This window comes from Macaca fascicularis, chromosome 3, assembly GCF_037993035.2.
Source record: "Macaca fascicularis isolate 582-1 chromosome 3, T2T-MFA8v1.1".
NCBI classification, from domain to species: Eukaryota; Metazoa; Chordata; class Mammalia; order Primates; family Cercopithecidae; genus Macaca; species Macaca fascicularis.
The window spans coordinates 183,173,711-183,414,777 of NC_088377.1; the positions used below are offsets into that span (position 1 = coordinate 183,173,711).

At 40.9% G+C, this 241,067-nt stretch overlaps 4 protein-coding genes and 1 non-coding gene across 39 annotated transcripts; 4 read left to right on the forward strand and 1 right to left on the reverse strand.

Annotated features, from left to right (window-relative positions):
- The first annotated feature begins 612 nt into the window (after positions 1-612).
- Positions 613-141,382, forward strand: AGK (acylglycerol kinase). Of its 20 annotated transcripts, none has more exons than XR_012432938.1 (18): positions 613-771; positions 8,997-9,143; positions 39,540-39,816; positions 76,733-76,772; positions 80,074-80,153; positions 84,694-84,769; positions 93,072-93,164; positions 96,408-96,440; positions 97,723-97,817; positions 109,267-109,336; positions 109,898-110,009; positions 121,055-121,134; positions 124,128-124,185; positions 128,449-128,599; positions 129,015-129,112; positions 136,392-136,462; positions 138,670-138,754; positions 139,933-141,382. XR_012432938.1 is itself a non-coding variant. In XM_074036154.1 (18 exons), exons 10-18 carry the CDS (start codon positions 109,320-109,322, stop codon positions 140,068-140,070), a joined length of 810 nt encoding a protein of 269 aa, XP_073892255.1. In that variant the 5' UTR covers positions 39,775-39,816; positions 44,278-44,392; positions 61,389-61,499; positions 76,733-76,772; positions 80,074-80,153; positions 84,694-84,769; positions 93,072-93,164; positions 96,408-96,440; positions 97,723-97,817; positions 109,267-109,319; the 3' UTR covers positions 140,071-141,382. The 20 variants fall into 20 exon arrangements, 15 of the variants coding, with proteins under 15 accessions (XP_045244167.2, XP_073892255.1, XP_073892254.1 ...); XM_074036154.1 differs by lacking the exons at positions 613-771; positions 8,997-9,143 and adding exons at positions 44,278-44,392; positions 61,389-61,499 and having other exon boundaries at positions 39,775-39,816; XM_045388232.3 differs by lacking the exon at positions 109,898-110,009.
- Positions 140,059-185,246, reverse strand: DENND11 (DENN domain containing 11). Of its 5 annotated transcripts, XM_045388235.3 has the most exons (10): positions 184,958-185,246; positions 170,143-170,242; positions 169,050-169,208; positions 160,923-161,076; positions 153,184-153,322; positions 152,091-152,222; positions 151,808-151,958; positions 151,147-151,215; positions 143,653-143,723; positions 140,059-142,444 (listed from the first exon to the last, which is right to left on the reverse strand). In XM_045388235.3, exons 1-10 carry the CDS (start codon positions 185,223-185,225, stop codon positions 142,368-142,370), a joined length of 1,320 nt encoding a protein of 439 aa, XP_045244170.2. In that variant the 5' UTR covers positions 185,226-185,246; the 3' UTR covers positions 140,059-142,367. The 5 variants fall into 5 exon arrangements, with proteins under 5 accessions (XP_045244170.2, XP_045244169.2, XP_065398757.1 ...); XM_045388234.3 differs by lacking the exons at positions 140,059-142,444; positions 143,653-143,723 and adding an exon at positions 147,906-149,842; XM_065542685.2 differs by lacking the exons at positions 140,059-142,444; positions 143,653-143,723; positions 184,958-185,246 and adding exons at positions 147,906-149,842; positions 184,610-184,693.
- A 13,056-nt stretch (positions 185,247-198,302) lies between these two features.
- WEE2 (WEE2 oocyte meiosis inhibiting kinase) lies at positions 198,303-221,178 on the forward strand. The gene is made up of 12 exons (XM_005550973.5): positions 198,303-198,788; positions 203,806-204,002; positions 205,829-205,877; positions 208,699-208,871; positions 210,571-210,692; positions 212,785-212,931; positions 213,604-213,711; positions 213,852-213,937; positions 214,690-214,860; positions 217,547-217,689; positions 219,752-219,894; positions 220,201-221,178. Exons 1-12 carry the CDS (start codon positions 198,447-198,449, stop codon positions 220,224-220,226), a joined length of 1,707 nt encoding a protein of 568 aa, XP_005551030.3. The 5' UTR covers positions 198,303-198,446; the 3' UTR covers positions 220,227-221,178.
- LOC123572707 (U1 spliceosomal RNA) lies at positions 218,225-218,387 on the forward strand. The gene has a single exon (XR_006697247.2). It is a non-coding gene; the product is annotated as a U1 spliceosomal RNA (small nuclear RNA).
- Positions 221,179-228,290: 7,112 nt separating the features above from the next.
- On the forward strand, positions 228,291-240,046 carry SSBP1 (single stranded DNA binding protein 1). Of its 12 annotated transcripts, none has more exons than XM_074036168.1 (8): positions 228,291-228,904; positions 229,026-229,092; positions 232,053-232,113; positions 233,449-233,589; positions 233,785-233,872; positions 235,351-235,439; positions 239,641-239,731; positions 239,896-240,046. In XM_074036168.1, exons 2-7 carry the CDS (start codon positions 229,069-229,071, stop codon positions 239,712-239,714), a joined length of 477 nt encoding a protein of 158 aa, XP_073892269.1. In that variant the 5' UTR covers positions 228,291-228,904; positions 229,026-229,068; the 3' UTR covers positions 239,715-239,731; positions 239,896-240,046. The 12 variants fall into 12 exon arrangements, with proteins under 12 accessions (XP_073892269.1, XP_005551036.1, XP_005551033.1 ...); XM_005550979.5 differs by having other exon boundaries at positions 228,291-228,507; XM_005550976.5 differs by having other exon boundaries at positions 228,291-228,489.
- The last annotated feature ends 1,021 nt before the right edge of the window (positions 240,047-241,067 follow it).

The following is a 241,067-nucleotide window of genomic DNA, read 5'->3' on the forward strand; positions in this document are numbered from 1 at the left end:
CTGGGCACATAGGGAGACTATATTCCTCAGCTTCACTTGCAGTTAGGTGAAGCAATGTGATTGAGTTCTACCCAAGTGAATGTGGGCAGAAGTGATATATACCAGTTGTAGATATAGCTAAAAAATGTCTCAAATGCTGGAAGCAAAGGATTTTGCAATGGAGGAGAAACACAATAGAAGAATCCTGGATCCATGAGTCACCACATGGAAGAGAGCCACCAGGAGAGATGCCTGATTCACTCTGGATTATCATGTGGACAAGAAATAAAATGTTATTATGTTAAGACACTGAGCTTTAGAGATTGTTTATAAGTTAGCATCAGTATATTTTTACAGGGGAAAAATAACTTGTTTCCACTGTTCCAAATACCCATTTCCCATACCAAGGTAGATAAAAAACCTTGTTGTCAGAGGCTTGCTTGGTGAGCTTGAAATAGAACAAAGCCCTGAGAGTTAGTTTATTTAACTGCAATTCAACTTAAGCAAGAATGTTTGCTTTAGCGTAGAATACTGGAAAAAAGTTGATGATGCAAGTAAGGTGAGAGCGGCATTTAAATGGTCATTTTTGAAACGTGGGGTACCATCTAACTACCTGTTCATCTTTTGATTTAGGAGAAAAGAGGAGCATGAGAACCCAGAGGAAATTGTACCTATTCAGAAGTGTGGAGTGAGGATAGGAGTGCCCAGATTCAAAGGCATCATGAAGTGTCATGACAAGATAGAAAAGACTTTGAGCTGGCCAAGAAGGAATTGGACAAAATTATGAGTGAGGTAGGTGTTAGTTAAGTTCCAGGCACACATATGGTTTGCCATCTCGTCAACATCTCCATGTGAATGCCTAATCAGTGTTAACAGAAAAACTTTTGACAAATTAAATTTAACAGAGTTTATTTGAGCAAAGAATGATTCATGAGTTGGGCAGCACTCAGAACTAGAAGAGGTTTGGAGACTGCCCTGCAAAGTGGGTAGTGAGTACTTATAGACAGAAAATGGAAGTGAAGTACAGAAATAGCTTGATTGGTTACAGCTAGGTGTTTGCATTATTTGGACATGGTCTGATCAGTTGGCTGCCCATGATTAAAGCTTAGCTGCTTGTATTGGCTAAGATTGGGCTATCTGTTACAAAATATATACTCCTAAATTAGGTTTTCAGTTTGTTTACTTACTGAGTTAGCTTGCAGTTTGCTACATAGTGAGTCAAAGTAGAGAAACAGCCTCAGGCAAATGGCCTCCTGCTTATTTAATTTAATACAGGCCTTCCAAATCTAGCAAGTCCAAAACTTCCTCCCAAAGCCCCTCCCATCTCAATAAACATTTATTCTATTTTTCCAATTTCTTGGGCCAGAAAACATAAAGCTTGTCTTAACTCATCTCTTTTTCTCATGCTCCACGTTAAGTCCATTAGCAAATTCTGTATGCCTTACCTTCAAAATATGTCCAGAAATCAGCTACCTCTACCATCAGGCTGTGCCACTTTGTTCCAAGTGACAAACTTATCTTCCCTATGGTGGTGCAAAGGTCTCCTAATTGCCCTCCCTGCTTCCAGCCTTGCTTCCCTACTATCTATTTGCAGTCACAACATTTTTATTTTAAAATGGAAATCAGATTACATTAATCAAACTCTCCAAATGATTGCCATCTTACCAAAAATGAAATCCCAAGTTCTTATTGTGGTCTCCATGATCTGTGCTCCTGCTTCATGAGAAGAGGAACTTAGTCTGTTTTGTTCTGTTTTGTTTACTGCTGTGTTCCCAGCAAGAATGTTGTCTGGCACACATTAGGTATTTACTAAGTATTTATTGAATGATGGATGTAGAGATAGAGACTAGGAGGGAAAAAAAAAAAGGAAAGAATATTTGAGACCATAGTCACAAGCATACATGGCATGGATTTAATGACCTTTGGTGGTGATAGCTCAAATGCTACAACATGAGAATGTCACCACTGTATAAGGAAGATCTTGGAACACACTCAGTTTCCTATTTTTTATGAAAAATATGAGGCTTTCTCCAATGGAAATGAGGAAGACAGTTAATTCCACAAGCATCTTGGATTCTTGACTTTTTATCTAAAGTTTTTTTTTATTTTTATTTTTTGGAGACAGGGTCTTACTCTGTGGCCCAGGCTGAAGTGCAGTCGCGTGATCTCAGCTCACTGCAACCTCTGCCTCCTGGTTTCAAGCAATTCTCATGTCTCAGCCTCCTGAGTAGCTTGGACTACAGGCACACACCACCACACCTGGCTAATTTTTTGTATTTTTAGTAGAGACGGGGTTTCACCGTATTGGCCAGGCTGGTCTCAAACTCCTGACCTCGGGTGATCCACCAGCCTTGGCCTCCCAAAGTGCTGGGATTATAGGCATGAGTCACCATGCCTGGCCTTATAGAAAGTATTTTAAATCCTCATTTATAACATCATTCATAAATTCTTTTAATTTAGAAAGTTCTACTAAAAAGTGGAAGACATGTACCACTATGTAGCTTAATGTGCATATGTCAAGGGCATTGTATATTCAGATACTGTATTTCCTTTGATAGATGCAAACTTGCAGGTGGATTTTAATGAATAAGCATAACCAAAAATATGGAACATCGCTGTAAATCTGTTCTATTGGATTTGAGGAGTCCCCCTGAGCTCATTTCCTCATTGTCTCTTGTTTTCCTTGACACACCATCCCTGTGGGTAGTGATTCAGGTCTCACCTCTGCTTTATGTCATCCTTCAGGTTCTAGCTTAAATGTCTCTTCTCAGAGAAACCATCCTTGACCACCATCTAAAGTAGGCAGCCTCTACCTGGTAATTCTCCTTCATAGAGTCCTTTTGTTTTCCTTTGTGGCACTTATCAGTGATCTGTAATCACATATTGATCTCTTGCCATTTATTCATTGTTGCCTATCTTCCCAGAGTGTGAGCCCCTTGAGGTCAAGACCATGTCTATTTTTGCCATAATGGGATGCCTAGTGCTTGACTTAAGTGGATACTCCATAGAAGACACTGCATAGGTATTCAGTGGATACAAGAGTGAAACAGTGAATGAAGGAAGGTGGGCCTGGGCCAAGGAGCTGGGTGGCCAAGGTCAAGTTTAGACCATCAGCCCTACTCAGGACAAACGTCCTGACTCCTGCTTGGAGGCTTCCTCCCAGTCCTGCTCTGTGCTTCCCACAGCTGTTGATCATCTTACTGACAGGCAGACTCAGCCAAGAAAGTAGAAAGAGGAAAAGAAAAATGAGGCACAGGAGGGTAGAATGGAAAATCTCAGCTCTTTTAGCAGCCGCTCTTCCTTATTTCTTGCTAGAGTATTGGCATCTGTAAAAGCCTTGGCTGTCCTCCCCAACCTCCCCACTCAATCACAAACCGCAGCACCTAGAAAAAAATAAAGGCAAAAATCAATGTGCTAAATCTCAGTTGGGCTCAGTAGCAACTCCCTGCAGCTTCCCTCTTCATGCCATGGAACTGAGCTCTCCAGCCCTCTCTCTGAACTTGACTCCAGGGTTGGGGAACTTACATGCTAAAATATGCCCTCTCCCATTCGGCAACCCATTCCCAACCTGGTGAAGACCAAGGAGGAAGCTTCTGAGATTCTCCCCCTTGCCTTCCATTCGCAGCTCAGATTATCTGTCCAATGACTTCATCTATCCTCTCCTGCTGTCCACTCTTTGCTCCCTTTCTTCTCAGCCCTCACTCAGTCTCTGCCCTACTTACCCAGCCAGTGTGGCCTCTAAAGTTTTCCATTCAAAATTTCCCTCTTTACCTTCTCTTTTAGATGTGTAGAAAGTGAAAGGGAAAAGGAGATTGTTATCTGGGTACAGAGGGTTGAGTTGGGAAGAGAATCGTATTTTGATTATTAAAATATTAAAATGATACAGTTTCATTTCCACGTCACCACCACCGCCCACCCCTCCCTGCCCCCACCTTTTTTTTTTTTTTTTTTGAGACAGAGTCTCACTGCATTGCCCAGGCTGGAGTACAGTGGCATGATCTTGGCTCACCGCAACCTCCGCCTCCCTGGTTCAAACAATTCTCATGCCTCAGCCTCCCAAGTAGTTGGGATTACAGGTGTGCGCCACCACACCCAGCTGATTTTTTGTATTTTTAGTAGAGGGGGTTTTGTAATCTTGCCCAGGTTGGTCTTGAACTCCTGGCCTCAAGCAGTCCACCTGCCTTGGCCTCCCAAAGTGCTGCAATTACAGATGTGAGCCACCCCACCTGGCCCATTTTTCCCTTAACTCATATTCTTTTCAGCTCTTCCCCTCCAAGTCTGAGCCAAGGAGTCTACTGCCCCAGGGAAGGAGAAGGTGAGAGCCATGGAGAACTAAGAGGCAACCAAGCACCTTTTGGTGTCAAATCTCACTTACTTGACCACTTAATCAGGAGCTTTCTCTTGAAAGCTAGGCTTTGTGGGAAAAGAGCAGGAATTTCTAAATTTTAGAACTCTTCCTTTAATGCATTGAAAGCCCTGCCTGGCTGGCTAGATGGATAAATTTTAGGAAAGGACGACGGTCCATGTCAGAGAGAAGACCCATCTCATTGGGTGCTAGAAAGAAGCATATGAGGGATACAAAGAGACAGAGCAGGGACAAGAGATCACATAGGTTCACATTCCTAGGGACAGACACTCAGGTAAGTGTGTGTGTGCACGTGCACGCTCATGTGTGAGGGCACATGCATGCCCGCAGGTGAAGAGCAGGGGAGAGAAGTAGGGAACCTGCAAATGTTAAAGTGAAAGGTGGGCTTGTGTCACACATACCTGGGCATGCCTTAGAGGAAGCTCCCAGCTCCCAACTCCCAACTAAAGTCCCACTTCTTCAGGGTGACAAGAAGCAGTCATAAAGGCATCCGCTGAGGAAGTGGCTGGATGAGGGAGCCTGGGGCAGCACTCCCAGCTCTCCACTGCTGGCTCAGGAGAGCAGAGGACTCAGATGATCTTACCAGGCCCAGAGAGGATGCTGAGAGGGCTGGGGACCCACAGAGGTTTGTGGTCAGGAAAAAGGGACTGTTAAGGGTGCAGACTTTGAGACCAGGGCCAATGGCTGGGCCCTGCCACACTTCTCAGTCCTTTTTGCAGATAATCCTTTATTCCTTTATATCCTTTATTCTTCTTGGTATCTAAACTCTGGACTTCCTAACTTCCTCTCTTAGTGATATAATCCAATGTCACAGCTTTAAACGCGTGCATGTCTCTAGTCCTAGCTCTTCCTTGAACACCAGATTGTTAAAGGCAGTTCCTTCCTCACCATTTCCACTTACAAAATAAAAGTATCGGCTGGGCATGGTGGCTCATGCCTGTAATCCCAGCAGTTTGGGAAGCCAAGGTGGGTGGATCACCTGAGGTCAGGAGTTCGAGACCAGCCTGACCAACATGGTGAAACTCCCTCTCTACTAAAAATGCAAAAATTAGCCAGATGTAGTGGTGTGCACCTGTAGTCTCAGCTACTCAGGAGGCTGAGGCAGGAGAATTGCTTGAACCTGGGAAGCAGAGGTTGCAGTGAGCCAAGATCATGCCACTGCACTCCAGCCTGGGCAACAGAATGAGACTCCGTCTCAAAAAAATAAAATAAATAAATAAGTAAATAAAAGTATCCAAAACTGAGCTGGGTGTGGTGGCCCACGCCTGTAATCCCAGCACTTTGGAAGGCTGAGGCTGATGAATCCCCTGAGGTCAGGAGTTCGAGACCAGCTTGGCTAACGTGGTGAAAACCCATCTCTATTAAAAGTAAAAAAAGTAGCCGGGCTTGTTGGCACATGCCTGTAGTCCCAGCTACTTGGGAGGCTGAGGCAAGAGAATTGCTTGAACCTGGGAGGCGGAGGTTGTAGTGAGCCGAGATCGCACCACTGCATTCCAACCTGGGCAACAGAGTGAGGCTCCGTCTTGAAAATATATATATATATATCTCCAAAACTGAACTCCTTGACCTCTTCTGTCCCTAGAAAACTGCCCCCTCTCAGTCTTCCCTTTTTCCATATGGAAACACCAGTCTTCTAGTTGCTCAACGAAATCCCGCAAAACATGTGTGGTCCCTTTTTCTCCCCTGCCATTAGTAAACCTTGCCTACCCTGGCCTGTGCCCTTGTCATCTACCCCAGGATTTTGCAGTTGCCTCCTAACTCACCTTTCTTCTCCTACCCTTGCTCTCTACAGTCTATTCTCCACACAGCAGCTATAGTGAGACCTCTAAAATCTACCTGGTGCAGAATCTTCCACTGTCTTCTCATCTCATTTAGAGTAAAAGCAAAACTCCTTCCCATGGTCCTCCAGGCCCACCACAGTCTGTCTGCCCACTGCCTCTCCTGTTCACCTGCTCCAGTCTAGCCAGCTGGACCTCCTTGCTCTTCCTCTGACATCACACATGCTCTTGCCTGAGGCCTTTTGCACTTGATAGTCTCTATGCCTGGAAGGCCCTTCCCCATATTCAGACCTTCAGTGTCTTCGGGAGTTAGCTTCAGATGGCTTTGTATTAATGGGGACTTCCCTGCCCACACTACCTGGATAATGATGGTCTCACCCTGCACGCCCTATTTCCCTCAGCCTGCCTCTCCACCCCCTGTATTGCTCATCTCCCTGACACATTGCAAGTTATTTGTCTATTTATTATCCACTGCACATCCAGAAGAATTTAAGATCCATGAAGCCAGAGGGTGAGGACTTTGTTTTGTTCACTGCTATATATTCAGCACCCAGAACACACCTGGTACATAGCAGGGGTTCAATCCATATTGTGAGTGAGATGATTGAACAAAGGTTCCGGGTCCCCCATCTCTGCCACCACCAACTCCTGAAGACTCTCTACCTTCCCATGCACTATCCTGAAAAGGAACCAGCTGTGGAGGAAATCTGAACAACTTAACTTGAAACCAGAAAGAGCCTGAGTGATCTAGAAGCAAGACTACCTGTGGCCAAATAAGCTATGAAACCATACGCTGAGCAAGTATTACTTTTCTTTCTCTTAGTAGTTACCCAGTGGGTTGGAGGCTGCTGATGAAGAGCAGATCAGTTATGAGAAATTAAAAAGCTACATTTTCTTGGCACATCTGAGTGAACGGTGGCAACAAACATATTTCTGTACATGTGAATCTGTGTGGCTCCTTGCATGAGTCCAAGGAGCACATGTGATCACCTGCCTTTGTGTGCAATATGACAGAGGATGCATGAGACCAAATCTCTGCCTTCAAAATGCCAGCTAGCTGGGGTGCTATGATACATATTGTAGAGTTGGAGACATCCTCACGACAGCAAGTGGCCAGATTCAATTATACAACCACAAAACCACAAAATCTTTTGACAAGTTGTCCTGGTATGAAAATGTTAGGAAGAATGCATGCTCCTCCAAACTGGGTTGTAGGAGGGGCAGTGGAGTGGACATGGCAGTGTCAGGTCTCTATTACCTGACTGAGTGGGCCAGGCTTAGAGCTGGGTGTCAGAACAGTCATGTCTAGACAGCCCCCTAACAAACAAAAGGAGATGTAACTTCTCAGAACTCACTTGTTTCCATCCTTTGGAAACCATTTCTCAGAACAACTGCTCCAAGAAAGACTTGAGAAACCATCCTGTGGATTGAAAAGGATCAAGAAACCACTGGTTGCTATACTCAAAGGGAAAGAAGGGTCCATCTGAAGTCTTGCTGGCAAGGAATCCATGTCCTGATTTGCATACACGGAGTGTGTAGGGATCTCAGCCAACGAGAGCTTTATTTCTGCTACCTAGCGTTTGTGAGAGGAATGTCTAGATGTGACTATTCTGACACATTGCCACTGTTACCTGTCTTCTTCTACAGTGAGGGCACTGCTCTTCAACCAACAAATGTGGATTGCACACCAAGCCCGTCCCTATTCTCCGTGGCAGGACACTGCCTTCATTCAGGGAGTCACTGTTTTAAATCTGAGCTACCCTTAATGCTTTCACATGGATGTGTGAACTGCACAGGCCAAACCTCTCCCACAAATCCCTGCTGACGGCAGCAGTACTATGTGATTCCTGTAGTATTGATCTGTGACTGACTCACAGACTATCCCAAACCTAGCCATTTAAAACAGAAAGTATCAATTACCTCACAGTTCCTATGGGTTAAGAATCTGAGTTGGTTTAGCTGGTGCTTCTGGCTCAAGGTCTCTGGCCAGGGCTGCAGTCTTATCTGAAAGCTCAAAGGGAGAAGAGCTGATTCACAACCCACTCATGTGGCTGTTTGCAGGCCTCCAAAGATCTGCTTCCAAACTTATTCATGTGGTCTACCTCCATGACACGACAGCTGGAATCTTCAGAAAGAGTAATCAGAAAGAGAGCAAGAGGCTGGTCTTGGTGGCTCATGCCTGTAATCCCAGCACTTTGGGAGGCCAAGGCAGGCAGATCACTTGAGGCCAGGAATTCGAGACCAGCCTGACCAACATGGCCAAAGCCCATCTCTACTAAAAATACAAAAAAAAAAAAAAATCAGCAGGATATGGTGGTATAGCCCTGTAGTCCCAGTTACTTGGGAGGCTGAGGCACAAGAATCACTTGAACCCAGGAGGTGGGGGTTGCAGTGAGCTGAGATCACGCCACTGCACTCCATTCATGCTGGGTGACAGAGTAAGACTCCATCTTAAAAAAAAAAAAAAAGAGAGAGAGAGAGAGCAACAGAAAGTAATCAAGATGTAAGCCAGAGGCATTTTATAACCTAATATCTTGGAAGTGACATACCATCACTGAAGCCAGTCAAAAAGTCCAGTCCACAATCAAGGGAAGGGATTACATAAGGGTGTGAATACTAGGAGGTGGGGTTCACTGGGGCCATTGTAGAGGCTGCCTACCACAATTCCTTAATCCCAAATTTCCTTCCTGCTACCACATGGATGCTGCTTCCTGAGCCACAGCTGATTGGACCAAGAGCAGGCTTCTGACTCAGGCACATCCATCCCGGAAGCTGGCCAGGTGTGTCTTGGTATGAGAGCTAAGTCCAATAGAGGTGAAGATAATAAAGTCCAACCAATTACCTTCTCTCTCTATGTTCAATTTGATCTGAAGGTACAGCAAGTGGGAACAGTGTCACTGAACCCTATCAACAGCAGAGCATGAGAATGTGAATTCCTGTTGCTGGGGAGGCAATGAAATGATATGGGCCTTGAGATGTCTATGAATCCTGACCCACCATGGGTGCCAGTCTTCAAGAGGGTAAGCTGTGCTACCTTTTCACCCTTTGAAACCTGCTTGTTCTGCCCTTCACACATTCCCACAAGTTATTACTGCCTGGCTGAGAGATTTCCTGTTTTACTTATTTTCCCATAAAGAAACCATCTCTTAGCACTCATGCCTTAAGGAGGACTATGCCCTGCCATCAGGGGAGTCTAAGACCATGTGGTGACATCAGGTGGTATACCACAAACATGGTCAGGTCAATAAATGCATGGGTGCTCACAGCAATAAAAGATCTATTAATCAACAGGTATTTTTAAAAATAGCCACCATTTATTAAAGGTACTTATCTCAGTGCTTTGCCTGAGTTATTTTATTTAATGCTCACAATAACCCTATGACCTCTGTCTTATTATCTCTGTTTTACCAATAAAAACAGAGCCTTGGCCAAGTTCAAATAGCTAAGGAGCAGAGTCAAGATATGGGTCTAAGTTTTTCTCATTCTAGAGCCCATTACATTAAGCCACCTTTCCAGAAACTTCCATTTCCAGATGTGTCTCCATCCTCAGGTGTGACCTTAGATATGTGTGCGATAAATAATTTCGCATTGCCTAAAGAGAGGCCTGGACTTTGTGCTCAGCTCTTAAGAGGCAATCTCTAAGCCCTTGGAATGTCCTGCCTGATAAAAGTTTTCCTGAGGGCTTTGGGCCACACCAGAAAGTCTAACATTGTGATGTATGGTGGGGTCTTTGAGTCATGTGGTATCAGCTTAACTTCTAGAGCGGCTGGGGACTTAGGCCAACCACATGGGCAGTGACCGTGTCTATGTGATGAAGCCCAACACAGACTCTGGACACCAAGGCGTGGGAAACTTCCCTGGTTGGCAGTATTCCGTGTGTATTGTCACACATCATTACTGAGAAAGTAATACTGGGTATGTCTCCTTGGGAGAACACAACTGGAAGCTCTGTGTGTTTGGAACTTTCCTGGATTCTACCCCATGCATTTCTTCCCTTAGCTGTTTTTATTCTGTTTTCTTTCACTGTAATAAACCATAACTCTGAGTAGAACAGCTTTCAGCAAAGCTATGAGTCCTTCTAGTAAATATCAAACCTGAAAGTGGTTTGGAGAACCGCTGAACTTGCAGTTAATGTCAGAGTCAGGGCAATTTTGTGATCTGTTCCCTCACTTTGTAATGTGTCTCTTAGGCTCTCAGCCTGGGTTTCCTCATCCATGACACTGGACAAGGTGATAACAATTGCTTTACTTATGTGGAGCCAGAGACAGTGTGGATAACAAGCTCTGGGAGTGGTGTGGTGCGCATCCGGAGAAACCATATGTGGCAGCCCCGGTTATCTTGGAAGTGGTTGTTAAGGAATAAATCTTTTTTTTTTTTTTTTCTGAGATGGAGTCTGGCTCTGTTGCCCAGGCTGGAGTGCAGTGGCGAGATCTCTGCTCACTGCAAGCCCCACCCCCCGGGTTCACGCTATTCTCCTACCTCATCAGCCTCCTGAGTAGCTGGGACTACAGGCGCCCACCACCACACCCAGCTAATTTTTTTTTTTTTTTTGTATTTTTTTTGTATTTTTAGTAGAGACAGGGTTTCACCATGTTAGCCAGGATGGTCTCAATCTCCTGACCTTGTGATCCGCCCGCCTCGGCCTCCCAAAGTGTTGGGATTACAGGCGTGAGCCACTGGGACTGAATCTTTTTGACATGTATTGAGCATCCGCTCTGGAGAGCCACAGATAAGACATGACCCTTGTCCTCAAGGGCTTATCTTGTAGGGATGAGACCAATAGGAAAGAAACATTTGATGAGAAACAGTGCCACAACCATGTTTTTAAAAAAAATCTTATTGGAGCATTACAAAGATACAAAAAGTACACACATTTGCTTGTATGGCTCGATGAATGCTCATGAAGTGAACACGTGTGTCATGTAACCACCCAGGTCAAAAAGCAGAACATGCCCCAGAAGCGTCCCAAAGCCCTCACTCTCTTCCTAATCACTTTTCTTCTTCCTCCCCACATGAGGCCACTACCTTGACTTCCAGCAGCAGGCTTGCGTGTTTTTAAACTTTATGTAAGCGGAGTACTACCATATGTATTCTTTTTGTGTCTGGCTTCTTGCTTAACGTTATGTTTGTGAGATCCATTCAAGCTGGAGCTTGAAGCTGTGACTCATTTATTTCACTGCTGTAAAGAATTATGTTTTATGAACATACCACAATATACAATATATAAAAATCTACTCTACCCCTGATGTACATTTGGGCTTTTTCTACCTTTTGGCCAACAAAGATTATACTGTGCTAAGCAACCTTAGAGGTAGGTGTCTTTGGAAGCACATATGTGTGCATTTCTGTTGGCTATCATGGCAGGTGAAGTAATGATCCCTCAAAGATGCCTGTGTCCTCATCCCGAGAACCTGTGAATATGCTACATTTCATGGCAGAGGGAATGAAGGTAGAAGATGGAAGTAAATTTGTTAATAGCCAGCCTTAAAGTAGGAAGATTATTCTGGATTATCTAGGCAGACCCAGGGTAGCACAAGCATCCTTAAATGTGGAAGAGGGAGACAGAAGAGGACGTCACAGTGGCGTAATGTGAGAACTCTCCTTTGCTAGCTTTGGGACCATCAGACAAGCACTGTGCCTGGGCCTCTAGGAGCTGAAATGGTTAAGGAAATGGATTCTTTCATAGGGTTTCCAGAAGGAACACACCTTTGCTGACACCTTGATTTTAAGTCAGGAGATCCATTTCCCACTTCTGAGCTGCAGAACTGTAGGATAATAAACTGGTATTCTTTTAAGCCACTAAGTTTGTGGTCATCTGTTATGGCAGTGATCGAAAATTAATACAACTGTATTCTTATAAGTAGAATAACTGAATATGTACATGTTCATCTCTTATGGAGATTGTCACGCAGTTTTCGATTGTGGTTGTATCAATTATACTCCCACCAGGAATGTAGGAGTGTTCCCATTGCTCCACACCCTCATCAATGCTTGGTGTCATCAGTCTTTTTAATTGTAGCCATTCTGTTATGATATCTCATTTCTATTTCAATATGTGTTCCTCTAATTATGAAGACAGTGGGGTAACTTTTCATATGATTATTGAACATTTGGGTTTCCTTTATCGTGAAGTGCTGATCAAATCTCTCACCATGTGTGATATTGGGATAGAAGAAGATATATTTGGCCTTCATCCCCAGTTGCTGCCACAGAGTTCCTGAAACTTTTATAATTTCCTTTGGTAAAATGTTTAATTAACTGATCTTCTTTGATATCTTTTATTCTCGTAAGGAGCATCTTTTCTTCTAATATTTGGTCTTTAACCCCGGTTCCTGACACAGAGATCCTAAATTCCTTGAAATGTTCTAGGTGACAGTAGTGTCTTTTGTCAAATGAGATGACTGTTGGTGGGCCCCTGGATGGGGGCTGCTCACCAGAAATGTATGATACTGCTGTGGTTAGATGCTTGGAACTTTCAGCCCTACCCCCTATCCTCCAGGAGGGGAAGAGGGCCTGGAGATGGACTTAATAATTGGTTATGCCTATGTGATGAAACCTCCATAAAAATCCCTGACATATGGGGTTCAGAGAGCTTCTGGGTTGGTGAATACATCCACATGCTGGGAGGGCGGTGTACCCAAACCGTAATGGGACAGCAGCCCCTGCACGCAGGACCCTTCTCCACCTCACCCTGTACACCTCTTCATCTTGCTGCTCCTCTGTCTCCTTTATTATATGGTAAACCAGCAAACATCAGTGTTTCCCTGAGTTCTGTGAGCAGTTTTAGCAAATTGTCAAACCTGAGGGGAGTTGTGAGAACCTCTGATGTGTAGCCAAGTCAGACAGAAGTATGGGTAACCTGGGGACCCACCTGTGATTGGCGTCTGAGTGGAGGGCAGTCTCGTGGCCTGATCCCTCAATGTGGGGGATCTGCACCAACTCCAGGTAGGCAGTATCAGAATTGCTTGGTATGGGAAACCCACACATTTGGTGTCAGAAGTATTGACTACAGATGGAAAAACAGCTTTTTCTTAGTACCATGCTATACCTGTTTGCTGTTGTGATAAAAGAGGAATAGACTTTAGAAGATATCTCTCTATTTATTCATAAAGCCATTCTGTATTCTCAAGTAACAAAATTAGGATTTTCTTTAATATTTTATGAGATTTTTTTCTTTTCTTACTTGTCTTTAAAATAGTATTGCAAACAGGAGCAGATTCTTCATCTGGCTATCACAGCATGGCTATTTTAGTGGGCTACAACATAAACCCACACACATACACACACACATACACTCACACAGAGTTGCAAACATATATGGGACAGTGGAAAGAAATATGAAACAGCTCTTAAAGCCACTAATAAATATTTTAAAACAGTAGTCTTAAACACTAACAGACCATTAGGGTATTATTTATAGATTAATAATCTCTGCATGAGACTATTTCATTCAGAGGCTCTGTGATGAGTGTATTTGGGCTGGCCTGGGTATTGAATGATGAGATTGATATATTTATTATTTTCTTTCCAGCTGATATAACTTCTAAAATAAATCATTCATATAGTTGGTGACTCATACAATCCATTTCAGTATGCTCTGCTACATGTTAGGAGATTTTTATTTAATTTAAGCATTTTCATTATTGTAGATTTTTATTGTTCACTGTTTACTTTTAAGTCTTGGGCACTTGCTATAATAAGGTTACTTGTCAGAGACTGCAGATAAAGAACAGCAATTCAACAATTAAAAGGCAACCAAGAATGCAATCTGTCGAGTAGCAAAAAAAAAAAAAAAAAAAAAAAAATCAGATCTGAAACTGCATGAAGATGGGCTGAAGGCCAAAACTATTATGCAAAATATGATTATTTCCAGTGGTAAACCAATATGTTTTGGGCTCCTGTGTTACATAGGGGATTTTGTAAGAGAATCAGAGCATCAGCATTTGGTAGGACACAATTCTTAGACTATCTCTTCACAGAATTCCCTTTTTAATACTTTCAGGATTTATTATACCAGGCCCTAATCCTTTCCTCTTCCTCTTTTCCTCTTTGTTTCTTCCCTTTACCAGTCCTCTGTTTTTTTTTTTTTTTTTTTCTTTTTTTCTTGAGATTGAGTCTTGCTCTATCGCCCAGGCTGGAGTGTAGTGATACAATCTTGGCTCACTGCAACCTCCACCTCCCAGATTCAAGCGATTCTCCTGCCTCACCCTCCTGAGTAGCTGGGACTACAGGTGTGCACCACCATACCTGGCTATTTTTTTTTTTTTTTTTTGTATTTTTAGTAGGGACGGGGTTTCACCATGTTGGCCAAGCTGGTCTCAAATTCCTGACCTCATGATCCACTTGCCTCGGCCTCCCAAAGTGCTGGGATTACAGGTGTGAGCCACCACGCCTGGCCTACAATTCCTCTATGTGTCTTTCCATGCTCAGAAAAAGTAAGTCTTGAAGGCAAGGACCTAGTCTTCTTTGCATATCTTTCTAAGTATGTTTGGAAATTGTCTGTTCAGCTCTGCTTCCCTCAGCCTAGTTCAAGCCACAGTTTCTCACATTGCCTCCTGTGGACTCCTGGTCATTCTACAGCTGTCCTGACTCTCGCCCCATCCCTCTTCAACCCCATCTTAGAAAGCCTCCACCCAGCAGCCAGACTGATCTTACGCAAATTTGATGGAATCATTCCTGTACTTAAAATGGCTTCTCATTACTCCAAACTCTTCCACATCTCCTGAAGGTCTTACCTGGTCAGCCTCCAGCCTGCCTCACCTGCCTCTTCTAGAATATTTCTCCTTCTTGCTTTGAGTTCTACCTTTCAGATCCTAGAACATACTGTGCTCCTTTCCACCTCAGGGCCTTTGCACATACTACTCCCCCGAGTCACGAAGGCCTTCTATGTGATACCAGTCCGTTGGGTCTCAACTTAAGCATCACTTCCCCAGACCAGCCCTCCAATAATCCCAGCCTCGGTCGAGTTGTGTTAAAGTTTGTTCTCAGAGCAAATAACCCTTATTTGTCCTTTCCAGTACTTACCACAGTGAAATTTTAGCTGTATAATTCATTCATTCCTTCAACTTTCTTGAGCACTTAATATGTGCCCAACACCAAATATATACTGATGAACAAGACAGACCTGTCCCCAAAGAGCTTATAGTCTGGGCAGGATGGAGCATGGGGGGATGGGGGGGAGCGGCTGATACTAATACATAGATATATATTGCAAATTATAGTAAGTACTTAAAGGAAAGAACAGAGTGCCATGAGAGACAAATGCAGGAGCCCCTACTATAGACTAAGGAGTTAGGAAAGCTCTCTCCATGGAGATGAGTTTTAAGTTAAGACCCAAGGCAGAGAAGGAGCCAGCCATGGAAATGCCTTCACGTGAGCTGTTCCCTCTCCTGGGACAGGGAATTGGGTGGGAGAGAGTTTGGCATGTTTGGAAAGAAGGAAAGAAGCCAGGATGATTGGAATGCAGTAAGTGACAGGGAGAGTAACCCATGGCAAAGTTGGAGAGTAGGCAGGGGTTAGATTGATTACACAGGGGCTTGTGGCTATGGGAAGGATTTAGGAGACTATTGTAAGGACATTGGGAAGATTTTTTAAAGATTTTAAGCAGGGTAGCTATGAGGCAACTCTCTGAAGTGGAGAATAGACCGTTGGAGGCAAATGTGAAGGCGGGGATTGCAATTGGGCTATTTCCAAAAACTTCCAGGAGGAGGGAAGTGTAATCCCTTGGACTAGCATGGTGGTGATGGAAATAGGGGATAAACTGGTTAGGGAGGCAAATCTAGAACTTAGCTTTGAACATACTGGTTTGAGATGTGTGTGAGACACTCAACTAGATGTGTTCAGCAGCCAGTTATAGAAGCTGGAGTGAAAGATGGGGTGTTGGCTAGAGATCCAATAGAATCTCATCTAACCTCAGGATTAATTTGTAAAGTCAGCATGTGAGGCCAAAGCATTAACAATTAAAAATCATCCTTCAAAAACCCTTAGAGCTGTGGACCCAAGTCTTTGGAAGCTCAAAAGCCAGGAGTTAACTTGTTTTTCTCTCCGATGTGTGGCCACAACTCCTCTCATCTCCCCTCCTCTCCAACAGTATCTTCTCCAATAAAGTCTGGTTTGTAGAAATGGAAATATGGAAAAAGTAGGGTCACTGTTCATCTAATGAAGCTTTACTGTCTTACTTGGGAGTCATCAACAAACAGATGGTTTTTAAATTACGGAGATGGGTAAGTTCACTTAGGGCAAGAGATGAGGGCTCTGCTAGTTTTCCAGGGCCATCATAACAAAGTAGCAAACCCCAGGGACTTAAAACAACAGAAGTTCATTTTCTCACCATTCTGGAGGCCGGAAGTCAGGAATCAAGGTGTCTGCAAGGCCAGGCTCCCTCTGAAACCTGCACAGGAGAATCCTTGGGCCCATCAAGCGTCTGGTGTTTGCTGGCAGTGCTTGGCATCCCTCGGCTGATTGATGCGTCATCCCATTTCCACCTCTGTGGTCACCAGGCATCCTCCCCTTGTGCGTCTGTGTCTCCACATGGTATTATTCTCTTGCCCATGTGTCTTTCTCCCTGCCTCTTAAAAAGACACCAGTCAGATCAGATTAAGAGCTCACCTTGCTCCCCATATGACCTCATCTTAAATAATTGTAGCTGCAGAGACCCTATTTCCAAATAAACAAGGCACTGGGGGGTTAGGACTTCAATGTGTCTTTGTGGGGAACACACCTCAATGCGTAACAAGGGTGCAGGGCTCTATCTCAGCAATAGCAATGGTAGAAGTCTGGTGGGCTGGGCAAGGTGAAAGAAATAGCAGCTCATCTGAGCTGTCGTTTTCATCTGCGCTGTGCTCCCCATTAGAATGTCTGCCTTCCCCCTCAGAATGTAGTAGACTCCATGGAAACAGAGGCTGCATCTCTCCTGTTCCCCACTGTTCCTCAAAACTGCGGGTAACAAATGTGAAAATAAGTTACCTTTGATAGGCTAGGTGCAGTGGCTCACACCTGTAATCATAGCACTTTGGGAAGCTGAGGCAGGTGGATCACTTGAGGTCAGGAGTTTGAGACCAGCCTGGCCAACATGGTGAAACCCGGTCTCTACTAAAAATACAAAAATTAGCCAGGTGCCTGTAATCCCAGCTACTCAGGATCCTGAGGCAGGAGAATCACTTGAACCTGCGAGGCAGAGATTGCAGTGAGCTGAGATCATGCCACTGAACTCCAGCCTGGGCAACAGAACAAGACTCCATCTAATAATTAATTAATTAATTAATTAATTAAAAGTTACCTTTGCCATGACTTTCTAAACCACAGTCTATTTCTCATAGGAAAAGCTCCGCTTTCCCCAGACATTTCACCACTAATCTCTTCACCTTCTAGATTGATCTTCCCCTTTCAGACCACATCTCTACTTACTTAAGTTTCATCTACCTTCCTGAGGCTGGCGAGAACATACTGCAGTAGAGACAGCCATCACATAAGAATCACAGTCAGAGGATGCTTCCATTGCATCTACTTTGCCCTGGTCATTATATGGACATTCCCAATCTACTTCAGTCCTTTCCAAAACGTGTCTTTCCAGATTACACATTCCCTGCTGTAGTTTTTGTGAACTGCTCCCCAACCTCAAGGTGCAAACATGATCGCAATCTTTTTTTATTTTTCTATTCAATTGCACAAGGGGCCAAATGGCTAATTTGCTGAAAGCAGGTGCCTGTCTTGGGAACTTTCATTCCCCTCGGCCACCATGTTGAGGAATTCTGGAGGTTTATGCAGCCTCCAGAGGAGTCAGGATGGTCTCCATAACCCCCCAAAAGAGAAAATTAGGGGCTCCAGTCTTCTACTGCTATTGATTCTCAGTATCACGAGGTGTCACTGTTGAAAACTTGTTCTGTGCAGTCTCAGAGCTAACAATGATTTGCCCTGGGGTGATGCCTTCTAGAAGGCCCACATCCCATCGCAAGCCACTGTGGTTCTCTTAAGAGAACAATCCCACATTCTCAGTATGAGGCTATAGAAAAGTGTCCCCAGCCTCTTCTAGCTGGTCTCTGTGCTTTCATTCTTGCTGTAATAGAGTATTCTAAAAGTGTAGAGGAAGCTAAAATACCAAAAGATGCTGGAGGAAAGAATGGGTGGTAGTGTTGGGAGAAGAAAGTACATTGAAGCTGCTGTTTTCTGCATGAGATCCTTGCATTAAATCATGTCAGCCTTAGTGTGAAGTCTTGAGTTATGCTTTATGTTGTATACCTCTATCAAACTGAGCTCACCTAAAACCCTAGGAGAGACACAGAATAGTCACTGGAGAATGGAGGGGACTGACAACATTTCCCCTGCTTGCAAGTGTTTAGAATGTCGAGAAAAGAGCTCTGGACCTGGAACCAGAAGACCTGGGTTCAAGTCGTTGCCTTGCTGCTTATTAGCTGTGAGGCCTCCAGAAGTCGCTTGATTTCTTTGACCTCAATGATGAATCTGTGAACTTAGGGCAGTTCTAGTCTTTTCCATCTTGTGGTGTTCATGTGAGAATCAAATGGAGTAATGTGAAAACTGTAAAGCACCATGTAAAATGAGGCCTTTCCTCTCAGGCTTTTCTTTTATTTCTTTTCTTTTTTTTTTGAGAAAGAGTCTCGCACTGTCACCTGGGCTGGAGTGCAGTGGTGCCATCTCAGCTCACTGTAACCTCCACCTCTGGGTTCAAGTGATTCTCCTGCCTCAGCCTTCCAAGTAGCTGGGATTACAGGCACCCACCACCACACCCAGGTAATTTTTTGTACTTTTAGTAGAGACAGGTTTCACCATGTTGATCAGGCTGATCTCCAACTCCTGACTTCAGGTGATCCACCCGCCTCGGCCTCCCAAAGTGTTGGGATTACAGGCGTGAGCCACCACGCCCGGCCCCTCTCAGGCATTTCTAAAAATTAATAGACTTTTCTGGTTTACAGAAAAATTAAGCAGAAAGTAGAGTCCCCATATACTCTCTACCCTCATCCTCTGTTTCCCCTGTTATTAACTCCTTGCAACTATTTGTTACAATTGAAGAGCCAATATTGCTGTATCATTATTAACTAATGACCATAGTCTATATTAGGGTTTATTCTTTGTGTTGTCCATTCTGTGGGTTTTGGCAAATGTGTGACACGTATCCACCATTATGATATTACACAGAATAGTTTCACTACCCCACAAATCTCCTGTGTTCCGCCTATTTATCTCCTCCTCCCTCCCCCTGAACCTCTGGCAACCTCTGATCGTTTCACTGTCTCCATAGCCTTGTCTTTCCCAGAACATCATATAGTTGGAATCACACAGTATGTAGCCTTTTCAGATTGGCTTCCTTTACTTGGCAATATGCATTTAAGTTTCCTCCATGTCTTGTCTTTTTTTTTTTTTTTGAGATGGAGTCTCACTCTGTCACCCAGGCTGCAACCTCTGCTTCCTGGGTTCAAGCGATTCTCCTGCCTCAGCCTACTGAGTAGCTGGGATTACAGGTGCACACCACCATACCTGGCTAATTTTTGTATTTTTAGTAGAAATGGAGGTTTCACCATGTTGGCCGGGCTGGTCTCGAACTCCTGGCCTCAAGTGATCTGCACGTCTCAGCCTCCCAAAGTGCTGGGATTACAGGCATGAGCCACCACACCCAGTCACTTCCATGTCTTTTAATTGATAGCTTAATAGCTCACTTTTTTTCATTGCTGAGTAATATTCCAGTTTATAAGTGTATTCCCAACAGACTTTTTACTTTAAAAAAAAAATGACCAAAGACTACATTGCCTTAGAGTTCAATTAAAATAAGTATCAAGAGCTATGTGAAAGAGAAAAAATGGTGAAGAATGGAAGATGGATATGGGAGGATGGACGGAGGCTATAGGCCCTCATGCAGATGTTGTGTTTTGGAGAAGGGAGGAATTCTGGGTTTTGTGGTTGTAAATATAAGAACCACAATATATCCACTCTATCCCCTCCTTGAAATACAGCTTATCTGCCAGCAGCCTGATCCCCTAAGTGCAGAGCCTGAGCAGTCACCCTAATGCACGGTACCTGGGTTCGGTACTAATGGCAGATCAAGAAAGAAATGCTAGAGTTATGTGTCTCTCAAACCACAGTACTCTTAGCTGTATGCCTGATCCATAAGAGCATGCAATAGGCCGGGAGTGGTGGCTCACGCCTGTAATCCTCACACTTTGGGAGGCCGAGGCGGGTGGATCACCTGAGGTCAGGAGTTCGAGACCAGCCTGGCCAATATGGTGAAACCCTGTCTCTACTAAAAATCCAAAATTAGCTGGGCATGGTGGCGCGTGCCTGTAATCCCAGCTACTCGGGAGGCTGAGGTAGTGAGCCTGGGAGGTGGAGGTTGCAGTGAACCTGGGAGGTGGAGGTTGCACCGAGATCACGCCATTGCACTCCAGCCTGGGTGACAAGAGCGAAACTCTGTCTCAAAAAAAAAAAAAAGCGTGCAGTAGATGTTTGAATGAATGGTTGAAGAAACACAGGATAGGCCGCCAGACTTGGGGACTGACGGAAGGTGGAGGCAGGAGACAGAAAGAAAGGGTCATTAATGATCTTTTCATAAGGCCTTGGAGACACTATTGCCAGGCCCCAGACCTCCTTTACAAACTGCTGAGCACTGCAGAGGGACTGTTTGCATCAGACTCAAGCCAAGACATCCCCAATATCCCTGACAATAAAGCAAACAGTAGGCTGGCACTGGCTAATAGAGGAACCCAGGGGGAAAAACGCTTGTGGTGTTTATAGACAATTCTCCTTCTACAGCCGTATCTTCAGCGCCACCTAGTGGTGTACTCTTCAGGCTGGCCGCACTACCAAAGCTACCGACTAAGACTCAAATGCCTTGGTTTAAAGCTGCAAGGATTAAAGCTTTCCTCTTCAGTTCTAAGATAAGAGACTATGTGGGCATAATGAACAAATTGAGAGCTTTAGGATTCACGTCAGAGAATTTTAAGTCACAAAACTTAATCTCAGCAGTTACATACACAATTAGTAGTAGGATTTTGTATTTGCCCATACCGTTTTGCAATTTTGGACTTTGAATAGTTTTGGACATTGAATAGTTTTGGACAATGAGGCCAAGATCAAAAGTTAAAGCTGTGCAAAGGAAATGCAGAACTGAGAAGGGAAAAAGAGAATCTGATCCAGCCTCTGCCCCCAGGCGGGGGAAGTGTTATTTCCATTTCACATTTAAAGCAACTAAAGCCCTACAAGATGTCCGAGGTCAAATGTCCAATGTATGAGGCAAGGACTTCAATTGTGCCTTTTCTTTTGCTATGCTGCTTCAGAGTGCCCCTTTTCTTTCAATATTTGCTTTGTTTCGCTACAATTGTACTGATATTCTCCTACCAATGGGTCAATAAGTTTTATTTCTATTCTAAAGTCACAAACTACAGTGTTCCCCTAAAGGCTTGGATCATTCTGTTTCTCATGCAGGCACTAGACTTCCCTAGAATGTTCATAATGTGAATGGCAGTTCATGTGTTATATATACATTAAATATCTTATGTTTAATGTTAACTCATATTCCTTTTACTTGTTAACTGACCTTAAATTAGGTCAGTTTCTATAGGTAATATTGTAAATATTAATTAGATTGCAGTTAATTCACTGATAATTCATGGTAATTGTGTTATACAATTCACGATGAATTTTTAAAATCTGCCTTTTCTTTAAGAGATTGTGGTTTGGAATTAAAAGGAGAACTTACATTTATTCAGCATCAGATATTGACTGGGTGATTTTACGTATACTAATTTAATCTTTATGATTAACCCTATGAAGTAAGTCAAATAATTATCTTTATATTGATGAAGAAAGAAAGAAATTGTAAATAACCACCCCTAGATAGACTCTAAACAGAAGAGCTGGAAATTGAAAGTGGACTTTCTGTCTTGAAGTCAAGTAGTATTTCTACCAGACCTCTTGAATCCATTAGACTCAAAGTTCAGAAGTCTAAGTTTTATTTCCAACTTAAATACCACATACAATGCTGTATACTATAACATCCTTTTGAAAATTCACTATGCTCATTTGTAGATCCACAGTCTTATTGAATTCTAATATAAACATACATGTTTAGCAACACTCATGGAATTATTGTTCTTTTTTGGGTTTTTTTTTTTTTTTTTTTTTGAGTGTGTATATGTATCTATTAACTCTCCTCTGAAATAGTGCTCTATAAAGCACACAGTGAGGAATGCTGGTCTGGAAGATAATATGCTGGAAAGCCTGATTGGAGTGATCTGGACTAGAGAGATAGCTGTGAACTGAACGAGGATTCAGTCTTCCAAAACAGTCCTTGGGCACACTTGCCAAAAACAGCTCAGAGCATAATTGTGTTTTAAAATACTTGTTTGTAACCTTCCTTGTTGAAGAAAGAATTAATGTAGGAGAATAGGATTTCAATGGCATAATGGTTATCACCAGGGCTGTCAATGAGAATGTAAAACCTATCTATGGCCTCCTCTCACTTCCTCCTCTCACTTCCCTTCTTTGACATCTCTCTCCTCTTCTTGGATTGCTTCCCGCTCTGGCGGCTTATCTTAACCTGCCCCTCCCAGGGCTTACTGGGTTTCAACGTTACCTCTCACGCCTCTTCCGAGTTCCTCAGTGCTTGTCAGTTTGATGTTAGGAAAACAATCTGACCGAATTAATATTCATTATATTATCAGTCCTTTGTGCTTCAGGAGTATTTGTGATGGGAATAATTAAGCCTCCTCTAACTGGAAAATTTGAAATAGCTTCAGGGAGGTTTGGGAGAAAGAGTGTCAATGACTGTCTGAGTTTGTAACCCCAAGCTTGTCTGTTCCATTTTCCTGTGTCACATAGCCGCTGCCAGTGGATTCAGTGCTATTTATACTGGGACTCTCATCCCAGTCCTAAATCTAGCATAGGAGCAGACAGATAGATGCAGAAAAAATACAGCAACCATTCATGATAAAAACTCCCAGAAAACTAGAAATGCAAGGAACTTCCTTAACCTGATGAAGAGCACCTATGAAAAATTTACAGCTAAGATAACTCTTAACGGTGAGATTCGGAATGCTTTTCTCCCCAAATCAGGAACTAGACAAGAATATCTACTCTCACCAATTATATTTAATAGTCCCCTTAAATACTAATTGATAATATAAAGAAATAAAAGAGATGAAAAATATCGAGATTGAAAAGCAAAAAGTAAAACTGCCCTTATTTGCAGATGACACGATTGCATCCATGGAAAATCCTAACAACTACAAAACGTACTATACCAAAGACATGTATTTAGTAAAGTCGCAGTATCCAAAATGGATGAAAAAAAAAGGTCTATCTAGGTCGGGCACGGTGGCTCGTGCCTATAATCCCAGCACTTTGAGAGGCCTAGGTGGGTGGATCACCTGAGGTCAGGAGTTCGAGACAAGCCTCACCAACATGGAGAACTCCTGTCTCTACTAAAAATACAAAATTAGCCGGGTATGTTGACGCATGCCTGTAATCCCAGCTACTCGGGAGGCTGAGGCAGGAGAATCATTTGAACCTGGGAGGTGGAGGTTGTGAGCCGAGATCGGGCCATTGCACTCCAGCCTGAGCAACAAGAGCGAAAGTCCGTCTCAAGAAAAAAACGGTAATCTAGGCCGGTCGCGGTGGCTCACGCCTGTAATCCCAGCACTCTGGGAGGCCAAGGTGGGTGGATCACCTGAGGTCAGGAGTTTGAGACCAGCCTGGCCAACATGGTGAAACCCCCTCGCTACTAAATTTACAAAAACTTAGTCAGGTGTAGTGGTGGGCGCCTGTAACCTCAGCTACTCGGGAAGCTGAGGCAGGAGAATCACTTGAACCCAGGAGGTGTAGGTTGCAGTGAGCCAAGATCGCGCCATTGTACTCCAGCCTGGGCGACAAAAGTGAAACTCATCTCAAAAAAAAAAAAAAAAAAAAAAAAGTTTGTCTATATTCTAGTAATCAACAATTGGAAATGGAAATTTAAACCATACCATATATAACAATACTAAACAGTGGAAAACACTGGGATATATTTAACAAAATACGGTGCAAGACATGTACACTTAAACTTAAAAAACATTACTGAGATAAATGAAATAATACCCAAATAAATGGAGATAAATACCATATTTATGAATTGAAAGACGCAATATTGTAAAATGATTAAGTCTTCTTTAATTGGTCTATAAATTCAACATAATCTGGATCACAAGCACAGTCAAAAAACAAATTGACAAGATGATTCTAAACTCTGTGTAGAAATTCAAAGGACTTAGAATAGCCAAAATATTTTGCGAAAAGAGAACAAAATTGGAGGACTTAAGCTAGCCAATTTCAAAACTTACTAAAGAGCCTTATTAATCACAATAGCATGGTTTTGGCATAAAGATGTACATATAGACCAATAGAACAGAGTAAGGAATCCAGAAACAGTCCATACATATACGGTTCAATGACTTGCCAAGGTAAATCAGTGGAAGAAAGGATGGCATTTTAAGAAATAATGGTGGACCAGGCACTGTGGCTCACGCCTGTAATCCCAGCCCTTTGAGAGGCCTAGGCGGTAGATCTCCTGGGGTTGGGAGTTGACCAGCCTGGCCAACATAGTGAAACCCCATCTCTACTAAAAATACAAAATTAGCTGGGCATGGTGGCACGTGCCTGTAATCCCAGTTACTCGGGAGGCTGAGGCAGGAGAATTGTTTGAATCCTGGAGGCAGAGATTGTGGTGAGCCAAGATCGCGTCATTGCACTCTAGCCTGGGCAACAAGAGAGAAACTCCATCTCAAAAAAAAAAAAAAAAAAAAGAAATAGTATTGGAACAACTGAAGAGAGGCATATGGGAAAAAGAACCTCAACCCCTACCTCACACAGTTCACAAATATTAACTTAAAATAGGTAATAGACCTAACCAAAAAATAAACATAAAAATTATAAAACTGCTGCAAGAAAACATCAGAGAAGTTGGAATGATCCTGCATTAAGCAAAAAACTCTTAAATGGGCCCTATAAATATGAACTATAAAAGAAAAAAACAATAAATTGTACTTCACCAAAATGTAAAGCTTTTGCTTTTCAAAAAGCACTATTATAAAAATAAAGCACAACATAGACTGGAATAAAATATTTGCAAAATATATCTGAAAAGGATTTGTATCTAAAATACATAAAGAACTTTAAAAATTCAATAAGAAGAAAGATCACATAATTTTTAAAATGGGCAAAACATTTCAACAGATGCTTCATCAGTGTCTTCTACAGACGATTAGATATATTAGGATGTCTTCAGTTTTAAAACTAACATACCAAGTGCTGGCGAGGATGTGGAGCCATTGGAACTCTCTAGGAATGTAAAGGAGTGCAACCAGTTTGGAAACTAGTTTGACAGTTTCTTAAGAAGTTAAACACACCATAAAACCCAGCCATCACTTTCCTATGTATTTACCCAAAAGAAATAAAAACATAAACATATATCACACAAAGACTTGTATACAAATGTTGAATGCACCTTTGTTCATAATGGCAAAAAGCCAGAAACACCTAAATGTCTGTCAACAGGTGAATGAATGAAAAAAACTGCAGTAAACCCATGCAATGGGCTACTATTCATCAATAAGAGCAAACTACTAATGCACACAATGGATAAATCGTTTTTTGTTTTTTGTTTTTTTTTTTAACTGTTGAGAGAAAAGCCAGAAACAAAAGGCTGCATAGTGTACAATTCCAATTATGTAAAACTCTAAAAGATACAAATTAACAAACAGTGGTAGAAAGTAGATTAGTGATTGACTGGTGCTGGGGTGGACTGAGGGAATGTGGGAATTGACTGGAAAAGGGTAAGAGAACACTTGGCTGGCAATGGAAATGTTCTATATCTTCACTGTGGCCAGTATAAGAACATGTGCCTTTATCAAAAGTCATCAATCTGCACACTAAAAATGGGTGCATTTCATTGTATGTAAATGTTACGCCAATAAGATTTATTTTAAAAATTGTAGTGGAAATGCAAGGAGAAGAAAGGGGGTAATTTAGGTATAATTCTATGTGAGAGTGGGCAGATTTTGAGTAGGTTTATATGCTAAGAGGAAAAGACAGTGGAGATGGAGGGAGAAAATACCAGAGGGAGGAAAGGACTGATGAGGCAGATTTCTCAGGGACAGGAAGGTGGGGTTGCCATCCCGAGCACTGGTGGATGGATGAGCCGTGGATGGGAGGAGTGAACACAAGCTCCCTGAGTCTGCAGTGGAGGAAAGTGGTTGTACTATTAAGTTTGAACAAAGACAAATGTAATTTTGTTTGTGGGAGGGCAGAAAGTAGAGGAAGTTCATGGTTCATTCAATCATTCAACCTTTATTTATTTTATGCCAAACACTGTATTAATAAAGATATGGATATTCTATAAGAAAGAATAATACTGTCTCTGCTCTCATAGAATTTAGAATACAGTAGATGGGGGGCATTAAACAATTAAAGAACTAAATATATAATTACAGATTATTATGAATGCCATACAGGATAAGGAATCTATTAAAGAGTACAACAGAAGGAACCTAATTTAGACAGATGGCTGAGGGAAGCTCTCTTTGGTGAAGCCACCTGTCAGCTGAGAGGAGGAAGATGAGAAGGAGTTAGGTGATAAGTGAATGGAATGACTTCAGTGAAGACCTTAATATTGGACAGATTTGGGTGCATTTTGATACAGAACAATAATTATATGTGAATTTTAAGAGATTAATTTAGGGCCAGGTGTGGTGGCTTACGCCTGTAATCCCAGCACTTTGGGAGGCCGAGGTGGGCAGATCACTTGAAGTCAGAAGTTCAAGACCAGCCTGGTCAACATGGTGAAACCCCATCTCTACTAAATATACAAAAATTATCTGGGCACGGTGGCAGTCCCCTGTAATCCCAGCTACTCAGGAGGCTGAGGCAGGAGAATTGCTTGAACCCGGGAGGCAGAGGTTGCAGTGAGCCGAGATCGTGCCATTGCGCTCTAGCCTGGACAACAAGAGTGAAACTTTGTCTCAAAAAAAAAAAAAAAGAGATTAATTAAAAAATGAAACCATAGAAAACTCCAAAGAAATATAAGTAAATTTCAATCACTAGATAGATGACTCTCCAAGAATATGCCTGAGATTTAACAATAGAAAATTCAAAATGTTTTTTTCTTTATTTTTATTTCAAAACATATTGTAAACCAAGTGCTTAATACTTGCAACAAATAAGTAAAAGGATTACCATCCTTACTACATAAAGAGCATGTACCAAACTGACAAGAAAATATTAAAACATCAACAGAATCCAGTTAGTAGATCATCCTTCTAAATTGATTGATCCTTTGGTCATTTAGGTAAGTTTATAGAATTTTAAAAATAAAAATAAACATAAAAAGCAAGTTTGGAAAATAGAATAAAAATACAAGTAAAAGACATGTAAATTTCTGTGGAAGAGGAAATAAAAATGGCTGGATAGATGAAAAAATAGCTTTACTCATAATCAAAGAAATTTAAACTGAAACAATGAAATACTGTTTTCCCAGCTATTAAATAGGTAGACATTGGGGAAAACAATACTTATTGATGGCAAGGGTGCTATGAGAGGCGCTATCCTATGAAGATAATGAGAATATAAATTGGTTATAAGCTTTTCATTAAAAAATTTGGAAAAATATATCTGGAACCTCAAATATATTTCCTCTGATTCATTAATTCTAGTTTTAAAAACTAACCCTAAGGTTAAAATAAATGACATCAGTTATTTAAAATTTTTAAGTTAAAATCTTAATGGCTAATCATTCAACAGTAAAGGAATAGGCTGGGCACAATGAACTTGCTCCTGTAATCCCAGCACTTTGGGAGGCTGAGGCGGGCAGATCACTTGAGGTCAGGGGTTCGAGACCAGCCTGGCCAAAATGGTGAAACGCTGTCTCTACTAAAAAAAAGACAAAAATTAGCCAGACGTGGTGGCATGCCCCTGTAATCCTAGCTACTGGGGAGGCTGAGGCAGGAGAATTGCTTGAACCTGGGAGGTGGAGGTTGCAGCAAGCTGAGATCGTACCAGGGCCACTGTACTCCAGCCTGGGCAGCAGAGCAAGACTCCAATCCCAAAACAAAAACAAAACAGTGAAGGAATAAACAGTGATATATTCAATATTGAAAATATCATGATGTATGGTCACTGGAACAATGTGGCCCTAAGGACAAGGAACTTTTACTACCATACCAACCCAAAAGACATCACATTGGCTAGTCCACTGCATCAACGCGTCAGAATAAGGGAAGGGTGCTGTGCACTGCACCTTCTACCAAAAGAAGGCACATGTTTTCGAGGCAACAAGTATAAGATTTGTGTGTGCTCCAGTACCCACTTGAGAGGTGAATGAAAAGCTACCAGGTTTCAGTGAGCTCAGAGCATGAAAAGGCTCCTCTGCTGATCTGGTACGATCTGATTTTGACCTTTAGATCTAATCATGCTTCCAGTGTCTACGGACAGATCAGCATACAGTAAGACCCATGAAGGATTCAGAGACTTGGCTTTGGTCATGCTTTGCCAGAGCCCCTGTCTGGGGACTTACTGGAGGCCTTATAAATGATTGTAGTTTCTTGAACAATATTGCTTCTAACCAAGGACCCCATGTTAAATAACAGGTTATAGCAAATGAGAATCACTGGTCTTATGTGATACCCAACACCCAGAAGCAGCTGGCCTTATAGAATGGTGGAATGACCTATTATACTTCACTGATGGCCTCAGTTAAATAAAAGCTTTCAATATAAAGTGCTACCTGTAAGATTAAGAATATTCTTTGTACCAGCTCAATATATGATGCAGTTCTTTCATTAGCCAGAGTACATGAGTCAGGGAACTAAGTAGTAGAATTGAAGATGGATTATCTCACAAATACTCAGTGACCTCTGTCCACAATTTTTGTTCCATGTCCCCATTGTATAGAAAATTTAATACCCAATAAAGGAATTCTAGCACTAAGGGATTAATAGTCCTGCTGAATTTGAAGCTTAGACTAGCAGCTGGTCAATACAGGCACACAACAGGGTTTTTAGTCAGTGTGTCCAACACAAGTATTCATTCGTGACTAATGACCCCACTTACCTCTTGTCTGGTTGTCACTGTGGTGACCAGCTTTGCATGTGCTCTGGCTGACTTTAGAGAGGCACTGTCAGATGGAACCCAAGCCTCTTGCCTCCTTCTCCCTGGGCTCCCTTGCTGGCACAGCTGCGAAGCCCTGCTCAGCACCCACACCTGTGCTTCCTGGACGTGTAGGTTCTTAACACACTGTGGGGCAAACCTTTGACCAGTGGGAGGCAAGAGCTGGTGGATAAATCCTTCCACCTACCTCTCCTCTATGGGATGGTTCCTGAGACTCAGTTTATATGGATTTTTTGGAGGACTGCCCCTTTGAATGAAGCAATTGGTCACATTTAACAGTGGTCAGCTCAGTACCACATCCTCATTTGGGCTGACATGCATTTGCACTCCCCTTGCTTCTCATCCTCCTCCTTGGAATTGCATGTCTTCATAAAGTAACAACACATGAGCCCTAGCCCACAAACTCTACTTACTGAGGAACCCGGGCTGAGACAGCTAGCAATGTGCAAGGGGCATGGGTGAGCATGCAGACATATGCACACACACATACACACCCCGTATCATACAAATACTATTGAAATGTAAAGGAAGGTTTGTTGAGAAAAACTTATAGTAGCGGCAGCAAAGAGAGGAGGAGGAAAAGAGTGCATATGACATGATCCCTTAAATTCTTGTTATTTCATATTGAGATGTTCTTGGATTGGACACAGCTGGTCATACTGTGGAACGTCCTCCAGGAATGGAATCCTGTCCCTTCTGCTTTTCGTATTTCTAGGTAAGTTGGGAGACAGACAGAAACACCTGGTCTACTATGTGATGCTGGGAGCATCCACACCGAGGAAATGACTAGGATCTGGAACTTAGCTAGGGGAGCCTGCACACCAAGCCAGAGATGTTGCATTCTTTGTTGACCTGGCTCAGCCCTACCAACTCAGCTTACAGTTAAGCCGGCTAAAGCTGGAAGGGAAGCAAGTCACCAGAGGCCCTAAGCAAAAGATTTTTTCTCATCAGGGACAAGTCACCACAGTTTTCAAGGGGAAATAAAGTTGCTGCTGTACAATGAGGGCAGGAAGATGAATGCATGAAACCCAGAAGAACACCCTGGGCACCTCTTTATGTTGCCATATCCGGTGCGAGTGTTAGTGACAGACGACTACACTTCCAACCGGGCAGGCCCAGAACTCAATCCTCCAGGAATGCAGATCAGATCCCCCTTGCCCTCTGCAAAAACAAACCAATACAAAAAGCCTAGCTCGAGACCAGGTGCAGTGGCTCACACCTGTAATCCCAGCACTTTGGGAGGCCAAGGCAGGGGAATCACTTGAGAGAGGCTGAGGAAGCAGATCACTTGAGGCCAGGAGTTCGAGACTGGTGTGGCCAACATGGTGAAACCCCGTCTCTATTAAACAAACATAACAAACGAACAAAAAAAACAAAAAGCCTAGCCAGCTGAGGGCTGGCCTGAGGTGAGGAGGTATGAAATGAATAACAGAGGGGCAAGTCAGAATCACAGCCACAGCCCAGCAGCAAGTGGCAGAACCAAGAACTGCAACCTCCACTTGTGTCGAAACCTTTTGTAAGGTCACATCCATTTATATGTTTTCATTTGATTTCCTTTGCTTCCCTGTAAGATTTGCCTTTAATGTTCTGCACTTTCAGTCTGATGTATCTGCTGGGTTTGTTTGTTTTGAGACAGAGTCTTGCTGTGTCACCCAGGCTGGAGTGCAGAGGCCTGATCTCAGCTCACTGCAACCTCTGCCTCCCTGGTTCAAGGGATTCTCCTGCCTCAGCCTCCCGAGTATCTGGGATCACAGGCACCTGCCACCATGCCCAGCTAATTTTTGTATTTTTTTTTTAGTAGTAATGGGGTTTCGCCATGTTTGGCCAGGCTGGTCTTGAACTCCTGACCTTGAGTGATCTGTCCATCTCAGCTTTCCAAAGTGCTGGGATTACAGTCATGAGCCACTGCACCGGGCCTGCTGTTATATTTTGAAAACTGCCTCTTCCCATCTCTCTACTCTCTCATTCTGGAGCTCCTATTAGACATCTATTGGATTTCATTCTGTCTTCCAGCACCTTAACTCTTATTTATATTTTGCCTCTCTTTTTCGTCTTCTTGCTGTATTTGGTTAATATCCTCACATCTGTCTTCTAGTTCAACAATTTTCTCATCAGCTGTGTTTAACCTCCTGTTTAACTTATCACTGAATTTTTAATTTTAGTAACTATGCATTTTAAAACTTTCTGGGTATTATACTGAGTTCTTTTAAAATTTTGCTATTTTGTTTTTCTTTGTGCCTTGTATTCTTCTTAAGATTTAAATTTTTATGTTTAGTAATGATTTTGATCATTTTGAACTACTTTATTTCAAACTATAATTCAATTATTTTAAGTTTGTGGGGCTCTAATTCTCCTTTGGGTTTTTTTTTCCCTCACTTACTCAAGGTAAATTATTTTTTTCATGTATTTTGTGATTTTAAAAAATTGTGACATCTTTAGAAAGGTTTTTCAAAAAACAGGAAAATCCTTTTTGGCCTGGTATGGGAGCGTTCCCCCAGAGGCCTTTGTGTTTGCTTCTGTCAGACACTCAAAGCTATTATCAGTCTGGGACAAATTTTTATATTAACTTTCCCAGTTTTGAGACTTCTGTACCACTGAGATAATGTGTATTCAAATTAGAAAACCCACCCTAGGCACAGATTTGGTGTTATCACTTATTTGGGGACTCTTTTTCCACCTAGAGCTCGGGCTGGGACACACTGCTTCCTTGTCATCTTCCACATTGGTGAGTAGATTTAAAAAAATTTTTTTCCCTAGTGATGTAGTCAGAGGTTTTGCTTCCAGCTCCCTGACTTTGGAGGACCCAAGTTCTCATGTCTTGTGCTGAGACATAGCTCCTAGATTGTTGAGCTGGAACCCTCAAGCCAGGCAATCACATCATCGGCTCATGTATTTCCATTTTAGCTTTCAGGTCCCGCTTATTTTCTGGCCCCATGGATGAAGCTTCCTTTACAGCAAGTTCAGTTATGCACTATGAATCCTCTTGTTATGTTTTAACCAGAATTTCTAGGTATTGGAAATAGGGAGACTTTGCAGGTCTACTACCTTGCCAGAACCAAAATTCCCCAAAAAAGTCTTATAATGATGGTGAGTACCTGTTGTTCTCCAGTGCCCCATTCTTAGAGCAATTCATAGTTAAAAAAATAAGAAAATTCAGAGTTGTTATTATATGGTAATGTATTAGGATGACAATACCATAATTACTGTTTTGTTTGAAATTTGGTTTCCTAAAAAAAAAAACAACAAAAAACTGCTGGACTCTATGCTCCTGGAAATGAAAAAATGAATTACCAAAGTAAAAAACTTAAAATTCATTCCAGGTAGAAGTTCCCTCTTCTTGTTCCAGGGTATTTAGAATTTGGTTTACTCCTGAAAACTAAAATTTGCAAACAATGTTGGAGACCTGGCTTGATACAATCAATGTGGGCCCTATGTTTGTTCCTACTCACTGTCATATTAAACAGGCAGCTGGAAAGTGCCGACCAGGGCCTAGCTGGAGTCAGGAGGAATAAGTGGCAAAGGATGACAAGAAAACACATTAACAAGAGAAGTCACATTCGGGAAAAGGCAGGGCCCATATAGGTCATGGGTGACAATGGGCAACATAGAGGGTTCTCATAAAATCTCATGCAATAATGTGAAAAAGTATTCTCTGTCCTAGGAACCTGTTGGTTTCTTGAAAGGCCTCATTTACATGTTTCCAATCTGGTAGCAGTAGATTCAGTGGATATTAAAGGTCATAATAAGGAAAGGATTTTAAGCACAAATACCACAAGAACACCATTTCATATTTTTTTCCTTAGGGGAAACAAAGTAGTCTAAAGAAATATCTGTATGCAAAAAATGAGCAAATAAACCAAGATAAGTGTTAAAAGAATTTGTACACAATTGTCCGTGATAAAAGTACTGACCCTAGGGAGCACCTATTCCCACAAGCAGGTTTCATTGGCGATGCTACATACTAAGGTTACTAATGGTGATAAGAACACTATATCTTTTTTTTTTAAAACTTTTAACTCTATTTTAGTGTTAAGGAATCTACAGAAAAAGAGCATAGCACAGGTCCAAGGTCCAGGGAAATGACCGGAGGATGATTTTAGGAAAAACCAAAGGGTAAGCATCCTGTTGATGTCAACTTGCTTTCTTCTGTCATTGATTTTCACCCTTAAAACCTTGCCATAGGCCAGTGCGGTGGCTCACACCTGTAATCCCAGCACTTTGGGAGGCCAAGGCAGGTGGATCACGAGATCAGGAGTTCGAGACCAGCCTGGCCAATATGGTGAAACCAGTTTCTACTGAAATACAAAAATTAGCTGGACTTGGTGGCCCACACCTGTAGTCCCAGCTGCTCAGGAGGCTGAGGCAGGAGGATCACTTGAACCCGGGAGGTAGAGGTTGTAGTGAGCAGAGATCATGCCACTGCATTCCAGCTTGAGCGACAGAGCAAGATTCTGTTAAAAACAACAACAACAACAACAAAAATCACACAAAAAAACCTTGCCATCATATATATATATTTTTTTATCACTGTCCTCATTGTGTTTCCTATCCACCAATATAGCCTACGGCTTGCAGTTTATCAAGTTGGTGCTTATAGCTCCAGGGAACAGAAAACCCTGACTCTAGCCTAAACAATAAGATAATTTATTATTTCACATAATAGGATGTCCCAGAGTTTGGGCAAACTCCAGACACAGTACAACCATTTGGTTCCGTGATGTCATTGAGGACCTGGGCTCTTTATCATTTCCCTGGGACATTGTCTGTGAGTTGGCTTTGCCCCAGGGCTGGCTCCCTTCATGGATGAAGAATGACTATAGCAGTTTCAGGCATTACGTACACATAGATGACCCAATAGGAGAAAAGTGTGACCATCTCTTTCTCTTTTTTTAAAAACAGCTTTATTGAGATATAATTCACATACCATACAATTTTCCCACTTAAACTTTATGTTTCACTGATTTTTAGTAGATTCATAGGGTTGTCCTACAACTACCACCATCAATTTTAGAACATTTTCATCTCTCTAAAAATAAATCCCATACCCATTAGCAATCATTTCCCACTTCTCCCCAAGCTCCCCCCAACTGTAGTCCTAGACAACCTCTAATCCATGTTCCATTTTCATGCATCTGCCACTTCTGGTGGTTTCATGTAAGTGGAGTCATATCCTATGTGGTCTTTTGTGACTGGCCTATTTTGCCTAGCCTATTTTTTTTTTTTTTTTTTTTTTTTTGAGATGGAGTCTCACTCTGTCACCCAGGCTGGAGTGCAGTGGCGTGACCTTGACTTGCTGTAGCTTCCGCCTCCCGGGTTCCAGTGATTCTTTTGCCTCAGCCTCCAGGTGGCTGGGATTACAGGCATGCACCACCGTGCCCAGCTAATTTTTGTATTTTCAGTAGAAATGGGGTTTCACCATGTTGGCCAGGCTGGCCTCGAACTCCTGGCCTCAGATGATCCTCCCACCTCGGCCTCCCAAAGTGCTGGGGTAACAGGCGTGAGCCACTGAACCTGGCCTGCCTAGGCTAATGTTTTTAACATTGATTGCCATTTCTTTCTTGAATTCTCCCTTTTAAGAGGAAACCTTTCCTAGAGATCTCTCAGCAGACTTCCTTTTAAGACTGTTCTAAATCGAGTGACATGATCTATTCCTAATCTAATCATTGGAGATGGAAGAGGAATGACTGTGATTACCTAAAGTGAGTGTAAACTAACCCTTGGCAAAGGGGATGGGGTTATCTAGTCACCTGCTTTGTAGTTACAGGCAAACAGGGGCTGGGAAGGTGAAGAGTGGATGTCTGAACAAAATTTAGTTCCTGTTAGGAAAGAAGAAAGGGGCAATGGATGTTAGGTAAGGAGACAAAATGTACACTACACTTTAACGATACAACATAACAGTTATGAAAAAGGATAAGAATGGCAAAGGGGGCTCCACTTACCTTTGGTTTATTTATTCCACCAGTCTTCCTTCCTTCCTTTTTGTTTTACACCTGTAAGCTTCAGACTCTAGAGTGGTGGGTTCACCAACCACTCCAAATCCTACCCCTGCAATGGATTTTATTATACCACCAGGTTGAGTGAAGCTGACCAACTTCAGGGGCTTCAGGGAGGAGGCAAAGGCAGGGAGGGGGTAACTGAGAGGTGAGAGCCACACAGTACCCACTTTCTAGGTAATCAATCACCAGCAATTCAGCATGCCATCATTGCTGTTCTAGCCATATGTAGTTGATGTATGCAAATGAGAGGGAGGTTGCAAATAGAATTTTTTGATACATATATTAAAAAATTATATATCTCTATCTTGTCAATGAGCAAAAAATTGAAATGTGGGACTACCTTAAACCTCGATTCTTTCTCTCTTGTCTTATGTTCTTGAACACTCTTCCACAGTAGGGGGCAATCTGACTGGAGAGTGAAATACTCTTTCCTGTTGAATGACCATGGCACTCCTGTCTTAGTTTCTTCTCACCCTATTTCTAGGCCAAGGTCATTTCCCTCTAACATCCTTAATAACAGATTCTGAGCCAAGACCAGGCACAGTGGCTCATGCCTGTAATCCCAGCACTTTGGGAGGTTAAGACAGGTGGATCACCTGAGGTCAGGAGCTGGACACCAGCCTGGCCAACATGGTGAAACCCCATATCTACTAAAAATACAAAAATTAGCTAGGCGTGGTGGTGGGCTCCTGTAATCCCAGCTGCTTGGGAGGCTGAGACAGGAAAATTGCTTGAACCCAGGAGGTGGAGGTTGCAGTGAGCTGAGATCACGCCATTGCATTCTGGCCTGGGTGACAGGAGCAAAACTGCATCTTTCAAAAAACAGACAAACAAAACAAAACAGGTTCTGAGCCAAGAGAATGTTACCTCAGGATTGGTTCTGGACTAATGAGAAGCTACTGGGATGGTCAGCCACCATATTTGGAAAATGCTAGAGATCTTGAGATGTAAGTAAGACTCTTCTATTCTTGGGATCTACTGGGTGTCAGTCAGTACATTTACCCTCAAGGGAACATAAATTCATTTTGTAAGCAACTGGGGCCCATACTTTCAATGTGTCACTTATTTCAATATGCAATAAGTATAGTAGTATATGTGGCAATGTGTTAGATGTGAAAAGAGACACAAGTCCCTATCCTTGACAGTGAAAAATGGTCTTCTCTGAAGATCCCAGGTAAGGCTGAAGACCAAGGCAAATTCCAAATAGCTGCTTGGGATGACTTTTCTGCTCCTTGGGAACCTCACTCAGCTGTCAGCGATAGTGAACAGAGCACATGGAAAAGGAAGTACATAAGCCAAACCCTTCTCTCTGGCTGTGTGCATTTGGATATTTGGATCTGTCTTTGGTCCTCTCTGTGGCATGAATGTGCCATTGAGCCTTAGGGACTGTGCCTGAGGCACTGTTCCAGGCATCTAAGAGCCAGAGTGTCAGACCTGAGTCTTCTCTGGCATTGTAGATCCTTAAAATGGATCAGCAGAGGAAGCTCTCCAGGACTCTCTTTGACTGTGAGAGGGAACTTGTGTTAGTCCTTGACTAAGAGGTTTTTTTTTTTTTGAGAGGTAGTTTTGATCTTGCCCAGGCTGGAGTGCTTTGGCGTGATATCGGCTCACTGCAACCTCTGCCTCCCAGGTTCAAGCGATTCTCCTGTCTTAGCCTCCCACGTAGCTGGGATTACAGACACCTGCCACCACGCTTGGCTAATTTTTGTAATTTTAGTAGAGTCATGGTTTCACCATGTTGGCCAGGCTGGTCTTGAACTCCGACCTCAGGCAATCCACCCGCCTCGGCCTCCCCAAGTGCTGGGATTACAGGCTTGAGCCACCGCACCCAGCCTAACAGAAGCTCTTGGGGCTGCCTAAGTCAGACTGTCAGGTTTCTGTTGGGCTGCAGGAACCCATTAAGGGCTGGCTAGAGCTTGAGCCTGATTATGCTGGAATCTGAATGCATCCTCATAAAATGGGATTTGGAAGAGAGCAGAATTGGTATAGGTCTCCAACACTCCGACCTACACATCTGCCTGCAGGTGTGTATTCAGATTCCCTCCATCTCCTATATTTCCATCCTTCTTATAAAAATACAGGATGCATAGCAGAAATAAGTGATGCAGACTAAAAATATTACCATCATTCAAGAAAGGGGCAGGTCAACAAGGATGTGGCTATCAGGAAAGGCTGCGTGAAGGGGAGCTATGCAGGAAGGATGTGATTAGGATGGGCAGAGAGGAGGAATGGGGACACTGAAGGTTTGTGTGGGACTTCATAAATGGTGGACAGAAATAATTTAAATACTGATTCACTAAAAGTATTGAAATATCAACCTGTCACCCAGGTCGAATTCTCCAGGAAGCATATTCTAAGACAGTGTGTACTAATTCGTTTCTTGTGGCTGCTGTAATAAGTTACTACATACTTAGCAGCATAAAACGACAAACTTTTATTATCTTATAATTCTGGAGGTCAGAAGTCTAAAATGGTCCTCAGGGTTGCATTCCTTCTGGCTCTAGGGGAAAATCCACAGGCAAACATACAAGCATGAGCACATTCCATGTGGTCATACTCACATTCACACGTGATGCAGATGTCCCAGCCATGATGGATCTGGTCTTTAGGGGCCCTGAAGAACGGAAATGAGTACAGAACTCCCTATTCATATAATCCAAAACAAAATCAGCCCCAAAACAACACCAGCAAAAAGCATACATATGTGTGAAGTTAAAAAAAAATTCTTTCTAGATTGTTCTGATTGGACAATTACGGAAAGTTCATCAAAGCTGACCTTTTCTTATTTGGGGAACCACTTTCATGCTGAAGCCCTAAAGCATATGCTGAGTCTGAACCTTGGAACATCAGCATCAAGTCTCAGATTTTTCTAGCTTGCAGGTGAGCAGCTCAGCAGCTTATCTCCACACATAAACGCTTTAGATAGTTGGAAAAGAAGAACTGAAAATAATGGTCTTCCATACTCTATGACAACATTTTAAAGCTAGAAGGGTTTTTAAAAATGGTAATGTTCTCAGTCCCCTAGTTTACAGGTAGAGACTCAGGAGAGAGGGCTAGAAAGTTCTTGCTACTAAATAGTGTGACCCAGTGAGGACTGGTGCACCCTGGCATAAGGAATAGGTTTACTGCACCATAACTTCATTGAATGTTTCCCCCCACCGCCTTTTTTTTGTTTTGTTTTTTGTTCTGAAGCATTCAACTAGGGGGACATAGGTAAGTCTACACGTAGGAAATGCGCAGACTCAAGCGCCATGGGGCAGGAACCATGAAGGGCATTGTACTTGAGCATATCCCCAGTGCCTGTTGCAGGGCCTAGCACACTTTCAAATGTTGGTTGACAGGCCGGGTGCTGTGGCTCAAGCGTATAATCCTAGCACTTTGGGAGGCCGAGGTCGGTGGATCACTTGAGGTCAGGAGTTCGAGACCAGCCTGGCCAACATGGCGAAACCCCCGTCTCTACTAAAAATGCAAAAAAATTTAGCTGGGCTTGTTGGCACACACCTGTAATCCCAATTACTCGGGAGGCTGAGGCATGAGAATTGCTTGAACCCCGGAAGCAGAGGTTGCAGTGAGCTGAGATTGTGCCACTGCACTAGAGCCTGAGAGAGTGAGACCCTGTCTTAAAAAAAAGTTGGCTGACTGAATGCTGGAAGGAAGAAGGACCTGGCTTGGTCCCCACCCACACCAATCTGGGGGGCAAGTACAGAGTGTAAACTGTCTGGAGGTTGGCATTGGCCTAGCTTCTCCGTTACTCTCTTGTTCTTTAGAATCCAATCAAGCACCTGTGGCCAGAGAGATGTGTAAAATGGAAACCAGTCCCACCAGTCCCTGACTGCACCCCCTCAATGCCTTCTCGCCCTGTTTAATGTCATGTCCAAACTCCTGGCCGCGGTGGCCTGTCTCCACCTCTCCAGCTTCCTCGCTTGGCTTGGCCCTTCTCCTTAGCTCTCTCTGCCTCACCCGCACCGGCCTGCAACTCGCCAGACTGCCCCAGGTTTCTGAGCTTCTGCACAGGCCCTTCCCTCTCCAGGCTCTCTCCCCTGGATCTTTGCTTCAGCTGCTCCTTCTTGACATTCAGGTCTCAGACCAATGGCCCCGTACTCAGAAGGCCTAGCACAGGCCGCCTAATTTCACGCAGTTCTCCCCCAACCCGCGCTGCCTTCCGTCACCCGTTTTATTTTCTTCATGGCACGGAGCACCATCTCCAACGGCCTTGTTCATTTAGTTAATTTATTTTCCGACTTAGTTCCAGGCGCTAAAGCAGTGTTACCTTGGCAGACTTCCCATCAAATATAATAATATTTGCAAAGGATGGATGGATGAAAGGAAGAATGAGCCAATCAACGAGGGAACGCGGGGAAAGGCAGCCTCAGGGCGGCAGGCCCTGCCACCCACACCGTCCCTGGGCATCCAAGCCGGTTCCCGCCCCCGGCCCGCGCGCGCTCGCAGACCCGCGGCGGAACCCGAGGGCAGCGGCAGCGGTTTCCCTTGAACGAGCCGGGGAATCTGGAGGGAGCACACAGGAAAGGCAGAGCCGCGAGCTGGACCAGCCGTGGTGAGTGCAGCGGCGTCCGGGCGGGGAGCGGAGTGCGGGGCGCTGGGAACGGGCGCGCGAGCGGGGTGGTAGTCGGGATGGGGGCCCGGGGCGCTGGGCGGAGCCTCTGGAGTCTCGCTGGGCCGAGAGCCTCGGGTACCCGAGCATCAGGCGTCGTGGGTGCAGGCGGCTGCGCGGCTTGAGGGTAGGGGGTGCGGGCCTGGCCGGCGCGGCGGGGGAGGGCCTCGCGCGGATCTCGTGGTCACTGCGGGAGTCAGCTGCCCTGGGTTCGAGTCCCAGAGCTGTTGCTAACTTGTGAACCCTCCCTCACTCCACCCCTTGGACTTCAGTATAGTCCTTTGCAAAATGGGGCCAATAGTATCCCATCCATTGATGGGATGGTTGGTTCATTCATTCTGGCGCTTTACTAGGTTCTGGTGCTGCAGATGGATAGACAGAACTTGCCCACGAGGGGTTCACTGTCTAGTGAGAAAAACATTTCCACCTGGATGCTCCACAGGCATGTCAAATTCAGTGTCTCTTAAACCGCACTACTCTTCTCCACAAACCTACCACTCAAATCTAAATGATTGGAATCACTATTCAATCAGTCACCCAAGCACAAAAACCTGGCTTGGTTCCTCCTCTCTCACTTCCTACAGTCAATGAACCACCAAGTGCTGCCAATTTCTACTTTCTAAAGCTTTCCAAATCCATCCTTTATCTTGGTTTGTTCTTTTAGGTGCCTAGAGATTATGGCAATAACTTCCTAATGGTTCTCTTTAGCTTTAATTTTAGCTTCTTCCAGTTCATTTTTCATTCTGCTACAAAGTGGTCTTTTAACAGTTCAAATATGATTATATCACCCACCTGCTTAAAGCTCATTAAAGGTTTTTCATTGTCTTCAAAATAATAGCCAAAGTCCTTAGTGTGGGTTCAAGGTGGTCTTTTCTAAACCGCCCGTGGTCCTCAATCCTTTATCTCTAAACCACTGTTTCTCAAAGTCTGGTATAGTGGTGACCTCCATTACAACCAACATGGGAGTACTTGTTAAAAGTGAAGATGACAGCTTAATTCCAAAACAAATGAGACTCTTTGGGGAGGGGGCAGTTTCCAGGATTCTGTGTTTTTAACAAGTCCTGCACTAAAGGTTGAGAACCCCTGTTCTAGACACTCCAATTTTTACTCTGCTGTTGATGGGGTACAGGACACACTGCCCCAAAATATGACTCGTTGGCATTAGAGGAAACAACTGAAGCAGGAAAGTCACTTTGTGGCTTTCCACTCTTCTCCCCTGAAGCAGGCCATGAAATAAGTCTTTGACCTTCTTCTGTATGAGACCCTCCTGTGAGAGGTGCTCATCCTATGAGTATAGGATCGAGGAAAGGAATGCCCTTATCTTTGAAGACACAGGTACACAGAGAAGAATCTGAACAAACAGGCCTTGCTAAGTTCTCCCTAGCGTATTACCGTGAGATCATACCCCCTTTTTCCAGTCATACTTCTCCACGGCCGTCCACTCTGCATCAAACCTAGCATAAAAATACATGAATTTACCTGTTTCTGGGTATTCATTTTCTTAGGAAGGTTCCTGTGTCGCCTAAAACTTACCTTAAATAAATATGTATGTTTTTCTCTTGTTAATCTCTCTCTTGTTATAGGGGTCTCAGCCATGAACCTAGTTCTCCCCTCACTACCTACGTATTTTTCTCTCAACACACTTTACTGTCATTTATGCCTTTGTACACTCTCAGTTTGGGCTACTGTAAAAAAAAAAAAAAAAAAAAAAAAACAAAAACTGGGTGGCTTAAACAACAGAAATTTAATTCTTACAGTTCTGGAGGCTGGAAGTCCAAAGTCAGGGCCAGTATGGTTGAGTGCTTGGTGATAGCCCGCTTCCTTGGTTTGTAGATATCTCTTCTTGCTGAGTCTAGTCTTATAAGGACACTAATCCCTTTCATGGGAGCCACTCTCATGACCCAATTATCTCCCGAAGGCTCTATCTCCTAATACCATCTCACTGGGGATAGGGCTTCTATATCAGCATTTTTGGGGAACACAGCATTCAGACAATAGCATCCACAAAGCTCCTTCGTTACTTTAGTGACTCCTCCTCATTCTTCAGGGCTCAGGGAAGACTTCATTGACTGTGCGTCACCCCCTCAGCCCTAGACCAGGTTAGGTTCATTCTTGGCAGACTCTCACAAAGCCTTGTGCTGACTCATTTATCTCACTGTACTGCAATCATAATTGTATAATTGTGTTAGCATTGTGGGTTTGACAGTTGTGATTACTTGAGAACGAATGAGACCGGTTCTTCTCTGCCCTCACACTCAGCACAGAGCCTACCACATAGGTGTTTATTAAAGGGCTCTTGAATGAAGGAGTGATTTAGGGTCAGATGGAGAGGAGTTCAATAATTAGTTGGGGGTTTGGAATCATGTGTCAGCCTGACGGTGTATGGGATTCACAGGAAGATGGTCTCCCTGGCACTGGCTTCACTGCTGCTTTCGATAAGGATGTTTCTTCCCTTGAGAGGAATTTTGTTTTTTCGTTTTTTTTTTTGAGACGAAGTCTCGCTCTGTCGCCCAGGCTGGAGTGCAGTGGCCGGATCTCAGCTCACTGCAAGCTCCGCCTCCTGGGTTCACGCCATTCTCCTGCCTCAGCCTCCCGAGTAGCTGGGACTACAGGCGCCCGCCACCTCGCCCGGCTAGTTTTTTGTATTTTTTTTTAGTAGAGACGGGGTTTCACCGTGTTAGCCAGGATGGTCTCGATCTCCTGACCTCGTGATCCGCCCGTCTCGGCCTCCCAAAGTGCTGGGATTACAGGCTTGAGCCACCGCGCCCGGCCGCCTTGAGAGGAATTTTAACCAATGGAATTTAAAGGGAGTCATAAAAGAACTGGACTTTTAAGTGGAAACAGTTTCTTTTTCTTGGTCTATATACCTCACTAACAGATAGTCATAAAAAATTTCTTCTTAAATTTTTGTTTATCTAGAAACTAATTAAGTTCATTTTCAAAAACTTAGAAAGTACATTGCAATTTTAAAAATGAAATAAACATCACCCACCATTCCACAACCTAGAGGGATCTACTTTAAAAGTTTGTTTTTGAGCCAGGTGCAGTGGCTTACGTCTGTAATCCCAGCAATTTAGATGGCCAAGGTGGGATGATTGCTTGAGGCCAGGAGTTTGAGACCAGCCTGGGCAACATAGTGAGACCTTTTCTCTAACAAAAAATTAGCCAAGTGTAGTGGTACGTGCCTGTGGTTCCAGCTACTCAGGAGGCTGAGGCAGGAGATTTTTTTGGGCCCAGAAGTTATAGTGAGCTACGATTGTGCCACTGGACTCAATCCTGGATGACAGAGTGAGACCCTGTCTAAAAAAAAAAAAAAATTTGTTTTTGTTTAATTCTATTTTTTTTTTTTTAATTTATACTCATGTTTGAACATAATTGGGATAATGCCAATTATATATGGCTTTTTATCCTGCTAATTTTACTTAACATTATGTTTTGGGTTTTTTCCACATCAGTACAAATTTGGGGTAAAAAAATATTTAATTGCTATTTAACTTATTCATTGAACAAATATTTCTTAAACAGCTATTGTATGCCGGATCTTGCTTTAGGCCTGGGATACAGCAGTGACCAGAACAATGTCCTTACTCTCATAGAGTTTACATTCCAGTAGGATTAGGCTAATAAACGAGCAAGTGAATATAAGCATCATCAAATAATAAGTGTCATGAAGAATAAAGATATTCTGTTATGTCACTCTGTTTTTTAGTAAAGTCTTCCTACTTTGCCTTCTTTAAAGGAATGTATGAGTGTCTATCATTTTATTATGTCATCAGTGAATACGATCATTTAAAAAATTATTTTGGTCAATAATGATCTCTGTAATCTGCATGTCTTTGATTATTCAGGAAGTTGAACATTTTTAGATAGCCATGTGCATTGCCTCTTCATTGAGTTTTCTATACATGTTTTCTGTTTCTTTTCCTGTTGAGGACCTGGTATTTTCTTCTATTTTGAATTCGCCCTTCGTATTATTATTGTGTTTTTGGGACACTTATGATGGATAGACAAATGTATACTCTTAAACAGTGGTACAGTGAGGCTGTAAGGAGTCAGAAAAACCAGAGGAAGCCTGGAATTCCCTTCCTCTCTTTCTGCCCCATCCCTCTTCCCTCTATTACCATGAGGAAAAAGTGATCAGAGAGGGAAGAAGTATAGGTTAGGTGGAAATACGTGAAGGAAGAAAGAAAGGTGGATGTGTGGGTGGGTGAGAAGATGCAGATGATGGGAATAGAAGGGAGAAGATGAGCTGAGGCCAGAGGAGAAATGGTAAGGAGGAAGAGGAATGAGTGGGAAAAAGAGTGGGAGAGGATAAAAGAATGGAAGATAGAGTAGTAATAGGGACATTACATGAAGATCATGGATAAATTTTTTTTTTTTCTTTTTCTGCCTCTACTAACCTAGCAAATCTCTAGAAGATGACGGTGTTCTTTAAAACGCTTCGAAACCATTGGAAGAAAACTACAGCTGGGCTCTGCCTGCTGACCTGGGGAGGCCATTGGCTCTATGGAAAACACTGGTAATTATCTGACAGCCCCACTCCACCTTTGCACCCACAGCGAAACAGCCCCAAAGAGCTTCGGGTTAAAATCTTGTTCAGCTGTGCTTATCTCTATAAAACATGTGGTGTAAAAGAAAAATCAATGCGATTCAAAGCAAAAACAAAGACTTCTTGTACCCAGAGCTGGAACTACATGTGTACTCATATCCAGTGGATAGAGAATAAAGTAGATCAGAAAGGAAGCTATTTTTATTCATTACATTTATAGTTGAAGAAATTAAGACATCCTAGAGAAAGATAAGTCCTTTCCCAAGTTAGTAGTGTAAACACCAAAAATCTGAGACGGGGCTTAGTCAATTTAGTAAGTTTATTTCACCAAGGTTAAGGATGTGCTGTGACACAGCCTCACGAGGTCCTGATGACATGTGCCCAAGGTGGTCTGAGCACAGCTTGGTTTTATACATTTTAGGGAGACATGACACATCAATATATGTAAGATGAACATTGGTTTTGGTCTGGAAAGGTGGGACAACTTGAAACAAAAGCGAGACAGCTGAAAGTAGGGAGGAAGCTTCCAGGTCATAGGTAGATAAGAGACAAATGGTTGCATTCTTTTGAGTTTCTGATTGGTCTCTCCCAAGTAGGCAATCAGATATGTATGTATCTCAGTAAGCAGAGGGATGACTTTGAATAGAATGGGAGGCGGCAGGGCGCGGTGGCTCACGCCTGTAATCCCTGCACTTTGGGAGGCCGAGGCAGGTGGATCCTTTGAGGTCAGGAGTTAGAGACCAGCCTGGCCAACATGGTGAAACGCCATCTCTACCAAAAATACAAAAATTAGCCAGACAGTAGTGGTGCACACCTGTAGTCCCAGCTGCTCGGGAGGCTGAGGCAAGAGAATCGCTTGAGCCTGGGAGGCTGAGATTGTGATGAGCTGAAATCAGGCCACTGCACTCTAGCCTGGGTGGGAGAGTGAGACCCTGTCTCAAAAAAAAAGAATGGGAGGCACTTTTGCCCCAAGCAGTTCCCAGCTTGACTTTTTTTCTTTAGCTTAGTGATTTTGGGGCCCCAAGATTGATTTTCCTTTCACAGTAGTAAGCAAGGACTGGAACTCATGTCTCCCTGGCATTTTATTCCTTCTGTCTCTTACTATAGTCTCTTGATCTGTCATCAAGAGACACTTACTGAATTTGTTCCTCTATCCCCTGTGACTATCCTCATCTATCCCATTAGCTTACATTGACTTAAATGAGAAGTAGACTTTCAAACCTTTTGTTTAAATAAAGAATTCAGAGGAGTCATGGATTTTATTAGTCTTCATGCATGGAGGGAGAAGAAAGTGCCAAAGCTCCTCTTCTAGTTTAACACGGTAATAAGATTTAAATAAACAGATAAGCAGATAAGTTTTTGTATAAAAATTATGCAAATTATGACAGCAGCCAATCAAATTGCAGTCTTTTGGAGATTAAGGACTACATTTTAAGTATGTAGCAACACTAAAATCCAGATGTCTTAAATGACTGCTTTGTTGAACAGAAAACAGAACAATTACTCTTTGAACTAAAAGTCTTTAACATTGGAAAAGAGATTCATATTGATATTTTGTGAACACTCTCAATTCATCACTGTGAGAATAACCTTATGATACAACATGATGTCTGCTTTTTTTGCAGCTGTGGAAAAATTGGAATATATTCCCCTTCTTTTCTTTCTAAGTATTGTCAAGGCCAGATGCTCAAATTCCATTAGCCAGCATCTAAGGAAAAGAGCAAACGTAAGAAGTTTAAAATTTGTAGTTAAGAAAAGGGTGGAGCAGATATTTTAACAAATAGAGCATGGAATGTTTGGCTTCTCCTTTTTCTAACTACACTTAAGTCCTCAAGGCCCCTTTGCAGGCGCATCCAATCTAGGTCATGGCTAGGTCAGTCGGGGGAAATTCCCACCCACTGAGGATTCCTGCTGTTTCTAGGTGAAGATTCGAGGAACTGTGTACTCTGTTCAGGATGTCTTTAGAGGAACCATGATAAGTTCTTGCCCATGTAACCTTGAGACTTTAAAAAAGGACCATTAAGTCTTCAGGACTAACGGAGGCCTTATTCTAAATTGGATCTGAAACAGCTTGAGCCAGAAGTGTGGTGGCAGCCTGGAGGCCTCATTTTGCTCTTTCTCCACCCTTGACATTCAATGTTACTGCTGCAAATGCAAACTCCTGTTGTCCTATTGCTCTTCTTTTTCTCAGACTGTTCTCTTGCATGATTTGGTACTATTTAGCCTTTTTTAAAAAATTGTGGTGGAAAAACACGGGACATAAACATTTTCACCTTAACCATTTGTAAATCTACAGTTTGATGGTGTTAAGTATATTCACATTGTTGTTCAACAGATCTCTAGAACTTTTTCATCTTGCAAAACTGAAACTCTGTACCCATTGAACAACTGCCCATTCCTGCCCCACCCCATCTGCCTTTGACAACCACTATTCTACTTTCTGTTTCTAGGAATTTGACCACTTTATACTTTGTGTCAGTGAGTCATATAGTATTTATCTTTTTGTGGTTGGCTTGTTTCACCTTAAATGTCCATAATGTTTATCTTTACCTTTTCTTTTTTTTTTTGAAATGGAATCCTGCTCTGTCACCCAGGCTGGAGTGCAGTGGTGTGATCTTGGCTCACTGCAACCTCTGCCTCCCAGGTTCAAGTGATTCTCCTGCTTCAGCCCCCCAAGCAGCTGCGACTACAGGCGCGTGCACCATGCCTGGCTAATTTTTCCATTTTTAGTAGAGACAGGGTTTTACACTGTTGGCCAGGCTGGTCTCGAACTCCTGACCTCAGGTGATCTGCCCGCCTTGGCCTACCAAAGTGCTGGGATTACAGGTGTGAGCCACCGTGCCCGGCCTGTATTATCTCTAAATGTAAAGATACATTCTTTACGTTTAAAGAGGTATGGCCTTTATATCTGTCAATGGACATTTTGGTTACTTTTACCTCTTGACTATTGTGAAACATGCTACAATTAACTCGAGTGTACAGATACCCCTTGGAGATCCTGTTTTTAATTGTTTTGGATATATGCCCAGAAGTGGGATTGCTAGATCATATGGTAGTCTATTTTTAATTTTTTGAAGAGCCTTCATACTGTTTTTCCATTGTAGCTCATCATTTTACAATCCCACCAACAGTGTACAAGGTTTTCAGTTTCTCCACACCCTCACCAACACTCATTATTTTCTGTTTGTTTGATATGGGCTATCCTTATGGGTGTGAGATGATATGTCATTGTGGTTTTGGTTTGCATTTCTCTAATGATTAAGGAAGTTGAGCATCTTTTCATATGCATGTTGGCCATTTAAAAATCTTTGGAGAAATGTCTGTTCAAGTCCTTTTTCCATTTTTAATTGAGTTTTTTGTTGTTGTTGTTGTTGGCTTGTAAGAGTTCTTTATGAATTCCAGATACTAACCCCTTGTGAGATTATAGAATTTGGAATATATTGTTTCCTATTCTGTAGCTGGCCTTTTTACACGATTGATCTTGTCCTTTGATATATGTTGTTTTTAGTTTGGTTAAGGCCCATTTGTCTACTTTTGCTTTTGTTTGCCTCTGCTTTTGGTGTTATATTCAAGAAACCATTGCTAAATCCGGTGTCAGGAAGCCTTTCCCTGTGTGTTCTTCTAGGAGTTTTATATTGGGTCTTACATTTAGGTCTTTAACAGATTTTGAGTTAATTTTTTTATATGATACAAGATAGGGGTTCAGCTTCATTATTTTCCATATGGATATCTAGTTTTCTCAATACCATTTGTTGAAGAGACTGTCCTTTCCCCATTGTGTGGTCTTGGCATCCCTGTTGAAGATCATTTGACTATATAGATGAGGATTTATTTCTGGGCTCTCTGTTGTTCATTAGTCTATATATCTGTATTTATGCCAATACCACACTGGTTTGATTACTGTTGCTTTGTAATATATTTTTAAATTCCGTAAGTATGAGGCTTCCATCCTTGTTCTTTTTCAAGATTGTTTTGGATATTTGGGGGTTGCTTGAGATTCCATATGAATTTTGGGATAGTTTTTCTATTTTTGCAAAAAATGTCATTGGGATTGCATTGAATCTGTACATTGCTTTGTAGAATAGACATTTTAACAATATTAAGTCTTCTAATTTATGAACATGGGATGTCTTTTCATTTAATTGTCCTCTTTAATTTCTTTCAGCAGTGTTTTGTAGTTTTTAGCATGTAAGTCTTTTACCTACTTGCTTATGTTTATTCCTAAGTATTTTATTCTTTTGACACAGTTGTTAATGGGATTGTATTCTTAATTTCCTTTTCAGATTGTTCATTCTTAGGATATAGAAATATAACTGATTTTTGTGTGGTGTGTATCCTGCGACTTTGCTGAATTTATTAGTTCTAACAGCTTTTTTTTTTTTTTGGTGTAGAATCTTTAGGGTTTCTACATATAAGATTATGTCATCTGTGAATAGGGATAATTTTACCTCTTCCTTTCCAATTTGGATACCTTTATTTCTTGTTCTTGCCTCATTGCTCTGGCTAGAACTTCCTGTGCTATGTTGAGTAGAAGTGCTGAGTAACATCTTTGTCTTATTCCTGATCTTAGAAGAAAAACTTCCAGTGTTTCAAAATTGGGTATGATGTTAGCTGTGGGCTCATGATATACGGCCTTTATTATGCTGTGATACTTTACCTTTTGTTGCCCTCCCCCCATGTTTTTGCCTATATATCCCCAACCTTTTCACAGAACAGTGCTTACATTCTTTATACCAAACTTGTTTTTACCATGAGAAAGTCTTACCCTGTCGTCTTCTTGAGTGGAAGCTGCCTTGTCCTTTCTTTCTTCTTCTTCTTCTTTTTTTTTCCCCCCAAATCAGGTCATTTTATTATTGTGGTTTTTACACATTTTATTTTAATAGTTTTTGGGCAATAGGTGGTGGTTTTTGGTTACGTAGATAAGTTCTTTAGTGGTGGTTTCTGAGATATTGGTGTACCTGTTACTGGAGCAGTGTACACTGTACCCAGTGTGTAGTCTTTTATTCCTCACCCAACTCCCACCTTTCCCCTGAGTCCCCAGAGTCCCTTATATCATTCTCATGCCTTTGTGTCCTCATAGCTTAGCTCTCACTTATAAATGAGAATATATGGTATTCCATATATTCCATTCCTGAGTTACTTCACTTAGAGTAATGGTCTCCAACTCCATCCAGTTTGCTGCAAATGCTATTATTTCATTTTATGTTATGGCTGAGTAGTATTCCATGGTGTATATATACCACCTTTTCTTTAGCCACTCGTTGGTTGATGGGCATTTAGGTTGGTTCCATATTTCTGCAGTTGCAAATTTTGCTGCTATAAACATGCATATGCAAGTGTCTTTTTCATATAATGACTTCTTTTCCTTTGGGTAGATATCCAGTAGTGGGATTGCTGGATTTAATGGTAGTTCTGCTTTTAGTTATTTAAGGAATCTCCATACTGTTTTCCATAGTGGTTGTACTAATTTACATTCCCACTAGCAGCGTAAGTGTTCCCCTTTCACCACATCCATGCCAACATCTGTTATTTTTTAATTTTTTAATTACGGCCATTCTTGCAGGAGTATGGTGGTATCTCATATTTTTAAAATTTGCATTTCCCTGATAATTAGTGATATTGAGCATTTTTTCATATACTTGTTGGCCATCTGTATATCTTTTGAGAATTGTCTATTCATGTCCTTAGGCCACTTTTTGATGGAATTATTTGCTTTTTTCTTGCTGATTTGTTTGAGTTCCTCTGCAGTGGAGTGCCAGTGGGGAACAAGGACGTCTTCTCCAAGGCCCTGTGTGATCAGAGGCTGCCTGCCTGTTGGGGTTTAGGTGCAAACTTTCCCTACTGCGTCCAGTGCTGCAATTTTGTCTGTGCTGTGAGAAACTACCCACAAGCAGAAGGATCTGGAACTCAAGGCCTGCTCTTCAGATTCTTTTGTACCATGAAGTGATTGATTCCTTGATGTCATGCTCTCCTGCTCCTCCTAGGGATGGGGCTTCCTGGGAACCAAAGTGCAATGATTGTTACTGGTCTTCTGGATCTAGCCACCCAGCAGGGATAGCGGACTCTGGGCCGGTGCTGGGGAATGTCTGCAAAGAGTCCTATGATGTAATCCATCTTCAGGTCTGTCAGCCATGGGTACCAGCACCTGCTGTGGTGGAAGTGGCAGGTGAATGATGTAGACTCTGTGAGGATCCTTGGCTGTAGATAGGTTTAGTGTGCTGGCTTTCTTGAATGCTGGTTATGCAAGTAGTGAAGTTGTCACATGGATAGACTCAGGACGTTTGGTTAGCCAGGATGTTGCAGGCAGTGGTGTTAGCTGTTGTTTTCTCCTTCCTGGTAGCAGTGTTACTCTGTCATGAGTTGTGGTAATGGCCTGAGTTGGTTGACCTTCAGCCAGGAGGTGGCACTTGCAAGAGAACACCAACTGCAGTAGTAATAGTGGGATTTGAACTTGCCCTAAGTTGGGGCAAGTATTCTGGTTTCTCAGGTGATGGGTGGAGCCATAAAACTCCCAAGAGTTTCTATATTTTGTGTTCAGCTACCAGGGCTCATAGAGAAATACCTTCAGGTGGGGGCAGGGTTAGGTGGGTCTGAGCTAAGACTGTCCTTGGGGAGGGCTTGCTGTGGCCACTGTGGGGTATGTGGAGGTGGTTCTCAGGCCAGTGGGGTTATGTTCCAGAGGGTATTATGGCTGCTTCTGTTGTGCCGTGTAGTTCACCAGGGAAGTTGGGGCTAGCTGGTAGTGAAAGACCTAGTCCAGCTCCCACGCATTTAGTGAGGCTGTTCTCACTTCCAGAGTGCTCTGCTAACAGTGCCAAGTTTAGATCCAGGCAGCCTGTGCGCAGAACTCAGACCTGCCCCAGGTCATAAGCTTCCCCGCTGAGAAAGCAGGCAAGGCTTTCAGGCCACACTCTCCACACTTGTCTGCCCACAACGTTGGTGGCTCCTGCAAGATATAGTCAGGGATGGCATCTGTGGGCTTGAGCTGGAGACTGGGTGTGCCTACAAGGTTCTTCCTGCTGCTGCTTCTACTTTTTTATTTCACACAGTTCCCTACATTCGTTCCAGCTCTGTGTGAGGTTAAATCCTTCGCCCATGATCTGGATTTTCAAATTCCCCGGTGGGGATGTGTGTTCAGAGGCAGGTTTTCCCACCTCACACTTTGGGGAATCACAGTTTTTCGTCTGTCTTGCAGCATTTGCAACAGTGTGTCACTTCTTTCAAAGGATCTGTGAATTCTTTCAGTTTTCCTGGTACATTCCTGTGGTGGTTCTTGGAACAAAAGATCACAGTGTGATTCTCCACACACTGTTCTGTCTGTCCAGGTGGGAGATGCAATGCACATTAGCCCTGCCTTTTATCCGTCATCTTGCTCCCATCTCTGTCCTTTCAAATGGGTTCGGGGTGTAAGGATGTTGGGATTCTCCTGGCCCTTCAGTAGCTGTTCCAAACCATTTATCTTCCATCTTATACATCTTCCATCCTTCAAGCCTTATATCTGGCTATCTAATAAAACCATAAATATTCCAGCCTTCTAGGATTTCGGTTACATTCAGCTTAGGCTTTGGTGCCTGGCTTATCAATGTCACTTTCTTTCTAAGTCCTGTTATCTTCCCGGACACCCTGAGTGTCCATATGGATGACCTACCTAACAACCTACCCCCACTTTCCTTGACTTCTCCTGTATCTGCAGCTTTGACCCACTACTCTACCTTCTTCCAACTTCACCCCCTTCTCATTGGTTGAATGCTAAACTTTATCACTTGCCCCTGTTCCACTTCGGTATCCCATTCTGTCATTACGGCCTGCTATTATTCCAGTTTTTTTCATTCCATTACTTCTGCTCTTCAGTGTTATTAGGATTTCTTGTCCCTTGGCGCCTCTGTTTTCTTCCCAATCTATCATTCTTCCTTGCTTTTCATCTTTTTTATATCGTAGATTCCTTGATCCAACACATCATACGTTCCTCAACTCCATTTTTCACGTCATTCCTGGGCTTTTTAATCTCTCATTTCCTCTCATTTTCACAACTAAAGGTTTGTTTTTGTTTTTGTTGTGTTTAGAGATGGGATCTCGCTCTGTCACCCAGGCTGGAGCGCAGTGGTGCGATCATAACTCACTGCAGCCTCAAAATCCTGGGCTCAAGTGATCTTCCCACTTCAGCTTCCTGAGAAGCTGAGACTATAGGTGCATGACAGCACACTCTGCTGATAAAACTTTTTGAATAGGTTCTCTCTGCTTTCCTATCTCCCACTCATGCCACATCCTCTCCAATTTTCATTATAATTATCTTCACCAGTTTTATTTTGCATTCCTCTTGACCACTGTGTTAGTCTGTTCTCATGCTGCTAATAAAGATACCTGAGACTGGGTAATTGATAAAGGGAAGAGGTTTAATTGACTCACAGTTCCACATGCTGGGGAGGCCTCAGGAAACTTACAGTCATGACAAAACGGGAAGCAAACACATCCTCCTTCACATGATGACAGCAAGGAGAAGTGCTGAGCAAAAGGGGGAAAGCCCCTTTATAAAATCATCCGATCTTGTGAGAACTCACTTTCATGAGCACAGGGTGGAGGTAACCACCCCCATGATTCAATTACCTCCTGTTGGGCCCCTCCCATGACACATGGGGATTACGGAAACTGTAGTTCAGGATGAGATTTGGTGGGGACACAGCCAAACCATATCATCCACTCAGCTTTAGACCCTGTTGACTCTCCTTGAAATGCTTCACTTTTTTGTCTTTTGACTCCACAAATCCTGTTTTTCCTTCTCTGTCTCTGCCTGTTTCTTCTTCTTCTCCTTTGTTACTTCTTTTTTTTCTTTCTTTTTTTTTTTTTTTTTTTGAGACGGAGTTTCGCTCTTGTTGCCCAGGCTGGAGTGCAATGGCATGATCTCAGCTCTCCGCAACCTCTGCCTCAGCCTCCTGAGTAGCTGGGATTACAGGCATGCGCCACCACGCCTGGCTAATTTTGTATTTAGTAGAGACAGGGTTTCTCCATGTTGGTCAGGCTGGTCTTGAACTCCCGACCTCAGGTGATCCTCCCGCCTCTGCCTCCCAAAGTGCTGGGATTACAGGCGTGAGCCACCGTGCCCGGCCTCCTTTGTTACTCTTCTCTTCCCTTCTACTCAGGCATTAGAGGAGTAGCTCTCTAGAACTCTGCCCTAGGCCTTCTCACTTTATATCCTCTTCCTGCATGATCTCATCACTCATGATGTCTTCAGTTACCAGCAATATGAAGCCATCTCCCAGATTTTTGTCTCTATAAAGACCTCTTTTGAATTCCAGACCTGTATATACATTCAGCTACTTATTTGTCTATTTGGATGCTTCACGGGTGCCTCAAACTTAACAGATGAAAAATAAAGTAAAAAGCTTTCCTGCCAAACCTGTTCCTTCCCAGTAACTGGTACCACTCACCATCCAATTTCCCAAACTAGGCCAGGCATGGTGGCTCACGCCTGTAATCCCAGCATTTTGGGAGTCCAAGGCAGGTGGATCAACTAAGGTCAGGAGTTTGAGACCAGCCTGGCCAACATGGCGAAACCCTATCTCTACTAAAAATATAAAAATTAGCTGGGTGTGGTGGTGCATGCCTGTAATCCCAGCTACTCGGGAGGCTGAGGCGGAGAATTGTGTGAACCCAGGAGGCAGAGGCTGCAGTGAGCCGAGATCACACCATTGCACTCCACACTCTACCTGGGTGACAGAGAGAGACTCTGTGTCCAAAAAAAAAAAAAAAAAAATTCCCAAACTAGGAATTTATGCATCATCCTTTATCCTCCTTCATTCCCCGCATCCAGGTCATACATTATAAAGGATTTTGCTCCCTCTACATCTCTTAATGTATTGAGTTTCTTTTTCCTGTCCTCACTGTCATGGCTTTTGTCCATACTACTATCATCTCTTGCCTGGGTCCTTAATAATGGCCTCCTCACTGTTCTGGCACCTACTTTGCCGGTTTCTAATCTATTTTGGACACTGTTGCTAGAGTAATCCTTTGTAAGTACAGATTGCTATTGCTTTGAGACTCGAAGCACAATATTCTTACCAGCTCTACATGTGCTTGGCCCCTGTATACATCTCTGGACTTGCAACATTTTATACTTTAACACATGGACCTTTCCTATCTTCCAAAGTGACATGTTCTTTCTGTTTCAGGATTTCTTTGAATGTCTGCACATGCTGTTCTCCGTGGAACACTCTGACTTTCTCTTCTTCCTTAGGCAACTATCATTCCTCCAAGTCTCAAATGTTATTTCTTTAAGCAAGCCTTCCTTGTCCCCTCTAGTCAGGATTAGACAATCCTCTTACATTTTCTCCATAGTTCTATGAACTCCTCATATATTGTTCATTGCTATTAGTGATTTTCTGTTGTTCATTTCTTCTGTTATATCATAAGACTCTACAGGCAGGGGTGCTGTTTGTCTTGCTCAGTGTTGTCCTGTAGGCCCAGTACATAGAAGACACTTGACACACATTTTACTTATGGAAGATGGAACAAATGAGAATGAAAGGATGAGTGTGCAGAGGGCAAATATCAACCTTATTGACGGACCACTCGGAATTCACAAACTAGGCTGTTGAGTCCTTCGGAAGGAAATTATACCCTAAATTCATAGGTTACTCTTTCAGTTTCTACAAATTTTATTTTGAAATACTCACGAATTTCCTTACCCACTCTATCTTCTCTATACTTATTCTTAAGCAACCTAACTCCTAGTTCAAAGAGAATATGAAAAACATGGGCAGTTACCCCAGAGTGCATATTGACATCCTTTCTCTCTGTCTCAGTGGCTGAGGCAGCCATCCTCCTGGTCAGCCCCTCTGACTCTTCCCGTTCTTTCACCTCCCATTGGTTGTCCATTTCCTCACTTACATCTTTAGTCTCAGACTTTCGCTTTCTCTCTCCTCTGTTTGTCAGAATCTTTCCTAGCTCATACATCTTCACTCAAGTCTGCATTCCCATGTGTTTGGTGACCTGCTCTCATCTTCCGTTGACACCATCCTCAGAAGTGTATCTCACACTTGCAGTCCTACCTCCATTTGAGAATAAGCTTAGTAAAATGGCTTGTATCCCATCATTTGATTGAACCTGCTCTTGATGAGGTCATTAATGGCCTCTTAGTTGTTAAATTAAAGGGATACTTTTCATGCCACATTTGATTTTCTTGGCCCATATCCTTTTAGGTACCTTTAGATATCGTCCTGCTTTGAACGTTGGTGTCCCTCATGTTCCATTCTCATGCTACACACTCTGTAAGGGATCACCACCACATGGTTGTTTTCAGGTATGATATATGGATTTTGGAGTCATCATATTTTTCTAGCCCAGATACTGCTTTTCTTGACATTTTGTATGAATAGAAAACAAATATTTTTTGGTAACAGATTTGTGAAAAATTGCATATTTTAATTTCTTTTTATCTGACCCCTTTTGATAACTGCTCTTAGTTTGTCTTTTGATATCAGATATTTGGAGGTTCTATTCCATTTTTACCGTATTTATAATTTTTTTCTCCATTGAGAATTCCACCCCCTTCTTTTTCTCCCTTCCCACAAGTTTCAAAGAAAAAGAAGTCTGTGATATTTTTCCCCTCTGCATAATTTCCCCACAGCAGGTTGCAGCAGTTGACAAGAGCAGCAGGGACTACTCTCAACTCGAGAAGAGCAATTGCAGAGGAGAAAATGACCCTGTTTGCTGAAAGTAAAGACAGTTTAAGGATTGCTGATTCCTCTTCAACTGCTTTTACCAAGCTTTCCAGCTTCCCTGGGGAAGATTATGTTCCAGGTTGTTCGGTTCATCATGTCAGCAGTTTACCTGCAATAGTCTCTCACTCATTTCTGGTCCTTTTAGTAGCAAAGAGTCTGCTAATAAAAAGTAGCATAGGAAAGGAGGCAGTGGAGTAAAAAAGTTGTCTCTGGAGTCAGACTGAACTGACGCTTCCTAGCAATGTGACCCTGTGTCTTAGGTTCTTCATCTGTACAATGGGGATAATAACAATATCTCATTGGATCACTGAAGGATTGATTAACTGATATAACTGGAAAGCTGTTAGCATCCTATCTGCTAGATTTAAGGGTTCAATAAATGCTAGTAATTGTGAGTACACTTGATATAATACATACTCAGCACTGTGGAAGTTAAAACCAGGTGCCGCTGGTGACTGGGTTGTGAGGGACTTCAGAGACCGCCAGTGGGAAGGGAGATGTGGATCTGCCAGGCGGTCTAAGGTCTGAGCCTTTTATTTATTTCGCCTTTCACATGTAACAAGACAGCTTGGAAAAGTATAGTTTTAAGACTGAGCCAACATAACTACAAAAGAGGCCTGCCATACGTGGTTAAAAGCAGCAAGCCATGTCAGAAGCCTTTTCCATCTGATTTGGGCTCAGATTGTTCCTGTATCACTGCGGACCTTGTCCTCGCTCTTCCCAGCTCTGGTCTGTCTCCCCATCATTTTGGCTTTGGCACAACTCCCCAACTAACTCCCGTGGCTGAGCAGTTAACGATAGCTTAGCTCCTGCTTAGTTCTGGCACATGGTTCTCAGTTTACTCCTTTGGCTTAGTGCTTCTGACACCAGTTCTGCTACCCACCTTGGCCTATGACCCAGGGGCATCCCATTTCTTTCTTTTTTTTTTTTTTTTTGAGACAGAGTCTCACTCTGTCTTCCAGGCTAGAGTGCAATGGTGTGATCTTGGCGTGATCTTGGCTCACTGCAGCCTCCACCTCCCAGGTTCAAGCAATTCTTCTGCTTCAGCCTCCCTAGTAGCTGGGACTACATGTGCGTGCCACCATGTCCGGCTAAATTTTTTTTGTATTTTTAGTAGAGATGGGGTTTCACCATGTTGGCCAGGCTGGTCTTGAACTCCTAACCTCAAGTGATCCACCCTCCTCAGCCTCCCAAAGTGCTGGGATTACAGGCGTGAGGCACCATGCCTGGCACTTCCTATTTATTTCTATGGAGCATCTAGCTTCTCAGCTTAGGATCCTAGTACCTTCCTGGAGATTTTAAAATCCCACAGACACCATAAATTCCTTGACATTAAGCTTGCAAAGCAAGTGTGTTACTGTAGCAATGGTCCTGGTCCTTGTGTTTAAGGGTTTTAATTAATATTGGAGCTTTCTTTCTCCAAACATAGGAAAATTAATTTTGATTACTGTATATTGGCTTTTCTTAGCATTGGTACAAGCCACCTTTCAAGTTCTATGGTCAAAAACAGTTTCTTAGAAGTAGTAAAAATAAATGATTATGAGTTTGCCTGAGGGGTGTGTTCAGTGTCATTCTATTTTATTGAGAATGTACTACTAATAATGGTGGCTCACACCTGTAATCCCAGCACTTTGGGAGGCTGAGGCAGGCAGATCACGAGGTCAGGAGATCAAGACCATCCTGGCCAACATGGTGAAACCCTGTCTCTACTGAGAATATGGAAATTAGCTGGGTGTAGTGGTGTGCACCTGTAGTCCCAGCTACTCAGGAGGTTGAGGCAGGAGAATTGCTTGAACCCGGGAGGTGGAGGCTGCAGTAAGCCGAGATCATGCCACTGCACTCCAGCCTGGGCAACAGAGCAGGACTCCGTCTCAAAAATAAAATAAAATAATAATAATAATGATAATAATAGCTAATACTTAATCAGTAATTGCCATGTGCCCAGCACAATTCTGAGCACTTTACATTTATTAACTCATTTCACCTTCCTTATAACTCTGTGAGATGGTTATTAATCTCAGACTCATGTGAGATTAATAGCCCTATATAGATGAAGAAAGTTAGGGGCAGCAAGATGAAGTAATTTGCTCAAGGTAACACAGCTGGTATCAGAGCCATCATACAAAGCCAGATAGTCCTGATCCTAACCTCTCAAAATAGCCACTGTGTCTTAGGACTGTGAGAGAGATGAAGAACTGTAAACTGAGATTACCTTCTATCATACAATCCATTTGGTATAAGAGAAATTGTTATACCATAGTGCTTCAGAGTGAGAGCTTCTGAGCCAGTGGGGTCTGGGTTTAAGTCTTGCCTTTGCCACTTTCTGGATGTGTGACATTGGGCAAGTTATTTAGCCTGTTAAACTTCACTTTTATTTTCCTGTGCAATATGTCACAATATTATTGTGACACTAATCACTGCTCCTGGCACATATTAAAAATAGTACCTATTTTAGGCCAGGAGTGGTGGCTCACGCCTGTAATCCCAACACTTTGGGAGGCTGAGGCAGGCGGATCACGAGGTCAGGAGTTCGAGACCAGTCTGGCCAACATAATGAAGCCGTGTCCTTACAAAAAATATAGCAAATTAGCTGGGCATGGTGGTGGGCACCTGTAATTCCAGCTACTTGGGAGGCTGAGGCAGCAGAATCGCTTGAACCCAGGAGGTGGAGGTTGCATTGAGCCAAGATCGCACCATTGCACTCCAGCCTAGATGACCGAGTGAGACCCTATCTCAAAAAAAATAAAAATAAAAAATAAAAAAAGTACCTATTTTTATTAGAGATATATAAGGCACAACTATGTGCTATGTTCTGTTTGAGGGGTGCAAAGTAAATGTTAAGGGTGCCTAAAGAAAAAAAAAGATTTAAAAAACTTTTTATTATGAAAATCTTAAGCATATAAAAATTAGAGAATAGTATAATGAATCTCTAAGTAACATTACTCAGCTATAGCAGATATCAACATTTCACTAATTTTGTTTCATCTATGTCCTCTACTTTTTTTTTTTTTTTTTACTGGACTAGTTTAAACCCAGATATTATATCATTTTACCCATAAATACTGCAATACCTTACTCCAGTAGGTAAGGACTTTAAAAAAAATCACAGTGTTGTTATGATTATCATGAACTTGAAAAAACAAAAATAATTCTTTTATATTATCTAATATTCAATCTGTTTCTATTTTTCTTATTGTCTCCACATTGTCTGTTTTACAGTGCTTTTTGTTCAAATGAATATCAAAATGAGTTTCTGTCTCTTAAGTCTCTTGAACTACAATTCCCCTTCTTTTGATAATATTTACATGTTTTAGAAACTAGGTCTACATTTGCCCTGTAGAATATTTCATACCCTCAACCGGGCAGATAGCTTCTGCGTAGCTGTGCAGAGCCATATGGGAGCCTGAGGCAAGAAGAAAAACCAGTGATATTGGCCCTGACTTTATTTAAAATTGTGTTACTATATTCATTATAATTTTTGTGCATTCATTTTGATTTTGGAAAATACATATTAAAATATTTATCTCCATTACTGTATTTTTTGGCACGCCCTTAAATTTTGTCCTTGAGGCAAGTGCCTCATCACTGTGTTCTAGCCCCAGCCATGAGTTGCTTAATTTGTTCCTCTATCCTTCCTGTGTCTTGTCAGCTGGTGATTAGATCCACATTCTGGAGCTTTGCTATTCACAGTGTGGTCCCGCAGCATAAGCATCTCCTGGGAGCTTCTTAGAAATACAGACTCTTAGGCCCCATCCTGACCCACTGAGTCAGAATCTGCTTTTTAACCAGATCCCTAGATGATGTGTTTGCTCATTAAAGTTTGAGAAGCACTGAGGGGAGCCATAATTAGATTCCAGTGCAGTTTATTTGGCAAGGATGCTTATAGGCCTGTGGTGAATTGCTTACTTGTATAACTTTAAGAGGCATGTATTGTCTAGGTGTCCTGTTTTTGGTGATACTAAGATTGATCAGTAGATTCCGATGTGATCAGCTTGACCCATCCATGAAAGTTAAGAAGGATCACTTCTTAGAGTTCACCAGAGTAAAATGGTTAAGAAAGGGGCCTCTAGAGCCCAATATAGCAAAGCGACCCTGGATAGTTACTTAACTGCTCTATGCTTCAATTCTCTATCTGTAAACTGGAGATAATAGTTGTACCCATTTCACTGGTCATGCAGATTTTTTTTAGAACAATGCCTGACAAAAAGAAAGCTTTCAAACAGAAATAACACTTCTTTTCTTCTTCTTTAGTCGTTTCCCTCCTCTCAGAGAAAGCATCTTTACAAAGATACCATTTGAGTTGAGCCCTGCAGAATGAGTTGGACAGTGTTCTAGGTGATATTGATTACTTAATTATAAGCAGAAAATGGGAATTCACTCCATATTTTTGGAGAGTGGCAAAGAATTAGACTTGACTGTAAAGTCGCATGTTTTCAGGAGGATGGGGGAAAATCCAGTTGATGGAAGGCTTTGGATATAGGAAGTCTGTACTATTTGGGGAACAGTGAACATTTTTAAGGGGAAGAGAATGTCATGAACAAGGTAGCAGTCAAGAAGTTTAATGCAGCACACCTGTGCAGGATACATTTGAAGGAAAAAAGTCTGAACGTTTACACAAAAAGTAATAAAGGCCTAAACCAGAACGATGGCATTAGGGATGGAAGAACTTATGGGTGGATATGAGATTGTGATAGTGTGAATAATACATGAGCATGGGTGCCAAAGACAGGGGGTGTCTCTGGTTTGGGTTTTGCTGCTTACTAGCTATGTAGCCTTTATCAAGTTACTTTACCACCTGAACCTCTGAACCTCAGTTTCCTTATAAGCGTAATGGGAATAATTACACCTGTTTGGCAGGTTAGTTGCAAGGAGTAAATAGGTATGTCAAGTGCCTGGTACTGTGCTCAGCTTACAGTTAGCCCTAAAAAGATGCTAGTTGTTATTATTACTAGGTAGTTGACTGGGCATGTGATTGAAGGAGAGGAAGGCAGTAGAAATGATTTTTTTTGGCTTCAAGACTAGGATAATTGGTGATATAGAAATAAGAAAGTTGCCAGAGAATTGGTGTAAGGAGGAGATACTATATTCTGTTTTAGATACATTGAGTTTGAGACCCTGGCGGGCTATCCAGGGGGGAAATGTGTTGGATGCCAGGGGTAAATTATGCATGAGCCCCCGTTGACTAGACTCATAGATTTGCTTTTGGTGCAGATTATGGTTTCAATAATGGTTTGTGCTCCATTTTTCAGTGTCTCTGGTGTTTCTGACAAAGCAGATGTCTTACCTTGACATCAGTTCAGATTAGACTCTGACTTTGCAGTCAGTGGTCTGAGGCCTGGCTGCTTCATCCACAGCTGAAGGTAGGAAGGTTTTGTTCCCCCTCATGGCTTTTCATCATTTCAGATTCTGCTGACATTTTAAGAAAGCAGTTTGTTTTGCTTTTTAGCCATTTCAGAGTTTATCTTTTTCTCTCTGTGCACAGGCTGATACTGAAATTGGGGTATTAATAGGTGCTATTTAAAGAAGCTCATTTATGGGCAATTAAATAACATGCCTGTCAGCCCAGATTTGATAGGAAATAGGGGAACCTTTTTAAATTTTTATTTTAAGTACAATGAAGTTTAATTATATTTCTTTCAACTCTTTTGTTAGATTATCCAGAAAACAGATTTCTTCTTTAAAAAAAAAATCTATATATTTATTTTGCTTCCTCCCCTCTGTCTTGGGAGTGGTGGGCTGAGATGGGCAGCCAGTATATGTAATTTATATTCTGTTTTGTTGATTTCACATACTTTTAAGGGAGTTTTATATCAGTGGTTTTCGATGTTCCAAGCGTTACAGAGAGAATAATCCAGCTGATGCTAAAACTAGCCCCTCTGTAGGTAGTAACTGACATCTCAAACATTTCATATCCCAGAACAGCAAAAAGACTGACAGTAGTAGCTGCTAACTTTATGTGTTTATAGGCCGGACATTGTCCAGATCTGTCATGTATCCCGGAACCCAAAGTAAATATCATTTCATGCACGCTATTTATAGAGAACAACTTGTGAGGCAGAGGGACATAGGGACACAGGGACTCTCTCATCCTATTCTTTCTTCTGAAGTAGCTGTCAAGATCTCTGTGCAATCTGTTTTCTCTCCCTTTTTTTTTTAATGTAAATAGATTTGAGTACCTTGTATGAAATTGAGTCTCAATATATATATTTGTTTATAATTGTATATGCAAATATATAATGGCCAATGGCACAGAAAGAACTAGTAATTTGGTTGCCTAGTAAAGATAATGTTATGCAGTATATGGAAGATCAGTATATGGCATAAAGTATTTAAATTGGAGTGTTGGATGGAAGCAAATAAATGAAAAAAGAGCAGAAAAATGGAAGAAGTGACTGGATCGTAAAAGAATGTCAGTGCTTATGAGAATTAGGGGTAGAAATCCTTGAAAAAATGGCCGGTGGTAGAAGCTCAGAGAAGGATGCCCATTAGTGGTAGCCAGAGCTTTGCCTAATGGTGGTACAGTCTGGACTTCAGCATAAACATAGCCAGTCAGAGGCAGAACTTTTTCCCCAGTGCCCACGGAACTCAGCTGACTAACATGGGCTCCTGTGAATATTAGGAACAGAAATTGATATCTTATGGAGACCCGAGGCTAGGATAAGAGAGTGAAAATAGAAAAATTTCATGTTCTAACAGGAGAAAAAGTGAGCTATGAAGACAGGCTTCCTCCACTTCCATTTCTCTTGGTCAATAGAATGAGGGGATAAACTGCAGAACCATCCTCTGGTTAATGAAAAATTCTACACAACAGACCAAAATGATTAGCTTAGTTATGTGAGATAAGCCTCCAGGTGATGCCATTTTTCATTAAGTCATTTCCCATCCCGAACTGGAGAGGGAACAAACTGTGTGGAGAAAATCCGAGAAATTAGAAGGTACTTGAAGTATTCACAAGTAGTAGCTTGTTCCACCTGAGTGCATAGAAGTGTAGAGTACAGTGGTTGGGATTTGATAAGAAGGGAAGATGTGGTTTTGGGATTTCTATACTGTTATTTCAGGGAGTGAGAAAGAATAGGTACCAAACTGGAACTTCACTGCAGCCTTTAGCTGTTATTTTAGGTAAAGTTATTAGGTTCTTGAGGTTATTTTAGGTGAGGCCTTCCCATGCAGGGCAGAGGTGGAGTCTTTGGCTACTAAGTGTTCTTGAATTAATGAATTCAAGTAGGGTTAGGTTTAGCTGGGCTTTTTCCTAAACCCACTAGAATGAAAGAATAATAGTAGTAATCACTATAGTGATAAATCATAAATTGAGGTGACCGTAAATGTGGCATTTGCCAGTACATATGGCGAAACAGTGGACAGAGGTTTCTTGATTGCATTTTTGTCATTTGAGAATGTCTGTAGAGAACAGAAGAAAAGCAGAGTATTGGGGAAAATGCCATGTTGAGAAGGAGGAGACTTCAGTTCTAGGACTAAGCCTTTTAGTAACTTCTGTCTCAGTGGGCAAATCACCAGGCCAGATGCTTTTACAGACTAGGTCAATTAGTTATTTTCTGGGAGCTCTAAGGAAATGACAGTATCCTGCTGAAGTGAACAAACCAGAATCACTTGGCACTTAGAGACCTGAGCTTATAGAATTACATGTGCTCTGTGTGTGTGCCCAAATGAGAATCATTGCTGTATTGAACTTTGTTACTAATGGGATATTGTCATATATTTGTTTCAGGGGTTTCAGGGTGTGCGGAGAGGTTGACAAGCATTGGACTAGATAATTTCTAAGGACTCTTCCAATCTGAAAAATTTAGATTTCCAGGAAATGGAAATTGGGCTTAGATGCCTTTTACAAAGGCTTTTTTTTTTTTTTTTTGGCCTGGCTGTTTGTAGGGCTTTCAAACTTTCACAAAAAATAAAAATAACAATAGTCAAAACAGGGATTTTAGACCTGAAAATTGCTGTAAATATTTGGAAGCCATGGTTAAACAGTGGGCAAATTCATATCTCTGGGGTGAATCACAATCTCATGTAATGAGGTAAAACATGTTTTGGCAAAAGGCTGCTGGGAGGATTGACTTTACTGAGACACAAGATGCTGCAGCCCTGTGTTGGTTCATTCCTCATTCCTTGGAATAGGTATTTTGTCAATTTAAATGCTGAATTGAACAATGAACTTGCTAACTATGAACTTGACTTCTCCCTTCTTTCCTTAATGCCTCCCCACTTCTTGGAACAAAAATGCTGTTGGCTTGCTTTGTATTTATATTAAATATTTATCCTTGCTTTGTTAAATATACCACTAACTAAAGAAATTCATTCAGAGGAGCCATTTGTAAACCAAAAATATTATAAATAAATTTTCGGTGCCACCAAATAGCATTGGAATATAAATTTAATTTTCTCAGCAAGGCAATTTTTACTTCTATAAAAGGGTGTGATTCGCGGATGGAGCAATGGTGAGAGCACACCTGAACAATGGAGAAGGGGTTCTTATTCCTGACACAGGTAGCCCCTACTGCTGTGTTGTTCTCCTGTTGTCTAGGGTTGGACTGCACCGTCTAAGCTAATTTCGATCTGCTATTTTAAAGAGACCAGGGGTACCAGCCCGAGTGGTGGGTGAGTAGTTTGGCGGGAAGGGCAGTTACAGAACAGGTGACTCAGGATGAGTTTATAGGCTTTAAAAGGCCATGCTGTAACAGGCAAGTGGTAACAGGCTTTAATCCTTTTAACGCGAGCTGTGAGATGGGATATTGGCATTGAGCAGGGTAAGGGTGATTAGGTTTTAATGGGATGGTAAGGGGTGCATGATCAGTTGCCAAGGAGGGAGTGGAGGTGTCCTATACTTGTAGATTAAGGTGGGGAGATACAAGAGTAGGATGTGAAGGAGGCTTTGAACTGGGAAAAAGGGTGGCAATGAGGTGTGGCTGTAGTCTAGGAATAGTCCGGGAGGCAGATAATTTAGTTAAAATGCCTACACCTAATAAGGGAACTGGGCAGGTGAGGATAACTAAAAAGAGTGCATAAAAGAATGATGTCCAAGTTGGCACCAGAGTTGGGGAGTTTTAAGGGGTTTTGAAGCTTGGCCATCAATACTCACAACAGTTATGGGGGCAAGGGAAACACGCCCTTGAAAAGAGAGTAATGTGAAGTGGTTAGCCTCTGTATTGATTAAGAAGGAGACAGACTTACCCTCCACTATAAGAGTTATCCGAAGCACCTGTGATAGTCTAGGAGGCTTCCGAGGTGATTCTGTTATGCCCAGACCGTTTATTCCCCAAAGAAGACCACCAGAGTCTAGAGTCAAAGCTAAGCAGCAAGGATCTTTATTACAGGTTCGAACCTGGAACTCTCCCTCGCTCGTGAAACGAGACGGGCAGGAGAGCTCCCCCACTGAGCTCCGAACAATGTTATATAGTCTAAGGAAAGTAGGCATAGAATCATTATACAAATTAGAGGTATGATTGGCTGGAGTTTGAACAAAGCGATTTGGCAAACTATGATTGGTTCCCGCCATTTCTGATATTTCAGTACAACCCTTGAGGCAGAAGAGCAGTTTTACACAAAGGCAGTTAATTATATTGCGTCAGGTTGCACAACCAGTTTATGGCTATCTTGCTTAAACACACCTTGTGACCTGGCTATCTTACTTAAACATTCCTTGTGACCTGGCCTCAGAAAGAAAAACATGTACTTACAGAACTTACGAAACCTCTGGTACGTGCAGAGATTAGAAAGCAGAACAAAGAGTTTAGCAACATGGGTGGGGGGGGAAGGGAGGGTACGCATTTTTGTATCTTTGTGTCCTTTCAATTGGGCAGTGTCAGTCTTCAGCCACTAAGTTGAGAAGATCTGGGAAGGAGTCATTCAGAGCCTTGGGCCAGTTGGACAGTCCAATTTCCAGTGGTGTCCCGCACAGATGGGACATGCCTTAGGAGGAATCCCAGGCTGCGGGCATTCATTGGCCCAGTGGCCAGATTTCCGGCACTTGAAGCAAGTTCCTGGGGGAGGTGGTCCTGGAGGAACGCCTGGTTGCTGCAGTTTAGGCATTTGGAAGTTCTTGTATGCTGGAGATGTGGCTGGGGTTTCTCTCACAGTGGAGGCAAGGAATTGCAATTCAGAAATACGTTGCTACTTGGCTGCCTCTACTCTATTATTGTACACCTTGAAGGTGAGGTTAATTAAGTCCTGTTGTGGGGTTTGAGGGCTGGAATTTAATTTTTGGAGTTTTATTTAATGTCGGGAGCGGATTGGGTAATAAAATGTGTATTGAGAATAAGACGGCCTTCTGACCTTTCATGGTCTAGGGCTGTAAAGCGTCTAAGGGTTGTTGCCAAATGGGCCATTAACTGGGCTGGGTTTTTTATATTGGTTGAAAAAGAGTCTAAATACTAACTGATTTGGGAGAGGTTGGATAAATAAAAAGGAGCATTAACTTTGACTATGCCTTTAGCTCCAGCCACCTTTTTAAGAGGAAATTGCTGGGCAGGTGGGGGAGGGCTAGTCGTGGAACAAAACTGTAAGCCAGACCAGGTGTGAGGAGGGGAGGTGATAGAAAGATTACAGGGCCGGGGAGCGGATGCTGAGGAAGAATTGGGACCTGGCTCGGCCTGGTGAGGAGCAGCCTGGGGAGGAGGGGAGAGGTCAGATGGGTCCATAAGAAAAGAAGATTGGAAAGACTCAGCAACACTTGGGGTTGGGACTGAGGGGACAGGTGGGAGGGAAGGAAGGAAGATTTGGGACGAGTTGCATTGGGAACAGAGACTAGGGAGGGACCGATGTGTAAAAGAATGCCTGGACATCAGGCACCTCAGATCGTTTGCCTGTTTTACGACAAGAATTATCTAGATCTTGTGGGATGGAGAAATCAAAAGTGCCGTTTTCTGGCTATTTGGAACGATCGTCGAGTTTGTATTGGGGTCAGGTGGCATTGCAGAAGAAAAGGCGTTTAGGTTTTAGGTCAGGTGTGAGTTGAAGACGTTTTAAGTTCTTGAGAACACTAAGGGAGAAGAAGGAGGAATGGAGGGTGGAAGGCTGCCCATAGTGAAGGAGGCAAGTCCAGAGAAAAGAGGGTGGAGACACGGAGAGACGGGGTGGGGAGTGCTTGCCCCCCAGCAAAGCGGTGCTTGCTGCTAAGGGTGAAGGATGAAGGTAGGCGTCCCCGCGTGATCAGACACCTCTGAAACATGGGTGAATAATCAAGCAGGCGTCCCCATATGATTAAAAACCAAGGGAAGACTGTCTTCCCGAGTCCGTGATCAGTGACGGAGTTTTGGGTTCACGGGTAAAACATGTCTCCTGTCTCTGCCAGAAAAGGAAAGGAAATGAAATTAAGAGAAGGGAGAGATTGAAAGATGGCGCCAAGATTGAAAGGAGAAAGAGGTTGAGGGACAGTGAGAGAAGTTGGAGAAGAGAATAAAAAGAGGCCGCTTACCTGATTTAAAATTGGTGAGATGTTCCTTGGGTTGGTGGTCTGAGGACCCGAGGTCGTAAGTGGATCTTTCTCATGGAGCAAAGAGCAGGAGGACGGGATCTCCCAAGGGAGGTCCCCCGATCTGAGTCACGGCATCAAATTTCACACGTGTCCGTGTGAAGAGACCACCAAACAGGCTTTGTGTGAGCAATAAAGCTTTTTAATCACCTGGGTGCAGGTGGGCTGAGTCTGAAAAGAGAGTCAGCCAAGGCAGATAGGGGTGGGTAGTGGAAAATTACAGTCAAAGGGGGTTGTTCTCTGGTGGGCAGGGGAGGGGGGTCGCAAGGTGCTCAGTGGGGGAGCTTTTGAGCCAGGATGAGCCAGGAGAAGGAATTTCACAAGGTAATGTCATCAGTTAAGGCAGGGACCAGCTATTTTCACTTCTTTTGTGGTGGAACGTCATCATTTAAGGCAGGGACCGGCCATTTTCACTTCTTTTGTGATTCTTCACTTGCTTTGGACCATCTGGATGTATATATACGTGCAGGTCACAGGGGATACAATGGCTTAGCTTGGGCTCAGAGGCCTGACACTCAGTCTCCCTAAAATGTTTCCCTAAATGTATGGCTACTAATTTATGTCTCCCTAAAATGTATAAAGGCAAGCTGTACCCCGACCATTTGGGGCATAAGTCCTCAGGACCTCTTGAAGCTGTGTCATGGCTGTGTCCTTAACCTTGGCAAAATAAACAAATTGACTGAAACCTGTCTCAGATATTTTGGGTTCACACATTTGACCTAAAAATTCCTGAACGCAAGTTGGTATACTTTTTACTAGTATAGGAGGCAGTGCTGTACATTTGTCCTTTGCATTTGATAGTAGAATTTTTAGCTGTTTTTCTTTTGCTAAATTTCGCCATCAGCAATGCAGATGTTGAAATTTTAATGTGATTGCCTCTGTGGCCCTTATTTTCACTGACATCTTCTAAGCACTCTAAGGGGCATTGAAATGAAGACAGTCACCACTTAATACATGGTTATCAATAGGATTTCTTCCTTTATGCTTTCGTTACATTAGGAAACTTCTTTGTTGCATTGGGCTTGGGAGAGATGTTTCTTTGGTAGCAGGTAGTACATGATAGTGCGGTTTAGAGAACAAGAAGAGATAACCTTCTTTGGTTAAATGGGGAAGACCAGACCGGTAGGCCCTAAAATCCTTTTAAAAATCATTAACATTTTCATTGTTCCCTTGGTTTTCTGACCTGTTACACTGAGTACCTTCTATCCAAATGGAGATTCTGTCGGCCCAAAAGATCAAGCATTCTTCCTTAGCAAGATGCATTTCCTCCTGCTTGATCAGCTGTCTTTCTGTCAGAAAGGCAGGGCTGGTCACTATTTTCCCATATATGACAAAGGTTCAGTGCAGCCATTATCTGTTTGGGTAGGGAGTCCGGGATATGGGGAGGGCCATGCCATGTATAGTTTAGAAAAGCTGTCTCCTTCTGCACGCACTTTTAAGATTCATTTTTGTCTTTGCTTCCATTTCTTTCATTCCTATTGCTCCATGGGCAACCATGGGCACAGCCACTGGCAATATCATGATTAATTATTCTAGGAAGCCTGGATAACTTGAAGTGATTGTTATAAACATCTAAACTTGAAATCTATTTTGTTTAAAGCAAAGACTGTGTTTGCATGCACCAAGGAAAAAGCTGGTGGTAGAAATTGCTGTACAATTTGCCTCTAGACTGTAGTGGGAAATATTCTTTTTGGGAAATAGGGTGGATCGATGTGGTTTTTCTCTCCATGTAAAGTTGCTATTGGAATAACAACTTACCGTATTTTGCAGTCCTAAAGTAATAAATAAAATATTTATGGCTTGGAATAAGTTGAGAGCATCCCATTATCTATAGTAGCAGGCATGTTCTTATTCTTTTCAAGCCTCAGGCAGAGTGACATCAGCAGATTTTTTTTTCATTTTCTAATCCGGAGCCTTCTAATTTCTTTTTGTCAAAGAACCTGCATTTTAATACTGAGCAGATCTGCAGGGACCCTTTTTGATATGACTACGTTTTGTAGCACCTCTTTTAAATTGTATTTAACTTCAGTTCTCAGAAGACAGCGTGGTGTAGTGGAAAAAACATGGGCTTAGAATTTATGTAGTGTCTTGGTTGGCTTGGAAATGAGGTCTTCAGTTCACATTCAGATTCTTGACTCATTAGTAATCTGGAATTTTCTGATGACCACACTCAGAGTTCTTCTAGCTACAGAACCAGTTCTTGTGGTGCTTCTTGGTGTGTCAAAAGGAACTCTCCGCTTAGCCTCTTTAGAGAGTACTCCTTCCATTACACTCTGCACACCCACACACCCTGGGAGCTTCTTGATCTGGTAACGTTTTTGTGCACTTGGAATTTTTTCGTTTTTCATGCTGTACTACACCATAATGACTCTTACCCTTGCCCTTTGGTGATCATCACACTGGAGAACCATCCCCACTCATCTGTGCTTTCAGAATGCCAAATCCTCATACGAAGAATAACCTTCAGTTTCTCCTGCAGGACAAAGCATGCCTGTCTGAGCACAGTGAGTCAATCTCTCCTGTTCAAACATTTGCCACTTATTTATTAAACAAGTATTTACCAAGTACCCTGTGTCTACGAGAGTGTGCCGTGGGCTGTGGATGAGAAAATGGTGAATTATCCATGATTTCAAGAAGTTTATAATCTAGGAAGGAAGATAAGTAAAGCAGTTTTTGTGTGGTGGGTTGTATTGTGCTTGGCTTTTTTTTAAAAAGGAAGGGATAAAATGATCAAATCCTTGAAGATGTAGTTTGTTGTGTCTCTTAACATGCAGTTTGCCAAGAGCAGAAGCAGCATCAAGGGGGAATGGTGGAAGATAAGGAAAACTTTTTCCTCAGTTATCTACCTGATTTTTCCTTTGACTTTCAAATGAAGTACAGGGTGATTTTGGGATTCATTTGGTGTTCTCTGTCAACTGTCCATGATCAGGGTATCTCTTCCTCCTACTTTTCACCCTACTCGTAAAGATCATCATGTCCAGTCTCATTCCTTCTATTAGCAGGTAGCTAAGATTGCTATACAGAACTTAAGACTTGCATTTCCAGCTGTCACCTAGACACCTCCACCTGGGTTCTCACCCCATCTCGGATAGACAGACCCAGAACTAAGCTAAGTTTTCTCCCTCTCACCTGCACTTTTCTACTTCATTCCATCTCTGTGAATGGTACTGTCTTCTACCAATTGCTTAATGCAAGATGTGGACGCTATCTTTGACCCCTCATCTTTTCTTTAATTCCCGCCAGCCATCCCTCAAGTTTACCTCCTGAATATCTGCTGAATCTGTCCTCTTTTCTGTGTCCCCGCTGCCACAATCCTAGTTCCAGTCATCATCACTGACTATCACTGAGGGAGCCTCTGAGGTTTCACTAGATTCAGTCTTACCTCTGACCAATGCCTTCTTCACACACTGCAGCCAGAAGTAATCCCTTCAAAATGTAAACCTGGTCACATCCATTCTCTTAAAACCCATTAATGACTCCTTATGGCCCTTAGGAGAAATCCAGATTACTTAAATAGCTGAAAATGTCCATGGTGACCTGGCCTTTACCTGGCTTCTCCCATGGCGTGTGGCCTCCAGCTGTCCCGAACTACTTTCTCTTTCCTAAATTGGCCACGTTCTAGCACTTGCAGGCTTTGACATGCTATTTCTCTTGCCTAGATTCTACTCCCTATTTTTGCCTGGCTACTTTTTATTTTTTCCCTAGATCTCGGCTTCAATGTCATATCCTGTAAAAAGCCTCTAATTCTGTCAAAACTAGGTTAGATGCCCGCATTATTTGCCCCTTTTATGGATTACCTAAAAGTGAAATTGCATCATAATTGCCTGGTGAATTGTCATTGTTCCCTACTAAACTATAAACTTCACTAGGACAGGGAATGTTGGGCTTATTCACAAGCAGTCCAAGACACCCAGCACAGTGCCTGGCATATTATTTATCAAGAAACACGTTTTACTATGCCACCAATATTTACCAAGAGCTGTTCTTCTTTGCCACTTGATCCTAAGCTTCTTCAGGGCAGGACCAAATCTATTTGTGTGCCATAGGCAGCACTTCGTGTTAAATGAGCTTGTTTCAACAACTACCTTCAGAAGCATTATTGCACCTGACCTTTTAAAAAAATTATGTGAATATAAATTGAAAAATTTATATTAGATGAGACTATGCAATTTAAAAAATGTGCTATAAAACATACAACTAAATGAGTAATTGCCCATTGAGTATTGTCTGAAGTTTAGAAGAGAAAGCATCTGCTTAGGGACAGCCTGGCATGGGTCTGAATTCCGACTCTGCTGTTAGCAGAAAGGGGTCCTGATCCAGACCCTAAGAGAGGGTTCTTAGATCTTGCACAAGAAAGAATTCATGGCGACTCCATAGAGTAAAGTGAAAGCAAGTTTATTAAGATAGTAGGCCAGGCACAGTGACTCACACCTGTAATCCCAGCACTTTGGGAGGCCAAGGCAGGTGGATCACGAGGTCACGAGTTCAGCTCAAGACTGGCCTGGCCAACATGGTGAAACCAATATAAAAATTAGCTGGGTGTAGTGGTGTGCACCTGTAATCCCAGCTACTCGGGAGGCTGATGCAGGAGAATCACCTGAACCTGAGAGACGGAGGTTTCAGTGAGTGGAGACAGCATCACTGCACTCCAGCCTGGGGGACAGAGCGATACTTTGCCTCGAGGAAAAAAAAAAAAAAAAGAAAGTAGAAGAATAAAAGGATGACTACTCCGTAGGCAGAGCAGCAGCATGGACCACTCAGGTGCTTATACTTGTTACTTCTTGCTTATATGCTATACAGGGGGTGGATTATTCATGAGTTTTTTCAGAAAAGGATGGGCAATTCCCAGAACTGAGGGTTCCTCCCCTTTTTAGACCATATAGCGTAACTTCCAGATGTTGCCATGGCATTTGTAAACTGTCATGGTGCTGGTAGGAGTGTCTTTTAGCATGCTAATGTATTCTAATGAACATATAATGAGCAGTGAGGACACCAGAGGTCACTCTCATCACCATCTTGGTTTTGGTGGATTTTGGTCCCTGTCTTTACTGCAGGCTATTTTATCAACAAGGTCTTTATGAGCTGTATTGTATGCCACCCTCCTATCTCATCCTGTGACTAGAATGCCCAAACTTCTAGAAATGCAGCCCAGTAGGTCTCAGCCTCTTTTTACACAGCCCCTACTCAAGATGGAGTCACTCTGGTTCAAACACCTCTGACACTACCACTTAGTAACTCTGTGGTTTTGGGCACGTCACTTTCCTTCTCTGAGTCTTGGCTTCCTGATCTGTAAAATGAGAATATTTTCTGTTACCTAATAATGCCTACCTTGCAAGGTTGTTACAAAGATTAAAGGTTTATGAAAACAACTGCCATAGTACTTGGTACAAGGTAGTTGCTCTATGTTATGTTTTGTCTTTTATTCTGACAATGCTGACATTACTGAAACATTTTTGGAATTTCTTTGTTGAGATAGTTTTCAGAGCTTGCTATAGATCATCAGACTATCTCAATGGGAGAAATCTTTTTTCTTTGAGGATGTGTTTGATTTTTAGGAATAGTCAGGTTCAGATAGCAAGATCAAGATGGTTAACACCGTTTTTGATATTAAACAAAGTTAAGTATGAATTGTTTTTTGAGACAGTTTCACTCTTGTTGCCCAGGCTGGAGTTCAATGGCATGATCTCGGCTCATTGCAACCTCTGCTTCCTGGCTTCAAGCGATTCTCCTGCCTTAGCCTCCCAAGTAGCTGGAATTATAGGCATGTGCCACCACGCCTGGATAATTTTGTATTTTTAGTAGAGACAAGGTATCACCATGTTGGTCAAGCTGGTCTCGAACTCCCTACCTCAGGTGATCCACCCACCTCGGCATCCCACAGTGCTGGGATTACAGGCGTGAGCCACCGTGCCTGGCTCAAAGTTTTAAGTGTGATTATAATGAGATTTTCTTTTGTAATATCAAAATTGGTACATATTCTGGCTCTCTCACAGGTGGCATTGACAGGATATTCCATTTGGCACATTAAATTCAGGGAATTAACAATCACAAAATCTTTTGATTTTGAATAGCATTCTGATTAATCAGAATTAATAAACTCAGAAGAGCTGAAATCTTTAATAATATATTTAATCACAAGCTAGTGATCAGAATTTTATTTCTAGCAACAAAGAACTTAGGGGAAAAAATGATCTAAGGTGCTACCCCATATTCTTGTGCATATTCGGGGCTATTGTCTTTTCAGGTAGGTCCACGGAAATCAGTGTGGCCGAGCTGTGGCAAGGGTGGTGTTCTTTCCTAATGACCCAGAGGAGCCTGTTGCCTTTCGGAGACCTGTCCTTCATGGTAGAGGAGGAGCCTGGAAATGGGCAGGATATAGAGATGGGATTGCAGCCTTTACAGAAGCATAGAGGGCTTGTGCAGAAAAATCCACAGGCTGAGTTTGTAGGAGAGATTGGAGGTACAAGGTAATTAGTCTACTAAAGGAAAGCATTGAAAGCGGGGGCCGGGGGGACCACAGTCCGGAGAGGCTGGACGCTGCCTTCCTAGGGCCCTGTGCAAGTTGAACTAGGGGTCAGCACAGTCCAGGGGGAGGGTCAGTGACAATGCCCAGGTTACTATGAGGAACCTCTTATTATTTTGTTATCCAGAGGTTACTGTGGGTTCAGTGTTTTACCTCTTCATTGTATATAAGGTCGTAAATGCAAATTATCCAGTAAGCTGTAAGGAGTTAGTGACATGTTAATTATTTTCAAGAATTTTGCTAGTTTGTACCCTGAATTTACCTCATCTTGTAGTGTATTTTTGTTGTCGTTACTGATGTTAGAATGATTCAGTGAGAGCATTTGATGGGGAGGGACACAAGAAGAAAGGGAAACATGAATATGTGTTCTTTCCTGTGGGGAGTCATTAAAAAAACAATATTTGTGAATACTGGGTGCGGAGGGAGAGAAGGTTGCACAATGCCCTTTGCCACCTGGGCTTAGGGGAGCAGAGTCACTTAAGCCAATGGGGACTGGGCTGACTTGTGCTGGATTTCACAAGGGGTGAGGTTCCTCAAAATCTTTGTTATTGAACAACATCAGCTTTTGGGGTACTGATGTCATTTATCATTTCAGTAAAACATGGTTCTTAGGTTTTTGTTTGTTTGTTTTTTGAGACAGAATCTCTCTCTATAGCCCAGGCTGGAGTGCCATGGTGCGATCTCCACTCACTGCAGCCTCAGCCTCCCAGGTTCAAGCGATTCTCCTGCCTCAGCTTCCCGAGTAGCTGGGATTACAGGCCTGCACCAGCACGCCTGTCTAATTTTTGTATTTTTAGTAGAGATGGGATCTCACCATGTTGGCCAGGCTGGTCACGAACTCCTGACCTCAAGTGATGCGCCCACCTTGGCCTCCCAAAGTGCCAAGATTACAGGCCTGAGCCACTGCGCCCTGTTGGTTCTTAGGTTTGAGATTTCAGATTCACAGCATCCATACTTCCTTGTGGATGGTGTTCCCTTAGTGAAGCCGCCTGCTTTATGAAGTTCAGGGGTGGTTCTGCAGCCTGGTTATGGAATCACGGAGCAGAAGCCTTTGACAGCAACTATGGCAAAAAGTAAAGCTTGCTTATTCCTTTTCATTCACTGTAAATGTCAAAATCCCATTTGAATTACTGTAAAAATGCAAAATTTAAAGTTTTCAATGTTATTTTAAAAAGTCTAGAAAGAGGATATAAGCAAAATAATTTTTTTTTCAAGTTTTTCTATAAATTGGTTATTGTTCATCTTCTCTGGGTATTTGATTTCTTAACTGTTGTTAACCAGTTTGAAGTTACTATCTTAGCAGTGCCAGCAATGTGCATTAGCATTAGCACAAGCTCTTAGATGAAGATTCTGGAGCCACCACCCATAGGTGACTGGAGCCATTTAAAATGCTTTTATGGTAGAAACATATTTTAGAGACCTTAATGTTAAATAGGTGATCATATTCTGACAGAATGCTTTCATTTTTGGAAGCCAAAATTTTGCCTCATGACAAAATTCTCCATTTATGATCTCTTTTAGTGTCTGATGGTGACATAAAAAATAAGTGATTTAGATAAAACAGTAGCAGAAGAAAGTAAACATCAAATTTACTTGTGCAAATGACCTAATTTCCACTGGGTACGAAAAATGGAGGATATGTATATTAGTTTTCTATTGTTACCTTAACAAATTGCCACAAACTTAGTGGTTCAACACACCACAAATTTCTTGTCTTGCATTCTGTGAATTAGAAGCCCAAAGCAGCTCTCACTGGGCTAAGACAAAGTGTGGCAAGGTCTGTGTTCCTTGTGGAGGCCCTAGGGGAGAATCCTTTTGCTTTTCCAGCTTCTAGAGGCCACCACATTCCTTGACTGTCTTCACAGCCTTCTTGCATCACAGCTGGCAAGGTTGCATTTTTCTGACCATTCTTCCATGATCGCATCTGCCTCTGATCAGAACCGGGAAACTTTCTGGTTTGAGACCTTTGTGGTTAGATTGGGCCCATCTGGATGATCTAGGACAATCTCCCATGTCAGGGTCCTAAGTTTAATCAGGTCTGTAAAATCCCTCTTGCCATGTAAAGTAACATACCCTCAAGTTGTGAGGATTCGGATGTGGAAATTTTGGGGGGGTGCGGCATGATTCTGGTTACCATAATATGGAAATATTTAACACAAACTTTTACTCAGAGGATGTATTTTTCAAATGTGCTGATAACTTGTTATCAGGTTATTTCGTTTGTTTTTTCAGACAGAGTCTCACTCTGTCGCCCAGGCTGGAGTGCAATGGCATGATCTCAGCTCACTGCAACCTCCGCCTCCCAGGTTCAAGCGATTCTCCTGCCTCAGCCTCCCAAGTAGCTGGGATTATAGGTGCCCACCACCATGCCTGGCTAATTTTTGTAGTTTTAGTAGAGAGGAGGTTTCACCATGTTGGCCAGGGCTGGTCTTGAACTCTTGACCTCAGGTGAACTGCCCACCCACTTTCACTAGGGTGTTTTTAGAGAAGAGGTGCATATATTAAAAAATAAAAAAGCTCACAAATTTTGTTTGGATCATAATCTATTGTTAAAGCTAATGATTATTCTCTTTTGCTTACTTTGATAGTGATAACCTACTAAGGAGAGCAGCCTGTCAAGAAGCTCAGGTAATACTATTTAATGTGATAAAATTAAACCCCTCCTTATCTTCATTGTGCAGAAAACTGAAGCTCTTTCAGGGGACTTGCACAGTGTCTTGCATCTGTGCAGTTTGGCTATTTTTTAGCACTATCAGGATGAATCACGCTGGGAGCCAACTCTGAGTAGAACTCCAGGAAGTTAACCATCTGGTGAAGAGCAGTTCTGACGCCCACCCCTGTAGACTGTTTGTTTCTGGATTGGTCCTGGGAACACAAAGCTGGACTGGTAGAAGCTCTGGGAATTTGTTTGTGTCTGCAGTTGTCTTTGTAGATCTGGCTAACCCCTGAATCATCCCTGATCCGAATAACCTCCAAGAATATCAGTTCAGAACAAGTGTTACCTCTAAAAGTCAAATCTTCTTAAAATTGTTGATTCATATTTTTAAAGTCCATCTTCAAGCTCAACTGGTCCATATCATGTACACTCTGACGTTCCATGAGATTTTACTTAAATATTCATTTATATGGCTAATTAATTATAGCTGGATTATAAATCCTTTGAAATTTAAGGCCACTTTTTTGCTCCCCACTGCAAAAATGTACATTATACTTTGCAGATGAAATTCTGTGACTGAGTTGCCTTTTTGTTTTGTATCATTTGAGCTTATGATGTCAGAAATACCAAAATAGAAACATGAAAATCAAAAGTGGCAAGTGTATGAAGCATTTAGTAATAGAAGTAGGTGGCAGACCTCATGTGTGTTTCTGAAATGTTTTAATGGATGACAGTGACAATAGATACTATAAATTAATTCCTCTCTTTGATTGTTACAATAGATATTATAAATTAATTCCTCTCCTTAGCAGTTGTTACAGTAGATACTATAATTCCCCTTTTTAGCGATTGTTATCTGGCTGTTCTAAATCTGTGTTTTAAGAATTTGATTACTTCTTTGTTTAAATTTATTATCTTTCATATGGCTGTAAGTTGTTTTAGAAATCAATTCAAATAAACTTTAATATTAAATTAAAGGTGATCCCCGTCCCAAGCCAATCATTAGCAACTGGAAAATCCTCCTGGAGTACAGTGGTGTGATGTTGGCTCACTGTAGCCTCTGCCTCCTGGGTTCAAGCGATTCTCCTGCCTCAGCCTCTCAAGTAGCTGGGACTACAGGTGCACACCACCACGCCCAGCTAATTTTTGTATTTTTACTAGAGATGGGGTTTCACCGTGTTGGCCAGGATGGTCTCGATCTCAACCTCGTGATCCACCTGCCTTGGTCTCCCAAAGTGCTGGGATTACAGGCGTGAGCCACTGTGCCTGACCCCTTTCTTTCACTCTTTAAGGAAGAGTAGACCTGTGTGACTGTAGGACCCTCCCTTTCTTGTTGAAGGTAAATGCCTCCACCTCTGTTCTAAATCCTCTCTCCTCATACGTTTTCAGGGATGATGTTCCTTTAGTTATTTTCTCTTTCTCGTGTCCTTCTCTTTTCTTTTCTTTCCTTTCTCTTTCCTTTCCCTTTCCTTTCCTTTCCCTTTCCTTTCCCTTCCCTTTCCCTTCCCTTTCCCTTTCCTTTCCCTTTCCCTTTCCCTTTCCCTTTCCCTTTCCTTTCCTTTCCTTTTTCCTTTCCTTTCCTTGGAGTCTCATTCTTTTGCCCAGGCTGGAGTGCAATGGCACAATCTCAGCTCACTGCAACCTCCGCCTCCCGGGTTCAAGCAATTCTCCTACCTCAGCCTCCTAAGTAGCTGGGATTACAGGCACATCCCACCATGTCTGGCGAATTTTTGTATTTTTAGTAGAGATGGGGTTTCACCATGTTGGTCAGGCTGGTCTTGAACTCCTGACCTTGGGATCCATCTGCCTTGGCCTCCCAAAGTGCTACAGTTACAGGTGTGAGCCACCACGCTGGCCTTATTTCTTTCTACTATTCTAATTCTCCACTTGCCCTGCATGTTTAGTTCCTTCCATCTCACAAATGGAAGTGGATTTGTCCTTATAGCCTCTGCTGGCCGATTTTCCTATCTGTGTACTTCCTTTTACAGTCTAAATTCTTGAAAATATGATATTTAAAAACAAATTTCACATAAACTTAAAGTAGTCTCACATAAACTCCTTAGCTCACTGTGAATGTCTAAATAAGAATGAAAACAGAATAGAAATTATAATGTTCCAGAAACTTCTTACAAAGAAATAGTCTTTTTCTCTACTTCAGAAAAAAAGTATTTTTGTTTTTGTTTTGTTTTGAAAGCAAGAAATAGACAACAATAAGAAAGGCTCCAAAATGAACTGTCAGGGAGATGGCAGATTTAGAGTAAGTTATTCAATAAAAAATATTTGCATAACTTTTTTTCCTCCTCCCATGTTTACTTTGTACTTCCATACTAGAATTCTGCTTTCTTGGTTCAGGCCTACTCCCACCATTCAAGACCCCAATTTTTGCTCATTTTGTTACTTTCCTATTCTTATTCTTTTTGTTGACCATCATTTCCAAGTCAGACATAATAACAAGAGTTCCCATTCATTTCTCATTTGGACTCCTCACATCTAGTCCTCTGCCTTTTAATTCTACCTCATCCTTGATCCTCTCTTTAGAGCTTAGAAAGGCTTTGGAATTAGAAGATGTATATTCCAGGCTTGTAATTTATCAACTCTGTAACTTTCAGGAACTTAGTCTTCCTGATTCTGGACTTTCTAATCTGGAAAACTGAGATTATTTTATACCTCCTTGGTTTCTGAGAACTAAGAATAATGTATGTAAAAATGCCAAATAGAAGGTGCTTAGTATATATTAGTTACGTTTCTTTTCTCCTGCCAGCTGCTGCTATTTAGTTATCATACAGGGTTGCAAAGAAGAGAAGGCAAATAGACTATTAGGTTTATTTTGTATGTGTATAAAGATATGAAGATTAACTGGTAACACAAAGATTCTTCATGAACAAGTTTTAGTGATGAGCTGGAGAGAATATTGTACTCTGCAAACTAAAGACATAGATTAAACTTCTCTCCTGACGGACTATGGCCTTACTAATTATATGTTTATAATAAACCTAGCCATGTCTTATAGAGAAAATAAATGTTATTTGCCTCTAGTAAATAAAGCAGGAATTTTTATTCCAATACAAAATAGAGCTTATTGTCATTAAATAATGTTACTTTTTGTTGTTGTTAATGGCATTTTCATTAATATGAGATCATGAAAGAACATTTTCCCCCAAGGTTAGATACCATATGTGCTGCAAGTAAATTTTTTTTTGGAATGGAAGAATGCATGTGACATTTACCAAATAAATAGACTTTTACTGAAAACTTTGCTCTTTTCTTTTTTAGGAGTTTGGCAATCAACTCATTCCTCCCAATGCACAAGTGAAGAAGGCCACTGTTTTTCTCAATCCGGCAGCTTGCAAAGGGTAGTGCCGTTTGTGACTTGTTATATACTTGGTTTTTTAAGGGGGAAAGAAATCACAGACTGTCAGGCAGCTAGTGAGATTCTGTGAAATTGGAAGAACTAGGTTTAATACTCTTCTAGCAATAAGATTCATTTGTAATGTAGAAATAACAGTTAAATGAGAAATAACTATAAAACTAATGGATGCTTAGCAAACTTGTCTAATTGAAGTTTAATAATCATTCCAGGATTAACACCTACAAAGATGTCTTGTTTGCTTGGAAATAGTCCCCTCGGGAGCAACTGCTGTACTGCTAGGGCGTAAATCCTTAGGCCATCTCTGTCCACAGGATGTTCAGAGATGGCCAAGAATACTGTGAGCTTCGGAGATCAGCAATGTTCTTTCCAAAAGGGATGATCCTTGAGCTAGGTCTGAGAGGAAGCAGGCAGGAGAAGACTACTCACTCTTCTCAGCTGAGGAAATGGCTTATAGGGCAGGGGCCCGGAGACAGGGGTGACCTAGTTATGGCTTTGCTATGACACAGGACAGCCTGTAACTGGTCTGGCTGGCCTGGAAAGGTCATGTGGGAATTGTGGGAATTAAGGTGTGAAGAATAATTGAGACTTGGGTATGTAATGATTTGATCATGGCAGTTCATTGATTATACAAATGAACCACACAAAAAGGTGGGGAGGCTGTATGTGGGGGTGGGGAGTGGGTGTGTGGAGATTCAAAGTCTGTTAAGGAAAAATAAATGGGCAAAACTTTTTTTTAAACAATATTAGATGCAACTCTTATTCAATTGGAAAGGTGAATACAAAGACCTAAATGGCTTTAGAATAAATAATTAACTTTTTTTTTGAAAAAAAAATAGTCAGAATTAAAGGGTTGAGTGTTAAAACGTGATATCTCTTATGTCCCTAATGTCCAAGATAGTTCTTTTTGGCTTTTTGGGAATCAAAATCAGTAGGCTCGGTGCAGTGGTTTACGCCTGTAATCGCAGCACTTTGAGAGCCTGAGGTGGGCAGATCACTTGAGCCCAGGAGTTTGAGACCAGCCTGGGTAACATGGTGAAACTCTGTCTCTACAAAAATACAAAACTTAGCTGGAAAATATACAAAAATTAGACAAGTGGCAGCATTTACCTGTAGTTGCAGCTACTTGGGAGGCTGAGGTGGGAGGATCACCTAAGCCCGGGAGGTCAAGGCTGCAGTGAACCATGATCGTGCAACTGCAGTCCAGCCTGGGTGATAGAGTGAGACCCTGTCTCAAAAAAAAAAAAAAAAAAAGAGAGAAAAAATTAGTAAATATGTATTAAATTGGATTCTATAAGATCTAAGTCAAATGACGTTAAGGTAATAAGAACAACAATAAGAAAGATAGTTTGGGCTGAATTGTAAGTGGTAGGCATAATGTTGTCTGGAGTAAAACACTGGGTCTCTGAAGTCAGTTTTTCTAGTCATTTCTTGAGAGGCAGTGAGTGTGACTTCACAGACAGGAGGACACATCCTGCTTTATTTCTTTGTAATTCAGCTGTTTAATTCAGATTGTCTAAACAGACTAATTATTCTGCCTAACTGAATCATATCTGCTGGGCTTTGTTAGAGCCGCTTCCCTCCCCAATAAACACACCAGTCATACTGCCTATTAATCATTTTTAATATCAATACTAAATCATCCCAACAAATGAGCAAGTGCTAATATAACACAGTCAAAATATCCAGGATAAGTAGATTGTCAGTGGTGGTCCGTGGCTGAAGATAACGGAGAACTCAGCCTGGGTCTGGGAGTTTGAGGAACCTGGTCTGTTGACTGTTTTGCTGCTTACTAGCTCTGTGATACTGTGGGAGTTAATTCACTTCTTAAATCCCCAGCTTACTCATCTGTAAAACCAGAAAGGCAATAGTACATACTTTAAAAATTATTATGTGGAATAGGGACCTTTGGTATTAAATGAGATGATGCTTATTAGGCACTATTTCCATTTCATAATAAGCACACAATGTAAGAAATATAAACTGCTGAAATTGTTACTCTCGACCATGGGTTTGGTTCAGAACAGCCTTCGCTTCGCTCTCCCATCCTTCCCAGAAGCTCTTATACCTCTCCTTCGGCCTACTTCAGTTCTATTCCTTTAGAGAGCTAATAAATTAACAACTTGCTAATTTCTGATGAAACTTATGGCAATTTGTTTAAGCAATAACCAGTTATTTTGAGTTCCTGCTTCTAAGAAGTATCCATATTTTTAAAATTAATAAGCAAATTTTGCAGAGCAATTTTAGGTTCTTTTACATGTAAATGTATTTGCATTTTTAAAGATAGATTCATGTTTAAAACTATAACATCTTTATCTAAAGGTAAGCTAAAATACTGCCACTGAAGGAAAGTTTTCTAAAGGCGTTGTCTCCTTTAACAAGGTGAATCCCTGTGTGCTTCTAGGAAAGTCTGAAACTCTCCAGCATCCTTTTTTTTTTTTTTTTAAAGCTTTCACTATTAAATTGCACTATTTTTGTCATCATGGCTCTGTCCTGACACGTTATTTATAATTTATCATGTAGCTGTTTCATTATGTAGTACTGGTTTAAAACTACATAAGAGCTTTAAGAATAAGATAACTGTGTATTTAGCATTAATAAATAATACATAAAAGAGTAATTATTTTGTGTGTGCCTGAGTCTGGAAATTGCTATAAGTACCTAAGGTTTTTATTTAGCCTCGGTGCTATCTCGCCCTTAATTATGTGATAAATAATATATTTCTTACTAGTAACACTTGTTTTTCAATCTTTTATATTAGAACATTAGAAGGAAAAAAGTCTTCACCTTCATTTTAGAGGTTTTCTGAACGTATAACATCATATAAAGATGTGAATAAAGACCCAAATGTTCTAACCTGATTTCTTAAACTAACTCAAGAGGAGGTTACAGATTTGTTGTGATTGATATGGCAGATTGAGACTTCTTCAGAATTTTGCTTTTAGGAAGTAGATCTGATCCACTTCCAACTGATCCTTTCCTATCAATCTAGTAATGAAAGCAACCCTGGAAGGAAAATCATTTGTAGTATCACTAGCTCAGTGCTTTAATGTTGGGTTAAGCCCCCAGAAATGGTGAGCTGGAAAGGAGAAATTATTTACCCTTTTATGTTCATTCGAATAATCATTCAGAACAGTGGAAAGGTAGAATATATTTAATTTGCTTATTATAAACTCAGGCCTTTGGTTTGAGATATTCTTTTGGATGGTTCTTGTGAAAATTTGTGCAAGCCTCTCAATTTCTATTTTAATTCATAATAAGAAGTGCTTTGTGTTCTATATGCCATTTGGTGGTTCTTTTTAGTTTAAAGAATATTGAGTTTGGCTTGTGCATAACTATACATGTCCCTCATTAGCTGCCTTTGTAGCTAAATATAAAATGTCTCTTCTCTAAAATATCCTTAACTTCTTGTATAAAGTATCCTTAAGGTCAAAGGATACATCCTTAGTTTAAAAATAATATCTTTTTTAGAAAGACATCTAAGTAAATGTGGATATAAAACTTAGGTGTTTGACATTGACTGAAAGTACTGGATTTTTTTTCCCTTATGTAATAGTTGAAATATTTGAGTAAAAGACAGGTCAACTAATTGGTATGTTTTAACTTTAGTTTGACTTTGAGACTATGCCATTGGTGGGAGAGATTGTTTTGCAGAAGTTGCAAAAGATCCCTACAGACTGTGTTTTTGAATTCTGACCTGAATTGGACAAGAGTTCACTGTCAGAATGATATGCATAATACTTTTGAAATATGCAAACTCTTTGGAGGCTGTTTTTTCTCTTATTATAAGACATCCATGTTGTTTCCTTTTCCTTAGAATTTACATCTCTACGTTTGGGGCAGGTTTATTCATTCATTTGTGCATTAATTCATCAGATACTTAGTAAGTACTTTCTAAGTGTGCCATACATAATCCTAGAGGTCAGGGGATTCAAGGATTAATAAGATTTGGTATTTATTTTTGGAAAGCTTCCAGTCTAGTCCTGACAACAGTCTTGGAAGTCTGTAATCACCATACAGTGTGAAGGTCACTAATAGAGATGTGTATAAGGTACTCGGGGAGCACAGAGAGGGCATGACTGTGCCTGGGAGTTTCAGACAAGCTTCTGGTGAATTAGTAGTTTTGTCTGCTTTGTCATGTTGTGTTCCTAGCTCCTCCACCTGTGTCTATCACAGTAGGTACTCAATGAATACTTGAGTGAATCAAGCATTGTTGCCTGAATGGAACCATATCTAGTGTTCGTTCTTCCCCTAGAGGAACTACTGTGTGAACCATAGGCCTCCCAAATGGATAAGAGCTTATTGCATTAGATAAACGGCAAATTCTCAGAGGCCCCAGGTGAAAGGTTTTATTTTTCCATGCATATTAACTCATTACTTGTTGTTAAACTTTCTGTACTTGAACAAATAGAGGAAACCCATATTTCATAGTCTTTCTTATTCTGCCCTGAAGAAGATTGTAAGGCTTTTTGTTCTTCTCTTGATAACCTGTGTTAAAATGTTTGTATTTTTTCCTTTGTTTACAGAAAAGCCAGGACTCTATTTGAAAAAAATGCTGCCCCGATTTTACATTTATCCGGCATGGATGTGACTATTGTTAAGGTAAGAATGGCTCCTGAATATTTATTTCACCCAAACAACTGCGTCTTATAACAACCTCTTCTCTTGGCTTCTTAGCAAAAATTGCTTGTCACAAGATCTAAGAAATTAATGTTGTATCCTGTTCTGACAATTAATAAACGTAGTTTTGTTTTTTTCCAAATAGTATCAGCTTTTCATTTTCACAATAGGATTGGATGGAGGCTTGGAGAACTTGATACCTTTCATCTAAGAGATAGGATGTGGAATTACATCTCTTGGAAGATGAAAGTTGTTATAGCTGTAAGAATTCTTTTCCTGAAAATACACAACCTTCAAGTTTGAGTAATTAATTTCTTAGTAGTTCCACAAACAGGTAAACCATTTTCTCTCTGATAAGGAATTATCTCTGGTGAAGAATTTTAAATGGTAAAGCTTTAGAATTTGTGAGATTTCGTTAAGAAAAGGAGGCAAGCATAAATTACAGGCAATTGTACTGTTTTGAAGATGCAGGACTCTACTTGTTGAATTTTAAATGAGATATATGTGGGTAAGTATACACATGTGTATATAGTGAAAACCTCTCTTACTGTGGTTATAAGTTGGTGGTCGACTAATTTCTAATATTGTACACTTCCAGGAAATCATAGAAGTTAAAAAGGATCATTTAGTCTCGTTTACCATGCAATGTTGAACCCTGTTTTCCAACTTTTCTGGCATGATTTTCCAGTTGTTTGTCTCTGGGGATAGGAGAAAGGGGAAGAAAACTAACATATATTTGAATACCTGTAATGTGGCAGGTAGGAGAAACCTTAGTATGGTTATGTGAGACTGATGTTTGTTTCTTCAATGATTGGTGAAACTCACTGGTAAAACCATCTGGATCTGGAGCTTTCCTTGAGGGGAGATTTTCTCATGTATGTGTGTGTATGTATGTAGAGACAGGATCTCACTTTGTTGCCAAGGCTGGTCTCGAACTCCTGGACTCAAGCGATCCCCCCACCTTGGCCTCCCAAAGTATTGGGATTATAGGTGTAAGCTACCATGCCCAGCCTTTTTTTATCTTTTTTGAATTTTCTTTGTACATTAAATTTCTTTAACAGTTCTAGAAGCACTCAGATTTTATTCTTAATTTTTGTAAGGTAAATTCTTCAAGGAATTTGTTTCATCTAAATTTTCAAATTAATTGACATCAGCTTGTTCATAATGTCTTCTATTTAACTTAAATTTCTATAGCATGTGTAATGTCTCATTTTCATTCTCAATATTGTTTATTTGTACCCTCTCTTTTTCCCCTCAGTAATCTTGTGAGAGGTTTGTCAATTAGCCCTTGCCATGAACTGTTTTTTGGCTTATTGATCCTCTTATTTATATGTTTCATTCATTTCTGATCTTTTTTAATTGTTTCCTTCATTCTACTTTAAAAAAAATTTTTCTGCTGTGCTTTTTCTGACGTTTTAACTTCGTGGCTTATTTCATTTTTACCTTTCTTTCTTAGTGTATGTATTTAAGCTACAGAGCCACTCTACTGCTTCAGCTGCATCCTATACTTTTTGGTGCATAATATTTTTATTATTTATTTTTAAATATTTTTGAATTTTCCTTGTGACTTTTCTTGATCTATGTGATTTTGAATTTCCAAATCTAAAGTTTTTCTAATTGTCTTTGTTAGTGATTTCAGACTTAATTGTATTTTGGCCAAAAAAATGAAGTCTATAAAATTCTAGTATTTTAAAGTTTGTTGAGATTTGTTTTATGGTCCAACATGTGCTCTGTTTTCATAAACGTTGTATCTATGTCTAAAAATTGTATATATCAGTTATTGGGCACTATGTTCTTTATATGTTCATTAAGTCAAGTCTGTTAACTGGGTAGGTTCAAATCTTCTATGTCCTTACTGATTTTTTTCTTCTGTTTTAACTATATAAATTATCAAGAGGGGGTGTTAGAAATCTCCCACTATAATTGTTGGTTTGTCTATTTCACTACATAGATTTGTCCATTTTTGCATTTTGTATTTTGAGACTATGTTATTAGATGCACTAAAGTTTCAGATTATTTCATTTTTCTTACATTTTGACCCAGTCATAGAATGACTATTTTTAGCACAAATACTGCCTTTTATGATAGTCTATCTTATCTAGTATTACTGGCAATTTATATTTGCTTATTTTTAGTTTTTGCCTGGTATAATTTTTATATCCCTTTATTTTCATCTTTTTTCTCTCCTGAGATTTTAGATGTATTGTTGATAAAAGCATGAAAGCAGGATATTGTAAAGGCCATTTTCTCATCTTTTGACTCGACTGTTTAATTCATTCCAACATTCTATACCAGTTATCTATTGCTACAGAACAAATGGCCTCGCTGTTTTTCTGCTTATGATTCCATTGGTCAGCAGTCTCGCCTGGGCTTCTAGTGGCATGGCTGAGAAAGGGTGGTCTTCGATGACTTTACTCACATGTCTCCAAGTTGATGCTGGCTGTCCTCTGGCTCATGTAGTCTCCACTAGGTATCTTCACATGGTAGCTCGGTGCCTGAAGTCAGTTACAGATATCCTCTAATTTTATCCCTTAGTACTTTTATATGTATTTTTAAACAAATAAGAATACTTTTATATTTATCTACAGTGCCATTTTCATACTTAGCAAAAGTAATGATTCTCTTTTATCATCTTACAATATCTAATCCCATCTTATACTATCAAATGTCCTGTGACTCATATATTTGTAATTTTTTCCAGTTTAAGATACTTATCAATCGTATGCAAGTACTAATATGTACATTACATATATAGAAAATAGACATTTAAAAGGATGAGATTAAAAAATAAATAGAAATACTAATGTTTACTTTTTATGCCTCAGTAGAAACTACTGCTCTTTACAGGGTTTGTTTTCTTTCTTTTGATTTAGCTTTTATTTTGAAATAATCTCAAACTTATAAAAGCACAGAAATAATACAAATTTCCGTATCACTTCACCCAAACTCCTTAAATACTGTATTAACATTTTACCATGTGTACACATGCTCTGTCTTTACATGTATGTGTGTATGTATGAATGTGTGTGTATATATACATATATAAATATATATACACATATTAATGTGTGTGTGTATATATACATATGTATATACACACATATTATTTTCTGGCTTGTTTGAGAGTAAGTTGCAGAAATAATGTTCCTTTATCTCTAAATATCTATATCCTAAAAACAAGGGCACTCTGTTACATAACTGCAAGAACAGTTATCAAAATCAAGAAATTAGCATTGATGTACTATTATCTTGTAGAATTTTTTTTTTTTTTGAGACAGAGTCTCACTCTGTCACCAGGCTGCAGTGCAGTGGCACAATCTCAGCTCACTGCACCCTCTGCCTCCTAGGTTCAAGCGATTCTCCTACTTCAGCCTCCTGAGTAGCTGGGATTACAGGTGTGTGCCACCACACACAGCTAATTTTTGTATTTTTAATAGAGACTGTGTTTCACCATGTTGGCCAGGATCATCTTGATCTCTTGACCTTGTGATCTGCCTGCCTTGACCTCCAGTTGTTCCATGAATGTCATTTATGACAGAAGAGAAAACACTTTTTCTTGTTCTGCATCCAATCTGGGGTCACATGTTGAATTTAGTTGTGATATTTGTTTAGGCAACTTTAAAAAATTCCTCAATTTTTTTTTAAGAACGTCCTTCAGTTTGGGTTTATCTACTGTTTTGTTATAATTAGATTCAGATTATGTAGTTTAGCGGAAGTACCACAGAATGTTGTGTCTTCCTCAATGCATAATACATGTAAGAAAGTCCTGTGAACTCTTTAAATTTTTAGCTTGAGATTTTTCAGATTATCCAGGTAGCATGCATTTGGGTTACTTATATAAGGACTGGCCTAAAGTTGTGGATTCTCAGGGAAGATGTTTATCCCTTCATTTAGCACCAAAGTTCAGAACACGAAGGTTTCTTTGCAGCGCCCTGGGAATCGGCTAGGAGTATGAGTGAGTCAACCTTGTTTTTATTCTCTGTAAACTGCACATGCCGTCTTTTGGGTCCTGGTTTATAGTGGGGTGTGGTTCTGTACTAGATTCACTAATCTTGAGCAGGTCCTGGGATTTTTGTTTGCTTTTCCTAGAACCTGGTGAAACTTTGAAAACCAACATTCAGATCTACCTGGTTTACTAGATGCCCTCAAAACATTTACTGTGTAGGTGCTAGTTTTATATTTAGTGTTCCTTACTTTATTCTCATTTATTGATGCATCAAAGATGTTTTCATTATTTTACTCAGTAGCTTTAATTTTCAATGGCAGGGTACCTAGCCTACCATTCTTTTAGAAATGGAATTGCAGCACTTCGCATAACTGGTTTTATTTAAATGACATAAAGCTCAGTGAAGTTGAGTGTTATCTTTATTTTGTGAATGAGGAAATCGAAGATACAAACATCTAGAAACCTGCTCAGTTATACAATTAGTAGTGACAGAGCTCATTTAAACACAGGTCTGTCGACTCTAAGGCATGTGCTTTCTACGGTAGGCTTTGTCTCCCATTTGACATGAAACCTCCAAGACAACCTTTTTCATCTTAGGATAGCACTATTAGAATATTCTTCCTAATTCTGAGAAGATATCTGTTTCCCAAAAGTTTTTACACATAGGTCAGTGGTTTTCATCTCTGGCTGAATATCAAATTACCTGGAAATGTTTAAAAATATAATTTATACCCCGGTCACACTCCCTAGATATAACTAATGTGGAGTGGAATCTGTCTGTATTTACAAAATAATTTCATTCATTCATTCACTTGTTCATTTGTTTATTCATTCCCAGGTGATTATAATGTGTAGTTGGATTGAGAATCATTGACTTCAGACTTGGTTCTATCCCATGGGTTCATGTGGAACAAGCCTAATCTTTCTTCTGCAAAATAGTCTTTGGAATAATAAAGAATGTTATCCTAATGCTCCCTTGAGCCTTCTGTGGTTTAAACATTTCCAGTTTCTTCACAGGGGTGATGGTTTCAAATCTGTCACATTCCTGATTGTTCTCTTAGATATTCTCCAGTAGTGCCCAGAAATGAGGTATGGGCTATCTGAGGAAGAGTAAAGCAAGACCATCAAGTCTCCTGTTCCATATACTATTCTTTCAAACAGCTCAAGCTCAGACTCTTTTGTTGTTGTCGATATATCATACTTTTGAGTCATACTGGACTCATTATCTTGTTTGCTATGTACCATCAGGCCGCTTTATAAAAAAGTAGACTTTTTTAGAGCAGTTTTAGGTTTAAGGAAGAATTCAAGAGAAATCACAGAATACCTGTATTCCTTCTCTCCCCCGCCCACAATTTCCTGTATTATTAACATCTTGCATTAGTGTTATACATTTCCTACAATCGATGAGCCATTACTGATGCATTATCATTAACTCAAGTCCATAGTTTTCATTTGCATTTGCTCTTTGTGTTGCACAGTTCTATGGGTTTTGACAAATGCATAATGCATTGTGTTCACCATTATATTATCAGACAGATTAATTTCACTGCCCTAAAAATCCTCTGTGTTCTTCTGCTCTACCTATTCATCCTTCCCTACACAGCTGATGTTTTTACTGTCACCATACTTTTGCTATTTTTAAAATGTCATATAGTTGGAATCATACAGTATGTAGTCTTTTTCAGATTGGCTTCTTTCACTGAACAATATGCGTTTTAGGTTTCTCCATTGTGTTTTCATGGCTCATTAGCTCATTTCTTTGCTAAGCAATAGTCTGTTGTCTGAATGTGCTACAGTTTATCCATTCACCTACTGAAGTATGTCTTGGTCACTTCCATTTTAGCAACTATGAATAAAATTGCTATAAACACTAACGTGCAGGTTCTTGGGTGGAAATAAATAAGTTTTCCACACATTTGGGTAAATGTCTAGGAGTGCTTTTGCTGGATAATATGGTAAGACTATGTTTGGTTTTATTGGAAACTGCCATTCAAAGTGGCTGTACCATTTTGTATTATTACCACCCGTGAACTAGAGTTCCTGTTGTTCCATATCCTCGTCAGTCTTTGCTATTGTTAGTGTTTTGGATTTTAGCCACTGAAACAAATGTATAACGAAATCTCATTGTTTTAATTTGCAATTCCCTAATGACATATAATGTTGAGTGTATTTCCATATGCTTATTATCCATCTGTAGATCTTTAGTGAGGTGTCTATTCAGATCTCTGTCCTTTTAATTGGGCTGGCTTTTTTTTGTTGAGTTTTAAGAGTTATTTGTATGTTTTAGATGCAAGTTGTTTGCTATGCATTTTGCATATATTCTCTCTCAGGCTGTGGCTTGTCTTTTTATCCTTATAATCATGTTTTTCATAGAGCAGAAGTTTTAAATTTTACTGAATTTTAATTTATCAATTTGTTTTTTCTTTCATGGATCTTGCTTTTGGTGATGTATCTAAAACCTCATCACCAAGCCCAAGATCACTTAAATTATCTCCTATGTTATTTTACCTTTAGGCCTGTGATTCATTTTGAGTTAGTTTTTTGAAAAGTGTAAGGTCAGTGTCTAGATTCTTTTTCTGGGAGGGGACAACTGTTAGGCCACTTTTTAAATCCTTCCTCTTTTAGTGCATTTGGGATTTTTTTTCTAAGATCAGAGCCTCAAATATATTAATATTATCTTTATTGTCTTCGAAACTATGGTCTGTCAAATCTGTCAAGATATTTTAAAATTTTTATTCTTTTATTCATATACCTTTTCACATGTATTAATTTCTTTTTACAAATATTTATTTAGTGCCCACTATGAGCTAAGCCTTGTTCTAGGTTTTGGGGATATAGTCTTAACAAAATAAATTCCCTGCTTGTCCTTCTGGTGATCACTTCCCATCTTGAAGCTATTCAGGGGCCCACCAATCACCTCATTAGCACAAACTGTCAAGATTGAGAGGGGCTTGCCATGAATAACAAAAGACATTTTTATCACTCAGGAAATTCCAGGGGTTTTAGGAGCTTTGTGCCAGGAACCAAGGACAGAGACCAGAGATAGATATATATATAGATATATATATATATATAGATATTTTTTTTTCCTCCTGAGACAGAGTCTTGTTCTGTCGCCCCGCCTGGAGTGCAGTGGTGCGATCTGAGTTCACTGCAACCTCCACCTCCCAGGTTGAAGCAATTCTCGGGCCTCAGCCTCCTGAGTAGCTTGGATTACAGGTGTGCATCACCACGCCTGGCTAATTTTTGTATTTTTAGTAGAGACGGGGTTTCGCCATGTTGGCCAGGCTAGTCTCAAACTCCTGACCTTGTGATCCGCCTGCCTTGGCCTCCCAAAGTGCTGGGATTACAGGCGTGAGCCGCCACCCCTGGCCCAGATATATAAATATATATATTATATATATATATATATATATAATATATATATGTATATATAAAATGCCACAAGTGCTTGAGCCCATCTGAAATCCAGGCATTTAGTTTTTATCTATTAGTATGTATAGTGTGATACTAATTGGAGGGAGTGTTTCCTATTTTAATATTAGTTGCATTATGTCTATTGAAATTTAGTGTTTAGTTTTAGAGGTATACATATTATTGGTGGATTAAATGGTTCATTTAAGTCTGTGTATGTGTCTGAGATCAAATGGTGTCAATAAAAATGGTAAGTCTTAGGCATTGTTTTGTGACTACTTTGAATCATACCTGTATTTCTTTATATATGGTCATAACAATAATAACCTCCTTTTATTTAGTGCAATACCAGTTATGAACACTTACCTTACCAGTTGCTTTACAGACTGCTTTACAACTGTTTTACAGAGAAGCTATCATTATTCCCTCCCTCAACATACATAATTTCAGTGATGAGGAAATTAAGATCCATAGAATTTAAGGTCACTCAGTAAAAAGTAGAAGGGTTGAGATTTAATCTAGGTCTCTTGGGCTGTGACATCTGTGCTCTTGTCATTACATCTGCTTATCCCTATTTGTATGTACAATTGACTTCCTATAAAGGATGTAATAGAATCTGCACTGAACTGGAAATGATGCCTTTGACTAGCTAGCTGTGTAACAGACAAATTATTGGGTTTGAATTTTATTTTCAAAGTAAGGAGCTGACTAGATGGTTTCTGAGGTCCCTCTGGCTCTAAAAGTGTAAAACTGTAACAACTATACATAATTGCTTTGATAGCTATTTTTTTCATGTCTATCAATTATGTAAAATTTATGAAGACAGTCAATGTAAAACTTTAAAGAAGATGTCCCACATTTTTAAACCTTTAACGTTGTGGCTCTAGGTTGATAAACTTATCAAAAACTTCATTGGTATTTCAGACAGATTATGAGGGACAAGCCAAGAAACTCCTGGAACTGATGGAAAACACAGATGTGATCATTGTTGCAGGAGGAGATGGGACACTGCAGGAGGTAGGACTGTTTTTCTCTTTGAAGCTATTTTGAAGGTGAGAAAAATGGAAATTAAATCTTAAAGCAATGGTATGTTGTAATTTAAAGAAATTATTTAATTCATTACTTTCGGATTGTTGCCCTCTAAAGCTAGGATGGCTTTAAATTTTTCTCATGCACTTCCATTTCATTGCTTTTTGTAAACCCTCTACCCAGCACATAGAAGGATTTTCGTATTATCATATTTAAGTTTGATAATATTAATATAATAGAAGAAAAAATGGTGGTGGATGGGATAATCTTGTTATATTTTGAAGACTCTTATGAAATAGCCCTGTTTGTAATGGAATCATTAGTTTCCATCATCAGGTATGTTTCTTATACAATAAACAAATAGAGATTCACCTATCTACTCTCATGTCATTTCCATTACATATAATATTATACCACATTAATAGGAAGAGGTATACATGTTAAGATGTATGCATCTGCTTTTGTTTTAATATTGCATATTCTCAATGAGATACCACTATGCACCTATTAGAATGGCCAAAATTTCAGAACATGGACGATATCAAATGCTGGCAAGGATGTGGAGCAACAGGAACTCTTACTATTGGTAGGAATGCAAAATGGTACAGCCACTTTGGAACAGTTGGGTGTTTTCTTACAAAACTGAACACACTGTTAACATGCAGTCCAGCAATCATGCTCCTTGGTGTTTACCAAAGGAGTTGAAATCCTGTGTCCACACAATTGCACATGTATTAGCATTATTCTTAATTGCCAAATCTTGGAAGCAACCAAGATGTCCTTTAGTAGGTGAATGAATAAGTAAAGTGAGGTATATTCCGACAATAGGTATTATTCAGCACTAAAAGGAAGTGAGCTATCAAGCCATGAAAAGACATGGAGGAAACCTAAATGTATGTTACTAAGTGAAAGAGGATAGTCTGAAAAGACTATATACCATGTGATTCCAACAATTTGATATCTGGAGAAGGCAAAACTATGGAGGCAGTGAAAACGTCAGAGGTTACCAGACGTTGAAGAGAGGGATGAATAGGCAGAGCATAGAGGATTGGTAGGGCAGTGAAACGATTCATTATGATACCGTAAGGGTGAATACATTTGTGTTATATACAAATTTGTTTAACACAAATTTTGTGTATTTGTTATACACAAATGTATAAGTGTTATACATTTGTGGAAGCCTGTAGATGTACAACACCAAGAGTGAACCCTAATGTAAGCTATGGACTTTGGGTGATGATAATAATGTGTCAATGTAGATCCATCAATTGTAACGAACGTGCCACTCTGGTGAAGGATGTTGATAATGGGCGGAAGGTTCACGTATAAGAGGCCAGGGGGACATGGGAAATCTCTGTATTTCTGTCAATTTCACTGTGAACCTAAAACTACTTTTAAAACATAAAATTTATTAATAAAGATATCCTTAATGCTTACTTTGGTCCATTAAGGACAATAAGTATGTTACCCTGCAAGTACTCTTCTTTTCTAGCAGCAGAGTAGTATATTCATTATATTCTGGAAACCCCTGAGGAGCCCAATGCAGGTGATCCCACTCACTGCTTAATTCAATCCTGTATACTATAATTTTCATACCTCATTTCTGATTGCCTGGTGTCCCCATTTGTTGGTTTTACCAGTGTTCAGGGATCAGAAGCTAACAGCAGAGTACTGTCCTAGGTTTGACTTAATTTAGTAAGCTTCTTTTAAAAAGGCTGTGTAATGATGTTGTAATTGTTTTTATGGCTTTTTAATGAAGTGTGAAGAATATTGATAGCATGCTTACGAAGAAGGAAGTAGACCTCTCAACAGCCCCGTTTATTCCTGAAATTCAGTGAGGCAGGAGAAGATGAAGGGAGGAGACCTGGGTCAGGTTTTACTCTACAAAATGTTTTTAAAGAAATTGTGTATTTGGTATAATTACAGTCATATAAAAATATGTACTGATTAGAAAAAGGATTGGAGGGAAGTATATCAAATATAAACAAGTGATTAATAATTGGTTATCTGGGGCCCGGTAGGATGGCTCACGCCTGTAATCTCAGAACTTTGGGAGGCCAAGGTGGGCGGATCACCTGAGGTCCAGAGTTTGACCAACATGGCGAAACTCCGTCTCTACTAAAAAAACCTCTGGACCTCAGGTGATCCGCCCACCTTGGCCTCCCAAAGTGCTGGGAGATGGGGTTTCATTGTGTTAGACAGGATGGTCTCGATCTCTTGACCTAATTTTTTGTATTTTTAGTAGAGACAGGGTTTCGCCGGGCGCCGTAGCTCACGCCTGTAATCCCAGCACTTCGGGAGGCCGAGGCAGGCAGATCACGAGGTCAGGAAATCGAGACCATCCTGGCTAACACAATGAAACCCCGTCCCTACTAAAAATACAAAAAATAATTAGCCGAGCCTGGTAGCGGGCGCCTGTAGTCCCAGCTACTCAGGAGGCTGAGGCAGGAGAATGGCCTGAACCCAGGAGGCGGAGCTTGCCATGAGCCGAGATGGCGCCACTGCACTCCAGCCTGGGCGACAGAGCAAGACTCCAAGACTCCGTCTCAAAAAAAAAAAAAAAATTAGCTGGGCATGGTGGTGGGCGCCTATAATTCCAACTACTGGGGAGGCTGAGGCAGGAGAATCACTTGAACCTGGGAAGTGGAGATTGCAGTGAGCCTAGATCCAGCACTCCAGCCTGGGTGACAGAGTGAGACTCTGTTGCAAAAGAATAATATAATAATAATAATAATTGGTTATCTGGGATGGTGGAATTATGAGAAATTTTTTTATTTAGGTATTTTTCACAGTTTTACAGAATATTGTCCTTCATATTTGTCAATAAGAACGATTTGTTAAGTGCACACTCTCCGAGTGTAGCAAAGTGCTTTTTTCCTGTAAATGTACTTTGTAGTAGTAAACTAGGGTTTTGTGTATAATTGATGTATACATCATATTTATACCCATTTTATAGAACTTAAAATATGTTTTTACCAATACGACTTGGAGTTTTTATAATCATTTTATCTTAGCCTTTATTGTATTGTAGATCCTAGGTCAAAAATAAAATCTAATTTAGCGCTAATTGTATTGGAGAATACTGTATGTTTTAAGATCCAATGCATCTTTTAACAGAGCTTCTAAGAAGAAAACAGGAATAAGTTTATGGTCTATGAAAATTGAATCCAATTCTTTATTATACAGGAAATACATATTGTTTATAATAATGTTTTATTATTGCATTTGTAGGTTGTTACTGGAGTTCTTCGACGAACAGATGAGGTGAGCATTTAAGAAAGTAATTGCATTTTAACTTTTATTTTTCTGTTCTTTATTGCTCTTCTGTCTTTTACTTTTTTTTCCATTTTATATTTTAAAATGGGTATACATTGTGCTTTCTTGAATTTTAGAAAAGAAAATGCTGCTACCCATGTCATAGAACACATATATTAACACATGGGGACTTTTCTGGTTTGGTAATTGATGGTATCCAATAACTTTGACAATGGTTATTTAAAATTTTGTTATGGAATATTTTTTTCAAAGAACTTTTTTGTAAAGAAATTGTGGCATAGTGGGAATCATCTAACAGTTAAAATGAATGAACTAAATGTATAAATATCTACATGGCTAAATCTCAAAAGTATTGAATTCAAAAACAGCAGGTTGCCCAGGTATGTTATGCATTTCCACAATGTTTTAAGATTCAGAAAACAATACTATGTATTGTTAATGGATGCCTAGATATGTAGCAAAAGAATAATAATGTGGATGGAAAGGAATCACACCAAATGCAGGATAATGGTCTCCTCTGGGAGGGGAGAGAGGAGAATAGGTTTAGAAGGGACTTTCATTTTTCTATCGTTTCATTTCTTAAAACATATGAAGCAAAAAGGTAAATGTTGACATTTGTTAAATCTAGGTTGTGGGCACATGGATGTTTTTGTAACATTATTTTATGCACTTTTCTACAATAGCTAGAAGATCCTTCTCAGTCCCTTTGGTAATAATACATTGTGCTCAGAATTGTTTTGAACCTTAGTATCTATTTTATGTGTGGCATTTAATTAAGTTAACTACTATGCCAGTACCATCTATTACTTGAACTTGTTTATTCTCTTTGCCTTATTTGTACTTAAGATAGTTTATAAAGCACCTTCACCTATCATTGGTCACTGTATAAATGGTAGACATTTTTAGTTGAATATTATCTGCAACTTTATCAAATAATGTGACAATGTAATACAGTCTCTGTTGCACTAGTGCATTGATCTAATATCTTCAAAACCCTCATTATCTTAACCAAATTTCTTTCAAACAGTTGTCATTAATGAGTACTGAAATATTTCTTCCAAATTCTGAGTCATTTTGTTGTCATTGACTGCCTTGTTTTAGAAATTACCCACCTAGCTTTATTTGATTACTGGTCTAGGGATGTGGGAAAGGAGATGGGGAGGCAGATACAGGGTCAGTTATTTGTCATAGTGGACACACCTGTGCTTCTCCACTAAGCCTGATTTTCTGATCATAACAATAAAACTTTCTTCTTCTTTTTTCCCCGTAGGCTACCTTCAGTAAGATTCCCATTGGATTTATCCCACTGGGAGAGACCAGTAGTTTGAGTCATACCCTCTTTGCTGAAAGTGGAAACAAAGTCCAGTAGGTTGTCAATGTGGGGAATTAGCATTTGTGGGTGAGCGAGCCTGGGAATGAAAAATTTGTGTATATACTGTACCTTTTTTGAGTTTTGATAGCCTGAAACTTCAAATAATTAAGAGGAGGACCTAGATCAGAGTTCAACCTTTCAGTTCATTGGGAAGTTTCCCAACTTGGTTGTGGGACTCTTATGATAAGTCTCCAGGTCAGGTGGAGGTGAATACTTGATGTCCTTTTGTCAGTTGTGAAGATAATATCCCTGACTTAAACCGTTTTTGTGTTTGTGCATTGTGAAATTCTTTAGTGAAGACAGATTTGTGCTGATCATTTGTTTGCTTTAAGTATACACAATGACAAATAGCAAGTCCCTTGTGAAGATTGAACTAGTAGCCTGGCTTCATTATCTTGATATTTAAAATAGATAAAACCTGTAAATATAGCCACATCCTTTTGGGAATACCTAAAGTGGTAGGCAGTGTAGACAAAGTAGACAGGGAAAGCAGTGTAACTCTGACATCTAAATTAAATTGCTGTGAGTCTCACAGTGTTTTCGGGAGTCAAGCAAATTGTTGGTATCACTGTTGCTTTTTGCTTTAAGGCATTATGTAAACAAAGCTCTGCTCTTTCAAGAAGTTAGGAATTTTGAATTTGAGCTTTGACAGTGATTAATAACATCACTTTGAGCAAACAGTTGTCAAGAAGACCCAGATAAATGGAGAGAGAGCTGAGAGATCAGTTGGCTGATGGTTAACGTAAGCTTTGTGACACATTGGAGGAAGTCAATAAATAAATATTTGTTGCATGATTTAATGAAAGTTTTCTCATGATTTTTCTGGTTATAATCTTCTAGAATAAATAACAATAATAATACTCAAGTGATTTTCTGTTTTGGTTAAGGAATTTCTTTTTCTGCTTTGGAATTCTTTGATTAGGCTGACTTTTGTGAATTTATTTTTGCTATTGTAATTTTAGGAGTCAACTGTATATCTTTTAACAATTCTGTTTTCTTTTAATAAGCACGTTGGTCCAGTTTTCAAAATACTAGGCATACACACATAGATATATGTCAGACCTTCATTCAAACTTCTTTCATGTTTCAAACCTTAATATAATGGGGATTATTCAGTTATTCGTTAGCCATCCTGAGGCCTAACTATAGGAGAGGCCATTTCGGTTGGCCATACTTTTTTTCCCAGTTTAGAATTTCTGAGGGGGCAGTAGATAATGACAGTTAATTGCTCACATTTTTGCTTCTCCAAGATAAATCCTGTCTGATTCAGGTGTTGGTTAAATTAGAGAGCTTGTCTTCCCCTGTGTCAGTGTAGATTTTTTGAATTGCTTTAGCCAATATTCCAAATAGCAAATGTCATTGATCCAAGGGTAGACCATTTTCCTGGAAGACCCCTTGCCTGTCCAAAAGCTAATTTACAAAGCGTGGCAACCCCCAGGGTCTGAGAGAGTCTTCAGTTTGGGGAATTGATTTTCCCTTGTAGTTAAACTACTGTTGTTGCTGCTGCTATTTATAATTTAAAAATTTATAAAACTTAATTTATAAGCATGCCCCAGGGCTCTTAGGTAATCAAGTAAGTCTTTCCTGAGTTCAGAATTCTGTAAGCCTCACAAAATGGCAGGAGCCTAAGGCTGTTTAAAAAGAACAAGCCTTTGCTTTTTGTAATGCTGTCAAGATTCGTTGTGCCATAGTTACTACAGAGGAAAAAAAGAATTTTGAATTCGGAATGTTGCAAGTAGATAATCCGAAAAGTGCTATTCCATGCTACAGTGCTGCTTTATTTAGAACTTTTAGTTATTGGCAGGAGAATGATAAATTATAGGTTGTGATTTTAGCTGTCTTCTGCCAAGCAATTTAGGAAAAAAATTTAATATAAAAAGACTTTTTGAGTTACAACAATTTTTTTTTTAAGGTCAGCCTCTCAAAGGCATTTACTAAATCTCTCAGTGTGTTAAATACTGTTCAGAGTAAGTACAGTGCTTTAGGATCCTTTCTGATAGCTTTTTTCAGAGTTAATATATTCATATCAAATTAACTTAAACTTGTGAGTGTGCTACTTACATTTTCCTAAACTGAAACTCATATTCCAAACTGCTACCTACTTCCCAAGTAGCATCTGTATTGGAGAGAAAAAATGGTGTAAAAATGAGTTGATAGAGAAACATGAGAAAGTATAATAGTTTCAGCTAGAGTTTAACCCAAGCATTTGAGTTAATGTGTGTATCTTGGGATTTTAAAGTATCTTAAGTTGTACCTAACTTTGTTAGAAACATTGGTTTAGGTGGATTTGATTCCTTAGGTGTTTACATTTAGTCCTGAGCACATTGATGGGGAGGACTGTAAAGCACCCAGATTTTAGATGTGGATTTTTTCTTTGGGAATCCATTAATATCCATTTGATACCTCCAAAGCAGCCTTACAGGTTAAGTTAGCACATCTTTGGAGACAAATTTCATTTTGCGACATGCTGGCTTTGTCCTCTTGGTAATTTCATTCAATCTCTCTGAGCCTCAGTTTCTCTTACCTGTGTTTACCAAATGCACACTAGTAGTGCTTACTTCAGAAGATTGTTAAAAAGCTAGAATAGGTCTAGTTAGGTAAGTGTAATTATGTCTAGTAGACTTTATTCATATTTATTAAAAATTCATTTGGGGGGACAAACAGTAAATAACAAGTTGACTACAATTACTGATTCTAGATGCTATAATTAAAACAAATATAAATCAAAACAGATAAGCCTCTATTCTACTGCTAACTGCTTTACCTGGAAAAGTTTTTTTTTGTTTAAAAAAGGAAAGAATGTTTTGTAGTCATTCAAATCAGTTACCATGGGACAGCAACAATTTCTATGAAATTAACAGAATCAACCAGTTCTGTACATAGCAGAATAGATTAGGAGGGGCCCTGTTTGGTTAGGAACTGCCCTTTTTTTTAATGGAAATTAAAGTACTTTCTAAATGACTTCTACTTGTAGTTGTACTTAAACTCTAGACAAAATAATTATTTTACTTCATTAATAATAGTTACCATATTTATTTTTCCAAAATATAGCTATGTAATAATAGAGGCAATAGGACACTAACACTGACATACCTTTACAGAAAACATGAAATACTTATGGATAAATCTAACAAAATGTGTGTAAGATTTATATGATGGAAACTACAAATCACTGAAGAGAGAAATCAAGAAGACCCAAGTAAATAGAGATACTTCTGTGTTCATGGATTGCAAGGCTCAGTGCTGAGATGTCATTCTCTCCAAAACTGATCTATAAATTCAATACAATCCCAATCAGTGTTTCCTAAGGCTTTTTGTAGAAATTGACAAATTGATTCTAAAATTTATATAGAGAAAGGAAGTAAAATAACCAAAATAATTTTGAAAAACAACAAAGTTTAAGGATTTACCCTATCTATTTCCAATACTTTAAAGCTACAGTGATCAAAACAGTGTGGTGTTGGCAAAACAAGAGATATAAATCAGCAGAAGAAAGAGTCCAGAATTAGACCCACACACATATGGACAATTGATTTTTTAACAAGGGCATCAAAGCCATTCACTGTATAATAGAAAAGACAGTTTTTATCAGCAAACAGTATTGGAACAGTTGAACATATACAAAAAGTAAACTTCAACCCATACCTCACACTATATATAAAAATTAGCATAAAATGGATTGTAAACCTATATATAAAATCTAAAACTGTAAAAATTCTAAAAGAAAATTTAGTCATTAGGGAAATGCAAATTAAATCTACCGTAAGATGCCACTATGCATCTATTAAGACAGCATAAACGAGAAAAAAAGCAAAAACCCATCAAATGCAGCAACTGAAACTCTTGGATATCATTTGTGCAAATATGAAATGGTAGCCACTTTAGAAAATGGTTTGGCAGTTTCTTATAAAATTACACATATACTTACCATAGGAGCAGCAATCACACTTATAGGTATTTATTCAAAAGAAATGAAGACATTTGTCCGTACAAAAACCCATACATGAATATTTATAGTAGCTTTATTCCTAACTGCCAAAAACTGGCAACAATGCCAATGTCCATCAACTGGTGAATGAATAAACAAATTCTAGTACATCCATACAATGGAATATTGATAGTCTATTGATACCTCCATTCATAAACAATAGTGTAAATGAATCTCAAGCTCATGCTAAGGAAAAAAGCTGAACTGGAAAGGCTCCATACTTTTCGATTCTATTTTATGACATTCTGGGAAAGCCAAAACTCTAGACACAGAAAACATAGTAATTGTCAGGAGCTGAAGGTGTGGGGAGTGGGTTGGCTACAGAGGGTTATGAAGGAAGTTTTTGGGATGTTGAAAATGTTATATATATTTGTTATGGTGGTAGTTATATGACTGCAGCATTTGTCAAAATGTGTAAAACAGTGTACCTAAAAGTATGAATTTTACTGTGTATATATCATACCCTAATAAATCTAACTTTAAAAAAGAAGTTACACTTCTAGTTTCCAGTTCCACATGTAAGGAGCTTGAAAGTTGTCACTCTGTCCTAACAATACATAAAAAGCTGAACAACCTGAAAACTCAGCAACTCTTCTTATATCTGAAGGAGAAGGGAGGACATAGGGCAAACTGCTGCCCCCAAGATTGGAGAGACAGGTGAATACAGGGGATTTTGACTTAATGAAGACACATACTGGAAACCACTTTGGAAACCAGTGCCAGGGTAGGAAAACCTGAACTGTAATTGATAAGTTGCTGAAGCTCAGTGTGATTAGCTCTGAGAGGAGTCCCAGTCTCCTGGGATCCAGTCATAAGGAGTCCCCCACAATATTGTGAGATATACCTCCAGGAGCTCAACCAGGAGCTCATAATAAATATCAGAGAAAAATCGCCTTATACTTCTGGCACTGGTGGGGAAAAGGAACCATTTTGAAATATGCCACAGTATTCTGTTCTTCTTAACAAGGCCTGTCCTCAGGAGAAACAAGTTAACCAGAGCCCAACCTGCTGGAGCATTATGAAGGTTTAACTTACTGGGGAAGGGAAATACTTAATTCTACTCAGCTGCAGCCTTGCATGTGGGAGAAGGGAAAAAGCCAATTCCAGCCCACTCTAGCCATTCTGTCCCATCTAAGGGAAGAGAAAAAACTGAGAAAAACTTATAAAGTTCAAAGTCCAGAGACATAGGCTCATTAAAGCCTGAGACCTGATCATTGCTTCCCCTCCCTTCACACATTACCCCTACAGTACTAAAGGCCTATTTACTAGCAGTTCATTATACCTGGTATGTCATATCAGATTACCAATTACAAGGCATACTAAAAGGCAAAAAATACAATTCAAAGACAGAGCAAGCATCAGAGCCGGATGTGGTAGAGATGTTTGAATTAGCTGACTGGGAATTAAAACGATGATTAATATCCTAAGGAGTCTAATCGATAAAGCAGACAGCATACAAGAACAGATGGGTACTAAAAGCAGAGAAATGGAAGTCCTAAGAAAGAATCAAAAAGAAGTGCTAGAGGTCAAAGATACTAACAGGAATGACGAATGCCTTTGATGGGCTTACTAGTAGACTGGACATAGCTGAGGAAAGAACCTTTGAGCTGGATGATATCTCAATAGAAACTTTGAAAAGCAAAAAGCAAAGAGAAAAAGGAAAAAAGCAGAATATCCCCGGGCTCTGGGACAACTACAAAAGATGCACTTATAATGGGAATATCAGAAAGAAAAGAAAGAGAAGAAATATTTGAAACAGTAATAACTGATAATTTCTCCAGATTAGTGTCAGACACCAAACCACAGATTCAGCAAGCTCTGAGAACACCACACAGAATGAATACCAAAGAAATCACACTGAAGCATATCATTTCCAAATTACAGAAAATCAGATAAAGAAAAAAATCCCAAAAGAAGCCAGAGGACAAAAGGACTTGACTTATAGAAAAAAGATAAGAATTATATCCAACTTCTCCTCAGAAATCATGCAAGTAAAGGAGGGTGGAGTGGAAAATTTAAAGTATTGAGAGGAAAAGGCTACCATCCTAGAATTCTGTACCCTGCAAAATTATCCTTCACAAGAAAAGGAGAAGTAGACTTTCTCAGACAAATAAAAATAGAGGGAATTTATCTGTCTTGCAAGAAATGTTAAAAGAAGTTCTTTGGAGAGAAGAAAAATGGTAAAGGTAAAAAATTTGGCTCTATGTAAAGAATGGAAGGCCACTGAAGAAATAAGTAAGGTAAAATAAAATCTTTCATTTTTCTTAATTGATCTAACAGATGACAGTTTGTTCAAAACAACAGTAACAACAATGTATTCACTTGTGCATGCTTATGTATATGTCATATATGTTTTTAAATATAAGTGAAATGACAGCAATGATACAAGAGAGAAATTAGAATTATTATATCAAATAAATATACTCACACTACCAATGGAGTGATATAGTGTTACTTGAAAAGACTTGGATTCGTTGTATATGTATATTCCAACCACTAATGAAAGTTAAAAAGGAGTGTAACTGATATACTAAGACAGGAGAGAAAATGGAACTGTATAAAATGTTCAGTTAGAATCACAAAAGGCAAAAAAAAAAGAGACAAAAATAGGAGGAAAGAAAAGGGTAACAACTAGAAAAAGCAAATATGGTAGATATTAGTGCAACTGTTTCAATAATCTCTTTGAATATCTGTGGTCTAAATGTACAATTGAAAGATAGTGATTGTCAGAGTGCATAAAAAACGAGACCCAGTTTATATGTTGTCTATAAGAAACTACATATAAAGACACTTGCAGATTAAAAGTAAATGGCTGAAGAAAAAAGTACCATGTTAACATTAATAAAGAGAAAAACAAGGTTATCTATATTAATTTCAGACAGAGCAGACTTCAAAGCAAGGGAAGTTATCAGGGATAAAGAAGAGCATTACATGATGATAAGGGGATTAGTTATTCAAGAAGACGAACCAGTCCTTTAAGTGTATGTGCCTAACAACACAATGTCAAACTATATGAGGCAAAAACTAGTGGAACTGCAAGATGAATTCACTACCATAGTTGGAGACTTCAAGATCCCTCTATCAGAAATGGACAGATCCAGCAGGCAGAAGATCAGTGAGGACATAGTTGAACTCAACAACACTATCAGTCAAAAAGGTACAGTTGACACCTAGACTCCTTCATCCAACAACAACAGAATACACATTCTTTACAAGCACACATGGACCATTCACTAAGATAGACCACATTCTGGGCCATAAAACACACCCTAACAAATTTTTAAAAATGGAAATCACACACTGTCTGCTCTTAGGCCACATGGAATTAAACTAGAAATCAGTAACAGAAAGATAACTAGAAAATTCTTAAATCCATGGAGATTATAAAACATGCCTCAAAATAACACATGGATCAAAGAGGAAGTCTCAAGAGAAATTTAAAAATATTTTGAACTGAGAGAAAATGAAAACACAACTTATCAAAAGTTGTGGGATGCAGCAAAAGCATGGCTTAGAAATTTATAGCATTAATTGTATATATTAGAAAAGAAGAAAAATCAATAATTTAAGCTTCCCCCTTTGGAAACAAGAAAAAGAAGAGCAAATTAAGTCCAAAGTAAACAGAAGAGAGAATACAGTTTTTCCTCAGTATCCATGGGGGATGGTCCCAGGACCTTCCAAGGAGACCAAAATCCACAGATGTTCAAGTCTCCAATATAAAATGAAGTACCATTTGCATATGACCTATGCACATCCTCCCATATACTTTAAATCACCTCTAAATTACTTATAATACCTAATATGATATAAATGCTATGTAAATAATTGTTATACTGTATTGTTTAGGGAATCATGACAAGAAAATGTCTAGTATTCTGTATAGATACAATGTTTAAAAAAATAATTTTCATCCAGTTGGTTGAATCTATGAATGCAGAACTCACGGATGTGGAGGGCTGACTGTAATACAAATTAGAGCAGAAATCAATGAAATTGAAAACAGGAAATCAAGAAATCAATCCAAAAGCTGGTTCTTTGAAAAGATCAATAAAATCAGTAAGTTTCTAGTCAGGCTAAGAAAAAAGGATACAAATTACTAATACTAGAAATGAAAGAGAGGACATCACTGCAGAGGCTATCACTTGTAATAGTATGGACACTATAAAGATAATAAAGCAATAGTGTGAACAGCTCCATACCCCAAAATTGGATAACTTAGATGAAATGAACCAATTCTTTGAAAGACACAATTTGCCAAAACTCACACAGGAAAAAATAACCTGTAGGTGAATGGATTAATAAAGTGTGGTACATTCAGACAATGGAATATTATCCAACAATAAAAAGAATTGAGGTATCAAGCCATGAAATAATATGCAAACACCTCAAATGGAGTTATTAAGTGAAATAAGTCAGTCTGAAAAAACTATATACTGTATGATTTTAATTATATGACATTTGGAAAACGCAAAACTATGGAGACAATAAAAAGATCAGTGGTTGCCAGGGGTTAAGGTTCGGGTATAAAAAGCTGGAGCACAGAGGATTTTTAAGGCAGTGGAAATGCTCTGTGTGATACTCTAATGGTGTATACATGTCATTATACATTTATCCGGACCTACAGAATGTACAACACTAACAGTGAACCCTAGTGCAAACTGTGGACTTTTTAAATTTTATTTTAAGTTCCGAGATACATGTGCAGAACGTGCAGGTTTGTTACATAGGTAAACGTGTCATGGTGGTTTGCTGCACCCATCAACCCGTCACCTGGGTATTAAGCCCCACATGCATTAGCTATTTGTCCTGATGCTCTTCCTCCCTCCGCCTCACCCCCAAAACAGGCCCTGGTGTGTGTTGTTCCCCGCCCTGTGTCGGTGTGTTCTCATTGTTCAGCTCCACTTACCAGTGAGAACATGCAGTGTTTGGTTTTCTGTTCCTATGTTACAAACTGTGGACTTTGGGTGGTAATGATGTGTCAATGTAAGTTCATTAATTGTAACAAATGTACCATGTTGGTGGAGATGTTGATACTAGGGAAGGCTGTGCATATGTGGGGGAGCAGTATATGGGAAATCCCTGTACCTTCCCCAATTTTGCTATGAACCTAAGACTGCTCTAAGAAAACAAAGTCTTAAAAAAAAGTTTTTAAAAAATCACAGAAGTTCTTTCAAACTTAGATAATTCAACTTGCTTCAGTAAGCATTAAGGAAAAGCTGTAGTTTCGCCTTAGTTTGGATAACATTGATATGGACTTTCTGTGGTTATTCTTTCTCATCATTCATTGTAATTGTATATTGACGCTTGTATCCCACCATTAAAATGCATTGACTTGGGACAATTTGAATATCAATAAGGCAAATAACTGTAATGTATTAAGATATATCAAATATATTTAAATCACCGAATGAGGTCATAGTGATACTAGGTAAATAAAAATGAAAAACTGGTCACTTTTAGAGGATACTAGGAAATCAACTTATTTTGAAAATCGATTTTTAAAAAGTTTAAAAAGTATTCTGACTTTCTTATATGACCAACATTTCAGGATATCCAAATTATGAATGAGGGAAAGTTTCTCTTTGCAGACCAGATAATAAACTAGAAAGAATAATAGAATTTAAAGATTACCAGTGTGCAAGTCTATTAATTAGGCAATGATTATTGATCATTTCCACCATCACAAAAGGAGAGTCAAGCAAATACCATGTACTCGTGGTGGAAGTACATACCACCATGTGGACTATTTTTGCCAAAAGCTTAAAGCCAAATATGTTACAGATTTTCTCTCCTAGACAAGGTTTTCAGAAAATACAGGGAATGGAGATGCATGTTAATACCATAGGGATTCAATCAGTAAAATCCAAACCTTAGAAACTCAGTAAGATAACAACCTGTTTCCTCAAGTAGGGAAGAGAAGAGGAGAGGGACTCTATAAATTTGAAGAGACCTGAAATCTATAAGCCAATTGCAATTAATACATCTTATTTGGATCCTGATTTGAACAAAGAAACTAAAATACTTATGAATTAATTGGGGAAATTTGAATGTTGACTAAGTATATTTTTATATAAATGAATTGTTTAATGTTTTAGGTATGAAAATAATATTTCACATTTTTTTAAAAAAGTTTTTGTCTTTGGAGTACATAATTTATGGATGAAGTGTTAAAATGTCTAGGATTGCTTTAATTGATACAGAGTAGGGGGCAATGAGTGGGGGATATAGAAGGAAATAAGATTGGCCATGAGTTGGTAATTGTTGAGGCTGGATGAGGAATGTATGGGTTCATGGTATAATCATTTGTACTCTTGTATATGCTGGAAATTTTACAGAATAAAGTAATACATTCAGCAAATGTTAAATGCCTATTATGTGCCATGCACTGTGCTAGGTGTAGGTTTTATATTGGTCAATAAATGGGTGTAACTTAACACTAACCTTGTAGAACTTTTGATCTCCAGAGGAGACAGATGGTAAATAAAGAAATACGTATCCTAAATTGTGATCTGTCTACTGTGGAGAGTTATGAGTGCAGTTCAGTGATGGAGATTAGGGAAGGACATCCGTCTAGGCTGGCTGGGATAGGCCTCTCTGAGGTGGTGATAGTTCAGCTCAGATCTGAAGGAAGCGAATAGCCAGCCATGCGCAGAGACTGCAGACTGTTTCCAGGAGGGGCGGGCACGCTGGGCAAGGAAGTGCTTGGTGTGGGTGCACTCGTTTGCTCTGAGAGACAGCAATATCTTACTGTGTAGCCATTTGTTGATTCAAAATTTCTTTTGTGCACTATTGTATGTTTATGTGTGTCTAACCTTGGATCTAATAAATGACAAACTCTAGAACTGCTTCTCAGCCTGGCATAGTTTCACTTGTGCTACATGGATGTCAATAGTACATGCCTTTTGATGAATAATTTTTTTAACCTATAGACTTTCCAAATGACTCTTAGAATGTGGATAAGAACAGTCTGTGTTCAAAAGAATCAGCAATTAAAATGAAGCGCATCCTAGTAGTCCTGGAAAATAACAGAAATATGTCTCAGGTTCTGGATTATATTTTGCTAAGATAACTATAACAAGTCCTGCCCTTTAGTTACCCTTCTAGCTGTTAGAGCAAGAATAAATATTGTTTTTGGAAGTGCCTGAATTTCTTACAATGAATAAAAAAATGTTATTATTATTTAAGTATCATATTCTCCAATGGTGAACAGGAGTCAAACACAATGTAGAGATTCAGTAAATGTTAAATGAATAAATGATCGGTGTCTTGTATGAACTTCTCCTTGCCAAAGCTTTCTCTTTGAGTCCCTATAAACTACTAGTACTTTGGGCAAGAGGAAGAGAGAGAGAGAGAGAGAGAGGTGTGTGTGTGTTTGTGCATGAGTGCATGTGGCAGTGTGGTGGGGGAGATGTTGCCTCTTTTTCACAATATGATCATTTCCTTCTCTCTTTTAGACATATTACTGATGCTACACTTGCCATTGTGAAAGGAGAGACAGTTCCACTTGATGTCTTGCAGATCAAGGTAAATCTTTTCATCACATATTGAAAAAACTGTGAAAGTAATACTCACATTTTAAAGAAAATAAACTGTAGCAGTTCAAATGAGGTCATCATGAAAACAGTAGTTGCTCTTCCATTCCTACCCCAAGTATTAGTCCCCAGAGAAAATTTATTTTTTACCTGTTATTTCTAGTTGTTATCACTAATTAATATGCTTTTGCTCCTATTTTTAAAATGTGGCTAAAAACATAATATTTACCATTGTAGTCATTTTTAAGTATACAGTTCAGTAGTGTTAAGTATACTTAACTACTTTTTTTTTTTTTTTTTTGAGAAGGAGTCTTGGTCTGTCGCCCAGGCTGGAGTGCAGTGGCACAATCTCAGATCACTGCAACCTCTGCCTCCCGAGTTTAAGCAATTCTCCTGTCTCAGTGTCCCAAGTAGCTGAAATTACAGGCACCCACCTCCACACCTGGTTAATTTTAACTACTTTTTGATTTATCAGTTTTAGACCTTATCTTTGACCTCTTTGTTTTACAGGCATACCTCATTTTATTACACTTCACCTTATTGCATTTCACAGATATTGTGCTTTTTACGAATTGAACGTCTGTGGCAACCCTGCCCCAAGCAAGTCTACCAGTGTCATTTTTCCAACAGCACGTGCTCACGTCATGACTCTGTGTCACATTTTGGTAATCCTCACGATACCTCAAACTTTTTCATCATTACTATATTGTTACGGTGATCTGTGATCAGTGATCTTTGATGTTACTATTGTAATTGTTCGGGGCACCATGAATTGTGCCCACATATAATAGCAAACTTAATTAAATGTGTGCGTTGACTGCTCCACCAAACAGCCATTTCCCTACCTGTCTCTGTTCCCTCTGACACAACAATATTGAAATTAGGTGAATTAATAACCCTGCTTAGCCTCTAAGTGTTCACATAAAGAAGAGACACCTGTCTCTCACTTTAAATCAAAAGCTAGAGATGAGGCCAGGCACGCTGGTTCACACCTGTAATTCCAGCACTTTGGGAGGTCATGGCAGGCGGATCACTTGAGGTCAGGAGTTCAAGACCAGCCTGGCCAACATGGTGAAACCCCATCTCTACTAAAAATACAAAAATTAGCTGGGCATTTAAAAAAAAAAAAAAAGCTAGGAATAGTTATGCTTAGTAAGAAAGGCATGTTAAAAGTTGAGATAGGCTGAAAACTAGGCCTCATGCCAAATAGCCAAGTTGTGAATGCAAAGGAAAAGTTCTTGAAGGAACTTAAAGTGCTACTACACTGAGCATATGAATGATAAGAAAGTGTGGCCCGGTGCAGTGGCTCACACCTGTAATCGCAGCACTTTGGGAGGCCGAGGTGGGTGGATCACCTGACGTTGGGAGTTAGAGACCAGCCTGATCAACATGGAGAAACCCCATCTCTTCTAAAAATACAAAATTAGTTGGGTGTGGTGGCGCATGCCTGTAATCTCATGTACTTGGGAGGCTGAGGCAGGAGAATTGCTTGAGCCCGGGAGGCAGAGGTTGCGGTGAACCAAGATCGCGCCATTGCACTCCAGCCTGGGCAACAAGAGCGAAACTCTGTCTAAAAAAAAAAAAAGAAAAGAAAAGAAAGAAATTGAAGTAGCCATATTGCTGATATGGAGAAAGTTTTAGTGGTCTGGGTGGAAGACCAAATCAGCCACAACATTCCCTTAAGCCACAGCTAATCCAGGGCAAGGCCCTAACTCTCTTCAATTTTATGAAGGCTAAGTTAAGTGAAGAGGCTGCAGAAGAAACGTTTAAAGCTAACAGAGGTTGGTTCATGAGGTTTAAGGAAAGAAGCCCTCCTCCTAACATAAAGTGCAAGGTGGAGCAGCAATTAGCTGATGGAGAAGGTGCTGCAAGTTATCCAGAAGATCTAGCTAAGATGATTGACAGAGGTACCCGTACTAAACAACAGATTTTCTGTGTAGACAAAACAGCCTTTTATTGGAAGAATGTGCCATCTCAGACTTTCATAGCTAGAGACGGGAAGTCAATGGCTGGCTTCAAAGTTTGGGACAGGCTGACTCTCTTGTTAAAAACTACTGCAGCTGGTGACTTTTAAGTTCAAGCCAGTGCTCATTTACCATTCCAAAAGTCCTAGGGCCTTTAAAAATTATGCTGCATCTACTCTGCTTGTGCTGTGTAACTGGAAGAACAAATCCTGGGTGACAGCACATCTGTTTACAGCATAGTTTACTGAATATTTCAGGCCCACTGTTGAGACCCACTGCTCAGAAAAAACAATTCCTATCAAAATATTACTGCTTATTAACAAGCACCTGACCACCCGAGAGCCCTGATGGATATGTACAAGGAGATTAATGTTTTCTTGCCTGCTAACAGACATTCATCCTGCATCTCACGGATCAATGAATAATTTCAACTTTCAAGTTTTATTATTTAAGAAATAAATTGTGGACCAAAGGTCATCAATAGATGAACTACAGTCTTGGCAACAAAGTGAGACCCCATCTATAAAAAAAAAAACTTTGTAAAAAATTAGACAGGCATGGTGGTGTGGGCCGATAGTCCCAGCTGTCATAGATAGTGCTTCATCTGATGTATCTGGGCAAAATAATTGAAAACCTTCTGGAAACGATTCACCATTCTAGATGCCATTACAAACACTGATGATTCATGGGAGGAGGTCAACATAACAGTGTTAACAGAAGTTTGAAAGAAGTTGATTCCAACCCTCATGGATGACTTTAAGGGGTTCAAGATTTCAGTGGAGGAAGGAACTGCAGATGTAGTAGAAATAACAAGAGAACTGGAATTAGAAGTGGAACCTGAAGATGTGATTGAAATGCTGCAATCTTGTAAAATTTGAATTAAGAGTTGTTTCTTATGGATGGGCAAAGAAAGTGATTTCTTGAGATGGAATATACTTGTGATGATGATGCCGTGAACCTTGTTGAAATGACAAAAAAGGATTTAAAATATTATGTAAACTTAGTTGACAAAGCATTGGCAGGGATTGAGAAGACTGACTCCAACTTTGGGAGAATTTCTGCTGTAAGTCACATGCTATCAAACTGCATATATCCTGCAGATACATCTTTCATGAAAGGATGAGTCCGATATTGCAAACTTCATTGCTGTCTTACTTTAAGAAATTGTCCCATCCACCCCAACCTTCAGCAACCACCACCCTGATCAGTCAGCAGCCATCAACATAGAGGCAAGACCCTCCACAGCAAAGAGATTAGGACTTGCCGAAAGCTCAGAGAATTGTTAGCATTTTTAAATTTAGCATTTAATGTTAGCATTTTTTTAAGTTAAGGTACATGCTTTTTTTGACGTAATGCTGTTGCACACTCAATAGACTCGTATAATATAAACATAACTTTTATATGCACTGGAAAACCAAAAAGTTCCTGTGACTCATTTTATTGCGATACTCACTTTATTGCAGTGGTCGGGAACCGAACCTGCAACATCTGTGAGATATATAAGAATTGCTCTCTATCTACGCTCAATATAATTGTATTGCTATTTTTAGTTCCTTTATTTTATTTATTTATTTATTTTTTTTGAGGCAGGATCTCACTCTGTCACCGAGGCTGGAGTGCAGTGGCACGATCATAGCTCATTGCAACCTCAAACTCCTGGGCTCAAGGGATCTTCCTGCTTCAGCCTCCTAAGTAGCTAGGACTACAGACCCACACCACCATGCCTGTCTAATTTTTTACAAAGATTTTTTTGTACAGATGGGGTCTCACTTTGTTGCCCAGGCTGTAGTTCATCTATTGATGACCTTTGGTCCACAAGTAGTTCATCTACCTCATATGGTTGTCTTGAATATTAAAAGAGTTAATAAACAAATATAAAATACTTAGGATAGTGATTTTTACCTGTGTGTATGGTGGCCACCTCTTCCTCTCATGCCCTGCCAAAGGTGAAACTGTTCTCATATCTCATCACCCTATTAGAGTAGCTTGTCTTTTTTTGAATTCATGTTAGTTGGTCATCTTGCAATCTTAGCTCTCTGATAAGCTTTTTTAAAGTTATGATTTTGTAGAGTATCTGGCTTTTTCTCATTTTTAGGGTGGGACAGTGTTCTTTGTACTTTCCTACATGCTAGGGGGGGAATAGAATTTCCCATTTTTCTTATTAATTGTGTAATGTTTTCTTACTGATTTATACATGAACTGATGAATTATATTAGACATATATATTTTAAAAAGACTTAGAAGCAATGATACCTAATAGCAGTGATCATATTTGGCACCCAGAAGGTGGCTTTCAATACCATTCTCAATAAAAATAACCAAGGCTCTGTGAAGGGATGGCTTTCACAGGGCAATAACAAGGCAGGAAAGTACTCAAAAGCTGATGGAGATATCATAAAAGATGTAGCCTTCAGGTGTCCTACTCGCCAATTTTGGGACTCTTTGAATATTACAAAAAACAATAATGCTGATGAATCATAATGCCTTAAAAATGAAGAATCCATGAGTTTCCAGTGATATTTCAGGATTGCCAGTTTGTAAACGCAGAAGGAATGATAGAAAATCTCCATTTTAAAAATCACCTGTGTAATAATTGATTGAGGTAGAGATCATCAGTGAATACTAAAACCATTGGATAAAGGATTGTTGGTAAACAAAGTCCACAGTCTCAAAGTATCTCAGATTACTTAATAATTTAAAAGGGAAAATAGACTTTGATAGTGGAGAAATCTAGCATATGTTACTTTAACTGAGTGATCAAACTTAGCATTGCGAATAATGGATACACTGATGTCGTCTGCCTCCTGATGTGATATATTGAGAAGGATATAACATCACCTATGTATTTTGCTGCACAAAGTATTAACTAACTGAATATAATCATGAATAATTAGACAAATCCAAATTCTAAAAACAAAAATTGGACTCATCAAAAAATGGCAATGTCATGAAATCCAAAAGAAGGTAGACAGTCTGTTCAGGATTAAGGAATACTAAAGAAATAATTAACTGCAGTACAAGAGCCTGAATTGGAAAAATGAGAAACAATGGCAATCCATAAAAGGCATTATTGGAACAACTAGAGAAATTTTAGTATAAACTATATCTTAAATATTATGTATTGGTGTTAGATTTCTTGAGAGGGACAGTGGTGTTGTGGTTATGTCTGTGTGTGTTCTTGTTCTTAGGAGCTGCATGATGAAATATGTAGTGGTAAAGGGTCATGGGTCTGCAATTTATTAGCAAATTTAACATCACTGGAGAACATATACACACAGATAAAGCTAATGTGGAGGAAATGTTGGCAGTTGGTAAATCTGGGTGAAAGGTATAAATGGTGTTCATTGTACTGTTTAAAATTTGTTTTGGTTTGACACTTTTCCAAAATAACTTTGAGGGTAAGAAGGTCCAGTAGCTATTGTCAATTCTTATCAGCGTTCTCTATTAAAAAATAATTTAAGTCTTAGAAAACAGGTATTCTCACTTGGATAGTAGTTACGTAGTGACTCCTTTTTCATCTAAACTCTTATTTTTTTTCTGGAAAGAGCAAATTCCTAGGAGGGCAGAGCCGCGAAGTTAAATAACCCTATAAACGGTGAGCCCCATGTTCTTAGATTTGTCCTGAAAATGTACCAGCTACATTCAGGATGAACATCTTATATTCATTCAGGTTCCCTGATATTTATGAATGAAGGGTCCTCACTGTGTCATGATTCCAAACTTCAATCCTAAAAAGTTGCTGTTAGTCACATAGAGCTTGCTATAAGTATATTTACAATTGGCGAACCCATGAGCTTGCCTTTTATTTTCTTTTCTTCTCGTGCACTGATGTCTGGACTCGTCACCATGACCTCATTGATCATGATAAAAGTGATTTAAATTGCAGTTGATCTTTTAGCATATAATAAAGCTACCTTGTTTTCACAACATGGGATGGCTACGCTGAAATTTCAGCCTAGGAAAGGTACTACAGATTTTTCGGTGTTCACCGAAAAGGTACTACACATTTTTCTTCTTTCAAAGAACAATCCAACCTTATCAAACATATGTCTGACGATTCTCCAAAGATAAAAGAAATAGTTCTTGGAAACAATAATGCCTTCTATTTAGCTTTTAGATTGTTCAATCTGTGTTCACATTTCACTTGAATCTCCCGCTCAGTGAGGAAGTTGAGGTGAGATTCGTATCCTCCTTTGACAGGTTAGGGAAAAAAGAATCCTTTGATTATGACGAGTTGTGCTGGAGATGTAACTAGAATTGAGATTTCCTTTCTTATAGTCCGTTGGTTTTTCCACTTAACTGCTTCGTCCAGGTGGCGTCATACTTGGCACCATTCCATGATTTTTGAAGGGCAGTTTTTCCCATATAGACATCTATAATGCCTGATACTTGACTTTAAAGTAGTTACTGGGAAGGTTTATAGAATTCTTTCTAGCTTTTTCTTTTTGTTTTTTCAACTAGATTCTTAAGACCCTCCCAACCCAGAACCAAATGAGGCACAGAGGGGAGTTCGTGGGGACTTAGAACCTTTCCCTTTTCCCTGCTTGCCATTCCTGGCTAATTACATGGACTCCTCCTTTTTAGACCCTGGCCTTGATCATTCTCTTAAGATGATGCTTGAAGCTGCTTCAGAACTCCTTTAGAACACCTTCTACTTTCTTTATCTAGGATCCCTGAAATTTCCAGATTAGGCATCTATCTAGTTTATAGGACTTGCTTTCTTTTCGGTGTTCTTTAAGCATTTATTCCAACCTGCTCACTCCATTATTTTCTTCCATAAACCCTAGGCCATTTTCTCCCAGGGATTTACTCTTTCTAGAGAAGTCTGTGAATTGGGGCAGCACATCTCCTTGGCTGTGGAGATCTGCCTGTGTGCTTGTTTTTCTTTTTGTCTTTGTTTACTGACCCAACCATCTCAAAAGTTGGCTGCCTACCCAGATCTTTAGTGGGTTAAGATATAGCGGGCCTTTGTCTATTATTGGCTTCTACTTTGTCCATCTGACCTTGCTTACTTTTTCTGTGTTCATGTGTACCCCAACAGGGACTAGTCTCTCCATGGCTGGTCCTCAGGCCTCTTCTGAATCCTGACAGTCCTCTGCCCATCTGGAATACTAATTCTCTAGATCTGCTCACACATATTCTGCCTTGCTTGCCCATTTCCTGTTATCCAGAGCCATTCTCACCTTTTGCTAGGACACAGCACTCCACATCAGTGGAACTTTGGGGTCACAAGGTTTTTTATTTAATTCTAACGGAATGTTCCTAAAAATTCTTCCCCCAAGATGAAGAAAGAGAAAACAGGGTTAGAGGATCAGTCGGCAACCCTCAGTACTTAGCACTTCTTCCTCACACTGCATGCTTTAGAGCAGCATTTACCAAGAAATATTAATTATACAAAAGTGTCCTCCCAAAGAAGGGTTGCACAGTTGACAACTTAGGAAAGCTGTATATTGTGCCTCCTCCTTTGGAAATGTGTAATGTACATTAACATAGTAAAGACTCGAAGAAGAACTGCAGTAAACGTAACTTGCTTCAAACCAAATAAGTTTGGTATTTTCCAATTTATTTCACCGTGGAATCTTCTGTCATCATCAGCAGCAGCAGCATCCTCCTCAGACATAACACTTGTTAACATGTTATGAAACATTTGGGGAAATGATGCTATAGATATATACTGTTATTTCTCTCCCTTAGACTAGAATCACTTTCTTCTCTCCTTTATCTTCTTTCCAGTTCTTTCCAACCTCCTTTAATCTAGGTACGTTGTTTTTTAATTGCTGGCCAAATAGTGCAAAGTTTGCAGTTAGATAGGAGGAATAAGTTTTGAGATCTGTTGCACAGCAGGGTGACTATAGTTGATAATAATGTACATTTAAACATAACTAAGAGAATAAACTTCAAATGTCTCACCACAAAAAAGGATAAGTAAACGAGGTGATGAATATTTAATTAGCTTGATTTAATCATCCCACATTGCATACACATGTCAATCACATTGTACCCCATAAACATATACAAGTGTGATTTATCAATTAAAAATAATAATAATTTATGTTTTGTTTTAAAATTTATATTTTCCTTGACCATCCATCTCCTTAGCTTCCCCCACCCATTGCGCAGTTGTACCTACTTCCATGATACTCAATAGGTATCTCAATATAAATCAGAAGCCTGGTATATGGAAACTTACCACACTATTATACTTACTTAGCAATTTTGTTAAGGTGAAGGCATTAAGTGGGATTTAATTCAGACAATATTTGATTCAGTTCTAGATGACAGAATTAAGAGGGACACTGACAAACAACAGAGGGGGCTGGGTAAACAAGATAATGAGGCTGTAAAATCATGGCGGAACAACAGAAAGACTAGACGTTTAGCTTGGAGAGCATAAAGGCTAGGGAGGGAATGTAAGCACTTCGAGGCAGGGAGTGTGTTAGTGTGTTCACCTGTGTGTCTGCAATTCCCAGCACCATGCTTGGCTGAGTAGGGGTTCCATCAATACTGAGTGGATGAGTGAAAACATACCTGTCTTCAGATACATGAGAGGTGACGTTTGTGAAATTCCAGTGAGGGTAGGGATATTTTTGGCTCACGTAAAAGCTTTATGAGGTTATTCTGTCACCTCATTTTATGATATATTTAATCATATTTAAGTAATTTTAAAATTTTATGTATTTATTATAAATTTTATTTACTGTTGGCCACTCACTGCTAGCAGGTGAGGATACAGTGGTGATAGCCCCTTTATACACTCACAGAAGATAATGTAGAGAAGGTTGTTTTAGTATTAAGCAAAAGATGACCTTGTTTTCAGAGGTAGAAGCCAATGTTCAAAAGTTAAGTGACTTGCCCGGGATCACTTAGGTATTCTGTGAGGATTCTCACTTCAAAACAATTGGTTTACGTTATTATACCATTTTATAAATCTTTAATGGTCAGCATGTAACATTACTAAGAAATAATACAGTCTTTAAATGATCACTTATACTTTGATAAAATCATCACTTATTTCACCCCAAAATTCTAGAGTCATCTTTTGACTCCCCCATTCAGGCAGGAAGTCATGTTGGTTCTATCTTCAAAATATATCAAAAATCAAGCATTTCTTCTTGCCTCTCTTCTTACCACTCTGGTCCCAGCTGCCTTCATCTTTTGTCTGGATCATTCCAGGAGTCCTCTAACTCTTATCATTCCCTCTCCCCTTGCCTCCCTACAATCTGTTGTCAGCACAACAGCCAGTGTGTGGTCAGGAGTTAGAGCATGTCACTTCTCTGCCCAGAGCCCATCAACAGCTTCCCATCTCTGAATAACACCGAAGTCATTCAGAGTCCTTCAAGGCCAAACACAGTCCAGTCCCTGTGACCTCTCTGGCCTCATTTGGATTTCTCATGTACTTCAGGTCTCTGTTCAAATGTTACTGTATCATTGATATCCTCCATCACCTCCTCATGTTAGTAAGCAATCCTGGGCATGGTGGTTCACACCTGTAAGCCCAGCACTTTGGGAGGCTGAGGCAGGTGGATCATCTGAGGTCAGGAGTTGGAGACCATCCTGGTCAACAGGGTGAAACCCCGTCTCTACTAAAAGAATATAAAAATTAGCCAGGTGTGGTGGCATGCACCTGTAATCCCAGCTACTCAGGAGGCTGAGGCAGGAGAATCACTTGAGCCTGGGAGGCAGAGGTTGCAGTGAGCCGAGATCACCCCACTGTACTCCAGCCTGGGGAACAAAGTGAGATTCTGTTTTGAAAAAAAAAAAAAAAAAAAGGCCGGGCGCGGTGGCTCAAGCCTGTAATCCCAGCACTTTGGGAGGCCGAGACGGGCGGATCATGAGGTCAGGAGATCGAGACCATCCTGGCTAACACGGTGAAACCCCGTCTCTACTAAAAAAAAAAATACAAAAAACTAGCCAGGCGCGGTGGTGGGCGCCTGTAGTCCCAGCTACTTGGGAGGCTGAGGCAGGAGAATGACGTAAACCTGGGAGGCGGAGCTTGCAGTGAGCTGAGATCCAGCCACTGCACTCCAGCCTGGGTGACAGAGCAAGACTCTGTCTCAAAAAAATAAAATAAAAAATAAATTTAAAAAAATTAAAAAAAAAAAAAGCAAAATAAAAAAGTCCTCCTTCCCCTCAATGTCTTTGGGCTGTTTTTTTATCCCACTCTCTCTGCTTCCTACTGTTTCTAGCTACTTTATTGTTGGTACATAAAGGAATGATTAGAGAAAAATGTTTTTCCTTACCATCCCCTCTCGGTTGCTGATGCCCCTGTGCTGGCTGTCTTATGGGTTCATGTGTGAATTCTTTGGGATTCCTCCCCATGGCATACATAGTTTTCTGATGTTAGAGATCTGTTCTAGCTCTGCCTTTTTCAACTTCCTGCAGGGAGCATCCAGGCTTTGCGCTCTCCACAGCTTCTGACTGCTTGGATACTATCATCCCTGGGCTAGGCTCTTAGATGGGATACTGTCAAGATGACTCAAAGGCCTGTTATCTTCCACAGTATCCACTGGGCACCCAGAAAACTAATATGTCCTTGCTGTACCAGCCAGTGAGTTGCTGCACGTTCTCCTTTTTTCTCTGCCATTTCTCTCTGGTTCCCTTGTCCCTTGCTAAAGCAGGTACAGAGAGTGAAAATGCAAGTCTACTGCACCTGCAGATCCTCGACAAAGGGATGAGAGGCCAGCGTCCTTCCCTTGCAGGCTTCTTTTATTGTGTTTGATTCTCCTAGAAATCTCTTTGATTCTCCTAGTCATTCCAAAGCAAATGATTTGCTTTTGGCATAGTGGAAAAGGGAGTGAAAGTGGCTTTGGGGGAAGCGCTCTTTCCCTTGCGGAGAAGACGGCACGCTTTCTCTCGGCAGCGACTTGCACTGCCAAGGATTTACCTCCAGTTGCTACTCTTCTGCTTGCACTGGCTGTGGTGGGAATCAATTGGTTCTGCCCGCTTTTAGCAACTTCTGTGGAGTCTTCTGTAGCATATGTTGGCTCTCTTTAGAGTGTGGGGGCACTGGGTGCCTGTCAATTTTCAGCTCTTAGACTTTAGATGAAATTCTGAGCTACAGGAAAAATTCCATTTAGAATCCTGGTACCTAGATTATTGATAATTTTTAAGGAAGATTCAGGGTGGAGTATAAACTCTTAGGGACATTGGCTGTATTGTGTATTTTTTCTATATGTTGCTTAATTCACTGATTTATTAGAAATTCACTGATTATAATATGCAGTATTTGGCCATAAAACATTGGACTAACTCCAAATCACTTTTTATTTTGACTTTTTCTAGCACATATTTGACTGTATTTTCAGATATTCAGGTGAAACATTCTAGAGTACCAGGATTCTGATCTCACTTGAGAGCTCTTGATCCTATAAGGAAAATGCAGGCTTAAGTTATCTTTGCCTTGGACAAGTACAGGAAAGAAATTCTAGCTGACCTGACTACTGATTGGTTCAAGAAGTAACATAGTTAGTACTCCCAAATTTACAGTCCAAAGTATGACAGTATGTTCCCCTGCCAGCAGATTCATGAAACCTGATGTGTAAAACTTCCCTTCATTTACAGTGTGGCTTATTCAAGTATTTTTACTGAGCACTCACAGGGTTAATGTCTTTAATGTTTGAGCAGACTTTTTAGAATTTTGGTTTGATGAAAAGTAGGCCATGAACATTTGCTGAGTGCTCACATGTGAAGAGTTCCAAGTGACTGATTGTAATCATGAATTTAAATGAAATGTGTTTAACTTCCAGGGTGAAAAGGAACAGCCTGTGTTTGCAATGACCGGCCTCCGATGGGGATCTTTCAGAGATGCTGGCGTCAAAGTTAGCAAGTAAAGGATTACTATATTGATGTGTGATTTTTTAAAAAAAAAATCTTATTCTGTCCCTGCCTTTCAGGTTTTAACTCACAGAGATCTTCTGGGAATAAATTTGGTGGGTCTTGAGGTTGAATTATGTGTGAATAATGGAGGTAGGAACAATCAGGTAGAGGTTTATGTCCTATATGCAGAAAGGCTGGGGAAGGTTGCAGCTTCCTCAACATTAGCTGGGCAGTAGATGAAGAGGAGAAGGGTATGTCTCTATTTTTAGGCACAATATTTGAGCATAGGTTAGGCTCAAGCTAGGCTGTAGGGAGAACTGGATTGCCAGTCATTCTGCAGCTGCTTAGCTGGCTACCAAGTGGAAGGGACTGCCTGGGCTACAGCCTGACGGCGCTGTTGCAGTCGGACAACTTTTCCTGAGAGGTGTGTTTGTGAAGGCCTCGCAGATTGGAAGACCACAGGCCGCTGCTCTTAGAGGAGGAAGAAAGGCGGCGCCTGGCTGTGCCGTGAGGCGGGAGAAACAGGCCTGCTGAGGAGCTGATGAGAGGGCCAGCACTGGGTTTTCATGGGAATTGACTTATTTTTGGAGAATCCATTGTGTGCGGTGAAACTCTTGGCTTTCACCAAGAGAGAGGGTGTGTTGTGTTCCATCTGCTGTGGAGAGGTAAAGTTAGGCAAGGGCTTGCTGAGCAGGACTAAAGGGGACACCGTGTGAGATTTGCTTCATACCTGGTGGGTGGTATTTTCTCTTTACTTTTTCTTAAAATCGAGGGCTTACAGTTTGAGTATAGTTTAAATGAATTGTGGTTGATCTCACACATAGCTCTCAAGAAATTGCACTTTCACTTGATAGGCCAGCCTGCCATGCTTTTTTTTTTTTTTGTTACAGAAATTTCTCTCACTTGTTTCACTTTATTATTCTTGCTAATGAGATTCCTGACAGTGCAATGTCAAAAGAGAGACATTACCATATTATATTACATGTTGCATTCTGAAGTATTTCGCATCTTTTTATTTGCAAGTGTGCCATGATTATGGGGTTCCACCAATTACCTTGTGTTTGATCTGAAATCTCAAATCCAGCAGCTCACCAAGTGAAACTGCTTAGCTTTCCCTAAAAAAGTCTGGTTAGGACAAATTGCTTTCCAAAATGTGTTAAGCAACAGTAAAGCACAGTACAGGTCAACACTTTCAGGGCTACTTTATATACTTGCCCCATATCTTGGTTGGTTTCTGAACAAAGAATTTTAAAATTCTGATTGTCATTACGTGCTGCCTTGGCTAGGCCCATCCACTGAGTTGCTCTTTGTATTAAGAAAGAAATGGTAGAGATAGGAGAAATCATTTCCTAGCTGGCTATAGAAGACTACAAGACAGTGGCAAAGTGTACTATTGGTAGAGATGAAGGAAACTGAGGAATATGTAGAAGGTAACTGCCTGAGTTGAGATGACCTTCTACTTGGCTAACTAGGGAAAGAAGCAAACTATAAAGGAAATTAAAAAAACAAAAAAAAAAACAAAAAATCAGATGATCAGGGCCTCATTAGTAGTAGCACAATATCAACCTGAATAATAATTTAGAATGTTTCTGCATTCCCTCTTGGATTATATCTAAGCTCTTTGTCTGTTATTCCAGGCCCAACTTTCTCTGTCATCACCCCTAATTATGAAATTATGCATCTTTACTTCTAAGCTTTTCCCTCTTTCTCTGGCTGTTATCCTGTTTCCCATACTCTAAGTTTTGTACCCTGACTTTATTCTGTGCCATTCATTTTATAAGCATGGCTGCTCCAATGATTTTAGGCCCTTAATGATTTTTTGTCTCTTTTTGATTCCCCTTACCAATAAGCAGTGATCAGTTTATGCTTTTCTGTATAGTCATTCATTGTTTGCTTTTACTTATTTGGGTCTTATTTTCTCAAATCATAAGCTCCCAAAGTGGGAAATTTATACTTTATATTTCTTCTGTTTCCTCCACATTCATAGTGGATGCTAAATAAATGTATATGATCAGAATCAATAGAGAGCAGTTAATGGTGAGTGATTTGTTAACAGAGATAAGTTTTAAGAGAAGAATCTACTTTATGCCATTTTCTAATTCCGATTAGGTGTCTTCCTCTCTCCAGTAGCTTTTATGTATTTAGCAATAAGCAATAGATTCTCGTTATTCCCAGATTTAACATTTGCCATTTTGAAGCTGTATAACAGGAGTCATGTGAAATTATGCTGGTTTGCACATTTTAATTGAGTGTGCATATGTGCGTTTGTTTGTGTGAGAGGACATGGTGTACAGGATCTAGTCATTTAGCTTGGGATCAGCACATCAGAGCATGCAGTGTCTGCATCTTCGTGTGGCTGCATCATCCTTTACTCATAGCCCTTTTGAATGTACACTTGACCCGTTGTATCCATAGATGTAAACAAATGCAGAGAGAAAATATTTAGGGAAAAAAAAATTCCACAAAATTCCAAAAAGCAAAACTGGAATTGGCTGCACACCGAGTACTGTGTTGAATCCGTGCAAATGAAGTGATGTGTAGGCATCGTATTAAGTGTTATAAGCAATGTAGAGTTGATTTAAAATATACAAGAGAATGTACATAGATTATGTGGAAATATGCCATTTTCTATCAGGGACTTGAACATCTGCAGACTTTGGACTGAGGGACAACTGTATACCGAACTGTATTCTATGGCTTAAAGGATGTGTTTAAAGGATGTTGTGAATTTAGTGACTCAGGGAGCCTGGTTATATATCTCTCATAAATTGCAAGGATCTTTACTGTATAACTAACTAATTACATATAACTTGACAAGGCATCGAAATGTGGATTTAAAATTGGATGTAATACTCTTTTATACTAAGCCATAACCTCCTAGCTACCAGAATAGCCACTCATAGCAGAGATGTAATTCTAATGTATTGTCTGCCATGAATGGTATCTATCACATGATAGTTCTTTTGATATTCTTATCAGATTTTTATCTTGGTCTTTTCACAGGTACTGGTATCTTGGGCCTCTAAAAATCAAAGCAGCCCACTTTTTCAGCACTCTTAAGGTAAATGTGATTTACAGTGTAGATATTTGCTGTGTTATTTTGTTGTTTCTCTGTAATGCAAATATTTGGTATATTTTTTTAATTCCTTGCTACAGATGAATGTGGCATGCTTCAACACTAAAACAGGGCATGTTTGATTAAGTATAAATACAAAAAGCATTCCTGTTTTGATAAGCAGTCACCCCTCATCTACCAACTCATTCCCTCTACTTCCAAACCCATATTTAATCTCTCGTTAGCATTCTAATTCCCTTTGCTATTAATTCACTCTCTTGCCAGACAGACCTTGAACATAATGCCCTATGTCCCACCGATTATTTGTATGCTTGTCTATGTTAGTACCTGGAAATGAATTGAAGATTTGCATCTGAATATGTAATATCTAATTGTACAGGTTTGTGTTTATATCAGTAGGTTTCAAACTATACTAGCTAAGTATGGGTGGTGGTGACTGTATTGGAGAGTATAGGTATGGAACATTTCCATTATCAGAAAAAGTTTTGTTGGGCAGTGCTACTCTATATGATACAATAGAAAATACTGGCATAGAGAAAAGCCTAACAACTTTTATTAGTGAAAATGCTAATAGAAAAGTCATCTTTACCTGTGGACTACAGACTATATTCAGCTTTTATGCAAATCAAAATGGTATATTCACAGTTTGGCTGGCCAGTCTGAAAATTGGCAGATGGGGTTGGAATGTAGTGAGAAGTTTGGTTCTAATGTTAATATTCAGAGTTATTGAGTGTTTTTCTAATTATAAAAGTAATACATGTGGAAACATAGCTTCTTTTACCTTTTAAACTTTTGGAAAACATAGCTTCCTTTACCTTTTAAAAAAATTCTGGCTGGATTAAAAAATTAAATGTAAAACCCTAAAATCACTAGACTACTAGAAGTAAATGTATATAATTTTAAAAATGAACTTGGCAGGGCAAGGTCTTTATATACCAAGGGCAAACTGGATTAGTAAAATCGGTTACTCCTCGAGGGAATAATTTCATTGGTGGAGTTCTGAGTGCATTTAGGAAGAAACAGAGTAGCTACATATTTAAATGGAATATAAACTGTTTCTACCGTTTATTCAGCAAACAGTTGTTGATATATGCTTGGGATACAAAGTCAAATGAGACAGGTTTCCTGCCCTCAGTAGAAGTATTCATATGCTGGGAGGGAAGTGTAAGCAAATCAGCAGTTAGGCCAGTGCTGTGAGAGACAGATAGAAAGACTAAGACGGGAGCAGAGAGGAGGGGCATCTCAATCTAGTGAGGGTCAGGAAATCTTCCCAGGGGAGGTGACACTTACACTAAATTTTGAAACATTTAAAGGCTGTGTGAAGTCACAGTGGTGTGACATGGCCCTTCATTATGATTAATGCAGTAAAATGGCAGGAAGTGAAGCCAGTGGGTTAGGTAAGGGCAGGTTATGGCAGGGTTTGATGTGCAATTTGACTTTTATCCTTAAAGCAATGGGGAGTTATTGAGTCTTAAGCAGAGGCATGACATGAGCAGATTTGCATTTTAGAAAAATTGTTTTTTTCTAAACAAAAACAGATAGGATGTAGGTAGCTCAAGTCAAGGACATTAGATAGAATATTGTTAAAGTAGTCAGGTGGGAAGTAACATATAGACTAAGGAGGTAACAGTGAGTATTGACAGTAGAAGACGGATTAAAGAACTGTTAAGTTAGAACCTCAAAAGTCAGAAGAATATAGGATTATCAGATTTCTGGTATGAGGGACTAGAGTTTGGTAATTGGAGTTTTCCACTGATGTTATAATACTAGAGTGAAGAGAGATGAAATTTTCAGTTTAATCTATGTAGAGTTAACATACCTGTGGTACAGACAAGCAAAGATACAATTGTGATTTAGGTCTGGAATTCAGCAGAGAGGTCTGGGCTACAGAAACAGATTCAAATGTCATAAGTGTGTGAGCGGTGTTGAAACCATGGGTTGGGTGAAATTACCATTCAGTACAGATGGCCAGGAATATCCCTAAGGGACATAAACATTTAAAGAACTACCAGAAATGACTGAGAAGTGCTAAGAGAAAATGCAGGAGAGAATACTAACATAGAAGCCAATAGAAGAGAGAATTTCAAGATAAAAGTAAGAGTTTCAAGAAGCAAAGGCAAAGACTTTAAATATACAGACAAGAGAGTATCCATCGAATTTGGCAGCCTCCAAAAGCTGGGCAGCCTCCAAAGTGTGGTGGCTGAAGCCTGGTTGAAGAAAGTCGAGACATAAAAGTGATGTAAAGAAGTGGAGATGGCAAGGACAGGCTACTCCTTCAAGAAACCTGACTTTGAAGAGAAGGAGATAGGGAAGGCAAAAGCTGAGAGAAACATGGGATCAATATGGAGTTTTTAAAAGTGGAGAATATCCTTGTGTTTCTAGACTGAAGAAAAAGAAAAGAATGTGAGGAGGTGAGGAGAAGGGAGACAGAAAGCATGACTGAATTGGCAAAATCCAAGAGCAGGTAGAAGGGTGTGGGATCCAGAGTCCTGGATTGTCCCTGGACAGGAGAAGGGACACCTTTTTTCATTGATACAGGAGAGGAGTAAAGGGTAGGTCCAGATAAAAATGAGATTAGAGAAAGTTAAGGTATTCTCACTGACGTCCCTGATATTCTCACTGAAGTATAGGAAGCAGTCATCCTGTCAGAAAGGCGGTGGGTAGTGGTATGGGGGATTCTGAAGAAAGATGAATGAAGGAGGAGGCTTAGGATTATCAAGTAGCATTGAAGACCTGAGGCTAACGATTTGTAGACACGAATGCTCCTTTGGGTGACTGCTTTTCCCCATATTAGTACTCAGCAGGAGTATCATTTTCTCCTCTAGTAATACTGAGCCATGATGTAAGAGTACAGGAACTTAGTGACAAGGCTGATCCAGAATTGGGGCTTTCTAGGACATATTGTAGAAGAATAAAGACACAGGAGAGCCTGGAGTAAGTGGAAAAAGAAAGCGATTGAAAAGTAATGGACTATCAGTTTGGCACTGAGGGAAAATGAGTGGTCAGGGAGTAGAATCCTCAGTGTGATTGAAAACTTGGGGCATTTAGGTCTTCAGAGGCCCACAATAAAACCCCTCTCTTCCTCTTTTTAGTTTGAACCAAGGTATGAAAACAAATGTAGGAACTAGGCAGATGAAGATCAAAACGTCAGCTTTATAAATGTCAGCAGGAGTGGAGGACAGAGCACAGATACGTGGTCTCTATCTGATCTCCTAATACTGTGAACTGAAAGTATCCACTGAAACAGCTCCTTCAGGGCAGAGACCACCACAAGAAGCTAATTTTCACCACATAAAAATTAGAAGCAGTGAACGTTTGAGACAAGGACAGCTGCTGTCAGAGAGAAAAAGGAAGGGGCTGGATCCATGCATTGGTCCTTCTAGACTCGGGGAGGAGTAAGTGGTGGAGTGAGAGAAGCCAGTGTTGCTACTGTTTTGTAATTCACCACCTGGAAACTTGAGAACAGGGAAGCATTTCACCCTAAGAGACACAATGGGCACAAAAGAATCAACCAGAAGAATATGGGATGTGATTTAGAGGGTAGGATCTCAGAGTTTTAGATTTCCAAAGTGAAATAGTTCTGGGTGACATTAGGGGCCAGGATGTGGCCATGGAAATGGGTGGATGTGGTGAATTGGAGGTGATGTCAAGGGCTGAGAGGCTAGGGTATGGTTTTAATTATTCATGCGGTCAGGATGTGATCCAGGCTGACACTGGACTTGGGATGCCAGGACGCAGAAGACAAAAAAAAAAAAAAAAAAATAGAGTGTGAGGGTGATGGGCTTTGAAGCAGAAGTGAGAAGCCTTGGGCTGGATTGTGAGCCTGGGCTAAACCATTCTGTCCTGTGTGTGGAATAAGATTCCAGAAGTGAGGTAGGTACTTGATGCAACTGGATTTCCTCAGTTTCATTTTGCATCACCATCTGTAAGCCAAAGATGAATTTATTACAGATGACCCTATGTTCATTCACCCTCCTTTTGGACAAGTGTAAATGGTGGTGGTTAGTCCATTTTAGGGGGAGCAGTGGAGGCAGTACTTGCTGAATTCATGGTTTTTAAGATCTAGCTTTAAGAGGAAAAGAAAGCTTGAGGATTCCATGCTCCAAATTAGCATTCCATCCAGTGAGAGGAGATTATTAATTCACTTTCTAGCAGGTATAAAGAGACAAATAAATAACCTTTACTGAGAGAAACTCCCAGAGTGGAATTGTATATGCCTAAGAAAATTTTCTCTCTCCACATTAAAAGGAGTGGCCTCAGACTCATCAAGCCTCTATCTCATACACGGGACCTACAGAGAGACCTCCCACTGAACCAGAGGAGACCCCTGTACAAAGACCTTCTTTGTACAGGAGAATATTACGAAGGCTTGCATCCTACTGGGCACAACCACAGGATGGTGAGCAATGTGGCGACTGAGGATTGGAGGGCCCTGGTCAGTTTAGGAGTGCCCTAAAGTAGACCTCCAAAATCAGTTTGAGAGACTTAACTAGAGCAGGAGAAGCCTTTCAGGAATCACTGAATTGATCCTTCTGTGTGCCATCAGAGCATGCCCAAGCAATGTGCCATCAATGGGCATAGCAGTCTCTGTGCACAATCTTTCTGTTAATGTGACTGCTTTTGGTAGTGATGTTTTAGGCACAGAGATGCCATTTTTACCTCTATGTATAAGAAGCATGAAATAAATAAAATGAAGGCAAAGAGTCAGCAGAAAGGCTTGAGAAACTGAGCTGAGCAGCTAGCAGCTAGCCGTCCGTGGTGGGTGGTTAAATGTTAATGGAAGAAACTGACCTGTATCTAATGGATTCCCACAGCCCTTTCCCAAGAGGTGAGCCCAGAGGTCTGGAAAGATGTGCAGCTGTCCACCATTGAACTGTCCATCACAACACGGAACAATCAGCTTGACCTGACAGTAAGTGTGCTTTTTTATTAGAAAAGCATTTGGTACCTAAGAAAAGTGACAACAGCTATAGAATGCTCCCACTAATTCAGTTATTTTTATTTTTACCCTGTGGAGATAGAGAGGGCAGGGTCAGGGGAAAGAGGATGCGGTGTGCCTTTAAGGAATAACAGCAATGAGGAGAAGCTGCCACCTGCAGGAGTGGCATAAATGCTTCTGGGGCTCTGATCACATGTTCTGCTCATTGCTTAATTGGCATTCAGAGAACTTAGGGCAAGAGGGCTTTAGAAATGCAAATTAACTATTCCCATTTGTCACTGGAAAAAAATTGTGGAATTTTTACTTGAGTAAATATCCACGATTTTCGTGACTACTAAATATGTCAAATTAGATCCTCAGGAGAAAAATACCCACACACATACATCTGTATCTATATCTACATGTGATTTATTTAGGCCCAATCTATAGGTATGCACTATCCCATATGGTAGCTATTAGCCACATGTGGTTAGTTAAATTTAAATTAATTAGAATTAAATAAAATGGAAAACTTAGTTCCTAAGTCACACTCACCACATTTCAAGTGCCCAACAGCCATATGTGGCTAGTAGCCACCATATTGGAAATCACAGGTATACAGCCTGTCTGTCAGTGCAGAAGGTTCTGTTGGGTGGTCCTGCTGTAGAAAATACATCCGAAAGTATTGAAATAAAGCAGGCATTGGCAAACTGGTCTGCCACCTGTTTTGTATAGCCCAGAAGCCAAGAATCTTCTAATTTTAAATGATACAAAGAAAATCAAAAGAAGAATAATTTTTGTGAACAGAAAAATATGTAAAATTCAAGTTTCAGTATCCATAAATAAAGTTTTATTGGAGCACAGCCATATTCATTCACAAATACATTGTCTGTGGCTGCCTTTGTGCTATAGGGGAGAGCTGAGTAGTTGTGACAGATTGTATGGCCCAAAGCCTAAAATGTTTATTATCTGGTCACTTACAGAAAAAGTTTACTGACCCTGGTATAGAGAAAACCTTGGTAATATACCAATAGGAAAGTAATTGTTAACTGGACTAACTACATTCAGCTTTTATGCAAATTAGTCTGTTCACAGTTGTCTAGGCCAGTCTGAAAATTAGCAGATGGAGTTGGAATGTCGTGAAAAGTTTGATTCCAATATTAATAGAGTGATAAGTTTGATTCTAATATTAATATTCAGAGTATTGAGTTGTTTTCTAATTATGAAAATAATACATGTCCATTGCAAAACATTTGGAAAACATAGCTCCCTTCATCCTATAAAAAAATTCTAGTTTGATTAAAGAACTAAATGTAAAATAATAAAATGATTAAAGTATTAGGGTAAACGGCACATGTTTATACCTATGTAACAAGGCTGCACATCCTGTGTATGTACCCCTGAACTTAAAATAGAAGTTTGAAGTTAAAAAAGTATTAGGGTAAAATCTAAGTGATTATCAGTATAAACTTAAGGAGGACAAAGTCTTTCTAAGCATGACATTTAAGGCAAAAATCATACTGATGCATTTGTCTTTTTATTTAAAAAGGTATTCTAAACTTTTAAATGACATATTGGGAAAAGTATTATCATGTGATAGACCAGGAATTCACTTTTCTTGTAACAAGCTCTTAGGATAAACCAATAAGAAATGGGCAAAGGACTAATATAAAAAGTGAGCAAGGGGTAAGAATAGAAAATTCATAAAAGAAATAAGCATTTGAAAAAATAGCTTATATTTGCTATTTACTACATGCTAGGCACTGTCCTAAGAATTTTACATAATATTATGTAATCCTTATAGGTAAATATATTTATCTGCATTTTGTAGGTAAGGAAACAGTGATTTCGGCAAAGAAATACAAATTAAAATAGTAACATTGAATTGTCATGACTAAAAAGCATGTTATAGGTTAAAAGCTTGGTGGTGTGTGTTTGTGATGGGAATATAAATTGGAACATCCTATCTCAGCAACTGGGTATAGTATCTATGAAGTGTCTAAAATATATGCATACCTTCGGCCCTATCAGGTGTATTTCTAAGAATTTATCCTACTGAAATAATCTGATGAATATATAATGTAGGCAGTCCTTTTTTACATAATGGAAATTGAAAAACACTGGTGAAAGTGGATATATGAATGCTAAAAAAAAACAAAACAAAAAATTCTGTTCCAGAGGAATTTAAAAGAGAAAGATAAAATTTCTAATTATACATCTCCTTTATACCAAGTCTTTAATAATATGTATTTCGAGTATTTTGTTCATGTTCTTTACCATTGTTCTTTTCTCTGATGACTGAGTACCAGTGAATGGATTGAGTTCAGTCAGTATGTGATGGTGATCAAGATTAGCCACACTCACAATGCCAAGTGCTTTTTATCTTTGTGCTTATTATAAAAGTATACGATACTGTGCTGCTTATCACTAGTAGTAGCAAATTCATTTCTTTTTTGCACAATTCTTTATAAAAATAAAAGCAAATGCAATACATTAAAGGCAATGTAGCTGCCGTGTAATAGCTCAAAATGTTCACTTATTAAAACCAGTACATTCAGTGTATGAAAGAAGCTGTAGAAGTGTAGAATGTGTGAAAATTAGGATCTCTTATACAACTATGCTCACTGTATTTATAATAGTAAAATATTTGCAATGAACTAATCAGACTGAATAAATTTTGGTACATTTATTAAAAATCATGTCTATTATAGATGTATTATTTTCTATCTATTGACACGGGAAAAAAGATTTGCAACATAGTTCCATTTTTCTTTAAAAAGGAAATACCCCCACTTAATAAGTGAGTTTTGTAAATGATGGAGGTAAAGCTCCAATTTTATGTTCTTTCCAAATAGAAAGTTGGTGCCAGTTGTCCAAGCACCATTTATTGAAATCTCCATTTTCCCCCACTGATCTTCAATAGACCTCTGCCGTACATCATGTCTATATACATGTAAATGTTTCTAGTCTCTTTCTTCTATTGTTGTTCCATTTTCTCATACTTAACATTAATACTCTGCTTCTCTTAATTATTACAGTTTTATAATAAGTTCCATGTTTTTCTTTTTTTAAAACAGTCTCCTGGCTATTCTTAGCTCATTTGAGTTCTATGAATATTTTAGAATGTTTATTAAATCCCACATAGAAATGTTATAATATTGATCTCACTGCATTGTACCCATAGATCAATTTGGAGAGAAATGACATTTCTACAATATTGACTCCTCTCGAATATGAACGGGGTGTATCTCTTCATTTGTTTAGGGCTTCAATGTCTTTCAATGAAGTTTTATAGTTTTCTCTAGAATATCCTGTCTTTTGCTGGATATATTCCCAGTTATCTTAATTTTTATGCTATTCTAAATAATATCTCTTAAAATTTCATTTTCTGTCTGATTTAGTAGATGGACATATAATTGACTTTTTATATCAATGCTGAATCAGCAACCTAATTAAATTATTATTAATTATTCTAACTTTCTTTCAATGAATTCTTTCAAATTTTCTATAGATTTCGTCATGGCCAATGCAAATAGTGCAAGTTTTGTTTTCTCTCTTCAAATACTTATCCTTACAATCCTTCATTTTACTTAGAGCACTGGCTAGGACCTCAGTACATGGTTGAGTAGAAGTAGCAATAACAGGAGTCCCCATCGTCTTTCTTAATTCTGATTTAGAGAGAAAGTCTTCATTGCTTCATTCTTGTATTTAATGTGTTTTCTTTTTTTATAGATACCCTTTATCAGATTAAGGAAGTTCCTTTCTATTCCCAGTTTGCTACATTTTTATCTTTCATGTTAAATATCTTAGATACTTAATTTTATCGAGTACTCTTCCAGCATCTATTGAGATAATAAAGTTTCCTCATTTAATCTGTCAAAGCAATAAAATGAATTGATTTTTGAATGCTAATGTGAGACTTTTGGCCAAGATGGAGCAAAAAGCACCAGCTTTATACCTTAAACACCTTAAACATTAGACAAAATCTATGAAACAACTGTATGAGACATTGGTATGAGATAAGCAGCATAGGTCAGTGAGTCCAGAGAGCAGGGAGTCGCTTGCCCCAGCTGACTGCTGGAGAGAGGCCACTGCCTGTGGAGAGGGAGCCCACACAGCCCATGGCCCCCCTCGGTTGAGGGGCCTTTGAGAATTCTGAGAAATCAAGGCAGCTAGAATTGCAAGGCAGGATTCAAGAAAACCACATAGAGAGGAGAGCCGCACCCAGAACCAAGCTAGAAGTTTATGGAGGTTTCCTCTGGAATCTTCAGCTGAATACTGACAGGTGCATGCATGTGGGAAACCACCACCTGAGATGGAGGTTGAGTTAGCAATGAGCAGGCGGGACAGTCTCGGGAGCGTCAGTCTTCTCACAAAGCCAGGAATAGTTCGTGTTCGAACCAATTAGAGTAGAAAATCCTCTTCAGACATGGGGCATTGGGTAATGTCCTCAGAAAGGTATCGCCTCACTAGTGAGTCAAAATTAATTCTAGACTAAAGGCTGCCCTGTTCCCTGTTAACAAAGCTAAAGGCTCGCCTCCAAAGAACCACAGTTTCTTTATAGGTAACTTAATTGTGCTTCCAGAACAAAGCTTTAGAACAGGGGTCAGCAAAGGACAGCCCACAGGCCCGAATATCCTGCTGCTGTATTTATACAGCCTTGAAGCTAACAATGTTTTTTACATTTTTAAATCATTGAAAAAAATCAAGAGTATTTTTCTGTTACGTGTGGAAATTGTCTTTAAATTTCAGTGTCTGTAAGTCAAATTTTACTGGAACACAAGCACGCTAATTCATTCTCTGGCTGCTTTCAGCCACCATGGCTGGGTTGAATAGCTGTGAGAGAGACCTCATGGTCTGCAAGCCTTCAGTGTTCACTCTCTGGCTCTTTACTGAAAATGTTTCCCGACCCTGTTCTAGCTGAAGCGTGGCTCTCCCCTGGGCTCTGTCTTTCCCACAGCCTTTAAGCAGTGGCTGTGTTTTCTTTCTTTTCCTCCCCTTGTATGCTGGGCCTGGTGACTGGTGGTTGTCCTCCTGTCTCGTCACTGCTTTAACCCATTCTTCCTCCTCCTCCTCTAACTCTCCCCCCAGCCCCACCTCTCAGTGTCCTATTGTCAGAGCAGATCATTGCTCCTGGGAGCTCCTGAACCCTGGGCCATTCTTACACATTTATCTATAATGTTAATTCCTAGCCCACTGTCTCCCTCTGCAATACTACTCCTGTCTTAATTCTCAACACGGCAGCCAGAGGGATCCTATTGAAATGAAGCCAGAACATATTTCCCTCCTTAGAACCCTCCAGTGGCTCTCTGCTTCATTCAGCCTAAAAGCCAGCTTCCTCACCATGGTCTATGAGGCTCTGCTGATGTAGCTCCTCTCTTCCCTCTGTCTTCCTCACTGTTGTCCCTGTCACTCACTCTGCTCCAGCCACATGGGCTTCCTTGCTGTTCTGTGCTGTCAGACATGTTCCCCCACCACCACCTGAAGGCCTCTGCCCCAGTAATTACCCTTGCATGGATTGCTCATCCGCGGATTAGGGGTTCTCAAAGTCCCATCCTTAGATCAGCACATCAGTATCGCATGGAAGTTGCTGGAGATGAAAATTCATGGGCCTCACCCCAGATCTACTGAACCAGAAACTTGGGACGGGGTGAGTCTGAGTTAAAATATTTTTATTGATTGATTGAGACGGAGTTTCACTCTTGGCACCCAGGCTGGAGTACAATGGCACGATATTGGCTCACTGCAATCTCCGCCTCCCAGGTTCTAGCGATTCTCCTGCCTCAGCCTCCCTAGTAGCTGGGATTACAGGCACCTGCCACCATACCCGGCTAATATTTGTACTTTTAGTAGAGACGGGGTTTCACCGCGTTGGCCAGGCTGGTCTCGAACTCCTGACCTCAGGTGATCCACCTGCCTTGGCCTCCCAAAGTGCTGGGATCACAGGCGTGAGCCACTGCACCTGGCCAAAAATTTATTTTTTAGTTGACAAAGAAAAACCAGAGTCTGAGTGTTACCTGCTCTCTAGTGACACTTGCTAAACTTTGAGAACCACTGCTCTGGATGTCCACATCGCTGACTCCCTCATCTCCTTCAGGTCTCTTTTCCAAGGCTTCTCCATGGAACCCCCTTTTATAATGCAGCCACTGCCATCAGCGCCACCTCATGTTCCTCGCTCTGCTTCTTTGTTCCTTTTTTCTAATATACTCTGAAATACTTGTGGTATCCTTCTAACACAGTTTATAATTTACTCTTTTACTATGATCTATCTATTCCCTCCAGTCTCTACAGTAGAAAGTAAGTTCTTTGTAGGCAGAAATTCATGTGCATTTTGTTCACTGGTGTAACCCAAGCTCCGTGGGTTCATGGTGCATGATTGGTACTCAGCAAGTAGCTGAATAAAAGGTGAACTTTCAAAGTCATCCACTTTATGTTTTGTAATTCTTAGTTGAGAGTTAGTTGTTCTTTGTTACCCTTTAATCTTAGGCAAAGGCTTTAAGGCTCTCGGAGGCCTGTGGGTTATCCTGGGCCTGATGATTTTGAATGTACCCCCAAAGAAACAAGACCTCTATTTGAAGCTGACATAGAAGTTGTGGGATTCATTTACAGAGGGCTAGGTGTGTGTGGCTAGTCACTGACTGGTAGCAAGTTATGGGAAGTGGTCCAAGAATCAAGTCTGTTCTATAGCCATTTTGTCATAGCTCAAATCATCCAGAGCTTTCTGTGGCTGGAAATGGAAAGTTTTTAAACATTATCATAGAATAAATGGATTGCTATTTTTCAACTCTGGTTGCATACCAAATTTGTATGTAGAGCATTTAAAGGAGCACAGGCACCTGGGCTCTCCACACCAAGCAGCTGATTCTATGCTGTGATGTGAAGCTGATGTACAGTGAACACTGAGATTGCTGGGATGGGCTGAAAGCTTGGCCTGCAAGGGAAGTAATCCTAGAGACTAGAACAGTTAATAATTACTAGTGAGTGACAGAACGTCCAGAACCTCCCACTCTGAGTTTTCTGTTTGCTTATGTAGTAAAAAAAAAAAAAAGCCAAGCAATGGAGATGAATTTTCTATAAATTATACCTCAGTAAAGCTCTTAGTGGGGGAAAAAAAAAAAAAAAGGCTGAGAATAGGTTCTGAATTAAATCACTACAAGTAGAGCCTCCTATTTGTACACAGCTTCAAACTATGAACCATCAAAGCTGAGGATGACAACAGGCTGCATTAGCCAAATTTTAAGAGTAATGACGTTAGTGTTCTTAACCTTTTTAGAGCAAAGAAGATTTTCTGAATATCTGCATTGAACCTGACACCATCAGCAAAGGAGACTTTATCACTATAGGGTAAGTGGACTGGGGTTCATAGGAAATGAGGCTTGTGATTTTCTCAGATTTTACTATTCAGAGTGCCCCATGAAGTCTAAGACAGAGATCCAGCCAAAGCCTTGTCTTGTTTGGGAATTTCGATGTTCTTTCTTTCCTAGGGGCTGACATGTATAGTGCCCCTCTCCTGTGCTGGCCATCACTGTTCATTTTGTGGGGATCAGAATGTAAGAGCAGTCTTTGTTTTTCAATTGAAACCAAAGAATTCAATGGAGCATGACACAGCGTCAAGAACTTTGGTTTCAGGGTCAAAGAGCTGAATGCAAATTTTGATTCTGCCACTTACCCGACGTCATGACTCGGATCATTTAGCGTCTGAATCCTTTCCCTGTCTACAGAATGAAATAACACAATCGTCTCTGCCGATCTCAGGACCGGCGTTCAGCCTTGAGTAAGAGAATGTGTGTCAAGTCTTTTTATATTGTGAAGCACTTCACAGTATCCATTACTGTTTATGTCAGTTCACCATGTCCTCCTATTCCCAGGGCCTTCATAGAGAACTCGAAAAGGTATTGAGTACCTTGGGCATTTCCCAGGCCTTTTTCCCTTTCCAACACAGAATACCCTTCCAAGTCCTGTGATTTGTTAAGTCCTACCTCTGCCAGAATTGTATTGGTTAAGAACACTATAAATCCTCCTTCAGAGCATCTGAGGAGCTGGTGTGTTCCCATGCCAACTGGTAATTTGCTCAGCTCTGCTTTTCTGTGCTTTGTCTCAGAGCTCCCTCTCGTGCCCACTTAGGGATCACACATTTCTGTTGCAGCGGCCTGGTCTCCATGGCTACTTCATTATCTACACAGGCACATAAGTTTGTTGTTCTTGCCTTTGGCATAAATTCTTCAGAGACTGAATAGCTGATTCTGCAGCCTTTGATTTTCTTGCTGTATCTATAGGAAAAAGAAGGGAAAATCCTGTTCCTTCTACGGAATGTCCAGAAATCACACAGTCTTCATTGACAGTCTGGCCAGCGAGACCAGCAATATTCAAATCTCCTTTATGATACTGGGATCCAGAAATAGAGACCCCAATTCTATTGCTAAGGTTAGGCGAAGCCACTATGTTCTGCATTGTTAGCATCAGTGGCAGCCACAGTGTCCTTCTGTTCTCTACAGGAAGTGAAATCAAGTAATGTCTGTTTCCTCTGGATACCTGAAGAGAACATTGTGAAGTTGCATTAGAAAACTCTGATACATTTCGTAGAATTACTGTTGTTAATGAATGATAAATAATGGACTAGTTTACCTGGATTAGCTTTTACTGTACTTCCACTGCCTAAAGGATATAATCTGCATGAGGTGGAGTGTGTGTCTGAATATGCGCTGGAAATTTTACTCCATAGTACTTACTCAAGGGTAGACATTGTATGCCAAATAGACTGTGTTATAAATACAGTCATCCCACAGTATCCTTGGGGGATTGGTTCCAGGACCTCCCTCAGATACCAAAATCCAGATTCTCAAGTCCCTTCTGTATAGTGGCAGGGTATTTGCACAGACGTATGCACATCCTCCCTGTGTACATTAAACCATCTCTAGATTACTTATCATACCCAACACAATGTAAATGCTATGTGGATAGTTGCTATACTGTATTCTCTAGGGGATGAGAGTCTGTACAGATTCAGTACAGTTGCAAAAATAGGTATTTTCTATCTTCGGTTGCTTGAATCCACAGGAGTGGGACCCACAGATAGGAAGGGTTATCAGAGAACTACTAAGACTAGTTGTTCATATACATAAAAATATCTACATTAAAGTAAAAATATTTTCTCCTTCAAGTAATAAATCACAAGAAGTACCAAATACCAGAAGTTTAGTACTTTTCCTAAGGAATTGAATTTCATTCTAATTTTTAAATTTGAGACTAACAGTCTAAGAATTAGTTACATGTGGAATGATTATTTTTAAATCAATCAATTTTTAAATCAAATTAAGAGCATTTCGGAGAAAGTCATAACTTCATGCACAGTTCTCTACATTCAGTCTAGAATGTATCACAATGCTAAGCAAGAATCACTGTGGAAAAATTATTTACAGAACTCTGTGGCTTAATAGACCATCTGTCCACTTATGTAACCTCATAAAAAGGGGGAAAGAAGTTGCTACGTTGTTGCAACCTAATGCAGTTGCCATCACTGCTCTTAAGCTTGCTTTTTCTTGTGCCCACAGAAGTCGAAAGGTGAGAAACCCCAAGCTGCACGCTGAGGGCACGGAGTGTCTCCAAGCCAGCCGGTGCACCTTGCTTGTCCCCGAGGTGAGTGGGGAAGGGGTCGGAAGATCCACAGCATTTGATTCGTTCGTCGTCGGCCTGCCCCTCTGCTGTGTCCCATCCTTCCTCTCTGTTAGCTAACCCACACACTTAGGCACGTACTGTGTGCCAAGCATTTTGCCAGGCTCTGGGTCATATTAGCGGGGAGCCGAAAAGGATGGCAGAATCCCCTTCGGAGTCACGGATTTAGAGTTGGACTCTTGAAGACTCCCATCATTTTCAAGCCAAGGTTCTTCCCTAAAGTGGTTTTTAGGTCTCCTTTTATTTTTCCATATGTAAATAGTGCAGAAGGTGACTACATTAAGACAGAGAATTGTCTAGCTGGCAAATGTTAATAGTTGCTTTTACTTTAACATTTTATATAAAGGGTCTGGAAGCAGTTTTCAGTTCAACACTGAATTTTTCTGTATTACAAAATGCCATGCTTAGAATAACCTATGTAAGTGAAAAATATGGAAATAGAATCTGGAATTGGGAGGTTATTCAATTGGCAATTCGGAAAAGAGGCTCTTCAGATAGCCTTTGAAGACATGTGGCCATTATATTACTGTATTCAGACAAGACGATAGGTAAAGAGAAGGTATCCCCATAGTGACTGGCATCACAGTTTCGATATAAATATTGAATTAAATGCATGAGTTATGGAAGCGTTTCATAGACTCTGTAATGATATTAATGTTCGTATACCTTAGGTATATCAAGCTAAGCAAGTCTTAGAGAATAATGAAAATGATCCAGCAGATATAATAGCTTGTCATAAGAGAATTAGCTGTCTTTCTCTATTTTTATTTGAGAAGGATTAGCATAATATAGAAGGACTATGTTTATGAGTTCCTTAAGACGTTGCAGGACCCTTGCCTTTTAATACATATTTCAAAATTATAACCATGTTGTTCAAATCCCAAAATACTCTGGGAGGAGATAGGGGCTAAAAAAAGAAAATAAATCCTTTTTCATGGATGGTAGAATTAGGATGTTTCCAGAACCAGCACTGTGCCATCACAGAGTAGGCACTGAATGTTTTTGTAAAAGAACGGTAGGGTAATCCTCAAGACAGGATGTTGTTTTCCGTAATGAACTTGTTCTGGTTCTGTTGTGAGACCCCAACTCCAGTAGGCCACTGATGTGGGTTTGAGCTGTTCTGAATATTCTCTTCACCCCAGGGAGCAGGGGGCTCTTTTAGCATTGACAGTGAGGAGTATGAAGCGATGCCTGTGGAGGTGAAACTGCTCCCCAGGAAGCTGCAGTTCTTCTGTGATCCTAGGAAGAGAGAACAGATGCTCGCAAGCCCCACCCAGTGAGCAGCAGAAGACAAGCGCTCTGAGACCACACTTTAGGCCACCGGTGGGACCAAAAGAACAGGTGCCTCAACCATCCCAACAGTGTCGTCAGAGGGGCCCCAGGGCATTTTCATGGCAAGTACCCCTCTGCCCCCACTCCAGCAGTGCTTCCCAAAGCGTGCTCTGTCACCTGCTTTGCAATCCGCTTCCATTAGTGCATGTTTTATTTTGGTGTGACGGTCGGCGCTCCTAAACACGAACTTTCCTCAGGCTGGTTCAAGATGGAAAAGGACTTTCTTCTGTTTTCTTCCAAATGCAACCACAGTGGAGAGCCCACAGTGGGCTTAGCCTGCCTACGCCCTTCCATTTCTGTTCTTTGACCGTGCTAGGAATTCCAGGAAAGTGCATTCCTTCCCTGGCGACCTTTTCCTATTTCTAGGCTCCTTCACGGGTGCTGCTGTTTTGTGAGCTCCGGCTCCTGTTTAGCTTTTAATTCAGTTGTATCCTCAGTCCAGAAATGTAGGCGAGGTTGGTTCCCTCTTCAGCCATGGCTACAATACTGTAAATTGCTAGTTTTAATTTTTTTAAGTAGTGCTTCCTAAATGGTTTGCATGAGAGCCATCTGGGGTACATGTTGAAAATTGATTTATTTGGGGTCTACCCCAAACCTAATAACCCAATTCGGGGATGGGGTCCAGGAATATGCATTTTTAAAAAGTCAGCTGCCCTTCCCAGGTGATTCTATAAGTTGTCCCTCAACCGTACTTGGAGAAATAGTGTTTTAAAGCAGTGGTCCACAAAGTATTCTGCTCACGTGCCCCCCAGAAGTATTTTGAAAAATCATGTATTCCCCTCACCCATCTAAGTTGACATCTAAAATTTTTCATGGGAAGTTAAATAGTTGACAAAGTATGTATTTGCTGGTGTCGTGTAAATATGGGTATTCTAAAATAAAAACTGTTACATCACTATTTTAAACATATCCAGTACAATTTAAATATCGTAACAATTTGACACCCTTCATTCATTTATAAAAATAAATGAGCTAGTTCTTTAGTAGTTGAACATTTCAAATTGGCTTTTCTCCTTCTGTATTTCTATACTACTTTTCAGCCAAGAATCCTATCAGAATGTAATCTATTATGCCTGCCATCTTTTAATCATTCACTCCATTATCTTGTCAACAAAAAATATAAATGGAAATAAGTTTTTTTAGTTCTTGCTTTAAGTGTTTATCTATCTCAGTCCAGAACAAATGTTATCATAATTATTGGTATATAATGAAAACGGTATTAATATAATTCTTTGATGATTAAAAGTTGTTTTATTAGAATGTTCTTTATCCTAATTAGTTCATTTATCCAAGAATACATGAATGTGATTTACAGCTGAGATGGGGTTCAACCTCAGCTGTATTCCTTGTTTCATTTCTTTATAGATGTAAGCACATAAATTCTATGGAACAGAATTATGTTAGCAATGTCGTACAGTTCTTTGAATTCCTTTGGAATTTCGACAAAGATCACAGTGCCCTATCATCAAGAATTATTAATGATGATCTATCAACTAACAACTTGATTAGATTCTCCTTTAGTCTGTTGAAAGCAGAGAACTAAAATCCACCTGATTTGCCAGGGCTTTGCCAGCCAGTCATTAGCACCGTTTTTACTACCGCAGACATTTTCCTTTGTTCAGTGCCCCTGAGGTTCTCACACTCTAGGGGGCAGTGCACCACAGGAAGATCAATGAGGGAAGATTGCCATGGGGAAGGGGAGGAAGCAGAGCTGGCAGGCCTTAGCTGCAGGCTCTCTCTCAGGCAGATCCCTTTTAAGACAGAGTACGTACACCAGGCCCCCACATCCCATGGAGATGGGAGAGAGACCAATGCTTGAGTAGATTACAGAACAGCTATGAAAAGGCCATGAATGAAGATCACAAAAAGGAAGGCTTTCTTATTTCACACTGTATTCTTTAGGGTGGTAAAAGTTCTGCTTTTAGCAAAAACGTAACAGATGGTTCCAAACATCAGCATAAAGATCACTCATCCCATACCACCCACAGGTAGGGAGGAAGGATGCTGTGGTATATGAAAACAAAAGTTTTCACCTGAGCCGAGATTCATTTAGCATATCCTGGTTCTGTAACAGTTCCAAGGACCAGTGCAGAATCTGGCTTTCTTCTCTGATAGGCTACCAGTGTGTGTTTGTGTGCTCATGTTATGGTTCTAATCATAATGGTACATATAACTGAGGAAGGATATGGAAGCCACTTTAGAACCCTATTCATTTTTAAATATAAAGATGCCTTGTTTCCTTGATTCAGGCTCTTTCCTGTGAGGGCTTGGTTTCCTTATTGTTGACTGCTTTGTTCTTTGCCTTGTCCTTCCCCATAAAGCCTGCATGGAAGACGTTTAACAGTGCAACGAAAAGAGCGTGACCTGAGTGAGGCTTGTCAGCCAAAGCTGGAATGCTGAGCTATCTAGAGGAGAACCTAATAACCCAATTTGGGGATGGGGCCCAGGAATCTGCATCGGGAAGCTGGCCACCCTTCCCAGGTGATTCCGTTTAGTACAAACTTTTTGACAGATTAATTTCACTCAGATGCAAAGATTAATCCCAGCACTTTAGGAGGCCAAGGCGGGTGGATCACCTGAGGTCAGTAGTTCGAGACCAGCCTCGCCAACATGGTGAAATCCCGTCTCTACTAAAAATGCAAAAATTAGCTGGGTGTGGTGGCAGGCGCCTGTAGTCCCAGCTACTCTGGAGGCTGAGGCAGGAGAATCACTTGAACCCGGGAGGCAGAGGTTGCAGTGAGCTGGGATCACACCACTGCACTCCAGCCTGGGTGACAGAGCAAGACTCCATCTCAAAAAAAACAAACAAAAACCATAGTTGCTTTCTGTAAGATAGAGTTTAAGATAAAGTTTATAAAGCTTTTTTCCTTTCCCTCACAGCTGCTTTGCACATATTTGGATGCAGTTATATTTCCTAAGTGCCAGTGCTTCACATATGTAACTGATGCATCGGTTCTCACAATAACCCTAGGAAGTAGGTACAGGTTGAGCATCCCTAATCTGAAAAGGTGAAATCTGAAATCCTCCAAAATCCAAAACTTTTTGAGTGCCACCATGATGCTTAAAGGAAGTGCCCAGTGGAACATTTTGGGGTTTGGATTTATAATGCAAAGATTCTAAAATCCTAAAACATCTGAAATCTGAAAATACTTCTAAGTCCCAAGCATTTTGAATAAGGGATACCCAGCCTGTAATAATATATGGTTACATAGCTCAGAAAATAGGAACCTGGCTTTGAATCCAGGCCATTTGATTTACAGAGCCAGTGATAGCAATGTACCCTACACTGGTTCTAAATACATACTCTAACTCCCCAAAAGGTTAAAAATGAAATAAAAGTTTAGAATATACACATACACCAAATATATATATATACACATACAATTTTAAACTTAACTTTGATAAGAGAGTTTGTAAAGTAAAAGGGTGGTGGTCTCTGTGGGATTCCAGAAGTTTCCTGATGTAATTAAGGGTACACAGCCCTGTCTCTTCTGGGTGGCATAGTCATTCCCAACTTTGTTTCCCATTACCTGGAGAAAGTCTGTCCAGACCGTGGCTTCCAGAAGGACAGGTAGCAGCTCCCCAATCTCCTCCATCGTCACTGTAAGTGAAGTCAGGTTCAGCCCCCATGGGCTCTGCTCATGGGGTGGGCCACCATTCCTTCCTACCACAAACCACTTTTCTCGGACTGGAGAAGGGACTGCAGCACACGTGTTCATGTTAAAATGTGAACTTTAATTGTAAAAATCATTTTCTGTAAATATAGTTATATCAACTTCTCTGCACGCAACTTGGTTCATATATATACAGATATGATATTCATAGATGTTATTTGTACCACAGAACAAAATCAATGCAAGAAACATTTACTCTTAGCTTCAGGATTAACCCCAGCTTTCTTTAGGCCTTAAAATTACCACCACTGGAAACAGCACGGCATACCTGGGCACATCAGTGTTCAGGGCAAAATTTATGAAGTGTCTTACTAATTTCATAATATGAGGTAAAGACCCGAAACAAAAATAGATTCAGTCTCTTGTATTGCTGTAACTCTTAGGCTGGGGTATTAATCAAAATAGGATTTTTACATTTAAGGCGACAGGCAGGCTATGCTGATTCTAACTCAGAAAGAAATGGGGAAACAGTTTTTCTAAGGGTACAACTATTTGTTTAGGCTTATTTTCCCAGACCTATACAAAAATTCAGTCAACAAACTTTGGGTAAATAAAGGAAATTCATTTTGCTTTCCTCTGCTCTCTGTCCCTGAAGTCACTCATCTAGGCTGGCTGCTCAAACGCCCAGAATCTCCACCATTCTTCACTTGACAGTCTTCATGGACACGTTAGACCCAAATTTTTTTTTTTTGTATAACACCATCTTAAAATTTTTCAATATACTCTATCTTTCTTTGGTTTACCCAAAGGAAGGAGTTTTCACTCTAATGTCAATATATTTGCAACCATCCAACTCAGTGACCTCTGTGTGGACTGTTCACTTTGTGGATCATCTCTGGCTAATTGAAAACATCCTGCCTCATCCCCACATTCTCTGACTAGCCTTAGACAGCAAAGTAAATTTATTATTAGTCTAAATAAGCATTCTATAGCAAACATAAGTAATTCACACCTGGCCTGCTATGAAAATTAAATTTTCTGAATTTAGATCATATTAGCTCTAAAAGCCCCACAGTGTGCTAAAAATCAAGAATAAATTCTAAAAAGATGAAAGCAAGGCTTTTTTCTCCATTTCTTTATAGAGCACTAGAAAATTCTTATTCCCCTTCAAAATTTGCAATTTCATCCAACTGCCCCTAAATTCTAGTTCCAAAAACGAATTAAAGTGCCAGTTATAACACTACCTCCCACTCCCACCTCTCTCAAGAAAGAGGCCTAAAAATAAGAATGATGACATTTACCCTTTTTTGTACTAGAGCTTTACTTAAGGTTGGTATTTTTATGTCAACCTTCCTAGGACTGTCAAGTCTACCTCCTAAAGAGCATGTCAAGATTTCATAGCACAATCTCCTTATTCACTCTCCAAATTATTTACAAAGTAAAACTTCTATGGGGTCTCAGCCACCACCAAATTACAAAACTGCCCATTTCTTCTAGAATAATAGTTTTAAAATTTCCTTCCATTTCAGTATATGCATACTCAGTTTATCACATAGTAATATCAATAAAAAAATAAACTTCCATTTCTTATAAGAAAAACATTAACTTAATTCACAGTTAGCCTTTTCCCACAACACTCAAGACTCCAGTAGCTTCTAGGAACAGAGGTATATTAGTAATAAAAATGGAATATTAAAAATCCATGACTTGGGAGTAAACGGAGCCCTTAACTCCTCCTCTCCCCCTACCTGAATCAGAAAAGGGTTTTCCTGAAATGAGAGGGGACGGGACTGGGGTCAGCATGATTCTCACCTCGGTATAACTACAAGGTACAGGGGAGAAGACAGGAGGGATGGCCATTTGGCAGAATCCAAGCCTACTAGCTTGGGATCTATTAGGGAGATAAAAGCCTATGCCTGGCATATTGGTCCCCAATCTGATTTTCTTGCCCATGTTAGAACTGTCATCACACTAAGGCAAGTTCACTGCCAAGCTGAGCATTATCCTGTTTATTCATCCACCTGCCCACTCCTCCTCTACCTCTGCAAGGATGACCTGTACAGGGACTGGAGAAAGCATCTCAATCCATTCCCCGGGCTGTGCAGTTTCAGAGGGAAATAAATGGTCCCTTGGGTCTCTGCCTCTTCTCGGAGGGTTGATGTCCTACAACTGAAAGCCTAATTCATTACTGCCCTTTACAAAAACTTCCCTGAAGGCCTCAGTTTAAAGGTGAGTGATTTCATCTTTTATTGTGTTTGAAGGGCTTTCAGTGTATCAAGACTGAGAGCAAATTCATCCTTATAGCCACCAGAATGAAAAACAATGATTTAGCTAAGATTTAATTTATCTTCTAGCTAAAGTCTCATCGGTAGTTACATGATCAACAAATGTTCACATGTGGCATCTGGAAGCATGTGCACCTGTGTGCTAGCTTAACTTTGTCTTGACTTTAAAGTGGAACAAAACAAGGTAAGTTATAGATGCAAGTTCCTAAACTAAATTACTTCTATTGATACATCAATGATTTCAGCTTCCCTCCCCCTAACCAGATGGAGACACAGATGCTATAATGGATGATGGATATGGAAGACAAAAGCCTTCTAATTCATTGCAATCATAATTTACTGAGGACTGTAGAGGTCCCAGGTGGGACACTGACACTGGAATTGTCTCTACCAGGCATAGAGAATGTTTCGTGTTTAAAGCCCAAGCAAATTCTAACCACATAATTTGGGCCATACTTTTATTCTGGTAGGGGATAAGCCCTACCATTTGGAACTCCTTGTGGAGAGTCCTAAGCCAGGAGCCAACTGGACATTTTCCCAAAGGCTGAGTAGTATCATCTGCTGAGCCCACAGAATTGAAAACACCCCCTTGAACAGGCCTTTGTCATATTTTACATGGACACCAACAAGCCCCAAACCTGAATTCTCCTCCCACCTGGAATTTCTTCTGACTTAGGAACAACAGGGCAGCCCAGCCAGCGTCTCAGGTCAGCAATTATTTCTCAACTGGCACATGTTTCGTTTCACAGTGTGGCATGAGATCAGGCTGAAAGCTTCACAGGAGAACTAGGCCTGCTCAGGCAGGCCAGGGCTGAGGCCCAGCAGGAGATAGTGGCAGAAGGTATCACACCACAAGTTTCCAACCCTCCCCCAGGAGGCCAGTGGTAATCATAATGCCCGCCCCTAAAGAGCTTACAGACCCGGCCGGGCGCGGTGGCTCAAGCCTGTAATCCCAGCACTTTGGGAGGCCGAGGCGGGCGGATCACGAGGTCAGGAGATCGAGACCATCCTGGCTAACACGGTGAAACCCCGTCTCTACTAAAAATACAAAAAAAAAAAAAAAAAAAAACTAGCCAGGCGCGGTGGCAGGCGCCTGTAGTCCCAGCTACTCAGGAGGCTGAGGCAGGAGAATGGCGTAAACCCGGGAGGCGGAGCTTGCAGTGAGCTGAGATCCGGCCACTGCACTCCAGCCTGGGCGACAGAGCAAGACTCCGTCTCAAAAAAAAAAAAAAAAAAAAAAAAGAGCTTACAGACCTAGAAGTCTGTGAACAATGTTCAGCACTTTCTTCTGAACAAAAGCAGATGGTTTCTCAGAAAATATTTCACTGCCTCACTGGCACATTCTCCTTTGTGGCCACCCATACCCTGACCCTCTGCATGAGCGGGAGGGTGGACTGAGACAGAAAGCTACCAAGACAAGCACAAAGTTAAGGGAACCCAGAAGCCCTGACTCACCATTCACAGGAAAATGCAGGAACTTCATTCTCACCCTGCTATGTTTACACCAGCACTTCTGAGCTTGCAGTTAAACCCGCAGAGTGTTTGCATATAGAAGGCTCGGAGCAGAAGTGCCTAAAACAGCTCCTCCTGGCAGATTCCCTAATTCCAGAAAAAGGTCTTCCTGTGTCCTCTAGGAGAATCAGATCTTTCCTTTCACTCCTGCTCCTGCTTCTAACCACCTACCCCCAGCTTAAAACACCCTGAACCTCAGGATACCATGAAAAGTAACCATTAGCCTTAAGTTAGAAAGGACCCCTCAACCCTTGAGAGGCGAGAGGAGAGGTTGTGTGTAAAGGGGATAAAAAGATGAGTCTTCAACCTCGAAACACGGATGTTTTTTTCTTTTGTAAACATCTACATTACTGAAATGACAGCAACCAACACTGCAGAGGAGAAGTGTATTAGCTGTACAGTTTACATTTCAATGCCCAAACTTATTTATATATTTACATAAAGATGCTACCTTGATTAATCAATGTCTATTTGCATGTCCATGTGTGAATTTCTTCAGTTTTGATATTCCATATGAAGGAGCTACAGTGAAAATACTTTTGAATAAAGCAGTGAACCCTAAGCACCTTATCTTGAGATGAGATGTGTGACCCACCATTTGAATGTTATTTCTCTCTGCTGTGTACGTTAGTCTGGCTGGGTCTTGGTCACAGACGTAGATGCACTGACGGCTATTCCCATATCGAGCCAGGCGGGAAGGGGGAAGAGGAAGACATTATTTGTCACCAGCAACCCAGTATCCCAAGTCAAAATTCTCAATCATGGCCAAGAAGGCCTAAACTCAACCCACAGGAACTGGCTTTCTAACTGGTTGACAAACACGTAAGCTGCCCTCCTGCAAAAGCCAATCAGAGGACAGGCAGGTGAAAATGGGACCCAGCCTAGAGCAGAGCACTTCAGAAGAGAATGGTTAAATCCATCAGTGATGCTCGGGGCTTCCTGACCACTGTCCTGGGTGAAGGCACTGCCACATTTTCTCTCAACAAATCTGTTATGTCCCTGGATCCAAAGATTTAGCCTAAGGAATGTCACCTCTGCTAAAGAAAAGTGTGTTTGTGAGGGGTCCAAAATGATGAACGGTCTTGTTAGCATCATGCTCCACCCTCTGAGTTAACCAGCTCAGATCCTTGCTAGATTTCGGAATCCAGAAAATCTGTGTTGATCCAGAGTTGCTACTGCTAATGCCTCCAGAGAACTCATGTCCAGATGAAGAGAGAGTGACTTCTCCATCCTATTCGAACTTCAACTGCTCTATCCTCCAGCAGCCCAAACTTCAGCCTTTAAAAATACCCCTTACTCCAAGAGCATATTGAACCCTTAAGAGACTAAATTGGAAAATTAATTTGCTTGCAAGCTCCAAGGCCAGCACTGGCCCTTAACAGTTCACCAATTCATCCCAAGAGGAGGGGTTTAGAGAAAGAGGAACATTACATTGCATGGCCACCATGAAGTTACTTTGAGGAAGGTTTCAAGGCTTCAATCTACAATTTTAGTTTTCAGCTCACTGATAAGCAACCTCTGTCATTCTGACCGTAAGATAAGCTCACATTTGGTGTCAGAAACATCCTTTCCTTCTTTGTGGTCCCTACTCAAGTAAACAGAGAAGACATAAAGTTGCCCCAGTGAACAAGAAAAGGGATTTGATCCCAAGACTCCTAGAGCTACTAAAAACTTTAAAAGATCATCCAGTTTAGTTTCTGCCTTTAGGCAGATGAACATCTTAAGGCCACAGGGGACAGATGGTTGTCTTATTCTCAAATACGTCAAGGGACAAAGACCGCACAAACTTTCTGAACAGTCCATCCCAATATTTCCAGAGCTCAGCCCACTCCTAGTGATACAACTCCTATGACCAAGCCCAAAGGACCAGCAGCTCTGGGAGAAAGTGGCAGATTCCAATATCCTAACATGGCAGGACACTAAACCAAGGCGATCTCACCTTATCTCTAGGGAAAAGGGCAGAAAGGAAATTGCAAAAATTATGTTTGTTGGAAAGTATAAACAATATTCCTTTGTGTCAACTTAATAAAAAATGAGGCCCTCTGGGGGCCTGGGGTGAACTCCAGGCTGCTGACATCCCACATGAAGCGGCTCCCAGTCCTGTTGGCTCCTCCTACGGGCAACAGGGGTTGTCGATGACTAGCATGACATCAATGCCATAGGCCTCTAGCAGGTCCAGGAGAAAGCTCCGGTCTCCTTGGGGGTCTAGGCCCATGCCCCGGGCATGCTCTGCTGTCAGAGTTTTGTCTTGACTGGCAGACACCTCCAACAAAGTCTGAAATATCCGGTTGTTTTGTTCTAGGAAAAATCTGCATTTAGAAGACAAGACACAGGAAAGGAAGGGGGAAAAAAAAACTCACTAGATAATCCACATATGGGGAACCAAAACTATACTGTTGTTTAATGTACTTTTCAGTGGATTCGCAGGTATCTTAAAACAAGAAAAGAGTAAAAGTTAAACAATTATTGAAGTGCTACTAAAGTTAGCAAAGAAACCTTTTGGCATTAATTATGGTGTGATTAGGGAAATCTCTAAACAAGATGGCCTGTCAAAATCCATTTTCCTGTTGAGGGAAGTGACCGGGGTTTAAACACAGCCTGAGAAGAGGCCCCCACACACTGCTTTTCTCTTTCTGCTTAGTCATAGGAGGAAGCAAAAATTCAACACCACCAACAAAATGAACATGAGCCAACATTACCCTTGGGTGTTTGCTCTCCCTTGATGACTCTTTGGGAGGAGTGAGATGCACAGATCAAGATTTAAAAGTCACTGCTTTAGAGTGCTTTATGAACAAACAAGCCCCGTTCAGGACAGCGCTGTCTAGTTAGACTAGACAGTCCAGCCCCATACAGCTCTCAGGTCTGCAAAGTGCCCGGTACCTGAAGTGGCCCTGGGTGCTCAGGAATTTCAGACACAGTGGTACATGTCATACTGGATGAGACTGTGGCTGTGCTCAAGTCTCAGATACTTTCCACCTAAACAGGATGTAGGTTTTAGGAAGTCCACTATTAGAATCAAGATGCTACACCTTTGTAGAAATGCCCACATTAAGTTTTCAACATCAAACCACAACCTCAGCCCTGGAAGACCAAAGAGGAAGCTGGGAGAATTCAGTTCACAGCACAGAAGGCTACTGCACCCAGCTGTCTAGGAATGAAGTCAGTGCTGTGAGGTGGAAAGGCCCTGGTTCCTACCCCTACGGGGCAAAGAGATTTCATTTGATTCAAGAATTAAAATTTCAGATTATCCCATAATACTCAGTGCAAGGAACTACTTTATTCAAACGAGGCAATGGAAAGGAGAAGTCCCTGAATCCTGAGGGACAGACAGCTTCTATGCAGTGGACATCCTTGATGTAAAAGCCCAACAAGAAAAGAAACACTAAGACTCCTGTTTTCTCTTAAGGGCCCTGCTTCTTTCCGTAAGTCCTCTGGGTTCCTCCAATGGCATTTCAGGGCTCAGGTTTGCCTCTGTAAGGAGCCTGGCTCTAAGTGCCCTTGGCAGCAATAAAGGGCATCCCTGGTCTGCAGTGAGTGACATGGGAGGGATGCAGGTCACTCAGTGCTGAAGGGATCCTCAGGGAGACCCCACGCCCACGGCCCCAGGACTCACAGCACGAAGAGGTCCTCTTCACAAGGGTTGTAGTCTTCTTCTACCTCCTGGGAGTACAACAGCATCTGCCTGTTGGGAAGGAGAGAACCATGAGACTCTGGTGCAGGTACCAGGACCCCAGTCACAGGTGAGGCCTCAGCCAGGCATCTTCAATGGGCCACCACCTCCCAGGAAGCAGCACCAGCCAGGAAAGGGATCAACAGGGTTTGGACTCAAAATTCCTGGGGTCCAGGGCCAGTTCTGCCCCTGGTAATCTTAGGCAAGTAACAATCTTTCCTAGTTGTCTATCAGTGGGGGATGATGATAACATTTATTTCATAGGATCACCAGATTATTGAGAATGACATCAGATACATATAAGCAAGCTTCTAATACAGCGACCAACACAATGAAGGTGCTCAGTCAAGGTGCTCAGATTCCAAAGTCCATGAGAAGAAAGAAACCAGCACCGTGGATCTACTCCCCTCCTATCAGGGCAGCATACAGGGAGCCTGGCCTCTTCCACTGCAGGGCTTCCCTTCGTTTCCATCTCCATCCCAGGCAGCATGGAGACTGGCAGAAATGCGTCAGGGAAGGGACAGAAGACAGGCTTTGCAGAGACCCCATGCTGGAGCTGCCCTGAGGAGGGTGGAGCCCCGGTTCTCCCCGTAGCTGCCGCTACCTCTGCTCATTGAGCCGGCGGTACTTCTCCCTGTCAGCGCTGTTGATCTTCAGCAGCGGCTGCAGGTGGTCGTGGTGTGTCTTCACATTCTGGTTATCCACGTAGACGTCATACAGCTCCCGCTTCTCCTCAAAGATCTTCTCTGTGGTGCCTGTGGAACCCGGGGTTAGAGAGGCGGGAACCCACCCGACCCCACTGGGAAGCAAGGCTCCCAGGAGCCCCGCGTCTGGCAGGAGCAGGGCTGGGACCTGAGGGCAAGATGAGGGGAGGGCCCCGTACTCACAGGCCACATAGGACACCTCTACCTCCAGGCTCTCGATGTCGGCCACGTTCACGTAGAAGAAAGGCTTGGACTCAGGAATGGTGCCCCCGATGCCAGGCAGTGAAACGTTGGCCAAGCAGCAGCAGCAGTACACTGTGGGGACAGAGGAGGTGAGCGGGGAGGGTCTGCCCCTCCACCCCCTTCCTCCCTTGGAGCCTGCAGCTCAACACCTCTGCTCTAGGCTATCTGGTGCCTCAGGAGCCAGGTGGCCCTGGCATTCTGAGGAGACTGGAGGTAGCAAGCCTCTTTAGGTCCCACAGGAGAAACTGATCCCTCAAGGTGATGTCGGCAACATGCTTCCCAAACCCCATAAACATTTCTCAGTCTCTCTCTAGCTGGTCTTGCTTAGAATTTGACCTTGTCAGAACTCTGGCCTCTATAACCCTTGTGTCTTCTGGTTCCCCCTTCTGCCTGTCCCTCCCCAGTCCTTTCTGTCCTTCCACCTTTCTGGTCCACCTCCTGTGTCTGGAACACCCTCCACACTTGTGCTTTCCCCAGGTAATGCTGTCCATCTCAGATATGAGTGCAGAAATAATCTATCTCCCTCAAATCTTTATCTCCAGCTCAAACGCCCACAGGTCCTGACCCAGCTATGCAGGGTGGGTGGACACCCCTGCTGTGACGGTCTCAAGGCAGCACACCCTCATCACATCCCACACTAACCTTTTCAAGCCAGCCCCCGGCTGCTCCTCAGTCCCCCATCTGGTGGCCCCACCACCCTTGTTATCCTAGACTCTTCCGTTGCAGCCTCACACACATCAGAACCTTTACAATCCAATCTGACAAGTTTTGTCCAGTTTCTCTAAAATACATCTAGAATGCATCTTCTCTGCTTTAATCCAGACCCTAATCTTTGGCCACGCCACTGATGTGTCATCCAACCCATCTTCTACATTGTCACCTGCGTTCACAGCCAATCAGGTCACTCCTGGGCTTAAAACCCCATCCCCTTGATGTGGCCCAAACTCTTCCAAACTTGATCAGTGACAGAAAGACTCAAGCAGTTTCTGCTCCAGGGATTTAAGCAGCACCCCTGACTCTGGCTTCTGGTTACCTCTATAGCACACCACGCCCACAGGTGGGGGAGAAAATATCAAAATGCGCTTTCGAAGTAAGGCAAATTTCCAGAGGATGAGGATCTGTTCTCCAAAGAACTTTATAAACTGAGACATGCAGCCAGCTGGGTGTGTGATCTGAAAAAATTGAGGGGAATAGGGAGGAGAAAGAGTGAGGAACAGCTTGTTAGAAATAGAGCTAAAGGTATCTAATCCTCACCTCCGAAATTCTGAAGTCCATCCAAACAGATACATTAAAGGATGCTTATTTCCACACAAAAAGATGTTTTTCACTTTAAAAGTCTTACCTTTAAACTGGATTTCTATAATACAACAGCTCCCTGATACACTGATGTTTGAGTTTAGAGATCATTCTTTTACTCAGGAGAACAATGCAAAGAAAACAAAGCTAAATTTAAATTTTAAAAAATCAGAATAAAAGCATCTCTGAAGACACATTCTGCTTCAATAAGAAAACTCAACTTGAAAACATTACTAAGCCCTGTAAGTAATAACACAATGAGCAAACAGTCCCCAGTCAGATCCCAAATCTACAGGACTACTACTGTGCAAAGTGAGGTGTCTGCAGAAGTCACAGGTAGGAAGGAGCCCCTGGCATAATCCCTGCTACACTTCACCTCTGACCACTCTTCCTTCTTTTTTTGAGATGGAGTCTCACTCACTCTGTCACCCAGGTTGGAGTGCTGTGGCGTGATCTTGGCTCACTGCAACCTCCACCCTCCTGGGTTCGATTTTCCTACCTCAGCCTCTCAAGTAGCTGGGATTACAGGCATGCACCGCCAAGCCCAGCTAATTTTTGTATTTTTAGTACAAACAGGGTTTCACCACATTGGCCAAGCTGGCTTTGAACTCCTGACCTCAAGTGATTCACCCACCTTGGCCTCCCAAAGTGCTGAGATTACAGGCATGAGCCACCACGACTGTCCCCACTCTTCCTTCTGACACTAACTGGCAACCCCTGAATTGCCTTCTGGGAACCCTGAGCCAAGGAGTATCATAGGGGTTAAGAGCATAAGCTCTGATCCCAGGAAGAGCTGAATTCCAATCCTGGCCCTGCCATTTACTAACAGGGAGATCTGGAGAAAGTTAGCTAATGTTTTCAGTTCACTATCCTTAACTGTGAACTACGGAATCATCACTTACCTTGTAGGGCTATAAGGACTGCCTGAGACAAAACATGAAATAGCACATAAAAACAGCCAAAGCTATTTTTAGAACAGAAAGGCTTCAAACCCCAGGCCTCACAAACCCCGTAAGCTTTGTGAAAGGTCACTTCCATGCCAAAGTGCCAGAAGTAAGAGCTCATCACCCATTAGGGAGGCAGGCAAGAGCACTTCTGAGAGAGGCACCGACTCCCAGGCTGCCTGCTAGGGTTTAACAACTACCAGCCTTCGGGGGCACCTACACCCGAGCCTCAGGGCAGCCTCTGCACTCTGCCTGTCCAGGTCAGGGCTGTCCTGGGCCCTCCGAAGCTGCATCTGCAGTACCCAGAGAGGACATCCCTTTCCAAGGCATCACTCCTGCACTGATACCACTTCCCTACCCCATGCCAGGATAAAGGCAACCTTGCGCTGAGCATGCCATTTGCCACCCATGCCTACTCCTCTGCCACCACATCCCAAATCATGAGGAGGAGAGGCACCAAGTGACCAAGGCTGGTTGCATCCCTCCAATCACTATCTCTCATCAAAGTCTTAACAGCAATCAGATAGGAAAGGGCGCCAAAGCATGCCCCGGTTCCTCCCAGCTTTCCCACTGGTTATCTTCAAGCGTCCAACTTGTTCTTCCACCACATGGAGGCCAGGCAGGGCTCGCCCAGCGTATATTTTATAGGTTAGTGGGAGAAACAGGTAAACAAGCATTTAAAATACAGCCTGATGGGAGCCGTGATGGGAGAAGAATGGGGGTTGGTGGAGCAAACCAGAGGTGCCTCATCCCACTCTAGGACGGACAGAAAAGACTTCCTGGGGGAAGTGATGTTGAAGCTTTGACATAAAGATGAATCTGAGGCTGGGCGCTGTGGCTCACGCCTGTAATCCCAGCACTTTGGGAGGCCGAGGTGGGCAGATCACAAGGTCAGGAGTTCAAGACCAGCCTGGTCAACATGGTGAAACCCCATCTCTACTAAAAATACAAAAAATTAGCTGGGTGTGGTGTCGTGTGCCTGTAATCCCAGCTACTTGGGAGGCTGAGGCAGAAGAATCACTAGAACCTGGGAGGCAGAGGTTGCAGTCAGTTGAGATCGTGCCACTGCACTCCAGCCTGGGCGACAATGCAAGACTCCGTCTCAAAACAAACAAAACAAACTAAAAAAACAGATGAATCTGGGGGAAGGTGTTCACATACAAAGGCGTGCAGGTAAGAGGGAACATGGCCCTTCTTGCGACCTGCAAGTAGTTCAGGTCCTGTGCCCAGCCCATGCCAGGAAGCACTGCCCATAGGACCACCTCTTCTCTACTAAAAGAGTCAGCTCTAGAGACTTTTCACCCCTCCTTACTTTACCAGGCTCACTGCACATGCAACAGAAATTTCTCCTGCTTTCATTGACATCTCTTTCCCTTTTTCCAGCCTTGTTTCTCTGTGGCTTTTACAGAGATCTCTCTTTCCTTGATGTCTCCAGTGTGTACCTTCATGTTTTCCCTCCAACCTTTCAAGTCCGTACTCCATCCTCTTTTCACTCCAATTTTTTTACTCCTTAACCTCTGTCAGCTCAGTCTCCATAGCAGGCTCTGATAAGACCCATGCCTGCCACTAGGGAAGCCCTCCACTCCTGGGGCCCAACCCTCCTCCCCTATATCCCTCTCCCACTCCCCCATTTTCCTAAAGGGAGCATTTAGCAGCCACATCTGGATCTCTCGGAGAGGTCTTCCTCTTCCCTCTGCTTCCTTTCCAGTTTATTTTCTTTCCCTCTGAAACAGTCCTATATCTGACTCCTACATTAAAAGTCTACTTCTTTAAAGTTTTTTTTTTTTTTTTTTGAGAGGGAGTCTTGCCCTGTGGCCCAGGCTGGAGTGCAGTGGCGCTATCTCGGCTCACTGCAACCTCCGCCTCCCGGGTTCAAGCAATTATCCTGCCTCATCCTCCCAAGTAGCTGGAATTACAGGCGTGCGCCACCATGCCTAGCTAATTTTTGCATTTTTAGTAGAGACGGGGTTTCACCATGTTGGCTAGGCTGGTTTCGAATTCCTGATCTCATGATCCACCCACCTTGGCCTCCCAAAGTGCTGGGATTACAGGCATGAGCTGCTGTGCCCAGACTTAAAGTTTTCCTTTATACGTGTGTTCATGTTGTAAAAATTCATTGAATTATATACATATGATTTTTGAACTTACTTCTTTAAAGTTTTATATTTCAATAAAAAGCTTAATGATATGTATACGTTATTTTCCATACATGACAAATAATCATATATACTATTTTTGAACTTATTCCTATTAAATGTTATATTTCAATAAAAACTGAAAGATATATTACATTATTTTCCATCCATGACAAGTATTATATCATACATGCTATTTTTTTTTTTTTTTTGAGACGGAGTCTCGCTCTGTTGCCCAGGCTGGAATGCAGTGGCGCGATCTCGGCTCACTGCAAGCTCTGCCTCCTGGGTTCATGCCATTCTCCTGCCTTAGCCTCCCGAGTAGCTGGGACTACAGGCGCCCACCACCACGCCTGGCTAATTTTTTTGTCTTTTTTAGTAGAGACGGGGTTTCACTGTGTTAGCCAGGATGGTCTCAATCTCCTGACCTCGTGATCCGCCCGCCTTGGCCTCCCAAAGTGCTGGGACATACATGCTATTTTTAAGTGTCGTCATTTGTTTTTTCCTGGCCCTGCCTTTTTAATACTTGTAAGCCTTGCCCTACCCCATCCCATACTTTACCTCATCCCAGGGAATACATATCTTAAGCTTGTATATACCCATCAATACTTTCCATGTTTATGTCTGGGTGTGTGTATGTGTCTATCTAGACAGAGACTGTGACTGTTTAACAACAGTGTAATCATATCACATGTACAGTCGGCCGGCCCTCTGTATCCCGATACCATATCCTTAGATTCAACCAACTGCGTGCAGATAAAAAATATTTGGAAAAATAAAGAACAACAATAATAAATGTATGTAAAAAACAACACAGTATAACAACTATGTGCATAGCATTTCCATTGTATGAAGTATTATAAGTAATCTAGAGATGATTTAAAGCACAGAAGGTCCCTGATTTACCATGATTCAACTTACCAAGTTTTCAACTGTATGATGGGTTTATTAGGAGGTAGCCCCATGGTAAGTCAAGAAGCTCCTTAAGACTTTGATGGGATTATGGTTTCTACTGAATGCGCATTGCTTCCACACCATCATAAAGTCGAAAAATCATACATTAAGTGGACCCATCGTAAGTCATAGACTGTCGGCTGCGTTGCCAGCATTAAATGCACTTTTGACTTACAATGTTTTCAACTTACAATGGGCTTAGGGGGGTGTAAACCCACAGTAAGTTGAGGAGTATCTGTATATGGGAGGATGTGCGTAAGTTACACGCACAGACTACACCCTACTATATGGGGACTTCAGCATCTGCAGATTTGGGTATCTGAGGCAGGTCGCCCAGAACGAAGGCCCTGCAGATACCAAGGGATGATAGGTTTTCTGCACCTTGCTATTCTCACACACATGAGATCTGGTGGTCCTTCCATGTCGTCATCTTATGCTCTAATTCACTATTCGCCATGGCTTTCAATCCATAGGCCTTCTAGTTTTCTACCACTGTGAACAATGTTGAATTAAATATTGTTACACATACATCATTCTGGTAGATAGATCTTGAGGAGTAAAGTTGCTGAAACAAAAGCCACGTATGTTTTATTTATTTATTTGTTTATTTATTTAGAGAAGTCTCACTCTGGCGTCCAGGCTGGAGTGCAGTGGTGCGATGTTGGCTCACGGCAACTTCTGCCTCCCAGGTTCAAACAATTCTCCTGCCTCAGCCTCCCGAGTATGTGGGATTACAGGTGCCCACCACCAAGCCTGGCTAATTTTTGTATTTTTAGTAGAGACAGGATTTCACCATGTTGGCCAGGCTGGTCTCGAACTCTTGACCTCAAGTGAGCCGCCCGCCTTGGCCTCCGTAAGTGCTGGGATTACAGGCGTGAGCCACCATGCCTGGCCATGTTTTTTATTTTGATGTGCTGACATACTGTTTTGTAAAAAGACGACACTCCACATTTGTATCTGCAACCATGACAGTACCCTCTTCCCTGCATCTCCTAGGGTCTAACAGTTATGTTAATGAGCTGTCCTCAAAAGCATGGGCAGTTTTCTTTTTTCTCCCTTAGTCCCTCATCTCTGGACTCTTATGGGGAGGAATATGAGTACATTTAGGTCACATGCAGGTCACCTCCCTGTAGATTTGGAGATAATTCCAACAGAAATTTGACTCTGAAGGGAAAAATGGGTCTCAGTTATGAGCAGACAGAAAGAGAACAGGACTCAGGTCAGTGCAAGCCCAGAGTACCTCCAATGGCCCTCTGACCATTTCTTAATGATTGTCTCTCAGCCTATACCATGGGCTTGGGAAACCTGTAAAGGACAATTCCTAAACTCACACGCCAATTGGCTTCCTGTTAGAGTTCTTCAATGGAGAGCAAGGATTGTGGGTTGAAAGGCAGAAGGAAATCTCTTCAGCTTCTTGCTCCAGCTAGTATTTCTCCAGCAGCAGAAGACACCCACGACTCCAGTCTCCAGCTTTCCTCAGCATGCACAGCACAGGTGCAGCCACACCTCCTGAGAGGTCCCAGCATAGATGCGCAGTGCCTCCCTCAGTGATCTGAGTACTGGCTGTGTAGGGACCCCTCCTGCAGGCTCCCATGGTTTTGATCATTCTGCTTCTCTTGCTTTGTTACCCCAGCCCTAGGGGAGGGTAGAAGGCAGCCTCTAAGATAGTCCCCAGTGATACCCACCTCTTGGTATTTACAGCCTTATGCGATCCCCTCGTCCTCTTAATTTGCTTCTAAGAAAATATGGTGACATTGCAGGGCTGTCACTTCCATGATTAGGTTACAAAGGGTTCTGACTTCCATCCTGCTAGTACACTCTCTTACTGGCTTAGATAAAGCAACCTCGCATAGTGGAGAGACCCACATGGCTAAGAACTGAGGGGAGCCCCCAACTAACAGCTAGCAAGGTACTGAGGCCTTCAGTTCAAAACAGTCCTCAAGAAATTCAATCCTGCCAACACCCACATGATCTTAGAGGTGGACACCTCCCCAGTCAAACTTTCAGATGATCCCCTAACCCTGGCTGATACCATCTCATGAGAGATCATGACATAGAGAATCTGGTTAAGCCATGCTGGGATTCCTGACTTACAGAAGCTGTGAAATAATAAATATATACTGTTTTAAAACATTAATTTGGGGATAATTTGTTCCACAGCAATAGATGACTAATATAGGGTGTTAGTCAGGCTATTGTCTATGATTACTAATATATTGGCTACCTATTCCTTTTCTACTCCTTCAGCCTTCCAACTCCTGTATTACTGATTTCCTGTATTAAAATAGTTTGAAATACCTAGCATGGTCTCTTTTCCCGGTAAGTCTCTAATTGGTACTTATTAGGATTCAAGTTCCAAGGTCTACTATTTAAGGCTCTCTACAATCTAATTTCAGAACCTAGTTCTCCAATCATTTCCCTCATGCCGGCTGACTTAATCCCAGCCAAACTAGTTTGCTCATGTCCCATGAACTTGTCTTGCATTTTTCCGTGTCCATATCTCTGCAAAGACAATAAAGTGGGGCAGGACACATGCACTGGCTGTAGCACTAGACCTCTGTTTAAAACTTGGCTCTAACTCCTATTAGCTATAAGACCTAAAGCAGTCACTAGCCCTTTATAAGCTCCGGTTGCTTTCGCTGGAAAACAAGGATTAAAAAAACATTTACTTTTATTGTAGAGAATGCTGCGACAGGTATAGATAAATAGCTGGCACAATGCGTAACTCCCAGAAGGTGCTAAGAGAGTGACAGACCATGGTCCTCACTGCTGCTCACACCTTTCCTGGTTCTGGAATCAGCAATCCTCACTCTCCACCTAGCCAAATACTCAGGGACCGCATCCTCTCCTAAGACATCTTTCCCAGAGTTCTCCCTTGGACTCTTGGCATAATTTCTCTACCAGAGGAGCCCTAGGTTTCCATGGAAACATCCTGTGGCCAACCACAGGGGACAGAGAAGAAAGAGAAAGAGGAGATTCATGTTCTTAGTCATATTTGCACCCTTCCAACACCTAACGCTTCGCTGGGTGTTTTGCTAACTGTACGAAGCCAAAGTACTTCAGAAACAAATACAAAATGAAGTAACATCAAAAGTATATTCACTAAGAAATGTCATACTTATTCATCAAACTCTTCATCTTTAGTTCAAATGTCTGGTGTTAAAATATCAGAAGCAATCAACAGAAGTAAATCCATCTTTTCACGACTGGCCTATCACGCCTTTATACTATGATTACAGAAGTGTCTAGAAAGCATATTGTTTAAGATAACTTGCTTTATGTTTTAAACAAACCAAATGCCTATGTTGCAACTCTACTCTATCAAAAGTAGATATTTTGTATGATCCAAAGACATAAATGTTTTATTCATTAAAAATTAATCGACAGCTACTATTCCCAGACACAGATCCAGTATCGCGTAAGAAAAGCAGGGCTAACCTCACCTTCATCTCAGGGTACATGTATCGGTGGATGGAAGGCAGCCAGTAGACAGGGGGCAGGCTGCTGCCTCTGCCGGGACCAGCATGGAGCACCCCCTTTTTGTCCTCATAGAAGGCGGCCAGATGAGAGTAATGTCCTGGCATCTCCAGCTGGTGCCTGCAGAAAAACACACACATGCATACATGCATGCATGCATACATACACACACGAACACACACACACACACACACACACAGTGAGAACAGCCCTGGTCACAGCTCTGCTACCACTCCTACCCCCCACCCACCTCAAGGGCTGTAGCACTCAGGGGCAAAGGCCCTGACATACTCCAAAGATCCCCATTTGGAGGCTGCTTAGGTCACCTCCTTTGATGCTACAGAAGATCCTCAAGAAAAGTTCAAACATGGGCCTGAAACTCCCTGACAGCACCATGGAACACATTCTTTTTCTCATGGGAAACAGACAGAATTAACAGACTATGACTAATGTCTATTGTTCTTGAGCAAGGTACGCCGCAGACTGGGTGCCACTTCCCAGAGAATGGCCGCGTCCTGTGAGAAGGGCCAGCCTGGAAGCCTAACATTCCCTGCTTAAAGTCGCTCTTTGTTTAGAGACCTCACGCTTGCCTGCTTGCTTTGTGGTTATGGAAGAATACGGAGAAGCTTACCTCCAATGTCTCAAATAAGGGGAAACAATTATTATTGGATATCATCAGGGCTCATAATTTCTGCATTAAGTATAATAATAAAGAAATAAAAAGCATCAGAATCTCTTCTCTGCCCGCCCCACTGGCTCGGGTCGCAGAGCCTGGCTGTGGCTGGCCCTGCTGGCTGACCCCAGACCCCAGACCCCAGAAGGCAGCACCCTGGGCCATTTGGACAGTGGAGAATCCTGCCCCCCAGTGGAGCTCAGGAGCACTGTGAGGACTGTTTGTCACTATGTTTAATGGGGGTGTTATAGGTTGAATTTTGTCCCCACAAAAAAGATGGGGCCCCAGCACCTCGCTCAGAATGGGAACTTATTTGGATAGCATCTTTACATAGGTAATCGAGTTAAAATGAAGTCACTGGAGCCGGCCCTGGTCCAGTATGAATGCTGTCCTTATAGAAAGGGGACTTTTGGACACAGAGACACACACAGCAAACAGCAGGTGAACATGAAGACAAGAGACTGGGATGATGCATCTACAAGCCAAGGAACCCCAAAGATTGCCAGCGTCCACCAGCAGCTAGGGGAGAGGCCTGGAACGGATTCTCCCTCATAGCCCCAAAGGGAACTCACACTGCTGAGACCTTGACTTTGGACTTCCAGCCTCTAGAACTGTGAGACACTATGTTTCTGCTGTTGTAAGCCACCCAGTTTTTGGCACTTTGTTATGCAGGCCCGGAAAAGCCCTAATTGAGGGAGGAATAAAAGGCACCAAAACCCTCTTAGCCCATCGTTATTTTCTCAGTGTCCTACAATTTCCATCAATCAATGAACAAAAAGCAAAATACGGCTTCACTGAGCAAGGGAAACATCCCTAATTATGGTTGGCCCTGGAACAGCAGTGATTAAAAATAGGCATTCCCCGCTGCCACACTGCCTCTGCAAACTGCCACAGTGGCTTACCCCAAACTATGACACAAACTGTTCAGAGCCAAGATTTCATCAACCAACTATAGTCTTCCATTCTCCAACCATCTCCACTCTAGACTGACTTACAGCTCTTATGTCAAAGTGATGACAACAGACCTTCAGACAAATGTATATTTTAAAAAGGAAAAAAAAATCATTACTATATTCATATAATGATTACTAATGTAAGATGGATGATAGCTCCAATTTCAGGGCTCCTATACATTTTAAGTTTTGACAAGGAGGCAGTCCTCCTGTAACAAATAACTAGTTGGGAGGAGGGTGCTTATAATCATTTAGTTCACTTTTACAAATGTTCATGAGCTAGACAGGAAACCCATGGTCTAAGCTGTGTCTGACTATTCTGAGAAGATGGCAATTTCAGATACTTTTTAGGGAAGCTGGTCAAACTGATCAAAGTTTGATTCACAGAAAAATCACACAAAAGCAATTATGTTCAAAGGTGTTTTTATTAGGATGGAATTTCCCTAAAAAGAACACTGAGAATATTTTATTATATTTTAATACTATATTTTCTGTGTTAAAGGGGGCTGTGTCAGGGGTAATTTATATTTTTTCATTCAAAGGTGTTTCATTAGGATCAAATTTCCCTAAAAATACTGAGAATCATTTCATTATATTTTTAATACTACTATATTTTCTGTGTTAAAGGGGGCTGTGTCAAGGTAATATTTTTTCATTTTCTATGTTTATTGTTTGCTGATTTGCTGCTCAATTGCCTTTTCTGTTTGACTACATTAAACTGTATACTTGAATCATGATTCTAAAGAAAAGTTCGGTACAAAAGTTAGAGTCCTTTAGACAAAGAACTAATATGAGGATTCTGTCCTTTGACTGCCTCAGATATTCCTGACTGATGGGACAGAACAAGGCAATAATATGGAATCTGAACATAGACAAAAACAAAAATTGGCAGTTCCTGGATGAATGTTAAGCAACTGTTGTATGAAAGCCTCAAAATTTAAACACACTACAGATTTTGCAACAAACAAGATTGTCAAACCGCAATATCAAGAAAGACCGAAAAGTACTGAAACAAGGCTCAGAGTGCTGGATCAGTTAGTCTTCAAAGATGATGTCAAAGGAGCCCTTCCTGGTGAACTTACCTACAAGAATGCAGAAATTGAGAAACCACCACACTGAAATCTATGCCAAACCACCTATGGAAACCATCCAAGAGCCGCGACACTGTAAAAACTAGAGAACAACTGGCTCAACATATATTATTAATCTGAAGCCATAGGCTGCTGGGCCAGAGACACTGGGATTCTCCTTAAGCCCACAGCTCCTTCACTGATAAAACACAGCCATATGTGGCCATGCAGATGCCCAATGCAACTGACCCTGCCTGTCCCTACCACACCAGCAATAAATCATCCACAATCAGAATCAGAGATGCCTCGTGCAACAATTACACTTCATCACTCTGGTGTGTTAATTATTGGTCTGAACAGGCCGGGCGTGGTGGCTCATGCCTATAATCCCAGCACTTTGGGAGGGTGAGGTGGGCGGATCGCTTGGGGCCGGAAGTTCCAGACCAGCCTGGCCAACATGGTGAAACCTGTCTCTACTAAAAATCCCAGCTACTAGGGAGTTGAGGCACAAGAATTGCTTGAACCCAGGAGGTGAAGGTTGCAGTGAACCAAGATCACACCATTGCATCCAGCCTGGGTGACAGAGCAAGACTGTCTCCAAAAAAAAAAAATATATATATATATATATATATGTGTGTGTGTGTGTGTGTATTTACATATGTGTATATATGTGTCTGTGTGTGTGTATATATATGTATATATCTGTCTGAACAAATCGCCTCCTAGTTCCTGGCTTTGCAAATGCAGAAAAATAAGCACCCCCATATATTACTGCTGGTGCAGGGATACAATGGCACCACCTTCTGTAGCGTAACTTACAGCTTGTATTAAATTGTACATTGTATATATCCTCTAATCCAATGATTCCCCTTCTCGGATTGTGGCCTAAAGAACTATTTCTAGATGTGAACAGTCATTTACTCATAAGGATGCTAATGTGCACGGTGGTGAAAAAAATAAGGAACACCCTAAAACCCCAATAACAGTGAAACAGTTAAATAAATTGTGATGTATCTATATATTGAAATGCTGTGAAACCACAATAATATTGAGGACTATAATTCATGATACACCGGAAAGGTTAATATACCAAGTTACAAAATTTACATACTAAATGACCTCAATAATCCTTTTTTTTTTCTTCCCCTTTTGGAGACGGAGTCTCGCTCTGTTGCCCAGGCTGGAGTGCAGTGGCGCGATCTCAGCTCACTGCAACCTCCACCTCCGGATGTATTTATCATCTAGCTTCAATAATATTTGATCCATATGGTTATATCTATACCCTATACCTTACCATCACCACTTTTTTTCCTAGAATGTCTTAAAGAAAATCCCACCTCATAACATTTCATTGATAAATGCTTTGTAAGGCATCTCTAACTGATAAAATCTGTTTAAATAACTAACACATAATCACCATGCCATTATCTCACCTAATAATAATGCCTTAATATAAATATCCAGTCCACATTCAAAATATAGCCACTGTCCCCCAAACTCTATTTCACAGTTGGTTTGAATCGAGATCTGAGCAAGGTAAAATGTGGTTATGAGTCATGGGTCCGTTTCTTCAATAACAGTCCCTCTTGCCTTTTCTAATTTAATTTGTAAAATTATGAAATAGTTCTCCAATATCTTCTGATTCATTAGAAATAATCATTAAAAAGACTCTTTAGAGATACTGAGGGCAAAAATTGTAGATGAAATACAAGTAAATAGGTTTGGAACATTGGAAGTCAGAAGAAATAAAAAACACAGATTAAGTGCTGCAGAAATGAAGACTAGTGAATTCATGTAAAAGCTGCTGCTGTATTCAAGTATTATCCTAACCTAGACCTGAGCTTATCTAACTGTGCTTCCTTCTTTTCCTCATACTCTGTCATGTAAGTCTCTTCTGTTACCTATAGCCCTCTTTAATCACCAAGCTGTAAAACTTTTCTAGCTATGACTCAAAATCTAGAAGCCATAAAAAGATGAATGAATTCAAAGAAAAACACCTATATGACAAGAAGGTAATGTTAAAAGACAAATGACAAAGTGTTATATAAGTTTTCAATTTATATAACAAAGAAAAAATTTCCCTATCGTACAAACTCCTAGAAATGAATAAGAAAAGGCCGGGCGCGGTGGTTCATGCCTGTAATCCCAGCACTTTGGGAGGCCCAGGTGGGTAGATCACATGAGGCTGGGAGTTATGGCCTTTACAAGTGGGAAGAAGAGTACACATGGATACCTGAGTGGCCAGAGGGGCAAACTGAGGCAGAAGCTGTTGACTTTTTCTCAAAGTCAAGCCTTCCCTTCTTCCTGTCTGTAACCAATGCCCCAGAGTTCTAACTGGTCACAGGGTCACCCACCTAGTAGTGATGCTTCCCAGTCTGCTTTGCTGTTGGGTGTGTCTCTGTGATTGAGAACTTGACAATGGAATATGAGAAGTGAGATAGGTAAGAGAAGTGAGATATGTAAATTCTAGTCTTTCCCTCTTCCCTATGAGCTGAAATGCAAACATAATAGCAGTGAGCAGCTTTCAACATTTGGGAAAGAGCACCTTGCAATACAAAACCATTCTTAGGATATGGTAGACTAACAAGAGATGAATATGGGTCCCTGAACAATTGTATGGAACACAGCAGGCTACCTAACTTGACCACCTGCCTACCTCTATGCTATGACATGAGCAATAATCTTTTATCTTAATTGGGCCATAGTAATTTTGGGCCTCTGTTCTTGCTTTTAGCCAGGACCCTAACTAATATAATAACACCTTAAAATTTTTGGATTTTGAACCATGAGACTGTGTTGCCTACTTGGAAAATTAGCTTTTTAAAAGGAATAATATTGTTTTAAAAGTGTCAAAATCCCAATAAAATGGTCTTTTTTAGAACTTCATAATATTACTTCTGAAACAAAAAAGAAAAAACTGAGGAAATATTTTGAATACAGAAAAAAATATATGTGCAAATGTATTTTCCACAGCTCCAAAAGGTAGAGGAGCAGCTAAAAAAAATAAACAGTTAATAGAAACATGCTGCATGTTCAGCCACAGAGAATAACCAATAAATGTATGGGACAGCTCCAGCAATAAAGAGCTATTAAAATAATCATCAAAATGACAAACATGGAAGACAATGGGGAGAAAATATATGCATGACAGGCATTCCTGGAGAAGGAAAAACTAGAACGCAAAAGTTAAATATTTTATTACAGAAGAAAAAGTTCCTAAAGTTAAAAACAAAAGACCTATCTATTGAGCAAAGGGGACAAACTATCCCAGAACATTCTGATATGAACTAATAAACATTTGGCAAGTTCAGGCCGGGCGCAGTGGCTCACACCTGTAATCCCAGAGCTTTGGGAGGCCGAGGTGGGTGGATCACGAGGTCAGGAGTTCGAGATCAGCCTGATCAACATGATGAAATCCCGTCTCTACTTAAAAAAAAAAAAATTAGCCAGGCATGGTGGCGGACCCCTGTAATCCCAGCTACTAAGGGGGCTGAGGCAGGAGAATCGCTTGAACCCAGGAGGCAGAGGTTGCAGTGAGCCAAGATCACACCACTGCACTCCAGCCTAGGTGACAGAGCAAGACTCCGTCTCAAAAAACAAAAACAAAAACAAACAACAAAACAAAACATTTGGCAATTTCAGAAACAGCACAGACAAAGATAAACTCTATAGGTATCTGGATGGAGAAACTTCTCCAAAAGGACTAATTTCAGATAACAGTAGAACAGTATCTATAGCATCCTGAGGGGAAGAAGAAAGCATTCAAGAACTGTACAACCAGCTGAGGATAAAGGGAACAGGCCAACGGTATTGATCATGCAAGATCCTTTCAAAGAAAGAAACGTGTTTGATGGTAAAATTCAACCATTCAAGAATTTATTTTTTTATTTACTTTTATGTTTTAGACAGGGTCTTGCTCTGTTACTCAGGCTGGAGTGCAATGGCACAATCATAGCTCAGAACTTCTGGGCTCAAGCCATCGTCTCACCTCAGCCTCCTAAGTAGCTAGGACTACAAGTGCACACCACCATGCCTGGCTAATTTTTTTGTTTCTGTAGAGTTGGAATCTTGCTTTCTTGCCCAGGCTGGTCTTGAATTCCTGGCTTCAACTCATCCTCCTAAATTGATCCTCCTTGGCCTCCTAAAGTGCTGGGATTACAGGCGTAAGCCACCATTCCTGATCAATTTTAATGTTTATATATTGTTTCTCAGTAAACAATTGTTACATTTTGTCACATATTGTCACATTTTTCATAATCGTTTTTCTTAATTTTGGAGGAATATTTCAATGAATAGTGTATCTTACTGTGAAAAAATATTTACTTGAAGTTATAAGTAAAATTATGTTTAATATATGTCATTAACACAGCCTGTTATTTGAGAAAATTAAATCTATAAAATATTAATCCTATTTTTGTAAAGATATTTGTATTCTACAATCACATTCATGGAATATTGTCAATGGATATCTGTGAGTGTTACTATTTGAGAGGATTTTTAAAAATCCTTTGTACTTTCATATAAATTTTTAAATAATAAACATGTTTTTTCCACAAACAACAAAGTTCACACTTTCAAAGCTGAAGATCACAATTATGTTGCATAAAAATGTTTAGTGATAAATTTTAAAAGTATAGACTATAAAAGTATATATTGTATATACTCAAATATGTATTTTAAACGTACACACATACACAGAAAAGAAGTGGTAACATTTTGTCAGTGCTTCAGGGATTAGGGATAAATTTTCCCCTCAAAATCTGAAATGTAATTAGGTTACTTGCATGATGAAAAAAATGTAAAGTAACTAATGGTTTTGCTGCTTCTGTTAAAAATTCTCTTCCTATCCCAGGCAACTTGGCTCATGCCTATAATCCCAGCTCTTTGGCGGGCTGAGGCAGGAGGATCACTTGACTCCAGGAGTTCACGACCAGCCTGGGCAATATAGTAAGAGCCTGTCTACCAAAAAAAATATTTTTTTTAAAGTTCTCTTCCTATTATCCCAATCATAGTAAGAATCCCAATAATAAAAAGAGTAGGCTTTTAAAAAGTTTAGGATTTCTTTGCCAACTTGGGGCGAGGAGGTAACTATTGTGGCTTTGAATAAACAAAGATCATGTACCTGTCAACAAATGATTTAATTTAAAAAAGTGATGGCAGTATTAAATCCAAACTGAAGGCAGAATATACCCCGGCTTTCATTATAGAGTGAAGACTCATCATGCAGGACGTTGGCTGAAATGAAAGGACACTACCCGAGGCGTGAAACATCGCCATGGATGTTCTTGGAAAGACATCTGCTGCTCTGGCACGCAAGTGCTGTCTCCGAGGGCTCGTGCCATATGCACCAGCTGGTGGATCCTGCTGCCTCCCTGCACATGTACGGAAGCCACGTACCGAACCTGGTTCTCCAAGAAGTGCATGTAGCGGTAAAGCAGCGTGTAGGAGGGAGAGAGGATGCCCACAGACTTCATCCGCGCGCCACGTTCCAGCTCGCTCTCCACTGGCATGTTGGCAAAGCAGGCCAGGCCGAAGAAGGGCCCCTTTCGGAAATAGCTAGAAGAGACCAAATACATAGCGTGGCTCAAGATCAGAGAGGAATTTTGAGATGCATTCCTAAACAAAACAAATGAACCGTGTCTGGAGCTGTCAATGACAAAGCTCAGCCTCAAAGAAACAAGTAGGCCAAGCCACTTGACCTCACCGATGAGACGAGCAAGGCTTGAAGAGATTACAGAACTTGCCAAGGGTCACCTGGCTGGAGCTGGGAGTTGGTCCCTGGCAGGTCTGCTGCTCAGCTGCCCGCGATCATGGGACACATCTCTTCTCTCCTGCACCACAACTAATGACTTGGATGGGAGAAGCAGAACCAACATTCCTCTTCAGGCTCCTCTGGAACTAGGACTCTCTTTCATAGCATAAACCGTGTTGATTCTTCCCTCACTTCCTGAGGCTCTGATATTTTTCATTGAGCTGCCGTTTTATTTCCTCCTCTTTCTCACACTTGTATCAGTCATGAATTCAGCCCCATGAGGAGATTAAAGCCACTTCTTTACCCTCAAGGTCTTTCCATCGTTCCTTCTCACAAAACTCTCTGAATGCGCCACTACACAGGACTAAAAAATGGCCTGACTTGAAGCTGGAATTTCAAGGTTGAACACATAGATGTCCTCAGTTAACTCACACGGGGCTGAAGCCGTGCACTTTCATTAAAACCAAACCTCAGGTGAGGCCCATGTAATTTCTGAGACACTGAGAGAACCTCTACAGGTAGGGATTCTTAAGATTTGTAGGTCATGAAGCCCATTGAGAATCTGATGAAAGCTAGACACCTCGCTAGAAAAATGATGTAAACACAAAACTATCCACGTATTTTCAAGGCATTTACACACAGCACATGAAGACCTCCTAATAAGAGCCCTTCTGCTTTGGGGAGCGTGTGGAGATGGGGGGAATGGTACGAAGAAGACTCCAGTTCAGAAGTACTTACATGAAATCAGATTGTATTTTATGGGACCCACTGGCCATAGACTTGAACTCAACACCTTCGAGGTCAATATCTTGAGGTAAGCACCATTCTACCATGTTCCCTGTAGGAAAAGGAAGATGCAACATCATTCAAAGAAAATGGGTTAGTACAGGGCTTAGCACACATGGCTTCTCAATAAACCGACTGCTGACTCAGCCTGACACAGACCAGCGAGATGCTCAGAGCTCAGCTCCTCCATCACCGGCAGGGGTGACACCAGAGGACCTGGAGACGGACACTGAAGGAACCTCCCATCTCTGCCCTCAAACACCGTTCTCCTCCCTCAGAAGGATGCTGCCTTTGATTCTGTCATTCTGCTCAACCACTTCCAAATCTGCCTTTCGTGGCCTCACTTCTCTGCATGTTTTTTTAACCTTACGCCCTCATTTCCTTATCTCGTGTTCTCTCCTTAATCCCTTGAGATCTTGATTCTATCTATAGCCACTAATGACTGGGAAAAATCCCAAAACATTTTTTAAATTCTCATTCTCATTCACCTCTAGATAGGATTTGCTAATTCCTCAAACATTTCTCCTCTTTTTCCTAGATTTCCATGATAGAATACTATTTTTGTGCTTTTCCTACCTGTTTGACCAATGTAACTCTGTTTCCCTCCCCCTCTCTCTCCTAAGTGAGGTCCTTCTTCAAGGGCCAATGATATTTGCTTCCACAATTCTGGGACTCATTCACTCATCATTAATTATTTCATTTCTCCTGAGCCAGATGCTGGAGATACAAAATCCCTGACCTCATTGAGATTAGATTCTTGAGAGAAATGAGGAGATCTAGAGGAGATTAGCAGTTATAGTGCAGGGGGATCAATGTTATGACAGAGGATAAGGTGTGATTTTTTTTTTTTTTTTTGAGACGGAGTCTCACTTTGTTGCCCAGGCTGGAGTGCAGTGGCACAATCTCGGGTCACTACAAGCTCCACCTCCCAAGCTCAAGGCGATTCTCCTGCCTCAGCCTCCCGAGTAGCTGAGACTACAGGTGTGTACCACCACACCCAGGTTTTTTTTTTTTTTTTTTGAGACAGAGTCTCGCTCTGTCACCCAGGCTGGAGTGCAGTGGCACGATCTTGGCTCACCGCAAGCTCCGTCTCCGGGTTCACGCCATTCTCCCGCCTCAGCCTCCCCAGTAGCTGGGACTACAGGCGCCCGCCACCAGGCCCAGCTAATTTTTGTATTTTTAGTAGAGATGGGGTTTCACCATGTTGCCTAGGCTGGTCTCCAACTCCTGGCCTCAGGTGAATCACCTGCCTCAGCCTCCCAAAGTGTTGGGATTACAGGCGTGAGCCACCACCCCAGGCCAAGGTAGGATTTTAAAAGTACAAGCATGCCTCAGGCTGTGGGAATCAGGGAACTACACAATAGCAGTGTTATCTGGAGTCTTGAGAGAATGCTATAGAATACTCCCTTTTGTTTTCATGCATATTCAAAAGGGTTTAAAGCAAAACACTAAGCTACTTGTGAGATTTCATTTCAGAACAAACTTCTTATTAACACTCCAAATCCTAATTTGCTAGGCATTAGAAAAACCATCAATAATCCCAGTCAAACAACACTTTCAGATAATTGTTCAGGGCATCAGGGAATATACAATCTAGTCTCAGGACATGGTAGTTATCATACAGCACTGCCGAATCCCACACTCAGCAGCCCAAGGCACGTTCAAATAGTTTATTTTCAAAAGAGGAATGATTCCGATCATTTAGTCAATTCACTAAAGTGAAAAGCATGAAAAAGGAATTAAGAGTTCATAAAACACAAAGCTTTGAACAATGTTATGTTTGTCAGGGTCAAAGATAAGAAAAAGTACTCAGAAAGAAAGAGGGGTGACCTTGGGCATAAGATGAGCTTTTTAAGCACCAAGTTCCCCCATGCTTTCTTATATTTTCCCCTACCGTCCATTCTATTACCTCCACAGTCCAGTGGATTTTTTCCCTGTGGCATGTATCAGGACAGCCAGCGAGCTTTAAAAGGTGCCAGGGGCTACCCTAGGTCCACAGAATCACCATCTTCCCTGCCCTGCCACAGGGTGATTCTGCTGATGCATGGCAGCGATAACAGCCCCTGCTTGGGCCTCTGTACATGCTCCTCACCCTTCACAGTGGCAGTATATGCTCAGCAGACGAAAGGGACAGTCTGGGACAGAGCGACAATGAATCTTGATAGGCTCTGTCCTCCTCATACTCAACCAACCTGCTTCTTCTAACACTCACTGCCTTGTTTACCCACACGCCACAAATTACTGGGTTCAGCTAGCTCAAACTTAGCTTCTTTCCTCCAACCCAGCCCGCTCATGACTACTTAGTGTCTTAAAACTTTATTTACCCAAATGTTATATTGAAGTATAGCATAAGTATAGAAAAGTGCCAAGATGTGCATTGCAGCACTATTCACAATAGCAAAGGCAAGCAACCAACCCAAATGCCCACCGATGGTAGACTGGATGAAGAAAACGTGGTTACACACCACAGAATACCACGCAGCCACCGATGGTAGACTGGATGAAGAAAACGTGGTACACACCACAGAATACCATGCAGCCACCGATGGTAGACTGGATGAAGAAAACGTGGTACACACCACAGAATACCACGCAGCCACCGACGGTAGACTGGATAAAGAAAACGTGGTACACACCACAGAATACCATGCAGCCACCGACGGTAGACTGGATAAAGAAAACGTGGTACACACCACAGAATACCACGCAGCCACCGACGGTAGACTGGACGAAGAAAACGTGGTACACACCACAGAATACCATGCAGCCACCGACGGTAGACTGGATAAAGAAAACGTGGTACACACCACAGAATACCATGCAGCCATCGACGGTAGACTGGATAAAGAAAACGTGGTATGCACACCACAGAATACTATGCAGCCATCGACGGTAGACTGGAGGAAGAAAACGTGGTTACACACCACAGAATACTATGCAGCCATCGACGGTAGACTGGAGGAAGAAAACGTGGTTACACACCACAGAATACCATGCAGCCATCGACGGTAGACTGGAGGAAGAAAACGTGGTTACACGCCACAGAATGCTATGCAGCCATAAAACGGAACGAGATCACGTCCTTTGCAGGGACATGGATGGGGCTGGAAGCCATTATCCTCAGCAAACTAACATGGGAACAGAAACCCAAACACTCCATGTTCTCACTCATAAGTGGGAGCTGAACAGTGAGAACACATGGACACAGGGAGGGGAACAACACATACCAGGGCCTGTCGGTGGGGAAGGGGAAGAAAAAGCATCAGAATAAATAGCTAACGCATGAAGGGCTTAATACCTAGGTGATGGGTTGAGAGGTGGAGCAAACCACCATGGCACACGTTTACCTATGTAACAAACCTGCACATCTGCACATTTATCCGGGAACTTAAAATTTTAAAAAAAGAAAAGTGCACAAAGTACAACTCAATGGATTTTCCCGAAGTAAACATATTTGTGTAAGTAGCACCCAGATTAAGAAGCTGAAAGAACATTATTTGTACATCAGAACCCTCCCTCATAGAGCCTCCAAGTCATTAACCCTCTCTCATGAATTAGCTTAGCCTCTTCTGAGTTTCTACAAATGTAATTATAGTTTATATTCTTTTATGTCTTTTATGTCATCCATGCTGATGTGTGTAGCAATAGTTTGTTCATTTAGTACTTCTATCATATGCATGTAGCAGTTTACCTGCTTAACTGGTGATGTGCATTCAGGTTACTTCCAATGTGAAGTTACAGCAACGGGCACTGCTGTAAACAATCCTGTATTTGCCATCTGCTGTAATAGTGTAAAGTGGCATTGTAATGCATTGGCCTGGTTAGGCTGAACTATCCTCCTCAGAATTTCCCTTCTTTGCATGCTTCCAGCTGAGATTTGGAAGTGAATCAATAGCCACGTTATGTTTGCATCTGTAAGGTCGGTGCAGAAGGTCCACTGCATAGCTGCTTCTCTGCAGGCTTACCACAGTGGTGAGGGGCAGCAGCCAGCCCTGACGATGCTGCAGCCACCATCCCTTGATCTTCCTTCAGCTTCTCCGACTCCTAAGCCAGGTGTGTGTTTAGTTCCATAATAAAGGGCAACAGCTTCTCCTTAGGAGACACCCACATCACCAAAGCTGGATACAGTAACAGCCTGATCCAAGTTCCCATCTATCTTCATGAGTTTCAGCTTCTTATTCTTCCTCTTCCTCCTGCTTCTCCTCTTCTTCTTCACAGGTTTACTCTCTTCCTTCATAACTGTCTGCCCAGTAGACTTCAAATTCCAACAGCAGACACAAATAACAGCCTTATATAGATTGTCTAACAGCTCCCACAGTTGCATAAAACCAAATCCCTGCAACAAACTCCTTTATGTATCTCCTAGTTTTTCTGTTTCTTTGATTGAACTTTGACCATCACAATATGCACATTTCTACTACATCCCTAGGAATAGAATTGCTTTAAGAATGTTTGCATAACTGCAAACTAAGACACTCTCAATGATTCCCAAAGTAGTATTTCCCAAGCTTATGTTAATAGGGCTTCTGCAAAAAAGAAAACAAAATTTTGTAAAATGTCTGTTTTTTTGGTCAAGTTATCTTAGCTTAAACAAAGCTAGACACATTCCTCTATTGCAGAACTTCTCAGAGCCTTTAATATGCCACTCTGCATCGTGAATCTCCATGAGATCAATACAGTGCTTAATGTTTCCCCAAATTATCTTTTTTAAAGGAGTATCTTAAGATTTTTTAAAGGAGTCTCTTAAGATACTCATTTTATAGAAGGTATTTTTTTAAAAAAAGAAATATAGGTATATCAGGTATGCAAGCTGTCCTTCAATATCCACTCTTCCCTTCTTATATTTATTATATATTAACAGATTTATATATTATATATATATTAACAGATTTATTAAGGGCATGCGTTTAAAAAAACTGATGAATTAGTGTTAATTACCCTAGAAACAGTAATAATATTATAGTTATATAGGAAAATGTTCTTATCCTTAGAAGGTTTATACTCAAACATTTAGGAGTCACATATTATCATATCTGTGACTTACTTTCAAATGGTTCAGGAAAAAAAGGCATATCCAGATCTGTATATAGTCAGTTCTACTTTTATCACTTACTGGATTTGTGTCAATGCAACAGATGTACTTGAGAGCAATTTGAGCAAAGGGAATTTCATATTCACTTATGCTATAGACTCAGTGCAATCCCGATCAAAATCCCAGCAAATTATTCTGTGGATATTGACAAGTTAATTCCAAAGCTTACATGGAAAGGCAAAGACCCCAAATAGCCAACATAATACTGAAGAAAAATAAAATTAGAAGATGAACAGTGCACCCAACTTCAAGGCTTCTTATAAAATTAATCAAGAGAGTAGGTATTGGTGAAATATCAGACAAATAGATTAATAGAACAGAATACAGAGGCTTGAAACAGACCTACACAAATAAATCATGTAATCTTTGCAAAAGGAACAAAGGCAACACGATGGAGAAAAGATAGTCTTTACGATAAATGGTGCTGAAACAAGTGGACATCTACATGCAAAGATATGAAACTAGACACCTACTTTACCCCTTTCACAAAAATTTATTCAATATGGAAAGCAGCTAGCCTAGGTAACATAGCGAGATCCTGTCTCTACAAAAAATTTTTTAAAAAATAGCCAGGCATGGTGGTATGAGCCTGTAGTCCTAGCTACTTGGGAGAGTGGAGTGGGAGGATCACTTGAGCCCAGAAGTTCAAGGCTGCAAGGAGCTATGCTCACTCCACTGCATCCCAGCCCAGGCAACAGAGTGAGACCCTGTCTCTAAAATAATAATAATTTTTTAAAATATGGATAGTAAACCAAAATGTAAAATGCAGAATTATAAAACTTCTAGAAGATATCACATGAGAAAAATCTGGGTGACTTTGGGTTTAGCAATGAGTTTCCAGATATAACACTAACAGCACAATTCATGAAGGAAAAATGGATACACTGGACTTCATTAAAATGTAAAACTTCTGATCCATGAAAGACACTATTAAGGGAATGAAAAGACAAGCCACAGACTGAGAGAAGGTATTTGCAAAACACATATCTGATAAAGGACTGTTATCTAAATTATACAAAGAACTCATAAAACTCAACAATAAGAAAACAATCCAACTTTTTAAAAGGATAAAAGATCTGAACTGACACCTGATCAAGGAAGATACACAGGTGGCAAATGACATATGATGTTGAATATTTTTTCATATGCTCATTAAGCAATTGCAAATTAAAACAACAATGAGATAGCATGACACACGTATCAGAACGGCTAACATTCAAAACACCAAAACCACCAAATGCTGATGAGGATGTGGGACAATAGGAATTCACTGGTGGGAATATAAAATGGCACAACCACTTTGAAAGACAGTTTGGCAGTTTCTTACAAAACTAACATATCATCATATGACCCAGCAACCATGCACCTTTGTATTTATCCAAATGAGCTGAAAACTTACATTCACACAAAACCTGCACAAAGATGTTTAGAGCAGCTTTATTCACAATGGCCCAAAACTGGAAAACCACCACGATGTCCTTCATAGGTGAATGGATAAACAAAACGTGAGACGTCCACACAATGAAATACTCTTCAGCAATACAGAAAAATGAGCTCTCAAGCCATGAAGAGACATGGAGGAACTTTAAATGCACGTCGCTAAGAGAAGCCAGTCTGAAAAGGCTACATACTGTCTGATTTCAACTATGTCACATTCTGGGAGAGGCAAAATTATAGAGACAAAAAAAAGATCAACAGGAAGGGAGGGATGAATAGGTCGAGCACAGATCTTTAGGGCAGTGAAACTATTCTGTATGATACTGTTAGGGTGGCTATATAACATCGTGCATTTTTCAAAACCCATTGAACTGTACAACAGTGAACCTTAATGCAAATTATGGATCTAAATAAATAAGGTATCAATATTAGTTCATCAATTATAACAAATACACCACACTAATGAAAGATGTTAATAAAGGGAAATTATTTGTGTAACAGTGAGGGGGAGATAGTATATGGGAACTCTGTACTTTCTGCTCAATTTTTCTGTCAAATTAAAGTTGCTCTAAAAATAAAATATATTAGTTATGGGAAAAACCCTAATTGATGAATTAACCTAAATTAACTACTCTAAGAGTGGCAATGATACTATGGTGATGTAGAAAAACAGCCTTATTCTTAGGAGATTTATACTGAAGTATTGTATTTTATTTTTTTTAAGAGACAGGGTTGCCCAGGCTGGAGTGCAGTGGCCCAATCATAGCTCACTATAACCTCTAACTCCAGGGCTCAAATGATCCTCCCATTTCAACCTCCCAAACAGCTGGGCTACAGGCATGCGCCACCACACCTGGCTAATTTTTTCATTTTTTGTGGAGGCAAAGTCTCGCTATGTTGCCCAGGGTGTTCTTGAACTCCTGGCCTCAAGAAATCCTTCTGTCTCGGTCTTCCAAAGTGTTATTACAGGCATTGGTATACATATTCACGCCCAGTCCATACTGAAGAATTTAGAAATGAATGCCATGACATCCACAACTTACTTTCAAATAGTTTAGCAAAAAAATAAAAGTCTATTTATATCTCTACAGACAATCAGTTCTGCTATAATGCTTGTTGAATCTGTTCCAAAGCAACTGATGTATTAGGGAATTTGACGTTTGTTTATGCATGATTTCAATCATGAAAAACACAAAGTGAATGTGGAAAACTACACCCAGCTGAATCAAGCCGTGTGGGAATCTACAAAACACATCCACCTTAAGCATCAACCCGCTACCTCAGGTCACCTCGTACTGAGCCATGCCATGCACCTCCAGCGTCACAGTTTTGCCTCTGATTTCAGACAACCCTCCTCCCACCACACATAGTAATTCACAGGCTCAATCCTTTCAGCACTCACCTCCAGATACAAACACCAGGTCTTTTAAAGGTACAGTTCCATGTTTACTGAGTCTTTATGTATTTCTTAACCATTTATCATATGCAAAACTGTCCTATAGTTTTTGGTAGGGTTCTATCTTTAAAAAAGAAAAAAAAAATGTGCCACTGACAAAGTTTTTCTCAGAAGCCCTATGATTTTTAGTTCATGATTTTTGGAACACATATTTCATGTTATACGGGGAGTGACTATATAAGAATAAAGCAAATGGGGCAAAATGTCAATAAACGGGGACTCTAAGTGAAAGACATACAGGTTTTCACTGTACTATTCTTTCAACTTCTCAAAACATTTCAACTTACAAACTGGGGAAAATAACTGAAATAATAGCAACGTGTAAAAACATAAGGAGAGCATAAAGGACTTTGCAAAAGCCAAAAATAATTGAGGCAATGTACCACAGATAATAGGGAATGAAGAGCTATCAGGGCTTGAGGCTATCCTACAGAAACATTACAAATGAAAACCAGCTTACATATGGAATTTGAGGAGGCTTAATGTAAAGTGATTTTGCATAATTAGTCATCCTTATGGGATGCCATTTAATACCAGAAAGAAACTCATCCTGACTGCTACTTATGCCAGGCTCAGTCTTCACATTTCATGCTTTTAGGTTTTCCAAATATCCTCACTGTATTAAGAACTCAGCCAGGGAGCTGGGGCCTGGAAGGTTCAACAAAAGAGGTCATCTCATGGCTAGTCCATCAAAGAGAGGAGTCGCCACTGACAAGTGCCCTTTTCTCCTCTAACTTGCTCTCCTTCCATCTCCGTGTCCTTTCTCATCTTGCACCATGACTTGGGCCTATTACGGGTACTTATAGGCACTTCCTAGCCTCTACTGCAAAGACAACTTCTGAGGAGCGATTCACACGACGACCATGGGTGGTACAAATGTAGCAATATGCATTGTGGACCTTCAGCTGGTTATTGAACAAATATTGGTGGGGCACAACCTGGCAGCAGGGTGCCTGCCAGGTGCTGAGCTCATGCAAAGGCAAGTATGTCTGTGTTTAAAGGAACTTGGACTAACAGACTATGAGGCTGGCAGCTCAGTTACCCAGGGAAAGACAGAAGACCAGTGCCGCGCCTGGCTGAGGGTGTACAGATGGTCCGAACCCTGCCACTCCACAGCTCCGAAGGTCAGCCTGACAGCTCTGTGCACCAGGGCCTCCCAGAGCTGGGGTTTTATAAGCCCACGGGCTAGGCCAGATGTAGGCTGTCCTATCTAGGTTGACAATTGCCTCTGACTTCCAAAACTACTTCTGTTTAAAGGAGAAATGACCAAACCCCCAGATGTCTTAAAATTCATCACTATTTCCTATGGATAACGAACATTAACTGCAGTAACTGTGGTCTGCTAGAAAGTTCACCTCAAAATATTTAAAATAGAGAAAGCAATGATCTTGAACCAAAACAATCTCTTTTTAATAGGAAATATGTCCATTTCTTTTTCCTCCTCTGTTAGATGACCCCCAAGCAAGCACTTCCTCCTGAGCTCTTCATTTCCTATCCAGAGACTGCCTCAGCTGGAGATCCTCTTCCAGCTCCTCTGACCTGAGGAGTGGAACTCCCACCCCAGCACGTGCCTGGGTTTTTACTCTTTCCACGGGCATCTTCCCATCTGTGTATACAGATTCTAATCAGGAAGTCAAAACAAATCCTGTTTCAGGAATAAAGGCAGGCAACCAAGAGTATTCCAGGTCCCAACACCACATTCCCTTCACATAACCACCTAAAGGGGCCACCAGATCCCACAGATGGAAACCTCCAAAGAGTATTTGGTTCAGACCCTAACACCAGAAAAGTAAATAACCCATGTGAGTTGACTTTGGGTCTGACATGGTTTGAAACAGTCTTTAAACCACCTAGGCTGAGAGCACATACAAGGCAAAGAGAAAAGCAACAGGATAAAGAATGCTGAGTCAGGAAGAAGCTAATCCTAGTGATTTAAAGTCAGCTATATGCCAATCCATGGCTGAATTCCAATGCATTCACTTTACAAAGAAAGACCTTCCATTTCACAGATCCCATATCATTCTCCACTGGGTGGTGGTGTGGTGTGGATAAGGGGTGCAGGTAGACTTGGACTCTGGCCCTAACTTTAGACAACTTAATGGCTCGGTGCAGCTGTTTTTCTCATGATTATGGTGAAGTCCGTTGGGAGGATCAGAGGCAGGTTGTTGAAACATGTGGCACAGTCCTTGGCACACAGTAGGCACTCAGGAAGTGGTGGGTATTACAATTACCATTTTTATTTTCCCCTCCTCAATTTTCAAGAGAAGAAACTGACTTCACAGCAGATGGCTACAAACTGATTTCTCCCTGAAAACCACAAGCAGGTGAATCACCAACCACCTGGGAAAGATTCTGCCATGGAAGGATTAAGCAAAAGAACCACAATTGTATTCCACTGGCATTTGGTGTAAATACAGGAGAAGGACGCGGACATGACAGTTTCTCTTCCTACGAGACTTTCTGGCCGGGTATCAGAACTGGCTTTTTCTTTGCCTGCATTTGAGCTGTCCATGCTTACGACTGTTGTTTGCATCTTAAAATTGTCCTCCAAATTTTCCATTCGCATTCTACTTTGTCACTTTCCCACCCATTGCTGGAGCCATTTATTATTTGCCACGAGTCAGATGACCTGGGCAGCGCTCCAAGTCGTGCCTCAGACACCAGACCTAGCCCTAATCTCACTGGGCCTCCATCATCTCCATTGTTTTAAAAAAGAAAAAATGCTTATGTTTCATAGACTATACAGGGAATCTATAGAGATTAAAATTAGCGTGTGTGATTTTAAATATACTCACCTGACATAAACATAGAAGCACTTAGATACATTAAATAGGCGTTTAGATGTACTCTGGGCACTGGCTAGAGGCTGAGGGAGGAACAGGTAGAAATTCATTCCCAAGAAGAAAGGGAGAAACAGCTTGAAAACCTCAGCAGGTGATCTGCCTCTCACCTTACCCCTCCTCTTGCAAGCTGCCCCAGTACAAACACACAGAGCACAGGAATTTCTCCCAGACACCCACAATAAAACTCTAAACGCGGCAGTGTAAAGTTAATCTCTTATAAAGAAACAGTCTAATGAGGCAGATGCACAGATGCCCAGACATTATATGTTCAAAGCTTCATCGGCCTCCATCCTGCCCACACACACGTCCTCAGCCACACGGTGAAACCGCTCTCGCCACCATCTGGGGGCAGGGGTGTTCCCCAAGTGTGACAATATCCTTTCCTTTAATCAAGCAGACTAAGAAAATGTTACTAGAAACCCAAATAACAAAAGTAAAATTAAAATCAAGGCTCTAAATCATGGGGTTGAACAAAATGAAAAAGCAATATTCTGGCTTCCAGCATCTTCCACCCAGCTTGCAGAGTTAGCATCTGGGTCTGGTTTCAATAGCCGCTTTGTGGCCCAGATGATCAGCACCACCATCCGAGGGCCCCCTGCTCCAGATAAGGACTGAGTGTACGCGTAAGCCTCGCTTTGAACCTGAAGCCCCTGTTCTTAAGTCACTTGTAGACTCAACAACCATAATTTTCAATCCATGAATCTGATGGAAATAAGCTTTAAGACTTTCTCTGATTCTTCCCACAGATGGCCAGCCCAGCTTTCCAAAACTTGTATCTAAAAGTGCAAAAGGATTACTTTCATTTCCACACCTCAGTCAGAGAATCACTGCATATATTCCCGCTCAAACGCACACACACACCCCTTCTAACAAGGATCCACCTCTCCTTTTCCTTTTTACTCTGCTTCCTAAATGTACCACGGCTATGAATTCTCCCTCTTTCACTCTCCCTCTCTCTAATGCACACACACTGATTTGGACACATGCCAATAGTTATCCACATTACATGGGAAGATGCACAAAATACCATGGCCCGGGCAGTAAGTGACGGGGTGGGGAGGGTTGAGGTGGGTGTGGGGTGGGGGGAGGAAGGATCTCCTAGGAGTGGAAACCGAGGACACAGGTGGGAGAGACATGGGGAAGTGGCTAAGCAGGCAGGTCAGCGAGAGAAACTAAAGGGCAGACAAATCACACCTGTGTAAGAACTTCGACAATATGCTAATTTTGGTAAAGAAGTCAATATTCACTTTACTGTGCACACAGGTGAAGGAGAGGCAAAAGTCTGGGTGAGCCAATATTAAATAGGAACAAACAGCAGATCTGCCTCAGCAGTAGAGAGGGGAAGATGCTGGGCCAGTGATGCCTCCAGTTCACTGTGCCACTATGGGCCTCACTCCACCGGAACCATCACACAAGGGGTACATCCCACACTCTCTGAGGCCCTATTCTAGTGCTAACCTTGAGGCTCTCAGAAGCTCAGTAGCATTCATTCACTACATCTCCTACTTTTAAGATATATACAAAATAAAATTATATGGTACAAGGTCTATCAGAGTATTTTTACAGGATGCAAAGTGCCATTTAGGACTAGGATAGATGACAAGAGACAAACACATTTATGGGCAGGAAAGGACTGCTTTCCCCCCACCAAAAAAAAAAAAAAAGTTACAAGTGCTCCCTCTCACACTGCGCTCGCTCTTCCTCCTTCCTCATCCATCCCTGGATAAGGATCAGATGCCAGGGGTTCAGGCAGCATAGTATACTAGAAGGACAATGCGACTTACAGTCAAGTATTTATTGGCTACTTAATATTCCCAAATTACCTAAGCATCCCTGGTATGTTCCCTCATTTATAAATTGAGCATAAATGATCCTCAAATTACAGAGCAGTGATCAGAATAAATCAAACAGCATTATAGTAAAATGCCTGCACAAAGTGTCTAAGTATCTGTTACAATCCCTTCTTCGCACAGCAGCCTTAGTCTGAAAACCATCACACACACACACACACACACACACACACACACACACACACACACACTCCGTATACACAAATTCACAAAGCCATGCTCACTGCCTGTGACTGACAAGGAATGGGGGCAGGTACTAGCCTTTTGGTGTAATAATATCAAATATCAAATATTTGTAATAAATATCAAATGTCAGTTGGCCAATATCAATAATTGATCAATTATCAGATTATCAACTATCACTCTGTCTGTGATTAGTATAAGACTTTCTTTTCTCTTTCCCTTCCCTAAGACTCTACCACTGGAGCTACCAATATTAAATCAGATCGTGTGAATGTGCCCTTTCCATTCCTTCTAGCTACTCTGAAATACTTCCCAGGATAAATCAAATGCTGGTAGCTGTTTACCTGTAAATGATGGGGTATGGTATAAGGAATATGATTAGTTACAAAGTATTGGTTTTTGTCTAGTATTACGGGTTACTTTGGTCAAAAAAGACCAATATTTTTCAAACTACTGGTATCTAGGAATCTCAAATGCGAGTCAATCAGCATGTCTGATGAACACTTAAGAAAAGAGAAAAGAGCCACTGCGTATTCCAGCCTGGGCGACAGAGTGAGACTGTCTCAAAAAAAAAAAAAATGCATTACATGTAGAAGGAGTCAGCACTACTTCATGAAATGTCTGTTTCAGTTACGTAAGTACTGTATGTATGTGAGCATATTGGTTGTGATGTAAAATTAATTTCACATGATAGGTCAGTCAAAAAAGTTTGAAAGCCATGGAAATGAGGCAAAGGAATAAGCAGAAGTCACAAAGGCCTGAATTCTCCCCACAAACTCTGTCCCTACAAATGGAGCTCCACAGTGAATCCCACATTCTCCCTGTGTCCCACAGCTGAAAACCCCAAAGCTACCGGCCTGGAACCAATCCTCAGCTGCCATACTGGATTCCCCTTCTCCAGATCCTAACCCCTTTTTTCCCCACTCCATCCCACCTCATCCCAGAAAGCAGCCAATATTTTCCTGCACGAACAGGCACTCCACACTCCAGCAGCTGCCCTGGAGACATTGACCGTCACACCTGGGTTTCCTTAAGCCCTGACACCACGACTCCTGCGATGACACCTCCTTCCCCCAACACCGAACAGCACAGCCGCTTTCAGAGTCAGAAGTCCCTAGCTGACCCTCCAAGGCTTCCTGGGCGCGCAGGGTCATTCTTCCACTTTCTATCCCCCGCGGACTCCCACCTGGAAAATGCACACCTCTCTGCTGGGTGGCTAGACTAAGATTATGTGGGCTAAGGCTTTAATTCTCCAAGCATCTCCGAAAGACAGCCTATCCGGGAGGCTTCTCCTTTAATCAGCCTTCTGCTGAAACCCTCTGCCCCATCCCTTAATGCTCCCGGCGTTAATTCCTCAAAATAATGCAGTCAGAGAAAGTGAACTTGGCCGCTAGGAAAGTTACCCAGGAGGAAGCTACGGGGAGCTAGAGCGAGCAGGGCGAGGGGGAGGGGGAGGCCGGAGAGCTCAGGGCGCTCGCCTGGCGGGGTTTCCTCCGCTCAACGTGAAAAACCTTCTAGCCCGCAAGAAAAGAAAACAAAACCCAACGCGGCCACAAACCGGATCTCCTGTCACTGGAGAAGCGCGAACACCACTGTGGGGCTGGGACTCAGAAGAGAGGAGAGGAGAGGAGGGGAGGGGAGGGGAGGGGAGGTCGGCGGGGCTGAAACAAAGCCCTCGGGGCCGCTCCGAGAGGCCGGGCGCCAGGACCCGGCTGCGCCCCGAGGCAGGGAGCTGGGGACGTGCCGACCCCCGCCCTTCCCCGAGCCCGGGAGCCCGGGGCCGCCGCTGGTGCGGGGTGCGGGGCCGGGAGGGCAGGTGCGCGCGCACCGAGCCCCTCCCCCGCGCCCCCAAAGCCCGGGGACACCCCGACCTTCCCCGAGCCCCCGGCCCTGGCGCGGCCCTCACCCGAGCGGGGGTCGAAGGTGACCACGAACACGGCCACCACCTGGTCCTCCTCCACGTCGCCCAGCTCCAGGCGCCCGGGCTGCAGCAGTACCTCCGGGGCGGCCGGCTCCTCGGGCTCCCGCCTCCGGGGCGGCTCCGCCGCCGGCCGGGCGCCCCCGCCGCCGCCCCGGCCCCAGCCTCCAGCCTGCGGCTCCGGGGCCTGCGGCAGGGAGACGGCGGGGCCCTCGGCCCAGCGCAGCAGCGGCGCCGCGTCTCCCTGCTCCACCATGGCGAGGCGAGGCGGAGCCGCGGGCGCGAGGGGCGGGGCGGGCTGGCTACGGGAACCCCTTTCGCCTGGCCGCGCCAATGCCGCCGCCGCCCGCCGGGTCTGGCGCTGCCCGGGGCCCCGCCGCGTAAGCGCCTTTCCCACGGAGCCGGAGCAGGCGTCCGCGGAACCGGCTTCGGGAACCGCCAGCCAGTTGGGAGGCGCCGGTGTGCGCGTCCGTGTGTGGGACGCGTGCGGCCGGAACGTTCATCCTTGCGTGCATGCACCTGTGTGCGGGTGGCGGTGCCTTCTCACCTAGGGTTCCGTGGTATAACTACCACTGTGAGTTTTTATGTCATCATTATTTTTAAAGTCCCCTGGTCCTGTGGACCGTGACAGATATGTATTACATAACCCTGGATGTGTGGCAGAATCTGCTTCTAAGCAGCGGAGTGAAGCAGAGGCGCCCTGGCTACGCAGGTGTTTGCAATATAGCCATCAATACACATTGAAAAGGCCATAGGGTTAAGGTTTGGGAATTTTGCTCTTCCTTGTATATTGCAAACTGATTAGGATGGAGTATGAGTTTATTTTCTGGTATATATACAACTTGAGGGAATTAGGAGATGCTGGAGCGTTTGTGGGGCGAGGGATATTCCCTCAGAAGATCAGGAAAATGTTGCTCAGGGGAGAAAGAGAAAAGTCAGCTCTAAAGCTGATGGCTTTGGAAATTGATTAGGGGTTTTCTATGAACCCCCATTTTATATTTAAAAATAAATTTTAAATGCCTCAATCCTTGAGGTAAATCTAGCAGCTAAGCAACTCTTTAAGAAGAGATGTGTATAAAAATAGGAAGAGCTATTAAAATGGAAAGAAGGAGGTGGCAAGCGGAGGAGGTACACAGTTCATCCAGGGTTCAGCAAGTCTCCACGGTTTGCCTGTTCTCAAAAGGACTCAGTAGAGCTATGTGTTGGGTGTTACTCCAGGGGATGTTTATGAACATCCATGTCCTACACGCCAGCAGTGCAATGATAATGTGATTTAACCCGTATCCCTAAGGAGATAACCAACGACTGCCCTAGGCCGCCATTTCTAGTCTAAAATCTGTGATATAACAATAAAGAATGTACTTATGCAGCATTTTACACCCAAGAACAGGGTCTACTTTCATTATTTACGTATTTAGTTCAGCCTTTTCCCGACCTTACAAGGGCAAGTTTACAAGGGCAAGTAAGTGACCATTCAACGCTCGCTCCCTGGAGTATGTAGACAGTCACTGAAATAGATGAGGAGCCCCAGGTATGGTCCAGCCAACACCAGGGCCAGGGCATTATCTGGCTCATTCAAAGCACACCAGACTAGACTATATCCAAACTACTCCAAGCCAGATTCCAAAGCCCACTACTTCAGAAGATCAGGCCATAGCCAAAGCTTTTCAGGTTGAGGCATTCAAAATTTTATTTTTAAATATAAAGTAGAGGTTCATAGAGAATAAACAATATCCAAAGCCATTAGCTTTAGGGATGATGGACTTTCTCCTTCTCCCTGAAGGGACTTCCTTGTCCTGAGCTTTTGTAGGAATAGCCATCTTCCACCGCCCCCACCCCCCAGCACATCCTAGATTTAATACTCTCAAGCTGTGTATATACCAGGAAATAAACTCATAATTCCCCTCCCAATCAGTTTTTTATATAACAGAAAAGCAAAATTTCCAAACCCTAAGCCTATGGTCTTCTCCAGTCTTCATTTGTGTGTATATCCTGGCTTATCAGCCACAATGTCTCTTTAAATTCCTAGTGCATAACAAGTGTCCAACGAATACTTGTCAATTAAATATATGAATGAAAGTAGAGACTTACAATTCTGTGCAATGGGCCCTCTTGTCAGGCTTTATCTAACATCTTGGACCTAGTAGGTGTTCAAAAATGTTAATGACAGTGATGACATCCCTCTTAGCACATGCATTCACAGTCTGATGGAGGTATTATACCTGACCATCAGTTATCTCCTCTTTGGTGACTGAATTTCACAAGATGATAGGGAGGGAACTAATTGAATTTAGCTATTAGAATAGCTCTGCTGTTGACGAAAAGAAGAGAGGAAGGAGCCATCATATTCAGGGACCCTAGTATGATGTAATATTTCAAAATGATTTCACCTAGGACACCGTATGTGTAAAACTGAAAATTTATTTTACTTTCCCAAATACTGAATATGTCTATGTTATATCAAATACAGAAAACTATCTTTGATCTATAATCTCACCACTGAGCTGGCCACTGTTAAGATGTTGCTGATCCTATTTCATCAATTCTAGGATGCAAAAATGTTTAGTTTTTATTTGTTGCCATAGTGACTCACGATTGCTGCTAGTCCCTGCTGAGGTCTAGTTCTCATAGAGGACATTTTGACTTGCTTTTTTTAGCCATCTGGAGGCACCACCAACCTAAGACTGCCTTGAATAAATTCTCCACTGAGGTTCATCCAACCACACAACCTAGCTTCAATACTGACTTGTAGTTCACATTCTTAGGCAAGATTTTTTTCTCCTTTCACCTAGTGACCCAGTTGAGACAAGCACGTTTTCTTGCTTGTCAAATCTCTCCGTGTGGGAGGTTTACTGGCCACAGTTTCTTCATGGTACCCCCATTAGACTTCTCATTTTTTTTTTATGATGAATGGCACATAAATATAATAGAACAGTCAGCCCTCCACATTCACAGGTTCAGCATTGGTGGCAACGTTACCTTGTTGCCGACATGTACTATGTAGTTAGGCCTAGGAAGGTTGCATCTGCACTGAACATATGCAGCCTTTTTCTTGTCATTTTTCCCTAAATAATACTATAGAATGACTGTTTACATTTTATTAGGTATTGTAAGTAGTCTAAAGATTAAAGTATATAGGATGATACGCCTAGGTTACATGTAAATACTATGCCATTTTATATCAAGGCCTTGAGCATCCATGGATTTTGGTATCCATGGGGGTCCTGGAACCAATTCCCACAGATACCGAGGGAGGACTATATATCTTAAAATAGATGTATTTATGTTTACATGTTGAAATTATGCTCTATATCCATTTTGTGTTATTTTTACCCTTAACATCAGAATATGAACAATTTGAGATCTGATTTAGAAACTTTTTATATGCATCTTTTTTTTTTTTGAGATGGAGTGGCCTGTATCATTCTTATGTATGTTTTCCGTTGTATGTGTGTTTGATCATTTACTTAGCCATCTTTCATTGCTAGATAGTCAAGACCCTCCCTTTTTGTTGTGCCTAAAGTTTTGACCAAATATCATTTTTACTAAGCCCTGTGATACTAAGCACCGCGCATAGCACTGGGACAGCTGGGAAGAAAACAGACGTTCCTTCTCATCAGGCTCACAGCCAGGCAGGAAAGACAGCTTCAAGGCAAGAAATGAAATATAGAATGAGGGGAGACAGGTAGGGCAAATGTGATCTGCCATTCAGGTGGCTGGCTTATGATAAAGGTGGCAATGCTGGGTTAAAGCGCGTTCACAATTTTAAGGTTCTCTTGATTGTGCTGCCAAATTGTTGATTCACCAGTGTATATGAGTATCAGTTTCATTTCACCCTTGTCTAAATGAGGTATTGCCACTTAAAATTGTTTTTGCCAATTTGTCAGAGGAAAATAACATTTTGTTTCATGTTTATGTTTTGTAATTAAATCTCTGATCATGTTTTCAAACTACATGTTGGCGAATTGTGGTTCCTCTTCAGCACACCGTCTGTCCGTGATGCCCTTTGCTCGCTTGTCCTTTGCTCATTTGCACTGTCTTTCTGTGATGCCCGATACTCATTACCAATCTGTATGAGTTCTTTATGCATAAGAATATTAATCTTTTGTCTGGCATAATATTTAATATTATTTAATTGTTAATATAATGTATTGTATGTTTCCAATGCCATTTATTTGCTACATAATCAGTTTTTTTGTGATTTTTTTTTTTTTTTTTTTGAGACGGAGTCTCCCTCTGTTGCCCAGGCTGGAGTGCAGTGGTGCGATCTCGGCTCACTGCAAGCTTCTCCTCCCAGGTTCATGCCATTCTCCTGCCTTAGCCTCCCGAGTAGCTGGGACTATAGGCACCCACCACCACGCCCGGCTAATTTTTGTGTGTGTGTTTTTTTTTTTTTTTAGTGGAGACGGGGTTTCACCATGTTAGCCAGGATGGCCTCAATCTCCTGAACTCATGATCTGACCGCCTCGGCCTCCCAAAGTGCTGGGATTACAGGCATGAGCCACTACGCCCAGCCTTTTTTGTGACTTTTTATGTTGCTTTGACATTTAGAAAGTTGGTCCCCCACCAAAAATTTGATCAACATTTACTTTATTTTTATTTTTTATTTTTTCGAGACAGAGTCTTGCTCTGTTGCCCAGGCTGGAGTGCAGTGGCACGATCTTGGGTCACTGCAACCTCCGCATCCCGGGTTCAAGCAATTCTCCTGCCTTAGCCCCACTAGTAGCTGGGATTACAGGTGTACGCCACCATGCCCAGCTAATTTATGTATTTTTAGTAGAGACGGGGTTTTGCCTTGTTGGCCAGGCTGGTCTCGAACTCCTGACCTCAAGTGATCTGCCCGCCTCAGCCTCCCAAAGTGCTGGGATTACAGGTGTGAGCCACTGCACCCGGCCCTCTTTTTTTTTTTTCTTTTTTGGTTATTTATAAATTGATTTCCTACATTTAATTTCTTAATCTATTCAATGCCTATATTGATATGTGGTAAGAAGACTAAAAATTTTGCATTGAACAGTTAATCAATAATTCCTACATGACTTATTGAATAGTTATTTCACTTCCTATGACTTATAATTCTCCTTTAAATACAATAGTAAATTTCTGTATGTATCACTCACCATTGACCTGTCTGTTCTTACACTAGTACCACACTAATTATTATACATATATTTTAAACTTTTATTTCCATGACAAGTAGTCTTGTTCCTTTACTCTCTAAAAATTATTCAGCCATTCTTTGACTATTATTTTTCCATGTGAACTTTAAAATCATTTTATCTAATTTCTCAAAAAAGTGAGTTTTCATTCAAATTGCATGAGAAATACATATTCACCGTATGTAAGGCAGGAAGAAACAGCGTCTTTCTATCACTGAGTCATTTTATTCTATCTTGCAGGAATAGTGTTCCATACAGGTAAGGAATAGGTAGCTCTGCATTCATCATTAATATGCATAATTAGTTCCTGATGATCCAGACAGGAATCCAAATTGTGAGGCAAGCTGAGGTGTTACAGGGATGAAATTAAGAATGGACAAGATGGGCCGGACGCCGTGGCTGATGCCTGTAATCCCAGCACTTTGGGAGGCCGAGGCGGGTGGATCACGAGGTCAGGAGATCGAGACCATCCTGGCTAACATGGTGAAACCCCGTCACTACTAAAAATACAAAAAAAATTAGCCAGATGTGATGGTGGGCGCCTGTAGTCCCAGCTACTCGGGAGGCAGGAGAATGGCGTGAACCCAGGAGGTGGAGCTTGCAGTGAGCCAAGATCGCGACACTGCACTCCAGCCTGGGTGACAGAGCGAGACTCCGTCTCAAAAAAAAAAAAAGAATGGACAAGATGAAGAAATAATCTTTGTAGTGGTCTAAGGAATATCTATACCCTTATCTGTCCTGGGAATTGAAGTTCCACAGTCAGATTCTGAGAGTACCAAAAGCCCAGTGCATCCAGGGACTTCCTGGGTGCATCTGCTCCAGTCTCCCTATTTCCTAACATCTATTTTACACATTAGACCACACTAGTCATAATATCAGCCCTGTCTGCACTAGTATTTCTTTCCCAAGTCATCTGTGCTACAGGTGCTTGTTGGCGTGGCCCAAGTTTAAAGCACAGTAAATCATATCCTGCAGAGGTTACATTCAGGTTGTGCCAGAAATGGTATAGGGATTCATAAAATGATGTAGATTTTAAGAATTAATACATTATTTAAAATCTGCAAATCCCTCCCTTTTAGTCCTCTTCATTTTGTATTGGGGCTGAAAATTAAGTTTGAAACCTCATAAAAGCTATCCATTCTGCAGTGGTGTCCATCATGGGGATAGATAGAATATATAACATACTTGATTCACTCTGGACATGTTTATTGAGTCTACCATGTGCCAAGACTTGATCCAGATAATGGAGATAGAGCATCGAATAAGAGTTAAGCCCCTCTCCTCATGGAATTTAGATTCTGTTGGGGGTGGGGTGGGGGAGACAGACAAAATTAAAAATGAATCATTAAATATATAATGTATGATGTAAGGATTCTTGCTGTGAAGGGACATGACACAGCAAGGGGCCAGTGAATGAGTATGGGTACTCTTTAGGGTTCTCATGGAAGACCTCTCTGACAAGTGACCTTTGAGCACACACCTGCAGGAAGGGACAGGGCGAGTGAGATGTGGAGAAAGGGCATGCCAGGAGGAGCAAAGGTTCTGGGGCAAAAAAGATTTTGGCATCTGAAGGAATAGTGAGGAGACTAGAGCGGATGCCTGATAGGGAAGATGGCAGGAGTCAGACAGGCTGGAGATGGACCATGTGGCCTATGGGCCTTGGTGTGAGGGCTGGCTCTGTCTTCTGAGTGAATTGGGAGGCACTGGAGGATTTGACTCCAGGAATGTCAGCATCTGGCTTACTTTCTATTTTTATTATTTATTTATTTAATAATAATAATAATTATTATTATTTTTGAGATGGAGTCTCATGCTGTCATGCAGGCTGGAGTGCAGTGCCGCCACCTCAGCTCATTGCAACCTCTGCCTCCCGGGTTCAAGGGATTTTCATGCCTCAGCCTCCCAAGTAGCTGGGATTGCAGGTACCCAACACCACACCTGGCTAATTTTTGTATTTTTAGTAGAGACAGGGTTTCACCATGTTGGCCAGGCTGCTCTCAGACTCCTGACCTCAAGTGATCTGCCTGCCTCAGCCTCCCAAAGTGCTGGGATTACAGGTATGAGCCACCACACCTGGCCTTGGCTTACTTTTTAAAAGGATCCCACTGGTTACTAGGTGTAGAATAGAAATCAATGAGGCAAGGGCAAGAGAGGGGATGCCCGTGAAGAGGAGGCTGTTGCCTTCAGGGAAGAGGCAGGATAGGACTGAAAGGATCGCTTACGGATTTGATGTGGGGTTGCAGAGAAAGAGAGGAGTACTCACTTGTTTCCATTTCCTGACATAGTAAACATCACAGGAGGAGTGGATGTGATGGGGGAGTTTTGGACATGTTAAGACTGAAGCCTTGTTAGACATCCAGAGGCAATTTGATATGGCAGTTGCAAATCTGAAGTGTAAGTTAAAGTTCTGTGACTTGGACATAAATTCAGAGGCTACCAGCTTACAGTTGGTGTTTCAAGCTGTGGGCTAAGTGATATTCCAAGAAACAGAGTGTATACAGAGAAGAGGAAAATTTGGGGGAACAGCCCAGAGGCCTCCAGAGTTTAGAGGTCAGGAAATGAAGATGAAGGAGCAAAAAGATTCAAGCACCTTATGGGCCAGTTTAAAAAATATGTGCATTTCTGTGTTTGCTTGATTACATTTAAAAAGTTGATTTTAAACATTTTAATGAGTATGTATTTATAGCAAAAAGTTAAATGATCAAATGCATGCAAGACACACCGTGCAGCAATCACCTCTTCTAACCCTGCCATCCCTTTCTCCATCCTTAGAGACAGCCACTTTTCACAGTTTATCATCAGTTTCTAGTAGTTACCTCCTGTGGAAGAGCTTACATTCTTCTTTACCATACTTAAAAAATCATAAAATGTTTTATGAAGGTAAAACTTCAGTGTAGGAACCAACCTCGTGACTGGATCAGAAGGATGAAGAAGTAGCTGGGGATGTGTGACCAAGTTACTGGTGACTTCCAGAGCTCATCCCTTGGAGCACTGACAGTGAATAAGTCAAGACTGAGCACAGTAGAGATCCATCTCTGAGAATGTCTCTTCCATATCTGCTCATTTCTTCCCAGCGAGGCAGTGTGTGTGTGTGTGTCTGTGTGTGTGAGTGATGTGGGAGAGGCAGAAACATACACACACACACACACACACACACACACACAGAGAGAGAGAGAGAGAGAGAGAGAGAGAGATCTTATTTCTGTGGCTGGGGGCTGTGGGGCTGGTCTTGGTGCAGGTCACACAGGTGACCTATTACCTGTTCTAATGTTAGGGAATCTGGGAATGACCACAGCCCAACTGTGACTAACAGAGAGAAGGTCAGACTAGTGGGTCTATACCATTGTTTTAAAATGTATGCTCCTTAAACTATTGGTAGGATATCATCAATCTCTAAATTACTGGGACATCAAATCAGAGACCTATTCCTAGTCTAAGAATGCTATGTCTTGTGTGAGTAGACAAGTGGTGTGTTTCTACTGTCACAGCTATTTTGATGAATAATCTCTAGTTCTAGCAAATGGGAATATTTGGCAAGAGAAGCAGTTTGTTAAAATCTGTTTGATTTATTCATCAGATAGATTTATAGTAGATTTCAAATTAATAGCATAACCTAGAGGTTTTTATTAATGACACCAAAGTGTCCATGGGTAAAATAAGTTGTCACTGATTTGCTTCAGAATACCCCAACACTCACCCTCAATGAAGTTGCAGGTATGAACGAAACAAGACTGTAAAGCCATACATAATTTTTGAAGCTAGGTTTTGGACACATAAGGATTCATTTTAATATTTTCTCTATTTTTGGTATGTTTGAACACTTCCAGAAGAAAAAGTTAAATAAAATGGAGAAAGTGTTAATAATAGACTCCTACGCTTTAAAGCAACCTCCAGGCTTTATTTACTTATCCCATAATCTTTCCTTGGAATTCTGTTGTGCCGGCAACGCCACCCATGAGATACAGTTTTATGAGCAGTTTGAAATGAGAAATGTGATGGGAAAATATCAAGTATTGTTAATGATTTATGTAATTATCATTGGATTCATCGCAGCTGACAGGTGGCTGCTTCTGAACACTCTCTCAGCAGGCAGGGAGATTAGGAGAAGGTCCCCCTTCAAGGTTGCTGGCTTTGCTGACCATCCTTGTCATAGGAACAGAGCTGTGAGGAGTCAGGAGCACTGGAGACCCCTGGTTTCAATGGATCCACATCCACTGCAGCGGCCCCAATCTGGACCTGGTCAGTGTTGCCACTGCTGATGGATTTGTCCAGGGAGCGAGAGAACATACGCTGGTGATTAAAATAATGTTTTCTCTAAGTTACTGCAAACTTTCTCCTGTGTAGTTGAGGCAACACTTCCAGTTGTGGTGAGAGATTGGACAAAAGAAAAAGAGAGCATACAATGTTAAAGCTGGCAGGACCTTAAAGACACTGCCTAGCCTTCTCACTCAGCAGTAAGTTGCAGATGACTCCTCCAGATCTTGATGAGGCCCGCAGGCCCTCGTTTAAGAACCTCACTTGCTGCTTTCTTGCTTCTATGGGGCACATTCTGGTGATGAAGGCCAGCTGTTTTTCTCCACCAGCCTGGAGTTCTCTCAACTTTGTTTCTGGCTTTCAGAGTCCCTGGCCAATTGTCTGGAGGCCCAGAGAGCCACTGTTGTTAGTCTAAGGTCGCTTAAAAAATAAGGCTAATCCCGGTCCTGGATTCTGCCAGATTCCTAGAAAGACTGACAGTGAAATTGTCATTTCGTGCTTGGGAAACCAGACTTCACAATGGTTTTCAATGGGACGGTCCATCAAATATGTAAGAATCCAACAACATTCTTTTTTCGGAGTTGGAATGACTCAGTCCTAATTCAGTCTTAAATAAATAATGTGCTGGACCTTTACTTAGGCCCGTTTAAGTGTTTTTTTACAATTCTCTCCCCTGACTGAGGGGACAATTAGGCCAGCATGTTCTTCCTTGGAGCGACAGACTCTCAAATAGCTCATTTTCCATGGCCTTAGCTTTACTTTGACAAAGGGACAGTCTATCCAGGAAGGTGAATAAAAGTTTCCACCTCTTGCAAATTTGAATAGATAGATTTTCCTGCTTCTGTTCTTCCCACCAACATTTCATAGGCCTCAGAACCCAGTCTGGTCATAGTGGAGTCTAGGTGCTTCCTTATCACTCAGCAGTGTGTTTGCAAGGGGAGAACTTCTTTCAAGCACACAGTTTAGGGAACTCAGTCCTGAAATGCAAGGGTGGCCTCCTTCTTGCACATCTTATTCCTGGGAACTTCGCTTTCCCCCTGTGCATCAACTCCTGACGTATTGAGAAAAAAATTCAAACGCTTTTTTAAAAAAGTCAAATACAGAGTATTTTAAACATGATTGAAATATATTAATTTACTTCCCCAAATTCATGCTAAAACAATTTATTAAACCCCTACTATATGTCAGGCATTAAAGGGAAAACCCTCTCCTTTATTGCCACAGATTACATGGGTCCCCCTTTTGACACATCATCTCAACTATGACCTGAAGGTTTATGTCAGGATGGATGCCTGTGGGATTAACATATACTGAAGCAGAGATAAAATTTTTCATAATGGAAAGAGGCTAAAAATTAAGAAAAGGCTACAACATGACCAAAAAAATAGTGAGGCCATAGGTAGCACCTCTAGGGATTCCCTTGGGTCATCCAGATCAGTTAACTATGCAATTCTTATTATTTAGTTGTCCAAATTTGGAATATCTTTTTTGTGCTCATTGTTACACCTTTCTTATTCTGAAGACTTAGCCACAATCATTATCTTCTAAGTCACAATACATGAAAAGGTGAATGGTCCAAGTTTCTAACAGTATTACTGCTGATAACATGAGATCTCAAGCATTGCAATGGCATAGCTGCCTCCCTAGGCAAACAATGTAGTCATAAATATGGGTAATCAAGAAGTATAGCAAGGGAGAGAGAAAAAGCAGCAGGTGACGGAAAAAAAAAAAAAAGAAAACCTGGTCTACTTGGGTAATACCCAATAAACCAGCCCCTGTGCCCTGCCTCCAGGACAATAATATAGCAGGTGTTTTGAGTCAGTCCTGCTTTACTGAGAGCAAAGCCAGCCTCTAGCTGGCCTGGAGAGGCAGGAATGACAAGCCATGGAATGGGAGGGGAAATTGATCAACATCAAGGCTGTAGAAAAGAAATTCTATCACCTGGCTTGCTAATTTGTAAACAAGACACTCCTAGGCTGAGAATCCCAGTTGATAATAATTGCATTACTGGTAACCTACAAGTTCTCCTTTTTCTTTGATTATTCTGGTTTTTTTTTTTTTTTTTTTTTTTTTTGGCCCCTGTAGGATGCTGAATCTCTGGCAAAGGTGGGCAGTGAGTGATTGCACTTTGTGAGCAATATTTTACCCCCTGTTGAATTATCTGGCATAGTTTGTGTGGGTGGGAGGCTGTGGAGAAGGGCCAAGGAAGGATGAATTGGTGTGCCCACCTACAAAGGGCTGCAGCATGAGAAGGCTTTGAGCTGAAAAAACACATTCAAGTCTCCCCAGTTAGTTTTCATTTGGATTGCCCTCGTCAGGAGTTCTGGTTGGGAATGGGGAAGGAATTAGGAGAAAGTGGTGGAGAGATCTGTGAAGAGAGGTAAATGGAAGAGGCTTGACAGTAATCAAAGTCTGTAAAGAGAAGAGAAATAACATTTGTTTCAAACTCATCAAGCTGCCTTGGTTCCTGTCTCTCTTTGGGCCCATGTTTATCATGTAAATAATTTCTCATTTGCCGTCCCTCTGAAGCCTCCTTGAGGGGCACGAGTGTATCATTTTCCTTTTACATGGACTGCCTCTCACGTAGTTTTCTCCTATAATGTGATATCAGTGAGGCCTTTTTCCTTTGATATACCTATGCATTGTGTAATGATTACCAAAAAATTACCACACCCATGCCCACCCATGCTGTACATTAGGTCCCCAGAATTGTTCATCTTATATCTGAAAGTGTGTACCCTTTGATCAGCATCTCCCTATTTCCCCTGCCTTTCCAGATCCTGGTAACCACCATTCTCCTCCCTCCCTCTAGGAGTTCGACTGTTTTAGATTCCACATATAAGTAAGATCATGTAGTATCTGTCTTTCTGTGCCTGGCTTATTTCACTTTAACATAATGTGCTCCGGGTTCATCCATATTGTCACAAACGGCAGACTTTCCTTTTATATGAATGAGTAATATTCTATTGTGTGTGTGTGTGTGTGTGTGTGTGTGTGTGTGTGTGTATCCACTGCGTTTTCTTTACTCATCTGTCCATGGATATTTAGGTAGTTTCCATATCTTGGCTGTTGTGGATAATGCTGCAATGAACATGGGAGTGTTGGTATTTTTTTGAGATAATGATTTTATTTTCTTTGGCTATATAACTGGAAGAGAAGAGAGACAGCTGGATTGTATAACAGTCGTTTTTTTCTTCAAAGAGTTTTTCATCCTCATGGGGGCTTCTCTGAGAAAGAAATTAAATAACGTGTACTAAAGATATTAAAGAGCGTTTTACAAAATAAGGCATTTTTGGTAAAAGCCATTGCTGTTTTCCAGTGATCAATATCTGTTTCTATGTGTTGCTGATCTTTCTAGCCTTTCTTTTGTCAGTTTAAATTTTTGTTCAATTCCCTAGAAGCTTTAACTGCTAACAGCCAACAGCTGCAGGAGGGAGATGCCTGAATTAGGGCAGGTGTGTTTGGCACAGAGCTAAGCTGTGTCTCTGTCAGGGATACAAACTCCAGTCAAGATATGTTAGAGGCTGTTTAAGGATCATTATGATAGCCAGGTGATGCTAAATTGTAATTACCTGCTGTTAGCCATTGGGTGGGTGGGGAGAAGAATGGAGGGGAGGGTGATATTTATAAATGGCAGGTGTAAGGAGTGAAAATAATTTGTTTTCAATATGAGCTTATTCCCAAATTGGCTAACGGGTATGTTTAAAGCCAGGCTAAATTAAAGGAATCCAATTTTCTCACTAGTATTTGGTAGCACATGGGTTCAAGGAGACTACGTGTCATATCCAGAAGAGTTCTGTACATGAACTTCACTTAATTGCTCCGAGAGTCACTGGAGCTTTCTTTAATCAGAATGGAAATCAGGATAAGCTGAGGTCTTATAGATTGGTAATACTTAAGGCAGAACATTAACACCATGCCTTGTAGCTGTTAGTTGGTAGAGGGAAATTCAGGCTACCGTCACAAAACCTGCAGGTTAAATTATTTTCTCCTCCCTGCTTCTGTAGGTTCACAGGGTTCCCTTCTGATAGAGTTTTTTGCCTGTGTTGTAAAGCTCTTTGGCTGAGATGGATGACAAAGATATTGACAAAGAACCAAGACAGAAATTAAACTTTTCCTATTGTGAGGAGACTGAGATTGAAGGGCAGAAGAAAGCACAAGAAAGCAGGGAGGCTTCGAGCCAAACCCCAGAGAAGGGTGAAGTGCAGGATTCAGAGGCAAAGGGTACACCACCTCGGACTCCCCTTAGCAACGTGCAGGAGCTCGACACATCTTGGGAAAAAGACAACGAAAGTCCAGATCAGATTTTGAGGACTCCAGTGTCACATCCTCTCAAATGTCCTGAGACACCAGCCCAAGAAGACAGCAGGAGCAAGCTGCTGCCGGGTGACAGCCCCTCTACTCCCAAAGTAAGTAAGGGGTGGGGGAAAATGGACCCAGGTCGCCAAGCTCCGCTTCCTATAATTTAGCTGATAGTGACAGTGGATTCATGTGTGTATGACAGTCACTTCCAGGCTGTGGATGTCCTCAATTACATATTTATTGATGAAAATAGAGATTAAAATTATCAGAAAATGGACAGAATTAAATGGTTTGCCAGTTGTCTTTCTCAAAACCATTGGTGCCAGTAACTATTGGCTATTGGCCACAAACAAATTTTGGGTAGAAAAAAGTTCCTAAAGAATATTGGAACTGGAAGGAATATTGAGATTTAGAGCCCCAGCTGTGCACTTTACATATGAGAAAATGAAGGGCCCAGGACAGAAGCTGTCTCACAGCTCAGCCAATGTTAGAGACAGGACTAGAAACCTGATCTTTTTGGCCTAGTCTGTTCTTTCCATTACGCCAACTGGCTCTATTTTTGTGTGATTATTTACTAATACTTTCTAATATAAGAATGTCCAGATTCACTGTTCGAACACATTCATCTCTCTGCTGCTGCTCCTCCCAGAAGAAACTCCTCTCCCCTCCTTGGTCTCGTGAAATACAGGTTCTATTATATGTCAGCAAAGACGAAACTTGTTGATACTTCTTTATAAGCTGAGGATGGCAAATAAGCAACAGTCCCTGGTAGCATATTCCTTTATTCTTGTTGTGATTGGTGTCTTGTTGCATCGTTCATGTTATTAAAGCCATAGTTGGGGCAGGGTTACCTCTAATCAACTCTGGTGCCATGATGTGTGAGTGCTAGGATTGGTATTAGCTCTGCTTCCTGCTGGCTCAGCTTGAGGCACTTAAGATCATCATCATAACATCTGTGATCCTGACTGCGGCACAGTTGCTGTCAGCAGGTCTCTTTAGTACCTGCTGGGTGTGGGTACCATGTATACCAGGAAATTCTAAGCTGCTTGTTTGAATTGTAGAAAAACTAATATGCTCTGATGTCTATCTCTGGGTTTTTCAATGGTCACAGCACCAACCAATTAATCACCCATTTACTCTTTGAGAATTCCCTGTAGGTAAGGAGCATATAATACAGTCTCTGCCCTCAAAGAGCTTACAGTCTAGCAAAGAGAAGTTATGCCAATAGACACTATGTGATAAGTGTGGTCAGAACCCGCTGGACACATTCTCAGTGCAGTGATCAGAAAAGACAGGTATCAGAAGGGCAACGAAAGTTGGTCCAGTTTTGATATATGGGGGAGAATGGGCTGAGAGAATGTGGCTTTGAGTAAGAGTACACAGGGAAGAAAACATGACATTCATTTGATCATTCACAGCTTAACTGAACACCTTGATATGTTAGCAGACCCTCTGCTGGCAAAACCCATTCACTGCCTTCAAAAAGAGCCCACAAAATGAATAAAGATTAAATAAATGAAACAATAAAGTTCAAACCATGTGTACTAGAGGAATGGTTGAGCATGATGAGACGGAATTAGGAATTAAATCTCTCTCAGGGAAGACTTTCCAAAGAAAGTAATGTTTGAACGATGTCTTAAAGGATATTTAGTTAGCCAGGCAAAGAGGGGAATAGGAATTCTAGGCAAAGGGGAAAGCATCTATCAAGTTACAGAGGGTAAGGAGCTACTACACTTGGAAAACAGCGTGTTATTCAGTGTTACAGGAGCCTGTGTGTGAGAGAGCACAAGAGATGAGGCCAGTGTAGGTGCGCAGAAGTTAGATCAAGATTTTAATCCTGAGAGTGTTGAGAGAGCCATTACCATGGTTTTGAGTAGGGGGATTGTTTTGGAAAAATCATGACCTTTGTATGTATGATGGGATGGAGCATGAGAGAGCCTGGAGGTACAGCAGTATTCAGAATAGACCTGTTGAACAGAGAAGAGCCTGGACTGGGACAGACAGTGAAAAATTAAGAGATGACTTGATGGAGGGGTTCAGGGAAAAAGAAAACAATCTGATGACTGAGGTTTCTTGCTTGGTTCAGTAGATGGAATCAAGATAGGTGACACTGAGGAATATACGGGTTTGGAGAAAAGCAGAGACGTGGTATAAAAAGTTGGATAACTGGATCTGGGGCACAAGAAAACAATGAAAATTGGAGATCCATATTTGGATATCTACAGCATTTAGGAAGTAGTTGAAGCCATGGGTGGAGATAAGGTCACATAGCCTGAGTGCCAGAGTAAGGAGAGAAATGGCCCAGTTAGAAATCTTGGATAATGCCAAGGTTTAAGGGAGAGGCAAAGAACAGGGCTTGGGAGCAAAAGTGAAATGCAACTGGGAAAGTACATACTTTATGCAAACATAGTTTGTGTTAGAGGAAAGAGGCTTGGCGGCTGATCATTGTTATGCAGAAGACAAAGCTGATGGGAAAGGAGGATTGGCTTAGTCAGTCTTGTCCGAGGGATTGAACCAGAAATCATGTGAAATTCAGTTCACTGTAAGGACTTCCTGACAGAATCATCTAGAGATAGAAGAGCATGCTTAGGAGGTGTACGCTCCCTGTGGCTAAAAGCATAGAACACTCATTGATGACCACTTGGTAGGAATACTGCAGAAGGGATTTGTTAGTGTGTTTGCCTTGCTACAAAGGAATACCTGAGACTGGGTAGATTATAAAGAAAAGAGGTTTATCTGGCTTACAGTTCTGCAGGCTGTACAGTAAGCATATTGCCCATATCTGCTTCTGGTGAGGGCCTCAGGAAGTTGACAATCATGGCACAAGGTGAGCAGAAACGAGGCAGCTTGTTACATGGTGAGAGAAGAAGTGAGAGAGTGGAAGCAAGACAGGAAGGATTGCTGTCAGGCTCTTTTAAACAACCAGATCTGGCGTGAACTAACAAAATGAGAACTGGTTCATTACCATGAGGATGGCACCAAGGAACCCACCTCTATAATCCAAATGCCACCCACCAGGCCCTATCTCCGGCACTGGGGATTATATTTCAACATGATATCCAAATGGTATCAGGATTCAAGCATCAGGGGACTAATCATATTGACTGGGCCTTTAAAAAATCCAAACATCCCAATAATATCAGGATTCAAGCATCAGGGGGCTAATTGTATTGACTGGGCCTTTAAAATCCTCCTGTGTCCCAAGATACTATGTTTGTGTGTTTGTGAGAGGTTGCCTTCTCTTCTCACCATCTTCATAAGTCAAGTAGCTATCTGCCAAATTTCCCCAATCTCCTTCAATCATCTGTGCTAGAGCTATTCCTCATAGAATTATTTGCCCTCTCTGGAGCACATTTATATTCTCAACCTGTGTCATCTTTCAATAAATTTTCAAATTGCTGTAGTTCTAAGCAGAAGTTCTTTCCATATGTCTTGTCCCAAACTATGTTCTTTGAGATTTTGAAAGGATTACTCATAATTCTACTATTCCAGCAATAATGACTATATTAACATAATATCCTTCCCTACATCATAAGTGGTGCTCACAGATTCTCTTGGCCCTCATATTCCCTGACTAGAAAATCTAGTCTTCCCTGATATGAATAATTTTTATCTGAATATTTTCTAGGCCCCTTATATTTTCCTTGATGTGGCAACTAGAACTATGTGCTGCATTCCAGGTGTGGCTACCCACTGTTTCATATGTAATAGATGCATTTTACTTTCCATATGATAATCAGCATTACAAAAAACTAATTCTCAGAATGACTTACAACAAAATTCTAGGTCCATTTTGCAAATCGCACTGATAACTGAGAAATATCATTATAGTTTCGCTTATTTTGAACCAATACTCAGTCTTCATGATAAACACACAGGAAAGCTGTGAGTCTGTCAACAAGGGCTTGTCTGCCCCCTGGATTCTTCAAGCAGCCCTATGAACTCCAAGATATGAGAAACACTTAAGTCTGGCAATGACATCATTTTTCTTCAGTTTTAAAACAAAAAAGGCTAGGTTACTGTGATTTTCCATAGCTTCCTTCATTCCTGCTTATTCAATCATTTCTTTAGTATTTACAATAGATCCAATATTCATTTTTTGTAGACTCACATTCTTTAATGAATCATGCAATCTGGCTTCTGCTGCTACACTAAAATATCATGCGCAAGGACAATCAGAACTGTAGAAGTCTTTTAGAAAGAGCCTCACAGTGCAATGCTTATACTGTGGCCCCTGTGTGTGCTGCCATACTCCTGAAGATCCATAACACAGCTACTCCTCTGGCCCCTGACATCAGGTCAGCATTCTGCCTTATAATTCTTTGGCTTTTCCCTTTGCCTTTCGGTTTCATTATGGTTAGGTTTAGGCTGATGTTCTCTTCTTGTATCCCGCTTGGAGTGGTAAGTCCTGCACATTTGCCTATTTATTGGTAGCTGGTTGTAGCCACTGCAAAGATCTGAATCTTAAGGGCTTAGAGTACTAATTTTCAATCTAATTACCCCACTTCATGAAGCACTCCTCAGTTAATGCTATATTTTAAGTGAAATTTAAAACTTTTTTTCATGTTTAAATAGTCTATGAAATCTTTTTCTTATAAGGTGATTATTTCTGAAACACTGATGAACTGCTGAATAATGAACTATATATTCCTTAAGATTTAGAATTCACTTCTGTACCACTTGGCATCTAACCCAGCATCTGCTACGTAGTAGGCACCAAACAAATATTTGGATGAATAATTGAGAGGAAGTTAAAGCATAAGCTGTGAGAATATAGTCATTTTTATTTGTCTAAACTTAATGTCTTTGTCTTTAAAAACTGGAGATAGGACTACAACTGGTTTTCATAGCCAGCTGACAGAATTGCCCAGGGGAAGGGTTAGAGTTTGACTAAAGTATAGACTCCTGTGTTGACTTCATGAATCAGAATATCTAGAGGCAGAGACTGGGATTCTGTAGTTTTCATAAGAAGAGCAGTTACAATGCAACTAGTTCGCATGGAACCAGATAATCTCTAAGGCCCCTTCAGCAAAAGCATTCTTCGATTCAAATATTAACTAGCTAACTGATACGGAATGTCTTTACTAACGCTATTATGACTTGTCTTTTGTCATCCTCATTCAGAGCATGCTGAGCCGGTTGGCGATTTCTCCAACAGGGAAGCTTCCCTCCAGGGGCCCTAAGCATTTGAAGCTCACACCTGCTCCCCTGAAGGATGAGATGACCTCATTGGCTCTGGTCAATATTAATCCCTTCACTCCAGAGTCCTATAGAAAATTATTCCTTCAATCTGGTGGCAAGAGGAAAATGCGAGGAGATCTGTAAGTGCTCTATTACTTATGACTTTTGAGAACTGACCCTACTACAGTCAAGCGGTAAGAAGTGAGTGTTAAAGTAAGATTAGGAATGAGAACTCTATCTGAATGAAATGTATATGCTTACATATTCTCCCCTCCCTAGATATCATTGCTGGTTTTATCTGCTTTATCCCAGAGATTCTAACATCTTTCCATTCTGACGTGTACTGAAGATGCTTTCTCTATAAAAGAACAAGACAGAATAAGCAATAGATTTCTGGCTTCTATTAGGAAGTTGAGTGGGCTGTGGAATTGCCTTCAAGGGGCCCCCTCTGGTTAATATGAGGCTGGCAGTTGTGGAAGGTGTAGTTCAAACTTCAAAGAGCATGTTGCTGCTTTGAGTCTTGTGTGACTAGTGATGAAAGCTACAGACCAAGGATTTGAACTTCTCTGTGGGTGATCAAAGATCGGCTGAAGCAAAAAAGCATTGCTTTCAGAGCTGCCAAAGAATAGAAAGCCAAACTGCACTATTCCATAAAGGCCCCTGAATGACAGAAATTGTCCAAATAAGGATTGTGCATATTACTCAGGAACATGACTATGTCTCTTCAAGGCCTTTATAGAATGGAATCACTTCCAAAGTGGGGCAGTCATTTATGTTCATATGTACTCAGCAAAATAAATGGACAGCTAACAATGTAAACTTTGCAGAGTGTTTAATGTGCTATGTCAAGTTGTTTCTTTGGAATCAATGAGTATGTGTTAATCAGTCTTTGACCAGAATAGGTTCTCTCAACACTATCTCCTTCTTACTTAAGTAAACAGCACTTCAGCACAAGTCTACTCACCTACTTTGGTTACCAAGAATTCGATTGGTTTTTAGTTCTTTAGGAGTCTTTGTAAATCATTACACTCTCACTGAAGCCAGGAACAAAGACAGCTGATTTGAAATCTTGGCAATGAAAGTGGTGACACTTTTGTAGTGTCATTTGGTGCTTCTAAGAGTATTTTTCCTTATTTTTATAATTTATAAAACACTTCATAAAGTATTATAATGTGGTACTAAATCACAAATACCAAGCATCGATTTAGTTCCATGAATGTAGTGCCCTCCATTTGCCATTTCTACCTTGTGTTTCTCCAAAAGAAAAATCTATAGCTGGTTGAAATCTTGCTTAAGGATCCAGAATACAAGTATGTGTGGCAAAGAGGATGTCTGCTGGTCACTTAACTTATTTAAGAGTAATTGAAAATATCTTATCCCGGGTTATAGCAGATTCTGCCCTACTTGTAGTCTACCTGTGAACCGATTACAAAGCCAGATTCTGGGGGAGGGGTGGGTGTTGGAAGGAGAGTGTGGTGTGGCAGTGAGGAGCAAATGCTTTGGCGTCAGACCTGGCTCCAAGTCCAAGTTCTGCCACTTGCTAATTGTTTGACCTAGAGTTATTTAACCTCTCTCTGTCTTGGTTTCCTAGTTTGTGGATGACGATACCCATTTAACAGTTTCACATATGTTCTGTGCTGTCTTGCTCCAGCACATGGTGTTCTACCTGCTGAAAACCTCACTCTTTTCCCTTTCCTAGTTCCTACTCATTCCCAGAATCTTGGCTTATATATTCTCCCTTCTGGGAAAGCTTTTTACTCTTGAAATAATTGAGTGCTGTCCATGGTATCCTTGCTATCTTATCCTGTTCTAGGTTCTTGTATTGAAATGTCCTGGTTATCCCTGCCTCCACATTTAAACCAAAGAGAAAATGATTGCCTTATTTACTCTTACATCCCTAGAACCTAGCATAGTTCAGGCTCAATAAATATTAATTATATATTGATAAACTTTTTTTTTCTTTAAGTGAGGAAGCTGGTCCAGAGGAAGGCAAGGGAGGAGGACTACCTGCCAAGGTAAGCATGGTTCTTTGGCCCAGCTGCCACAACATAGGCAGTTTATCCTGTTCTCTCTCTCCTTCCCCTCCCCTTCTCCCTCTCTCTCCTCCCTCCTCCCTTCTTCCCTACCCTCCCTTTTCTCCTCCCTCACCCTCCCCTTCTTGCCTTTGTCCTGCACACTCCCTCCCCTTCTTCTACCCTCTCCTTCTGGCCTGCTCCTTCTGCCCTCTCTTCCCCATCTCCCCTCCTCCCCTCCTTTCTCCTACTTTCCTTCTCTCCTCCCCTCCCCACCCCACCCCACCTCACACTCTAGCTTTGTAAATGTGCTTTGCAGCTGAATTTATCTGGACCCTACTCAGGGTCTATGTTCTCCATGAGTTGTAACTTTGCCAGGCAGTGTCTGATATGTATATGCTGAATCATTACTTTAGAGTATTTTAAAATTAAGTATTTCTGCTTCTATCTTTAATCTGGAGAAAAATTCTACACTCATGGGGTAGAGAAGTGGAGGGAAAATTAAGATATTTTTGGTCTCAAAATAGAAAAAGAGAATTGGAAAAAAATGGCATAGAGCCAGAGATTTATATGTAAATTTTTAGCTTTTAAATGTATTAATATTTGATTTTATAATATTCACAACCTTTGATCTATCCCTCATTTGATAATCTAACCTAAAAAAATACTGTAAATATTATCCTCAGAGATGCTGATTGTAATAGCAAAACAGGGGGGAGACCAAATGCCTTATAATAGAAAAATGGCTAAGCTGATTACAGTTTTAATGTAATATTGTTAATTTAATGCTCAGTGGAGTATTAAATTGCCATCAAGATGTTTATAATACCTTGAAAACATGTGTATGTTCAAGGTTCAGAGTGAAGACTCAAAGTTTTATATCCTGAATGACCATAACTACCTATTGCACATTAATCACAGGGAGAATGAAATGCAGCTATAACCACTGCTATCTCAACATTTTTGAAAGGTGGAAATTTAATATTTGTTTTTCCTTTAAATTTCTAAAGTTTTCTGAAGCAAGTTTTATTTGCATAAATAAATATGTTAATATGTTAAAAATGTTAGCACTTGGCTATTGTAGACATCATAGAAAGGAAGGCCACTGGCACAGTCTTTCCTTCATATGCAAATGTTTCTGACTTAGGACTTCATTATTTTACTCTTGGATTTTATTCCTCACTTATTTTATAATTTATCTCTTGATTTCAGAAATTCTAATGTTTATTGAACATTAAATAAGTGCAAAGCATTGTATTTAGTTAGACCCTTTAAGGAAAAAATCTGCTCAAACAGAAGTTAAAACCTTTGAAATTTCAAAACAATCTATACATAAATAAGAAGCTATGAGATATGTGTATTTGTGTATATGTGTATGTACATATGTGCAATGTGAATATACATATGCGTGTATATATTTAAAATCTAGAAGGGGTTAGTAAATACTTCTATGAAATAGGACTTGGGTAGGAAGAGATTGTATATTAAGATAATTTTAGGCTAAGGAAGTAAACAACTTAATGCTATCAAGGCAGGAGAACAGAGTTCATGTGTAAGGGGGCAGGGTGGGAGGGGAGTGGTCAGGGATAGATGCAGATGGTACACTGGCTTCGTTGGTATCTAGGGGGAGGGTAGTCAAGTAGTGAGTGTGCAGTTGGTAGAAGGTCTTGAGGCTTTCTTATCAGGAGTTTGAATTTCTCATGGGAAACAATTAGGTATCTGTGATTCTATGGTATCATTTTGCAAAAATAACTCTTACTATTAGAAGAGTTGAAGAGAGGGCTGGTAGCTGTAGCAAATCCAAACAAGAAGGGAACAGAGCTTGAGACTGGCTAAGGGTAATGAAAATTAGAGATCTTGCTGATGAAAGTGATTGGAATTAGATGTTGAAAATGAGGAAGTAGTAAAACTCAAGATTTTTCAAACTCATAAAGTTGGAGAAAAATTCTTCAGGATTGGGACACTGAGAAAAGGTGACTTTGGAAGATAAATCAGTTTGGATTTAGACTGATATAAATTTATGGAGATTTTTTGGTCATAATAGTTTAATCAGAATTTACTATGTACTTGACACTATCCTAAGGTACGTGTTATGTGTACTATATGTAATACTGTATATTATCATGTAATGTTTAAAAGAACCCTGAAGAGTAGTTGCCATGATCTTCATCTCACAGATGGAAAAACTGAAAGGAGTTCAGATTGACCTGGGGTTATTTACTAGCTGGGCAATGAGTGATGTTGCTAGTTAGCCAGTAGTGGGAGTGGTTGCTAGAACTGAACACATAGTCTGAACTAACTAAAATTGTCAAAGTTTGACGATTTTGACAAGATCATTTCTACAGGCTGGTTTTTTGGGAAAAGAAACAGAAAACAAGTATGCTTATTCAGCTTGAGATGGAAACATTAGCATTCCGACTTTGAGACACGTAAAGAAGAGGGGTCTTTCATTTCTTTTAATTTGCTCCACCCAGGTCCCAGTTATTTTTTGAACTAAGGACAGTAGCTCTGGGTGTGAGAAGTTGTGTCCCCTTAGGAACATGTAGAAAAGAACAGTATGCCCAGATAGAGAAAAGAATATTGAAAAATAAGTGAGAATTGTCAGTATAGGGTTGTACAGAAGGTTACAAAGAAAACAAAGAAGATAGTCAGCAATTGGGCAGATTCTTGCTACCATGAATATTGACACAGGTAGAATTCATTGCAATCACCTCAAAAGTGTTTTTGAAAACTTGGAGCAATTTAGGACTGTAATACTGTTTAATTTTATTGCTTTACAACATGTTAGAATTACTCTAATTTCCTTTTTATTAAAATACTTTAGAGATGTGTTTTAAGAGAAACCAACATGGCTTCCCGCTACGAAAAAGAATTCTTGGAGGTGGAAAAAATTGGTGTTGGCGAATTTGGTACAGTCTACAAGTGCATTAAGAGGCTGGATGGATGTGTTTACGCAATAAAGCGCTCTATGAAAACTTTTGCAGAATTATCAAATGAGTGAGTACCTTTGAAATGCACTAAAAGTATAAACTTAGATTTGGAGAGCTGTTTCTTGTCAAATTATTTTGAATTTATAGCATCGATGTTGTTAAAAATCATTTGTATTTTAAAATCACCCCACATTACATGTTGTCTCATATTCATAACCTTTCTGAGTTTTCCAGCTCAGAGATGTTACTTCCTAAAATATAACATGATCATTTTAGATCATGATGCTTTTCTTTATTCTTTAATTTTTATTTATTTATTTTTTTCTGTGATGGAGTCTCGGTCTGTCACCAGGCTAGAGTGCAGTGGTGCAATCTTGGCTCACAGCAATCTCCACCTCCCGGGATCAAGCAATTCTCCTGCGTCAGCCTCCTGAGTAGCTGGGACTACAGGCATGCACCACCACACCTGGCTAATTTTTGTATTTTTAGTAGAGATGGGGTTTCACCATGTTGGCCAGGATGGTCTCGATCTCTTGATCTCGTGATCTGCCCGCCTTGGCCTCCCAAAGTGCTGGGATTACAGGTGTGAGCACCTGGCTGATCATGATGTGTTTGTGTTTTTTTGTTTTTGTTGCTTTTGTTCTTGTGGCTTTTACTTTCCACTGCTGGTCTTTCTGACTTAAAAAAAAAAAAAAAAAAAAAAAAAAAAAAGAATAGATTTGTGGAATTGTCCTCTGGTGTCTGTTTCATTTATCAGAAATATTACCAAATAGAAAGTTATTATAAACTCACTGGTTTATCTTTACTTTATGTTAACAATGAATTCAATAGTAAAGTTTCAGAGACTGCATGCAAGGGAAAATAAGTTTGATTCCCAGAACTGTTCAAAAGTTTTTCCTTAATAACAAGGAAAATACATATTTTCAGATTCAGCCAATGCTTTTTATGAACTGTGAGGATATACTTAACACGCAGAATCTAGAATTACAGGTTTTAGAATTCTTTTTTTTTTTTTGAGATGGAATCTAGCTCTGCTGCCCAGGCTGGAATGCAGTGGCACCATCGTGGCTCACTGTAACTTTTGCCTCCCAGGTTCAAGTGATTCTCCTGCCTTAGTCTCCCAAGTAGCTGGGACTACAGGCATGTGCCACCACACCTGGCTAGTTCCTCATTTTTATGAGATTTGTCAAATACTCTATTTTGCTTAATTTGTGTTGGGATTTTCTATTCCATAAGGAATATCTCTCCCCAAGGCTGTTCCTGAGAGTATGTCATATTGGCTGAGGTTAACACTGACTCTAATGACTGCCTGGCCTTTATAGAGATGAATCGAAGGCCCTTTACAATATCCACAATCTGGTGTACAGTGACCTTCTCGTTAAGCCCATTAAAATGTTTTGATTGTGACAGGATGAAATGAAGACCTGACGCGCATCTGCCATTGAGGCATAACCACTTAAAGCTCCTCTTTACATATGCCATGTTAAAATCAAAACACAATGGACTTTGGCACCAGGCTGACCAAGGTTCTGCTCTTAAGTCTACTATTACCAGTTCGATTTTGGGCCACTTACTTTCGAGAGCCTTCATCCTTTCCACTGTATATTACCAAATGATTATTAAGATTCAGTGAGATAAAATAGCAAGCAGTGTGCTCTCAATAAATATTCTGCCATTGCTAATAAAGCCTCATAGTTTTAAGAAACATTTTTGTGTACATTATGTTGATTGGTGTCTTTATTTCTCAATGTTTTTCTGTCTCATAGGAATTTGGCTTTGCATGAAGTTTATGCGCATGCAGTGCTTGGGCATCACCCCCATGTGGTACGTTACTATTCCTCATGGGCAGAAGATGACCACATGATCATTCAGAATGAATACTGCAATGGTAAGTAGTATATAGATGAATATCTACGAAGAAGGAGATGAACTTTATAAGCCTTTAGAAATAAACTTTCCCTCCTCCTCATAGTTTATGCCACAGATAGCAGACATACCTAAAAAGTCTGTACTATATATTATAGTCTTGCTTGGAAGCACAGAGCTTCTATACCTCTTAAAGGGGTCCTCGACTTATTCTTTCTTTCCCTTCTGTTGTCAGGATAATCATTCATTTCAGAAAATATTTATTCCATGTTAGACCTTGGGCAAGTGAAGATGAGTTAGATGTGCTCCCTCCCCTTAAGCAACATTCAGGCCGGTAGAGAAACCAGAGCTTTGGTGGCTGCAGCCTTCCTCCTTGTTGGCAGTACCTCATGACCTCACCTACAAACTTTGTCTTGGAGGGACTTCTTTTTTTTTTTTTTTTTTTGAGATGGAGTTTTGCTCTTGTTGCCTAGGCTGGAGTGCAATGGTGCGATCTCGGCTCACCGCAACCTCCACCTCCTGAGTTCAAGCGATTCTCCTGCCTCAGTCTCCCAAGTAGCTAGGATTACAGACACCTGCCACCACGCCTGGCTAATTTTTTGTATTTTTTTTTTTAGTAGAGATGGGGTTTCTCCATGTTGGTCAGGCTGGTCTTGAACTCCCAACCTCAGGTGATCCACCTGCCTCAGCCTCCCAAAGTGCTGGGATTACAGGTGTGAGCCACCGCACCTAGCCGAGTGACTTCATTTTTAACAAGCTCCCAAACACTCTCTTTCCTTACTTATTCTTTCTAATTAATCACATATAGCGTATAAATTCTAAGAAGACTCTTAAAAAATAAAAAACTTTATTGTAGCCCTCCTTGTGTTTCTGAAAGGAGTTGAATTTTTCTCCCTTCTGAACTTACATGTCATGCTAAAATAATTCTTTAAATTCAATTTTACACAGAATGCATTTAAATATGAATTCCCTCAAATTCCATGACTATCTCAGAGCTCAATGAGTGGAGCTATGGTCTTTGTAACTGCCAGTTAGAGCTAGGTCTCTATAATTTGAAGAACCTGCCAATGAACACTAATTAATAGTGTTCAGAGGTGGGGCACAATGGCTCACGCCTGTAATCCCAGCAGTTTTGGAGGCTGAGGTGGGCAGATCATGAGGTCAGGAGTTAGAGACCAGCCTGGCCAAATATAGTGAAACCCCGTGTCTACTAAAAATACAAAAATTAGCCGGGTGTGGTGGCATGCACCTTTAGTCCCAGCTACTGGGGAGGCTGAGGCAGGAGAATTGCTCGCACCCGAGAGGCGGAGGTTGCAGTGAGTCAAGACCATGCCATTGCACTCCAGCCTGGGTGACAGAGTGAAACTCTGTCTCAAAAAAAAAAAAAAAAAAAAGGTGTTCAGAAGCATTCTAATACCTTAGAATCAAGATCAGATAGTTATATGAATCCAGGCCTTTTATTTAATTGAGAACAATAAATCGAGTACAGTTGATGTACCAATACTGTGGCTCAAATAAGATTTAGGTTTATATGCAGCTTTTATATTTTCCTTGAGTTGGCAGTCATTAAATATTCTTATTTTATGATCTATTTCTAATGAAATTAGACTTAGACTCAATTAAATTATAAAATAACTGATGGCCTATAACAACTAGCCCGACACTGACATGGAGCTAATCATTGACACCAATAGTAGCTATATGACTATGCCTGATCTTCTAGTTAATAATTAGGTAAAACTTTTAAAATGTTAGCTGGTACATGCTTGAATCAATGGGGCCATATACTGGATACCTGAGATACTAGCATTTTCTTTTCCTCTTTGAAAGCCCGGTAATTCTCCTTTCCAACATGTCTGTGGTATAGATGGGGCAGATATTATGCTTTGCACTGACACAGAATTAATCTATTTGTTGGACTGAAGCCATTCATGAAGAATGTATTCATTATAGTACTATGCCATTTTATACAAGGCACTTGGGCATTTGGGGCTTTGGTATCTGCAAGAGGTCCTGGAACTAATCCCCTGAGGATATGGGAGGCCAATTGTATTTACTGTGCTTTCATCTGTAAAACTCGTACTGTGGGGCTATTCTCCGTTGTTCTTTCCCAGGTGGGAGTTTGCAAGCTGCTATATCTGAAAACACTAAATCTGGCAATCATTTTGAAGAGCCAAAACTCAAGGACATCCTTCTACAGATTTCCCTTGGACTTAAGTACATCCACAACTCTGGCATGGTACACCTGGACATCAAACCTAGTCAGTGTGATTCCCTTCTGCCACTTCTACCATATTTTGTTCTTTCTATGCTATCATCAAAATCTAGGTCTGTATGTCTACCAAGTGTCAAAGACAGTGTTTGCTGGCAAGAACCCCTTTCTTCCATTTGTGTCCCTTTAAAAAAATCAGTTAAATAGCTTTAACCATTCTCTCCTAGGCCCAACGGACATAGAGAAAAAAAAAGACTCTTACCCATATATAGTAAGGCCAAAAAGGTAAAATTAGGTATTTAATTTACTACAAAGGCAAGTGACAGCATATCAGCTACATTCTGATTGTGTTTATGACTAGGGCCATACTCATTCTAACTGCACTGATTAAGGAGAAATGAGTATCGCTCATTAATGTGAAACCCAAGGACAAGTTCTTACTATTTTTTTATTTTGGGGACAATAGTACTTTGATGCCAGCCCCTTCAGAGAATGGAGAATATATGAGGTCAGTTCAACTTAAATAGGTATGATCAATCACTAGCTCTTCAGAAGTGATGTGAGATTTCATAGAAAAAAAGAAACCTTAGTAGTCTTGCTATGTCCACACAAAAGAAGAAAGGAGAGAAGCTGAATTGTCAAATACAGAAAAGAATCTTTGAGATGAAAAAGCTTAGAAATCATTGCTTACATCTATCCTGTGATTTTTTTTTTTTTTCAGGTAATATCTTCATTTGTCACAAGATGCAAAGTGACTCCCCTGGAGTCATAGAAGAAGTTGAAAATGAAGCTGATTGGTTTCTCTCTGCTGATGTGATATATAAAATCGGTTAGTCTGCCTTAGACCCTTAGCAATTACTATTATCCTATAAAATTTATACCGATGACTCAATTTATTCCAGTTTTAAGACAGGCTTTTAAAGCTCTTTTTTTCTATTTTATTGTTTCCTTTTTCCTATCTTTTTTTAGGTGACCTGGGCCATGCAACATCAATAAATGAACCCAAAGTGGAAGAAGGAGATAGTCGCTTCCTGGCTAATGAGATTTTACAAGAGGTATAGATTAGGGAAATAGAGGGTATTTTATAATCCGTTGTACCTTTGACTCTCAAATGGAGGATCTCAGTGCAAAAAATTAAAACTGTATATTTATCATTATAGTACCTCTCTTCCCATTCAGAATGGAGACCAAAGATAGGAGAGAAACTCTTCCAAAAAAGTGAGGAAAGCTGGCTCAATTAAGGATGAATCAATATTCAGACTTTTCTTTCTAAATGCCCTTTACTGTTTCCAGATATTTCTTAGACTTCCTAACCTCATGGATTGCCTGCTAAGAAGGAAGCCTTTTCCTCAAGCCCATATTGGTGCAGTCCATCTTTATCATGCCATTATCGTTCTGATAGCACCACCAGTTTCGGTTATTGAAATGACGTTTAGTCATTGCCCATCTTCTCCAATGTCTGTTGAGTCAGGCCTAGGGAGGATATAACTTCTTCCTGGGTGATAATCAGGTGAAAATGAGTATTTCCTTCCTGTGATCAGCCAAGTTATGTAGCAAGCCTTTCTGAGCCTGACAGCAAAATGGCAGTAAGTTTCTGCCTTGGACTCCGCAGGGCACAGCAGTGATAATCAGGTAGATTTATGTTCTCTCTTCTCTAGAACTCACTGACTACAGTGAATGTACCTTTGACCATCATATCTGTTTAGACCTTATATGCACTCGAATGAACCCTTCCTACCAGTTGTATTTTAATCTAGACTCACTCTGCTTGGCATAGTAACTGGCCTTCCTGTTTTCTGTTTTGAAGGATTACCGGCACCTTCCCAAAGCAGACATATTTGCCTTGGGATTAACAATCGCAGTGGCTGCAGGAGCAGAGTCATTACCCACCAATGGTACTGCATGGCACCATATCCGCAAGGGTAACTTTCCAGATGTTCCTCAGGAGCTCTCAGAAAGCTTTTCCAGTCTGCTCAAGGTGATCTCTCTTACGAGATGAACAGAAGATGCAATATCTATTTTTTTTTTTTTTTTTTTTTTTTTTTGAGACGGAGTCTCGCTCTGCCACCCAGGCTGGAGTGCAGTGGCCGGATCTCAGCTCACTGCAAGCTCCGCCTCCCGGGTTCACGCCATTCTCCTGCCTCAGCCTCCTAAGTAGCTGGGACTACAGGCGCCCGCCACCTCGCCTGGCTAGTTTTTTGTATTTTTTAGTAGAGACGGGGTTTCACCGTGTCAGCCAGGATGGTCTCGATCTCCTGACCTCGTGATCCGCCCGTCTCGGCCTCCCAAAGTGCTGGGATTACAGGCTTGAGCCACCGCGCCCGGCCTAATATCTATTTTTTTTTTTTTAATGCAATGGCAAGTAGTTGGGCAAAGAAAAATGGAGATGCTGGTAGTGTCACTAACAGAAAAAGGAATCTGACTAGAAGTCCAGAAAAAATAAGGGGCGGGGCCGGGCGCAGTGGCTCATGCCTGTAATCTCAGCACTTTGGGGGGCCAAGGCAGGTGGATCACGAGGTCAGAAGGTGAGACCATCCTGGCTAACACGGTGAAACCCCGTCTCTACTAAAAATACAAAAAATTAGCTGGGCATGGTGGCAGGTGCCTGTAGTCCCAGCTACTTGGGTGGCTGAGGCAGGAGAATGACTTGAACCTGGAGCTTGCAGTGAGACAAGATCATGCCACTGCATTCCAGCCTGGGCGACAGAACGAGACTATCTCAGAAAAAAAAAAAAAAATTGGGGGGTGGTGAGACGGATGGAGAATTTCTTAAGGAAACTGAGAGGATATTGTAAAATCTTTCATGCTTAGTTTAAAAGTCCTGTTACAAACAGTTTTTTCATTTGCCCTTTCTAACAACGCTGTAAGGTAGGCAGGTGGCATGTTATCCTGCAGTTGAGGAAACCATGGCTCAGAGCAGCTCCTTGACACCTGTAGTGACAATGAATTACGGGCTAACTCCACAACAAATCTGGTCCTTTAGCTCCTACTTCAGGGTTTTAACTTTTGTTAGTGATAACAGTGATAGTACTAAAAGAATGAATTTCTATTATATGTAAGAAGGTATAAGACTACTTTATTGCTAATTGATAATACCAATTATTTGAGCTATTAGAAAAAAGGCATGATGTCAATTCAAAAATCTGTTTTACTTGTACTTAATGACATCTGAGTAGTGTGGGGACAAGAAAAGGAAGATACTATGTTGAAATAGACACAAAAAGCTTATATTATCAAGCTTAATCATGTAAAGAAAAATGTATATATGACTTTAAATCATGTCTTAAGGAACAGGATTGGTTAGGATTCCCAAAACAGCCTTAGAAATATCTATTTCCTTGGAGATTAGATTTTTTTGGGTGGGAGAGGACAGGGTCTCACTCTGTTACCTAGACTGGAGTGCAGTGGCACAATCATAGCTTACAGTAGCCTTGAACTCCTGGGCTCGAGCAATCCTCCTGCCTCAGCTTCCTGAGTAGCCAGACTACAGGTGTGGAAGATTCACAGTTTACCTGCAAACTTCAAATGTATTTACAAATCTGTCCTTCTTCCTGACTTCTTTTGCTTTCCTGAAAGGAGACAAACTCTTCCTCCTTCCTTTTGTTCAGTCTAATCACCTAATTCCATGTGTAAACCACTTTTGCATTTAGTTGATATTTCATTACGTAAATGCTGGCCCTGTAGTGGATAATACATATATTAATTTGTTAAATTCTAAAAATAGTCCAAGAAGGTAAATATAATTATCCCAAATTTCAGGTAAGGGAAATGGAGCTTCAGCAAAATTTATAAAACAAATGGTGGAGTTGGCTCAGAATTTTGTTCAGTGTTTTCTTCATTATATGACAGTGTCAGTTGCTGTATATAATTATGTATTTTCTACTATATTCAAATCATGATAGGTTAGACATCTTCTACCTTAAAATAAATGCTTTAGGAATACTGTCATGTTGGGTTATTAATATTAAGTGAAAAAGCAACATGATGTGGTAGAAAGTAAACTGGAGTAAGAGTTGGGCACACTGGGTTTTGGTCTTGGCTATTCCATAATTTGGATAATTTTTATCAAGCGTCTTAGTTTTTTCTGCTTTAAAACTAAGGCAATAGACTAGTTAGCCAGCCAGTTCCAAAATATGATTAAAGACAAATCAGGCCGGGCGCGGTGGCTCATGCCTGTAATCCCAGCACTTTGGGAGGCCGAGGTGGGCGGATCATGAGGTCAGGAGATCGAGACCATCCTGGCTAACACAGTGAAACCCCGTCTCCACTAAAAAATACAAAAAACTAGCCAGGCGAGGTGGTGGGCGCCTGTAGTCCCAGCTACGCGGGAGGCTGAGGCAGGAGAATGGCATAAACCCAGGAGGTGGAGCTTGCAGTGAGCTGAGATCCGGCCGCTGCACTCCAGCCTGGGTGACAGAGCGAGACTCCGTCTCAAAAAAAAAGAAAAAAAGAAAAGACAAAGATGCGGACAACTGGTGCTACCAGACATGGACGATCCTCCTGCCCAAGGTGGAGCTCAGTTTTCATTTCTTCCCTCTGCACAAAGCCAGAAGCAAGGTCTTACAAAATCCACCAGGAGACGCTGGGTTGGGGGTGGCTTCAGCGAGAAGATTTTTCCCAATAGTGAAGCTTCTATTTATTTCCTCTTGGTCCTATATCATCAGAACATGATCCACCCTGATGCTGAACAGAGACCTTCTGCAGCAGCTCTGGCCAGAAATAGAGTTCTCCGGCCTTGCCTGGGAAAAACAGAGGAGCTCCAACAGCAGCTGAATTTAGAAAAGTTCAAAACTGCCACACTGGAAAGGTATATTATTGGATGATGGGGGTCAAAAAAGAATCTGAGCACTACTCACAATGGTATGACTAGTCTACTGTGTCTTCTCTGTGGATTCAAGTATAAATATATTCACCATTATAATACATAGGTCCCTGCCCATAAGGACACTGGCAGCATGCGGCTCTTTGTAGCATCGGGCTGGGAGGCTCTGTGATTAGGTTGCTTGAGAGAGAAATTTCCAGTTAATGAAAACAAGGGAAGCAAGAGGGAGGAATATAAGGAAATACCAGTAAAGAAAACAGGATGCTAAGTGACAGCGGGTATCTTAGTAACTGGTTGGTGATCGCCTAATATAAGATAACCGCAGGTAAGATGGGTAAGACCTATTTTAGAAACCCCTTAAATTTCAGGGGCAGGCAGGTAGACATACTGTCCTGGTACACATTTAGAGGAAGGATTATTTTTCTAGGCAAAGAAAACAATCTGTTCTCCTGCTCATGTAGGCTTGTATTCATGCATATATTTACTTGTTAATCCATTCCTTCAATAAATGGGAATGCGAATACTTACCTGGTAGGGAGGATACCATGATCACGAAGGCGGTTTTCCCAGGGTGAGACTCATCGACTGACTCCGGATGTGCTGACCCCTGCGATGTCCCCAAAGGTGGAAAACTTGACTGCATAAGTGGTGGTAGTGGGGGACTGTGGTCATGCTTTCCCCTGAAAAATGAAAAAAAAAAAAAAAAAAGGAATTCAATGGGGTGGGGTTGGAGATGAGCAGTGTTCTGAAGGCATTTTTGAGTAATTATTACATGTTCTGTACACTGCTGAAAATACAAAAGAAAATGAAAAATTGTCCCTAAAATAAGCTTAGAAGTCCAACTTCTCTTGGATATACAATCATCCATCTTGGAAAGATTAGCTTTGAAGCATCCCTAACCTGATTTCTTAGTATTAATAACAACTTGTAGAGACTCTTGGCCTTTAGTCAGGTAAATCTTCCTAATAAGCCACTTCATATGTTTCTGTTCTCGTTTTGAATTCCATTGTCCCAGCTAATAAAGTATAAAGTACTATACTTACATATGTTATTCACAAGAATATAAGTACCACTTAAGGTGTGGTGTATACATTCTAGAAAGTCAGCTATGGAGACACAGGTGACTATAATCAGCCACTACAAGTGATGGGCACCCATCATAGAGATGGGGCAGACAGCATCTTGAAATTCTCTAGACCAGGGGTCCCCAAGCCCTGCGCCATGAACCAGTACCAGTCGGGCCTGTTAGGAACCGGGCTGCACAGCAGGAGGTGAGCAGTGGGTGAGTGAGCACTACCGTCTGAGCTCTGCCTCCCATCAGATCAGTGGCAGCATTAAATTCTTATAGCACAAACCCAATTGTGAACTGTGCATGTGAGGGATCTAGGTTGTGCACTCCTTCCAAGAATCTAATACCTGATGATCTGAGGTGAACTGTTTCATCCTGAAACCGTCTCCTCCCCTGATGCCCCATCCATGGAAAAACTGTCTTCCTTGAAATCAGTCCCTGATTCCAAAAAGGTTGGGGACTGCTGGTCTAGACCAAGTGTTGGAAAACTTGTTCCGTGAAGGGCTAGACAGTAAATATTTTATGCTTTGTGGGCCATATGCTTTTTGCTGTGATGATTTCAACTCTGCTGTTACAGTGTAAAAACAGCCATTGACAACATATAAATGAGTGGCTATGTTCCAATAAGACTTTATAAGTACAGGTTATGGGCCAGATTTGACTCAGAAGTTGTGTTTTGTTGACCCTGGTACCTGTCATATGTAGCCTGAAGAGCTGTTCACTTAATTTAAAACATTTTAAAGATCATTTATACTCCAATCAGCAGAGTCTGGGGAGCTAAACCTACCATGTTGTATGACATGCATATGTCAACCATTTTTTATGACAACCATAGTAACTGAATTTCCTATTCTGTACATAGCTCAGGCTTTTTTTCTGTAAATACTGAAAAAGAAAAACATTTATATATTAGTTTTGATCATATATATCTCTGATTGGAGATCAAGTAGTCTTTGCTTTTTCCCCCTTGCACTTCAGGGAACTGAGAGAAGCCCAGCAGGCCCAGTCACCCCAGGGAGATATCCATCATGACGACACTGGGGTCTCTGGGACCCACACAGGACCAAGGAGCACAAAACGCCTGGTGGGAGGAAAGAGTGCAAGGTCTTCAAGCTTTACCTGTGAGTAATCTTCCCCTTAAGAACTCATTTTGCACCAGCCAACCTTTTACTGTAGAACCTCTGGAAATAGATACCAGCTGTCCCAACCTTCCTCTTATAAAATGAAAAAATTAGCCAACTTGAACGCCCAAGGATTTCAAAAGCCACTACTAATTTACCATTTTATAGCCAAGATCCTAAAGCTAGTAAGGCTTTGTATTAGCAATGGTCCCAGATACAGTAATTGGAAGCCATTTCTCCTCTATTGTTATATTCCTAATGCCACTGATCAATAACTTATTTACTTCTCACACTTTTGATGAACAGCAGGAGAGCGTGAGCCTCTGCACTGAAGGAAGAAAAGGAAACAGCCCTTGGTTTGGCCTATGGATTAAGAGGTTGCTGTTGCTGATTCCTCACGAAGGATCCCAGGGACTCATTGTACATAGAAAGGAATAGAATTTAGTTTAGAGTTGAAGTCACAGCTTACAGGAAATGTGCCTGGATTTTCCACAGTGCTTCCCAGGTTATATGATGCTGTTCCTAAGAGAAAATTCCCAGCTTCTTGAGGAAGTGGGTCTCCTAATGTATACCCTTTCTGATATTGTATTTATTAAATAAATGGCTTCACCATTATGTGAGGTGGGTAAAAGTTAGACTGTATGCAACTTGGACATCTCTGAGCTGGCTGTTAACTTGCAGGACAAAAATGCTGTGGGGAGGGGCTTCAGGGAAAACTTGATGTGCCTGTGGTTGTTCTCCATCTATTTGCCCTGCCTCTCTTCTGGCTGTTCTGGTTGGTTTGATATTCCGGGTCTCACCAATTTCTCATGATTTTTATGAGAATTTGGCTTTGTTTCCTGTTTTTTAAGATCATATTTTATCTAAATCCTTTTTCTATACACATTTTAAAAGGAATAGAATACTGTATTTTAAATAAAGGGTTTTATCTTGTCCAAAGCCTAATTACAGGTAAAATATCCTTTGTAAAATGTAACTAACAAAGAACAAGAAATTTATGTTGGAGAACATTTTATGAATAAAAGGGTAAGAGAATTCAGTGGGTCAGTAGTAACAGGTCTTGGTGGCAAGTGTTAGCTTCACAGATCCAACAGTTAATAATGGTCAGGCTTTGCTAGAAAATTATGTTGGTCATAAAGGTATTTGATAAGCTCTGTTTGTGTCATCTTAGTGAATGCAACCTGTTGATGATAATGGCTTTTTTGCTGCTTGATTTTCTTCTTTCCCCTCATTTTTAAAAGCTAATTAAGTTTTTTTAATTGAATAAACCCTAATACTATTCTTTGTTCTGCTTTGGAGTAGCAATTCTTTCCATGCAATTAAGTGTGGTGGTGGTCTTCCTATAGCCCATTGCCATTTTTCTTTACTAGGCTCTATTCAAAATTATAAAATGGGGTTAGTTTATCTCTTGCCACCTCCCGCTGAACAACACACACACACCAGGCCATGTCCCTTGTAGTATAGTACAAGGTCAACCACAATTTGTGATTTAGAAACAGGTAAATTATTAAGTACATCCAATGTACAGATGAGAATTGTTTGGTTATACTAGTCTTCTCAGGCATTGATAACTGACTATTTGGGTCTACAGCCTCTTCTCTACTGTGTTCCTCAGCCTAGCTTCACAACTGAATGGACCTGGTGCCAGATTATTGGCCGCTCTGGCTCTCTGGCTCTCTCGCTCTCTCGCTCTGGCTCTGGCTCTGGCTCTGGCTTGCCCGCTCTCGTTCTTTCTGGCTCGCCCGCTCGCACGCGCTCTCGCTCTCTGGCTTGCCCGCTCGCTCTCTCTCTCACTTTCTGGCTCACCCGCTTGCCCGCTCTCTGGCTCTCTGGCTCTCTGGCTTGCTCTCTCGCTCGCTCTCTCTCTCTACAGTAGCAGGATGTCACCAAAATAGTATGTATCTATCTGCATAGATACTACTGAGTGTGAGGGACTGGGTCTTCACTGGCTTTGGCGTTTCATCCCTTCCATTTCAGTTAGATGCTTATTCCTTACCTCAGTAAGTTTTGTTTTTGCACAGAGATCATTATGTAACTTGGAAACTAATTATCACAATTATTTCATTAACATCATTGGGCTGGTAACATTAAAGAAGTTAAATTAAAATACTTTAGAAAATATGTTACTTCTCTAAGGATGTATTCTAAATGTCAACACTGACATTAAGGTACCAACAGATAATCTTGAGATCTAGAGGAATACTATTGTGCTCCACTGGTCTAAGCTCTGACACACATACCACTTTAGAGAGGCCATTTACTGAAAGTTGTAGAAAGATGAATATTGAAAGATATGAACCTTTCAGCCTGAACAACTAAGGCTTTTTATCTCTAAATGAACCATATTTTCAATCTTGAATTGCAGAAAAATTGTCAGGTTGTTTTTAAATTAAGCCATAATAACTACTAAGTATTGCTAAAATTGCTTTCAAACCATTCTAAAATATATGCAAGTAATCAGTGTAGGTAATAAGTGCTGCAATTTTTCAACAGTTATGAGGCTTTAGAGAAGCTGATTTCAAATCAAAGTAAAAACCTGATTAAAATTTATTTAAAAGTGGATAATTTACAGCAAAACTGTTCAAGGCTTCCTATTTATGATAAAGCATTGCCAGTCTTCATCTCTACCAATGGATGCCTATAGCTGGAACCTTTTTAATTCAGGGAGAAATAAGTCAGGCCAAAGGTGATTTTGCACCCCTGGGCATTTATGATAACACACTTCTTTCTCATTCATCTTTGCAAGTGATAAAAGCCCTGTGTCAGTCTACTACTGCCAGGCATTAAAACTGATTAAAGCCATAATGCTACCTGTCACCTCTTCACAGCATTGGGAAGGCCGTCTCTGGGCCCATGGATGAACTACAGAAAGTATGTGTATGTGTATCCTATGGAGAGGTTTCAGGGTTTCCTCATCAAAATGTGAAATTTAGGTTTCTGAAGGGGTATCTCTGATACAAAAATATATTGGAATCACTGTTCTAAGTCCTCGATTAAAAAGAAATTTTATGGCTCTGTGAGCATCCTTCTGGACTCTTCCCAGAAATAAGAATGCTTATTTGAGCATCCCTTCTGGATTCTTATTTCCATGACCTGGGCCCTACTAGCCTGTCCTTATTTTAAAGTATACTGTGAACTGGATATTCACAAGTTCCCTGAACTCTAAGAGCTCACAGTTAACAGGAGGGATGAGGTATCTTCGTGATCATTTGTTATAAGATGGACAGAGTGTGCAAAGAAAATGAAATGGGAGAACAGAAAGGAAGGAATGTTTGAGTAGAGAATTCTGAAAGTGTGTGAGGGGAGTGCATTTCAGATCCTGAGGATGGAGCAATGCAGCACAGAAGCATTTGTGTTAGGAGGGATCCATTTGATAATAGAAGAAAATGCTTTAATTTCTCCATGACATTTTACATCTAAAAAACTGTACATTTTATCACACTTTTCTTTGTCACAGAAAAAACAATGTAGCACTGTGACTCTCTCCAGCCAGCAATCTCAGGAGAATGTGTATTGGCAATTCCTGTCTGAGAATTCAGAGTACTCCAGACTCTCCACTAAGATATTTAGAAAGTTGTAAGAGTCTGCTTAAGGTTGTCTCTTTTCAATTTGCATGGTGCTTTCTGCATTTTTCTTTATATAACTTCTCCCACACTCCTTACTCCAAAGTATGCAAATTGAAAGGGAGATATTAGTGGCATCATGAAGAAAGAAGTTTTAGGGCCAAGTGATTGGATATGGGTGAATGGATGTGGGTGGTCAGAGAGAGATGAAGATGATTATAAAGTTCAAGACTGGGAGAATCTTGGTACCATTAAAACAAACAAGGGAGAAACTGACATTGGGCAAAAGAGTGAATTTAGTTTTTCATTTGACTCAAGTGGAAACAGGATTTTTAAAGAGAAAAATCACTGGAAGTCATTGACAGTAGTAACATAGTGGGTAGAGTATGGGATTACTGATTCCTGTGCAAGGCTTGAAGGCAGTATAGCGTGGTATGTTTTAGGAGCTCAACATTGTGAGGGTGCTAGTAAAATAGAGGTAAGCATCTGGAAATACGATATACCAACTGGTAAGCAAGACCTTCAGGAGTGAGTTAAGGTGTGTGTTGGAAGCTATGTTAAGATTTTATCCCTAAATGGCAAAAAATGGGAAGATGAATGGTTTTAGGTAGAGGCCTGAGGAGGTGATTTGCCTGTTAGAACAATACGGTGGGTACCTTCTTTCTCCACAACCTGGACAGTGCCAGGACCAGGAGAAAGAGTGGAAGGGGTGGCCCCCACTGGTGTGGGTTCTGTAATTTATGGGGCTCCATACATTCTTTTTCCCGCTAGGCCCAGGATTAGCATGAATGAGACAGAATTTAAGGGGCACCAAGAAACTCAGCAATCAAGATTTGTAACACTTGAATGAAATATTCTTAAAATATTAAAACTAATGAAAAAAAATTCATGATGAATAAAACACCAAAATTTTAAATAAAGACAAGATCAGTAAGCTGAATTAAAATTATTTAAGATTGTTACTTGGTCAAGAAAAATTGTGAAGGTATGGAAATTCTCTCAAAACAAGATAAGCAAAGAAGTAGATTTGAAAACATTACTGATCAGTTTACTTCCATTAAAAGTAAAGTTATATTACACTCCATCTTGGCATAAATAAAATATTTAAAGTTAAAACAGTGTTGTGAATTTTAATACACCTGTAATGTAATGGGTCCCCCCCGACCCTGGGTTACTAAACAGTGTATGTCCACTGCCTGAATCCTGAAGGCCAGGCCATGTGCCAAGGCCACGGTGACCAGCCAGAGAGCAGGTGTTTCTGAGAAGCTAAAGATCTCAGAGAATATCTGAGAACCTACCAAAGAAAACAGTTCCATCACACACAATAGGCTAAAAGCCAGAAAATTAGCTTACAAGTAGCTTAGGGATGGGAGGCCAGGCGGATCTCCACAGCTGTCCTGCTGCCATCCAGGAGTGCCTTGTATGTAAGTTCTCATAAACTCCTCCACTCGCCAAGCTGTACTCGTGCAGGTCAATCTTTGGTTTCTCGGCTTCCTCTCAGTTTGGGGGAAGGTTTTTATTAATGCAATTTTGGGTTTTTCTTGTTATAATACCTACTTTAAAAATTTTCAATACTGCTTCAACTACTTTAATGTTCTGGAAATATATGTGTGTATATATTGATATACACACATAAATTAGCCGCCTGGCTAATTTTTGCATTTTTTGTAGAGACAGGGTTTTGCCATGTCACCCAAACTGGTCTTGAACTCCTGGGCTCAAGTGATCCTCCCGCCTCAACCTTCTGAAGTGCTGGGACTACAAACATGAGCTACTGGACTATCAAAAATTTTTTAAAATAAAAATTAATTAAAAAATTTATATTGATATATATATCCACATATACACATATATATATTTTGTGTGATATATACACCCTGTCTCAAAAAATGTGTGTATATATAGATATATATATATAAACATGCACATATTTCATTTATATATATAGATATATATACACATATATATATATTTTTTGAGACAGGGTCTCACTCAGTTGCACAGGCTGGAGTGTAGTGGTGTGATCATGGCTCACTGAAACCTCACCTTCCCAGGCTCAAGTGATCCTCCCACTTCAGCCTCCACAGTAGCTGGGGCTATAAGCACATACCACTATGCCTGGCTAATTTTTTTTTTTTTTGGAGATGGAGTCTCACACCATTGCCCAGGCTGGAGAGAGGGGCGCGATCTCAGCTCACTGCAAGCTCCACCACACGGGTTCTCGCCATTCTCCTGCCTAAGCCTCCCGAGTAGCTGGGACTACAGGCACCTGCCACCACGCCTGGCTAATTTTTTGTATCTTTAGTAGAGACGGGGTTTCACTGTGTTAGCCAGGATGGTCTCGATCTCCTGACCTTGTGATTTGCCCGCCTCGGCCTCCCAAAGTTCTGGGATTACAGGCGTGAGCCACTGCGCCTGGCTGCCTGGCAAATTTTTGTATTTTTTGTAGAGACAGGGTTTTGCCATGTTGCCCAAGCTGGTCTTGAACTCCTGGGCTCAAGTGATCCACCTGCCTCAACCTTCCAAAGTGCTGGGATTACAAACATGAGCTGCTGGACCTGGCCAAAATTTTTTTAATTAAAATTTTTTTTGTTTTTGTCTTTTTTATTTTTAATTTTTGTGGGTTCAAAGGAAGTGTATATATTTAGGGGTACATGAGATATTTTGATACAGGCATGCAACGTGAAATAAGCACATCATGGGGATGGGGTATCCTCTTAATCATTTATCCTTTGAGTTACACACAATCCAGTAACACTCTTATTTTAAAATGTACAATTAAGTAATTACTGACTACAGTCAACCTATTGTGTCATCGAAAATAGCAGGTCTTATTCTATTTTTTTGTATCCATTAACAATCCCCACCTTCCCTCCAGCCCCCCACTAACCTTCCTAGCCCCAGTTTTTAAAAATACATAAACACACATATATATGGGGCACACATTCTTCCTTGTGCTTCAGGCTCCAATCTGGCTTAGATCCTGTATTCAGTTAAAATTTTAATACAGTCATGCACTTCATAATGATGTTTGGGAAAAAGACAGACTGCATATACAACAGTGCATCTACAAAGGTGGTCCCATAACATTACAATGGAGTTGAAAAATTTCTATTGTCTAGTGACATCGTACCTAAATAAAACATCAGAATGCAATGTATTACTCATGTGTTACTTCATATTAATAATGACTATGTCGCTGGTTTATGTGTTTACTATACTTTTTATTATATTATTAACTTATTTTTAAAAAGTTAACTGTAAAACAGCCTCAAGCAGGTCCTTCAGGAGGGATTCCAGAAGAAGGCATTGTTATAGGAGATGACTGTGTGTCACTGCTTCTGAAGACCTTCCAGTGGGACAAGAGGTGGAGGTGGAAGGCTGAGACTGATCATAATGACCCTGTGTAGGCCTAGGCTAATGTGTGTGTTTATGTCTTCATTTTTTTTAAAAAAGGCAAAAAGGTTTTTTTTTTTTTTTTTTAAAAAACCAAAGGTAGAAAAAAGCTTACAGAATAAGGATATAAGAAAAATATTTTTGTATAGTGGTACAGTGTGTGTTGTAAGCTAATTGTTATTACAAAAGAGTTAAAACGTAAAAAATATTGAAAGATTTATAAAGTTATAGTAAGTGAAAGTTTATTGAAGGAAGAAAAATATTTTTTATAAACAGAGTGTAGCCTAAGTGTATAGTGTTTATGAAGTGTTTAGTGGGGTACAATAATGTCCTAGACCTTCGCGTTGGGTTACCACCCACTCACCCACAGCAACTTCTAATTCTCCAAGCTCCATTCATGGTAAGCGCCCCATACAATTTTTATCTTTTATACTGTATTTGTACTGTACCTTTTCCATGTTTACATATGTTTAGACACACACATACTTACCATGAATTACAATGGTCTGCGGTATTCAGCACAGTCCCATGCTGTCAGGTTTGCAGCCTGGAAGCAACAGGCCACACCAGTGACACAGCTGAGGTGTGTCGCAGGCTCTACCATTTAGGTCGTGAAAGTACATTCTATGGTGTCCGCACAGCAACGAAATCGCCTAATGACGCATTCCTCAGAACATTCCCTGTTGTTAAGCTACACACGACTCTTATTTTGTTCCTCCCGGATTTCTTGCATTAATTTTTACCTTTTAAAATATTACATTAAGATATTATTTGATTGCCAGTTTTTCTGGTGCTCCCTTAAATTTGACGGCCTGTCAGCCCTTCTCCGGCTCCCCTTTCTTTTTCTGCTTTTCTTAGTGCTTTAACAGGCCTGGAACGTTTTCTTTTTCTTTTTTTTCTTTAATTTTCTTCTTCTTCTTTTTTTTTTTTTTGAGACAAAGTCTCGCTGTGTTGCCCAGGCTGCAGTGCGGCAGTGCGTTCACCGCTCAATGCAGCCACGACCTCCAGGGCTCTGGTGATCCCCCGACCCCAGCCTCCCGAGTAGCTTGGACCCCAGGCGCGCGCCACCACGCCCAGCTAATTTTATACTTTTTGTAGAGACAGGGTCTCACTATGTCGCCTAGGCTGGTCACAAATCGTTTTCCTTTCTCCCCCCACAGGCAGAGCTAGTCTCTGTTTCGCCTACCTCGCCCCCTCCCGGGCACAGTTAGAAACCTCATCACAGAATTTCATTTAATTTGAACCTTGAAACCTTCCAAACTCACCACTTGGCGGCGTTGATCATCCTCCCGCGACCAAAGAGAAACTCGCGGAACTTCAGAGTTAAGGGGCGGCGTTTCCCACGGCGCTCGCCGGCAGTATTTCCAAGGCGCACGTTGTGGAGTTTCTGCTTCCTTTTTCCTCTCGCGAGCTTTGCGTTCCCTGTGCCCCGGAAGTGATCCCCTGGTTGGCTCGGCTGCTCGGGTTAGAGCGTCGGGTGAGGGAGGGATAGCAAGCGCTAAGCAAGTGGTGGAGTCCTGTGTTTTGGCTGCGCGTGATCCTGCGTGGGTCGGAAGGTGTTTCTGTAGGTGTCTGGCCCTTTCCTCAGTCGTGCCGAGGACTGCGTGATTTCTTCCCAGTTCTCCTCGGTTTTCAGGTGGTGGCGCCACCTCCGGTAAAGGGTGCCCACCTCTCCCCACGGTGTGGCTGGCTAGCCCGGGGATCTCTACGCTGCTTGGTCTTTGCTAACGGAGATGAAGGCAGTAATTTTTCAGCAACAGGTTTCAGATATAAGTCCCTTGGTGACGCTAATAGTTTTTGAGCCTTTACTATGCCTAAACTTTTTTAGAAGTTTAGAAAATGGCAGTGAATAAAGCAGATAAAAATCTGTGCCCTAGGGGAGCTTGCATTGTAATCAGATTTGAGAAGAAGTGGATTGGAAGTGGGATTAACTCACAATCAAAATTTTGTCTGGGTTGGAGGAAGAGGAAGTTGTTTGGGACCAAAATGACACAGGTGTGAGTTTATTTGGGAGGGAGGAAGGAATCCTCATCAGGTGTGCAGGAATGTTGGTACGTTGTGGTCACAAAATTGGAGTGCATAAGAATTATGAATGCAGTTAGGAATTTAGGACTGGTGAGTTGTGCTTTTGCCATAAGAAGTAATGTTTCTCATTTTGTTTTTTTCCTTTAGGAAGAGCCTAAAGATTAGACTGTAAGGAAAGAAAATAGAAGCCATGTTTCGAAGACCTGTGTTACAGGTAGTCACTTGTCTGTATTAATATTGAGATGTATTATTATCAGCGGTGATCAGAAGACTTCTTCAGGCTTTTAACTACAGGGCTAAAGACCTTTGAGCTCACCCACCCACCTCTGTACTCAACTGATACGGAGGATTGGTAGTGTAAATTTTGCCAGTGTAAATTATGTTCACTAAAACAAAAAAAAGTTCAGGTTTATTCACATATGTAATAGGAATCATTAATTTTTAAAACATGTGTGTGTTGCTTGAATTTAAGCAGTGAGAGAACATTATAGGTCTTTAGTGACCTAAAGACTGTAGGAATCATTGTTCCAACTTTTTTCTTAAGGCGTGTAGTTGCTTTTTTGACCGTCTACCTCCTGTGTTGCTAAACGTTCCTCTTCCCCCATCTTTCCACCCTGAAGAGAGCAGCTCAAGTCTGAATGGTCACCACAGATTTCACTATGTGGAAAATGCCTTCTCATTCCACTTAATATGGCTCCTCACTTTTCCAGTCACTCTAGCCCACCTTGAGCCAGTTTAGACTACCGTTTTTCCTCACCACATTTGGGCACCAACTCCTGTAGATTCTTCTTTGGCTCTCCTACTCCCCATCCTCCTGTGAAGATCAATGAAGAATCAGTTCCTCCATGACTCTGTCATTTTTCCCACCTTAATCCTATATTCTTGGATCCCCCCTTTAATCTGTATGTATCTTTAATCTATTTTTTCTGTATTGAAATGTGAAACATAAAAAAGTTATTACTTAACACTAATGTTACAGTATTAAAATGTCTTTAAATAAGAGTTAAAAGTTTAATTTTAAAAAGTATCCAAGTTAAATAATCCTTTCCTAATCTTTTCCAGTAGGCTTTGATTTTTGTGTGCCCCAAATGAGACATTGTTATCATGTAAGATTTATGAGCTCTTGCTTGTCTGAGCACTGAAATGAGTACATTTCCAGAATCATGACACAGGTTCTCATTAGCAGTTTGATTCTATAGTATGTTGTACTCATATCTTTATTCTCTTACCCACACTGTGCCCCTAAGTTTAGTGATAGGATTAGATAGCCAACAGCACCCTGGGAATTGGTGTTTATTTGATTGGTGGGCTTCTGCTTTTTATATTAACAGTACTGCCACTTCGAAAATGTTTCTCTGATAGAATGGCTAGCTCTCTCAACTCTGTATTCAGTGATGTGTACTCCCATCTTTACAGTAGCTCTTGAAATTCAGGAGGCAGCAAGGGGCTTTGGGAAAGTAGTAGCATTGGTGTCAAAGGGCCTGGGCCTTGAGATCACTCGCCACATACTTCCTGCGGGATCTTGGGCAGGTTATGCAGTCTCTCCGAGGTTGTTTTCTCAGCTCTAAGTGGGGATAATTTTACATAACTTGTAGATTTAGTTTTATAATTGATTATAGATAAATCTCTTAGCTGATAGTAACCATTGCTGCTATTATGTGGTAGTGACTACCTTTTCCGACAATGATGTGATTTTGACTTGGACAGTCGAATCTTTGTGTTTAATCAAAGAACCAAATTTATTAGACCTTTTCTGATGCACTGAAAGCATGAAATTTCCCATGAAAGATTTATAGAAATTGTATTAGGCTAAGCTCACTACTGAAGCTGTTTAATTTTTGCGATAACCTTGTGAAGTAGATATTACCTATCATAATTTTTGCTGATTTTAAAATGAAACACTTTAGGGTAATCATATTTGAGGCATCCTAATTCCTTTTAAGGTCTGAAGGAGCAACCGGGGGAAGGCAGTTACATAGACACAGGGAATCTGACTTTGGAATATGTTCCTGTTGCTGTGTCAGAAAGTCACTCATGTGGTTAGTTCAAGAATGTATTGTTTTATTGGGATTTAACCTATTTCTCATTCTCTAAACCAGCAGACCCCAACCTTTTTGGCACCAGTAACTGGTTTCACGGAAGACAATTTTTCCCTGGAGGAGGCGGGTGCCGCGGGGATGGTTTGAGGATGAAACTTTTCTACCTCAGATCATCAGGCATTAGTTAGATTCTCATGAGCAGTGCACAGCCTCGATCCCTCGCATGAGCAGTTTATAATGGGGTTCGCACTCCTATGAGAATCTAACGCCCCTGCTGATCTGACAGGAGGCGGATCTCAGTAATGCTTGCTCACTGCTTGCCGCTCACCTCCTGCTGTGCAGCCGGGTTCCTAACAGGCTACAGACCTCTACTAGTCCTTGACCCGGGAGGCTGGGGATCCTCCTCTAAACTAGCTCATTGTTATGACTGAGAGTGAGGCTTTGCATTTATTCCACACCTCCTGACACTTGTTTGATCATTGCGTATGTTATTAATGAATCTACTTATTAAATTATTAATTATAAAACATCTCTTTTTACTCTCCTTTGGCCTAATGATGGATTAAATCAGTACCCATGTTGGATCTAAATTTCTTAATTTCTAAAGTCTACTGTAACCAAAATATAGTAATAATATAGCAGTTGTTTATACTAAAAAAAAAAAAATTAGAGGATGTATATATTGGATATATATAGTACTTTTTGTCTCTCCAGCTAATGAAAGCTGGATTTTGAAAATACTTGGCAGCAACTCTTAGGTACAGGTTGGATTTACAAATATTATCATACTCTGTAATGTTAAAGTCATATTATTTTGACTTTTCCTTTTGTGTGCAAACACAGAAGTGCCATAATCAGGGGGACTGTGGCAAAATAAACGGGAGTACTATAAAGTAACTCTTGAGCATGCCTTCTAGTACCTTCCCTGTACCTTTGGGCTTCTGCAGTAGGCTGCACTTGAAGTGTTTGCCGGGTCCTTCTGACACTCTTTTGGGAGAACATGAGAAGAGCTTCTCTTCTCTTCTGGAATTTACAGGAATTACTGACTACATGGTGAATGAATGTGAGTAATTCTTCCGTTGCTTTTGCCTTTCCTAAAAAATTAAAGCCATGTTACTCATTTGTTCTTCTTTAGGTACTTCGTCAGTTTGTAAGACATGAGTCCGAAACAAGTACCAGTTTGGTTCTTGAAAGATGTAAGTAGCTAATTTCCAAGTTTAAAATGTTATTTTTAGTAATTTGCCAATCTCAAATGTGCTGTAGAAGAGGTATGCTGGTTGGGTTTACCATGTTATCATTGTGCTTTTAGTTTATGTTTGCTCTTCAGATCTTAGCCTTGACCCATCAGGCTGTGGAGACATAGTATAAACTGAGCCCCTATTCTCCTTATCAGCCAGTTACTACTCATTCTCGTCGACCCTGTCCTGCATCAGAATTTCTGGCCGGGCACATGGCTTACGCCTGTAATCCCAGCACTTTGGGAGGCCGAGGCGGGCAGATCACGAGGTCAGGAGATCAAGACCATCCTGACTAACATAGTGAAACCCCGTCTCTACTAAAAATACAAAAAACAATTAGCCGGGCGTAGTGGGGGGCACCTGTAGTCCCAGCTACTCAGGAGGCTGAGGCAGGAGAATGGCATGAACCCCGGGGGGGGCGGAGCTTGCAGTGAGCTGAAATCACGCCACTGCACTCCAGCCTGGGCGACAGTGAGACTCCGTCTCAAAAAAAAAAAAAAAAAAAAAGAACTTCCTTGAGTCATATTTGGTTATCTGAGTCTTCCCAGATTATATTAGGCTGATATTATAAAAGATACTGTTTCTTCACAGAAATATTCCCTTGTATTTATAAAGATTTTCAGATCTCAGATTTGTTCTTTTAGCTCCACAGTCAGTTAAAAAAGATATCTTAAAGAAGAATTTAAGATCTAGAGCTTACAGTTTGTTTCGTATGGCTGCTTTCTCTATGAGTATTTTCTTCTTTCTTGACAACACTCTTTGCTCTCGCAACCTCTTCTTATTCATTCCTTAACTTATTTTCTGATCTTCCAGAACTTGGGTTTTACTTAATACAGAGATTGAAGTTGCAGTGGTATTTATAGCATTTCTTCTGGACATTTCTCTCAATCTTGGGTGTGGATTTCTTTAGTGGTCAGCTTAGAGGCTGCTATAAAAAAATACCATAGACCGGGTGGCTTCACCAACATTTATTTCTCACAGTTCTGGAGGCTAAAAATCCAGGATTCGTGTGCCAGTATGATTGAGCTCTTGGTGAGGGCTGTCTTCCTGGCTTGCAGATGGTTGCCTTCTCACCGTGTCTTCACATGGTGGAGACAAAGTTCTGAACTCTTCCTATAGGGGCACTTCACCCTCATGACGTCATCTAAGCCTAATTACCTTTTAAGGATCCTCACCTCCAAATACCATTACATTGAGGGTTAGAGCTTCAACATACAAATTTGGGGGAAGGGGCACAAATATTCAGTCTATAGCAGGTTCTGTGTCTCATTTGGTCTTGGTGTTGTGTTTCAGCCCTGAATCGTGTGCAGTTACTTGGGCGAGTGGGTCAGGACCCTGTCTTGAGACAGGTGGAAGGAAAAAATCCAGTCACAATATTTTCTCTAGCAACTAATGAGATGTGGCGATCAGGGGACAGTGAAGTTTACCAAATGGGTGAGTAGAAAAGATGGGGGTTTAATTTTATCAGCAATAAATAGATACTATTTACTGCCAGTTGTCTAATTTAGAGATAAGCCACTTTAAACAAGATCTGTCTTTCTGTTTGTTCTCTTAGCAATTGTGACGTTGGTTTTCCTGGGCATGTTGTCCGTTGGCATTTGTAACCAGTTTCCTATTCTTGTGATTTAGGTGATGTCAGTCAAAAGACAACATGGCACAGAATATCAGTATTTCGGCCAGGCCTCAGAGACGTGGCATATCAGTATGTGAAAAAGGGGTAAGTTGAAGAAGGAAGGATCTTATGGATTGAATGGTTTAAAGAACTGATAAGAAGTGTTCTCATGGCAAGGAGTGTGTAGCCTGTTAAATCCCTGAGTACTACTAATGACTGTACTAATATAAGAGGTATTTACTAAGTCCTCGATACTATATATGCATGGCGTGTTGCCATGTGTGACTAATTAAAAGGTATATAAAACATAGTTTCAGCTTTCTAAGAGTTTACAGTTTAGGGCAAACAGGGTGTGTACATAAATAGAAATAGATGAGGCAGGAGAGAAGGCAAAGTGGCATTTGAGCAAGTGGAACGTCTGCTTTCAGGAATTGCTGTGCCTCTGTGGCCGGGGATGCTGAGTGTGGCTCCTTGCCTGTTGGTTGCCACGTGCTGTTCCACCAGACAACCTGTCATGTCTGAAGCCTGACACGCCGACTTCATCTTCATGGCTGTTATTTTATATTTGATGATTTTCTGTAGGCTTAATAGTTCCCTTTGGGAAGGCTTGGATTGAGTATGTGTAAAAAGTATGTTTTCCAGACTCATAGAAGGACAAAATGGTGTGTGTAACAGCAGTTGTATTGATAGTTAATATGTTTAGAAATGTACTTGTTTTATAGAAATAATCAAATTTCATGAAAAAGAATTTAGCAATCACTAAAATTTTTCTTTTCAATAACTGTATAGCTTTTTTCCTATGTATCTTCATTGCCCTTTATGTATGTGTTTATGAATATGTGCACATACACACACACATATAAGGTATTTCAAGGGAACTGTCTGCACTCCCACTTACTGATTGATGGGTGTGTGTGGGGGTGGGGAGCACCTGACATTTCACTGATCTTTCTGTGTTGTACTTTTTTGGTGGTGGTAGACTCTCAAAACTGGTGCTATTGTCATTTTTCCACTCTTGAAAATCATGGTTAGGTTTGTTACCTAGTTTAGCCTTCTAGATAGTGTAGAAATAGTCTTAGTAATTACCTCTGAGCTGATACAGTGTAGAAATAGTCTTAGTGATTAATTCAGGGTAATATTATACTAAGCTACAAATTCATATTTTGAATTTTAATCATGTAAGTTTCTAAGGTCATAGAAAAGAATTGATAAATAAATGAAAATTAAGTCTGTTAGGGACTCCAAAATCAAAGGTCAAGGAAAATGATACATTGTAAATTATTCCTAGAGATTTAAAGGTTGCCACTAAATTGCCCTTTGAACTGTTTTGTTTCATTTTTTAACTTCCATAAGAGAAATAGCTGACAGATGAAAACATTGTCTGTTTTACCTAGATGTTACCCAGTCTGCTTGTACACTCTGTTTCAGTACTTCTAATCCTGAACCTTGAGAAGTGGTAGCAAAAATTAGGTTATGTACGATTATATATTTCATCCTTGTCATATACTCAGTACCACCCCGACCTGACTCTTATAACGCATATTAGGATCTCAACTAAAAACTGTACATTTTATTTATATCAGGTCTCGAATTTATTTGGAAGGGAAAATAGACTATGGTGAATACATGGATAAAAATAATGTGAGGCGACAAGCAACAACTATCATAGCTGGTAAGCTTGTGAAAATAGCTGTTTTTCCGTTTTCTCCTTTTCTTTTTCAAAAGCTTGGCTACACTGTAACTAACTAGGGTTAAGAGTACTAGTACTTAGGAGGTAAGGCAACTCACTAGAAGATGTCCATGACACTGATTTCTCTACATGGTAAGAGTCTCTACATTTATCCATTCCTTTAAAAAATTATTTTTATACTCACAGTTTTAGTCACCAGTAACTTTTGAATAAAGCCTAAAACTGAATTGTCCATCCCAGTACTTATTGTTGAGAATTACCAAAACTGAATGTATTGTCTTTCGGAAGGCTCTAGCCCTAACCAGGAAGAAGCATATGCCAAGATAAGAATTACACTAATGGGAGTGTGCAGATTTGTTCAGAACCTCTTTGGTATTTAGTATGCTGAAATTTCTATTTGAAATTAAGATTTTTTTTTTAATTTTTTAATTTTATTTTTTCTGAGACAGAGTCTCACTCTGTTGCCCAGGCTGGAGTGCAATGGCACGATCTTGGCTCATTGCAACCTCTGTCTCCCGGGTTCGAGTGGTTCTCCTGCCTCAGCCTCCTGAGTGCCGTACCGCCTGGCAAATTTTTGTAATTTTCGTAGAGATGGGGTTTCACCATGTTAGGCTGGTCTTGAACTGCTGACCTCAGGTGATCCATCCGCCTCCGCCTCCCAAAGTTGTGACATTACAGGCATGAGCCACCGCGCCCAGCTAGGAAGTTTTTAATATTCTCTTTTTTTGTTTTTGTTTTGAGACAGTGTCTCCCTCTGTCAACCAGGCTTTAGTGCAATGGTGTAATCACAGCTTACTGCAGCCTCTACCTCCCCAGGCTCAGGTGATCTTCCCACCTCAGCCTTCTCCTGAGTAGCTGGGACTACAGGTGTACACCACCACGCCTGGCTAATTTGTCAATTTTTTTGTAGAGATGAGGTTTCACTACGTTGCGCAGGCTGGTCTCAAACTGCTGGGCTCAAATGATCCTCCCACCTCAGCCTCCCAAAATACTGGAATTACAGGCATGAGCCGTTATGCCCGGCCTAATATTCTCTTTAAACAAAATACAGTACAACATAGAAAAGATGTACACGTAAAGGTTAAAGAAGATTAACAAGATATCCCCTAGGAAAGAGTTTTTAAATTTTTGAAAATGCTGTAAGAATTTTGAAAATGCTGTAAGAATTTTGAAAATAATATACCCCTCTGGATGTCTGCAAGTGACATAAAGACATTTTTTTCAATATAAAATTGTGTTATTTTTAAATGTATTAATGGAATCTAAATAGCATAGCAATGTGATACCTGCTATCTTGTAAAAAATACCGATTCAGCATTTGGAAATTTTACATCATTCTTTTTTCTTTGAACTTGTTTTACTGTTTTTATATTCCCCTCAGAAGTGTATCTTAATAATTTATGGTATAGTTAAGAACTTTTTATTACCCTATTTGTAACAAAAATGCATACATAAAAGAAACTTTAAAATATTTAAAAGAATTCTATGACAAATTCTCAATTGACTTATCATTAAAGTTGTTTTTAGTACCTAATTGACCAAAATAATTTTAATGTATTTAAATTGTATTGGAAATATGTCTTTAAATGAGATAAGTGGTGCTTTTTTCACTTCTTGAGTAAATTGCTAAAATTAGACACTGAATTTTGTGCTTTTGTTTTTATGGATTTTTTTGTGCTTTTTTTTGTGCTTTTGTTTGTTTTTATGGATATAAATACTAAGAAATAAGAAACCTTTTTAAAATAAATACATGGCAATAAACTGAATTTTACTATAGTAATGTCTCTGTGTTTATGAACTTCTGAGATATGCCCAAATTAGATAATATTTTTAAAAATTAATTTTTGGGTTGGGTGCAGTGGCTAACACCTCCCAGTCCTTTGGGAGGCTGAGGCAGGTGGATCATTTGAAGTCAAGAGTTCAAGACCAGCCTGGTGAACATGGTGAAACCCTGTCTCTACACAAAATGCAAAAATTAGCTGGGTCTGGTGATGTGTGTCTGTAGTCCCAGCTACTCAGGAGGCTGAGTCATGAGAATTGCTTGAACCCAGGAGGCAGTGTTTGTAGCGAATTGAGATCACACCACTGCAGTCCAGCCTGGGCAATAGAGCAAGACTCTCTCAAAAAAAATAAATAAATAAAATTTTTTTTTTTACTATGGAAAATGTGAAACATATATAAGAGCAGAAAGAATGGTGAAATGAACTCCTACCATTTCACTTCAGTATCAGCTTATGGACAGTGTTATATCCATGCCTCCAGCCACTTGTCGTCCACCTGGATTATTTTGAAACAGATGCTAGACATAAGTTTATTCATAAATTTCCATAGGGATCTCTAGAAGATAGGGTGTCTTTTTGAAAATGTAACTACAGTGCTATTATCACACCTAATATTGATACATTACTGTTAATTTTTTAACTAAATATCATAGTGTTCAGATTTCCTTGATTACTTCATAAACATTCATACATTATATTACATGGTTTCTACCTTAAGTCTCTTAGATTTTGCTTTTATCTTTCTTCTTTCCTTTGCTCCAGAGTTCATGTCTTAACCACCATACCTTATTAATAATTTATAATTTGTTGTATAGAATGCTCATATGTTTTCTTACTGCTAAGTTTCTTTGAAAGTTTATTAACCTTGAAAAGCAGTGTAGGTATTTTCCTACCCTCCTGTGGGTCCCAATGTAAACCAAGAGTGTGGGCAAAATTTAGATTGTTCGGATTATTGTGTTGTTAGTAACCAAGCCAAATGGAAGCATTTCAGATGATCTGCTGTTTTTTTTTCTTGTCACTAGGTTCCACTAGCACAGTCAGTTTACTTTAGGTTTATGTCTGATGGCAAAATTGAGCTCTTTAGTGACATTTGAATTGAAGAAAATAGAGCTTATTGGTTGATCTGTTATATTGGTGATTTTTTTTTCTCCTAGGGATCCTATCTGTAACTTAAAAATCACCACCAGTGGATGGCACTCTTAGCTTTTTCCACAGTGATATTTGAATAGTCTCTTCTGAAGTAACCATTCTAGACCGAAACATTCTAGTTTTTGGAAGATTATGGTCATGAACAAATATTCAGTCCTTGCTGGATAATTTTATCGTTACAAGAATCTAGATCTTTTGGAATTATAAAGGAAATGCAGTCATTCCTCCATGTCCCTTGGTTCTGCATCTGTGGATTCAACCAATCACAGATTGAATATGTTTGAAAAAAAGAAACCAATAAAAATAATACAACAACAAAAAATACAAGCGAAACAATACAGTGTAACAGCTGTCAACATACCATTTACCTTGTGTTAGATGTTGTAAGTAATCTAGAGATGATTTAAAGTATACAAGAGGAAGTGCATAGGTTATATGTGATTACTATACCATTTTATATCAGGGACTTGAGCATTGTGGACTTTGGTATCCATAGAGGTCCTGGAACCAGTCCCCCCATGGATACTGAAGGGTGACTACTACTTGCCTCTGTTCTTTTGTTTATCTTTAGCTAACTCCCTCTGGAATAGCATTTTAAGAGCAACATTTGATATTTTTGGATAAAAATGCTAACTCTGTGATGTTGATTCATAAAAATGTTTCCAAGAATTGGTATATTAAAATTATTCTGGGTCAGGTGCAGTGCTCACGCCTGTAATCCCAGCACTTTGGGAGGCCAAGGCGGGCGGATCACTTGAGGTCAGGAGTTCAAGACCAGCTGGCCAACATGGTGAAACCCTGTCTCTATTAAAAATACAAAAATTAGCTGGGTGTGGTGATGCACACCTATAATCCCAACTACTGGAGAGGCTGAGGCGGGAGAATCGCTTGAACCCAGGAGGCAGCAGTAAGCTGAAATCACACTGCTTCACTCCAGCCTGGGTGACAGAGACTCCGTCTCCAAAGGAAAAAAAGAAATTATTCTGTTTTATAATTTAAAAATAAAACTTCTTCTATTTGAATTTTTAAAGTTAAAAACATAAATAAATCCTGTCATTGCTAACAGGGCCACATATGGACTCTTACCCTTTCCTCTAGACCTCCAGAGTGTAGAATGTGATATACTTTTATCCTTTTCTCTGAGGATGTGCTGCCTAGTGTCATGGCATCTGCCTGACCATTGCAAGCATCCCATTTTGTGACCAGTTCTTTTGCAGGAAATTGTTTCTAAGAAGGCTTTATCTTCTTTTCAGGGAAGACAAGAAATATCCCACCTCTTCTAACAAAATCTGAATTATTAGAAAAGCAGCCAGTGCCTAACTTTTAGCTCCACTTATGCCAACTGTATGTATACCTCTCATGAGCATAGCAAGTTATTTAATATTTTGAAAATTTGTCTAAAATCCTTTTAATGAACAGCACTAAAGTTGTATGTATTAGAGGAGAATTATTGAATGAGATGGAGAAAGAGTTCTGAAATTAATATTTACATTTTGGCTTTTTTACAGATAATATTATATTTCTGAGTGACCAGACGAAAGAGAAGGAGTAGAAAGGATGATTCTTCTTCGGCCATCATTGGGTACAGTCTCATTTCCAAGTCATGTATAATCTTTATCGCTCCCAAGGACAAGAATTAAAATACCCTTTTACATAAAATGAGTGATCATCTTTTTTCTGACTGTCGTTCTCACTCTCCTTTTTGTGGTATAATCTTGGTAGCTACTATCTGTTACAGCATTCACTAGTTGTTTATTCTTTTAGGGGTGGTTTCTATGTACAGGCATACAAAATAGTAAACTTTCAGGCTCTTTTGTGCTATGGCAAAAGGATAAATAGCCTTTGGGAAAGTCTCCTGGTTTTTGTATACACTTCTCTTACAATATTGATTTGTCCACTCAGTGAATTTACTGAGCATCACTGTATGTGAGACATTTATCCCATGTTTGTAAATACTGATTTTCTTACCGTTTTGCTCTGTAGACATGAAGGCAAGGACTGAATCTTCTGTTTGCCTGCCCTTTAAACAGTGCTTTACACAGAATAGCCACTCAGTAAGTCTCTATTACACAGAATAGCCACTCATTGATAGATGAATCATCCCAATGGGATTCTAAACTTCAGGCAAATTGAAGGGGGTTGCTGAGCAGTGGTTAGTGTGTAACCTAAACATCTTTAAGACTAACCTACCTTCTTCATATCTTTTGTTTTCAGACAGTTTCACTAGTAGCATTTATGAAACATAGTTTACCAGCAATAAGGACCTGAAATATAATTAGAGGTGAAATCGTTCATCTCCAGGTGATGCCACAGGAGCTGTGGTTCTGTTCTATCTTTCTCTGCCCCTCTTATCTATCCTTTTAGAGTCTTCTGCAGAACTCTTCTTGGGGAAGGTAGAAGAGGATCCTCTTAACAACCTCTGTCAGTGCCTCCCTTAGAGTCTTAGGTCCTACATTTTCCTTTTATTTTTCCATATGGATTGTTAGGTACATCATGTAATCTTACTTTTTATTACAAGATTCAGGAAATTTTAGAATACTAATAATTTACCAATAAAGATGAAATGAACTCAGTTTTTCATGCATCTTTTGCTGTTTAACGTTTGCATCAGCTCTCCTGAGGTCTGCCTGCCGGTTTGCTGCTGTGTCCCAGAGGTTGGCTGCCACTGTGCAGGTTGTTT

What these genes read in the sequence shown, in the direction of transcription:
- SSBP1 (XM_074036168.1), top strand. Translation starts at nt 229,069, where the DNA reads ATGTTTCGAAGACCTGTGTTACAG. An exon ending in TTCGAAGACCTGTGTTACAG is followed by an intron (nt 229,093 to 232,052) that starts GTAGTCACTTGT and finishes GTTCTTCTTTAG; the next exon opens with GTACTTCGTCAGTTTGTAAG. An exon ending in TATCAGTATGTGAAAAAGGG is followed by an intron (nt 233,873 to 235,350) that starts GTAAGTTGAAGA and finishes TATTTATATCAG; the next exon opens with GTCTCGAATTTATTTGGAAG.
- AGK (XM_045388232.3), top strand. Translation starts at nt 9,122, where the DNA reads ATGGGTGCCAGTCTTCAAGAGG. An exon ending in ACTTTTTCAGCACTCTTAAG is followed by an intron (nt 124,186 to 128,448) that starts GTAAATGTGATT and finishes CCACATTAAAAG; the next exon opens with GAGTGGCCTCAGACTCATCA. An exon ending in CTGGGCACAACCACAGGATG is followed by an intron (nt 128,600 to 129,014) that starts GTGAGCAATGTG and finishes GGATTCCCACAG; the next exon opens with CCCTTTCCCAAGAGGTGAGC.
- WEE2 (XM_005550973.5), top strand. Translation starts at nt 198,447, where the DNA reads ATGGATGACAAAGATATTGACAAAGAACCAAGACAGAAATTAAACTTT. An exon ending in AGGAAAATGCGAGGAGATCT is followed by an intron (nt 204,003 to 205,828) that starts GTAAGTGCTCTA and finishes TTTTTCTTTAAG; the next exon opens with TGAGGAAGCTGGTCCAGAGG. An exon ending in AAAACTGCCACACTGGAAAG is followed by an intron (nt 217,690 to 219,751) that starts GTATATTATTGG and finishes CTTGCACTTCAG; the next exon opens with GGAACTGAGAGAAGCCCAGC.
- DENND11 (XM_045388234.3), bottom strand. Translation starts at nt 185,225, where the DNA reads ATGGTGGAGCAGGGAGACGCGGCGCCGCTGCTGCGCTGGGCCGAGGGC. An exon ending in ACATGTACCCTGAGATGAAG is followed by an intron (nt 153,323 to 160,922) that starts GTGAGGTTAGCC and finishes CAATTTTTTCAG; the next exon opens with ATCACACACCCAGCTGGCTG. An exon ending in CGCCGGCTCAATGAGCAGAG is followed by an intron (nt 151,216 to 151,807) that starts GTAGCGGCAGCT and finishes CCTTCCCAACAG; the next exon opens with GCAGATGCTGTTGTACTCCC.